This window comes from Halichoerus grypus, chromosome 2, assembly GCF_964656455.1.
Source record: "Halichoerus grypus chromosome 2, mHalGry1.hap1.1, whole genome shotgun sequence".
Lineage (NCBI taxonomy): Eukaryota > Metazoa > Chordata > Mammalia > Carnivora > Phocidae > Halichoerus > Halichoerus grypus.
The window spans coordinates 26,829,592-27,070,769 of NC_135713.1; the positions used below are offsets into that span (position 1 = coordinate 26,829,592).

At 42.8% G+C, this 241,178-nt stretch overlaps 2 protein-coding genes, 2 long non-coding RNA genes, 1 other non-coding gene and 3 pseudogenes across 10 annotated transcripts; 4 read left to right on the forward strand and 4 right to left on the reverse strand.

Moving 5' to 3' along the window:
- Positions 1–7,169, reverse strand: part of LOC118545305 (NADH dehydrogenase [ubiquinone] 1 beta subcomplex subunit 2, mitochondrial pseudogene) — a 15,146-nt pseudogene extending 7,977 nt beyond the window's left edge.
- A 32,438-nt stretch (positions 7,170–39,607) lies between these two features.
- Positions 39,608–179,821, forward strand: RAI14 (retinoic acid induced 14). 6 transcript variants are annotated; one of them, XM_078066617.1, is made up of 18 exons: positions 39,608–39,818; positions 62,446–62,526; positions 124,593–124,723; positions 145,086–145,174; positions 154,996–155,060; positions 158,629–158,686; positions 159,420–159,490; positions 161,138–161,244; positions 161,970–162,148; positions 162,414–162,442; positions 163,509–163,595; positions 164,719–164,805; positions 167,396–167,453; positions 170,426–170,544; positions 171,213–172,748; positions 173,939–174,088; positions 177,221–177,286; positions 177,887–179,821. In XM_078066617.1, the coding sequence occupies exons 2-18, from the start codon at positions 62,491–62,493 to the stop codon at positions 177,962–177,964; spliced, it is 2,946 nt and encodes a 981-aa protein (XP_077922743.1). In that variant the 5' UTR covers positions 39,608–39,818; positions 62,446–62,490; the 3' UTR covers positions 177,965–179,821. The 6 variants fall into 6 exon arrangements, with proteins under 6 accessions (XP_077922743.1, XP_077922744.1, XP_035963330.2 ...); XM_078066618.1 differs by lacking the exon at positions 39,608–39,818 and adding an exon at positions 61,251–61,380; XM_036107437.2 differs by lacking the exons at positions 39,608–39,818; positions 62,446–62,526 and adding an exon at positions 124,279–124,461 and having other exon boundaries at positions 167,399–167,453.
- LOC144381049 (large ribosomal subunit protein eL31 pseudogene) lies at positions 41,460–41,832 on the reverse strand (annotated as a pseudogene).
- Positions 110,021–110,153, reverse strand: LOC118545306 (U2 spliceosomal RNA; annotated as a pseudogene).
- A 1,654-nt stretch (positions 179,822–181,475) lies between the features above and the next one.
- Positions 181,476–182,646, forward strand: LOC144381067 (uncharacterized). Its single transcript, XR_013445519.1, has 2 exons — positions 181,476–182,115; positions 182,408–182,646. It is a non-coding gene; the product is annotated as an uncharacterized LOC144381067 (long non-coding RNA).
- Positions 182,647–184,063: 1,417 nt separating this feature from the next.
- Positions 184,064–185,984, reverse strand: LOC118545288 (uncharacterized). Its single transcript, XR_004922027.2, has 2 exons — positions 185,476–185,984; positions 184,064–185,014 (listed from the first exon to the last, which is right to left on the reverse strand). It is a non-coding gene; the product is annotated as an uncharacterized LOC118545288 (long non-coding RNA).
- Positions 185,985–186,178: 194 nt separating this feature from the next.
- Positions 186,179–228,551, forward strand: TTC23L (tetratricopeptide repeat domain 23 like). The gene is made up of 11 exons (XM_078066621.1): positions 186,179–186,564; positions 187,186–187,286; positions 191,059–191,242; positions 193,166–193,289; positions 203,987–204,143; positions 205,827–205,952; positions 208,633–208,810; positions 210,789–210,897; positions 221,147–221,274; positions 221,595–221,744; positions 228,450–228,551. The coding sequence occupies exons 2-11, from the start codon at positions 187,219–187,221 to the stop codon at positions 228,534–228,536; spliced, it is 1,311 nt and encodes a 436-aa protein (XP_077922747.1). The 5' UTR covers positions 186,179–186,564; positions 187,186–187,218; the 3' UTR covers positions 228,537–228,551.
- Positions 205,098–205,200, forward strand: LOC118545309 (U6 spliceosomal RNA). The gene has a single exon (XR_004922041.1). It is a non-coding gene; the product is annotated as a U6 spliceosomal RNA (small nuclear RNA).
- Positions 228,552–241,178: the final 12,627 nt, after the last annotated feature.

A 241,178-nucleotide genomic window follows, 5' to 3' on the forward strand; every position in this document is an offset into this window, starting at 1 on the left:
TGGATTCACCAACATCTATGGGAAGGAAAATGAGACTCTTAAAAGATGACATCTGGTGTTGAGACTGTATTAGTCAATTAACAAATACCGGCCAAAGAGCTAGCATGGGTTAGATGCCGTGCCATACCTCTTTGAACCCCAAATTCCCTGCTCTGTAGCTCCAGGCTGAGTCGGTCGACACGTGACAGGATGGAACTGCCCTAGCCATGAACCTTTCAGTCATATCTGTGGTATCTGAGTCTTGGGGGAAAAAAATAGTCTCTTATTTCATCACGGAACTGTGACTTGGATTTGGACTGTGAATCATAGAAACTCGGTTAGATGAACTGGCAGCTAAAATCCTCCAGTTAAAGAAGCTTAAAATCATACCAAATCTGGTACGACTTGAGGGATGATGCTCAGCTTCTTCAGCATCCCAATTCTACAAAACTGAAAATTCAAAGAAGCACCCAGAACTCTTATTTCCTCAAGGTAACAGTTTGCACCCACTGGGGGTGCTGTGACCTCGATGGAGGGTGGAGTAAAAACAGAACATAAATGTGTCCACTTAAGGAAAAAAATGGCTCTGCTGGGCATTAGGCAAGGCAGGACTGCTTCCAACACACCCTGATGGCACATAACATGTGCGACCCTTGGAGATGCTCTTTGTTCATCCCACACGTAGAGATAGAGCCTGAATGAAAGATACCTCCCAAACTACAGCACATGCAAACATCTCCGGTGAGAGAAGAAAGGCTAAGAAATGGGTTTTATATGTTTGGCTGGAATCTGAAGGGATTAAATGGAGCAGAATCTAGGAGCATAGGTTTGTGGTAAGAGAGAGGTTTTACTTTTTTAAAAATGAACCATCAGGGGCGCCTGGGTGGCTCAGGCGTTGAGCGTCTGCCTTCAGCTCAGGTCATGATCCCAGGGTCCTGGGATTGAGGCCCGCATCGGGCTCCCTGCTCGGCGGGAGGCCTGCTTCTCCCTCTTCCACTTCCCCTGCTTGTGTTCCCTCTCTCGCTGTGTCTCTCTCTGTCCTATAAATAAATAAAGAAAATCTTTAAAAAATATAAAAATAAAAATAAAAATGAACCATTAAATCAGAACACTTCTCTCTTACATTCTTATACACACGTGCGTGCGCGCACGCACACACACGCACAGAGCCAATGTGCCTTCCTTTACAACACTAGTTAATGCCTCCTCTAAGATACAATGAAGTAAAAAATTGAGGAAAATATGGGGAGTGGGAAACGGGGAGCTGAGAGAGAAGGTAGCTTTCTATTTGTATAAGTTTTTCCACAGACAAAGAAGTTAGTCTTTATCTATATGATTTATAAATTCTCCAGGTGGTTTTCCCATTAGGCTGTGGGTTACTCAAGGTCAGTGCTTGGTTCAAGAGTTGGTCTCCATATGGGTTTAGACTGGAAGAAAGACATGCAATGCAGTGATCTTTTCACCTTTCTGTGAACAGGACTGACACCGGTGTGTAACATCTTTTCCCCTTCAGATTGCCTTGGATATTCTGATAACTGAATAAAGACGTCAGAGGAGAGCTCCTAGACACAAAGCGTGATATGTCCTGGGCTTCAAACGCTGCATTGCTGTCTCTAGATGGCAACCAGGAGATATATCTAAGCAAGCTCATGTGGTTGGTTATCTTAAACAACTCTTGGGAACAGGTACAGAGGAAAAAGGACCCAAGCCCATCTACTAATCATGGAGCATCAGCCTTGGAAAACCCCGGAGGCAGACGGGGTGGGGAAGGCTCTCATGGACAAAAGGTCAATGGTGACTCAAAAAGGCAGCCTCATGAACATGGCCATGGCTAACTGATGTTTATTGCCAGAGTTATCAGATGGTGGTTGTGGGTTTCTATAATATGCAATGAGAGACGAGTGTGACTACTTCATATGTTAGCAAACCATCTGATAATAAAGAGCGCGATAAATATTTTTTTAGTGAATGTTGTTGAGTAGGCAGGGCTATAAGAATTCACATGTTCATTATTAAAGATACTAATCTGTCACTAGAGGTTAAATCTTGTCATAAAGACTGTAATATGCCACCCTGGGTTGGAGGCTAGGGATTCTAAGACTGCCTTCCCCTGGGGGAGGCCATGGTTCTTGTCCTCCTTATCATCCTACTGTTCTTTATTTACTTCCCCCTCTCAACTTCTCTTCCCCTTCCCTTTCTGAGAGAGGAGCTAGTGACAGAGTCAGGGTTAAAGTTTATTTTACCTGAAAGGCAAGGAGGAGGAAGAAAGACTCTCCACATCTCCTCATCTCTTTTCCATCCTCCCTGTCCTATCAGCGCCTATCCCTACAATCTCCATCTTCTCCAATACCTCAGTGTCCATCTTCTCTTTCACATCCTCTTGTTTTTCCATCTCTACCTCCTCTCATCTAATTGTTTTATCACACTCAATGTAGGTATCTCCGATTAAGCTAAATAAGATCATAGGAACATGCACATTTCAGGTTTTCCAACAGATTGGATGTTATTTTATTAATGGTAATACTTAAACATACGTTTGCCACTACTCTCTTGTTCTGACATATCTGACAGGGATACAGTCCTTGGTTTCCCATATTATTTCCAAATTTGAATATTAGAGTTTCTGTCATCAAGGTCTTTCATCATATTTTTCTTCATTACCATAACCTATTGTTACATGAAAACAGAAATAACAAGCACGATGGAAGTTTAAAAGAAGGAGACATTGTTGTGAGCGGGGAAGCTTGTATAAGACTTTCCACAAAAGGGCAAACTTGAATTGACCTTTAAAAATGTGCAGGGTCCAAGTAGTCCAAGAAGAAGAAGGAGAGCATTTTAGGTAGAAGAAATGATGTGAAACAAGCAAAAATGTATAAGGTGTGAGAGGAGGAAAGAAAGGAGACTGGTGTGAGTGAAGTACCATGTAGGGCGGCAGAGAAATATAGAGATGAAAACCATATAGGATGGCTAAATTGTGGATAATGTTGAATATCAAGCCAAAAGTTTAGGACTTTACCGTTACCTTGGCCCAAATGGTTTTGGATGCAAATAACAGAAAGCTTCTCAAAGTAGTGTAAGCCAAAAGGAGTGAGTTCACCTAAAAACAAAGGGACCTGGAGGAGCCCAGTGGCAGAGTGGGCAACTGGGTGTCCCCAAGGCTTGGAACCAGGAATGAAAAGCTCTCAGGAGCTAGAGCACAGGCTTGCTAGCTTGGAGCCTACAACTCCACCCCACTCATGTCCTTGCTTCACCTTGGCTTATCTCTGCATATCCTTCTCATCCTTTCCCCTCTGCAAAAGAGATTTTTGTTTGTTTGTTTCCCCATGAATATATAAGACAGTTCAGCCCACAACTCACACATTTACATCTCCTCAGTCCAACTGGCCAGCAGAAGCTACCAGCATCTTTGACTTCCAATTCCAAATTTCTGTGAGAGAGAATCTGCATGTCCATTCCTAGTACAATGAGAGAATTGATGCCATATTGAATTAACATGACTCCCGGGGCTCACCTCTGGGATAAAGGAACTCTCAGAGAAGGAATATAGGACTGCAGCCTGGGCAGTTACACTAAAGGTTGTTTTCAATAGTTTTAGAGCCACGTGAATGTTTTGGAGGTGAGGGAAGAAATAACCAAAGTGATCCTAGGAAGCTTCACTGGGGAGCAGAATGGGTTAGAAGGGAATATTCTGGAAGCAGGAAGAACAAAGAGGAGCTATTTGAATCAAAGCACTGAAAGCTTGAAATAATGTGGCTATGGTCAACCTGACAACTACTATCTAGAAAAATAAAGTTGGTTCAACAAACACAACTCTGCATTAGTCATGAGAGAAACATGTATTTCATAGCTCAGAGCTAAGCCTCAGTATATGTAAGCTGTATAATACTTACATGCTGGCAGTGGATCTGTCTTTAATCCAGTGGTTGCCCAACTTCCTGCTTTGAAGTTAGAACTTGGGTAACCTAAATTAGTAGGGGGAGACCCATAAAATGGAGTAGGTTTTATGCTCTCCTATTCTAACTACTACCTAGGACTTTATAAATTCTCATTCCCTGAAGCTGGTCAAAATTCGTTTTTCATCTGTTGCTAGTTGATTTGATAGGTTAGCTGAGGTCATAGTGATCAGTCAGTCTAAACCTCTGCATGGACAGTCAGCTTCATTCTGTCCTTTGACAACTAACCATATCCTCATGAGGCTCCATCATCAGGTCCAGTTATGAGAAGGTTGAGAGAGCAGAGACCAAAGCCCTACCCTGGCATTTGGAAAAATATTAAAATACCACCACGCCCCTGACATCTTTAGCTTCCTCCTGATTACTAATGACCTACTACTCCCTGTGTTTACGACAGTATACAAGATGATCCTCTACAGTGCTCTAGCCCTCAGTGTTTTAGCTACATCTCCCATATTCAGACCGGCTTCCACTGGCAATGGAAAAATATTGCTGCAGGGTCTTCCGCATGTGTTTTCAACAACTCTGTTAGAACAGAAAACCCCACTCAAACAAACAGAAAAATAGTACGGCCAAAGGCCAAAGGCAGGCCAAAGGAAGGGCAGTGTATTCGTTTACAAGGACTGCCATAACAAAATAGCACAGACTGGGTGGCTTAAACAACAGATGTTTTCTTTCTCCTAGTCCTGGAGGCTGCAAGTCTGAGATCAAGGTGTTGATGGTGTGGTTTCTTCTGAGGCCTCTCTCTTTGGCTCGCACTTGCATCCCTGGTGTTTCTTCTGTGTGTCCTAATCTCCTCTTCTCACATAGACACTAGTCAGATTGGATTAGGGGCCCACTCATATGACCTAATTTGACCTTAATTACCTCTTTTAAGCCCCTGTCTCCCAATGTAGTCATATTTTAAGGTACTGGTGATTAAGACTTCAACATACAAATTTTGGAGACCATTCACTCCCTCACAGGTAGCTCTGAGGTTGATTCAGTGTTTCAGGTCTAGCCTCAGACCGCAGGTCTTGTCATCTGTCTGCTCAGTCATGCTCAACATGTGGGTTTTATCCTCAAGCTAGCTCCCCTCATGTTGTAAAATGACCGCCGCAGTTCCAGCCATCACATCCAAAGGTGATAATGCCTAGTAGAATGACAAATTCTCTTTCCCTGTGTGTGTATGTCTGGACAATCCTTTTCAAAAGGACCCAGGGCAGACTTCTCTCTCTCTCTTTTCTTTTCTTTTCACTGGCCAGAATCTCTTCATGTGTGCGTGCTCACCTGCAAGAGGAAGAGACTGCCAGGACTGACCTGAGCCAATCACAATTCATGCCCTGGGGCTGGGGCCAGCCTCCCTGGGAGTGCAGGGTTGCTTTTTTTTTTTTTTTAAGATTTTATTTATTTATTTGACAGAGAGAGACACAGCGAGAGAGGGAACACAAGCAGGGGGAGTGGAGAGGGAAAAGCAGGCTTCCGGCGGAGCAGGGAGCCCGATGTGGGGCTCCATCCCAGGACCCTGGGATCATGACCTGAGCTGAAGGCAGACGCTTAACGACTGAGCCACCCAGGCGCCCCGAGGGTTGCTTTTTAAAAAGAGAGATACCCACACAAAATCAGGGTCCTCTGAGGAAAAAGGAAAGGGATAAATGGAAACCAACAATGTCTGCTGCAACAGTTTGCCTACTTGCTTCCCATGGACTATGTTCCTGAATTTTGAGCATGACTCTAGACCCTGGTGATTGCTCGTCTAGGAGCACCAGGTAAAACTGATCTTTGTACTGCAATAAAGAGCCCTATTAATAAATATCAGTTTCCCTGGGCTGACTCACTTGCAGTGAGCAGTCTTTTCCAGCTTACGCCTTCTCCTCCCCATGCCCATGACCCCAACCCAAGTTTAGCTTTTGACACAGCCAGCATCTTCTACTCAACTAGCAATTCAGATCTCAGTTGCCCTGTACGAGTTGTAACAAATCTGGCTCTAGCTAGCCATTTGGCAAATATATATCATTGAGACGGAGAGGAACCGGCCAAGAGAATAGGGATCACTTAGCACAAACTCATCACCAATATTAAGAAAATAACTTGCAAACTACATCATGCAATGGTAGGTTACTAGTTGGGACATCGTTTACTTGTGTTGCTTAACAAAGGGCAGGTATCAATACCATTCAGAAACTACTCCTTTACTGCTGATAATTTAATTAAGCTTAGAAGGGCTTTCTACTTTCTTGTTAGTTTCATTCTTGTATTGCCTGCATCGAGAAAGAAGAATCTGGTTCTGCCCTGTTTTTCCCACAGACCGTCCAAGAACAACTTAAAAATCTAATACTTGCAATGAAAAACACACTATATTTTTTAATCTTCCATGAGTCTCCTATTCTTTTACAATTCAGCTTGTTTGATCTAGAAATGGCTTTGCTTCCAAAAATGAAGATTAATTTGTTTTGGTTTTTGATGAAAAAACAGCAATGTGTAAATAAATAATACAAAAAGAAATCTTGCTATCTTCCATAATTTCTATTTAATATTAACAAATTCTTTCTACATATGAGCTTGCTGTGTCCCTGATACTAGTTTAAAATCACTTTCCCTACCCCAGCTCTCCTTCAGCATGTAAATGCTCCAGGGGACCTAGTTCTTCATGTACCTACATATATTTTTCACCCATGTCAACCAATAACAACCTTAGTCTTCTGTTTTAGGCATTTGTCTCTGATAAGCACAAGCAGAGAGATGAAAGGGGCCTTTCTTTGGAATGAATTGAGCCAGGAAATGTCAAAGAGAGTTGATCACAAGAAGCACTGGTCACTGCTGGTGAACCACGTGGCAAGAGAGAGAGAGAGAGAGAGAGGGGAGCCAGGACAGTAAAGGATCTGGGAGCCAAGTCATGAGTTTAAGCAATCAAAGAAATTAGTCTTGAGAAGAAGTGAAAGCCTTGATAACCTTGAGGTGTTTTTCATGAAGAAAAAAAAAAAAGCCAATGACAATAACCACAGTAAGAGCTAAATTTTACCGAGGGCTTATTCAGATGAAGGCTCCAAAGAAGCAAATTATGCCTGATCATGAAAAACAAACATAGTCGTCGGAGACTAGAATGAATGGGCTCCCCAGTAAGCTAGTGCCCCTGGGTATTCAAATGCAAACCAGCTGCTCACAGCTCAATAATGCACTAGAAAGGACTTACCTCTTGCCGTGGGATGTTGGACTAAAGGGTTTCTGATTTTCCTTCGTGCTGAATCTATGGACCATTAACAGTTAGGAGAGCTATTTGATTCATGGCATTTTCTTAGAAAACATTTAAACCAAGCTAAGCTCCCCACCCCCCCACCCTGCACCCCTGACACCACTTTTCCCATCTTCTTGTCCTGCCCTGCACAGCACTGACGGCGAGAAGAGAGAAGGCGGCTCAGTGGGCAGTCCTTTCCTTCATCCACACAGTGCTTTCTCCACTGCCCCAGGCACAATGCCTGGACAAATTCTGACCCGTGTAAACCTTGCTACCCCACCCCTGACAGCAACAAGATCAGACTTTGTAAACAACCACCTTAAACCTTCCTATGGGTTTTCCTGACTTTCACAGACAGGCCTCCAATCTGTTATTTCTTTGAAAAATAGACACTACTTCATCTCAGGATATCTGCTGTGCCTCTTAGTGATCTGCTCTATAGTTTTAACTATAGCCAGTTGGAACAGAAATTTGCCAAATTAATGCTCAGAGTTGTTACATGCCTAGTGATTATAAAACTAAACTGAAAGGGTGATAGAAAAAGGGCTTAGAAAAGACTCTCTTAATCTAGCTCAGAATGGCTGGGTCAGGATGATTTCATGGGTTATTTCACTCCTAATTTCTAGATTGCTGGATAATTTCAATAAAGATGATGCTGGGCAATTACTGAGTCAGCGACACACTTGAGTTACTGCCTTTACGACTTTTACAATGGAGCGGAGAGGTGAGTCACATTTTATTGCAGAGCACTTGTGTCTGATAGAGCTTCAATCCATCCCACCATGAAAAAGTCAAGTACGAAGAAAAAATATCCCCGGGAAGATACAATAGAAGGAAAATGATAGAAGGAAAATGATAGAATATCATCTTTATCTCCAAGCTCTGTTTCATCCCCAAATTATTCTTAACCTATCTATGAATGTTGTAGACAGTGAAGATGATCTCAAAATGTGAAACATGTTGTTGACCTCATTTAATGGAATACAGTAAAGCATCTCTTTCTCTTTTTTAAACTGCCAAATTGTGTTGTCTAAACCTTATGTTAGATCTCTCAGTTGTGAGCAAATACATAAAAATAGCGTTCCACTCTGTAGTTGGGCCTAAGCCAATTAATGAGAACAAGGAAATGACTCAGTGGAGAGTCTGAGATACTCTATATTTTAGAATTCACATTATCCCCCCGCAACACACACATGCTCATTTAAGAATGAACTTGAGCAAGACCTCAAAAAAGGATATGATGCTCCCTTCACATGAATACCTATGATCCAAAGAGTCTCCAAAAGACAGAAACATGTCCAGTGACAAGGACACACAAGCAGAGTGAACGCTTCCCCATGCAAACTACATCCTAACGATTCACTGTTCCAGAATTCTTTTTCAATGCCTTTTCAAGTTTATTTTATTCCACAAATGAAAGAGCCTCTTGGGGTGATAATTTGAGTTTAATACCTCTCTTTAAACATTTTTTTGGGTTCCAATTAGTGAGCTTAGGGCTACTAATTTCCCCTTTGACAAAAAGGGTGAACTCTAGCTCAAAACATCCATCAATAGCAGGAGCAGTGAGAGAAGAAAGGGGGGAAGCTGGTGATAAGGATGCTCCATCATGGGTGCCTGGGTGGCTCAGATGGTTAAGCGTCTGCCTTCAGCTCAGGTCGTGATCCCAGGGTCCTGGGATTGAGCCCCACATCAGGCTCCTGGCTCAGTGGGGAGCCTGCTTCTCCCTCTCCCTCTGCTTCTCTCCCTGCTCATGCTCTCTCTCTCTCTATCTCTGTGTCTCAAATGAATAAATAAAATCTTAAAAAAAAAAAAGGATGCTCCATCATGTTTAAGAAAGCAACATTGGGAATTCAGAACAACAAATCTTGAAACTGCCTGTCCTTGGTGTGTTCTACACAGAGCACAAAGCTGTTCTTTGGTTGGGTTTATAAAGGACGGTATTGGGGATCTTATTCAAGACAGGTAGTAATCTAGGATAAGCTGAAACTATATAGCAGCACTTTCCTTTTTGAGCATGAGAAGAAAAGACTTTCTTCATCTTAATCATGCAGCAAACCTCAATTAAATGTGACAGGCATGGAGAGAAATCAGACCATTGGGAAGAAAATGAAAATAAACAGGGCTTGGTGGAAAAAACAAGGGAGGAAAGCTAAGCAAAAATCACAAATGTACAAAGAAATGTGTTGGAGTTGTTACAAAGAAAACTAAAAGGAGATGTGTGAGTAAGCTCTAAAAGTAAAGTAAATTAATGTAGGCGGGCAGCTGGAAACAAAACAGGGATATCAAAAGAAAGAGACAGAAGAGGTGGGATCAGGAAAATAACGTATGCTCTTATTAATGATAAATGGTCACTTCATACTAAATGCATTTTAAAAAGAATGAGCCATTGTACCATGGGAATTCAAAGACTGCCCACTCCAGAGGTTATATAATCCATTGCATTTTTGTGTAGGAAAGTAAACAAACCACACACCCAAACCACTAGTCACTGGAAAAGACTGCCTCGCATATTGGTGGGTCTTGGTTCTTCCTGACATTAAAGTATATTCTTGGAGTATCTTCCATAACCCACAGGGGAGCTTTATCTTTAAATGATGCTGCACTTTACACATCTACTTGCTAGAAAGACCCTGTGTGATCTATAATTTTTTTAAGAATTTAGATTCCCTTCTGTATCTATCACCACTATAGTACAAGAATAAAATCTTTGTTGATTAAAAATAAATAAATAAATAATAAATAATAAATAAATAAGAGGGTTCCTATGAATGACTGAGCCTCTAAATTCCAGCTTCACTTCTGGTAGATTTACTTGTGTTTCCCTCATATTGATTTTTTCCAGAAGCCCAGATGCAGGCCTGCTTTGTGGAGAGGGATTATATATGGATTCCCCAAAGAGAAATCTGATACAAAAAGAGACTTGGGGATTAGGAGGCTCAGTGTTTATAAACATGAAAGAGATTTGAGCTGGACTTTTTATTTACAAAGGAGGCTGAAGTATATGGAACTCATTGTTGAACGGTCAGAACTACCACAGGACCTCTGCTTCCCCAGTGAACAAAAAAGAAAAGTCTTAAGGGTAGCTGGAAGGAGAGAGGGGCAGGGAATCCAAACTAACCAATAATTACTAATGATTGAATAAGGAACAACAACAACAAAAAATGACACAAAGGTTTGTTTTTTTGTGTTTTGTTTTTCAAATTACAGGACATGGGTTTAGTGCAATTTTTATAAACCTTTGATTCAGCACATGTGATCACGCTGTTACATATAACAAGAAGGTGCAATTATAGGCAAATAAAATATCTGGGCAACCTCTCAGCAGTAATCTCTTTACGATAATTTTCACCCCACACTAGTTGCCTAGACTACAAATCATAAAAACTACTGCCATTTACACCCCCATCTTATTGACCCTTTGCAATTCTAGAAATTCCACGAGAGTCCAGAAGGAGCCTTTGCTGGGTGTGAATCACCACCTCCCACCCAGTTACAAAACTGGGTCTCTATATGACTAAAAACACTTCCCAAACTCCTAGATACTGCTGATGGGAATGGAGATCCGTACAACAGTTCTGCAAGGCAATTGGACAAGCATCTCTCAATATGTTCATGTCTTCCACGCAGATAACTCGTTTCCAGAAAATTATTCTAAAACAGTAGGCATGGATGATTACAAAAATTTAGCTACACACCTGTTCATCATAGCACTGTTTAAAATAGCAAGAAATGAGAACCAATCTAAATATCAAGCCATAGAGGTTAGTTCAATAAACTATAAAATGTGATTAAAAATAATGGTAGATTTAATGTGATATAGTAGTAAAATATTTAATGGCATGGGATCATGTTCTCAAAATATTAAATGAAAAGAAAAACAACTGTATGATTCCATATACAGTGTAATCCCTTATGTTCTTTTAAGCATATATACATACACATGTGTAGTAAAACGTTAATAATGATCACTTCTTACCAGTGGGACTATGGGTGGTTTTTAAATTTTTTTCTCCTCATCAGTAATGAAATGTGTTTCTCAATGAATATTGCTTTATAATAAGTAAAAATGTTAGAATTTTAAAAATAAAAATGCTTTCTAAAATAAAAGAGTTTTTAAAAAATCCAAAAGCTTGTAGCCTGTTGGATACTGAACCTGTTTCCCATCTGACCATGCCTGACACTCTGTTAAATAGGTTAAGTAGGTATGTGGGAAAAGGGCCCCAAACAAGAGACTAGTATTATATTCCTGGAGGAACTCCATATTTTCCTGACATTTGGGGTAGGAGCACCAGCCACCTCGCTGGCTTCAACTAAGCTGGGCCTTTCTGCGGGGGGTGGGCAGGGCCCTCTGCCCTTGCTGAGGACTAGAGGCTCTGTGGCTTCTGTGTAGTCCTGACCCCACACTTTTTTGAATCTATAAGCAGTATTTTGGCCTATCCCCAAGTTTTTTTGGGAAACCTACATTCTTGGCAGCTCTCTGACCTGTCAGGTTCACTATCTCTGAGGCTAATGTCCTGTGGCACCGAGCAGGACCAGCTGCATAATTTGAGGGGCTAAGTGCAAAATGAAAATGAAGAGCCCCTTGCTCAAAACGTAAGGATTTCAACATGGCGACTACAAAGCATTAAGCAAGAGCAGGCCTTGCTGAGCACGGGGACCCTGGGCCACTGCTCTGGTCACACACCCAAGAAGCTGTCCTGGCACCAGCCTCCTTTCTATTTCTTATCAAGTCTGTTCATCTGTAAAGTGTGGACAAGTTAGTTTGTTCTCGACTCCAAAAATGGGACCCAGGAACGAAGGCGTTTAAACAAGGCCAAGATGACTGTCAAGCTAGCATAATAAATCATTATAAGTTATTGTCTAATATCTGAGGACCAAATTCTGTATCGTCATGTTGTAATAATAGCCACACCGTTCCAGAGTGTGTCTGTTCAAATGGGGCATGGGGAGAGGGCAAAGAAAACCTCATAACTATGAAATCAGCTTCCTTTTCCCCCCATAGAATGGCCAGGCGCAGGTTTCACACGTCTTTGAAATAAAAGCAGCTAACTTCCAATTATTTAGCAGCTTTTATCTAATAGGAGGATTATCTTGGCCAATTCATTAACAAGTCAATTAGAAATTTGTTACCAGGAATTTAGTGGTGATTAGGGCTCAAAAGTGATATGTAATTAGCATTTTCTCTTCCTCCAACTTGAATGTTCCAGAAAACTCTACTAAAAGGCTCTCACAATGCATGGCAGTGGTGGAAAGCACACATTGCAGAGTCTGAAATCACGGTTTGAGTTCTTCTGTTATTGAGGCACTGAGTGGTCTGGAAGAAGCTACTTAATTGCTCTGGGTCTTGGTCTCCTCAATTGTCAACAAAGATAATGATGCTCACAGAGCTGATGGGAGAATAAAATAAAGTAATATAAAGAAGTTTGTAAACTGTTTTTTTAAAAAAGATGATACATATATCACAATTATTAGTGAGTTCTTACCCTAAATAGTAGCCACTGGGATATGTAACAAAAAGGAAGTGATCAGGTACTAAATATATATCCTCTGTTCTTTTAGAAGGAAATAGTTTGCTTTCCTGTATCTAGGCTCACATTGTACATGTGTACAAAATGTTTCTTTAAAAAGGAAAATATCATCCCTTGTATCTTTCCACCAAAGGTATGTGACAGTCCTTTGAATTGGACAAGCCTAAAACCCCTCCACTTGAATGATCATTATAATAAATCATGGGTTAGAGGAAAGATTGCCTGCCCGTAGTTGTTGTAGTTCATTTATTTAAGTAATGTTTTATACTTCCAACTTCAGAAGAAGTTGGCTGAAGAAGAAGGCTTCGAAGATGGCCTTGAGATATGACTTAACTTATCCTTGGCGTTATTTTCACAGATTCATTTCCCCAGTATAGACCTACATATCACATACTCAGACCCTATGCACAAATCACCCCTGGGTCACTGAAGTGGTACTAAAGGAGGGAGTTTGTCGACATTTTGAAACCTGTGAGAGAAAACAAATGTGTGCAAGATGAGCCTACACGGATGAACTGAAGCATAAAGCTCCATTGCTTTTGGCTAGAATCTAATAAACCCCACATAAAAATGCTAGTTATCTAAAGAGCATCAAAAACTCATTGGCCTTTGGACCCTCCCTGTCTGGGGCATCCACATTGGAAAAAAGAAGAACGGAGATCTTTATGAGGAAAACCTCAGAAACCCGTTCTTGATGAAAAGAACTTGGTTCTTCAGCAGGTTGTGATCTGTACTCATACATCCGTAACTCACCATAATCAAGCCTTTTGATGGTCATGTTTTACAGAGTTACTCAGTTATACTATGAAAACTCTATTGTGATGGTGATGAGGTAAGCGCTTCACCCCAAATATCGCAACTGGGGACATAGGTTGGGTTCCCAACCACTCTGAGCTGGTTTCCTCCTCTGTAAGAAGGGGGTCAGTTTTTCACTGACAGCTCCACAGTTTGTGAGGGTTAAATGAGATCAATAATTCAAACGTGTTTTGCAAACTGTAAAAATAAGTACACGGAGGAGGGCAGAGTCTTGTATTTGATGAATGCAATAGCCCCATGTGTGTAAAAGCAATTTAAATTCCTCTTAAGGTGAACTGTATTTCTAGAATTTAGTGTTCTAATAATAAATATCAAAAGAACATATTTTGGAATCCTAGGTTTATGTAATATCCTGTCTTAAGAACCACAAGAGAAGCCAGAAAAAGAATAGTGAGCTTGAGGCACACTTGGAGTCAATTATCTGAAACACACACACACACACACACTGTGAAGAGAGATCCTGATTACGTGTTGCTCCAGTGACTTGGCTGAGCAATAACATATGGATGCTGCAACTGGACTTACAAAAGGGCAACCCTCCACAGCAATAAAATTTTCCATTGTTTCACGTTTATCGTTCGGCACTTGGAAGTTCTCATAATGTATTAGACCCTGTTAAGAACACACCCCTCTCAAAAAAAAAAAAAAAAAAAAAAGAACTGGTACAAATTATAGAAAGGAGTTATGAAGAATGGGTCTGGGAGTGGGAGGACTTCCCAGGAGGCATGGATTTCAAGTCAGCTCCTGAAGGAGAGGGAGCGAGCTTGGCTAAGGCCTGAAACACAAAGGGCCAAATAATTTAAGGGACTCAGTTGCTCAACAAGTATTTATTGACTACCTACTGCGTGCAGGCTTCATGCTAAGGCTGCTATGCTGATCAAAATAGAGTCCCTATCCTCCTCATGTCCTTACATTCTGTTAGGGAAAATAGAGCAAAAAGCCCTGAAAACTAAATAAATGAAAGACTTGCAAACAGTCTTGGACAGAGAGGGACTGGGGAAGGGTTGCTGCATCTGCCTGGGAGGTCTGGGAGGGGCCGTGCACCTCGGGCTGAGACCCGAGGGATGACACGGTGGTGACGTGGGTGGTGCTAGTCCAGGCAGAGGGGACAGCAAGTGCCCAGGACCTGAGGAGGGAAGGTGTGGCATGTTCAGGGAAGAGAGAGAGAGACAGAGAGGTCACTGGCTGGAGCCCGGTGAACTAGAAAGAGACTGGTGTGACATGTGGTGGAGGGGAAGTGAGTGGCCAGATGTTCCCGGGCCTTGCAGGCGGAGATAAGGAGTCTGAGTGTGATTCTGAGCGTGATGCGAACTATTGAAATGTCTGAAGCAAGAAATTGTTTTATGGCGCAAAGATTACTTTGGCTTTGCTGGTTGGGCAGGAGAGGTGAGTGCAGGGCAGAGAAGAGGGAGAGGCACGGTGAGTGCGCCTGCGGAGGCCCGAGTGAGCCTGGACGCGGAGGGCAAGGACTCCTCGGGAGCCAGCCGCGTGGCTGTCGCTGTCTGCAGGGCGCTGAAACCCTTAGCCTGTTGGCATCTACGATGCTCTCTCCACCGGCTGCCCAGTCTGCGACCCAAACCCTCCACCCCAGGAATACCCCCTTCCTGACGATGCCCTGAAAACTGTATCATCTGGCCACATGCATCTGGAAGAGGCCACTGGTGATCACCAAGAAAACCCGTTAACAAAAGGGGTTGTCGCGAGAGCCAGGGAGCGGCCGCCAGCTTCTCCCTGTGTCCCCGTCCATGTCACTGGCACCGTTCCGCACTGACAGAGACTCGCCTGCGACACCCACATCATGTCCAGTCGTTACTTTTACCTTCCTTTTTGAGGTTACGGATGGAAACTATTAAAGTTAGGGAATGACTGAAATAGTTTTCCCCAGTCATGAAATTAAGTCCCTACAAAAGCTCCAAGAGTGTTCAGCAGCCCTAAAGCTCCCGGGGTGGTGAGCCTGTACCTATTTGCTTTTGAAATCTAAGTGAGGAGGGTTCTTTAAATTAGTTTCTCACTGCACCCAGTAATAATAATAATAAAAAAATTCGCTCTTGTGGCCGATCTCTTACGAAATTTAGAAGGAGCTGCCTTCTTTTGTAGACAGGATTCACATAAAACAGCCCTCATTCCTTTGTTCGTTCCATGTTTGGTTGTAATTAAGTGTTTCATTCTTGAGGTTTCTTCTACACGGAGTCTCCGTACAGAAGAAGAATTACTAGAAACTGATTTTTCTGCCTTTTTGAAGCAGGGGAGAGGTCCCCCACCCATCTCTGTCTGAACATTAAATCACAGGCACTTCAAGTTGGATTGGGTCCCATTTTCCCATCCTTTGACATTCTTCCAATATCCCAGTGTGCAAGACACCAAAACCAGGAAAACCGTATTGTAATTTTTTGAATTGCCACTGTTTATTTGATTGGTATCTATACCTGGCATTTCTTTCTTTGACTTTCCTAATTTAGGATAGCGCTTGGAAGATAGAACAGTGTCTGGAGAAGAGTATTGTGAGAAAACCAAGTTAAGTCTCACTGACTTGTATTTCTGGAAGTTTTGGAAATAGAGAAGAGAAAAGAGAGGTACTCATGAAGGAGAGCAGTAATTAAGATCTGGAAGAGGTTGAGGATTTTTCTCATTTAAGAAAACAAGGTATCACAATGACTTGAGTTGGATTTTATGACTCTTGGCTGTGAGATCATAAGATGTGGTTGACTTAGTTCAGAGCAAGTTGGTCATGCCTCTCCTACAGGTTGGGGTGGATTACCTATGCTGGTCCCAACCTAATCCCATAAATATAGCAAGAAGACTCTCAAAGTGGGTGATCAGAGCCCAGAGATGATACAGACAATTTAAATTAGCACATCATGACCCCAAAGTAGGATAGAAAATGAACTCAGGCAATCTTTTAAGTGGTATGACTTTAAGGACTCTGAAAAGCAGCCCAGCTCAAAAATGTCCTCACATCAGCCCAAAGTTCTTTTCAAGATCCTCTTTTGTGGGTTAGCTCCTTCCTACTTCCTTATAAAAAGTCATAAACTATCTGAGATGAGTAAACATGGTGCCATTATTACTCAGTAGAATTTTAATATGACTTGGTTTTCCATATCAAGGGCATGGGGGGGAATGTAAACAAAAGGGACAGTGAGTTCTGACGCTTTGATATGACTAGGAGGGATGGTCAGAGAGTGGTTTTGCTGCAGGAGAGGACCTGGAACAGACAGGGATTGTCCTACTCAGAACCTTGCACACTGCTGACCTGAAAGATAAATCCTCTCCTAGGATTCACAAATCAATGATGAAGCACTTACTGAGGACCGACTATGCGCCAGACACCGTACTATGTTCTGTGGACCCAAAGAGTTATCACAGCTAACATTCCTTGTGTAAACACATAATTAGGGCCCCACACATCTTCCCAATTCTGCATTCAGGGACATCATGATGATATGCGCAGGGTGCTATCGGAACAACAGGAGGGTGCTTAGTTCAGCTCCAAAGGGGGAGTGAAAGATGGCTAGGAAAGGCTTCCCAGAGGAGGTGGTGGCTAAGCCAACTCACCGTCTGTAATAGAGTTTACCACCTTTCACTGATTCTGAAGTGTACTCTTTTCTACATCACAACATCTCTGAAACTAGGATTTCGTCTTAGAATCCGTGAAGCCATAGTAGCTATGGGCCAGGCAAGCTACTATGACATTCCTTGTCATTACCTGCACGGGAACAAACTTGCTCATTTTGACATCAGTTCATTTGAGCTATTTTCAACATTTAATGTGGAGTTTAATTGCTGTTTAAAATGTCTTCGAGAAATTACCTATGATTTAGTGTGAAAGCAAAAAGTTCTTGCCTACACAGAAAAGTATGGCATACATTGGCATTAAGAAAGCAGATATCTATCACTAGAAGAATGTCTCCAGGGATGCCTGGGTGGCTCAGTCGGTTAAGTGTCTGCCTTTGGCCCAGGTCATGGTCCCAGGATCCTGGGATCGAGTCCCACATCCGGCTCCCTGCTCAGCGGGGAGTCTGCTTCTCCCTCTGCCTGCTGTTCCCCCTGCTTGTGTGCATGCTCTCTCTTTCTCTCTCTCTCTGGCAAATAAATAAATAAAATCTTAAAAAAAAAAAAAAGAAGAATGTCCCCAGTTCTGTATTTTCTCACAAAGTAGCAAGTATTTTCCTCCACTCAAGAAGATACCCACAAGCAAATGAAGCTGTTACATTTTGTTGCTAAGATACCAAAGAAAGAATTGCCTCACGCACACTTAGCAACGAGGCTAAAGGCAGGATAAATTGCTAAGCCCAGAGGAATAGATACAAGGAAGTGTTAAAGGAGAGAGGCTAGTGGTACTGATTCACCATGGCAGAGGACTATCCTTAAAGCATTATGGTATAGTTTAAAAAGTAGGGTGTTTTCCTTTATTGCGATAAATAAAGTAGTCAATCAATACTGTCTTAATTTAATATAATACACTATTTGGTTGCAAGGAACAGGAACCCATTCACTTAGCTTAAGCCCAACACAGTAGTGAGCTAGAGCCAGCTCATACAGGTTCACGAAGGGCAAATGTATGTGCCTGTCTTCCCTACTCTGCATTCAGTAACATCATGATAGTTTGAAATAGGCCATGGTGGGAGTATTTGTACCCTAGATACTGGCAAACACTAAAAATCTGGGCTTTGTTGTTTGTTTGAAGAGCTGGTTTACCAGAACACTACCGCCAAAGGGAGAATCTGTGAATTATACAGGAGTATCTCATGGAAGCTAAGGGTTTGGAGCCACACAATGTTAAGTTATCAAGAATAAAGATAACTTCTTTTTATATTTTCCTCAGTCTCTCCAGTGCCACATGGCCTCTTATCTCTTCTTAGATCTACATATCTCTTCATTCTTCTCTGTCCAGATTTCATGGCCACCTCTGCTAAAATCAGGTCGGGTAAAGTCATATTGTGTGTAAACCCCCTCTCTTTTCTAGAACTATGACCAGGGTAGGTTTTCAATAGGGGGCATAGGGGCAGGAGGAAAACAATGAACATCTCAGGCTCATTCTTAAAAAAAAAAAAAGAAAAAAGGGTAAAAGAAAAAGTAAGTTGGAAAGATGTTCCAAACAGTGGTAACTGCCTTAGAGTGGCCAAAGAGCAAAGAGTAGAAACCAGGCACAGCAAGAGGTGAGACTAAAGAGTTGGGCAAAGGACAGGCCTGAGGGCCTCATGCATCACATTGACGGGCTTAGAGTTTGTTCTGCACACCACAGTTTCAAAGTCCCAAAGTATCAAGCCTGGGAGAACTGAAGTCTAGATGGTCCTAAGAGACATACAAACTCCTGAGAGGCATCAAGCTTCAGTGGGAAGCACACAGACAAGACAATCAAAAGCTTGGGTCATAGATGTGTCCATTGACAGACTCCTTCCATCGCTTAGGCAAAGTTCCCAAAGCCTCAATTTCTTCATCTACAAAGTGGAGATAAGTCATACCTACCTTCTGACTACCTCTAAGAAGTCGTTGGGAAGGCAAATGACATAATCTGTGCGAAAACCCTTTTAGGACTGTAAAATATGGTCCAAGCATAAGGTACTTACTCATCTGTAAAATGAGGGGGTTGGTCTCGATGGGATCTAATGTTCTTCTAGTTCTAAAGCCCTACACTTCTATTATTATCCTTATTATCTGACGATCATGCTAAAATTACGGGTTTTATGGATCTGAAACACCCTTCTCTCATCTTGCCAAGAAAACTTAATGCGAGGCTCTTAGCCTGGGAAATACTACTTCCTAGGTGGTTGTTTCCACAGAAACACCAAGAACCATAAAGTTGTGCAGGAATGTGGGCTGTCTGGGTTTGAACAGGAAGAGGAAATTGATGTATAAACCAGAAACAGAACCAAACCCCTAAAAAAGAATAGAGCTTCTTTCCGTACATTACATGTGAATATGTAACCTAATCCCCCATCTGAAAACTCTCTGCTTTTCAAAATACTGCACGTGATACCACCACTGAAACGCGGAATGCTTTAAAAGGGGTTTCCGAATCCTGTGATATGACATAGAGGTTTAGAACGATGCGGTCTCGAGAGTGTTTCATTCCAAAATTGCCTTTCAGCCATAGTGGTCAGCTTTCAGTGACTCTGTGGTGTTTTAGAAAGAGGAGAAATAATCCTCTTCTTAGAAATATGTCATCAGGGGTGGAGCAATCACGATGGAACCGCTGCCGACAGTCACACGGGACTGCCTACCGGCCAGACGCTGGAATGAGCACTTTACTTGCATCTTATTTAATCCTCAAGAAATCACTAATGAGGCGGGTGCTCTTATTGGCCCCATTATATAGATGAGAAACCGAGGCTCAGGGAGGCGGAGACTTGCTCTGAGTCCTGCAGCCAGCAGGCGGTAGCTCTGGGGTTCAGAGCCACGGAGCCTGGCTCCACACTTCATCCTTTTCAACCCCTATGCTACTTTGGCTCCGACTACTTACTATGAGTCCCGAAAAACAGTTTTTCCAAAGCAAAAGATAACATGATATGTATCGAGGGGAGGTTGGGAAAGGATCTCCTTAGTAAGAGAGGCTCTGTGATACTTCATTTACAACAGTTAAAAATGAATAGTATGTTGAATGTTCTCCTCAGCACATAAAAATGGGCCATGTTTCCCAGAATGGCCAGCCTAAAACATCAGAGGCATCCTGTCTCAGGAAAGGCTCAGACTTTCAAAATGCCTTTTGTCCCATAAATAAATAGTAGGCCTCCTTATCCCAGCTAGCAAGTTTTTGGAGAGGAGGCAGGAATTCTCCATCACAATCTTAGTCTCTACTTAGCGGATGACGGAAGCATCAATTACTGCTCTTTCTTCCCATGGTTCAGAGTGGTCAGACCATGGAAAGTGAGTGAGACCCCGAGGAAAGGATTCTCTCCCCATTTTCCAAGCAAAATCCTTCAATCAATTTTTTTTTCTCATACATTTAAACAGACTCTAAAAATGCACTTAGAGAAAACCCAGAAATGACATTAGATTCTCCTTTCCTTTGGTTAGCCATAAATGTTTGTGAGGCGTGGAAGCCTGTGGTAGGGAGCGAAATGATAATGCAGCTCGGTAATATTCTACTTCTATTTCTAGAACATAATTACCAAGGAAAGCGATCAAATGGCATGCACTTATTGAGCATTTACTAAGTGCCTTGCTGTGTGGGATAGAGAAAAAGGGCAGTAAGGTCTTCATTAACAGACCCCTGGGAACTCAACATGGTAAAAACAAAGAAGCAAACAAAATTTCTATAAAAACTGGAAGCAAGGCTGCCTAAGGATAGGAAAAAAACATTAAGGGATGGAGAACTGTGAGGCTGTTCCTCTCTTGCCAAGTCTTTTGCGGTCTTTTCCTGCTCAGGATGGAAATACCCTCCCTCAAATTCTCTTCACTTTCTCTCTCACTTGGCGGACGGTGTGTGGCTCGCTGCAGCCTGGGCAAGGAGCTGGAAATGCAAAGAGGGTCTGGACGCCACTGACAGGCTCCAATTCCAGCCAGGAGTCACACAGGTTCTGCCACTCTGCTCCTACCCCCACCTGGCCAGGCAGACTAGGGTACGATGACCAGTCATTCACACCCATGAATGGATTGGCCAATGACAGCTCACACAAAGCCCAGTCACACGAAAATGGAACTCTACCACGCGTTTGCACTTGAAGGCTGTTTCTTCAAGTTGAGGAAACGGAGTTTCAGATACCACTAAGCATGTTTTGGGAGGAAGGAGGGGAGCCAAGAATCACCTCAATTCCGCTTATCTAGCTGGGCCTGGAGGTCCCAGCTCAAATGTTACCTCTTCAGGGAGCTCTTCTGTGACACGGGATCTAATGTTGGTCGGCTGTTAGGTTATGCCACTTTGTTCTATTCATTGCACTTACCGTTATTGTAAATTACCTTTTTTATTTCTCTATTGTAGGTTACCCTGCACTTTTCTCTAAGTCATAGGAGAGATCCTCTCAGTTTTCTTTTCTACTCTGTCCCCAACACCTGACACATTGGCTAGGACATAGATGGTTATCAGAATACCACGATTGAGGGAATGAATGAATCAACGACTACGCAAATGAATGTATTTGGCCACCCGGTTTAGCTCCTCAGGAGTGGTTGAGAGGACATATACGGGCAGCTAGTATTTGACAAGGGAACCAAGAATACTCAATGAGGCAAGGACAGTCTCTTCAATTAAATAAATGTAGGGAAAACTTGGTAACCACATACAGAAGACTGAAATTGGACCCATATTGTATACCACTCACAAAAATTCATTCAAAATAAATTAAAGACTTAATTCATTGTAAGACTTAATTCATTAAAGACTTAATTCATTGTAAGACTTAAAAATAAATTAAAGACTCAATTCTACCATTCTACCCAAATGGTAGAACTAGAAAAAAAAAAAAAAACCCACAGGAAAAAAGCCTCTTGACATTGGTCTTGGTGATTCTTTTTTTGGATATGACACCAAAAGAAGAGGCAAAAGTCAAAAAGCAAAAATCGACAAGTGGGACTACCTCAGACTAAAAAGCTTCTGTGCAGCAAAATAAACAGTGAACAAAATTAGAAGACAACCTACTGAATGAAAGGAAGTATTTGCAAATTACACATCTGTAAGGGATTAATTTCCAAAATATATGAAGAACTCATACAAACTCAACACCAAAAAACCCCAAACAACCTGATTTTTAAAAAGTGGACAGAGGAACTGAATATACACGTATTGAATCATTATGTTGTACATCTGAAATTAATATAAGGTCATATGTCAATTATACCTTAATTAAAGGAAGACATAAATGGCCAACAGGTGTGTGAACAGGTGCTCAGTAGTATCATTAATCATCAGGGGAAATGCAAATCAAAACAACAATGAGATACTGCCGAACACCTGCTAGAATGGCTATTCTCAAAAAGACAAGAAATAATAAGTGCTGGCAAAGATGTGGAGAAAACAAGAACACTTGTGCACTGCTGGTGAGACTGTAAACTGGTGCAGCCACTACCGAACACAGTATAGAGGTACTGAGGTTCCTCAAAAAATTAAAGACAGAACTACCATGTGACACAGCAATCCCAATCCTTGGCATGTATTCAAAGGAAATGAAAACAGAATCTTGAAAAGATATCTGGATTCCCAGGTTCATTGCAGCATTTTTCACAATAGCCAAGACATGTAAATAACCTAAGTGTCCATCAAGAGATAAATGGATAAAGAAGATATGGCATATATATGCAGTGGAATATTATTCAGCCATGAGAAAGAAGGAAATCCTGCCATTTGCAACAATATGGATGAAACTCAAGGGCATTGTGCTAGGTGAAATGAGTCAGACAGAGTGAGACAAATACTGTATGTTATCACTTACCTGTGGAATCTAAAAAAGCTAAACTCACAGAAAGAGTAGTGGGGTGGGAACCAGGGGTGGGAAGGTAGGGGAATGGGGACATGTTGGTCAAAATGTATAAGTTATAAGATGAGTAAGTTCTGGAGATCTAATATACAGCATGGTGATTATAGTTAATAATACTGTATTATCTACTTGAGAGTTTATATGAGTAGATCTTGTATGTTCTCACCAGAAAAAAGAAATGGTTATTATATGACATGATGGAGGTGTTAGCTAATGCTATGGTGATAATACTCATTTTGCAATATGTAAGTACATCAAATCACCGTGTTGTACCCCTTAAACTTACATAAAGTTACATGTCAATTATATTCCAATAAAGCTTGGGAAAAGAGTGCTTGGCAGGGGTTTGGAGCTCTGAAGGGTCACAGGCTGGTCTCTATGCCCCAAGCCAGGGTAGACAAACTATAGGCCAGCTGTTTGTTTCAATAAATAAACTTATATTGCAACACAGCCACACCCACTAGCTTATTCATTGTCTAAGGCCACATTTGAGCTCCAACGGCAGAGCTGAGTAGTTGCAACAGAGACCATATGGATCGCAATCTAAAAATATTTACAATCTGGCCCTTTACAAAGTTTGCTGACCCCCACCTAGATCTGCCCTAGGAGAGTTGAACTGAGACGGTTGGATGCCCAATTTGTGAGCTTTTAGGGATGAAGGAGGTAGTGCCTCTTTGTTATTAATAAATCTTTGTCCCCTTTTATTAATACGCACTATCTTTCAGAATACAATTTTAAATAAAAAATGTTATTTACCTAAATTGTTTAATGTGTAATGCCTATAGACTATCTACTTACCGCACTAATCAAGATAGGCCCTGTGGTGCTACAGTTAACAAACAACCTGAAAGCCTCAACAATTTAAAACAACCAAGTTCATCTCCCGCTCACATTACATTTCCCATGGGGGTTGGCAAGGGCTCTTCACATTGTAGACACTCAAGAACCCAAAGCTGATGGAGGCTCATCTCCACTCTACTTCCATGATTTCCAAGATGGAGGTGGGGGATGTGGGGGAGAAGAATATAGTGAATCATAAACAGGATTTTACCCTGCTCAGCAGGGGGTCTACTTCTCCCTCTGCCCTCTTCCCTCTCGTGCTCTCTGTCTCTCATTCTCTCTCTCGCAAAATAAATAAATAAAAAATCTTAAAAAAAAAAAAAAAAAAAAGGGCGCCTGGGTGGCTCAGTTGGTTAAGCGACTGCCTTCGGCTCAGGTCATGATCCTGGAGTCCCGGGATCGAGTCCCACATCGGGCTCCCTGCTCAGCAGGAGGTCTACTTCTCCCTCTGCCCTCTTCCCTCTCGTGCTCTCTGTCTCTCATTCTCTCTCTCGCAAAATAAATAAATAAAAAATCTTAAAAAAAATAAACAGGATTTTAAGGTCTCTATGTGGAAATAACACAGGCCACTTGCATTCACATTCCACTGCCCAAAACGAGGCTTATGGCCACATCTCAATTCATCAGGGTGAGGATATATAATCTTCCCACAGGACCGGGCATCGAAGATTTGTGGGAACTTTAGAATTACCTCTAATTGTTCTTTAAGTACTTGAGTTAAGAGGAAAAGTAGTGGGTTAGGATTAGGACCATGGATTTTAATCCCAGGTAGAATTGGAACCATAGGAATTAAAGCAAGAATGAGGGGCCCCTTTCCAGAGTCCCAGCCCCTGAGGTACCTTGAGAAACCACAGGCTCCGAGTACCATTGTTTAAAAAAAGAAACCCTGGAATTTGACCTAGGCTGCAATATTCTATTAGATACGTTATTAACTTTAACATTTAAAACTCTATTGAGACCAAAATAGTGCAGCAAATAATATCAAAACAATACGCAGGAATTTAGAACTTTTTGAGTTGCTTTACATTTGTCTATAACTCTCAAGGCTCAAAAAGCCCTATGTCTAGCTGCAGTGGGAGTGCTCTGCATTCCTTCACACACTACAGCATGCCTCTGGTGCACGGCGTAAGAAATGTTCGTCTCCCAAAGTTTCCATGTCTGGGGTGGGAAACTGTCTGGCCTGGGCTTTCAACATCTTATTCATCTCACTCCTAGGAATCATTGCAAGCCCCAAGAACCAAAAAAAGTGAGCATCTGCGGTATGGATGGTGCAGGAGGCAGAGATCATGACACAGCTGGGGAAAATCAATCTTCTGCCCCACGGGATTCCTGGGTTAGAAAAAGAGTACAAGGAGGGATTCTATAGAAAGAGAGTAGGAGGAGATCTGTAGTGGTCTCACTCAGGCCCAGGACTGAACGTGGTTATAGTCAGCCAGCCAATGTGACTGACCAGTTGCTGGTGCAAAGTAGCATGTGGGCAATCTGGAGGAGTCAGAAGGGGAGAACATCAGTCAATTTGGACCACGTTATATCACTTATCTGGGAGATTAATTTCAACCCAGAAAAGCGAAAGCTTTGTATTCAGTGACAAAAAGCAGAGCCTTTTGATGAGTATTGCCAATGGAGGGAAGGGGTATACCGAAAGGAGAAAAGTGGGCTGTCTTAGTTTACTAGGGCCGTCGTAACAAAATACCGTAGACCGGGTGGCTTAAACAACAGACATTTCTTTTCTCACAGTTTTGGAAGCTGGAAGTCCAAGATCCAGGGGTTGGTAGGATTGGTTTCTGCTGAGGCCCCTCTCCTTAGCATGCAGATAGTCTGTCTGCCATTGCGCATGGTTGTCTGTCTGTGCATGCACACCCCTGGTGTTTCTCCGTGCATCCCCATCTCGTCTTATTATAAGGATAGTAGTCAGACTGGATTCGGGCCCACCCCAGTGGCCTCATTTTAACTTATTTATCTCTTTAAAGTCCTATCTCCAAAAACAGTCATATTTTGAGGTACTGGGGATTAGGGTGTCAATGTATGAATATAGGAGAGACAAAGGACAGCGCATAACATGGATTTTTAGCACATATTAGAAAACTAGAAACTTCTCGCTCTGTTCACAACAATGGATATCGAGTATGACTGCTTGAACTTCCTGCTCTTCACATATTTCTCCTCTGGCAGCTCCTCCCAACATGTGTGTGTGGGTGTGAGTGAGTGTGTGTGCGTGTGAGTGTGTGTGTGAGTGAGTGTGTGTGTGTGAGAGACAGACTTTCATGTACTGTTCAAAAAATGTGCCAAAAAGTGGGTGCAAAAGGAATAGCTTGATTCTAGAGATAAGCACACAGTGTCGTCTACTCTGGGTTTTCCTTTTTAGGAATCCATGCACCCGAATAATTTTTAAAATGCTGCCAATGTGATAAAATGTAGGCACAGCCCTTTCTATAATTTTTATGACCATGGAGATCTGTTCACTGTAGAGATCCCCTGAAGAGGCTTACGAGTTCCCAGACTATGAGGATATCTTCCCACATTCTATTGAAAATGCCTTTGTTTTACCCCTTGTCTTGGATGATAGTTTAGCAGGGTATACAATTCCAAGGTAATTTATTTTCTCTCAGCGCTTTGAATTGTTTCTCGGGATTCTGGATTCTCTCTCTTTTTTTTTTTTTTTAAGATTTTGTTTATTTATTTGACAGAGAGAGACACAGTAAGAGCAGGAACACAAGCAGGGGGCGTGGGAGAGGGAGAAACAGGCTTCCCACCGAGCAGGGAGCCCGATGCAGGGCTCGATCCCAGGACCCTGGGATCATGACCTGAGCCAAAGGCAGATGCTTAATGACTGAGCCACCCAGGTGCCCCCTCTCTCTGGTTCTTCTTATGATCTCCCATCTTTAGCTTTCTAAAGTTTCATTATAATGTTTGTAGTAATTAATTTATTTTTATTTATCTTGCTTGGGATTTGGTGTATTTCTCCAATCTGAGAAATCATATCTTTCACCAATTCATGTTTTTCATTTTTGCTTCGTAGATTGCCTTTACTTCCCCTCTGTCTGTTCTCTCCTTCTGGAACTCTAATTAAATATATTTTGAATATCTACATCTTCCTCCATATCTCTTAGCCTCAATTCATAGCTTCCATACTTTTATCTCTCTGTACAGCATTATAAAGTGATTCTTCAGTCTTTTTTCCCATTTATTAATTCACTCTTTAGCTGTGGTTCATCTGTCATTGAATCCATTCTTTGTATTTTAAATCTCAATTACTGTAGTTTACTGTTTGGTTGCTTTTAAAACTGCCTATTTATTCTTGATGGTCTTTTGTTAATTTCTTATGTCTAAGTTTTCTCTGTTTCGTCATAAATATTTTAAGCATACTTATTTCATACTTCTTTCCGTATTAGATGATACTATGCCCAAGGTTACTGCAGTATAATGCTATCCTTTACTATTTCTGCTGAGCCCAATTTATGGTAGCTTAATTTCTCTTGTGTTTCTAATTTTTAAAGTTTTAAAAAAGATTTTGTTTATTTATTTGGGGGGGGAGGGTGGAGGGAGAGAGGGGGAGGGTTGGGGAGAAAGAATCTGAAGCAGAATCCATGAAGAGAGTAGAGCCCCATGAGAGGCTCAATCCCATGACTGAGAGATCATGACCTGAGCTGAAACTAAGTTGGACACTTAACTGACTGAGCCACCCAGGCACCCCTAATTTTTAATTTTTGGTTCATATAAGTCTCCTCTTCAATGTAGGACCCTTGAAGAGTCTGGGTTAAAGGTGCATCCCTCTATACCTGGTGCCTTGGGGTGTTATGAACTAGAAGTACTTTTAAGATCATTTTTCTACCTGGGGTTTCCCAGACCATGTAAGTAGAATAAACACTTAACCTCCATGAGGATAGACTTGGAATTATAAATTCTCAGGAAAGACTTGTTTGTTTGTTTCTGTTTTTCATACCTTTGACCCAGGCCTGAGATAAACACATTACCTTGTTGGTTTTCTTTTGCCAAAAAGACGAATTCTTTTCCTAACCCAACTTTTTCTTGAGAGTATAGATATTTGAGACCCCTAGCTTTTTCCAGGATCCTGGTTCTCATTCCCACAGGACTTGAGCTCCCCCACAGAGAACCAAGCTCCCCGGATCAACTGATGCCTCCGAAGCAGCCTACGCTTCAGACTTTGCTGACCACTCTGGTTTCAACTTTTTTCTTGCCTCCTCTGAATCGCATTTACTTTCTTACAAATTTAACTGTGCTTTTAACCAAATGTTTGGTATTATTATCCCGTGTTCTTATGTGTTTGTAGGGGAACATTCGTCAGAATTTCCAGTTGGCTCTGTTGCTGGAGGGAGAAACACATTCCCAGGCTTTGCAGGCTAGGGCTTCTTCAACCCCTGAGGCCTTCTGTTGCATGGGAGGCAGTCGGGCTCTTGCGTCAGTTTAGTGGAACAGAGAGCCTCTTCTCCTTTGTGTATCTGAGTGAGACTCCAATAATCCATAGAAATATTGTATTGTTTGCTATAAGCAATTGCATTGCAGCAAACAGATGGTGGGGCTGGGACTCAGAACACTAGGGTCCTCGTTTGGGCCCTGCCACTTAGACAAATCCCTAAAACTCTCTGTAACTTGGTTTTTCAAAAATCTGCAGATAGGATAGTGATTAATGCCTTCCTTTTTTTTTTTTGTAACTGGGAGGTAAAACGGGATAAGTGGATATAAAAGTCCTTTGTTAACTCTAAAGAGCAGTATCAATGCAAGTCACACTGCAATGCAAGTACAGTAGTGAGCTCACCTTCTGAAGGAGAATGCACTATGTTCTCATGTGCAGCTCCTGGGGTGGCATCTGCCTAATGAGGAATCCAGACGCGTTTGCAAGGACTAAAAATACACTTTTTAAAAAGTAAACTAGTACATAATGTATAACACCGGTCTCTTCCTTCCACTTATCGACAATGCAATACCAAGTAAAAAGCAAGGGTTGAAAGAAAACAAACTCTTGAATACAAATTGTATATTCTTGCACCTCAGGAGTTGAGCTCCTCTAAACATCTGTGTTCACTTAGTCCAATTTATCTCACTCTTTGAGATTCTTCGAGCTCTTTTCATAGCACCTAAGATGCTCAAGGCCAGATTCATTAGAAAATTACATTCCCTGTTGCACCTGCTCATCTATCTCACCTTGACTTGGGAAGCCCCTCTGAACATCGCTAAGCTCCCTCTACTGCCGTCACATTGTCTTCTATTAGTGACCTTGTCTTTAGGAAAGAGTGGTGACATTCTGTGGATGGCAGTGGGTCCTCCCACCTTCACTCCCACTGTTTATATCTGCCTCCAAACTTCCCAACCCCAAACAGTTTGTTCTTTCCTCCAATGTTTTAAAGCTTTGCTACTTGGTCGGCATGGTTCCTCAGACCAGCAGCATCACTGGGAACTTGCTAGAAATGCAGAATCTCAAGCCTTTCTTCACACCTACTGAATCAGAATCTGCTTTTTCTAAGAGATCCCAGGGATTCATATGCACATTAAAGCTTGAAAAGCACCATTTTAAATGTCATCATCCTGAAAGAACATTTTAAATCAGTAATTCGGTAGCTTATTGTATAGAAGAGGCACTTGGGATGTTCCTTAAACATGCAGATTTTATGACCCACCTACTGGTGATACCGAGTCATTATTTCTTTTCTTTTCTTTTCTTTTTTTTTTTTAAGATTTTATTTATTTATTTGACAGAGAGAGACACACAGAGAGGGACCACAAGCAGGGGAAGTGGGAGCAGGAGAAGCAGGCTTCCCACTGAGCAGGGAGCCCGATGCGGGGCTCGATCCCAGCACCCTGAGACCATGACCTGAGCCAAAGGCAGACGCTTAATGACTGAGCCACCCAGGCACCCCTGAGTCATTATTTCTGTGCATGAATTCATAAACCACACTTTGAGAAACACACTTTTAAACAAAATATAGTGTCTGTACTATTCTTTACATAAAGTGGAGGCGTTTTTAGCATGTTAGGGAGATTCACCTTTGACACACTTGTCCAGGTGTTTAAGTCCAGTAAACTATTTTTTTTTTTTACCTTTCAGAAACCCCCTTGAAGGATTCCTTAAACTAGTCTCCTCCATGTCAAACTTCTCCCTCAGGTTTTCCCAAGGGCAAATGTAGCCGTCCAACTCTTAACCTCTGCCTCCGGTTACGTACACTTCGTGGACATTAGATCACCTGACAAAGAAGCAAGTGGGCACCCTCTTGACATAGTCCTTCTGCCTTGACTCTGACGGGCAGGGATATCACACTTTTCTCTCTTCCTCTCTAAAGAAGAGGAAGAAAGAGAATGGTATTTAAAAACATGAAGAAACCCTTTTTAAAATAGCTGTTTCATGAGATCCCTGTCACTTGATTTTCTCCCATCTCCTTGCAACCAGAATGTACTCCCAAACTGTCCAAGCCGAGCATTAGGTTGGGTTCAAGACCCTGGTGTTTTCTTACTTTGTGACCTTGGGCAAGTTCCTTAACCTTTCCTAATCTATTTCCTCACCTCTAAATAGATATAAGAGTATGTACCCCATGAGGTTGTTGTGAGAATCTTCAGAGTTAATGCTTATTTGGCTCTACATTTGTTGTAAAATAAGCACTGATTAATTTTAACATATTATCTAAAGATGCTTTGGCAGAGATGGCTAGATGCCTACCCTATGGCGGTCTGGTATTTGGTGGTTCCAATGAACTGCGATTCCTGGCATTTATGTTTTTGCATAGTTGCTTCCCACTCTGACTCTGGACTTGGCCAAGTGATCAGCTTTGGCTAATGGGACAACAGCAAGCATGGTGTAAGTGGAGACCTGATAGGCACTTGTACACTGAGGCACTTGGACACTTCTTAGGACACTCCTTCTTGGAACCAAGCCACCAGTCCATGAGGAAGCCCAAGGAACCCTGAGAAGAATTCAGGTGTCAGCCACTCCCTACCTGAACTCTAGCCAGGGACCAACACTAACTACCTGCTGTAGGAATGAGGCCATGTTATGCTTTTTGGTCATCCCGGTACCCCAGCCTATACCATATTCCTCTGCCACTTGGTCAACCCACAGAATCATGAGAAACAATAAATTAAATTATATTGTTGTTGTTTTAAGACACTAGTTTTGAGGTTGTTTGTTTTACATCAATAGATAGATGCTATATCCATTTTTCCCATTTTCCTATTAGTAAAACGCCAATTTTATTTGGTATACAAAGCACCCAGCTAAAAATCTGTATTTCCTTCCCTTCCTTTCAGATGCTGGTGACCATGTGACACAGTTTGGCCAATAAAATTGAGATGTTGGGTGGGGCTTTCAGAAAACTCTCCCTGTAGAGCAGAGTCTGCCAGCTGCATACTCTTCCCCTTCTTTCTGCCGGAACACGGAATGGATGGTGTAAATGGGCAAGCTGTCTTCTTTTTTTTTTAATTAAAAAAATCTTTTTAAAGATTTTATTTATTTATTTGATAGAGAGAGACAGCGAGAGAGGGAACACAGGCAGGGGGAGTGGGAGGGGGAGAAGCAGGCTTCCTGCCAAGCAGGGAGCCCGATGTGGGGCTCGATCCCAGCACCCTGGGATCACGACCTGAGCTGAAGGCGGATGCTTAACGACTGAGCCACCCAGGCGCCCTGGCAAGCTGTCTTCTAATGAGGGAAAACCTAGAGAATCACAAAGACCTCAGACCTGACCACCTTGAGCCACTGATCTAAAAGCAAGCGACTTTTCAAAATATGAGGGAAACAAGCCCCCGTTGTGTTAAAGCCACCGTTATCTGGTAATAGGCACTCTTATCACTGGAACGGGCAGCTGATTCTGATGCCGGTGGTGTTTTAATCACAACATTATTTACTAGCACGGAAGCTGCATAGCAGTCAATGTCAACTCAGGCTGCACCTTATAATAGGAATCTCTGTGGGTAGGGATGAGTTACTTATATTTTGGTTCCCATAACACACTGCTCCCTAATATTTCCACAGAATAGAAAGGCTCACATTTTCAAGGGTACTGCTTACGAGACACTGTGCCTTGGCAGAGCCACAGAATAGCATCAAAGAACTAGAAAGCAACATGAACTCATCTTGTTTTCTTTTGGTGACTCTTTGTCCTTGTATGTCTATAGACCATCTCTCCACATAGGTTGGAAGCTCCTTGAAGGTAGAAAACACCTCATATCCTCATATTTTCCTTTCTATGTGTGTTCGATCCTATACCTTATAGATTAGTTGACAAAGTTTTCATATAAGACTTAGCAAATAGAAACCTAGAAATGTTTAAATTATAGGCAATGACATTTTTAATAACGGTTGAATTGATTTTCATATACACCACTATTTTATTTTCCTCTGGGTTCTATGAATCACATATGCTTCTCTACCTTAGTAATAATTATCGATATTATTTATTTAGCTCTTGCTCTGTGCCAGGTACTGTTGTATATGCTTCATATGTATTACTTATTTCATCTCCAAAATAACCCAAGAGGCCGGTACTAACATTACCCCAAGTTAGCAAATGAAGAAACTGAGGCCAACAGAGATTAAGTGACCTGCTCCAAATCGCACTGCTTGGAAGTGGAGAAGTCAGGGTTCCAACCACTACCTGACAGAGTATTTCTTCTTTGTTTCTGTTTTTAAAATTTTTTTTAGTTCAGTCATGATTGCTGCCCAGGAACTTCCAGTTGCTTCTGGCTGGAGAAGCCTATTCTTCAGGCCATGCTGGGAGGACTCCTGCCCCCTTACAGCTCCTCTGTTCTCACTGGTTCTTCTACAGAACTGGCCTCACACACACTCTCCTAAAATTTCTCCAAGGTGCCCCTCTAACCTTGAATCATTCCTACCCCTCTGAATCAAACATGCAAGTTAGAATGCCCAGACTTGGAGCAGAACGCAATGCAGTCAGGGAGGCAGAATCAGGATGAGAAGAAACACACTGAATGTCCTCATGTTTTATATTTCTTAATATGAGCAAGTTATGTTGGATTGTGAATGGAGAGTCCTCTTAAGGCCACAGTTTAAATAAAAATGTTTTAAAATACTTCCCAGAAGCTCACAAAGCAAATATGAGACCCACTCAGACCTCCACCTCCCTCTCTTTGTCCCTGAGCCCTGGATCTTTTGGTGGCAAATTTCCCAGACTAATCCAGTGCCAACTCAGTCTTCTGGTTCTCTGAAATGGCCTCCAAAATTTCCTTCCTTTTTACATAATTTTAAAGAACAAACTCCCCTCTGGTTGGTCAACAGTGACCTCGATATCCTTAACACCGGGACTCTGCTGTCCTCCCTTCTATTGGTCTATTATTGTTGAGCCAATTTGTCTTCTTGGCATTTGTGCTCTAAGGGTTCTAGGAATCCAAGGGAGGAAGTCACCATGGCCTTTTTCCTGCTTTTGCCGGCTTCTGTGGATTCTGTGGACCTTCCTTGTCCTACTTCATCTCTGTTGAGAGAGTATTTACACAGTGATCTTTCTGGCTCCCCCAATTCTGTCCCTCTCCTCTCTTCTGGCCTATTACAGGACAGTCCAAAACATTTTCATGGTCTGAATCTTCTTGTTCTGAAACTCAAACAGGAAGTCTAGAACAATAAATTATAGGGCTGTCTTTGAAAAAAGAAGGCAAATGAAGAATGATAACTTTACCTGAGAAGAACCTCCATCCTGAATGTGAGAAACCTGCTTAAGGTGCATATTTGGATAGTGGAGGAATTTGTATCGAGGCAAAACAAACAAAGGACTTGTGGAATTTTGTTAAATATCTTCACAGTACTGTAGTCATATATCTTAAGCATTAACAGTCTGTTGTGGAAAATGAATCTTAAAAATGTGTTCACTTGCATAGTTGGAAGACCAATTTTGAGAACAACAAGCAATCTACTTCATGTCGCCTACTAAGGATTTTAAAGAGAACAAACAAATGGAAAAGTGAAAATGAATAACAGAAGCTAAATGGCCACAATGCCTTTGAAGAACACAAGCAAGAAGCCATAACAGATACAAAATAACTCATCAGCAAAAGTAGTATCCAGATTTATTATGGGTGCACCATTCAGATAAGGAAGGAACATGAATTAAAATGTCTTGTAGGCAGACGTTGAACTCAATGAACATGACAAAAATCTGGAGCTCAGGTTTAATGCCATAGCAGAAAACAAGTGTCCCAGGCCAAGAAAAACAGTGGCTTGGTTTAGAATCACTCTGTCAAGAAATCCTTCTGGAGCATTGACTTTTGCAAGGCCCATTGCAAGGGCCACCCCACCCTCTTCACCTATTCTCATTTTTGTTGGCAATGCTAAACCAAGAACTGGGTGCTCCAGAAATGGCTGCAACAGCCAATAAAGCCTGGCCCCACTTTATGATAATCTAGGGAGAGAGTAGAAAATACCAATGCCTGGGGGTGCCTGGGCGGCGCAGTCGGTTAAGCATCCGACTCTTGGTTTTGGCTCAGGTTGTGATCTCAGGGTTTGAGATGGAGCCCCGTGTCGGGCTCTGTGCTCCGTGCTCAGCGGAGTCTGCTTGAGATTCTCTCTCCTCCCTCTGCCCCTCCGTTTGTGCTCTCTCTCTCTCTAAATAAATAAATAAATAAATCTTAAAAAAAAAAAATACCAGTGCCTGGGCACCACACCAGACCACTTTAATCAGTATCCTAGGGTATGGGGCCCAGGCAAGCAGTGATTTTTTTAAAGGCAGGTAATTCTAATAGGCTGCCAAGAAAGGAAGAAAATACGCACCTGGCAAACCCATGGATTTACATCCCATATTATTGCTTATGCCTGTGGAACTTCACGAACACTTTTTCTCTTAGTCTTCTGCTAATCAAGTAACTGTCTTTTCAATGTTCTTGAATTCCTCAGGATGCCCTCCTCCACTGCTTTATTTATTTATTTATTTTTTTAAAGATTTTATTTATTTATTTGAGAGAGAGAGAACGAGAGACAGAGAGCACGAGAGGGAAGAGGGTCAGAGGGAGAAGCAGACTCCCTGCTGAGCAGGGAGCCCGATGTGGGACTCGATCCCGGAACTCCAGGATCATGACCTGAGCCGAAGGCAGTCGCTTAACCAACTGAGCCACCCAGGCGCCCCCCTCCACTGCTTTAATGGGAGAGCATTTTCTGGAATTTCTGACATGCGTGGTAGAACAACCAACTTGGCGGCATGGATGGCTATTTGGATTATCTTAAAATGTTTCTTCTCAGAAAGGAGAGGACACCAAGATTGAGCTTTTGGTGTCTCTTGCCTGTTCTAAAGTTGATCTCACCTGGGTTCCAGTCCTCTTAAAGGCCTGCCTGGCCTCTGCCAGAATTGGGAGAAGTCATGAGATCAATGCATAAATGGTTTATAAATCGATGTGGCCTGAAGGCAATATGGAGTAGTGGTTAGGGGGACCACTCTGGAGTTGGGCATCCCAAACTATGATTCTTGGTGGCACTTTTTCTGGCTCTATGATTTGGGCAAGTTGCCAGATCTGTTTGAAACTCAGTTTCTGCATCTGTAAAAATAAGATAATATTCCATCCAAGTTGCTGTATTAAGAAAAACTTTGCATCTATTAAATTCTTGATCTATAGTAGGTCTTTAGCAGGCAGTATTGTACAGCAGTCAAGAATGAAGTTTCTAGAGCCGGACTGCCCTAATTTGAAACTCAACATTGTCGCTAGCTGTATGACTTTAGGCAAGTTACTTAATCCCTCTGTGCTCCAGTTCCCTTAAGTGCCCAAAAAGGATAATAATGGCACTTACAGGGTTGATATAACAATAGGGGCCAAGGACAGGCAGCCACTATGGTGTGAAGATTATTTTGAATTAAAAGCAATAAAAACCCAGCAGATTCAGGAAAATCTCTTTACCGCCCCCTCAACTGCCTGCCTGTACCAGGAAAAGAGCTATTAACAGAGATTCCTCTTTACCTAAGAAACTTACCTGCACAAGAGGGCAACCTTGTTTTCAAAACATCTCCTCTCACCTTCCTGCTAGTGGTCTTCCTCTCTTTTGTGTCCTCAGGCCCCTACCCCTCTCCTTAGCTCATAGAAGCCTTGTGTTGCCTGGCTGTCTTGGAATTTTATGTCTGTGTGGATTCTCTATACGTCCAAAATTAAATGTGGTTTTTCTCCTGTTAATCTGTCTCATGTCAATTTGATTCTTAGTCTGGATAGAAGGACCTTGAAGGGCAGAGGAAATTCTTTCTCCCCAACATAAAGATTAAATGACCTAATATTAGTGTGGCCTACCATCTCAGTTTGCTCAGGACAGTTCCAGTTTATGCTTTTTATCCTAATATCCTGGCTGGTTTAGAATTTGCCTGCCCCTTTCATTCTCAAAAGTGTCAAAAGTGTCCCAGATTGAACAATTAAATATATGGCCACCGTAGTTCTGTAAATATCACTTAGAAAAATGCCTTGTATGGAGTAGAGGCTAAATGTGTCTTGGATGCTAACATTAAACTCTTTAGTAGTTTTATCCAATAGAAATATAATACAAGAGTAATTTTTAACTTTCTAGTTAACCACATTTTAAAAAGTAAAAGGAGAGGTGCCTGAGTGGCTCAGTTGGTGGAGCGGTGTGACTTGATCTCAGGGCTGTGAGTTCAAGCCCCACTTTGGGTGTGGAGATTGCTTAAAAATAAAATCTTTTAAAAAAAGTAAGAAATGAATGAAATTAGTGTTAATATATTTATCCTAATACATCCAAATTATTAGGATTTCAATATGTAATTAATATAAAAATTATTAGTGAGATACTTTTCTTTCCCCATCCTACATCTTTGAAATCTTGTATCTATTTTGCATGTATAGCACATCTCAATTTGGACTAGTGACATTTCAAGGGCTCAGTGTTTCTAGTCTACTTTATTACTGTGGTCTTATTAAATTATTAAGATGCTGTGTTAAGGTTGTTTTATTAATTTCTCCCATGTCACAATTTCCTATTTGGAAACATCCCAAAGAAAATACAAAAAGTGGTTTTTCTACGAATATTTGAGTTTTTTTTTCTCTGTAGATCATCTCCCTCCAATTCTGATTGTGTTTTTGTTCCATTCTCTGGACTGAGGCCAATATCGTCACATTCCTGTAAATCACACTGCTTCTAACAAGACCCAGAAGTGCAGTCAGATCCTGACCAAAGGCCAAATAAAGCAAAGGGTTTCTTTTTGGCTCTGGTGTGATACCTACCTCTATTTCCTCTATTAGGGACAGTTTCTTATTACTCCAACTAGTCTTAGCCTTGGTTCCCCACACTTAAGAAGTTCCTAATGTGGGGAGAAACAGAATTGATAAGAGATGGAGGAAGAAAGAAGGGATGTGATATTTTTTAATTTCAAAAATGAAAATTTGGCTCTACCAATCAATCATTTCCTTTCAATTGATCTTGCTAAATCCTGGATGACAACACTCTTAGGAATTTACAATCTTGTAGGTATGAGAAGATTGAGAATAATGCTAGAACAATTAGAGAATTATGGGTAGATGCTAAATGTGTCTTAGATGCTAGAACAATTAGAGAATGATGCTTTGTCATAGAATGTAAAGACAATACTCTTGGTGATGGCTCCTCAGATTAAGAGAATGGGCTTAGGACGTTAAAGCTGAAAAAATTCTCAGAGGCCATGTAGTTCAATGTTCTTTTTTACTGATTAGGAAAAGTGGGACCAGGAGAGGTTCAAACGCTTGGTGAAGTTCAAATGGCAAGTTAGTAAAAGAGGGAATGGGAACCATGGTCGCTTTGTTCTTATCACAGTTACCTTGATTTGACGGTAATTCACCTATTAAAATATAACATGCTGTTCCTCCCAAAAAAGGTTTTAACAACTCTCTGTGCAGTTTAGATTATCATTTTATTCTTGCTGCCTTCTCTCAAACCTTTTTACATGGGCCTGGTCTCCATTAATGGGTGTGTTCAATGTATCCTGAATGAGTTAGCATTTCTAAAAGGCCTGGGGAAAAAACAAACCAAACCAAACCAATGAGAAGACTGTTTCAATCTTGTACTTGACCATCAATTCCTCTGGCAGGTGGCACAACTTCAGCTGTGGTGTGAAGGAGGTGTTTGAGTTTCAGGGGAGGAGGGATCTGGAATAGAATCTTGGCACATCAGCCTAACTAACTGTAAGAGTCCTTCCCTCCACAGCAACCCCACACCCAGAGTTGGACTGAGGGTGGAATTATAAATTAAGGAGAATAAAGCACACAAGCCACCAAAAAGAGCCACAGAGCTAACTCAGGCAGGTAGGCTCAGAGGTAAGTGGCTGGGACAGGGCACAGCGGTGTAAAAGAAAAAAAAAAAATATTGTTTAATGTTGCTTGATATTAAACTCCTTCAACTTGTCAACTGTTCCTACAGAATACGCACATGTTCACTTTCAAAGGTGGCATGGTGTACCCTGTGCCATGCTCCCAATCCCACCTTTTCAGCTGCCCCTGCTTGGGGACTGAGCTGCTAAAAGCCTAACAGAAAACACACAAGTGGCCAAATTTGTTCGCCCTCAACGTTACACCATTAATATGAACCATGATGAAAAACTGTGTTGTAGAAATGGCCAGCATCAAACAAACAAGAAGTTTGCCAGCTCACATTTCTTTTAGAGTGTCATTTTATTCGAGAGGGATAAAGGACAGGAAGAGGAGTGTATGGCTTGCTTGAAACGGGCTATTCATCACTTTTCAAAAGAATCTCTGACGTATGATTTAGGAAGACCATAGCGCAGTTACCTCACAGTTCATAGTAACAGAGCTTTTGCTCCCTGTTTGATAAGTTACCTGTTAAAGCTAAGACAGGCTCTTTCCTTGGGCGGGGTGGGGGGGGGGGGGGAGACAAATAAATTCTAACGTGTAGACCATCAAGATGCAGCCAAGACCTTATACATTCAATTGTTAGGGTGAATTTCACTTCCGTTGGAATTGATTTTTTTTTTTTTTAAGTTCAAATGACTTACAGTGGATCCCACCAAAAAGGACTCATGTCATTTATTCTAGAAAGCTTCCTGCCCTGCGTGAGGATGCAGAGCTAACCCGGAGAAGGGAGGGGCTTTCTTTGGTGAATAAAGACTTTCTAAGCCAGAGCTGGTTAGCCTGACTAGAATGAATAGAAAAGCAATCCCAGATTAAATGAGTAGGTGGAGAGTTTGAAATCCTTGGAATTACAGGAGGGGTCCATTAAAATTCAAACGCCGGTTTCAGCGGGCTGGAGAAGAGTGAGAAGCCCCGGGGGTCCTGGGGGGCGGGTAATGGCCGTCCCTCCTTGCATCCCAGACGCGACTTTGGGGGGCGTCCCCCATCCGCGCTTCTCGGTTCGGGCGGTAGATTTCTCCTAACTGCTGAGCCCAGCCACGCTTCACGCCGCTAGTTTTCTCTTGCCACCTGATGAGTGTTAGCAGTCACTCGAACCAATTGGTTCAGTCCGTCCAGAGAATGAGCGGATTCTGGTTTACTTTCTGTTCAATAATTCGGGGAAAATATAACATATTTGACTGTGGTTAAGAAGTCGCTCGGATCAGTGACTTTTAAAACACCCCCACGACCACAAACGACTTTGGAAGTTGACCAGAAATGAATACTATTCGGGATCTCACCGGTTCTAAACCCTGGGGTTTAGTGTTTCCCACTAACTTCAGGTGATGGTGATGATGATGAAACACAGCCGCGGGGAAGGGTCCACGAGCCCTGGAAACTAAGAGCCAGCCACGAACGCCCGAGGCGTGCGGGCCCAGGGGCGGCGGTGGCGGCGGCGGGGCCGCGAGCACCTCCCGCAGGTCCCGGCCCGGACGCGGGGCCGGGTCACCTGACTCGCGGAATTTGGGGCCGCGCGGGGTGGAAGGGGAGGGGAGAAGCGAGCACCTCCCTTCTCGCTCCCGCGGGATCCAGGTCGGCGGGGGCCGGCGCCGGGCGGCCACGTGGTGGTGCTGCCGCTGCCCCCGCCCCGCCGGCCCAGCCCCGGAGCCGCGGCGCCCACTGACCCCCGCAGCGGGGGGAGGAGGAGGGACCGAGGCGCAGGAAGCCGAGCAGGAAGCGAGCCCGGCGGCCGCGTTTTCCTGGGGAAGCGGCGGGCGGAGTGGCGCAGCCGGCGGGGCCCGGGAGCCTCCGCCTCGATGGGGTAAGTACGCGGCGCCGAGAGTCGGGAGGCTCCCCGGAGCGGGGTCCCGGCTCGCCGCCCCGCCTTTGTGTCTGGGGCTCGGGCGAGGGACGGCGCGCCGGGCGGAGCGGCTTAGCGGGGTGGCAGCGAGGGTCCCGCCACCACTCCCTTGTCTGCCGCCGGCCGCCAACTGTCTGCGGAGGGAGAGGAGGATGTGGGGATCCGAGTAAGAGGGAAGACCGGGCCAAGTTGGGAGCGGGCTTGTCTCCTGCCGGCCCCCCCGGCACTCGCAGGCCGGCAGCGGCAGGGCGCAGGGCAGGGGCGGCGGAGCGAGCGCGGGCGGGAATGAATGGCCAGCCCGGCGGGGCGTCCTGGGGGGCGCGGAGTCAGCACCCTGTCCTACCTGCCCGGCCCGCCCCACCCGGCTCCTGGCTTCTGGGCTCGAGCCGCCTCCGCGCACAACTTGGAGGAGCCGCGGAGGGAGGCGCAAGCGGGAGACTCCGAATGGCTCCGGCGACGAGGGTCTGCTATTGTTCCTTTTCTGACTCTAGGGAGGCCTTCGGCGGGCCCAGGGGTGCAGGCCTGCTAGTGCCCCTCGCTCTCCGTGTCCTTTTCCCCGCCGCAGCTTCGAGGAGGGCGGGGAGGCGGGATGCTGGAGTTCGGGCAGACTCGGGGCAGCTGGGACTTCGGGAGAGGGGCGCCCGCCCGCCATCTACCCCAACTCTGCCCAGGTGGGTGGGTACCCTCTCCAACCCACCTTCCCTTCGCTGCCTGCTTGGGCAGGTTTGTGGCCGTGCTTTAGTTTCTGCAGTTTTTAGGGTTCATCTGCTGCCCCCTGGTACACGCTCTCCTTTGCGTTTGGACCTCACACTCCCCTTTTGTGGAGGGGGCGCTCAGAGCCCAGGGAGGCAGCAGACTGGACAGATGGAGACCAGTGTGAAATGGAGGAGTTACAAGTGACCTTCCAGCGGCTGGGGCCTGGGCTATAGGTCCAGGCTTGCGCTGCTCCAAGGAACCCAGGTCAGCGCAACTATTTCCAGCGGTCAGGGCATATCTGGGGCTCAAGGCTGCGCACCACGCCCAGCAGCTTCCCGTGGCCTCAGGCGCACAGGTGATTGGGACGGGTCTCCGTTTTCCTTCTGGGAGAGGAGAATACCAAGCTGGCTGGTGTGGGGAAACGTTGCCAGTTCCCTGGAGAATGTGATCTCAAAACTGTAAGGGCCTGACAGGGGGAGGAGCTGGTTTGTCCATCAGTCAGACGCAGCAGAAGCTCATCTTAGAGAGGAGAGCCTCACCTTGTGGTTTGAACGAAGTTGGAGAAGAGCTAGTGTATCACAGGGAGGCTGGATTTTGATTGCTCTGGCCCCCACCTGTTCACAGGTGTGGCTGGGAGTTTTATTACTGATGGGTGTAATCTGATCATCTTTTCTTAATGATGCCTAACTGGTGTCATTTTTTCGCCTTGGGCTTTTGTAAGAGCGTAGACTTTAATGTGAGGAAGTTTATCCAGTTCTTATGATTTTTAACCTAGTGCTTGCATAACATGGATTGGGAGAGGTGTCCTGTGCTGGGGTATCCGGGTTTTTCCATCTCCATTCATTGAGATGCTTCATTAATTTTTTTTTTTATTGCGATTTTATACCTTTATTTGACAACCAGAGATTAGTTCTCATCCACCTTAACTGTCTGTAGATTTTTGAAAGTGGTGACAGGTACATAGATAACCAACGTGTAGGGCTTGTTTGGTGAATCTTCATCCTCATATCGTTTTTCTGGACAACCACACATGGATGCGGTATGGAACATTCCTTCTTCCTTTGGCCTAGACAGTTTTGTGGAGCCTGGTGTCAATGCGCATATCTGGAGTTCCCATGTCCTCCATGGCAAATTTCCAGATCTCTTTGAGTGCCCAAGGGGCACACCTCTTGAAACCCACTCCGTGGATGCACTCGTGAATGTTGATGCTGTATTCTTTGGTCACCACCTCGCTGATGGCAGAATGGTCCTTCTTGCCACTCTTCTTTGAGGGAGCCATTCTGCCAGGCCCTGGTTGGAAAGGCTTCATTAATTTATTGTAGCATTTACATGCCTTAGACTTGTTTTATGGCTTTTTTTTGGGGGGGGGATGGTGGTGGTGGTTGTAACACTATTGTGAAAAATCATATTACTGTTTGTGAAATTGAATAGAATGAATGGATGCTGGGCCATGGAGACTCAGTGGGGAATGATAGGAGTGTCCCTGACATTGAAGTGCCCTCTCCAGGCCGCCACTTCCCAAAGCCTCTCTGAGGCAGGTGTTCCTAGCATTAGCCACATTTTAAAAGTGAAGAAACTGAGATGCGGAGGTCAAGGAAACTTGGCTTGCAGTTAATGGAATGTGATGGAGGCAATTTGTCTCTCTTCCTTTTTCCTTTCAGAATAAAAATAAGTATGAAATATTTCACATATACATAATAGATACTACTTGTGTTTAAAAGTTGCTAATTTAAAAAAAGTTGCTAATATCTCCATAGTTACTTCATATGTCCCCCAATAAAAGTAAACTGCAACTGAAGTGTTTTATCCATCGCTCCTCCTCTTCCTCCATCCCCAGGTGACCACTAAAGGGATGTTAGTGTACATAGTTTCCGAACGTCTTTCGGTACTTCGGTATGTTATCTATCCATAAGCACTATCGGTGAGCTTGTGTATTTAGTATTCTACATAAAAGGCAGAATTCTATATATATACTGCTTGCATTTTTAAATTTGTCACTATGTTTTGAGGCACATGTAGCTCTTATTTACTTCAGCGGCTACAGAGAATCCCAGCGTATGAATAAATCATAGTATGCTAATTCCTTTGCCAAGAGAAAATTAGAATGTTTCCAATTTTTCACTGTTACACTTTTTCTGCTAAGGGCAGTTGAGACAGTTGATCTGTGTTCCCTTTTTTAAACTTTTATTTATTTAATTTATTTAATTTTTATTTTTTTAGGATAACAATGCTTATTACAAGCATCGGAGACCTGTTTGTTATACAGCGGTCCCATTCATTGCTGGGAGATGGGGTCTAGGTCATGCTGCATTTATTGTTTCATTCCTCAACAAAAATTTAGGGTGTACATAGGGTCTCTCTTGCTTACCTGTTGCATGAAAAAAGTGGATTTGATCCTTTTTTTTTTTTTTTAGCTCTAAGATTGTTAGTTGGATTATTTTGTTTTGTTTTTACGATTTATATTTTCATAAGAAAAGTGCCCTTTAACGATAAAGGTGAAGCATGAGGCCAACTGTGGTGCTGAGTTTGGGATACTTGTTCCAAAGTTTTTTTTCCTCCGGCGTCACTAACAGCGTAACCTCGGCTCACCCACTCAACCTTCTCTTCCTCATTTCCTCAAGCTTGGTGAGATTAAGTAGTTAGAGCAGGAACATGCCTTTGTAAAGTCTTACTCAAAGAGTTTATGAAAATGTGTTGACATTTTGCCCGGAATTGTAACCCCTTAATCTGGAAGCAATTTAAGGCATTTAAACACTTCCGCTTCCTCGTTATACCTTCAAGTTGCCAGGCACATTCCTGCCTCAGCCCTTGGATTTGCTGTCCTACTGTCTGGACCACTCTTCCCCTAGATCATCTCTGTGGCTCTGTCCCTCAGTTCCCACCCCCCCCCCCCCAGCTTTACTCAGGTGTCTGTCCCATCAGCTACCCCTTCCAGCACGCCCTGCCTCTCTTCTGTTTTTTTCCTCCATGGCACTTAACACCATCTAGCTCGGCATACATTTTGATATTAGTCTCCTTAGTAGAATAGAAGCTCAGCGAAGACAGGAATTTTATCTCTTGTTCGCTGCTGTATTCCTAGTGCCTAGAACAATGTTGACAAACAGGAGGTACTCAAATGTATGAATGAACGAATATAATGCTCTTTGTGTGTCTTTCTACTTAGAATTTCTTTTAGTACATTTTGGATATCCTCGATGGGGCTGGTGGTTCCACAGCTGTAACTGAGTCCCCCAAGAGGTCGTATTTACAGGTTCCATCAGGATAAGAAACATAACATCTTATAAAGAAATCACTCTTTATCCTGCAAAGTACTTGTCTATTTTTTTCTGCCAACACTTGCCTCAACCTGAATTCAGAAGATACCATATATCGCACGATGCCTAGAAGCACACCCATCTTTCCTTTTCTCGATAACTTAGCTTTCCAACATTTTAAGTGTGGAAGACTGTGTCTCCATTCCACACAGCATCTGCACAGACAGCCCTGCAGTGGTCCCAAGTAACGCCAGCCACACTGAATTTCTAAGATTAGAAAGTGTATTTCTCTGAATTGTTTGCAGAGGGTATGCTCATCATGGTGAGGCTTTTTTGGGGGGGGTGGGGTGGGAAGATGACCTTAATCTGAAGATCCAGAAGCAACCAGTATATAGTAGGGTCCCTAGAAATACTTTAAAAATGGTCACATCATAAAATCCTTAACTAATCTTACTAAAAACATTCGCTGTTCTAGTGTCATGTGTTATTTTGCTAGAAGCCAACTGAATTTTCTCTACTTTGCATGATGAATATAGGAGTTGACAAAACAAACCTAAATATATCAAAGGCCTCTTGAGTATATTTTAAGTGGGTGATAGGGAAAAGGAGTCTAGGTTTCTTTTCCCTAGTAACTATATGGGTATGTGATACTGATGGTATCCCTTAAAAAAAAAATCACTAGTGTATAAAAGTACAACCATTGCATCCTTTGTAATAAAATTATATTGAAAGAAATCAGCTTATTATGGACCCAGAGGGTTAAACTTCAAGTTGAAAACGGTAAGCATACAATTATTTATCAAGATGCTACATGATTTAGAAATTTCTTCTTTTTGGTTTATCACTACCCTTGAGCTGAAAAGTACAGGTGGTTTAATGAAAGAGAAGGATTATTAATCAACAGTCAATTTCTCAACTCCAGCCATCTACAGTGAACAAAAAACTAGTTTTCGACATCAGACTCGTTGATGGGTATGAGTAAATTTAGTATTTTTTTTTTTTTTAAGATTTATATGAGAGAGAGCATGCCCGTGTGAGTGCACAGCGGCAGAGGGAGAGAGAAACCCAAGCAGGCTCCACACCAAAGGCAGGGCCCAGGTGGGGCTGGATCTCAAGCCCTTGAGATCAGAATCTGAGCGGAAACCGAGTCCACCCTTTAGTCAGTATTTTATTTTATTTTTAAGATTTTATTCATTTGACAGAGAGAGACACAGCAAGAGAGGGAACACAAGCAGGGGGGGTGGGGGAGGGATAAGCAGGGAGCCCGTTGCAGGGCTCGATCCCAGGACCCTGGGATCATGACCTGGGCCGAAGGCAGACGCTTAACCGACTGAGCCACCCAGGCGCCCCTTTAGTCAGTATTTTAATAAGTAACTTTACAGACTTAACTACGTGTTTCAAAACAAATTCTTCTATTTGAATGAAGGAAGTCTGCCTCATTCTTCAATTTTGTATTCCATGTGTCCAGTAGAGTATCTGTCCCACAGGAGGTGATTAATGTTTATTGAATTACACACACGGGTCATAAAGCCTCCCATGGAGGTCTTCAGATATTTAGCTGTCCTAGTTTAGAATTTAATGATCCAAAGGCAGAGGAGTGGAGGTAGCTAGCAGCAAAATGCAGGTTGAAGTTCAGAAGATGCAGGTCTCCTCTTTCCCCAGGTAAAGACATTTCACATCTCTAAGCCTTGGTTCTTTCCCCTGTATTTGAGAAACATGTCCACCCTTCGGATAAGTCTGCACATTGTGTTTTGACTGCTTCTCCAGCAGGTTATGTGTGCTGGGTCACCTGGTCTAACCGGACCTGCTGTCTAGTTCAGTTTCTTCTGTAGTAAATGCTGTTCATTGGGTATGCAGTGTCTTGCTATGTAAATACCATGACCATTGGTCACCCCTGGAGAAGGGGAAACCTTCGGAGTTCCTCATGATTTGCTCATCTCTCCTTCTAATGGTCAGAATCTGATGGTGAGAAAAGTTGCTTGTAGTCCAAGAAATTTACTTGTACAGTGGGAGAAAACATACTTTTTCTTTTTTTCCTTAAATTGTCATTTAGTGGACACCAAAGTTCATTACCAAGTAACCTAACATAAGCAGTTCATCCTCTACTGTATCAGTTTCCCTCACAATCATTTACTTTTTTATATTGCGACTCAACTTTTCTTATCCCTATTAGGTATTGTGATTGGCAAGGAGCAAAATCAGGCTTCTCTTTGCTTTTTTCTTTTATGGTTTCTAGATGAATTCAGTTTAATCCAGAATGTTTTATTTTTTGTAAAGTGCCAAATGACAAAAAACCAGCCACAGCAACAATCTACTAGACTCTGTTCACTACATCTGTCCAGTTCTTTTTGCTGGCTGCAGCAGTAGAAACTCAGCCAGGAAAAGAAACTCTGGCAGAGCTCACTGGTGAGGAATACAAGGCTGAGCAGCTTCCTTTCGCTCTAGGGCAGCACAGACTAAAGTGTTTTCCTCCAAGAGGAGTCCATTTTGCAAACCAGGGAAGGCCGTTTAGCAGTGATTTCTAAATGTTTTTGAATCAAAGGTGGACACTTGGAAATCTGATACAGGTTTTGGACTGTTTTTCCTGGAGAGAAATTTGCTCATATACAGGGATGCTATACATTCATAATCTTTGTCAGTTTCACGAGCATAGAACTCCCTGCGTTAAGCCCATTTATGAACCTCTTTGGACTCCCCAGGTTAAAAGCCCAAGATCTATTGAAAGGACCTAGAAAATTGTATCGGATTTATGCTGTTTACCTTTAATAGCCACCTCGTAAGGATCAGCAGTACAATTACAAGGGGTCTGTTTTCTATGTGCCACTATCCCCAGATCTGATAACCTGTCCTACATGGGTGAAAAGAATTTTACCCTCAATTGGAAAACCAGTCACTGGTTGCTGTGCCAACCAGTTGACATACCAATGACCATTTTTAGGAACTGTTTCTACTGGATGCAATAGAATGCTGTTGAGAAGTCATGAGTGGTTGGGTAATATGACTATTTCACAGAGACCTGATGAATTCTAAGGATGGGTCTTGAGTTTCTCACCCCCAGGGACAAGCTATTTCTTGGTCTAGGGTTGGGCCTCCACTGTCTTCTGCTTTCCTTTTGCTTTCCTTGGCTGTTGTAGGGGGGAATGGAGATGTCCCTGGGCCCCACGTAACAATACTCTTAAGCTCACGGAATAAATCTTTAGTCCGTCCAGTAGAGGAAATATTCCCAACACGCTCTGTTCTGCTCACCTTGGCCTCCCAGCTTGATGGGGCTGCCTCCGGGAAACCTGAGGAAGACAGGGCCACGTTTCCTCGTTGGGGAGCTGACCCTCAGCTGGAAGCCTGCTCTTCCAGAGAAAATTCTCCTGTGGGAGGTAGCAGACGCTGGAAGGAGGTACTGCCATTGTTAGCCATGCACAGGGAGCTCCTTCTGTCACTGTTCACCTAAGGTGACCTCCTCAATCTCTTCAGTCAAAAATTGGGCCCGAAGGGATACGTACCTGCCTGTAACAGGGCAAGTGATGCAAGCACTCCAAGTCCGTTTAACTGAATTGAGCGCCTCCTCTGCACTGCAGTGTGCTCCTGGGTCGTCTGCTTCCGGAGGTCCAGGCCGGTCTTACTCGTCGTCACATTTCCTGTGAGCAATCCCTGTTGATGGAAACAGCATTAGAAGATCCAAAAGTGAATGGTGATCCTTGCCTTCATGGAGCTTACAGTTTTAACCAGGTTAACACATTCGCATTCCACTACAGTATAAGGCAGACTGTTAGTGGTGGGGGAGCTCCTTTTACAGCTGGATTGAGGCCTAGGGAAGTGAAATGACCCCTTAGAAAGTAACCCAGTAGGAGGCAGAGCTAGATAAACCTACATTCTGGCTGCTCATAGCACAGGGCTTCTAAATATCCTTTTCTGTCTTTCTCCGATGTAGACCGTGACCTTGGAAGTCCTATACGTAGCTAATTCCGCTTGATGTCCACGAAGAAGACTGGTATAGACTTGGACAAGCTGGGTTGGAGACCAGTGGGGAGTCCCAGATCAGGCAGATGGCATTGAGCAGGGACATGAAGGTCAGAAGGGACCAGAACCCTGTCCCTTAGCATATTGCTGAGCAAGAATCACATGAACAAATATTTGTCGAGCTTTGTCAGTGAGTTAATGTCTGTCTGAGCTGAGTCTCTTAATTGGATGAGACTGCTCATGTAATTTGACCATCTCCTATGAAAGTTGACATGTTGGTGATTGATCATTTTTCAAAAATGAAAGAGCACTAACTTGCCATGGATGATCATGACCTGTAGTCATTTGACTGCTTAGAGAGGTCTCTTCCCAGCCACCCAGAGGATGTGGGAACTTGTGAGCCAAAGGCTCATGGACAATGGCTTCCCCCCCCCCCCGCCTTTTTTTTTTTTTCCTAAAAAGGCAGCCAAATTTAAAATACAAGCTGGGGCCCCGCTGCATACACATGCTGGGGCCCTGAGGTCCTCACACAGGGCTGGGTGGTGGCGAGTAGCCTCCCATTCTCTCCAATCGAATCTTATTTCAGGCCTACCCAGTCCCCATTCATCATGGGAGCAAGTTGCTTCGAATGCTCTCAGAACCTTCTTGGATATATGTTTTTGTAAACTTAGATTCTGGGCAGGGGCGAGAAGCTATATCCTTTCTCTCTCCTGATTAAAAAGTTTCACGTTTCTTTCCTGTGAGCTTTTTTTAAATTTGGAAAGTATTTAAAATATAGGCAGAGAAACTATAACCAATCTCTGTATACCATTCAGGATTTCCTAGGAGACCTTTTAAAGGAAAAACTCATTTCTGCGACTAACATCATATGTAGCTCCATTCAGCAATCTTGACCACATCCTCCCTAATTAGATTCTTTCTGTGCTGTGCCACTTTATCCCATGTTTGGTGTGCCATTTGTTTACCTTTTCTGTCCTTTTCCTCCAGAGCCTCCGGAAGCCAGAAAGAGAGATCTCCTTAAAATGCCTCCTATCCCCCGCCTGACTCCTGGCCAATCTGTTGATGGCTGTGTTACTGTTTGTGTCTTGTTTGGCGACAAGCTTGCTTTCTTCCTCTTCTTTAAACAACCCCTGATTATTTTAAGTGCATACCCCTTGGAACAAAGCGCATTTGATTCTCATTACATGGCAAGTGGGTGTTTATATCCAAGGTGGCATAGGCAAAGAGAGTGAGCGGCTCAGCCTCTCCTGGCCATATCTGCTTCAGGCTTAGGTGGCAGCCTGCTGGCCGCCTGTGTGCTCCTGGCTCGTGGCTCTCAGGACAAAGAGCACCTGCGCTGCCTGCCTCCTTCCTGTCTGGGTGGCTGATGGGTTTTAGGATTCCACTTTTATTATAATATTGGTGCAATATTTCATTTTTTATAGCTTGGCAAGAGCTGTCCTACAGGATACTAGCATAATTTCTTAAGGAGCAGAAATGACCTAATCCCAGGGAAGCATCTACGTATCTAGAAGCTCTGCTTTTCCAGATCATTGCCAAAACAGGGAAACCTCCACCCAAATCTGTAGTTCACCAGCTCAGCAGAGTATAATAATAGCTACTTCGCTGGTCTGTAATCATTTTTACATTTTGCCTGTTACTGACTTGGTAACTTTATGAGTTGTATGGAAACTGTATGGAAAAGGATTTTTTTTTTTGACTGGTGAGTTCCTTAAAGGTACTTGGCACGCATAGGCTCTGCAAATGAAAAGGACAAAGAAGTAAAAATGCTACCCTCCCCTGGAATGAGGCAGGGGTGTGTGAGTGAGGGCGAACAGCTGGAGAATGCCTTTTTCAAGGCGGTCCATTCAGACTTCTTAGAAGGAGCTTTGTGTGCCAGCAGCACATCGGAGAACTGTCCCATCTTTAAAGGCAACTACATTTTTTTTAAATAGTAAAAAGGTTGTCTGTTGGCCAGACTTTTTTTTTTTAATTTGTTATTATTACAAGTATTGCATTTAATATGCAGCCCAGTGTCCCGTTTTGGGCTCAGAAGCGGAATTGAAATCCAGCCTCCATTTATAAATTGTGCCCACTTTAGCCAAATAAACTTTCTGGGCTGCAGTTTCCGGATCTGGAAACTGGCAATAATGACCACAGCATCTAATTCCAAAAGCGGTAGAAGCATTAAATGAGAAAAGACCCATTTATAATGAAATGGTAAAAAAAAAAAAAAATTGCAAAGTAAAAGAAAATTTTGTAAAGTCCTCATTTAAGTAAATGGGAGTTCTTGTGGCTGTTGCTATGCTCGCTAATGTTACCACGTTCCTTATCAGCCTGCCTTTAAAGAAGTGCTGAGAGACCGGCCAGTGTGATTATAACTGCCCTTGTAACCCATAGCAAGAAAGAGGGATTTGCCTGGTCCATCACGGCAACACATCTGCCTGGCATCTTCTGTTTCATTTACAGTGTTTCCCTGTATCCTCACTCCTTCATCTCGTTCTTCCATTATTACATCACCAGGTAATGTGGACAAGGTGAAGATATGTCTCCTTTTGTAGTGGCCAGTCTTATTCCCAATTGCATTAACAAGTTCCTCAGTCTCTCCAGACAACTTGTCTGGTGTCAGTCCTAATCCAGGCACAGAGCAATAAAATTGTGGTTCCAATGAAGACGGTGGCCCTCAGAATGAAGTGATGAGTGAGCTAAATCCCCTTGGTGAATGCTCTGGAAAGTCGTCCAGCTGTCACTAGAGAAAAACCTAGACCTCTTTTCTGAACCGTATGGAGCAGGGTACTAGTCGAGTTTGCCTAGAAGTCCGTTAGTCTTGAGTGACCTGAAATTGTTGGCTCATCTTTCCTTCTTCTGCATGTGGCAGAGTGACTCTTTTTAAATCACAACTTTATTATGAACTTGGAGTATTTACTAGATCTGAGTTGTAGGGTTTTATGATATTAAGTGAACATTAAGTGTGACATGGTAACATACTCATTTTCTGCTTCATTTTCTGCCTGCCTTGTTTGTAGTAACACCAACGTGCTGTTATTGCTAAATGCATGCTGTCCTCACAGTCTCAATTTGAAGGGAAAACCTAAGTCCTCACTGCCTAATAGAAATATGAGCAAGCCACAGAGGTTATCTTCGGTTTTCTCATAGCAAAAGAAACAAATGAAATTAGTTGTAATGAAATATTTAATTTTACCTAGTGTATCCAGAATATTAGCAACATGTATTCAGTGTAAAACTTCTTAATGATATAGTTGACATTCTTTTTTCAGAGTCAGTCTTTGAAATCTGTTGTGTGTTCCCCACTGCATGAGTGCACACCAGTTTGCACTAGTCACATTTCAGATGCTCAGTAGCCACATGTATTGGAGGGCACTGGTCTAAACAATATGTCATTTTGTGGATCCTGTGACCCTCGCACCACCTGACACTGGGAATGCCCTCAGGAAACACATTGAAGCTTCCCTGTGTCTTTACCCAGTTAGCTTTTAACATTTCTTTAGAGAAATAGAATAGCTTTATCAAAAACTGATTACACGTGATATTAATGGACATTTGTGTTTTGGGTTGACAAAGCTGTATCTCTGCTTTTGTGCAAGTGCATTGATCTACATAGACCTTTTTTTCCCCCCCCTCTCGTAGGCGGGATTATGTATGAGCCACATTTCCACATCCCCTGTGTACTTGGCCCATAGTTGTTATTCAAAGCATATGAGCAAATAAGACAGTATAGGTTTCTTATTTTTCTCCTTAAATTGCAAGTTCTTGCATAGTCATGATATTTTCACTCTGTAAACCTTCCTAGCATCATGTACAAGGTATGTGGGTTTGTGGATGCGAGGGGCATGGGGGGAACATGTTTAATCTTTGATACTGTTAATGGAAGCAGTCCCATCTTTCATGCTAATGCTGTTTGCTTCTTATCCCTAAACACAGAAAGTGGTTGGAAATTGAAAGATAAAAGGTCCAGGGTATCGCATTCAGTTAATAGGAGTTTGTCTTCACTAGGCAGGTGGTGCTCGGGGCCCCCTATGGCACAGGCATGGAGCAGGCTGGGGCTGCTGATGGAAAAGATTGGAAAGGCTTTTCCATGTGCCCTGTCAGAGGCCCTAGTGTGGCAGCTCCAGGCTGGCACAGCCCCTGGGGGAGGGCGCCTTGGTCAAGCTACTGTGTTCGACTTCGCTTGCAGGTGTCTTGTTTAGAATAAATTAGGGTGAGTGACAGCATGTTTGCATGTCATATCTTCAGTATTCAAGGATTAACTGCCTGGAGGATTATCCTTGGGCCTTGAGGCCTCCTGGTCCAGCTGAGCCCTAGCCCTGCACCCCTTACCCCAGGGCAGCTTCCCCATTGTCTGCTCCCCTCCCCTTGTTCCCCCCTATCCTGAAGGTTTTCTTCATCCTTAGCCTCAGCTTGGTGAGCAGCTTCCTTGTCTCCCTCCCAGTTCCCCCTCAGTTCTGTGGAGCTGAGTCCCCTGGGGAGCAGAGGAGGTAAGGAAGGTCCACCTGGTTGACAGGGTGGGGTCCCTCTTGGACTTTGCTGTTACAGTGGCTTTTTATTTCATGAGGGGTTTAAAATAGTTTAATGCTATGCATTCGCAGGTCATGGTGATTCTTTGTTGGCTGGTTCCTGTAGGAGAGTCAAGGAGCAGTGCATGCTCTCAGAATGGAAATAGCCCAGAAGACCCACACTGGGCTGGCTGCAGAGGTCTTCTGGGGGTGACTGCAATGGTAGAGGTGAAGAGTGGAGGGAGTGCGTGGGGTGGGGGTGGGCCAGGGCCTGCTGCCTGAGGCAGAACAGACCAGAGAGCAGCTGAGTACCAAATGAATGATAAAAGTGCCCTTCCTCTACCTGAAGAAAAGTGCTCTTCCTTACAGAAGGGTTCCGGGGGGACATTGTAGGTCATCTGTTGTGTTCAGCCCAATTAGACTCCAAAGAGTGTATTTCACTTCTGTAGGTCCCTGAAGAGAATTTAGCTCCTGACTTCAGAAATGAGCTGATCAGACAGAAGTGCAGGTCCCCACAGGGCTGTTGAAGTTCTAGGCCTAAAAGGGCATCTGGGATGACAGCCTGAGCAAGATCCAGGAGGTGAGAAGGATTTGTCAGTAGTCTTGGATGGCAAGTGACAGACACCCAGCTTGGGCTAGAAGGGGAGGGTCTTGTTCATGGGACACCAGATCCTGTGCCAGAAGGGGGTGGCCCCTGTAAGACCTCACGGATCCCTGGAATCAGGGGCCTCCTTGGTTCCTTTTCTCCAGCCAGTTCTCTGCACAGGGTTGAGGTGGCTGCCAGGCTCACGTTTCCCAGTTTCTCCACCAGGGAGGAGGGTCTTTCTCTCTCTCTCTCCTCCTTCTCTCCCTCCCCTTTCCCCTTCATCTTCCCTCCTCCTGAAAATCCCAGGGGGAGTCTCCCACTAGCCTTGCTGAAGACACATTCCCATCCCTCAGGGAACAGCTATGGCCAGAATATAGCCTGGTTGGAGGGTCGGTGTTTCTAAAGGAAGTGGGGCGCAGTTACCAGAAGAAGGCTGGGCACTGAGGATTGTAGGTCCACTGCAGCGTGCAAGGTAACACCATTATGTTGAAGGAAATGAAGAGCCCTGCCTTCAAGTGAGCAGGCATCCCTCTCTGTTGGACCGGAGATGAGAAACATGTTAATTTGTACAAAAGGTGTTTTTTTATGAAAGCACGGGAATGGGACCCATGGGCAGAAAAAGCTGACAAACCATGGGTATAGAAATTCATCAGGCCAGACAGAGCCATTGTGATCACTACAATGACATTTTCAACATTCCAGAATGTGGAGAGTCCGAGTCATCCCCATTTTGAAACCAAGTCAACGAACCAATGAAACAGGCGGTAAGCCAATGTTTGACAAGCAAGTCTTTCTAGAGTAAAAACACTAAGTATAACCATAAGTGGAACCTACCCTCTCAATTCCTCTAAGGACATTTTTCACTATTTACGTTTATAGATGGCCTTCCTTTTCTCTTTTTGTATTTGACGTCTTAAAAGACCGCTTCGTTGAGGCGTGCGTATATTTCATAAAATTGACCAATTTTGGTCCACAGTTTAATACTTTTTGGAAATGTATAGTTGTACAGTCATTACCACAATCCAGTTTAAAACCACTTTCCTCCCCCCAAAGAGATCCCTCATGTCCATCTGCAGTCTCTGTTACCACTTCCAGACCTAGACAATCACTAATCTCCTTTGTCTCTATAAAGTTGCCTTTTTTAGACACATCCTACAAATGGAATCTTACAACATGTGATCTTTTATGTCTGACCTTCACTTAGCACAACGGTTTTGAGTTTCATCCGTGTTGCAACGTGTACTGAAACGTTCCTTTTTAGTACTGGATAGTATTCCATCATGTTGGAAGGCCACATTTTGTTTACCTAGTTGATGGCTATTTCAGGAATTCCCACTTTTTTGCAAGTATGAATACTGCTGTTATCAACATTTGTGTACAACTCTTTGGACATAGGATTTCATTTCTCTTGGCGAGATCAAGTGGGAGTGGAATTGCGGGGTTGTGTGGTGAGTTTATATTTAACTTCGTAAGAAACTGCCAAACTGCTTTCCACAGTGACTTTTTGCTTTCCGTGTTTTATATTTTCACCAGTCCTGTTTGAGGACTGGACCTGTATTTTTAAACTTGATCGGTTCTTTTGGGTTTCAAGATGGGTGAAGCCCAAGGAATGGACTGGGAGGAGGAAGCCAAGGTACATATGTGCATATGTGCCTTACCAGTTGGGGTTGATTATTAGCTAAGTGCAGGGCAGCTTTTTCTCTGGAAAGATGAACACAGTGATATGTTTAGATGGTGCTGTTGACATTAACATCAAAGATTTAGGAACGTAGAAAAGGAAGGCCATGTTAGAGATCTAAAAATAATCTCAGCATGAGGGATAATCCCATGGAGTTTCTTTGTCCTCGAATGATTTTTGTATTCCAGAAGTAGTTTGTCTTGATTAATCTGGTGCTTTTTAAATTGGATGGATTTAGGGCGTATGAGGTAACTTTGGGACTTTTCTTGGGTAGGCTTACTGGAGCATGTGAGTAGGAGATTTGACAAACCAGATAGTCATGTTGCCAGAGCCCTGGCCAATTGTGCATCAGTGCTGCTGGCCCTGACTGATCGATGCACCTAGATCGGTTCTGGTTGATGGCAGGTTTTATTTTTAATAAGAGTGATGTATTTGTGTCTCAAGAGAAATGTCATCCTCTGGATAAAGGCAAGTTGTGACTATATTGAGGGAGATTAATGCTCTCAAGAGAGTTTTACCACATGGTTATTATGATACAATATCTGAATGACATTTACAGTTCAAAAAGAATGTGGTCATTTATTTTCATGGGGAAAAAGTGAGATATTAGAGTATTTTAGAAAGGATTCAGTGCCAAAATGAAACTGTTGCTTATGCCTTTTTTCCCCCTAAACTTTTCCTTTTCTTATCTTCTGGGTAATCTTTTAACAAGCCTGCACCTTAGTTCATAAAAGAGATGACCTATATAAAAGCACCCAGCCCATAATTAATGCCCGGTAGAATTTGCTTGTTTACGCATTCATTTATTTATTGATATGTATCTGGTTTGCTGAATAAATATAAATAAGATGTAATCTTATTAATGAATAAATAAGATGTAATCATAAAGCAGCTTTCTTTAATATCCCACTCTAAATTTTATTCATTGAAGTTAATATTGTCCCTTGCCTCTGGATGAAATCTAGGACTTCAATTAAAAAAAATTCTGCAATTTCAACTGTTAAATACCCCCTTTTTTTATTGAGGTATAATTGACATACATCATGATACTGGTTTCAGGTGTGTGGTGTAATATTTGTATACATTGCAAAATGGTCCCCACTCTAAGTCTAGTTTGCATGTGTCACCACGCATGGTTACAAGATGTTTTTTCTTGTGATGAGAACTTTTAAGATCTACTTTCTTAGCGACTTTCAAATACACAGTATGGTGTTATTAACTAGAGCCACCATGCTGTACCTTCCATCCCCACCACTTCTTTTATAACTGGAAGTTTGAGCCCAGTTTGACCTCTTGATCCCCTTTGTCCACGTCACCCACCCTTCACCCCTGCTCAGTACTCTTAATTTGGAATTTAGAATGCCCAGTTTATCAAATAAGAAAAAGTTCAAATATGTTTTCAAAGAGAAGATCCCTCTCTCCTCACTTTATCCTGGCATCTTGCTGTCAGGCCTTGTGTAAAACCAGGGGTGGAGTGGGCGTGGTGGGGGGGGAGATCCTCCCCAAGCTCCACACACTCTGACCGTTTCTGTTACCAGTTTTGAGCTAAATCCTTTGAAAATCTGCATCTGGTACTGGCTGCTTACTACTTTGGAATGAAATATCTTTTAAATCTTTGTGTTTCCAATTTAGCACTTAGTGCCCATTCATTCATTCATTCACCATTTGCTTGTTCAGCCACAGTGAACTTTGAGTGTTGGCTATGGAGAGGCTTGCCGAGGTTCGAGTTGAAGGGTTGGACAGATTTAGGATGGACTTTTTCCTTATTGAGCGGCTCTTTGGAAGTGGTAGAATCTCCTGCTAAGTAACACAACAGGCATGTTGATTTGGGAGAATCCTTGGCCTGCCCCTTAGTGCTCTCTTATCAGGCTGGTGAAATCTCTATCCTGAGAACTTGCCCCCGGGGTTCTATCTGATGGTCCTTGTTCTCTGCTGACTGTCACATTCCATTATTCAAAATGGGTGGTTCTTTGGGCTAAGCTCAGCGAGTGGCTGGGGAGGGGCTGCGTGAGGAGTATAGCCCAGAGAAGAAGGCAGGTAGGATGGTTTAAAAAGGGGCAACCTGATAAGATTTTACTGACCAAATTGAGGTTGTTTTTTCTTTTCTTTTCTTTTCTTTTTTTTTTAAACTTAGTATTTTCATGTGTACGTGGTGAAATCTAATCATATTGCCTTCACTCAGATCCCAGTGCAGCTAACCCAGTGCATTTGGGACCAGTGAGGGCTTTGCTGAGGTTAAAGGTGAGGTCTAATGGCTATTCCGACGCCTAACCCATATCTTTGTTCTACACATTCATTCATGAATCATTTATTGATTGTATGCTGACGGTGTATAAGCAAAATGAAAATCCTACCCTGAAAATCCTCCATCCCAAAGTAAGTAAGCAGCCTGAGATGCATATTTTCAAATTTGCTGAAAACTGATAATGGGACTCTTGAACCCTCACTCACGTCCAGGTTGTAAAACGGTCAGTGTGTGTGGAGATTGGGGGAAGATCTTTCTTTGGAAGGAACCATACAATGATTTCCACCATATCTACTCAACCCCCTGAGAGAAGCTTATAGGACTGCTTAAAGAGATTGGACCGGTTATCTGGCCTTTGCAAATCTAAGATAGACATGCCCCATCTGTGGGAAAGCTTAGACAAGATGCCCTTTCCTCATCAGCTTGCCCAAATCCTGAGTTTCCTTTAAGGCCATGTTATGAAGACTTCCCTGTTTGAAGACTTCTCTGATTTTTTCCCAGCCCTCAAACACTTCCGCTCTTTGAATTCCTGCAGTGTTTGACACCTAATTATTAGATGTCATACCCTTGGTCAGTTATGAATCCTCCTCAGTGTCTGCTGAGAGTTCTCCTAACCTAAATGTGTGTCTAAAATTCTGTTTTACCGAGATAAGCACATATCTGCTGTGGATGAAATCAGGTGAGGGGGGAACAGTACTTATTGGCATCTGGTTCCCATCTGATGTTCTTTATTCCAGAAGCCATGACATAGTCACAGGCATAGGCAGGGACTTCAAGCAGCTTCTGACCCGGGGAGCAGTTTGGGTGGCATGAGGTGCTGTGTTGTCAGGGGCAACTTATTGGGAAAGTTGACCTGGAGAGAGCTGTTACAGAATGTATTTGTTTTGCCAGATGGAGACAATTGAGTGTTTATGCAGCTTTTGGTTAAAATTCCATCTTTGTTGCAGAGAGATTATTGTCCGAGGAAACGAATACTTGAGGGAGAACAGGTAGGTGCTGGCGAGGAGAGAAGTATTTTAATTTTAGTTCCTTACATTTGTTCAAGGTCTTATTCAGTGCTTTGGATTTTAAGTCTGATTTTTCTCAAAAAGCCAAACCAAGCCAAACCCTGAAGCCTGTCTTGGAGGCTTAGTGTTGCAGTACTGGTGTGGAAGTGTTCCACATTCCATGATGGAAGGATTCATTAGGCACAGGACACTGTTTTTTATTCTCCTCTCATTGCTGCGGTGATTCGGAGGGACTGATTGTAAACCACTGCTCTTGCATCCTGTGGTCTGGTGTCCTAGATGCGAATGTGTTCTTGTGATGCAGGAAAATGGACATGTGTGTGCAGCTGCCATTTGCCTTAGTGAGTTAATATTGCTCCTAGTGGCCACGGGGAGCCAGCTAGTTGCTCTCCTAGAATTTCCAGTGTGGAGGGCTCCCTTCCCCCCTCCCCCCACCCCCCACTGCTGCATACCCCAGTGTTGTGAAAGATGCAAGTTCATCCGATGCTTGAAGATAATGATCTATCCTACCTACTTGTACAGTGTCTCTAGTGAAAGTGTCAATTATAGGTCTAATATCACTGAGTCTAGAACAGTTTTTCCCCAATCGAGCTGAGCATCCAAATCACCCGAAGAGGTTTTTTTTTTTTTTTTTTTTAAATTACAGATTTCCGAGCCCCACTTCTGATTACGGAATCAGAATACCTGTCTGCTCCAAGAGGACTCTCCTAGGCTGACAGAATTGGCAACATCGCCTCATGAAGTCATCCTTGGGTCCTACGTGGGGGTGGGAGTGGATGGGAGTACGCGTAACTTGAAGATAGAGGAACTTTTTTCTAACCACTTCAATTGGGTGGGTTGTGGTAGGGAAATAGCTAAAGAAAATCTAGGAGCAACCACATTTTAGTGTTAAGGGCATTGCTTGCTAACCTTTGTTCCTTTGAAGTTTTTTTTCAGTTTGGTCCAGAGATTTCTAACCTGGAATTTTCCTAACTGGAAGGATTAGAGAAGGTAGTGGAGATCGTGTATATATGCATATGTGTGTGTGTGTGTGTGTGTGTGTGTGTGTGTGTGTTGAAATATAGCGCTTTGTTGAAATGTAACTCATTCTTTTCAGTTTACCCACTTGAAGTGTACATTTGAATAGTTTTGATATGTTCAGGTTGTGGAGCCATCGTGACGATAGATTTAGATTTCCTCTCCCCAAAGGAAACCCCGTATTTGTTATAAGTTATTTTTAATACGCAGAGAAGTCTAACATTCCTCATAAAGCTATACAGGCTAATATCAAGGTTTTTTGATTCAGGCTAGAATTATAGCAGATAGAGGTTAGCTCCTTCTTAGCTTTGATTGAGAGTTACATTATTTTTAAAGGGAAAATGGATTAATAAGCTTGTTTTTTGGACATGGCCTTTCAGTGAGATGGCAACAAGGACATGCATCTCTGCACTGTTGTGTCCTCACTGTTTGACTTGATGTCACATGATGACTGGTGACCAGCAATGGAAGCCCTGTTTCAGTGACTTATGTCTTTTTTTTTTTTTTTTTTAAGATTTCATTTATTTTAGAGAGAGCACACGAGCAGGGGGAGGGGCAGAGGGAGAGAATCTTCAAGCAGACTCCCTGCTGAGCATGGAGCCCAATATGGGGCTTGGTCTCACGACCCTGAGATCATGAGCTGACCTGAAATCAAGAGTTGGATGCGTAACTGAGCCACCTAGGCGCCCCCAGTGACTTCTTCTGGATCCAGCAGGCAAATATTAGTAAACTAATATTCCTGCTCAGTGGGTAGATGTGCTTTACTCTTGAAATGGGAGTCCTTACAACTTTTCCCATATACGTGTAACCCTTCCCCCTCTTTCTGTACGATCCAGTTTAGGCTGGTGCACAGCTAATTCACCTTCACTGCAGCTCTTTTGAACTAAGTCGTCTTAAGTGGCTTGTCCAAGGACTGCTGTCAGTGTAGCCTAGATTTACTGATAGATGTCACTTGTCCTCAAGATAGGCTGTAGCCCAATCTGGGCTTTGGAAGTTTAGATTTGGGAATTGGAGCTGTGAGATTCCAGCAGACCCAAAGACCGCAAGTCCCTGATTTACCTGTGGGTCATCTTGGGGAAGAGAAGATGCTGGAGCACACAGAACCCAGCATCATGTCAGGGGCAGCTTGCTCCCCATTCGGCATGACTTCCAGGTGTTAGATCCTTCTGTGAATATCAGGAAAACAGTGGCCTAGTACTAATTTTAATTACCTCCCAGTTGTAGTTCTTGTTTCTAAAATTACTACTCTGTAGGTTTCCAGAACCTCTTTACCCTTGACCCCTGTCTCTGTCATCTGGGAGTTGTACCCATGGACCACCCAGCTATCACACACCCAGACCCGTGACTCCAGGAAGACCTTCATTTCACAGCTAATATCTGCCCCTGGGAATTTTTGGAATCAAGTGCTTTATCTACTTAATCTTCTTCAAATAAGAGGTTGCATGTTCTCACTGCCATAATTTAAAAAAAAAAAAAAAAAAAGACAAAACCAAAGACAAGCACACAAGAAGAAGCACAACACCCACAAAAACCCCCATGATCGCGAATAAACTTCTTACCCACCATTGCCTAAGCCGTTGTGTTCTACAATGGAAGGGATGCTTGGGTGGTTCCCTCTTGGTGGGCTACACGGTTGGTGGACTATGAAAGCCTTGGCTTCTCTTTTCTCCCTTTCCCGTTACATGGATTGGGCTGCTTTCCTTGGTTGTTGGCACTTCACCCGAAGGTGGAAGGAATTGAATTCAAAGGCTGACTGTCATTTTCATGGAGAACCGGGAACCAGTGGCAGTGTGGGATTATCTGATTATCATTATTTCTACTTGGATTCATCAAAAGGTGGTTTGCTTTGACATGAAAAAGGGCTCTTGTATAGTCCAGCATGACTTTGACAGTTGGATTCCCCGCCTCATCTACCTCACTTCAAGATTGTCAAGCCTCGGTGTGCGAAAGATCCAGCCACGGAGACGCTCCTGTTTCCTGTGGAAACAACGGATATGGGCTAGGATTTTGCATTTAGCAAACTGTCCCCAGGTCCTTCTGATTCAGATTAATAACTAGCAGCCAATGGTGAGAAGGTGTCCGGGAGTTTGCACTTCACTGTTCAGGTACCAGCCCAGCCTGTGGTTAAATACTTGGCAATTAACAAGGTCTAATTATAGCATGTGCGGTTTCCAAGGTAACACAGTCACTCCTGCCCAGGCTGGGAAGATTGAAAAGGACCCTAGTGAGGCTGCAGTAATGGTGTGGCCTCTAGATTAATGTCATCGAAGTGCTGGGTTTTTGCGCTATTTATCCCAAGCCCTGTTTAATGACAACAGCAAAAATGAAAGTAAACGTTAGAATAGAAGCCAGAAAGTCGCTGGATGACTTCTGGAGCCAGGGATGAGGACATGAGGAGGGATGAGGACAGCCATTCAGTTGCTTATATTTTTCCCCCTTTATCGTTTAGTCCAGAATAAGGTGGTGGAGGAACAGGAGATGACCTTGAAAGGCTTTTGAAAACTAATGGCCAGCTATGGTAAACATTGGAGTGCTATTCCTTAGTGTTCAAATGGATCGTACTGTTAAAGTTCATCTGTTCTCACTTTGTCAGGTGAGGATCGAAGTGACATTTATTGAGTGCTTACTGTGTGCTGGGAACTTGCACCTAGATTTTCTTGCCCTTTTGACCCAAATGCAAAGGTTCCACGCTCTGTGATTTTCCAGTTTTTAAGGGTGGAAAAGTTAGTGTGTGTATCATATTTTAGCACAGGATTCTGCTTTTTGGTTTTAGTTTTGAACCTGTAGGGCAATGGGAAAAGCAGTCAACTGAGGGCAGGTTTTCTAACCTCTTTGAGTGAGGTTCCACTGCACCTCTGGAACATGAGGGACTTAGCCTGGATCAACAGTCTTAAACTTTGAAGGGTGACAACCCTTTGCAGAATGGTGAGAACTAGGAACTATCTTACCTGAAAAAAAGTACATATGTATTTTTTTTTAAAAATTACACTCACTCTCCAGGGGACCGGAGACCTCCTCAGGGAGGTGATTTCTTAAGACTTTGCCAGCTTCAGCTCGGAATTGCTGGGTCCCACGAGGACCTTGGAGGTGGGGGAAGGGACCTTTTTTCATTGTTTAGAATGGCTTCCTGCAGATGAGGTATTTGAAGAGGGAGGTTTTTGTTGTTCCTGGCATTTTTTACTAACTGCCCTGTGCGTGCATTTAGGAGGAAAAAAAAAAGAAACCATGCTGAGAAAAATAAATAGGGAATGAATGGCATCTGGAATATGAACTGTTTTCCTTATCATTCTTTACTATTGTGGCCCTTCAAAAGGAGGCGGATGGTATAATTATAACATGAATAGCATGTATAGGAATCCATGCCCCATACAGATACTCTCTTTTGCACCGTGAAACTTGTTCTACTTTTAACATTTGGGAAGTTGGGATAAAATGTAAAGTTTTGGTTAACATGAGAGTGTCAGAAGGTTCTACGGACTATATCATGAGTGGAAATAACATGTTCTTTACCACTTCTTAGCTTCTAATTCCGAACACCTTCCTAACTCAACCCCAATGGCCTATGGCCAAAGAGTTGTAATCTCATCAGGAGGAAATATCTGTAGCGTTTATTTGGAAACCTAAATATTTAATTTTTTGTTTTCCATTCTCTGCTTAGGTGTTGAAAAATCTCTAGAGCTTTGGAAAGCTGAATGGACTAAACATGAAGAGCTTGAAAGCCAAGTTCAGGAAGAGTGACGTAAGTACGCTGTGACTCACCGTCTGTCCCCTCCACTCTCCCTCTCCTGGGGCAGCAGGACAGCTCTCCCCTCCCACCGTGATAAGGCACTGGGTTAATCAACTACAGGAACCAGAAGCACTCTGAGCCTCAGCTCTGGGTGGCTTTTGTGAATGGCATGCTCTAGGTTCTTTGCTGTTCGTGTGAATAGCTTTTGAAAATGACTTCTTTAGTCCTGGGTCTGTGCCTTGTAGAGAAAGAAAGCGTCAAATCAAGCATCTTAAAGAAAAGAATCGGTAAAAACCTAAGCATTTCTTAAGTCCCCCGAATCTGATTCAGAATGTCATTTTTGGAGGAAGCTAGTCTCATGAGAGTAGTTAAGGAATTACGTATTAGCTTGGTTCATCTTTGGCTTTAGGAAACTTTTTGTTTTTTAACTCTCTGTTAAGGCTTTTGTGGTAAAACAGTATCTCTTGCTGCCTGCACCTTGACTCCCCCTGAATTCCTGGGGTTCTTACTCATTTGTTATCCATCATACAAGATTTTGGATTGGAGGAACCAGTTATGATGTCGGGATTATGAAACAAAGTCTGCCAGAGGAGAAACTGGAGAAAAATAGCATAGCAGGATTATCCACGTGGTATCTTAACGCAGGGTCACCTCCTAAACCCTGCTGGGACTCTAGTCTTGTACTAGCTGCACTCCAGATGTTTTGGGCAGAATCGTTGAATGGGAGAAATTCATGGCAGGATATCAGATGGAAGCCCAGATATGTCAGCCCTCATCCAGGGCTTGCTTGGCTCTCCTTTAACATGAGGTAATTAAAGGTGAACCTGGATTTTATTGTTTTGCCATGAATTAAATGACAGGTTGACACACCCCGTTTTTAAAATAAGTGGAGGCTGCGTCTTTGCCGTATGGCGCACACCTCTTTTGGCTGAAGCTTATCTTTTGAGGCTGCATCATGACATGTAATGTACTGCCCTGATAAGGCCCAGACTAGTCGAGATGCTTGTGGGGTGGTTGCAAATTTTTGTCTCGCTTAGAGGTTAGAGCTAGAAAGGGATATTAGGAAAAAGCTGGGTTTTCACCTTCTCATTCTTGAGGTAAGTTAAGTGGAACTCAGAAAATGTGAAGTGACCTGGCCAGCCGCATCCAGTTTGCCTTTGGCCACTGAGAGCCCTGGTCATCTGACTTCCTTAGCCCCTTGTCCCAGCTGCTCCCCTGAGAAACCCCCTTCAGCCTCCCCGTCTGCTGGCCCTATGAGACCCAAGCCGGCAGATCGCCTGTGCCTTTCAGTGAAGAACGAAAAGTCAAGTGGATGGAGAGCGGATATGGGTTTGTATGCCACGTGACCAGGTTAACAATGTCTTTTCCATTCAAAGGGAATTTGGGCAGCTTCCATTTATACAAGCTGAGATTATTTTAGCAAAATTTAATCAGTCTAGAGTTCCGGGATATATGAACAGGGGCAGGGGGGAAATGACAGACACATAAACTTTTGGTTTAAAAAATTAAAAACTGGCAGCAGGAGGGAGGGTGTGGCTGGAATCTAGGTTTTTAAATAAAAATGGAACTATTTCCATGATTTAAAACAACCCAATAACACTATTAAAAGCTGCTGGGATTTGGCAGCAGGAAGACTGTGCTTTCGGAAGTTGGTGCTAAGAGTAGAAATGTTAGAGGAGCAGCTTGGGCACCTGGAGCAAAGGATATTGTTATCACAGGGCCAGACAGTGTCAAATGTCTTTTGATATTTGATCAAAATATCAAATTTTGGGTCTGTTTGTCAGTTTGTTCATCAGCCATGTGATAATAACTAACCATGAGGAAGGATTTACTCTACATCAGGTACTATGTAAAACTCATCATGTGAAATTCATTGAATGTTACCAGAAAACTTACGTGGTAGGTATTACCATTAGACCCATTTTACAGATGGAGAAACAGAGACCTAGGGAGGTATGGTAACTTGTCTGGGTTCTCAGAGCTCTACTTTGTACCATCCGTTTTTCTGCCGTGACAGCCCAATTCCAGAGCACAGGTCTCCTAAAAATTTGGTTGGAGATTTGACTCTGGAAACTGTTGAATCCAGGCAGGAGCTTGGAAGAGTGACTTTGGATCTAGGTTGGTGACCTTGGACAAGTCTCTGACCTTCCTGACCCTCAGGTTCCTCACCTGAGAAGTGAAGAAAATCATGTGAACCTTACGAAGTTGTCATGGAGGTTAAACGTGCTGATGTATGTAAAACACAGCTTACTGGGCGCCTGGGTGGCTCAGTCGTTAAGCGTCTGCCTTCGGCTTGGGTCATTATCCCAGGGTTCTTGGATCGAGCCCCATATCATCGGGCTCCCTGCTAGGCAGGAAGCCTGCTTCTCCCTTTCCCATTCCCCCTGCTTGTGTTCCCTCTCTCGCTCTCTCTCTCTGTCAAATAAATAAAATCTTATAAAAATAAAACACACAGCTTAGGGCCTGGCATTCAGGAGATGCTTGGTAAATATGGATTCCTTTCTCTTAATCCAAAACCCCTGATAAAAAATAGGGTTTGAAAAGTGTCTATGGTCTGGAAGGCAAAATAATCTGGTAACGGTTGCTGCTTCTGAGGGAATCTGGGGTGGGTGGAGGAGGTAGGCTTGCTTTTCAATGTGTGTCTTTTGGTTTGAATTTTTTGGTAATGTAAGTTTAGATACATATCACTTATTATGTGAAAAACAAGTTTTAAAAGGTTTATATTTAGTTAAATGAGCTGAACTGGCATTTTCTTTACCTGCAGTGAGTGGTCTCTCTCAAATAACGATCCTAAACCATCAGCCATCAAGTTTTCCTGCTTGTCTTTGTGTGAGGCTGAAGGGAGCAGAGGGAAGAAAGGATTCTTTGTATTTCTGGGAGGTAGGAAAGAAGGGAGACAGCAGATCATGTTCATGCTTTCATAAAGAGAAGGCAGGTGACCCACTGGTATGATCGCATTTCAGCCGGCCTGTTCCTGGGAGGTCTGCAGCCAGATCAGTTTGAGGCCATTGAGAGCAAAACCCAGGAGTGAGAAAGGACAAGAGTGACCCAACGGAGGCCCACGGGGACAGCCTTCAGGTCACTATGCTACTCCAGGATCATCATGTGGATAGAGATTTAATCCAAGTGTCCTTCCTGGACCACTTGACTCAGATGGCTACCAAGTCAAGAGCAGGTTTATGTGAGTATAACAGGGGGATGAGCCCAGTTCTCTGGGCTATGGTTAGATACTGTCATTGTCCAGTTGCTTTAATCCCCATGCATACTTGGGAGCCTGTAATAACCCACAGAGGCCAGAGAGAATTATGGAGCTAAACACTTGCTCTTCAGTGAATGATGTTTTTCATTTGACATGTATAACTTTATTTTGGGCATCCTTAAAGTTGGGTTAGATACTAGAGAGCATAGAGAAGAAATGTGAGGTATGATTCTTGTCTTGAAAAAGCTCACAAACCAAGATGGGAGGAGAAAAATTACATGCAGGAAATAACCAAGGCAAAATACAAACCATATATAATATAGAGAGTAAAGGGGGCCTTCCATAATGATGATACAACCAGTTGTTAAATTGTAGGGTCTGGATGATTAAAGCTATCAGTTTTCAGAGGGGTTGAGTCAATGGAAATGGGGGAAATTGGGGGAGCTTTACAGAGGTGGAGCTTCTTCCTGGGCCTGGAGGATTTGGAACACTGGTTGGGAGCGCAGGGGAGGGTAATGCTAGGGAGCCAGCCACAGAGAACAGTGGGGAAGCTCCATTTCAAAAACTTGCCCTTGACATGCAAAACAGTCATACTTCAAGAGCCCAGGAGAGAGCCCATGGCATGGCTGAGTCTTTTAATAAAAACACTATAAATTTTCACTCTCGTTTTTAAAAATGGATATGCTTGACTTTTATGCTTATAAAATGAACACAGTTTTAAATCCTCATTATTTATATCTTTTATGACTAGAGTTTGAAAGTGGCTTCTTTACCTCTTTAAATTTTGCAGCAACCAGTACGTGGTTCCACATGGAAAAACGAGCTGTCATCATGAGAAATGAGGCCAAGAAGGTTGGGATTTCCCTTTGTTAATAAAATGCTCAGGCTTCTGGAATTTCTTTGTAAATGCCAATTTTTAGTGCCTTGAGTGAAATGGGTGGAGGCTGAGGGATGGGAAATGGGGTTGAAAGATCTTTGTAACAAATCTTGAGAAATGCCTCTCCAACATGATTGAGGCCTTCAAAGTTTACATTGTGGGTGTGTGTTTAATTTTATGAAAGATTTGTTCCCAATTATGTTTTTCACTGTAATAGGGAAGCAGCGGACATTCCATTTAAAAAAAAAAAATCAAGGCAGCCAGTTCAAAATGGCTGGCTCCATGAGATATTAAATTGGTAGTATTTTTTTTTTAGGTAGCAGCTACTAAGGATTGCAGCTTTCAGCCAAAGAAATGCACACACACCGTGAATCTTGAGGAACCAGACACATCCTGCTCAGACAGGAGTTTGAATTTGTTGCCCGTTGAGAGAACTGTTCCTATGAAGGTCGATAATCCACATCTCTGCCAAGGTTCCCCCCCCCCCCACCCCCAGGAGTTTTTGGTCATTTATAAGGTGTTACGGATGCCCGAATCTCCCTCCCCCACCACACACACACAAAATGGGAATATTTAAAATCCAAGTCTCTCTGTTGACAGAAGAACCTTGGCCAAATCTGTTGTAAAGCTAACCCTCTTTTTTTTAGTAGACATAATGTCAAAATACATCGGAGATGACCTTTTTGGGTGGAGGTATGAGACTCTGGTAAACTTCTGGAAGAGAAATTCGGTTAAGTTTGTGTCCTACTACGTATTTTCCAGGTCTTGTCAGTCCTGAGTGGGGAATCTGCCTGCTGCCCCATTTCACCTTGTTGCCTAGGGTTGCCATAAACACACACCCAGTGGCTTGAACAACTGAAACGTATCACCTCCCAGTTCTGGAGGCTACAAGTTTGAGCTCAGGGTGTCAGCGGGGCTGGTTCCTGGGAGGGCTGTGAAGGCAAATCTGTTCCAAGCCTCTCCGGGCTTCTCGTGGTTTTCTGGCAATCACTGGCTTATAGATGCATCACCTGACCTCCACCTTCCTCTTCACATGGCGCTCGCTCTGTATGCGTGTCTCAGTGTCCAGATTTCCCCTTTTTATAAGGACGTGGTTCTGTTGGATTAGGGCCCATCCAAATGACCTCGGTTTAACTTGATTCCCTACCTCTGTAAAGACCCCATCTCCAGATCGGGTCCTATTCTGAGGTGCCTCAGATTTCAGCTTACCAGTTCTGGTGGGGAGTTAGGGAAGTGGGGGGCAATGGGACACAATTCAACCCAGAGCATAGCTCCTTGCTTTTCCATCTAAGAGAAGTTTCTCCGAAGTTTTGCTGCCCCACCCCGCCTCTCCCAGCATGCATGCTCATGACTTTAGTGCCACCGTTTCTTGTGGACTATTTTCAGTGTCTGATAGAGGGAGGCCAGACTATCCCATTTTTTTGAATCTGCCTAACACAGAACATGAATTGCAAGAGTAAACATGTATGGATCGCTGACCTACTACAGCAGAAATGAGAAGAGCTCTCCTTTATTGAATGCTTGCTACATGCCAGTCGCTGTGCCAAGCCCTTCACCTGCTCTTTATCGGGTGATGCTTACCAAACTTTTTCCAGTAAAGACCATTGTTGTTATAACATTTTACAGAGGAAGAAATTAAGGCGAAGGGAAGTTAAGTAGCTTGCCCAAAGTCACACATTAGATGAATGGCAAAGAGCTCTGAACCCCGGTTTTTCTTGCCGCCCACGCTAGGGCTGTCGGCCGCTGCACACACTTGCGGACCTGGGGCATTCTCCTTCCTAAATTCCAAAGCTTGAACCTGCATGAGATAAATTCTGCTCTGTTGCGCTAAGCACAAAGACCCAGGCAGTGACTTCGCATCCTGCGAACGCTGTCTACAGTGGCCCAGCTCACCAACATTAGCGGCTTTCCCGTGGCGGGGGAGGATCTGGGAAAATCTTGGGTTGCTTGTTTCCTGGGAGGCAAATACACTTCGGCCTTGACTTTTAAAGCAAGAGAGAACAGATGCTACTTCTGCTCTTCTACTGGAGCTGATAAAAATGTCTATATCTCAAAACAAAACAGGTCGATTTCTAAATAGAGCCTCATTGCTGGCTACCTGGCTCCCAGCTTCCTTCTAGCTCCCCCAGACTATTAACTCCAGGAAATCTTGGTTAAACCTGATCCATCCCAGATGCAGCTGGAGACGATTATGAAACTCAGAACCTGGCTCCTAAACTTGGGGAAATCTGAGAGTCTACATAAGTAGGGAATCATGTAGGTTATTACTTCTTATCACTGTATTCTGAGTTAATTACCTGATCATTTGGAACTCTTGCTGACCTCGATGTTGTTTGTGTGCCGAATTCTCGTATGGAACCTCTCCTTGGGAGTGAACTAGGAATTGCTTCTGGATTCATCCTGTGGTGCTTTTCAGTTGAGTTTCCACCCAAAGATCTTTGCTGTATAGAGGTGGCTATCTTCACTTATACGGCACTCGGTGTCCGCATTAGCTACAGGCCCAACATATCTGTAAAGATGAGGCCACTACCCTTGACTCTCCTTTTGTTTGAGTCCCTGCCTCCTTTTTTTTTTTTTTTTTTAAAGATTTTATTTATTTATTTGACAGAGAGAGACACAGTGAGAGAGGGAACACAAGCAAGGGGGAGTGGGAGAGGGAGAAGCAGGCTTCCCGCGGAGCAGAGAGCCCGATATGGGACTCGATCCCAGGACCCTGGGACCATGACCTGAGCCAAAGGCAGTTGCTTAACAACTGAGCCACCCAGGCGCCCCCTGCTTCCTTTTAAACAAGGAAAGTCCGCATATTGTGATCCACTTGATTGCCCAATTCTTAGGGTGGTTTTTATTGTGTTAATGAAAAATGTTTTTAACTTTTTGGGAAGTAATGTCCAAAAGGAATTGATATTTATTTTCTTGGGAGGCCAAATGATCTGATGGTCTCCACCTCCTGCTTTTTCCCCTGGGCTGTCCCATAGGCTGGGGAACGAAGAGATTTATAATGTGGGACAAGAACAAGAAAAAATCTGAGGAACTACATGTTCTCCTTGGATGGATTTATTCTGAGATGTATTTTCCAATGCCGACAGTGTTGCTATGGCAGCTTTTCAAACTGGGGCTACTCTTCTGGTGGGTTTTTCATAGGAGTCAGTGTGAATTCGTGGAGCTCTCCATTCTTTGAAGGGTTGTTTCATAACTGAAGCTCCAGGGTCCTTCTGTGAGATCCAGTGGACATTTACGAGGATATGGGATAAGCTGCTTTAACAAAATGCCCTGAAATCAAATGGGTTAGAAGTTGTTTTCTTAGTTTCAAGGACTGCAGGGTCAGCAGGATAACTGTGCTCCATAGATTCATCCAGGGACCCAGATCTTCCTATGATGTCCTTTTCCTACTCTCCAGAGCGACACTGTACGTTGCAGTAGTCAATGTGTGGCTCGTGACCATTTGAGAGGTGGCTAGTCCAAATTGAGATATGCTGTGACTGTAAAATACACACCAGACTTCAAAGGCTTAGCACCAGAAGAAGAATGTAAAATATATCCTTAATTTTTTTCTTAATTCTACAACCAAAGTGCTAATATTCTGGACATATTGGATTAACTAAACATATTAACATTCATTTCACTTCCTTTTTATTTTTTAAATATGGCTCCCAGAAACTTGAAAAGTCTTGCATTAATAATTCTTCTGGACAGCGCTGGCCTAGGGTGTGCTGTTCATGTTGCGTATTTTTCTGGCTCCTTAAGACTTGAATAGCGTGAGAGTAGAGCGCAAGCATTTTCCTTTTTAAAGGCTGTGACGCTGAAGGGGCACAAATCCTTACCCTCACATGGAGCCGACTGGAGCTTAGTCACATGTCCCTGCCTAGCTGCAAGGGAGACAGGGAACCTTTCCTCTAGCCGGCAGCCACAAAACCAGCAAAGTCCAGAGAGGTGAGTGGAAGGGACACTGGAGAAGATGAACTCAGTGATATGGTTGAGTTGCCTCCCCCCAACCAAAAAAAAAAAAAGATATATCAAAGTCCTACCCTCCAGTACTTCAGAATGTGACCTTTTTGGAAATAGGATCTTTACAGAGGTAATCAAATTATTTTTTTAAAAATGAGGTCATTAGGGTAGGCTGTAATCCAGTATGACTGGCGTCCTTATAAAAAGCAGAAATTTGGACACAGAGACAGACATGTACAGAGGGAAAACTGGGAAGGACACCGGGAGCACACCATGTGAATATGGAGGCAGGGAGGTGGATGATGCATCTAAAAGCCAAGGAATGCTGGAGATTGGCAGCAAACCACCTGAAGTGAGGAGAGAGCATGAACAGCCCTCAGAAGGAACCAGTCCTGCTGACACCTTGATGTCTGGCCTCCAGAACACAAGACAATACATTGCTGCTGTCTCAGCCATCCAGTTTGGGGTACTCTTGTGGCAGCCCTAGAAAACAAATCTCGGCCACAGGCAGTTTCCACGGTGAACCTCGTTTGGGAGTTGGATGAGAAAGGTGTGCCAAATGTTCTTCATTTTGATTCTTTTTACCCCAGAAGGGAATAGTGGTTGCTACTTGCCAATTCCCCATTGTCCTGTCAGTGCAAGACTATTGCAACATGTGGTTTCAGTGAAATTAAATGCCTTTTCCGTGTTAGAAATGAAAACTGCCCTGAGCGTTACCAGCTGGTGACGTTAGGTTATCAATCAGACTTTTTCTTTTGAGTCAAATAATATGTCCAGTGATCTGCCTTGGTAAGATATGGGATTAACGGGGGCCTGGTTAAGTATACTGTTTTGCAGCCTGCATTTTGGGATTGCTTACGCAGATAGGAACTGTCAAGACCTGATCCACACCTTCATAGGACAGTTTGGGAATGATGTCAGCCTACAATTACCCGTCATAAGCTCAGTTTTAGGTTACACTGAGTGCATACATTCAGTCAGCATGCGGTTTATGAAACGGAAAGCTGAAGATTCTTGTATCGATCAATTTCCTCTACCCGTATATGCCACTTTGAGTCTCAAACTGTGGGGCTTAGAGTTCTGAGCAGAACTTGAGATTTGTTCCCAAAGAACTTAAAATAGTGACATTTCTATTTCCCAGGTATATAGCTTTCTTGATATAACCTAAGATGATGTTTTTTTCCTGCAGCTGCCTTCCCCTCTTGATTCCTATCTGGTTTATTTTTTTATTCTTTCCTACTACTTTTGCTTGCAAAGCCCTATCTTTCTCTTCATGGGCTTGTTCTGTTGGATATTTGAACCCAAATTCAGGGCACTATATTTATCCCATTAAATTTTATTTTGTTTGATAAATCCGTTTCTCTAGTTTTTGCATCATTTTAAACTCTGATTCTTATAATCACACTGAGTCATTTACAAACTTGGTGGGCATGCCTCTTTAAGTCATTAAAGTATTGAATGGCTCTGCCTTCAGAGATACGGATCTGTGTAGATTTGTAGTTATATCGTATGTATCTGTAGGACCAGATCCCAAATAATGTGGATTAAGGCATTGTCTATTTGGAAGGATGTCAGTTTGTGTGTGTGTGTGTGTGTGTGTGTGTGTGTGTGCGTGCGTGTGTGAACACATACACGGTGCTGTATATCTATGTGATAACTATTGACCTCCTTCCGAATGGACAATGCCTTAATCCACATTATTTGGGTCTGGTTATAGCCGACCATTGTACTATTTCTCAGTCCTGTTTTCTATTTTGTCCCAGTTTTGTTTCTTCCTGCCTATGTGATGTTGGGCAAGTTCTATAATCTCTCTGATCTTTGGTTTTCTTATCTGTAAACCAGCGTGATGCCAACTCCTCGCTGAGCATCAGCATGAGGATTAGGATAAAATCTGGCACATGGTAAATTCTCACTAAATGGTTGCTAATGTTATCAGTTACCCCAGTGCCTGGTATCAGTAAGGTCTTCAGTAGTATGTGATGAATGGTTTCAAAAGTTGACTCTCCGCACAACCCTGGGACTCCCGTGCATGAAACAGATACAGGGTACAGACAGGGCTTCTGTCCTTCACAGTGATGTCAGGAGTGCAGGTGATAAATACCGTAGGAGTTTCACAGAGGAGGTGAATTTGGGGTTGGGCTTCTTGCTTGCCTAGGTTAGGATTACCAGAGGAAACCGGTACTGGTGGGGAGGGGGGTGCTAACTGGAGAGGGAGATGAACGTGGGCAAAGAACAGGAAATAAAGTCAGATGACAGGAGGGATAGACTGCACAGCATTGAAAGCTGGGGGTGGGTGGGTGAAACTGAAGAATGAGGCTCAATGAAGATCGCATTTTGGGCGGAAGGACAATAGGGGTTTTGAGAGACCGACCAGAGAAAAGGGCCAGGACTAGGGCGAGGCTCCGGTGGGGGCTGCTGCAGGGGTGGGGAGGGATGTGGTGCTTTGTGTGGGTGTAGATGAAGAGCAGGGAGGAAATCTGGATTCCTGTTACTATACCATGGGCCACACCCTGTTCTGGGCATGCCAGCCAAGTGTAAGTGACCCTCATCTCCTGAGAAATCTGGTGTGGGCCTATTATTGTACTTGCATTTTACTGTGCAATTTGGTGGGAAGAGATGGTAGGAAACTTAAAAAAAAAACAAAACAAAACTACTTGGTTAAAAAAAAAAAGAGGAGACTATTTACTTAACATTAAAATGCACTTCTGAGTCAGGCATTATCTAAGCAACTTAGCAAATTGTAATTTATTCCTCCGGCCATTCTTTATCCCCATTGTACAGATGAGAAAACTGACCCAGTAACTTGCTGTGTTAGTTTGCAAGCACAGCCGCACCAAAGTAGTACCAGTGGAGTGTCTTAAGCAATAAAGATGCATTGTTTTCACAGGTCTGGGGGATGGACAGCTGAAATGGAGGTGTGAGGAGGTATGAGGCTTGAGGGAGAATCCATTCCATGCCCCTGCCCATGCGTCTGGTGGCTTGCTGGCAGGCTTTGGTGCTCCTCTGCCTTCATCTTCCCATGGAGTGCTCCCTGTGTGGGTCTCTCTGTCCAAATGTCCCCTTTTTAGAAGGACCGCAGTTGTATTGGGTTAGGAGCCCACCTTCCTCCAGAATGACTTCACCTTAACTAATTACATCCGCCACAACCCTGTTTCTAAACAGTTGTGAGGTGTACTGGCTGAGGGTTAAGACTTCAGCGCAAATGATGGGATTCAACCCGTAATTCCATTCCTGACACTTGTCTAAATCCCAGAGGGAAAGTAGGAGCCAGGACTTGTGCCCGGGGACTCTGGCTGCAGAAGCCACGCTCTGCCCCCCGGGGTGTGTGGCGGCTGCTGGGCATGGGGTTTGCCGGCAGAGATTTACAAAACAAAACAAAAACAAAAACCAAACCATGATCCCAGCCAGCCAGGTAAAGCCTGTGATTGGATTTCAGAGTCTCCTCTGCAATTTTCCAGTGGCAACTGACAGGTGATAATCATGGGTAAACTCTGACCAAAACCTGTTCCAGGGAAGCCAGCGAGCCAGATGCACAGGATAAGTGTGGAAGCCTTTGGTGCCAGAGATAAGAGCTGGGTGGGTTAACATGGAAAGCAAAGTGGTTAGACCTGTTTTGGGGAGGAACCCCAGGGCCATCGGAGGGGGAGGACCTCATGCAAATTGGACCCTGAGACTTAAGGAATGTTTGTATTGTTTTCTGGTGGGAAAATAACAAAGGGCACGACTTAGACTAGGGTAGTTGTGGTTGTGGAGGTCTGGGGCACCGTTGTCCCCAGTGGTGGCCCCCAGTGGTGGCTCCGTGGTTGGTCCGGGGCTGTGCTATGCCCATAGGGGGAAGGTGGGTGGTTTTGTGAGCTCTGGTGTGAGTGTTCAGCGAGTTAAGTCCCACCGTTGGGGGAGTCTGGTGCTGTAGATTCCTGCCTTTTCCAGTATAAAGCCATCTCTCCCTTTCCCCCACAGGGAATGTGTGGCTTTTAGTGACAGGTGGCAGTCTGGGTCATGGTAGGATGAGATCATGGTCCCTGCTTTAGTCTGCAGCATCTCGCCCAGTTCTGGACAACCAGGCACTGTGCTGAATGAGTAAGAGCAACATGAAAATACCCAGAGTTCATCGTCACCCCTCATTCCTCTGGCCCCTCTTTGCTCAGTATTTACTGCTCTCCCCATGGCATGGACCCGAAACCAAAAGGCAGGAGGGTTTTCCAGATGGGTTCCCTTTAGTATGGTCCGAATGTCCTTTCTGCTACTTTTGATTGTATTATGTGACATTAGCGAGTATTATTGGAGCGCCTGGCTTGTTACGTACAACGCATTTGTGGTTTTGTTTTGTACCCAAACTGTGAAATGATTTTGTATCCATAGCTCCTTAGCTCAAGTGCTAAGGAGACTAGTCGTGAACTTTGGTGTAGACTAATTAACTAGCCTGTGTTCCCTAGGCAAAAGTTACCCAAATTTAAACCCAATTTCCTGACTGGCATCTGTGTCTCTGGTTACAAGAGAGCCTGAGTATTATTAAGAACAGGGCTGCTTGTTACCGGAAACAGAATAGTGCTTGGGCCCTGGCTAAGATGGGGCAGCATTTCAACCTCATTTAAAGGATGCTGGGATTCTTATTCAATTTTTATGGGTCAGTGACTCAATTTATGAGTCATTTTGCTAAAGTTTGTCAAAAAGATTCTGGACAGCTTACTCCTAGTTTTGAAAGAATTCTTCAGAAGGGTCAAGTAAGCCCTCAAGACAGACACAGGTCTCCTGTTTAGGCCCCCGGCAGAATGTAGTAACTGATCCTTATCTTTGAGATTCTGATACTTTCCAGCCCATTGTGAGCCCTGCTTACACATTTCACTTTACCACAAACCCGTGTTTTGTAAACAATACTATTGGGTTAGCCCTCGTGGCAGTTTTGGCCCGTTAAAGGGAAATTATGTGAAGGAAATCATCTGAAACGTGGGGTGTTTTTGTAGTATTATTTATATTAAGGAAAAAATGGAGAGTAACCCATATTTTGCAGGAGTAGGCAAATACATTATTTTACATCCATGGAGAAGAATGTTCTAGAGTCCTTAAAAGTGTTAAGCTTAAATTATGTAGCAACTGGGAAAGTGCATATGATACATTAAGTGGAGAGAGATTCAAGTTACAAAATTATATGACATTATAATTACAACAAATGAGAAACAAATGCATATGGTACATATCAACACTTCTACTTAGAGGAATACTGAGGAAATAAGAAAGCCACTGGCTGAGTGTATTTTTGGAGTACATATTACAAAACTATTAAAAAGTTGCAGAAATCTACTAATTTACATCTATAAAAACTGGAAATCTTACAAAAATTCGGGTGCAAACCGAAGATTGGGTCTACTCTGGCTCTGTTGTCAACCTCACCTATAGGACAGTCACTTTTGCAACTGTTGATCACTAGGATCCACCCTCAGGTTCTTGTCTTGTCTTACGAGAGAGAACGTTGTATCAGCACTTCAAGTGAAGGGTTTATAGATCATGGCACTTCCAATAAGAATGGAGAGGTGTGCAGATCACACTCCCATCAGTGTGCTTTGTCTGTCTTCTGACCTCTCCTAGGGAGGCAGGATCCAGAATTACTTGACTTGCTGGGCTGGGTTTTGTGAACAAAATCCAGTATCTCGTAAGAGTTAGTTTGATTCATTAGTTAAGCTCAAATTCTGTGTGCCTCACTTAACTATCCCTAACTTCCCTGAGCCTGTTTCCTATTTAGTAAAAATGGGAATTTTAGAAAAATACCTCCCTCGTAGGGTATTGTGAAGAATAAATAAGACAAAAATGTACAAGATACTCACTTCCCTTTCCCAGATAATTTCTATCCCTGGTTATAGATCTCATCTATCAAATCTGTTTTTGTTTTTGTTTTTTTTTTAAAGATTTTATTTGTTTTTTTGACAGAGACACAGCGAGAGAGGGAACACAAGCAGGGGGAGTGGGAGAGGGAGAGAGAGAAGCAGGCTTCCTGCGGAGCAGGGAGCCCGATGCGGGGCTCGATCCCAGGATACCGGGGTCATGACCTGAGCCGAAGGCAGACGCTTAACGACTGAGCCACCCAGACGCCCCTCAAATCTGGTTTTTTAAGAGATAATATTTGTTCCTTTTCTGTATTCCATAAGCTGGAGTTCATAAAGGTATGGATAATGAGGAAATTATTTCTATCTTCCTATGGACTGACTCTGAGTTTGTTTTATTGCCTGACCTCTATTCCGTGGGAAGTTGGAAACAGAGATGACTCCTGTGAGGGTGGGACACATGAGTGTTGTCCACGCCTGTGGCCGCCTACACATACATCTGTTAAGCAATTGAAATGTAGCTTGCCTGACTAACAAAGCAAATTTTTAATTTTATTTATTTTTTTTTTTATTTTTTATTTTTTTAAAGATTTTTATTTATTTATTTGAGAGAGAGAGAATGAGAGAGAGCATGAGAGGGGGGAAGGTCAGAGGGAGAAGCAGACTCCCCGCTGAGCAGGGAGCCCAATGTGGGACTCGATCACGGGACTCCGGGATCATGACCTGAGCTGAAGGCAGTCGCTTAACCAACTGAGCCACCCAGGTGCCCCCAAATTTTTAATTTTATTTATTTAAATAAATTTAAATTTTAGAGTACTCTCTTCAGATATTGGAACATTTGTGTTTTTTGATATTGGGAAACTTAATTATGTTTGGAACAACTTGAGTATGTGAATTTGGTTGTGTTTTTGTTTTTTTAGGATAAATCTCATGAACTGTAAATGCCATCAAGTATTTCTGATAAAAATGTAGCATCGGAATTGAGATGTACTTCCTGGAAACGTGCAAGATTTTGATGGCATGGCATGAAAAACGAATGTAAACTATCTCATTAATAGCTTTCATGTTGATTTCATGCTGATTTCATGCTGAAAGGATAACACTTTGGTTTTATTGGGTTCTATCGAATGTAATTAATTTCATCTGTTTTAATTTTTAAAAATGTGGCTATCAAAAAAATATAAAATGTGGCTTCCATTTTATTTCTCTTGGATAGTGCAGTATTCGACCCTGACAGGAGAACAAAAAATTGAAAAAGCAGCCCTCACATCTGTAGGAATGGACGTGAATGGACACTGGTCACCTGAGCTCTCTTTCCCTCAGCACTGCCAGCTCCTTGTCTTCATGCTCGGGAGCTGACCAGTCCACTTAGGTTCTGCCTTGTGGGACCAGTTTATGGCCACTTTCCTTTTTTCTTTTGATGTGTGCAAACAATCTCTGTATTTAAGTGATATCCTGTCATTTGCCATCTGAACTCAAGGGACATTTGAACTGTAGCTGCTGGTTGAACCACACTCATTTCAATATGGAGCTTCTCAATGAAACGCATTTTTTTAATGTGATTTTGGCCTTTGTGTGTTTTTCTTTCTGTTCAAGTGTTCTCGTAGCATAGGAATGTAATTGTTCTGTCCCACTGTTTTTCTCTGTCCATACAAGGGAGTTACCATTCTTGGAACTCAGATTTATAACCACTTCCTTATTTTTATTATGCTTCCTAATATACTTTTTAAAAGGGACTTGACCTTCACATAATTCATACTTTTCCTTAAAATGTTGAATCGCCCACTTCAGCAGCCGTGGTTTTATATGACCCATGGAATGTGTATATCTTCCCATATTAAAAGTTACTCATTAAACTGGACACAATGAGATTTCTGATAACGTAAACATAAATAGAATGTCACTTAAGGATTTTTTTCTGCCTTTATAGGACTTTTCCCATATTTGGCGGGCCCTTACTCAAAATATCTCTGGCTCAGTAATGGATTTGAGGCTGATATTTAGACACTGTGTTGACATTTGAAAGATGATACTTGAGGCATTGAGTCCTGGATTTGTGGAAGGAATTTTTCATTTCAGAACATGGTTGCGTTGGTGTTGGGCCTATTGTCCACAATGCTATACCACAAAGTCCTGTGAAGCTCTTTACCCCTGATCTGTGTCGTACTCTTCTCCTGGCTCCTGTTACAGCGAGAGCATTTTTCTCCGCTTGAAAGGCCAGGTTACCTGTGCCATCTTACAGGCACAGAGGTTAATCCTTGTGCCCTTCTGGATGTGCCACATGTGGCTCTTTGACCTTGAACTTTGTGCTGTGGTTTGCATTGCATGAGAAGTATCCTCTTTCCACTCCAGAAAAAACTTTTCTTCTTTTTAACAAGAGGCCGTAACTCAATCTTAAGATCTCCAGCTTTCACCACCCCCCATCAATTACAGCATATTAAGACGCGATAAATATGTAAAACATGAGGCCAGAGAGGCAAAGAGGCTGGCTCCGCGTCTTACTGTTTCTCCTGGATGGCCTCAAGACTTAGCAGGTGGCGGGGCGCCTGGGTGGCTCAGTCGTTAAGCATCTGCCTTCAGCTCAGGTCATGATCCCAGAGTCCTGGAATTGAGCCCCGCATCGGGCTCTCTGCTCAGCAGGAAGCCTGTTTCTCCCTCTCCCACTCCCCCTGCTTGTGTTCCCTCTCTCACTGTGTCTCTGTCAAATAAATAAATAAAATCTTTAAAAAAAAAAAAAAAAGACTTAGCAGGTGGCTTTGTGGCCAGAACAGCGGGCTACGTTTACTGATCTCAGCTCTGCCCATACAGGTGTGAGGCTCCTGCAAGTCCGTGCCCCTCCCTTGGTTTCCATGTGGGTAAAATAAGATGCTCTCCAAAGTCTCATTAAGCTTTAAAGTTCTGTATTTCCTGTTCAGGTCTCTTTGTAACTCCCTCTGCTCCCATCCATCTCTGTGTCCACTGGTAATTGCGTCTGTAATGGAGTCCGAAAGCAGTACATTTATTTTGACTGGAGTTGTGCGAAGTCCCACGGGCATCTGGAAAAAAAGAATCTACTTCTTAATTGGAGTGTGTTCAAGGCTCCCTTGGTACCTAGTCAAAGTGTATCCTCCTCTTCCTCTTGCCCATGACATTTCTTGTAATCTCTACTCATGAAGGACAAACAGGGAGGAAAGAACATGGTCCTACTGTATATAGTGGTTCTAATGACCGTCTTTGAAATATGCAGGTCTTTTTTTCACGTTTCCTTAAGCACAAAGCGGAGCTGTAGACAGGAAATCTCTGTCTCTGACCTTCTGTCCAAGGGGAAAATCAAAGCTTTGAACAAATGTCAAGAGGAGAGAGATTGAGATAGAGGCAGGAAGAGAGGAAGAGGAAGGAAGGAAGAAAAAGGCTCTTGATGTCTTTTTTGTCTACTGTATTTGTGAATTTGTTTGGTTTCTGAAGTAGAGGAAGGAAAAGTTAGCTTGTCAAGAAATTAGGAGGTATAAAAAAGCTGCCTTCTGAGTTTTACCTACATATAATTGAATATATAATTTAATATATTCTTTAGAACCATATTTAAAGTAATAACACAGCTAAGAAATTCCAGTGTTTTTAAGAAGTCTACAGAGTTCTGACCGTATAATCATGTCAGCTGTTGAAGAACTATCAAGTAATTACCTTGCCCTTTTTACCAAAACAGAAAAACTTTTCTGAAATTTACTTAGTACCTACTTTATTGGTGGTGGGTATTTTTAGATGTCGATATTTGGATGTTTTGCCAAGTTGCAATAGTGAAAATATCAGTAGCTTTTTTTTTTAAAACAGTAAAATTTTACATTCTATTAAAACTATGGAGGGATGCCACAGATAAACTTAGATGCCTGAAAGCCTGTGTGGAGTCATTTAGTTAAAACATTGCCCATCAGGTAGTGATGGAACAATTATTCATATAGAAATTTGATTTCTACAGTCAACTTTCAAAGTCAATGGCTACTTAATGTCAATTTCACAGAGGTTGGGTTTTCCTAGTATTTCTGAGTTAGAGGGTTAGCTCTCCCCTCTATTGTTTATATATAAAAAAAAAACAACCCCAAAAACCTTTACCCGTATAATCTTGGGCAGTTGTTCTTAACTCCCTCTGCATGTTAAAATTACCTGGGGAGTTACAAAAACGAAACCAGAAACAAAAACCTGTTACTACTCTTCATCCCACCCAGCCCCAAACCAATTAAATCCGAATTTCTGGAGAGGAGCCTGACCTGGGTATTTTTAAGACTCCTTTGACGATTATCCTGAGCAGAAAGTGTTTAGAACTACTAATCCAGGATGCCAAGCAGTCCTGTAGTAAGGAAGCAGTGTTGTAGATCTTCCTGATCTGAGAGGCATCAGAATAATACCCCCCCCAACCAAGGATGTCGAATTTGACCTTGGTGAGAAAATGCGTCCCCACTAACCAACTGTATTCATTTACTAGGGCTGAAATAACAAAGTGCCATAAGCTGGGTGACTTCCATGCAATAGAGATTTCTTGTCTCACAGATCTGGAGGCTAGAAGTCTGAAATCAAGATGTGGGCAGGGCCACGTTCCCTCTGAAGTCCGTCTTCCTCGCATCCTCCTAGCGTCTGGTAGTAAGCAGCGATCTTCAGCAGTCTGTTCTGTAGACACCTCACTCCAGTCCTCTGTCTTCATATGGCTGTCTTCCCTCCACCCATGTCTGTCTCTGTCCAGATTTCCCCTTTAAGGACACCAGTCATTGGAATAATGCCTACCCTATTGACCTCATTTTAACTTCCTCTGCAAAGATCCTATTTACATGTAAGGTCACTTTCTCAGGTCTTGGAGGTTAGGACTTCCTATCTTTTTTTTGGAGAACATAATTCAAAACATAACACCAGTAGGTGAAAAAGAATCTTTAATATCTATCATTCTTTTATTCATTACATTCTGAGGGTTTAATTCTTCATTCATAAAGAAACCTCAAACCATAAGTTTGGAATCTTTTTCTTCCATGGAAAGGTCATGCCAGATATAAGTGGTTTCTGATATAATTAACCCCTGCCCCCCACCAGATTTTCTCAGTATTAGCCTGGGTGAGAGAGCAAATGAAATCAAAATCCCCTACAGTCCTAGAGTTCATCCATCACATTTGTTCTCAGGTCCCCCTTGGTTTCAGAACTGCTAGGATGGTTGGAATTACAAGTAACTAACATGTCCTCAGTATCTTTGTTTGGAGGAAAGATGTCACAAGGGACAGGGGACACAGTACAGAACGGTTGACTTCTAAATGTTACCGAGGGCACTGCACCTTTTCCATCTAGCTTTAAACTTGAATCCCCAGAGAGAAACCCTTCTACCCATAGGCTAAAGGCCTTCAGTCAACTTCAGGTGACCCTACTGGGTGCTCCCTAATGCACTGTGGGTGCTAAGGAGCCTGAGAGACATTTAACATTTGACATTTGTCAAACTCGTGTCCTAGTTGATAAAGTAAGATTGAAAAATTAGAAAACAGTCATGCCAAAAGCTTTCTGTAAGGAAATGGACTGATTTTATATGATCCAATTTGTTCATGTGACAGATCTGGCTGGTTAAAGCCCTTGGTTGCTTGATTCATAATTGCTTTTGTGATTCCTTTTTGGTGAGGCACCCTTGGTCTCTTCCCATGGAGTAGGCCCTCTGATAGAACTTGCCGCAGTATGAGAAAGAACTTCCATTATCTCTTGCTGCTCAAGGGTGGGCTGCCTGCCTCCGAGGCCCCAAGGCTCAGGAATTTGCTGAGACAGCCAAGTTGGTTGGAGATTAGATTTCATTGTTTCCCATACTTGCTTGATGATAAGGATCATTTAGGGTGCTTGCTAAAAACAGGGATCCCCAGGTCTTCTCCCTAGAGATTCTGGTTTAGTAGGTCTGGGTGGAGCCTGGGAATCTATATTTCAATGAGGATCTCTTCTCCCACCCCTTCACCACCCATCCCTTGCGGGTGATTCTTATTAATGAATGGGCTTGAGAAACACAGGGCTAAAGGACTTCTGACCAGTATTTGAAGGTAGTAGGATTCTAACACCTTTTTCCTCATGGCAGAGATTGCTAGTAGACTACCCAATTTCCTTTCTCCTGTTCTTTCTTAGTAATAGGACTCCATTAAAAACAATTGGGGATGCAGCATACTCAGCTAAAAGACCATATTTCGCAGCCTTCTCTGAACTGGTTTTGGCTGTGTGACCAGGTCCTGGTCAATGAGAAGTGACATGGAGGATTGGAGAAAGGCTCCATAAAGGGATCTTACCACTCCACTGAAAGCTATTCCATAATCTTTTTTTTTTTTTTTTTCCTTCTTGGGATGAGTACTTGATGGTTAGCATTCCAGCTGCCATTTTGGACCCTGAGGTGATCTTAAAGATGGAAGCCTTCCATTAGGTTGATAGATAGAGGGAACCCCAATCTCGGGTGTCCTTGGAGCTGTCATGTCAGCTCTGGGCTCCTCTCAGACTCTGTATATTTATACTCAGTTTATACTTCTATCTTGTTTAAGCCACTATTATTTTGGATTTTCTTTCATATGCAGTCAAACCTAATCCTTATTGATATAGCTCTAAGTTTGGAACTTTGAGTTTCCTTTAAGCTAAAGTCTCATTAATCAAGTGACCTCTGTGTCTGCAAGGTAGATTTCTTGACCCTAAAACCTACCTTCCTTACCCCAAGAGTACGATTTGGAGTTTATACTTAAGGACCGTCTCAGTTCCAAGAGGCTGGAACAAGTCCCTTGAAGGGGAGAATACATTGAGTCACCTTGTATCCTTAGTGTCTCACAGTAACTAAAGAAAAGGAGTTTTCAGTTGATTTCATGCATGAACAAAGGAATGTTGAGTGAGAAGTAGAGGGGATTGGAGGAAAGCAAGACAGATTTTCCCTTCTTTATATTTTCCTACTTATGAGTCTGTGTATTGAGGGAGTTCAGTTGTAATAATGTGTTGAAAGTATGCTATAAAATATAAACTATAAAATGTCTTACATATGTTATTTACTGGGCACTTAGTTATATATAGGATGTTGCTTCAAACTCTTTAGTTTGATTTCTCCAAGTGACAGTGCTGGATGTTAACAGATATATAAGCAAGAGAAGTTTCCTTGTGTGAAGTAAGTTTCAAAAATGTCCTGTTTAGGTTTCTTTAGTATAGGACTGCTCAGTCTCTTTGAGGTGTTAATGTACATTGTAAATATCTAAGAAGAGAAGATTGTATGTGGGGGGAGAGGCTGTGTGTGTGTGGGGTGGTGGTATGGAAATATTTTTTACTATAAAACCCTGGGGTGCGTACCTTGAGGAACAGAACAGCCTTGGAGAAATGCAGCTTCATTGGGGGAGATCACACAAATATTGTAAGAATACATATTTAGTACCTTTGACGCAAGGTCCTGGATCCATACATGAAAAGGGAGACGTGGTCTTTGCCTTCAGAGAACTTGTACTTTTCACTGGGGATGCGGGACATTTGCGTGTGGAAGAATTAATATTCAGGGCACAATCTTAGTGCTGCATAAATGATATAAGATACATGCTTTAAAGTTTCAGAGGAAAGCATAATCTCTGCAAAGTGGATTTTCAGATAAATCAAAGAAGCATTTTTGAGCACTTTCAGTGAGTACTCTGGAAGATGCCAAGGTGAGCAAGACCCAGTGTCTTTCTTCTGAGAGCCTATAGTGTAAGTGATGATGGGGGTAGGTCAGGATGAGGGAAATGATAACAGGGAATGAAATCAGAGAACAAAGGCAGTGGCGAAGAGGTTCCAAGAAGAAAACTCCTACCCAAGGGAAGGGTTAGGAAGGGGAAGGACAGACTCACTAAAGGAAGGATCTTGCCAGATGGGCAGAATTCCCAGAGAGGTGGGACTGAGGTCATTCTTTTTTTTAGATTTTTTTTTTTTTATTTGACAGAAACAGCGAGAGAGGGAACACAAGCACGGGGAGTGGGAGAGGGAGAAGCAGGCTTTCCGCTGAGCAGGGAGCCTGACGTGGGGCTCGATCCCAGGACCCTGGGATCATGACCTGAGCCGAAGGCAGACTCTTAACGACTGAGCCACCCAGGCATCCTGGGACTGAGGTCATTCTTGATAGAGTCAACTCTAGCCTTCCCAAAGGTGTGGAGGTGGGCTGCATGAGATGTGTCACCTGTGGTCCACTCTGTCTGTAGTGAGGTGGCCTTGTGGGAAAATAGTGGGGGAGAAAATGGATTTGGGGGCATCTAGCTCCATGAGTCCTGGGGTGAAGTGATTGTGTTTCATTTCTTTAGCTAGGGAGTCATTAATGGCTTTTAAGTAATGTCCTGGGTGCTTGCCTTTAGGAAATTTAATGTGGGAGGGTAGTGTAGGTAACTTGGAGGGTATTAGGTCTGGCCATAGGGAGAATGGGTTAGCATGTGGTTACTTAGGGGAGAAAGGATAAAAGACTAAAGGAAAAGAAAGCCAAACCTGGACAGAAAGGACCAGGTAGATTCAAGAGGCTTCAAAGTAGACTTGGAAACCCTTTGGACATCCAGATGAGAAACAGATCAAAGATGATGGATAGTTCCATTCTATTAAGTGGAGGCAAATGGTAAGAAGAGGCAAGAGGAGGAAAAGTTGATTCTTTTGATAAGTTAGGGATGGCAGAATAGGGTTTGACTGTGGTTCATGCCTTAAGGAAGGGGCAGTGAGTGTAGCAATTGGAACTGATGGGTTTTGGCCGCAAGTCCTGCAGTAAACTTGGCTTTGCGACTTAACATCTCTGTGCCTGCCTTTTGGGTCATCATGCGGTTAAAGGACCTGATATGTGTATTTTGGTGCATGTGAACTCTGGCTGCTACTGCTATTTCTATACAGAAGAGAGGGGGGCTTATGTGAATGCATTGTATTCTGAAAATAACCTATGCAAAGACCCTGCAAAGAAGTACTTTCTAATACTGGTGTTAAATAAAACTTATTTTTTATTTTTTTTTAAAGGTTTTATTAGAGAGCATGCATGAACGGGGGGAGGAGCAGAGGGAGAGGGTCAAGCAGACTTTGTGCTGAGTGCAGAGCCTGACGTGGGGCTCGATATCACGACCCTGAGATCATGACCTGAGCTGAAACCTGACTGAGCCACCCAGGTGCCCCCCCAAAATAAAACTTTTAAAAAGGAAGACCCTCAGGCTTGACTTCTTTTTTCATCCATGATCTGTTTAATAGGAAAGTTTAGATGTTTTCCCTGGGTATAATTTCCTGAAATGAGCCTACTCTACCAATCTATAGTGCTCTACTTGAGTTTTCTTTTTGAGTAATGAGGTATAGTTCTATTAAAACTGTGTTTGAATTCTTCAAATAGATTTCTAAGTTTCAACTATAAAGGCTCTATTATCATATTTCTCTATCATTTTTAAGCATCTATTAATGTCATTTTAAACCTCTATTTAATGGTTTCTGTTCCTCAACCCATTGTTCTTTAGAAGAGCTGTTAAGTCACATTAAACACAAATGAGATTTGCAAAATAATTTCAAATTTTTAGGGAGGAAACCATGTGCATGTGGTGTTGGGTTAATTGGGATGGGGAAAGGGAGGGAACACAATTAAGTGTATGTACCTTTTACTGGGCATTCCAGCCAAGAAGAGAAAATGATTTACTATTTGATTTTCAGGGCTGAGTGGTTTCACTTCTTGTTAGACTCAAGGTCATGTGATCTTGATCATATGTTGACATAAGCTAGAAGTATTGGCCTAACTGTAATTATTGGACAGGAAAGGAGGCAAGAACTCCCAGCTTTAAAACCCAGTAGTATATAATAATAATTACCCCTCTTTCCTTGACGACAAGAGCAGAAGTCTTGAATATGCAATTAGAAATACTATTCCAAATACCTTCCTGGCATTGTCAGAAATTCTTAGCCCCAGGATTCTGTTTTTCACTTACTGCTTCTGTCCAACTCTCTGATAAGGGGCATGGATGGTGGTTGCTGATTCTATTAAGATTAGAAGTGCAATAACCCAACCTTGAAAACAACAGCTGGGCTGAAAGGATAAACGTGTAATAATGAAAGTCAGCTCTGGTCATCAAAGAAAGGGTAGATCAAGAGAAGGGGATCTTGGGACCATGGAAATTCTCCTGACCTCTCCCTGCAAGAATTGTTTTATTGGGGTCAGAGGTTGTTTGGGTTAGAGATACAAGAGGATTTTTTTTTTTTTTTTTAAGTAGTACCCAGGTATTGCAATGGGTGCTTCTCTATAGCATTTCTATACCTTTGTGGTGAAAGTGGGATTATCCCCATTTTACAGAAGAAACTGAGACTCAGAGAAGTTAACGCTTTCCCACAAGGTCACACAGCTCCGGTAGGTGGCAGAGTTGGGATTTGACTCCAGGCTTGTCTGTTTCAGATACCTACCATCTGTCACATGAGCAAAGCCTAGTAGTGTTTTCTTCGGAATAGGTCCACAAACTGTCTCTCATTGTCCTGTAAGCACCTGGTCCAGGCAACACCCATGTCTTACTGGGGATGGGGCCTCCCTGCTTCTCCTCTTGCTCCCAGTAGCTAGAGAGATCCTTTTTGTCAGTACTGTGTCCAGAGACCTTCACTGGCTTCCCATCCCAGATCCACAAGCACCCCCTCCCTGCTCAGCCCCCCACTGACCCTACAGTCCTCATGTGGTGCCTTTGCCCTCATTTGCATTTCCTTGAGCCCTTCTTAGCCGCAGGGCCTGTCCTTGCTGTTCCCAGCCTGGGCATCTTCAAGGCTCCCTTCCCCCGGACCTTTGCTCAGACCTTAGGGAGGTCTTCCTTGATGCCCCCGCTTCCCCATATAATATTGTATATTCCTGTCACTTCTTATCCCCACTTTTAAACGTGTGTCACCGTTGACATAATACTTGTTTATTTGTGATACACGTATTTGTTTAGGACCTGTTTCTTCCCCTAGAAGAGCAGCCCTGTGGGAACATAGGCTTTGGCTAGTTCACAGCCAAATCCCCGGCCTGGCACATAAGAGGTGCTCAAGAAATCTTTGTTGAATGAATGAATAAATAGATGAATGAATCAGTTACCTCAGTTAATAAATTAGGGTGTTTTCATGAGTCTTCCCAGAATGCTTACAAGGCCAGATACTTTAAAGGAAGTGAGGATTTTTTTTTAAGGGACTTCCTGGTAGAAATTTATGTATTTGTATGCAGTATTTGGGTAGTTGCAGTACCGTACAAGAAAAACAACTGTATTTCCTGTCCTCTAGGAATTTGAAGTCCATAAAGAACTCTGACCTTGGGAAGGCCTGATAACATACATCTGGACTTACTTGTGGCAGAAGATGAGACAAATAGGCAGCTCTTACAGGATGCAACCTCTGTATTACAGGAAAAGCATGGGTTTGTTGTTGTTGTTTTGAGAAAGTGCATTTGTGCCTGCAAGAGGGGTTGGGTGAGGGGAGAGGGAGAATCCCTTGCAGACTCCATGCTCAGTGCCACCCGACAGGGGGCTCCATCTCAGGACCCTGAGATCATGACCTGAGCTGAAATCACAAGTCAGACGCTTAATCAACCGAGCTACCCAAGCGCGTCAGAAAGGCATAGGTTTTCAGGGATAAGTATGTGTGGATTCCCATGCCCTCCTTTGAGATAAGTGGGAATTTGGATATGATAACCCAGGTGAGGCAGAGACTCTTTGGCCCTAACCAGTTCCACTGGGGCTCTCCCCTTGTACCTCCTGGGTCAGCATTTCTGCCTCCATTTGGAAAAGACTCTGAGGAAGGTCAGCAGCTTTTCTCCTGTGGATAGCTAATTTGGGGCTGATTTCTTATAATATCTGCTCTCTCACTTTTTGTGCCCTTCTACTTCCTCCTCCTGCTTTCTAGGTCCTTTTTCTTTAAAAGGAAAGAGAGAAAGCCTGGTTAAACCAGATATCCATGAGAGTTGTTCTCTTCAGCCTTCCTCCATGGTTGGCAGGTTGGTGAGGTTCTGGGGAAGGCTGGGGGACCCTCAGGCTAAAGCTTCCTCCTTCTCTTGTGCCCAACCAGGTATTTCTTGTGATTGGTGCAATGCTTCCTCTCTAGGGTTGGGAAAAATGTTCTCTGACTGCCTGTGACCAATATGTGACTCCTGAAGTTGTACATTTATTGTGTGGGTGTATAATGGAGTCTACTCGTGCATTTTATAAGGTGAAAGACATTTGCTTCACTTATGAATTAAACAGTTCGTTGTTGGGTCATCTTTAGACTGTATATTTTAGAGGTACCAAAAGGGGTATCTTTAGATTGTTCACATGCCTAAAATTAATAATAATAAGACTTAAGAGTTTTAAAAGCACATTTGTTTTCTTCTTTCCCCGCTTAACTGGAGCCAAAGAGCTTACAAGTAGAAATCATGGGTTTTGGAATGTAGGCACCATAGACTTAAAAAATCTAGGTACAATTCTAATGTAGTTTTAGGAGTTGGAATTTCTTCATTGTTTTAGGAGTTGGAATTTCTTCGTTGTTTTGACACAAACCAACTTCAGTAGATATTTTAATTCCCTTCTTTTTTCTCCCCCATTTGGGGAAGAAGAAAAAAAAGTCCTTGTGGAATGCAGTGATTTAAGAGCTTGGTGGTAGCAGGAGAGGAGCCTGGAGGTTGGTCACATGGGCATTCCCCAAGCAAGGCTTTCTTAAGACTGTGAGCTCTGATGAGCAGCCCTGGGAAGGGAGTTTATCCCACCTGCCCCATGCATGCCCCTTTGTTCAGGCCGGGGGAGTGGCCCTCTGTGTTTTACTAGGCTTCCCGTGTGAATGTGAGAGCAAAGGACTCTGGGTGGAGTTGTCCGCCTTTTGTTGAAGGAGGCTTTTCTAAGGAGCATTAAGTACCAGCACTCTTGCCTCGAGCACAGATCTGAACTGAGCTGGCTCCCCTGTCTCAGGGAGGGCGGTGAACTTGCTCTACATTCCTGAAGTTGTTCCCAAATCTCTCACCACCTCCTTCCAACCCTGCAAGAAGTGAATGCTTGCTTAGTAGGATATCCTGAAGGACAGAGGCAGGGCAGGGAGAGGACAGAGAGAGGCTCGTTCTTCTCTGCCCACCATCCCTGCCATGTGTGCAAAGTGGAAGGGCGGATACATCACCATCAGCTGCAGATGAACGCTGGCCAGTGCCCACTGGGAAGAGCAATTAGCAAATTAATGAGTTATGGCTGAGGGGACCTCTCCGCTCAAAGCCCACTATTTAAGAGCGAGCCCTTAGTAACCACCTTTATTAAATAAACACAGATGGAATGTTGGTCATTTACAACTGTTTTCCTGCGGTAACACATTATCCAATTTACCAGGCATGAATGTTAATCACACACAAGGAGGTGTATAGTAGTTGGTGGTTCCCAACATTTTTAAGCATGAAAACCCTGTTCTAATATACATCTAGAAAGTTCATGGACATTTAACTTCTAGCAACCATTTTATTATTATCTGTTGGTTGAGAAGGTGTATATATATATATATATATATATATATGTATATATATATAATCAATACCAAGATCATAAAACCAAGATCAATAAGATGAATTTGAATTGTAATTATGAAATTTATTTGAAAATTGTGTGTGACTGGGGGCATATTACACATGATGACTAGTGCTCATGGATTAATGGGATTTTCTCATTCCCCACCGGGTTGAGCACCGCCCCCCCCCCCCCCCCCCCCCCCGCCCATACTAGGGTTAGAGCCTGCAGGTGGAGCTCCACTGGGAGAGTAGAAAGATTTGTCAGGCAGATCATGGGTTCAGACTTCCAACTCTACCACTTCCTGTATGATTCCCAGATCAGTTACGAAAACATTCTATGTCTCTGATTCCTCCTCTTTAAATGGACGTCACACTTAAATGTCGTAGGCTTTTGGAGGAACTGAAGTTTTCTTGTACCTCACAGCGTGTCTGGCACAGGGAAGGTGGCACTTAAATGTCAGTGTCCCCCCCCCTCCTGCCTGCTGTTCCTTCTGTCCAGGACAGACCCAAGGCCACAAATGGATACAGTCACATGATTTTTTCTGCCTCTGGGTATTAACTTGAGCTGTACTGTACATTCCAGTCACTAGGTCTGTTTAACAAGTGACAACTAATTTTAGTGGCATGAAACAAACCTTCGTTACCCTCGCGGATTCCCTGGACGGGGTCCACGGGGCGGGAGTCACCTGGTGGCTCATTCGCTCGTTGTCTGGCAGTGGATGCTCGCTCTCATCTGAGACTTTAAGCTGAGGCTTTTGGCCCAAACACTGACATCCCCTCCATGTGGCCCGGGCTTCCTCACAGTGTGGTAGCTGGGTTCCAAGAGAAGCATCCTGAGCGAGAACAGACAGAAACCAGGTCAGCTCTGCCACCTTCTATCAGTTGAAACTTTCACGAAGTCCTGCCCAGATTCAAGGGGAGGAGAAAGAGACCTTGCCTCTTGACGCAGGTGGCCAAGTTCTGGAAGAGCTGATGGGACCAGAAGTCTGGCTAAGTGCCATATAATGTGCCGCAGTGTGTGAGCAATCTGTAAGTTTATAGGCAGAGGAGCTTCCAGAAGTTTCTAGCACTAGTGTTCCTTGGGTTACTGCAGTAGCCTGCCAGCAGGTGCACTTAAACCAAAAGCCAAGACCTTAACATGAAGGCCTGGAATACAGGGCTTTGAACTCTGTCCCAGGACGGGTATCACTTTCCAACTTTGAACCTGAGCCTGGGTTTTCAGCTAAAAGCCACTGAAATGTGTCCTGTTGGTAATGGAGCTCAGAGGTGCAGGTTACACACAGGAAGCCAAGGATAGACTCCTTCCTCCTTTCAGTCTCTAACTGTAGTTCATGAGAGGAGTGATCACCTACACCTCACATACCTTGCCCCCATGAGTAAACATTCAGTTACATTTTTTCCTGAGATTTATTTTTTTACCTCCGATCGTTCTGGAAACGTTGTAGTGTGTGGAAGGTCACCTCTGGAGAAGAAGAGCTGACTTCTGTGGGATCTGAATTCTTCCGGTATTATCACTCTCATTTTTCCCAGTAAATAATCATTTCTCCACTCCTTCTGCCTGAGCTTGTTTGAAGTGAGATATTCTTAAAGCTAAACTAAACTCATAGGAGGATAAGCCAAAAAAATTTTGTAGAGAAAGAGTGAACACGGAATTTTAAAAATGCACATATATCCCATAGTTCAATTATGTGCGAACCAGAAAGTTGGAGGGATGGTGGGGTGAAAAGAAGCTGTAGTTGTTTATCATTTCTGTGCAGGAGTAGGGTTAGCCTATAAAACGTTTCATTGCTTCCAGACTCTGTAAGTCACTTTTTAATGACTGTCTCAGAGTTTTAATCTGTCAAATAAAAAGAATACTTCCATGAGGTCTCACCAAGCTGTTTGGGGTGCATGAGGGTAACAGCGGTGGAGAGTCTTTGCCCGTGTGCACATGTCATTCACATGTAAGTTCTGGCATTTTTTGTTATCGGTCAGTGGCGGGTCTCTGATGTGGTGCCGTGTCACTGAGAAAAGAGAGACCCGCCTTCCCAGCCTTTTCTTTTCTTTTTTAAGATTTTATTTATTTATTTGAGATAGAGAGACATCGCATGAATGGGTGCAGGGGGGCGGCAGAGAAGCAGACTCCCTGCTGAGTGGGGAGCCCGATGTGGGTCTCCATCCCAGGACCCTGAGATCATGACCTGAGCTGAAGGCAGGTGCTCAACCGACTGAGCCACCCAGGCGCCTCCCCTCCAACCAGCCTTTCCTTTTCTATTTCTTATCATCTTCCTCTTTTGGTCCTCTCTCTCACCTCTTTTCTATTTTCTTGTCTTCTTACTGCCTTGCCTTTTCTTCTTTCTCTGTCTTTTCTAAGGCCCGCAGTGTCCCTTGGATGCCCGCAGATAATTGCCTGTCAGATCTGGAGCCTGAACAGCTTGTGGTCAAAACTACATCTTTAATCTATATTTACAGGGATTTTACATCATGCCCCGCTCTGGACTTAGAGGTTTGGCAGCCGATTTCATTATTACCAGCAGCCTGTGCGGAGGATCATTAAGTAGGCTCAAAGACATCCCTGCTGTTTGCTACACGTGAGCAGGACACAGAATATTGTCCATGTGACAAATCAGTGTCTCAAATGAAAAATGTCTGTCTTTATGCCTTGGGTTTAGTGCTGTTATTTAAATCATCTCCTTATTTTCTCTGCCAGTCAGTGTTTAAGTATATTTGTGTGTTTTTCTTGACCGGATACTTCTGACTGCTATAGAGGAAAGCTATCCTTCCCCAAAGTGAGTTTCATGTATGCCATGGAGCATATATATTAAATCAGATTTTTCCAAATAGGCACAATGTTATGGGCTAAGTTTTAGACCCCCCTGCCAATTCATATGTTGAAGCCTTAACCCCCAGTAGTTCTGAATGTGACTGTATTAGATTGGGCCTTTGAAAAGGTGACTAGGTTAAAATGAAACCTTTAGTGCGGGCCCTAACCCAATCTGACTGGTTTCAGAAAAATGGGACGCACACAGAGACACCAGGGGTACGCAGGCATATAGAAAAGACCATGGAGAACACCGCGAAAAAGTGGCCGTCGCCAGCCGAGGTGAGAGGCCTCAGAAGCAACCAGCCCTGCTGGCTCCTTGATCTGGGACTTCCCAGCTTCCAGAACTGTGAGAAAATTTCTGTTGTGTAAGCCACCCAGTCTATGGTATTTGTGGCAGCTTTAGTAAACATGCCCTCGAATTTTACTGAACATTTGTAAAGCCAAGTTTATATAACGTGGAAACAGCCAGATAAATACAAACTTAATTTTACTATTATAGGACAGCTGTTCAGTGGTGGTGATGGTCAGTAGGAGTCAGGGCTCTCTAGAGAACCAGCATGGATAACACCTCTTCCTGTCTGTCTGCCTATCTGGATTCTGAGGGCTTGGCTAGCATAGTCATGGGGCTGGCGAGTCCAAAATCTGCAGGGCAGGCAGGCAGGCTGAAGACCCAGGGAGGAGTTGATATTACATTTTCAAGTCTGATGTTAGAATTCCTTTTTGGGGGCATCTCAGACTTTTTAATGGTCTTCAACTGATTGGACGAGGCCCACCCATATTATGGAGAATAATCTGCTTCATTCAGTCTACTGATTTAAACGTTGATCACATCCAAAAAATACCTTCACAGACTGGTGTTTCACCAAATATCTGCCTAGCTAAGTTGACACATAAAGTTAGCCAACACGTGGTGTTAATGCAAATGTGATAGCCTGGGCTTACTTTGTAAGAAAAGTGGGATTTCAGAAGGTGATTTAATAAAAGCTCACTTTCCCAAGGTATTACTAATAGTGATGTGCTTTTACATGGATAGCCTCACTTGATCTTTTCAACCAGCCTTCTGTTTTAATATAGTAGGAGTGAGTTGACCACGCATTCAATCCTAGTGTGCTCATTACCTCTATGTTTCTGTTGATGATACAAGAAGTAAGTGTGATGTCCAGTGTGGACTACATTGTCTTTACACCATGCTTCAAAATTTCAACACTTGCTGTATGTGTTTCATAAGTCACTTGGTCTATGCTTTTTTTGCCTTGGTATCTTAAGCAGAATATAGAAAACCGATGAGACCTGTAGCTTAGTCTTTTGGGGGGCGGGGGGGATTTTGCATCATTATCCTACTTTGCTACCGTGGGAATTCCTGCTTAAAAATCTAGGCCTGTAGTTGAGGTAATGTTTGAATTTTACTTCTGTTACATCTACTGTCCATTCGATTGAAGCTTAGAAAAGTAGCCGTCTGTTAAATTGAAGCTGCCTTTCTGAGGCAACAGGCTCTGGTAGAATGGAGAGGTGGGGGTCTCCTAGGTAACCATACTTGGGCAGCATAAATGCCCTCCTTTTAAAAGGGCCTGGGTTTATTTAACATGTGTTGGTAACTGTTAAAGAAGAAACCATTAAACCACCCCTCCCCCCACCATCTTCATTGTGATTTAAATCTATCCCTACTTTTCATTCTTGCATAAACCTAATTAACAGCCTAATTATTTAGAGTGCTTTAAAACCAGGTGACAGGGTTCCCCTTTTTCTAGAAGGGATTGACATTTTTCTTTAGGAGCAAGTGAAAATATATTTATGGGTAGTTTGCAAAAGGATTCAAATCATTTAGGAATACACCACTTTTTTAACCCCCCCCCTTTTTTTCCTAGTGTCTGCAATTTAAGGATCATGGAAGTAAATTTTGGGTTTATAAAAACCAAATAGCTTTCTAAGGATATAAGACGTGAATGTACTTAACGCAGATTACTTAGAGAAACTAGAAAAAAAATGGAATTGAATATTCATTATATCTTTGAAAGGAGGAAGGCATTCTGAGTGCAGAAGCAATAGAATCGCAAAGTACACTTAAATTAGCTTTAATTTGCCCAGTATTAGATGGATGGGAGGGCACACTGCCCTTCCCCATATCCTATTAGTAGGCAAATAACAGACCCAGAAAATATTTGTGGGGGGGCGGAAAAAACCATCAGTCTTCATTATTGTCAACCCATCAACTCAATTCAGAACAAGCAGAGGACATCAGAAGACAATTCACAGCCAGTAACTGACCACATTGAATAGTGTTCTCACTTGCCGATAATCAAACCCTGCAAATTAAAATCAGATGCCAAAAATGTGTTAATCAATAGTGAGAGAAATGTAAGACCTGATCAGATATTTGATGATATTAAGAAATTATTCTCGGGGTGCCTGGGTGGCTCAGTCGGTTAAGCGGCTGCCTTCAGCTCAGGTCATGATCCCAGGGTACTGGGATCGAGCCGCGCATCGGGCTCCCTGCTCGGCGGAGAGCCTGCTTCTCCCTCTCCCTCTGTCTGCCGCTCTGCCTACTTGTGCTCTCTATCTCTGTTAAATAAATAAAAATCTTAAAAAAAAAAAAAAGAAATTATTCTCAAAAGTCTTAGGTATCGGGTACCTGGGTGGCTGAGTTGGTTAAGCATCTGCTGTTAGCTCAGGTCATGATCTCAGGGTCCTGGGATAGAGCCCCATGTTGGGCTTCCTGCTCAGGGGGGAGCCTGCTTCTCCCTCTCCCTCTCCCCCTCCCCTCTGCTTGTGTGCAGTCTCTCTCTTTCTCAAATAATAACATCTTAAAAAAAAAAAGTCTTAATGTATCATATGATCTCACTGATATGAGGAATTCTTAATCTCAGGAAACAAACTGAGGGGTGCTGCAGTGGGGGGTGGGGTGGGAGGGATGGGGTGACTGGGTGATAGACACTGGGGAGGGTATGTGCTCTGGTAAGCGCTGTGAATTGTGCAAGACTGTTGAATCTCAGATCTGTACCCCTGAAACAAATAATACGTTATATGTTAAGAAAAAAAAAAAGATAGCAGGAGGGGAAGAATGAAGGGGGGGAAATCGGAGGGGGAGATGAACCATGAGAGACGATGGACTCTGAAAAACAAACTGAGGGTTCTAGAGGGGAGGGGGGTGGGAGGATGGGTTAGCCTGGTCGTGGGTATTAAAGACGGCACGTTCTGCATGGAGCACTGGGTGTTATGCACAAACAATGAATCATGGAACACTACATCTAAAACTAATGATGTAATGTATGGTGATTAACATAACAATAAAAAAAGTCTTAGGTGTAATAATGGTATTTTTTTAAAAATCCCTGTCTTTTTGTTTAAAGACTTTATTTGAGAGAAAGAGAGAAAGAGAGCGAGAACTTGTGTGCACCTGAGCAGGGAGAGGGACAGAGAGAAAGGGGGAGAGAGTCCTAAGCAGGCTCTGTGCAGGGCTCGATCCCTGGACCCTGAGATCAGGACCTGAGCCAAAATCAAGATAAGGGCACACTGCTTAACCGACTTAGTCGCTTAAGCGACCGTGCCACCCAGGTGCCCCAAGAAATCACTGTCTTTTAGAGATATATGCTGAAATATTGAGAGGTGAAATTATATGATGTCTGGAATTTGCTTCAGAATTGTCTAGGTTGGGAAGGAAAGGAAATGAGCGAAAGCGTGGATAAAATAAAACAAGGGGGAGGGAAGCGAGTTGATATTTGGTGAAGCTGACATGTTTACATGGGGATTCATTACATCCTTTTCTCTTTTTGGGTTCGAATTTTAAAAAAATGTTTGCAATTTTTTATAATAAAAATGTAAAAATACAAAAAAACCCCACAAAACCCAAAGACCCCTTTAGCTAACTTCGAAAAAAAAGAGGCAACCAGATATTTGGTGCTTTCTGATATAAGTACATGGCACCTCCAGGAAGTATTGATTGTTGCCTCAAAATTGAATTCAGAGGAAATCAGGACGTAGAGAAACATGTCAGATGTTTTTATGAGACTCAGTCAGCATACACTCTGTGGGACAGTGACCTCGGCTCTTCAACAAGTAAAGAAAAACAGGGTGGAACAAAATAAAAAAACAGGATGGGAAGTGAGGCGAATCTTCAGATTAAGAGACTGAAGAGACAGAACCACCATTTACAACGCAGGGAACTTGTTTGTATTCTAACAAACCAGAAAAATTTTGAGGCAATAGGGAGAATTTGGACATTGACTGGATTTTTGATGTATTTAGGCATTGTTATAATTTTCTAAGATATGATATGGTATTGTGCTCATGTTCTTAAAAAAAAGTTCTTATTGTGTAGAGACATGCTGAAATATTTATTGAAGCTGTGCTATGTGGTCTGGGATTTACTGCAGATGATCTGGAGAGGGAGGTATTTAAAATGGGAGTATAGGGGGCGCCTGGGTGGCTCAGTTGGTTAAGCGACTGCCTTCGGCTCAGGTCATGATCCCAGGGTCCTGGGATCGAGTCTCACATCGGGCTCCCTGCTCTGCGGGGAGCCTGCTTCTCCCTCTCCCACTCCCCCTGCTTGTGTTCCTTCTCTCGCTATGTCTCTCTCTGTCAAAAAAATAAAATCTTTAAAAAAAAAAAAAAGAAAAGAAAATGGGAGTATATAGGGACGCCTGGGTGGCTCTGTCTGTTGAGGGTCGGCCTTCGGCTCAGGTCACGATCCCAGGGTCCTGGAATCGAGTCCCACATCGGGCTCCCTGCTCAGCGAGGGAACTTGCTTTTTCCTCTGCCTGCTTCTCCCCCTTCTTGTGTGCTCTCTCTCTCTCTCTGACAAATAAATTAAAAAAAAAAAAAATCTTTAAAAAATAAATAAACAAAATGGGAGTATAAATGAAAGGAGACAGCCACCAGTTGGTAGTCATTGAAGAGGATGATAAGTTACTTTCTTTACTCTTAGGTATGTTTAAATATTAACATAATAAACTGCCAGTTTTTGCCCATCGTTCTATGATTGTGAACATTGTCTACAGTGATGATAGCCGGCGCACTCATACTTTTCTACGGTCCTTTATGGAAAGCAATTTTATCTAAGGTATCTTTGAAAATGAGATGCACAGATATGTTTCTGGCTGTGTGCTTTATTTCCCTTCTTGAAAATAACCTAAATGCTAGACAACAAAAGAGTTAACTTTTTCACGAATACTTACGGAATTTTACATATAACAATTTATTATCTACAAGGTTGCTTTTTAAGTTTTGTTTTTTTTTTTTAAAGATTTTATTTATTTATTTGACAGAGAGAGACACAGCGAGAGAGGGAACACAAGCAGGGGGAGTGGGAGAGGGAGAAGCAGGCTTCCTGCTGAGCAGGGAGCCCGATGCAGGGCTTGATCCCAGGACCCTGGGATCATGACCTGAGCCAAAGGCAGATGCCTAACGACTGAGCCACCCAGGCGCCCCTAAGTTATTTTTAACTTAAGTAATCTCCACCTCCAACATGGGGCTTGAACTCACGACCCTCAGATCAAGTGTAGCATGTTCCTTCTACTGAGCCAGCCAAGTGCCCCAGGTTGCTTTTAATTATGTCAGAGTGGAAGAAAGCAGGGTAAAGTCAGTTATGCTAGAAAAGAAATACTTAGGAAAGTTGGCCAAAAGGAAATAAAGCTAAGTGTTCAACTTTATTTTTAGGAGAGTATCAAATTATGGGTGTGAATATTCCTCTGGTCTCTCTCTTTGTAGTTTTCTGTTACGTGGTTATATGTTGTTTTTAACATCTTAAACATGAAAATATGTAACGTTGCGAATTGGAAAAATACGCCCAAGTATTTTTAAACTACGTTATTTATCTTCACCTAAAACAAAGATACTTTATTTAACAAAGTAATATTTGGGGGGGTATTTTATTTTCTTAAGTGAATGGTCAGTTATTTTGCAGTTACATGCTCTAGATGGACTCTTGTGTAAGATGTTTCTTTCTTTGCACGTTTATACATTGACTTAATTATTTTAGAATAAGCGAGAGAAAGTCGCCTTGGCGCTTCTGGCCCGTGGGAGGTTTCGCCTTTTCTGACCTGGCTACGCGGAGGCCGTTGGCAGAGCCGTCCTACGTCTTGCTTTTCTATTTCCCACTTTCTTGGCACTCAGCTACCTAAGTGCTTCCCTTCTGCAGGACTCAAGAACACGGAAGAAAGAATAAAACAAAGAGCAAGCAGCATTTTACAAATAGTTTGGGAAAACTAAGTTAAGGAAAGGACGAGTTAAGCTGCAGATCCTCTGGTAAGCTTTCCTCATGAACTTTGTCGTCTCCTGGCTTGACAGAAGGCAGGTGAAAGCACGGGGATCACACAGGCTGGGTGAGGTTTGCATGGATTCAAAGCAGGAAGGTTGAGGATTAACCCAAGTGACGAATGGCCTGACCTTCCAAAGTCCAGACATGGCCAGGGTGGCATGTCGTGCTCTAAAGGATGAAAGACTGGGGGGTGGGGGGGACAGTGGAGTGAGAACCTCACCAACCCGCTGCTTTCTGTCTCTTAAATTTGTGGCAAGGAGAGCATCACAGGCCCCATAGCGGAGGGGCAGGTCCAGCATGGTGCTTAGGGATGGTCAGCTTAGGGATGCTCCAGCACCTGCAGATGCAGGTCCAGCATGGTGCTTAGGGATGGTCAGCTTAGGGATGCTCCACACCTGCAGATGCAGGTCCAGCATGGTGCTTAGGGATGGTCAGCTTAGGGATGCTCCAGCACCTGGAGATGCAGGTCCAGCATGGTGCTTAGGGATGGTCAGCTTAGGGATGCTCCAGCACCTGCAGATGCAGGTCCAGCATGGTGCTTAGGGATGGTCAGCTTAGGGATGCTCCAGCACCTGGAGATGCAGGTCCAGCATGGTGCTTAGGGATGGTCAGCTTAGGGATGCTCCAGCACCTGGAGATGCAGGTCCAGCATGGTGCTTAGGGATGGTCAGCTTAGGGATGCTCCAGCACCTGGAGATGCAGGTCCAGCATGGTGCTTAGGGATGGTCAGCTTAGGGATGCTCCAGCACCTGGAGATGCAGGTCCAGCATGGTGCTTAGGGATGGTCAGCTTAGGGATGCTCCAGCACCTGGAGATGCAGGTCCAGCATGGTGCTTAGGGATGGTCAGCTTAGGGATGCTCCAGCACCTGCAGATGCAGGTCCAGCATGGTGCTTAGGGATGGTCAGCTTAGGGATGCTCCAGCACCTGAAGATGCAGGTCCAGCATGGTGCTTAGGGATGGTCAGCTTAGGGATGCTCCAGCACCTGGAGATGCAGGTCCAGCATGGTGCTTAGGGATGGTCAGCTTAGGGATGCTCCAGCACCTGGAGATGCAGGTCTAGCATGGTGCTTAGGGATGGTCAGCTTAGGGATGCTCCAGCACCTGGAGATGCAGGTCCAGCATGGTGCTTAGGGATGGTCAGCTTAGGGATGCTCCAGCACCTGGAGATGCAGGTCCAGCATGGTGCTTAGGGATGGTCAGCCTTCCAGGGATTGGCCCAGAGGCCTGTCGTCAAGGAAGGTGGCATTTGGGCATGGTGGGGGGAGGGCTGCTGTCTGCTGTGCAGGGATGCTAAGCTGTAGCCTGTAGACTGGTGTCTTACTCTCCACAAGCAACCAGAAAAATTTGGCTCATGGATTTGATAATATATGTAGATACAGCAGTAGTACTGGATGTGTTGAATTAACTCTCCCTGACTTTACTGAGACCGTTCTTGTGGGTCTCTCTCACCTGACAAAGTACTAGCACTTACCATTAATTTTGCAAAATATTTACCCAGCTTGATATTTTAAAGTCGTTAATATAGCCTGTTTGGGTACTTAGAAGATTTTTCTCCCTGATATCTAAAAGTAGTGATAATAAGGCTATAATTGACACCCAGGCCAAGCTATTATTGACTTCGTCCGCAGTCACTTACCCTCCTCTGTTTGAGGTCCTGGAGTAACTCCTCTGTGTTTGGAAGCTTCCATGTGGTTTGTGCTTGCATTTCTGAAACACAAGCTGTTCATCTCAGTTTAGTTGTCTGAAGTATATGTTGCTTAAAAAAACAAACAAACAAAAAAGGGAACAATAGCAACAACGCTGATTGTTTTATTATACTTAGTTTCCAGGATTCTTAGAAGTCAGTTGGTGGTGGGCGGGGAGAGAATATGAGAACAAGATGCCGTAAGGAATCTGAGGCTTAAGAAGGTGAAGGAAGTTCTCCAGAATCACACAGGTACCCGGAATTTAACTTTCCAGAGCACAGGGCTTGTCACTCTGGTTCATAGCTCTGTCCAGGGCACAGAAGGTGCTCAGTAAATATCTACTGAATGAATGAATGAATGGGCCAAGCAAGATTCTGAGCCCAGGCCTAACTCAGTACGATCACGCCCCTTTTCAACACATGCATTTAACTGCATTCAAGATGTAAGTATCGAATTGTCTCAAGTCCATGAGGTATAACTTTGAAAAGGTTATTTCTTCAGTCTTTACCTTCAGCCATGCCAGGCTGAATCTCCCATTCCTCCCTTGACAATGTGCAACTTCCATAAACTTCCAAAGATAAATCCAGTTTGAAAAATCAGTCTTAAAATTGATTTAAATCTTCTCCCTTTTCCCCAGTGCAACTTGACCCTGACTCACAGCCTTTGAAGTGAAGGGAGAGTTGGGGTATCTTGCTCTTTCACTCATTCTTCCCCTTGCTCATCTGGGGTCTAGCACCCCTCCCCCAGGTTGGGGACAGAAAAGAAGCACTGGGGATAAGGCAGGGAAGGTGAACATCTCTACGCTTTGCTGCATGCAGATGCTGTCCTCTCCGTGCTGGTCGAGGCCGTGTCTCTGGCTGGCAGCTGGCTCAGCACGTCCCAGGTCTCCGCTCCCTGACTCAGGGGCTCTGCCTCTGGCCGGACCCTTCCTAACCCCACTCTCTCACTGGCAGGGACCTCTTACCCCATAGCAGCCATCTTGGGTAGGTATCCACAAGATGGCTCAAGTCGGGCTTTATAACATGGTGTTCGTTTGAGTTCCAGGAAGCTCACTTGACCCAAACTGGGGGTGTGTTGGCTTCTTCCCTGGTGTCCCCTCCCTCCCCTTCTACCTTCCCTCCTTTCTCTCCAGTTCTCTTCTGCTCTGAAGGACACAGGGGAAATCAGCCAATCGCTTGTCTTAGTAAATGGCAACCAGTGAAAGAGAGGTTGGTCTTTCTTCTTGCAGACACCCCCAGTCTGTCAGTGTGATTCACTTGATATCCCCACAAATTGGTGGGCAGGGGAATGAGCTGGAAAGGCTGTGGAGCCTGAAAGAATACGGCCCTGCCCTCTCCTCAAGGCACTCTTCCTCTCCCTGTCCCCAGTATTCTTTTTTTTTTTTTTAAAGATTTTATTTATTTATTTATTTGAGAGAGAGAGAGAAACAGCATGAGAGGGGATAGGGTCAGAGGGAGAAGCAGGCTCCCCGCCGAGCCGGGAGCCCGATGCGGGACTCGATCCCAGGACTCCGGGATCACGACCTGAGCCGAAGGCAGTCGCTTAACCAACTGAGCCACCCAGGCGCCCTGTCCCCAGTATTCTAAGAGAGACCAGGAAGCTGGTATTAACAGGGCTGGCTCTGTTACTTTGGAGGAGGTATAGGATCCCAATTTTATTAGAAATTGGGTCACTTAATGGTTCTCTGTCCTCAGTGGTGGGCTTTGATCTCCAATGCTGAGGCAGTGGGAGAAATTATACCAAGATTTTATCACAGACATTTAGGTACCAAAGGCATTTTAGCAGAAGGAAAAGCATGTATGTTGAGTTACGTCGTAAGTCGTCTGAAGGGTTAAAAAGTATTGTAATCTTATGAATTGGGGAGATTAACAGGCAGGCTGGGAATATTCCAGCAGCATTTGTGCATTATCTCATTTATTCTTGAAATCAGTATATGGGCATGAATGTTCAAAGATGTTCAAGACCGAGCCATTTATAACCATGTAAACCTGGTAACAACCTTAGACGTTCATTACCATTTTAGCTGTAAAAACTTTTGATGGAGCTTTTTACTGATATGGGAAAATGTTCAGCATTTTTTACCTGGCGAGAAAAGTAGCTTATAGAGCACAACATTTGCTATATGCGGAGAAATAAATTGGGCAAATACAAAAAAATTGACAGAAAGCGATTCTATTTCATTTTTACTTTTCTGTAGTTTTTGAACTTTTTAATAAGGAATCTTTTTTTTTACATATGTAAAAATATTTTTTTAGAGATTTATTTACTCGTTTGAGAGAGCATGCACACGAGTGTGTGGGGGGGGCGGGGTGAGGGAGAGAGAGAGAGAGAGAGAGAGAGAGAGAGGGGATCCAAGCATTCCACGCTGAGCAAGGAACCTGACGTGGGGCTCGATCCTACAACCCCAAGATCATGACCCCAGCTGAAACCGAGAGTTGGATGCTCAGTGGACTGTGCCACCCAAGCTCCCTTGTAAAAATATTTTTGAAAGGAATTGTACAATTGATGAAAAGTTGGAATATGTACTTGTATCAGCTCTTTCGTCTTTTAGATGTCCTATGTCCTTAATTACTGATGATTTTTTTAATATTTCATAGTTTCCGAACATTAAAGCTTTTAGTTTTTTTTCTTACTTGGCCTCGTAGGTAATACTTCATTCCACAATCTGGCTTATATTTCAACAGCTGTATGTCCTAAATATTATTTGGCATTTATAAGTGCATGTGGTAATTTGGAAAAATGCCTTTATTACAATATAAATCTTCCAAGTAACTTTGAAAATCATGCTCTGGCCTTCAGTTTGAAGACTAGACAATGTGAATACTCTTAACTCGTACCAAGAGCCTCCAAATGCTATCTGTCTTATATCCTGACTATTTTGTAATTTAATGGAATCAGTAAAGTGTTTCAGGGAAATTATTTCCACAGCGCTTAAGTGCCTACAGCTTCATAAATCAGAATGGAGTTTTAGCAGGCAGAGAAATTCGTGGCATCACAGATCTGTATCTCCTAGTCTAGACAGTTGAAAATCAGCCTCTAAGCTCTGTGGGTTAGGAGCCTGCCTTGGGGTCTAATTTCCTGTAATACCTCCAGGCCTAGCAGAAAGCAAGTTGCATGATACAGGTGATTACAACGAGGAAACATTGACTTAGCACTGAATATGTGCAAGGCACATTATATGTGGTTTTCATGCATTGTCTTGTTTTAACCGCACAGTGGCTCTTTGGGACAGGTGGTTCTTAACCTCTTCTGAAGGGACAGGGACAGAGCTGGCGTATGCATAGTAATGTGTGAGAAGTCTAAGTATTTTTGATGCCAAGCTGGCCTAAAATTCCATGGTTATGGACTCACCTTGGAAAGACTTTTGATTAGGTGTATTGAAATTCAGGTTAAATTAGAGTATTTACATGAAAGTCTGTATACAGTGTGGGTTTGAATAAATTGACATAGCAGTGAGAAAAGGCACAAAAGTTCCTTAGTGTTAAAAGAAAAATTTTCTAAGAATTTATTTTGGTTGGTATATTAAAAATTTTATATATATATTTGTAAAGATTTTATTTATTTGAGAGAGAGAACGCGCATGAGCAGGGGAGGGGCAGAGGGAGAGGGAGAAGCAGACTCCCCGCTGAGCAGGGAGCCCGATTTGGGGCTCAATCCCGGGACTCCGGGATCATAACCTGAGCCGAGGCAGATGCCCAACAGACTGAGCCACCCAGGTGCCCCATAAAAAATTTTATATTTTTTTAATTTAAATTTTAACACACAGTGCAGTTTTGGTTTCTGGAGTGGAATTTAGTGATTCGTCCCTTGCATATAACACCCAGTGCTCATCACAAGTGCCCTCCTTAACACCCATCACCCATCTAGCCCATCCCCCACTCACCTCCATCCAGCAGCCCTGTTGGTTCTCTGTAGTTAAGTGTCTCTTATGGCTTGTATCCCTCTCTTTTTTTCTTTTCCCCTAAGAATTTTTTTTAATGTTTGTCACATTTTACTTTATTGTATAAAATCTGTAGAATCCCATTTATGTTCTAAGTATTGTCATTGATATAGTCAATACAAATAGAACAATACAGAGGTAGGATAAGCAGGTAAATCATTCTAATATAGTGCAGGATGTGCTGAGGGTAGAGGTAGTGGTATTTAAGCTGGGCTGGAAGGATTTTTGACAACTTCAGGAAAGTAGTACTCGCCTAAAATGTTGGAGGCAGATCCTGAGAATGGTTTGGCTTTTATAAATACTAGGGGGGAATCATGGGGTTATCTGAATTAATCCCTGTCATTCATTCCAAGAAGATTACCACCTTCTAGCAGAATGCTCTTTATGTAAGAAGAGGGTATTGGAGGAATATTTGGTGGTCTTACATTTTGAAACTTCAAGTCTAAAAGTCTGGTCTAGAGTGATGGCAGTCAACCTTGCATTCCTGTTTTCAAGTTCCAAGTGTAGTTGACATCTTCATTGTTTGATAGGCATATGAACAACCTTTTTCTTTGTTATGTGACATTTATATCAACCAAAATTTCTAGATTTTTGTGTTCTTATTTTATTCATGTCTTGGTTAATTGGACCATGTCTTTGAAAAGTTTCACAGGAGCATTTAAGTAAGGGTATTCTTGGTCTTTGCGTGTTTGAGAACGTGTTTCTGCTTTCCACATAGCTGAAGGACTGTGGGCTAGATAGAATTGCTCTATGGCACTTTATTCCTCTCAGAACTCTGTTGGTGGTGGTCCATTGTCTTCTGGTATTCAGAGTTTTGGAGAAATCTGAGCCAGCCTGATTTGGGGAGACTTTGAAAATAAGCTGTTTTCTATCTGGATACCAATAGAGTTTTTTTTTCTCTATCCTTAAAAAAGAAAATGTCAACAAAATGTGTCTTGAGATACTGGTCTCTTCCCTCTTGCCCTCCCCTCTCACTAATTCTAGCTACTACTTGGAGACTCATTTAATTTTCTTGATAAAATTTCTTTAGCTCAGGGTAGTTTGCTTTTATTCTCTTATTTCTTAACTTTGCTGAGATTTCTACATCTTACATTATGTTGCCTGGATCCTTTTTATTTTTTCCTCTCCTCCTTACTGTCTTTTTTCCTTTAAGTTACATTTGTCTTTTCCTTTAATTTCAAATTTCCTAGATTCCTCTGTCTTCTCTTCACTATTTCCAACACATTTTAAATTTGGCATCTCCATGTAGTCTTCTCTGAATCCAGATTGTTCTATGGAGAAGTTTCATAGACCTATTTTTCTCCTGAATCTAGTTGAAAACACACATTAGGAAACCTCTCTGGTTTCTTAAGGACTCATTCTGTTACAGGAATAAATGTGCTCTGATTCTCAAAGACATTCTCTTCCTTCGGATTGCGGGAGCTTTTCTTAGGGCCTGTGCTGTTTCTCTCAGCTAATATTTATAGCGTGAAAGCTGTGATCATCTGGAACTGAGGGATGAAGAGATGGGTTCTATCAGATATTTTAAGATTCCTATTCAAATATTTCAATCCAAAAAAAAAAAAAAGCAGAAGGGAAGCTTACAGTTGTCAGTCTACACTTTGCCGTTCAGAAGTCCGGCAGCCTGAGGAGGGTATGGGATCAGCTGATTGCAGCAGGAAGCTGTCTGTGCCAAGTTCACTGGCAGTGGCGGCTTGGAATCCACTGGGGCAGCTTCCCCTTCTTGGCTGGGCGCAGTTGCCTGCCTTAGGCACTAGCCACACATGCCTGCACTGCTGGTCCCTTGTGTTTTTTCAGTGTCCCGTTGGCACATGCTGCACTCCGTGATGACCCACCGTCACCATCACCCTTGATCCCTCTGAGTTAGGCACCATGAGTGGAGTTTTTCTGGGATATCTTCTGGGCATGTTCCTGGAGGGCAAGTGGGCAGCTCGTCATTGTCATTCGTCCTCTTGGCCTTTCTTTAGACTTGTCACATCTGCCTAAAACTACAAGAAAGTCCCTGAAGTCTCTGGCTTGTGGATACCCTCTTTCCATAGTTTCCTGTGCAGATACAAGCCTTCCCTTCATTTTATATGCTGCAGTTCATTTTAATGGGACACTGAAAAACCGTTCAAGATATTTAAGGCATTGATGAATTTTCCCAGGGTCCAAACGACTTTAGTCGCTTGGCTTAGAATATAATTGCAGCTGGAACTCCTGGGCTTGCGTGCGGCCGGCAGCAGATCTCATCTGTGCTGTAGCCAGTCAGGAAATCTGGGCTTGGCCATGGGTGTAGATTGTGAATGTGAACATCAGCCAGTCCTAGAGGAAAAGAACCACGATTGAAAATAACAGAATGGGCATTCCCTGAGGAGTGTGAATAATAACCACATTAGCTAACACTTACTGAATGCTTACCATGTGCCAGACACTGTTCTAAATATTTAGCAAATACTTGATTCATTCAACTTTCACAGCAACTCTATGATAGAGGTTACTCTGATGATTTCTTATCTTACAGTCGAGGCACACAGGTAAATCACTTGCCTGAGCTCTCAGTGGTGGCACGGGGCTCTGAATGCAGGCAGTCTGGCTTCTGGGTCCAAGCATTAAAGCACTATATTAGACTGCATTTCAACAAGTGGGACTGAGATTGGCGATCTGATAGCGTAAGGAGTTTGGATTTGTTAGAATCGACAGAAGGGAGCCATCTGATGCCTAGCAGTGCAGGGAGGTGTCAAGATGAAAATGTCAAGATAACAAATTGTTGCAATGGCGAAGAGGAAAGGCTATCTTGAGGGAACCACGAGGGCTGGCTACTTCCTTAGTATTTTTACTAGCAACGTTATCTTTGAAAAAGCTCCGTGCTTTGCTGGTGTCTTTTACTCAGGCAAACATTCATTCACTTGATAAACGTTTATCCATCACTGGCCACATCAGCCCTTGTGCTAGATGCCTGGGATACAGATTAAGGGCTGGGGTCCCTCCCCTTGAACTCACAGTCTATGGCACACCAGTAGATGCACACCAAGTGACTTTTAGTAGAAATTATTTCAAGTGGTAATAAGTTGTATGTAGCATATCCTGGAAAATGGAGCTTCAAAATTCAAAAGCGTCCGTGTTTTTATTTAAGATTTTATTTATTTATTTGAGCAAGAGAGTGTGTGCACAAGCAGGGGGAGCAGGAGCAGGAGAAGCAGGCTCCCTGCTAAGCAGGGAGCCTGATGCGGACCTCGATCCCAGCACCCTGGGATCATTACCTACGCTGAAGGCAGATACTTAACTGACTGAGCCACCCAGGTACCCCATTATTTCATTGTTTTAATAATAAATGGACTAATTTATTTTCAATATATGTTCAAACTGCAGATTCTTGACCTGTATGTTAAAGTCAAAATCCATAGCCCAAGAAGACACAGTTCCAATATTGCTTGACTGAAGTTTCTCCCTTTTGGTGGTTTTTCTGTGTGTTCACTTGGCATCTAGCTCAATCATAAAATTCTAAGGCAAGACATTTTGGGGGAGTCCCTTGTGGGATCCAAAAAGGTAATGAATGAGGCTTCACAAATAGGAACATTGATGAGTTTTCCGAAGTTTTCTGTATTTGTTAGCATCCTTAGTTTTGGCTTCTCTGTTGCTCTAAGAAATGCGCAGCTCCAGAGTTAAGCGTTCTTGGGCTTTTCTTGGGGGCCCTAGGTCTTCCTGGTACTGGGGGAGATAACAGTGCAAGATGGCCATTATACACATGCTTAGGTGATGCCTCAGCAAAATCAGACTGATGATAAACATCACAGCCCCTCATCTTGTGCTCAAAAAACACTGCCCTCTGCCTTTAGATGTCAGGAAGAAATAATTTCATGGAACGAGATTTTTTCCCCTGTGGGTGGATATTGGAGTTTATTTTGGGTTCGCTATTATTGGAGTGTAGGAAGGCTGTAACAGATATGCCCTTTCTTGAGAACTATGAGTTTTGGCATAAATAAATCAGTGGTGTCTCTTACCTCAAATATATTAAAATATTCAGACTACTTAAAATTAACCTCTGATAACATTAGACAGTGTGCCTTGATGTGTATAGTATTTTGATTATTTAAGTTACTTCAGAAATTTGGAATAGTAATGATGAATTGGAACACTGGATGGTCCCCTCTGATTGGAAGAAAGTTCTATTTTAATGTATTGAGTATTTAAAAATATACAGAGATTTATTAGGGGGGTCATTTTGGAAGAAGATGAAAATTTCTGCCATCAAGTACTATCCGTTTGGGGAGTCAAATATTTTTAGATGTACTGTTATCTCCTATTTTACAAATGAGGAAACAGAGATGTACAGAGTTAAATAACTTCTCTAGGGTCACACGGCTAGTAAGTTGTAGAGCCAGAATTTGGATCCAGAAACTCAGAATGCAAGCTCTTAGCCCCTGTGCCATATTGCCTCTCTGTAACAAGACAAAAAAATGGGAAAACACCAAAAAATGGGAAAACCATATGCTTTGAATGCTAGTGTGTAACTTTGTTAGAATGAATGGCAGGGAACAACATTCGGCCTTGGTAGCAGAGAGATGGCAAGATAAAAATGAAAGAGGAAAAATTACTTGAGTAGTTACAATGTCAGAAGAGGAAAGAATATCTTAGATTCTGGAGCCAAGGGCTTGGCTAGAGCTCCAAGCTTTAGTGTGGGGTAAGGCAGGGGCTGGGGGGAGGGGGCGGAGCTGGGCAGAGTGGAATTTAAGATTTGAAACTGGATTAAGACCAGCCTTCAGTTGTGTGTGTGGGGGGGGACACTAAAGAACATGGGCTCTCTTGTTGGCCATGGACAGCCATAGATGATTTTGTGTAGGAAAGTGAGCTAGAGTGGCAGGCAAGAGTTTTTAACCAGCAGGGAGGTTGATATGGGAGAAAGGAAGTGGGGGGTAGCTGGAAGCAGAAAGGTCAGTTAAGAGGTTATTGATTTTCTATTTAAAAAATTGTGTAGCCCCCTTTACCCATTTCTCCCACCCCCCAATGAGTAAAGAGGGTGTACATTTTTTAAAGAAAAAATAAAACCAAAGCAAAACATAGCTTACTGACTCTCACACTTCATCAGGTTAAACAAACCAACCATTAATATTCCTGTTTTCGGGATGGGAAAATGAGTCCAGCGTGGCGAGCTGGCTTGCCTGCAATCACATAGTGAAAGCTGTCACCACACAGCATTTTTTTTTTTTTTTTTTTTTGGTGGTTGATTACTACAGAAAGGAGGAAGAGCTGGGACTCTGAGCCACATCAGCCCTGTTCCTTCCAGTGCATCGCTTCTCCCTCCTTCACGCTCAATAACTTTACAGATGCTCTGGGCACCAGATAGTTTCTTGATTTAAACATTTTAAAACAAACATGTAATGTGAATCCACTGAATATAAAAGAGCGGTGCAGATCAAAGGTGGACCTGGCTCCTGCGAGCCAGCATCCTGCTTTGGAACCTTGTCCTGTTTAGGAAAACCCCGAGGCTGCCTCTGCACTGGTGTGGGGTTCCCGGAATGGGCAACTTTGAGAGTCATGTTTGTTGGCCGGCTTTCTACATAGGAAAGAGTGCGGGAGACCAGATGGAGGGAAAAGACCTATTACACATCCTCCAACTTGCAGGAGCAGAAGTGTGGTTAAGCTTAGAACTTCAGGGAGAACTACACTTGATCTTAGCCAAAAGGCCGAGAAGCGATCTTAAGGGAGAACTAAAGAACCAGGACAAGAGTCCAGAAGCTGTGCTAAGCATGAAACCACAGTTTTAGTACAACACAGCTTGGATGGCCTAGAAAAAGCCTTCTTCTACTCAAATTGAAAGAATGTTGGACAAAGATGATCTCAGTTATTGCTATGTCACAAATGACCTGGAAATTGATGGCATGAAACATTCTTTGTGTTATGCTCACAGGTGAAACGTCAGGCATTTGAACAGGATGCTGTAGGAACGGCAGCGAGAGTTGTCTGTACTTTAAGATGTCGGGGACTCAGATGGGAGGGTTGACGCCTGAGGGCCCCTCACAGCTCGGGGACTGGAGTCATCTGGATGGCCACTTCTTTACTCACATATATGGCAGCGGAGCTGAGATGGTCCGATGGTGCACTCAACCTGGGACACCTGCATGTGGCTTTGCACGTGGCTTTGCCTGCCTCACGCATGACGATCAGCATAGAGAGAGTGTTGATTCCCAGAAAGCCAGATGGAAGTTGCATGGCCTTCTCTGACCTATCATTGAGAGTCAAAGAGCGCCGTCTTAGCTATATTCTGTTACAGGCAAGTCAGCTCAGAGTCGAGGACTTGGGACATAGATACCACCTCAAAGGATTGACATCGGTGATCTGTTTTCCACAGGCAATTAGCAGATAAATCAACAAAATCTCCCTTGATTATCTTAAATTCAAATGTATACCTTTATTTTATTTTTATTTTTTTATTTATTTTTTTTTAAAGATTTATTTATTTATTTATTTGACACAGAGAGAGAAAGTACAAGTAGGCAGAGAGGCAGGCAGAGAGAGAGGGAGAAGCAGGCTCTCCACTGAGCAGGGAGGCGGACGTGGGGCTCGATCCCAGGACCCAGGGATCATGACCTGAGCCGAAGGCAGCCGCTTAACCGACTGAGCCACCCAGGCGCCCGTACCTTTATTTTAATACCTATAATTAGACAAATATTTTATTAAAAACACCAATAGCTAATGTTTTTAAACTGAAATTTAAGGAATTTAAGACTACTGAAAAGGGTTCATTTTCTTTTTCTAGTATTCTGCTGGAAACTTTTTCGGTAGTGACCTGGCTTCACTCCTGCTTAAACTTTGATCCAGTACTTTCTGTTAACTCGAAATCAGTGGGACCACCTCAATAGTAGGATAATCTTCTGAACTGGCTTATGAAGAGCTCTAAAGGAAAAGGGAAAAAAAAAAGGCTATTGAAATGTCTCTGATAAACAATGATTAATGTCAGAACCTCTCTCCTGGTGCTCTATACCTGTATAGAGTATCTATACCTGTCGATGTGCCCCAGGAGCTTGGTAAAGAGGAGAGCCCCATCTCAAGCGTCTAGCATGATGCCTGGCAAAAGAAAGAACCAAAAGGGTATTGAGCTGAACTGGACTGAATAAAGGCATTGGCCATAGGAATGAAAAGCAGGTCAGTGCAAGGAAACCAGGGAGACAGCCCCAGCAGCTGATGGACTGGAGAGGTGGAGGGAGAGGAGAAGAGCCGCGGCCTATGGCTTGGGTGACCGCACCACTAACCAGGGGCATCGAGGTGAGGGGCTCATCTGAAGGAGGGTGTAGGGAACTTGGTTCAGGCCCTTTTCTCTCTGGGGGGGCATCCTGATTGCCTGTTGATGCTTATTAAGAGTCTTTATGTGCAGAGAGATATGACCATTGATTCACTGTCTTGTCTAGTTCAGCATTTTAACAGATACCAACTTGGTTAATATCAGGCTGGTTTGTCATCTTCATTGTTGTCAGTAATTGTTGAAGAATCATTTTGGCTGAATAGAATCCCATAGAGCATTTTTAAATTTTGCATTCGTATTTTTTCAGAGACTTGGGGGAGTCTAATGTGCGGCCGTGTAGACATGATGCCTGGGCATGATCAGGACCAGAGACCATCCTGATCCTCTACTCTGACCGTTCAGACACTTGAAGTGCACCTAAGCATTTGACTTAAGACTTTGTGGATGAAATCATTTGATCTGTGAAGTCTATCTTGTTCCACTTGGGTAAAGAGCAAAGCTCAGGGGTTGTGGCTGCTTATCAAGCTCAAATACCTGCCAAAAGTACTTATGATGTTTGCTTGAATTCTAGCCACACATGTCTCCAAGCATCTGTGTGCAAGGAAAGCCTTGCTTGGGCCTTGAGATGGTCATTGTTATGCATGTACCTCCCTTTAAGCAGTGAATATTTCTTTCAGTCAATCAAATCCCACTTACGTGTGTGTGTATAATACGTATACCTACACCCACATATATATAATTAACTAATAAACTATATTAAAATCATAAAAGAGCTTACTGCTCAAGGAAGCCTTTGTGTGAACATGCTTGCAAAGTAAATAATCATGCTTTAAATGCTTTTGTAGGACTACAAATTTCATGTCTAATAATACCTGCTTTAGGGGTGGTTCCTGCATTTAAAATGGACTTAGAGCCTGGAATTCCCGGTCAGAGTGTCACCAGACTGCAGTCCTGCCCTCTGGCCCATGCAGCCCACCACACTGTGATCTGGGTTCTGCCTGGCCTTCCTTTGCGTGATGGGCATCTGGGGGAGTGGGGGGCTCGGGTGGGGTGGGGGACAGGACTGAAGTAGAAAGGGCACCGAAGGTCTGGGCTGTGAATTTTGACTCTTTTGCTTTCTGGCCTTATAACTTTGGGTGAGATTCTTCTATTGTCTGGGCCTCAGTTTCCTTGTCAGTTAAATGAGAATGATAATACCCACCTCCTGGGATAGTTTGTTAATTCTTAGGGCTGCTATAACCAATTGCCACACACCGAGTGGCTTTAAATAACCATGAGAAATGTGTTCTCTCACAGATCCGGAGGCTGGAAGTCCAAAATCAAGGTGGCAACAGGGCCATCCGCCCTCTAAAGGCTCCAAGAAGACTCCTTCCTTGGGCGCCTGGGTGGCTCAGTTGGTTAAGCGACTGCCTTCGGCTCAGGTCATGATCCTGGAGTCCCGGGATCGAGTCCCGCATCGGGCTCCCTGCTCAGCAGGGAGTCTGCTTCTCCCTCTGACCCTCCCCCCTCTCATGGGCTCTCTCTCTCTCCTCTCATCCTCTCTCAAATAAATAAATAAAATTAAAAAAAAAAAATTTTTCAAAAAAAAAAAGAAGACTCCTTCCTTGCCTCTTTGGCCCCTGGTGGTTGCCAGCAGTCCTTGCTTAATGGCAGCAAACTCCGATTTGTGTCTCTGGCATTACTTGGCCGCCTTCTCTGTCTCCTCCATGTCTTCATCTCTCTCTGTCCTTGGAAGGACACCTTTCACCAGACTTGGGGCCCACCCTAACCCATGATGACCTCATCTTAACTTGATCACATGTGCGAAGACCCTATTTCAAAATAAGGCTACACTCTGAAGTTCAGGGTGGACATGAGTATTGTGTGAGGACACTATTCAACCCAGTGTAGGTGATTATAGTGACTTAAATCCATTCTTTACGGCACCTGGAAGGGAGGAGCACATAGTAGAAACTCAGCAAATCACAAGAAACCATTTATAAGGTGTGACCCATTCGCTCTCTGACCTCATGATTCCTTTCTCCGTTGCCAGTCACTGCTTTGTGGTTATGCTGGGTCACCCTCATCTCACGTCCTTCACCATCTTTTGGGGACCTCCAGGTTGCTTCCTGATCTTTCTCCAGGATTTCGGTTCGCAGCTCCAATTCTTCCTTTCTGCCATCATTCTGGGAACTCTAACATTCATATAAATGCCTCCTCTGCCAACCTACCTCTGATCTATGGGACTGTGTCCTAGACCTCATTCTTATCCCTGATCCCACAATCTTCCACATACCTGCTCATTGTCACCTCCCGTGCTCTTGATCCCAGACTGTTCGCTTCACCCGTCTTTCCAGTCTTCAGTCATCCAGCGGACTACCCCTTACTCCTGTCCCTCCCAGGGCTTCCAGTGGAAAATCACACAACACTACCAGTTGGTCTATGTACAGAGTTACAATTCCTGCTCTTGGCTGGACTTCCAGGAGTGCTCGAAAACCCCTTTATTCATTTCAAGTGGGTTTCCTTTCTTATCACCCGCCCCCCCAACCCTGAGCTATTGGGAACATTGTTCAAGCTTCTTAGCCCATCACGGACCCTGCACACTTTGCCTCTTGCTTCCCCAAGAAAACAGAAGCCAGAAAACAAATGGACTTCCTCTCCCATGTATCTCTGCTCATCCTCCTCTTCCTCTTTTACTCTCATCTCATGTACAAAGATCAGTCTTCTGCCTGGTTGAATCCTCACTTCCACTCCTCACCCCTTTGTTTCCCTCATTCACTGGCTCCTTTGCTAGCCTCAGGCTATAAACACTGAAATCTTGCTCATTCTCAAAAGTTCCTTCATTTTCCTTTAAATCGAACTTCTTGGGGCACCTGGGTGGCTCAGTCGTTAAGCGTCTGCCTTCAGCTCAGGTCATGATCGCAGGGTTCTGGGATCGAGCCCCGCATCGGGCTCCCTGCTCAGCGGGAAGCCTGCTTCTCCCTCTCCCACTCCCCCTGCTTGTGTTCCAGCTCTTGCTATCTCTGTCTCTGTCAAATAAATAAATAAAATCTTTAAAAAAAAAAAAATCGAACTTCTTTAGCTTTCTCTTCCTGAGAGAACCAGCTATACTGTATAGGGAGTAACTGTACACGTTTCTTAACCGCTCTGTGCCTCAGTTTGCTCATCTGTAAAATGGGCTAATGGTACCTACCTCATAGGATCATTGTTTAAGGTTAAATTATAATGTAGTACGGTTCCTAAGACTATACCTTTTTAGCTATTGTTTAGTAGTAATAGTATCCTCACTGGGCTTTCATAGCACTTAGTTCCTAGCACTGATCTAGCACTGACAAGCAATAATGTAAGTACTTACTGGATGCATTTCTGCTCTCAGAAGTTGTATATTCCTCGGGTGCCTGAGTGGCTCGATCAGTTAAACGTCTGCCTTCGGCTGAGGTCATGATCTCAGGGTCCTGGGATTGAGCCCCTCTTCAGGCTCCCTGCTCAGTGGGGAGCCTGCTTCTCCCTCTCTCTCTCTCCCCCCTCCACCCTCACCAGCCCCTGCTCATGCTCTCTTGCTCTCTCTCAAATTAATAAAATCGTAAAAAAAAAAAAAAAAAGTTATGAACTCTTTTAGAGCTGATATTACTGCATATCCATCTTTTTCTGCCTGGGACTTCACAGAGTATCTGGCCCCTTGCCATCCCCCAAACACCACATAAATGAGTGCTTCAACTCCATTGAATTGGTTGGAATCATTTTTTTCCCCTGAAGGGTAAAGGTGGTTTGACCTATTCCCAGACTTACCTCTGCCCCCATGAGACTGCTTTTACCTCCTGTGGCATAATTTTTAAATACAACGTTTTAACATTGGTCAGCATATTGGAAGAAACGAATTTGGTAGGATTATGGAGACTTTCAATACATTTGTGGACTGCGACAAAGGCAGCAGTGGGAAGGGTTTAATCTATAGTGGCTCCCAAGAAGTAGGGGGAAAACAAAGCTGTTCAACGAACAGCTCTGAATTGAGCCCCTACCATCTGGCAGGCAGTGGGCAGGAGGCCAGGGGTTTAGTGGTGAACAAGACAGATGCTGGCCATTGGCCATGCCCTGGGACTCCTAGTCCGGTGGGAGGTCCGCAGACCGCTAAAGATACTTCAGAAATACTATTTAATTACAGTCGTGCTGAGTGCTGTGGAAGAGAAGGATGAGCGAGCCTAACAAGGGGAACTAACCTGGTCCAGGCGCTAGGGAGAGCTAGGGACAGCAGGAAACATGAGTAGGGTGCCTTGGTGAAGGGGGAAGGGCAGGGAGACCAGGCTGTTTCTGGATGGAGGTGTTTAGAATTATGTGTTATGTCCATGACACAGAATTTAGCGTTTCTGTGGAAAGACCTCAAGAATCACTGACGCAGTCCATTAAGGGAAAGGTGATGGACTTCAGGGTGGATAGCAGAGACGTGTAACCTGCATGTATGAATAATCTGAAGTAAAGATGTAGGGAGAGGGCAAACTCATTTTAGATGAACTTCTTAAGTATTGGTCTGAAGTAACTAACATTGGAAAGCTCTTATGAAACTGCTGGGCTCGGTAAAATGGTGCAGTGTTCATGTCATGATGTACTGGCAACTTTCTTGGTATTCCATGGACTCCAAGGCCTCTCTTGGATCAACTCACTGTTTACTGAATATATCTCATATTTTTCAATCATTGTGTCTCGTCTTCTCTCCATTAACCTAAATATTACTCATTGCAAGGTGTAGTTCATTATCAGTCAAAAAACCTTCCCTATCTGCCTACATGAAAGTTGACCCTCTCTTCTTTTGTGCTGATTCACCACGTGGCTCACTTTATCATTCTCATATCCTGTTTTGTCTTGTTGGCATATTTCTCATATTGCTTTAGTTTATGGAAACTATATGGAAAATTCAGGAAAGACTATGCCAACTATGTAAAAAGCACAAAATAGTTATTGGGTGAATGAATGAATGTAACAGCTATGGAATTTTCTATATAGTCGATGGGAAAATATCGTTTGGGCCTGTAGCTTGCTGGTTTCTTGTCCTCTGTCCTGAAATATGAGGTGTGTGCTCTTTTTTTTTTCTTGGATGGTACTAATCTGAAAACTTCCCAGTGAAAACCCTGTCTCCTTTGTGTAACTTTCATCTTAGACTTACTGATTATATTGGCGAAACAGCCTGCATTTCGTAAACTAGAGGGAGAAATGCAGCATCTCCAAAGATAATCTCTCAAGTAGACTCCTCCAAATGGCTGCCGAGCCATACAACAGGAGCTATGCTAATTGAGGATGATTAGGGTTTTCGTGTCTTTCCTAACAAAAGTCAAAGAAACTCTTTCTCTTCCTAGATCGCTCTGTGCCTCTGGATTATTTTGGTTGACATATTCCAAACTCAAACCTGCCTACTAGCCAGATGTCTGTGACCACTGAGTTTCCACCGGTTTTTCAGTTCCCAGTGATTACACCAGAATAAAAGAAGGTGATGCCATGTCTGGCCAACAGCAGACGTTGCCAGTTGCCAAAGCCCCAGCGTTCATCACGCGGTTGACATGGTGTCTGGAGGCAGGCAAGTCTTTCCAAAGGCCGAGTTTCAAGGGAAAACTCGTAAGCAGGTAGAGTCATTTGGAAATGATTTGATGAATAGGAAACTTATAGGCCAGCCATTGAAAATCTCATTTGTGATAAATTAGCAGGACTGTTTGGAGCTTCCATTGAAGGTAAGGTCTGCCTTTCCCACGTGCTGCCCTTCATAGCTGACACATTACACATGTCTCCGGAGCATGACATATGGCTTCCTGAACTTGCAAATGTGGCCTAAATGTGCTCTGTTGGAAGAGCATCTGTTTAAACAGTCTCCTGGAAAACTGAGCCATGTGCAATAAAATAGTTAATTTCACGTCTGTGAATGTTTTCTCTAAGGCCCTTTAAAATGTTATTTTTAGGAACTACAGTAGAAAATTTGCAAATTTAAATTTGCATGAAGGCATTACCTGCCTCTGAAAAGGTAATGGACCATCAGTCCTAAGCTGTAAATATTAAAGGATTCATAGAGCATGAGTGATGAAGGAACAGTGCGGAAGATCTAAGTCAGTAATAACAGTCACCGTTTTCTGAGTACCTAATACGTGCCAGGCCCTTCACAGACATTACATTTAATTCTCAGAGTAACTTCCAAGGAAGTGAGATCCCTCCCATGTTACAGATAAGGAAATGCCCATAACCTGCTCAAGACCACTTAGGCAGGAGGTGGTGGTGAGCTGGAATTCCAACTCAAAAGCACTAACCTCTGAAGCCGGTCCCTCATTCTACACCAGGAGTTCTTGGCTTTGGCTTATGGATGGACTGGGGATAAGGGTTTAAGCCAGAGACCTTTATGAATTATATGCAAGCTCTTGCAAGTTTGTGCATTATTCTGAGGAGAGTCCCTAACTTCAGCAGATTCTTAAACGGATTTGTGAGACCTCTTCCAGAAGCAGATTTTGGCTCCAGGCTGCCTTCATTTTAGACATGAGGAAATAGCAAGTGAGAACACAAAACGTCCAAAGGCACTTGGCACACTGTTGATTTGACGAGAAAGTGAACCACGAGCCTTCTTTCTAAACTGTGTGTGTGTGTGTGTGCGTGGGTAATAAATCACATCTAGAGATAAGTGCACTTCTGTGGAGCCACTAACCAGGTCACGAACTAGAGCCCAGGACCCTAGAATACTCCCAGGTGTCCCTCCCTCATCAAATGGCATACCCTCCCTTCCAACTACTATTCTGACTTTTAAGGTAACCTCGTCCTTGCTTTTCTTTATAGTTTTACCATCCCGACATGCGTCCCTAAATGATCTGGATTCATCTTCCCTGTTTTCATTTTTGTCTACGTGCAGCATGCTATTGTCTTCTGTGTCTTGTTCTTTCAGCCATATTGTTTTTAGTATCTCTCCAGGTTGTGGTGTGCAGTTGTAGTTTGTTCATTCCATTGCTTGATAGATTGTAATTTATCTTCTGTTATTGGACATTTGATTATTTTTCATTTCTGCCTGTTATGAGCAATGCCTTTGTTAAAATTCTCATACACATCTTAGACACAAGTTGCCCATGCAGCTTGTAGGGAAAGCACAGTATGTATTAAGCTTTTGTGGGAGACAAAATATTTAGTACTATGAGGAATAAGAGAAGAATTCTATTCTTCTCCCACCCCCTTCCTTAATGCTTCTGTGGGTAGCCTTTGCATAGATTCCACTTGTCCCAAAACTTGGACCAAGAATCAGAGAGTGCACTTGAACCTGAGTTCAGGGCGCTGACTGAGATCTCTGGGATCAGAGTCTCTGGGTTGAGGCATGAGACTCTGCACATTTAACCAGTGATTCTCGTGACTGGGAGACACTGGGTTCACCCTGATGAATTGCTAAGACCTGGCTCCTTAGTTATGAGGAGGTTCGGAGAAAGTGTACCCATGATTAAAATATTGGAAAATTGGCTTTAGAATATTTAAGGGAGTAGAAAAGTTAAGGGAGCTGGATTTATTTAGCCTATTTAAAAAAACCCAGAAACATGATTAGATAATTGTTTTCTCATGGAACACTACGTCAAAAACTAATGATGTAATGTATGGTGATTAACATAATAAAATTAAAAAAATAGTTGTTTGCAAAAGAATGAAAGTTTTATAATTGAAAAAAAATTTTGCTAAGATGAGAGATTTAGGTTAATCAAGAGGAGGAAACTCCTGCTAAAATCAGCAACAGATACTGAGCGTTTGTTAGGTACCAGAGGGGTAAGAAATAAAGGCTGTTGTCGTGCCTTCAGGGAGCTGAAGACAGGGAAACAAGCACACATCAGCTCTGGAACAAAGGCCAGGATGCAGTATTTTACTGAGTCTAGACCGTGGGCTTCAGGCAGCTGAGTAGGTGGCCCCCTGGGACACTATGGAGGAGAGAAGCAGAGAGACGTCACCACGAAAGGCGTGAAGAGCCTGCAGGGCTTGAGGTAGGCTTTAGAAGGAAGCCTTTTCGTTGGCGGATGGGATGACAGAGCATTCTAAAGCAGTGTCATCCAATGTTTTTTCTTGTGATTCCCCAGTAAAAATACATATTTTATATCACCACCCAGGATGCATACATAATCAAAAGTTTCATGAAACATTTAACTTTCTTAAATATGGTGCATCTGATGTTTGCTGTTTTTTTCTAACTCATTTTTGTTAAATGTTGGATGAACCCGCTTGCAGGTTGACACCACCATTCTAAGGGGACGAGCCCAGTGTGGAGGCAGAGCTAAGCCGCCCTAGGAGGGAGTGCCATTTAGAGGAGGGGATTTCCATGGGAAGTGGTGAGGGGGGATGGGATATTTGTGTGGTGATGGTCTCTAGAAGCCTTCCCTGAGTATGAGTGAATTACATTGGGTTGTTATGGCAGAATTTCAAACTTCACCTATCATATGATCTACTTCTGACACCAAATGGTTTTCTCTAAACCCACAACCAATCCTCCAACTCTTCCGGCACCAACAAGGTGTCCCAGCAATGCAATTCAGTTCTGCCACTAATGACCTCCAGGTATTGTCAGATCCCACAATTAAGGGCCCAGTCCCACAAAATTGCTCCAATTTCAGATGCCATCTACATCTGGGCCAACTGTACATCTGACCAACGAGCTATGAAGTTGGGGGGTTCCCACAGCCCATGCCTCAGGTTTGATAATTTATGAGATGGGCTTACAGAACTCAGACACTGCTTAGTATTACTAAGTTTATTATAAAGAATACAAATCAGGAACAGCCAAATGGAAGAAAGGCACAGGGCAAGATAGGGGATGTGTGTGTGGGTGCGTACACGCAACGCTTCTACTCCCTCTCCAGCATCATCCTCCCCCCCAGCGCCCCGATGTGTTCACCAACCTGGAAGCTCTCTGAACCCTGTGGTTTCAGAGTGGGTTAAGGCTTTTTATGGAGGTTTCATTATATAGGCATAATGGATTAAATCATTGGCCATTTGCTGATTGACTCAATCTCTAAACCCTCTCCTCTCCCTGGAGGTGGAGTTAGGGCTCAAAGTTCTAACCCTCTAATAATATGGTTAATTCCCTTGGCAACCAGTCCCCATCCTGAAGCTATTTAGGGGCTTCTAGCCACCAGTCATGTCATTAACTCATGTAAGAGGCTTATTATGAATAACAAAAGATACTTTTCAGCCCTATCACTCAGGAAATTCATGGATTTTAGAAGCTCTAGTGCTAGGAACCAGGGACAGAACCAAATCTATAATTCTCATATCACAATATCACAACCTATTTATCTGACCAACCCTACTGTGAGTCAGTAAATTGGGCAAGATAACTTTTTAAGATTCCTTTTGATGCTTGGTTTCAAATTAGTACCACTTAGCAGAGGGATAGAGGTGGATGAGAAGAATTTGCTTCTAGATTCTCAGTAGAGCACTGACATTAAAAGTATTTATTAAACATCTGTTTTATCTCATCTTGTGGATGGCCATGGAATTTTTGGTATGGAATGTAGCACTGGGTAGAATGGTTTTATGGGAGAAAATACAAGGACGATCCCCATGAACGGGTTTAGGAGAGGAAGGTGATAGCACCTTGAAAGCCAAGCTTTCTGGAAGAAACATGGTACGGCCCGTTGTGCATATCAGAACTACTTACAAGTATCACCAGCCGCCTGACCCAGGACTAGAGAGCTCAGTCACATTAGCATCACCTCCTTATGAGCGCTGGCCAGCAGTCTGGGTAATGTCATTTCAGAATCTGGATTCCTGGGTTAGAGCAAGGACAAATTGAGATCCTTCTTGTCCCCCACTTTTAGCATACTTGGGAGAATTTTAAGAGTAAACTCTTACTTTTCTCTCATTTCCCAACCAATGGTCTATGTTCTCCCCCAGTTTCTTCCTCAGGTTTGCTCCTGCCTTCCCGATTTGTTCTGAACTGTTCTCTTGGCTCGGATTCTAAGGCCAGTATGTATAGCACTGATCCGTTTCCTGTATAGCACCCATCTGTTTCCTTCCTGCTGCTGACTGTGAACCCCATCTGCAGCGCACAGGTTGAATGGTGGTGTGGATTATTTATTAAATCTTTGTGTGTAGTGTGGTGTAGCTGTGTTCTTTCCACCTCATCCGTTCTAACAGGAGAGTAACTTTGGGCCTGCAATGAGGAGAAACTAGATGAAAGAATTTTAGATCTCAAGGGATGTGCCATTGACCTTGTCCTCCAGAGGGTGGGGGGGGGGGGCTCTTTCTTGCTGTGTCCTCTAGAAACTGAACTCCCTAAATATCCACATGTAACTAATTTCAGGGAATCCCTACAACCAGATTTTTCTCTACCCGAGTTCAGTGCCTTAGCGGCACTGAAAAGGAAAATCCTTTCATGTGGCCTTTCTTCGCTTAAGTACTTTCAGTCGTATCCTCTGAGGTTTAATATCCTTTTGATCTTCCCAATCCAGTTTTAAGTTGGTCAGTTTAAATTAGGGAAGGACTTAAAGACAACACTAATAATGTGGCTTTGGGATAATGTAGATAGGAACCATTGGTCCTGAATGTACTTTGATGAATTTTTTGTTTTGTTTTGGCTTGTTAAATGCTGTCTGAGGGAAATAAATTTCACTCTGTTTCTTGGTGTTTGCTACGTTTCGTTCTTAGGTAAAGCTTCCTATTCTACCAACAAATGCTTGTGCTTGAGGCAGTATATGTATTGTGTTCTTCTGCAATAGGAAACATGATTTGTCATTGAAGATAAAACCTAATGTCGTCTTTGTGACTGTACTGATAGTTGAAGAGGTGTGGGTGACATTGGCATGGACACATTCTTAACTTATTAAAAATATTTAGAGAGCTGCTTTGTTCTGTATGATAGCCTCTAGCTACTGGCTCTGGAAGTCTAAAATTAACAATTCGATTCCTTAGTCATACAAGCCACATTTCCAGTGCTCAGTAGCCGTATGTGGCTAATGTGATAATGACCATTTGGGCCAGATAATTCTTTGCTGGGGTGTGGGTGGGGGTGGGGAGCTGTCCTATGCATTGCAGAATGTTTAGCAGCACCCCTGGCCCCACCTACTAGAGGCCAGGAGCATCTAGTCATAACAATCAAAAATGTCTGTAGAGATTGCCAAATGTCCGCTGAGGAACAAAATCATCCCTGGGTGAGGATAACTTGCCTAGTTTGTCGAGTGCAGATATAAAACATTTCCATGAACAAAGACAATACTGTTCTACAATCATCTCCAGCAAAGTTTGGTTGGGGGACATTTTATAGATTAAGCATTTTTGAGCTTTAGAGGAATCAGAGTAGTCATCTGGTCCAAAGCCTCGGGAAACTGAGGCGCTTGAGAGGTTTGGGTGACTTAAGGTCCATAGCATGGAAGTATCAATCTAGACTGCTAGATTTCTGGCTCATGCAGCCTAGAGGACAGACTTCTGATTTTCATTTCAACCTATCTCCTCATTTCTGTGTTCTCGCACTCAGTGATGGCTCTGGGGAGGAGGGAGTCCTAAGAAATGGGAGTGGTCCTGTCCTGAGCCTCAAAGCAAATTTCTCACCTTAACCCTGTGCACCTCTATTTTACTCCCGCATGGCCTGTGGCTTTCTCTAAGGCCCTGCCTCTAGGCTGCAGTTGGAGGGGTGCCTGGGACATCTTGTAGACCCACCTTTGTGTATCAGAAGGTGGAGCCCTATGGGGTTTCCCAGTTCCATCAGTGCAGAGAGTTTGGGAACACGCTCCTCGGGCTGTGGAAGGTTGTAGTCCTGTAAAATTTCCCTCTTGTTAACTGTTAAATTTCCAGTGTCTCTGTCAGCTTCCATGCAGTGGTCCATGGCCAAGCCTTTAAAATGAAATGCCTGGCGGTTTTTAATCTTCAGAGGTCTCAAGGAAGCAGAGAGCCCTGCAGAAAGTTTTGGAGAGGGAGAAGGAATCTTTCTAAGGGTGTTGGTATCCACAGCGGGAGGGGCCAGAAAGTGGGCTTAGCTAGGAGAGGTCTGGAGGGTAGGCAGGCCTGCAGAGTGACCCAGGGGCCCCAGGATGTGCCCCAGGATCTTTTCTCCCTGAATTAATCCTGTATACCTCTCCATGACTCTTCTTCAATCGCTGATTTTATTCCCTTCTCTGTTCCAAAACCTTCAGTGGCTCACTGCTGCCTTTTCACATGCGAAACTTCTTGGCCTTCTACTCAAGGCCCATTTGCTCTTGCATGGAGACCTCCTCTTTTCCTTTGTAAGAGTAAAAACCAATTTTTATGCACATGAAAGCTTTATTGTGACTGTGGTTCACAGAATGATTCTGTCGGGCTGGGGGTTGGCAGTGGTGGAGGTCTTTGCTCAAAGCTGTTTGATGTTCAATAGCTCGCTCAGGAAGAAGTTTTGTTTCTGATGATACTTTGTTGAGTCGGTAGCCCAGACAACTACTTAAAATCATTATGCAGCTCAAAAATCAGGGCCCAGGGAACAGGCCAGAAAGAGGGGCCGTGAAAGCAGGCGAAGAGTTGTGTGTAAATAAAACCTCAAGTCACCTTGAGCTCTGGGCCAGTTTGGTTCTGTAACACTGTGGGCCCAGTGAGCTGTGGCCCCGGGTCAAAGGCCAGTATCCTGAGGAGCCAGCTGTCAGAGTTTAGCTGGAAACAAGCTAATGTGTAAACTTGCCTCGAAGTCTTTTCGAGTGGCTTCATTTTCCCAGCTTCACCGAAAAGAAGTGACTTTATTTCAGAGTTTGCTGACCAGCTGCTGTTCCATTGAACTGTTGATGTTTTCCTTTGGGAAACCGGTCTTCTTGAGTGTCTCCATGGTGAAGGGGAAGGTATCTGATTTGGGGGCAGGTTTTGATTTTAGTGACAGGAGGGTGGAGCCCGGGAGGACCGGGGTCCTGCCGGTCAGTGTGACTGTGGCCACCGTTGTTCACTAGCTCTGCATCTCCCCTTTGCTCCACAGACCAACGAGTGGAACAAGAATGACGACCGGCTGCTACAGGCTGTGGAGAATGGAGATGCCGAGAAGGTGGCCTCCCTGCTGGGCAAGAAGGGGGCCAGTGCCACCAAGCAGGACAGCGAGGGCAAGACCGCGTAAGCTCAAAAGATTGGTTTCTAACTGGAGCGATTCTGGCTTCTCGAGAGTGTTCTCTGGAGTCCTTGGGATCCACAAGGGGAACTTCACAAATGCCTTGAAGGAGACTTTGTGAAATTACTGTCCTCCCCCATTCCTACCCCTCACGTTAAGATGTGTAAGAGGATATTTTCATCTGGTTCCTGTCTCTTCAAGTTCCAAATTGCACACTGACCTTTACCTTGGGTGGCTATATTTGTTTTTAGGTGTAAGCAAAGATTACACCAGAGACGAAATAGCACCAGGATTGCAACCAGTTGATAGGTAGGAAAGGAATTCTGTCCTACATTCGAAACAGCATAGAAGAGGGTAATTTTTTTCATAACCCTCAAACCTTACTATTTATATTGTTATTTTTTTAAAACCCCTTCCTTAATGTAGATCAGTAATTACATGAATAGCGTGAATTTTGCATTATAATTTGCCATTTGTGGTACTCTTGCCCGCCATAATTAGAATTATAGATTTGAGTGTGTGTGTGTGTGTGTGTGTGTGTGTGTGTGTGTGTGTGTGTGTGTGTTTGTATCTGTATCCATCCTTACTCTGGTCATATTGTAGAGAGATCATTGACTTTGTAGCTAAATAGACTTCTAATCTGGACTTCATCACTTATGAATTATGTAGTCTTTTTTTTTTTTTTTCAAGATTTTATTTACGTATTTGACAGAGACAGACACAGCGAGAGAGGGAACACAAGCAGGGGGAGTGGGAGAGGGAGAAGCAGGCTTCCCGCTGAGCAGGGAGCCCGATGTGGGACTCGATCCCAGGACCCTGGGATCATGACCTGAGCCGAAGGCAGACGCTTAATGACTGAGCCACCCAGGTGCCCCGAATTGTGTAGTCTTTGAATCTTAATTTATTCCATTTAAATTGGAGATGATAATATTTAACCACGAGGATAGTTAGGAATATAAAACAAGATCCTGACTTTGGTTAGGCGCCTCCAGAAGCGGGTTCTGAGACAAAGATTTGAGTGTGAGCTGTTTCTCTGGCCAGTGCTCCCAGGAGCACACAGGAAAGGCCTGAACCCACGTGGTTTGTTACTGATGGGCTACTGCTGTGGGCGGCTGGAACCCAGTCTCGCTAAGACCTCTGGGAGTCTCTTTAGACTCAGAGGAGGGGTTGGCCAACTCTGGCCCGCAGTCTGTCTTTGTAAATGAAGTTTCAGTGGGATGGAGCCAAATCCATTTATTTACACTAGCCTTGGCTACTTCTGCACTGGAAAGGCAGATTTGAGGAGTTGAGGCAAAGACTATGGCTTACAAATCCTAACATATTAACTCTCTGGCCTCTTGCAGAACTAGTTTTCTTACCCCAGGTTTAAAGTATGCCTCAAAGTTATCTGACCCAAGGGGTAAGGAAACTGGGGTATCTATTCCTAATCACTTGTCCCTCCAAGGTTGAGTGCTGCTCCCAGGACCCATAATGCTCATGGGCAGAACAGGTCCAAGAGGTTATGAAAGGGGCACCTGTAGCTATAGATAGCATAGGTAAAGAGCTCGCAGTGGCCCCCAGTAGGTACTTGATAAATCCAGTTCCCTTTCCTTCTTATCCTAAACGAGTGGTTCTTAGTCCTGGCAGCTCCTGCCTGAGAATCACCTGGGGTACTTTAAAAACATATTGATGCCATGAGCACTTCAGATGTTCAGAAACATTTTGTCTATGCAAAGGCCCAGGAATCAATATTTTTATTATCTTTTTATTTATTTATGTATTTGTTTATTTTTAGATTTTATTATTTGACACAGAGAGAGAGAGCACAAGCAGGGGGAGCAGCAGAGGGAGAGGGAGAAACAGACTCCCCGCTGAGCAAGGTACTGGATTTGGGCCTCCATCCCAGGACCCTGGGATCATGACCTGAGCCAAAGGCAGATGCTTAACCAACTGAGCCACCCAGGTGCCCTGGGAATCCATATTTTTTAAAGCATCCCATGTAGGTTTGACCAGAGGGAACCATCATCTAGAAACTGGATTGACTCGGGGCTCCTGGGTGGCTCAGTCGTTAAGCATCTGCCTTTGGCTCAGGTCATGATCCCAGGGTCCTGGGGTCGAGCCCCGCATCGGGCTCCCTGCTCAGCGGGAAGCCTGCTTCTCCCTCTCCCACTCCCCCTGCTTGTGTTCCCTCTCTCGCTGTGTCTCTCTCTGTCAAATAAATAAATAAAATCTTTAAAAAAAAAAAAAAAAAAAAAGAAACTGGATTGACTCTAGGTTGATTGATTGATAGATAGTGAGAATAAAGGGCAAATTTTCAGGACAAGATTGAGCATCACATTTTAGCAAATTCTGTCAATGAAACTCTCTTTCTGGAACCCACTGAATCCCATAGCATAGACACTAGTTCTATTGTTTGGGGAGCCACAAGATAGCCTACAGAGCTATGCTCTGTCTAGGGAGCAGGCTAGTTCATATGCAAGGGGAAGAGGGAAGTGTTCTCACTCAGATTAGAGTCTGGTCCTCTAGGGGCCGGGCTGGTCCTCTCTGCCAAAGCCCCCAGGTTGAGCTCCCCACCATCAGCCTCTTTGACATCCCAACTTTGCAGAGGCCGGTCTCTTGGGTGTGGGGTCCGGGGCCATAATCCTGGTGGATTCTGACATGGGAGGCAGATGTCTAATATCAGGTGGGCTTTAGTTGTTGCCTAATAATCGTGTTGAGTGAGTTGCCTACCCAACCTTATATAATTCTTAGTTCTTAACCGTCTTTCAGTCTAGATTGTAATTTCCTTGACAAAGGGACTGTTACCTTCTAGTTCATCCCTATAATTAAATCATCTAGCCCACTGCTCAGCTTATAGATACTCAAAAAATATTTTTCGAATGCATTAATTACCCTTTTCCCAGGATGCCGCACTTGGAGTCAGTGCTTTCTGAGCCACAGTGGCAGAGACCACGCTCCTAAACCTGCCATGAGATTTTTGGTGGGGGACTGCTTCTTGTCCCACTCTAGAGCTCTCTGGGCTCCTGCCGCTCGCAGCTCAGCTTGGCAGATGCCTGCACAAGACAGCCTTTTACAGCCCTCCCAGAGAGGTGGGAGCTAGATATTTCCGATAGTTTTGTCCAAGACAACCCTCACTAAAAAGAAGATGGAAAACTTAGGTCAGCGGCTTAGCCACAATTGTGATCACCTTAATAAATTTTTACCTTTTGTTAATAAGACATTTATTGTGGGTGGAGTAGATGGCCAGGCAGTTAATGTCTCTCTCTTTTGTTGTGGGAAAATATATATAACATCAACCTTACCATTTTAACCACTTTCAAGTACACATTTCATTGACATTAAGTACATTTGCCGTGTTGCGCAACCATCATCATTTAGTTCCAGAAATTTTTCATCATCCCAAAAGGAAACCTTGTACTCCCTAAGCAGTGACCCTTCTCAGCCTACCTCCCCTCCCTCTAGCAACCACTAATCTGCTTTCTGTCTCTGTGAATTTGCCTATTCTGGATATTTAATATAAATGGAATCATACTGCTGGGCCCCTTGTCTGTGTTGTTGGTTGGTTTTTTTTTTTTCACCGAGTGTAAGGTTTTTAAAGTTCATCCTTGCTGTAGCACGGATCAGTTCTTCATTCTGTTATCTTTTCGTGGCAGAAATGCATACAGCAGTTATACCAAAATCAGCCCCTCCACTTGGCAGATGGTAAAACCAAGGCTCACGTGATCTAGCTCCCCCTGAATTAACTCCAGAACCAGTTCTACCCTTGCCTTCATACTTACAAGTCTGCCATTTTTTGCTTTGGTGACTCCTGTGTAGAAGGTTAGAGGAACTATGAAAAACAAGGAAGAGAAGGTCATTATTTTTTCAGGGGAAGATTTTTCATAAATAATCATCTGTTAACATTTAATTTTTCTGCTTGGAATATTCCTTATGATGATTAAAGTTATTAAGTAATAACTGTAAGGATTTAATTGTCAGAGGCACCGCGGAGTTAATCTATCTGGCTGCATAGTTTCATTCAAATCTAGTAGTTTTGGTATTCAGAATAAGGGGTGCTGTGGGGTTGGACACCATGGCCCCTGCCCCTTTGGTATCATGGAATCATGCAAGGCCCAGAGCTCTGTTGTTAACAGGAGCCCCAAGCAGTGCTGTCCCCCTGGCTCCTGTCCTCTCACTCTGGAGGTCTGCACTTCCGTATCTGGGTTAGTCTAATCCGTGCTTTCCTGCCCAAGTGTAGGTGTGCCTCCCTCCCATTTGAAGATTTTTCTCAAGCTGTGGAGACTTTTCCTTTGTCCTTTCCCATTCTCTCCATGTGCATCGGTTCGTTGCAAACTAGTAACTTCCTCGGAGCCATCCTGAGTCCGTGACAGAGCAAGGTAGCGCATCCCCTCTGCTGAAGCTTTTGGCTACACCAGCCCCATGGAGCTTGCAGGCCCAGCATTTGTTTGTGGACTTGTACAGAGTGGTTGGCAGTTGTCTCTAAAGGGTAAGGCCAGTCACACACTCAGTTAGGTCCTTGCCTCATTCTCTGCCTACTCGTTTGGGTTTACTCTTTGACTTATCGACCTCCCTGTCAAATTAGGCTGGAGGCCTCTTTTCTAGCAAGCTCTTGTACTAACCCACTTTGTAATTTTGTTCAGTAATGGACAACGTTTCTCTCTTGCCTGACAACCTGCAGTCCTGATTTGGGCTCTCCGGGCCCTCCCACTGGCCCTGCCATTACTTCATCGAATGTTTTCTTGCCCTGCCTTCTCCTGGAGGCGGGGCTGTTGGCTCCCTGCTCTCCCCTCATGTTTGCCCAGGTTCGGTGTCCAGTCCAGAAGACCTCCTCTCTGATGTTCTCAGTCCTTTTAAAATTTTTCTTCTCTTTGAAATACCGGAATCTTGATTTACAACTTGACATGATGTTCTTGTTCCTTCAGTACAATAACAGAAAAGTCTGAACAGCTTAAAAAAAACTTTTGTTTTCTGAAAGGCTTGAATCCCTTATAACACAGCAAGCTCCCTGAAGACAAGGATCACGTGATTTTTGTTGTTGTGTTGGGGTCTCCCACAGTTCCAGGCAGAGAAGAGGCATTCAGTCAGTATTTGTGGATGTGCCTTTTCGGCATGACAGTTATGGAGAAAACACTCTTTGTTAGTGATACGTCATGGGGAAATTAATTAGGAGTGGATTAACTTGGGGTTCAAGAGGAAAATAACTATCCTGGTGAACGTCACAACCTGACGCTTCTCTTTTCCCCGCTTCCAGTGCAATCTAAAGAGAGAAATACTCAGCCTTTACTACCTAGAGAACCAGATGACCCAGAAAAATCCCAAGAATGAAGTGGCAAAGGCCACCATCTTGGTGGACATTCTCCAGAAGCCTCCATAACCCAAGGTCAATAACCAGAAGGGTGGTTTGGTAATTCTTCAGACTTTTAGTTTCTTTCTGCCACATTTCCTTTAGGGAAAGATAAGAAACTTTGTCTGAAAATTTTCTGCCTCTAAAACTGATCAGAGAGGGGTTAAAAAAAAATTGAAAGCAATTGAATGGAATTCATTTAGAAACAAGTAAAAGAAGGGTGCTGTCTGGGGTCAGAAGAGAACAAAATGGAGCAAGGCAGAGAATTATAGCTGCAGCCTGTGTTTATGGGGTCAAGCTTGGCTTCCCTTGACCCATCTGTTCTCTTTCCATGGTGGAGGTGAGGATGTGGAAGGATATCATTGCCCTAAAACCTCTTACCATAGAATAGTCTAATTGTTTCCAGATGCTTTCCCCTACATTTAGATGTGCATTTAATTAAAGTTATGTATGTTTGCCTTAGGAACAACCAGACTAAATAAAATCACTGCTGGGACTGTAGTATTTGAAGAAATACCACCCAGGCATGTGTGTATAGACATTTTATGTATGTGTGTATATGTATGTATGTGTGTGTGTGTATATGTATATATGTGTGTGTGTGTGTGTGTGTGTGTGTGTATATATGGTATGCATACGTAGTCCACATTTCAGAAACCTGATCTTTTTATTTTGAAAGCAAAAACTTGTGCTACTATTTTTAGATGACTCCATGGAGCTTAAATATAAAATAGGGGAGGTAGTCTTTGAATTCTGCAAATTAGTACAATAAAGGGCTTCTGTGTCTGGAGGCTGGTTGCACTTTTTTCCTGTTTTCTCAGAGTAGGGATATAGCAGTTCCGTCTTAGAAATCAAGTCAGGCTGTCTGGGCTGCTTTCTCCAGCTCTCAAAGGGCTGCCAAACCAATTTACCTAAAATTATACTATGTGCTTGATGTGTAACCACAGCCTCCTTCCCTGGGAAATTACCTTCCAGGCAGAATCACCCTACGTCTTTCATAAAACCTGTTGGTATTTGACAGAGGGATAAACTGAAGGATTTAATTGCTCTATTGCATATCCACTTTGCTTTCGGTCACATAGATTTTTGAAGGTGATAAAACACGTGTTCCTACCTTGCAACTGTGCCCAATTGTTTGTTTAATTAATCTACCAGTTGGGAGGTACTCCCTTCCCTGCATGTAAAAGGTTCCAAACTCTTGTAAGCATATACAAAAGAAGGAGGAAATAGGGCCTTAGCCCACAAAATGCATAGCATCTAGCTGAGAAGACAAGACCAGTGCAAGCGTTGGAAGATGATTAAGTGCCAAACTATAAAATACTAACTGTAAGGGGTTCAAGCTGGGGAGAGATGGTGCATCACCGGAGTAGCCAAGAACTGCTTCCTGCCTGAGGTGTGATGTCAGGTGGTCTTGAAAAGTGGACGGGGCAGATTGGGGTTGGTATGGGGGGCAAGGAGGACAGTGTAGGTGTTGATCATAGCATGAATAGAGCCTATCCCACATTGGAAAAGAAAAACAATGACATCCCAGTGACGGTTTCCTTCCCTTCTCCAAGAGCTTATTGGAGTTGCAGGTCAGTGGTTCTCAACTTCAGTCCCATTAGAATCACCTGGACAGCTTTGAAAATGCTGGTGTCACCCTCAGAGACACCTATGTAATTGGTGTGGGGTTTGGTAGGTATGGGGTTTTTCAAAGCACCCAGGTGACTTGAATGGCCGGCCAAACTGAGAACTCCTGTATTTGACATTCCACAGTGAGACCCCAGGTTCCCGAAAGGCTTTACCCAGTGAGGGGTTCCAGGGACCGCAGCATACACACATGTACATATATGTATATATAATCCTTGTGCACAAAATAAAATGGCAAATTTGGGCTTAAGGTAAATTACGTTAAAGTAACATAAGACATCAGGTTTTTAAAGAGAAATAGTGTTGTATGTTAAAGCTGAGCAGATCTCATTGCAAAATTGTACTTTAGAAGGAAGACTTGAAACTATAGTCGTGCAAATTGATGAGAATAAGAAATTTTGGAATTTAGATTTGGAAATTAAGTTTGGATTTGGAAATTAAGAACTACATTGACAGGGGCGCCTGGCTGGCTCAGTTGGTGGAGAATATGACTCTTGGTGTCAGGATTTTTGAGGTCGAGCCCCATGTTGGGTGTAGAGATTACTTAACAATCTTAAAAAAACAAAAACAAAAAACCAACATTGATCAAGAATGGGTGGGATCACAGGATTTTTCAGTTTAAAACTTTTCAAAGCTGGGTTCAGGGTATTGAGAATGAAGGACTTTAGACACGCAGATGGGTCATTGTGGCTCAAGGTTGAGGCAGTCTGGCTTTACCCTTCCCTCCAGTTCTCTGGCCATGTCCTCCTTCGGCTGGACCGACCCCCACTCGCAGAGATCAGGAGAGCCTGGGAAATGTGGTTCTGTGTGATAGAGTGCAGAGCAGGCGCGGATGGGCAGGGATCTCAGTGCATGCTGTGACTTCCACCCATTCTAAACCCGATGCGGGGGGGAAGGGAGGGACAGGGCACCTGGAGCAGAAGGCTCTCACGCTGATAGCAGCCTGGCAGCTTACAGGTTGAGGCCCGTAAGAGCACTTAGCATGTGTTTGGCCTTGAGAAACACTTGTGCTTTCTCACCTGGGGCCCTGAAATTCACACCTTCCAAAATTCCACCACCACCGCTCATCCACCAAAGTCTTGGTACCATTCAGGGCCCAGTTTTATGAAGCCTTTCCTGATTTCCAAAGTGGCTGAGCTTGCTCTGGCTGTTGGATTTGATGGGTCTTGGTTACCTATGTACTTAGCTTATCGCTATTATTAGACTATTAGGATTAGAGCTCGATCTTACCCAATTAATAAGAAAGGAGTTGCTATTAATCATGTTAATATTGCATGTCCCACCACCGGGCTAGGGGCTTTTACATGTGTCATTCATTCAACGAACAGTTCATTCATTCACCCATTTTAAAGACCATGTCAATTTCCCATAGATTTTTCTCCTAGGGTGCTCTCAGCCACCCTGGAGTAATTTATGAGCAGAAAGTGTGTGTCAGAAAGCTTCAGGACTTAGTGCAAATCACCCCCATTCTGTGGCTCTAGGTTCTAGAGTCTGGGGGTCTTTCATGAATACAAGAGACAGATCATTGTCCTCATGGAGATTTCATAATGCCCAAGTGCTATTTCCAGACCACGTTTATGAAACCAAACAATCCTGAAGGAAAAGAGCCAATGCTCAGCTTAAATGTCATAGGGTTTCTTAGCTCTGAGTATGTGGTCTTTCATCTCAGCATTCCCCACCGCCTCCCCGCCCTGTCCCCAGGAGAGCTCTGTCCCCGAAGTGGCACTGCTGATTGTAGGCACTTAAAGGACAGTAATCCTATTTTTACAACCTTTATTTTCTTTATGCCAATCACCTTTTATTGTATCTATCTGAAACATTTAGCGGGAGAAGGCAACCTGTGTTGGCGTTCCTCAAACTTTCTGCCCCATCAGTTGCTAACAGAAGCAGTGAGCAGGTCCCTGTGGGAGCTGCTTCTGAAATGGCTGGGAGCCACGTAGCCACCGCCCTCCTCTGCCTATGGGGATTTCTCTCTGGGCCTGTAGAGTTGATCCCTGGGATCGAGTAGAATTCCAGTTTTCAAGGCTTTTATAACTAGACTCTATTAGACAGTCCTGCCTTCCTAACCCTCAGATTATAATCTGAAATGGGGATCCAGATCTTGTAGGATTAAGGATTATCCCACGGTAATATCTCGTGTGAGCTAAGCCTAGTTTGATTGTATGGACCAGATGAGTAAACTGAGGGCAGTGAATCTGAATCCGTTTGTTGTACCATACTTGGGGATGGCAGAGTGGAGACCCAAACCAAATACTGACTTTGAGTTCATACTTCTTCCTACCGTGCAGATGTCCTAAAAATGGAATACGTATCAGAATCACCTGGGAGGGGCTTGTTAAAACACATTGCTGCCTCCACCCCGGAGTCTGGACAGGATCCTAAGAATTTGTATTTCTAACAAATACATCTGGGTGATCCTGATGTTGCTGTTCTGCAGACCATGCTTTGAGAATCACAGCACGATACGATGTTAGGGAGCAAAATCAAGCTTCTATTAACATAAGTTTTAAGAACTTACAACCTGAGAAAAACACGGTCATGCCAGTTTATGTGGGTGCCTTGGTTTAGGGAAACTCAGAACTTCAGACTGGAAAAGCGAATTCAAAACTAAAGATTTGCATTATCAAAAAAAAAAAAAAAATCACGTCTACATGCCAGGGAAATTGCAATAGGCAAGACAAAATTCTCTGCCCTCGTGGAAAGTACGGTCCCCTGGGACAGACCACACATTCTTCTTTAATGTGATATCAGGTGCGTTGAAGAGAATGAAGAGGCCAGTGGCCATGTTGAGTAAACTTGGAAAAGGAGGGCCTCCCTGAGCAGACCCCTTCACTGGAGCCGATTGCTGAATGGAATGAGACGTTGAACCATGCACTTTTCTGGAACTGTTGTCCTGGGGGAGGGAACAGTAAGGCAAAGGCCCTGAGTTGGGGGAGTGCTTAATGTGCCCAGTGAACAGGGAGAGAGCTACAGGGTGAGGTCGAAATGGAAGCCAGGACTCCTCAGGTAAAGCCTGGTGGGTCAGGGGAAGGACTTGGGATGACATCCTAATTCTGAATACTTAGCTTCCTTGGTTTAATATGATTTAGTATCCTTTCTTCCCTCTCCAGAAATAAGTCTTCTCAAAAGAAAGCAAGTAAAGGATAGGCGATTTTAGGTGTTTGGGAGATGTTGAAGCTCTCTACGGGAATAGAAAGCTGAAATGTTTCTGAACTTCACTGACCCTAGCGACCCCTCTCTGGGAAATAAAGGTTTTTTTTTTTTTAAGTATATTTTTAAAGATTTTATTTATTTATTTGACAGAGAGAGACACAGCCAGAGAGGGAACACAAGCAGGGGGAGTGGGAGAGGGAGAAGCAGACTCCCTGATGAGCAAGGAGCCCGATGCGGGGCAATAAAGGGTTTTAAAAGGCAAGGAGGAGATGTGGCTTTATTCGGAAGAAACTGCTCTTTGAGCCAGGGCAGTGAATTCAAGTCCTGCTCTTTTACATATTTTTACTAACCTCTCTGAGCCTCAGTGTCTTCATATGTGAAATGAGGATATTGGATCAGCCTATCCTTCTGGAACCTTCTAACACTCTGGGACTCTGGGTGTGGCTAGTGCTGGTAAGGTTTTCTGTGTGGTCGTTTCTTTGTGTGGGCATGACGGTTTGCTTGATTGGAGGAGCAGCAATTGGTTTCAGAGGCAGTGGGAGGAATCAGAGGGCTGAATGAGGTGGCCAGCCTGTTGCATTCTTGACCTGACTCTGCCAGCCCCTCGGGATCGGGAGCTGGGGTTGCAGTGAAGGGCAGCAGTTGGGTTTGAGAGAAGTTTTCTATGAATGAATATGCTGAAAAAAAATCGGAGTCTTTCTAAAAGGAGCCATGTGAGTTTGTATTTCCTCCAAATATATGTTTCAGCTGTCAGTCAGAAACCAGAAGAATTGTTTATTACTCTGGAAGATAGAAGGAACTTTCCAGGCCATCACTCATGGGCTTCTGAATAGCAACAGCTCAAATCCCCTTCGGGTTAAGAGCCTTGAGAAATATTCCAGCCTTGTTCCGAGGCATTTATTTCGGGAAGGTTTGCACAACTCGCCGAGTGCTTTTGTAGGAAATGCAACCTCCGTTGCAGGCTGTGTTTGCTTCAGCGCTGAGATCACATTCCCAGCCGTCGGAGAGCTCTCGCAACCCGAATCTGCCCCAGTGAGGCGCCTGTATTTGCTTTTTTGGCCAAATACTTCCTTTTTTTTTTTAAGTTTCAACTTTGTTTTTTAAAGAGCAGCACAGCCGGTAAGTTGTAGTGTTTCACAGTTGGCGAGTGATTTAACAAATAGTGCAATTTCTCAGCACGGTGATTAAGGGCCGGCCTCGCAGGCAGAATGCCTCGGTTAGTTCCCCTGCCCGGTAGTGCTGGGACTTGGGGCAAGTTACTGACCTCCTCGGCGCCTCCATTTCGGTCCTGCTCTGGAAATGGGGATAATAATAGTTATCCCCCCCAGGCTGGCTGGGGTATGTAATGAGTTAAAGCAGAACTCATTGTGGAGGGCAGGGGTGCCCCAGGGAGAGAGAAAGAGAGATCGGGAGTCACAAAACTCTTAAGCACCGAAACCTTGGGAACTTTCCAAGTGACAAGCGCAGAGAAATTCCTAATATCAATAAGCAGCAAAGGGATCAAAGTGGTATTATGTAAATCTTCAGGCTGCTCTATTTGTGCTCCTTTCAGTTACTTCTCTTTGCGAGGGCCCAGCTGAGTTTTAGAAGCAACACTAAACATTCCCTATTATAATGAAACTTAAAACAACATAGATTCCTTTTTTTGTGGAACATACCCATGAGATTGGTTTTAAGGCTGAGGGGATCGTGTCCTCACAAGAACTTTGAAACAATGGGTGATGTGGTAAAAATGATGGTGTGAGGTTCTTAACTTGTCCTCCACGTAGAGCAGGGGTTCTCCAGCTTGAATGTGCTCGTGAATCAGCTGGAAAGTTGTAGAACACAGCTTTGGATTCAGGAGATGTGGGGTGGGGACCGAGAGCCTGCATTTCGAATGAGCTCCTGGTCCACGGACTTGACTCTGCGTAGCCCAGACTTAGGCTCTCGAAGAACCAACACTTCAGCTACACTAGAATCTGGAGAGCCTACCCTGCTGTGTCCCTGGGCAGTGACGAGTGTCCCTGTCCCTGGGCCGGGGATCAGAGGAGCGGGTAGAAGATTTTTATACCCTTCCCTCCTCGACAGAATTCTTGACCGATCTGAAGACAGAAACAAACCAACAAAATCTCTCTCCTAACATTTGTTGCTATATAGAATCTTGAATGACATTTCTTGTCTTCAAAAGGAAAGGCCACCCTTTTTTTAAATGAAGAGTAAAAGCCCACATGGAGACAAAGCCAAAGGATATTCCGAATTTGTTTTGCATTCACTCTCTTATATTCCTCTAAGGGGAAATTTCAGCTGATAATTAACTGAAATAACTACTTCAGAGTGTTCATTAAGAAAGACTTAAACGTGGCTTCTCTGGAAAATTTAGGTTGTAATTAAATTCTCATCTCTTAAATTAAAAATTGCCAGGCAATAGCAAGTCTTGGCTAGAATGTGGAAAGATTGGAGCCCTCCTGTATTGTCACTGGCATTGTGAAATGGTACTCCTGCTTTAAAACTAGCTCACAGCTCCTCAGAGAGCTCAGCATGGCTGCCACTGGCCCAGCAATTCCACTCCTAGGTGTCTGCCCACTAGAATTAAAAACTGGTGTCCACACAAAGATTTGCACAGGAATGCTCTAGCAGCATGAACCCAAATGTCCATAACCATCCAATCTATAAAGAAAATGTGACCTATCCATAAACGGAATATTTTTAAGGAAGGAATACGGATACATGCTATGACGTGGATGAACCTTGAAAACATGCCAAATGAAAGAAGCCAGACATAAAAACCACATATTATATATGATTCTATGTTTGTGAAATGTCCAGAATAGGCAGATCCATAGAGCCAGAAAGTAGGTTAGTGATGGCCGGGCTGGCGGGGGACATGGGAATAGGAGTGACTCCTAATGGGTCTGTGGATTTTTTTAGGGCAGTAAAAACGTTCTGGAATTAGATAGTGATGTTAGTTGCACAACTTTGTGAATATACTAAAAACAATTGAATTGTACATTCTAAAATGGTGCATTTTATGGTATATGAATTATATCTCAATAAAAAGATTAAAATCTCATGTTTTCTCAGTCTTTAATTTGTTTTAATAGAATTTTATTTTAGCATTATACATTTGTTTTTAATGGTTTATCAGAGTTTCTCAACCTGGGCACTATTGACATTTTGACATATTGACATTATAGACATTTTGGACTAGATAATTATCTTGGGGGGCTGTCCCGTGCATTGTAGGATGTTTAGCAGCATCTCTGGCCTTCACACATTAGATGCCAGTAGAATATGCCCACCACCCACCACCCACCCCATGAATAGTCAAAAATATCTCCAGACATTGCCAGATGTCCCTTAGGTAGGGCAAAATCACCCCTAGTTAAGAACCACTGGTTTATCTTGAGACTTCCTACTAAAAGCCAAGATCCATGAGGGCTTTGTTTCATTTGCCACGTGCTTCTCAGTGCTTAGAACAGTTTCTGGCACATAAATACCCTGGTATCATAGTATAAATATGAGTGAATTGATATATTTAGCTATAGCAATACTTATAAAAATACACAACTATGGAAATATGAAAACTATCCCATACTTGGGTTAGCTCCAATGCCCGAGAGTTAACTTTGTCAAGACTGTTTTGGGGTGAGGGGGTGGCATTAATCAACCTATACTACTTTGCCTCCCCACCCACCCCCCACCTCGCCCAGATCTGCAAACTCTCTTCAGAGGTGTTTTCCTTTACTAGCCCTCCAGGACACAGGACATTAGAGGCCACCAACTGTGCTCTTCATTAGTTGTGTGCTGACCGGGGGCACCGTCTGCTCCCTAAGCCTTTGGTAACCCCTAGGTGCCCACCTGCAATCCAGATGGGGTGGCCCCCAGCCCACCAGTCACCTGGATGGCCACCACCTAGGATGCCTACGTTTATCAGTCACTGCATAAGAAGAGAAACCTACTCATTGTCATTTACAAATCCGGGTTCTGCCGGTGACGAATCATGTTTTTCCTCCCAACCGAACCCAACTTCCCACTTGAGTATCTTATTAAAAGTTGGCCCTGCTTTTTGTTCTCATTCAGAGGCTAAATGCTAATGACTCGCTGCAGCCAAATCCTGCTTTGAGGATTATCACTTCCATGAAAGGTGCCAGAATGTTAGCAGCTCAAGTGTGAGCTTCAGACAAAGCTAGTCTTGGATGGCTTTTTTTGTCATCTACAACTTTGTTCCTGAGTTTCCATTCCGTGGAGAGGCACATCGGTTTTATTCTTTCCCTTTCCTTCTTCATTTCCTAAGCAGCGGTGGTTCTGATTTAACTTCTGCTAGCCTGTCTTTTCTGAACATTGAAACAAATCCTTTTATTAAGCAACACATCCTGGACTCTCAGCCTTGCCTTCTGTTGGTGAGGCTATCACAATTGGTGGGGTTTTTTTGGCGGGGGGGCATTCACATTTTGCTAAGTGCTTTTACATGTAAGTCTTTTATTCCTCACAGCCCATTTTACAGATGTGGAAACTGGGGAGATATGGAGACCTCTTGCCCAAGATCACACACTAATAAATGGCAAAGCACAGATTAAAACCCACTTAGTCTGAGCCCTTAAATATTACATGTCTTACCTCCCCAATATCACATTTTTTGGTTATACTTTCTCATCTGACTGCATATATTTGTCGTTCCCCTAAGCTTAAGAAACGCTATAATGTTAGAGGTTTTTTTTTTTTAATTTTCAAAATCATGGCTATTAGGAATTTCTGAAGTTAAAACCTTAAAATGACTGGTTGTCCGAATTAAATACACAACAATAACAACAATGTCATTTTCCCATCTTGCCCTTCTGTACAATGGCATCTACTCCACTCCTGATTAAGAACTTCTTTCTAGGCACAGGGATGGGGGAATGAGAGAAAGAAGACAGGGCTCTATCTTCTAGCCACTTTCTCTCTGAGGAGGATTAACACGATGACACAGCTCGCTGGTAGTTGGTTGCTGTTCAAGTGTAAGGCAACTAGTTCTTAGTGGTACCGTGTATAAGAGATGGGTTGTTGGGGGGTTGCTGACAAAGTCCTGTCATTGTCTGACCTGTGCCTTATTTCTCTTGCATTTGTACAGCTTGCATAAAAACAAGACAAAGCTAGGGGTACCTGGCTAGCTTAGTCGGTAGAGCATGTGACTGACTGTTGATCTTGGTGAAGGTGGTGAGTTCGAGCCCCGTGTTGGGCATAGAGATTACTAATAAAAATAAAAAATAAAGCTAAGTCAGTACACTGATCATTTTGGTTTTCTTTTATGTGGTAGTTGGTTTAGCAAACTCACGTTATAGACCCTCTGTCCCAAGTTAGGTAGTAAAATGATTTTCTGACAAATTCTATGGCAATGACACATTCGATAAAAGATAGGTTATTTTAAGGAGTTAAAGTGATCAGTAGATACCAAAATAGCTACATGTCTTGATGGTTATATTTCCTCTTTCTAAATCTAGCCCATAGATTATTTTATTGTGTAGTATAGAGTAGTATATATAGTTAGTATATATTGTATAGAGTACTATATAGAATATATACGGAGACAGTATAGAATATGGTATTGAAGATTTTACTAAACCTTCTTTTACTTCCAATTCACTACTGAGGAACCTTGTTATTCCACAGGATATGTGCCTAGAATTTATGAAGGCTTTCACAATTTGAGAACCTAGCTGTAGCACGTACAACTATATGTGCTCATATGTGTTGTGGATAAGGTATTGGTTATTCTTTCAAGACCAAGTCCAGGTTAAAATCTGAATTTTAACATTTCTTTATTGCATGGCGGAGTATTCTGGACTGCATGTGGCTTTCATTTAAGTCCATTGTTTCTCTGATCCTTTGAGAGGTGTATTCTTGAACCTTTTAAAACGATTCCTACTTTGGCCTAACATTATATCCGAAGACTCTTTTAAAGTCCCATATCATATTCTGCATAACTAAAGTAATTTGGCACATTCTCCCATCAAAGCATTTTAGCCAAAATGCCCAAATATCTTGAGTAGTTAATTACATGTGGGGTGAAACATTTTTTTAAAAGCCCGAATTTGCCCTTGTAAATATTTAATCAAATAATATCCAGAGGAACCTAATAGTTCATCCTGAGGATGATCACACACAGAATACCCTGGTGTCACTGGTGTCATCCGGGCTCCCAGTAGGAGACAGCACCCTCAGATAGGATCATTGATGACCCTTTAGGAAAGGAACTATTTACAGATTTGTGGTCAGGATTAAACCAGCGGGGTTGGGAAAGCAGCCCTGGACCAGTAACAGTGGGAATCTGTTTCAACATTCTTTCCCCTTCTTTGTGCCCCTGCCTTCCCAACCTAAAGGGGCATAGAGAGAGAGTAGTTCCCAAAACCTAGAGAGAGCAGCAGCTGTAGCTTTGGGGCAACTGGCCCCCAGAGCCGTGAACTTCATAGAGGAAGTAGAGGAAGGCCGTGACGGCCACTGTGTGGCCTGGCAGGGAAGGAGTAGAGAGGATAATGCCCTGAACTCTCTCTTCTCATCCTCCTATCTCTTGTAAGTGCCTCCCATTAGTGGAACTCAACCAGAACGCAGAGGATAAGGCAGCCCATTGGATGCAGTCCATAAAAGGTCTGCTTCCAAGACCACTGACCCAGGGGATAAAAGTGGAAGGCAAATCTGGAGGGGCAAACAGATGATGCACAGCATTAGTAAATATTCCCTAAGAGCAAACTTACGTGTCGTGTTTCTTGGCTTTGTGTGCATTTCCTGGAAATATATAATCAGAATGATGATACATAGTGGAATTCCTTGTCTGTCTGGAAAAATGAATTAGAAACTTCTGGCTAAAATGATCAATTCTTCCCTTTTCTGCTTTTCATGCTCATCCCCTTTCTCTGAGAAACACCTTGAAATCATGATATATTTGAGTCACAATAATTAAGAATGATTTTACCAGCTAAAAACATTATGCAGTATAAAAGTGTAAGCATGAATATCTGTCCTCATATAATCTGCTATTTCTAATTATTTGTACTTGGTTCATTTTATCTGTAACAGGGGTGAGTGCTGAAATTTTAGGTCAAATATATGAAGATAAAATTGTGAAAGGACTCTCATTATTCTATTTTCTCAGTAGAACCCAATATTCTGCAGGAGAAAAGATGGAGGGAAAAAGTTATTCCCTGATCCAAACTGTAACGTGAGAGGGTAAACGAGGCCACACACACACACACACAACTTATTAAAGCATATGCATGAAACCTTAACTAACTGGAGCCCTCAATAAAATGTGTTATAGCCATCAAAGATGGGTTGATAGAAGGGCTTTTATTTTATTTTTTTAATTTTTTAAAAAGATTTTATTTATTTATTTGACAGACACAGCGAGAGAGGGAACACAAGCAGGGGGAGTGGGAGAGGGAGAAGCTGCGAGCAGGGTGCCTGATGTGGGACTCGATCCCAGGACCCTGGGATCATGACCTGAGCCGAAGGCAGACGCTTAACAACTGAGCCACCCAGGTGCCCCGAAGGGCTTTTATTTTTAAAAGAAATGTCTAAGAAAGGTTCTATCATAGGATTGGATTTTGAACCCAACTTCCTAACTCCTCAGTTCTTCTGCCTTGTTAGAATTCTCGTTGTTACAATTCTTGTTAATGTTCTAAATAAAGATCCTGAAAGCCTACATCCATAGAATAGCATTGCACATTTGTCAGACTCCATCTGTCAGTGTACAGCAGTGACTTACAATAATGCTTCCTTATCACGTGTGTCTGCAATTTCAACCCCCGGAAATACTGTGTGCAACCCAGAGACACTCCAAGAAGCCTCAGAGTAGAAAAAATACAAATAATACATGACTGAGGGGTTAGTAACTAGAAGGGAAACCTGGAGAGCTTTCTGGAGTGCTAGCAGGAGATACAAGGAGGGCTTTTGGGTCTCTGGCCATGTTCTGTTTCCTTATATGAAGATAAAATGGGTATGTTCCATTTGTGGAAATTGAACAGGCTATATAATTGTGATATGTGAAGTTTTCTTTATATATGTTGTACTTTAACCAGAAGTTATATATCTATATACATGTATATATATATCGTCTGTGTGTGTGCGTGCGCGCGCGTGCACACATGCTAATTACTAATCCTGGTACTTTTATCTTTGGCATAGGATAGGGCTGTCTTGTCCAGATAGTTTTGATTTAGTTCTCCCCTGGTCATAGAAGATGGCAGAGTGAACATCTTAGAAGCAAACACACAGACATTAAGAAAAGAAGATAAATATTAATGAATATTAGGGCTTAATAATCTGGGGCATTTAGATTAATAGCCTTGAAGGCAGAGATCAATAATTGAGGCTCATAGTGGTGACTTCATGTCCTCAAGGGCAATTAAATTATGTAACATACACTGTTACTAATGCCGAAAAAATTTTAGAGACCTTCCAGCCAGATCAGTTAAAAGAAACTCTTTGGTGCTTAAAGGTGAACTTCACTTACTGTAAATTAGGTTAGCCCAACAATGCTGAAAGCAGAGGTAATATTATACTGCCTTTATGGAGGTCCTTTTAGTTGAGTTGTATTTAACCAGAAATTGCATTTAAACAAGTTACCACGTTTCCAAGTCACTCCATATGATCAAAGTTTGACCGTACTGTGGAATCACCCACAAAGTCAATTTGGCTGTAAGGAAACATGACACATAAATGGATGCACAAAGGCAGAAATGATTGGTATGATTAGAGCCAATTAAGCTAAAATAACAGAAGGTTGTTAGAGCTGGAGGAAACATCAGATATCATCTGACGCAATCCCCACACTTTACAATAAAGGAAATTTAGGCTCAGAGAGGTAAGTTGACTTCCCAAAGATACAGAGCTAAGGTATGGCTGATTTGCAACTAGACCTGATGTGTCCTCCTTTGCTGATCTGTCCACCTTCACTCAGCCTCATGCTTCAGAGCAGAGGTGTGGGGTCAAGATGACTGGGGTTTGAATTGGTGTAGGTCTTGGATTTGCTATTTGGGTGTGACCCTGGACCCCAGTTATAGGTCCTGTCCTGTGAAAAAAATATAACCTGGGTGTTAATTCACAGGTAGGATGCCGCATGGCAAGTATCCTGAGAAAGTAACTCCCACAAATAGAACTGAGGCAGGGCAAGAAGTGGAAGGCTCATTAACCTCCCTCTATAGGAAGGAGACCTTCCCAAGGCTTTTGGCCTTCTCAGCCTCTGGGCCTGAATGCCCAGTGGAATTGTGCTTTACTTCTGTCCACAGAAGTGCCCTTCACCCTTGGGATCCCCAGGGATGATTGGTATGGCATTTGGAAGTCATCCCTTCATTTAATGGCAAGTCTATCCATGCCGAGCACGGTTTGATCTCCCAAGTGTCAGTGAATACTGGAGCCCAATTGTGGACTTTCCTTAATGCTGTTTGCACCTGACTGGGTATAGACACCTGCCATCTAATGGAGACAGTGATAGGATTCACCTCCAAAGGCTATTATGAGAATGAAAAGAGATGATGTATAAAAGTGAGAAGATGGTTGGCACACACTAGCCACTAACGAAAGTCGTGTACAACTGCCGTGACTCTGCTACGACACAACAGTGCCTTTGACACTGATGTTGTCCAAGAACCGTGACCAGTGTTTACTTAGACTTCTCTTTATAGAGTAAGTTACTTAGAAATAATGGCTTTGGTGAAAGCCCTAGACAACAGAAAAAAATGGATAAAGTACTTATTATTTAGGAATTGAATCTAATTTGGACACTTGTTTCTTTCTTTTTTTTTTTTTTTTAAAGATTTTATTTGTTTATTTGACAGAGAGAGACACAGCGAGAGAGGGAACACAAGCAGGGGGAGTGGGAGAGGGAGAACAAGGCTTCCCGCTGAGCAGGGGGCCCGATACGGGGCTCGATCCCAGGACCCAGGGATCATGACCTGAGCCGAAGGCAGACACTTAATGACTGAGCCACCCAGGCGCCCCGACACTGTTGTTTCTTAAAGAGATGAATGATGTAGTTGAATCTTACCTCTTTCAAGCCTGGTCTGTAGGTTGGAAAACCTAAGATCTAGCTCCCATATTCCACTACTTAATAAAAAGTGTCAGTGAGCAAATTATCAGACCACTTGGAGCCTCAGCTTCCTCATCTTTAAAGCGAGGTTGCTAATAATACCTCCTCAGGTCGTGGAGCTCAAGTGAGAGAAAGTGTATGTGAAAAGGCAAAAAGCATTGTTGGAGATGAACTCCAAAGAGTGGAAATCTTAAGGCGATTGTGTTTACCTCTTTTTCAGCTTTCATCTTGCTGCTACGAAAGGGCATGTGGAGTGCCTCAGGGTCATGGTAACACATGGCGTGGACGTGACTGCCCAAGATACTGCCGGTATGTGGTCTTTATTTCTTAAGTCAACAGGCCAGCACACGAGTAGGTATCACAAAGGTGAGACATATTCATTGTGGAAAATTTCCAATCTACAGATACGCCAAAAGAAGAACCTAGAATCACCGCTAATGACTAGGCTCTGCCGTGATTTCATCCTTTGTGCCTTTACAAGTGTTTTCATCATGTATGTGGTCAGTCAACTAGAAACTGTATGCTTCTTATTCCACATTTACTATTTTCTAAGACTATATGTATGGACCAGGCAATATTTCTTAATTTTTGTTTTTACGAATCATCGTATGAGGTGATGAAATGCAGTGTGTTGTTTAGGAGCTCATTTTGTCAGCCAGCTGAGATGAGCTCTGTAGACAGAAGCCGTGATCTTCATCTGGACCAGCTGCCCATGGTTCCCACCCCTTATCGTGCTTCAGTGCATCTGAGTCACCTGGGAACTGGAGGGAGGGGGAGGGAGGGAGAGAATGGAAGGAAAAGAATAAACAGTATAGACACATACAACCCCCACACATCTGTACCACGCTCTGTCTTCTGAGATTCAGATTCCATTGTCTGAAGGTTACCAGCCCACTGGCATTTTTTATAAAGCTCCCCAGGTGATTCTAATGTGAAGCCAGTGTTGATAGATGACGAACAAGGCAAACAGAGAGAGAAGAAAGTGTAGTCATATCTTTTATGAACATTGTTCTACAGGAAGGAGTCCCTGGGGTCTCCAGCCAGGGGTTCTGCCCCTGCTGGCCAGACCAAAGCAATTACTGATGGCTTTTCATTTCTCTATTGTACTTCAGAACCTATGCCTTCTACAAGGCTTTTGTTAGTTTTTACTGGAATATGAAATCAGTCTATTCCATAGTCTTTATCTAGGCTTTGCATTAATCCATAAAGGATCCCTTTTCCAACCCCCAACACACTGGCCACCTCAGAGTAGTTGTCTTGGACAGGGGAGGTCAGTCAGGTATTGTGAGAATGCTGTTAATACTCAAAATATGGTTGGAGGACCTTGTTTCAGAATTATTTTCAAAAAGTCTGGCATTATTTTTTTAAATCTCAGTGTTAGGGGATCTTTATCCTTTGAGAACAGATTTGATTTTTTAGGACAGGCCAAAAGCCACTTGAAGTTAAGTCAGATAACTGAGGTATCAAACTGGTAAAACCATTTTTGATCAAAAATAGAGAGTGATTGAAGTAACAGAATGCTTTTCCTGAGCAGTACCACAGAAAGCTCCAAAAAAAAAAATACTTTGAGAAATGTCAATACCTATGGAAGAATGGTTTCCTTAAGTGACTACCTTAAGGGAAATACTAATTTATGTTGCACTGATTAAAGTCATCCTTAATCCCAAGACCTAGTTATTTTGCTTGTTTTTAAAAGTTTGTCATTACCTTAAAAGTCATACCACATACAGGCAAGGGCAGTACGATTGGCTAAAGTACCCTTGATGAGAAGTATGTCATCATAAGTAGATGGAGTTTTCTGTCTAAGAAAGTCCTAATCTAAAGGAATTAGCTTAGAGTGAATAAATTAGATCTATAATACAGATTCATTTCATTGCATTTGATGTTAAGAAATAGATTAGTCAGGGTCCTGAGATCAAGCCCCATATCGGGGTCCATGCTCAGTGCAGAGTCTGCTTAAGACTCTCTCTCTCTCTCCCTCTCCCACCCTGTGCACGCGTTCGGTTGTGTGCACTGTCTCTCAAATAAAGAAATAAATCTTTAACAAAAGAAATAGATTAGTCAGGAGTCTAGTTATCTCTATCATAACCAAATATCTCTTCCTCTCTATCTTTTTGTTATAGGGAAAAATATGTTTCTTTAATGCTCATTGTAGAAAATTAAATACAGAAAACTATAGAGAAGCTAACCAGTGCTTCTACTTTTTTTTTTTTTTTTAAAGATTTTATTTATTTATTCATGAGAGACAGAGAGAGAGACAGAGGCAGAGGGAGAAGCAGGCTCCCCGCGGAGCAGGGAGCCCAATGTGGGACTCGATCCCAGGACCCTGGGATCATGACCTGAGCCGAAGGCAGACGCTTAACCGACTGAGCCACCCAGGCGTCCCTCTTTTTTTTTTTTTTTTTTTAAGATTTTATTTATTTATTTGACAGAGAGAGAGAGTGCAAGCAGGAGGAGGGGCAGAGGGAGAGGGAGAGAATCCTTAAGCAGATTCCCGGCTGAGCGTGGAACCCATTGTGGGGCTCAATCCTAGAACCCTGAGATCATGACCTGAGTCAAAACCGAGAGTCAGATGCTTAACCAACTGACTGAGCCACCCAGGCATCCCTTACCAATGCTTCTACTCTTAAGAAGAAGAGAAAACTTTTACTATTTTGCTACATTTCCTTCCAGATTTTTCCTGGCAGAGTTTTATATAGGTGAGATCACATTACATAATAAAGTCTACAGACTGCCTTCTTTTTTTCTTTTTTTAATGTTCCACTAGTATCATTTCGGACACTTAAAGCTCTAAGGTTTTTGTGCCACATAACACATTGGGTAGAGTCTGTATTTCCTACCAGAGCCCTAACTCAGTTTTTAAGAGTCTGATGAAGTGTTGGGCCTTGAGACCTGGACACCCCAGTGTAGCGCCCAGTGCCTTGATGACTGAGATGACACCACCCTCCAAGAAGCAACACCGGAGGGGACACTGCAGACTCATCCTAGCTGCTCTCTGTGCCGGTCTGTGAGCACTGCCACACTCCATGTTTTTTTAACCCTGATTGAAATTGGTGGACTCCACAGCACTATGTGGGCCCAGAACACTGTCCAAACATTCAATGACGTAAAAATGTCTTAGAGCCACCAGTCACTTCCCTCCCCACTAACATTTTTTAGCAGTGAGGGTAGCACTTTGGTCTTCGGGCTTACTGTTTTACTTTTGTCTGAATGAGGCACTGACTTGTCATGATTTCTTGAAAGCATGCAAAGAGAATGTAGGAACAAAAGAAGGAAAAGGCTGCAAGGAAAATGTGCATAGAGACGTTGATTGTGTTATTTAGAACAACAACACTCCTTAGATTTTTGTCCTTTGTAAAAAAAAACAAGGGAAACGCGATGGCTTTTACTGCCCATGCCTGTGTCCTCCCAGTTGCTTTATCACCTACCCCCATCTTTCTCTCTCACAAGAGCACAGCACAGGGGCATCTGGGTGGCTCAGTTGGTTAAGTGTCTCCCAGGGTCCTGGGATCAAGCCCCGGATCGGGCTCCCTGCTCAGTGGGGTACCTGCTTCTCCCTCTCATCTATGCTCTCTCTCTCTCAAATAAATAAATAAAATCTTTAAAGAAGGAAGGAAGGAAAGAAAGAGAAAGGAAGAAAGGAAGGAAAGGAAGGAAGAAAGAAAGAAAAGCACAATCCATTAGTCACTATGCCTCAGTTGACCATCATTCATCCAAAACATCTTTTATGGTGGTTTAGGGGTGAATTAAATGGCTCAGCTCCTAGAGATGTTGTCTTTTTAGTAAACCTACTTAAATATTGCCACATTATTACTGAGAAATGGCCAACTTCAATCCAAACACCCACTGAGAACTGGTACAGAAATCTGTTAACCGTACATCATACTGCCCTGTAGAATTTTTGGAAAAAAACTGCTTTCAAAATATACTACACTGACCCTTTTTATTAGATTTATCCACCAAGGCTACAGGATGACTGAACTGGTGTAATTTCCTATTTTTAAAACCAGTGACTAGATTTAAAAAGAGGTTTTAAGAAGCAAAGGGTTTTAACATCTATTTTTTTTTTTCACAACTATCTTTCCACATGAAATGTTTGGAAGTCTGACCAGAGAATTTTTATGGATGCTTTACAAGCACTCTTATGAGCAAATCACTGTCAGAAGATAAGGCCTTGGGTATGATTCCAGTACAACAACAGTCACTTCATTTTATTTTTTTATTTTATTTTTTAAAGATTTTATTTATTTATTTATTTGACAGAGAGAGACACAGCGAGAGAGGGAACACAAGCAGGGGGAGTGGGAGAGGGAGAAGCAGGCTTCCCACTGAGCAGGGAGCCCGATGCAGGGCTCGATCCCAGGACCCTGGGATCATGACCTGAGCCAAAGGCAGATGCTTAACAACTGAGCCACCCGGGTGCCCCGGGTCACATCATTTTAGATGAATGGCCGTTGAGGCTTCAGCGCCATGGTCAGTGTGGGCGGTCCCAGGGCCCACGATGCCGTGAGGGCTCCCTGCGTGTGGCTCCTAGATGATCACAATTATTGCTACCTCACCCACAACACCTTTATTATCTTTTACACATGAGACTTTTGAAAAGGTTTCACATCTTTTATGTTTTTTACAATCACCAGGCCAGCTGCTTTCATTGTACAAATCAGAAAAAGAAAACCCAAAGACTAGTAGAAGCTGATGGCTTACGTTTTTGGTTTTGGCGGTTTTCCCCCCATTCCTTACTTGCCTGTTTGCTGACCACCACTACACGGGTGTGTCGTGGTCACGTAGGAAAGCCAGCTCCTAAGCCCACGGCGCCATCTCTGAGCTGGACCTACATTATTTGTCTAGCATCTTTTATTTTGCTTGCTCTGGTTCTTCACTGACGTAGGGATTGGCATTTCTGTCTGTTTCTTTAGAAAGCACCTCTCCTGGATAAATAGTAAAATTGACTCCTAGGCTTTTTTTGAGAGTGGGGGGTGGTGGTGCCTGCATTTAGCACCCTGGAGGATGAGGCGGGATTGAACAGAAGCATTAACAGAAGATTGAAGAAGACCAAAGAATCTTCTGTTTGTTATCAGGGCTTTTCTGAAGCAATCACCTTTCAGACACCCTCTATTCATGAGTGTATACATTTGACGCAATGGGACAGGATACCAAAGTAAGAGTGGCTGAAACAAACAATTTTCTCTCTCTCAGTTGAAAGCCCCACATCGGTATGGCAGCTCAGCTCCACACTCTGAGGGATACAGACCTCTGTTGCCCCACCGTCCAGGGTGCGGCTGTGGTCCTCGTAGCCCAAGGCGGCCTCCCCTGAATCTGCGCCCCAGCAGCCGCAAAGGGGAGGGGCAAGCACAGCCCACGAATGACATACTTAGATCTCATTGGACAGTGTGATCTGTGGCCACACTCGGCTTTCTGGGAAGCTGGGAACTCTGGGCAGCAACGTGTCCAGTTAAAAATATCGAAGGTTTTGTTACACAAGGAGGTAGAGACAGAGATTGGAGGATAATGTACATTTTGTATCTCACACCCATATCTTAAATTTTTTCTGATCCCTTTGCACACTTAACCTTCAAAATAAAACGTCTTTTCTCACAGAAGAGAGACTTAGGAGAGTGAGAACTGGGATATGGAAACATCAGAATGCATAGTCCTCAGAAAGAGGAATGCTTGAGAGCCCTTACTTTTCTCTGGGGTTTCTAAGGGCTGGCTTAATTTTTGTTTTGATTTCTAGGTGAACTTCCATTCCTTTATGCCCCCTAATCCCACTCAAATTTGATACCATGTAAAGACACAAAAGGTAATATCTAGCCATCTTAAAACTCAGGCACTTTAGAGAATGGGTCGTTTAAACTGTAACTACAAATTATAGCCAATCAAGTGTATTTCATATTTTCATTTAGAACAAAGAAAAATGAAAAAACGATTGTATGATTTGTCGTACTTTACTTGCTATTGACTTGTGTATGGGTGGTCAGAAAGGTCAACCATATAGAACCATCAGCATAACCTGGCCATAAAAATATTTCAGATGGTATACACACACGCAAACAAGTCTTTTAATTCCATATGGAACGCTATACAAATCTATACTGGGGGGACTAAGGGGTGATTCCATATCTAATAGTAAAAATAGTGGCTATAAATATGTCTTTCATACTCGGATCCTCTCCTGGGGATATAACAAGGTAAACGGACCTGTGCCTCAGCAATGAAAATATGGTGAAAAGATGAGGATTACTATGACTAATGATGTTTAAATATATTTAAAATTATAAATAAGGGGCGCCTGGGTGGCTCAGTCATTAAGCGTCTGCCTTCGGCTCAGGTCATGATCCCAGGGTCCTGGGATCGAGCCCCGCATCGGGTTCCCTGCTCCGCGGGAAGCCTGCTTCTCCCTCTCCCACTCCCCTGCTTGTGTTCCCTCTCTCGCTGTGTATCCCTCTGTCAAATAAATAAATAAAATCTTTAAAAATAAATGAATAAATAAGAACCAAATTTATACTTTTATTGTTTAAATATAGTCCGCATTCTGAAACTCTAATTTTTAAGAAAATATTTTAAATCTTATCTAGTTATTATTCTCTTTATTTTTCTAAATGTTTCTATATTATCTAAAACCGTGATTTTTTCAGACTTTGGCCTTGTTAGCCCTATCTCTATCTTCTGACTTCATTAGTTTCAAAGTTTTTCACATACACTTGAAGAGTACATCAATAATTCCTCTATTAGTTAATTCTTCTCCATTTTATAATCGTGTGATCTTAAAGAATTGAATAAAGGGTTATTGTCTGAGATAATTGGGGGCAGGGGGGAAGGTGTTCCATGGCAAGAATGGCTGGGCCATCCTTTTTACTTTTTATTTTTATTTTTTTAAGTCCTCTCTCCACCTAGTGTGGGACTTGAAACTCATGGCCCCAAGATCAAGAGTCGTACTTTCTACCGACTGAGCCAGCCAGGTGCCCCTGGGCCATCCTTTTCAGACTTCCTTTCATTAATAGGATTTTTATACTACCTGTAATAGCCCATGATTCTTGAGTTATAAATAACACTGGTCTTTTTACTTACAGGCAAAGTTCTGCCAGAATGTACTGAATTAGGGTTGCCATGTTATTTGCTTTTGGGAAATTGTTTCCTGATATTCCAGACAGATCCACAGCTGAATGGGGGCCAGACTTATACACTGTCTCATTACACTGAGAGTCTGTCACTAATATAATGTATTCTCTCCAGAAAATTTTGCATTTGGAAAGAGGATTTTGTTCTAACCTTAGGAGTGAGAGACGTTTTGCTTCAGTGTAATGTCCAGGGAATGATGTATTATTTGGATTTTGAGACTATTTGAATGGGAAATACTGTCGTGCTCCTGGTTTAGGAAAACGTCGCATAGGGCCAGGGAATAAAAGAATTGTGTTTCCTTTAGAAACACAGTACTTACTTCCAGGTATGAGTAGAACACTTGGAGTGCAATGAAGCCCTGTTGTTTATTTTATGCTGAGTTGTTTAAACCTCCCTACTATCTTGTCTCTGGAGAATTGTGTCTTTTTCCAATGGGTGCTCTTTATGTAGAACAGCTTTTGTCCACCACATAGATGAAAGCTAACGCACTGCATACATGACATAAACAATCTTCTACTTACAATTGGGATGGCTTCCAAAAGTTCATCTGTAAGGCATTTGTTTAGAACTCGGAACGTGTTTGTCCTTAGAAACACTGGTACAGATGATAGTTGGGGGCGAGGCTAGCCCACCGAAGCCTATTTCATGCATACTGTAACCGAACTCATACTATGATGCAGTATACATCCTGGAAGGAGGGGTTCTCATGCAGTAAAAGGAGGATGAGGAAGAGAAGAGGTTTGTCTTCCTGCTTCCAAGGGTCTCCATTGCCAGCCTTCCTCATCCTCATCCATGTGGGAGAGGTTGGGGGGATTCCTGCCTCTCAGTGTTCTGCACCACCTGAACAGCCCCCCTCACGGATACCCTTAGAATCCTGTAGTTCAGCTGGTCTCAGAAAAGAAGGAATCTGATCTTCTGACCTCACACGTGCTTCTGTACAGCTCACTGGGGTCCTAAACCCTCTAATTTGTGACTATGTATTTCCTACTCTAATAATTAAAGATTTACAGTCAGGGGGCGCCTGGGTGGCTCAGTCAGTTAAGCGTCTGCCTTTGGCTCAGGTCATGATCTCCACGTGCTGGTATGGAGCCCTGCATCGGGCTCCCTGCTTAGCGGGGAGTCTGCTTCTCCCTCTGCCCCTCCCCCCCCACTCATGTGAGCACATGTGTGCGCACTCTCTCTCTTAAATAAAATCTTAAAAAAAAAAAAAAAGATTTATTAATTTGACAGAGAGAGACACAGCGAGAGAGGAAACACAAGCAGGGGAAGTGGGAGAGGGAGAAGCAGGCTTCCCGAGGAGCAGGGAGCCCGATGTGGGGCTCGATCCCAGGACCCTGGGATCATGACCTGAGCTGAAGGCGGACGCTTAACGACTGAGCCACCCAGGCGCCCCATGAAGACTATTTCAAAAAGGAGAAATGATATTTGGAGACTGGACCACCATATGAAAGAAATTGTTGTCTCTAAGCCCCATGGTTCTCCCCAGGGGTGATTTTGCCCCCAAGGAATATCTGGCAACATCTGGAGACATTTCTGGTCATCACAAATGGACATATAATGGGTAGAGGCCAGAGGTACTGCTTATTACCCTAAAATGCATAGGACAACCTCCCTCCCCTCAACACACACAGCTTAAAGAATCAATAGCGCTGAGGCTGAGAAACCATTTTTGAAGCATGTCCCAAAGTATGGGTTGTTTACAGGTGTTACATTGGACGGATCTTGGCCAAAAAGTTTGGAAAATGGAGGATTTAAGAGTTGACTATGTGTGCTGGGTTGGCTAGCAGTGGTAATTTTGGTTCCTTCCCCCCCAAACCTCCTCCCCAGACATTTGGAATGAGCTATACCTTCTAATTCAAATTAACAAGTGTGTATTGAGAACCTACTAGGCATCATCAGTGCTGGACTAGAGACACAGCAGGGAAAGAGAATTTCCCATCCTCAATGAGTTCATAGTCTAGTCGGGAAAGAAAAACAATGATTTCCATAGATGTGTGTGTTGTGTGGAGGGGCTGGGGTGGGAAGGGAGTGTGAGAAGGTGCTCAGTGCTGTGAAGAACAGAAATGAAGCAGGGAGTAAGGATTAAAAAGGTGGCCTAGGAATGGGAATTTTAAAAGGGGAGGTCAGGGGATACCGCATTCCAAAGCACCCTTACAGCGGCATCTGAGATGAGCGAGTAAGCCGTGTGGTGATCCGGAGGGAGAGATTCCAGGCTCAGCGCAGAGCAGCCTTGGGTGGGAGCCTGCTGGGCTGGTAGCCAGGCCTTCTGCCTGGAGGCTGCCCCTCAGCCCCTCCTCCATAGAAATTCTGTAGGCCCATTAGGCAGTGGAGAGAGTTGGGTCCAGCACGAGCATTTCCTAAAGCTGACCGCTGAGGCATCGGAGTGCCTCCTGTTGGAGTCACGTTCTATGAAGGGAACGTAAAGAAATGCCACTTAAATAGTGTATTACTGGTTTCACAACTCTTTCCCTTCTTCCACAGAAGGATTTTGAATATCTGAAAACTCAAGGTAATTTCCATGCAGGGGCTGGAGCACATTTGGAGGAGAGGGAAATGAAAGGTCCAAAACCGGGATTTAAGCGTGTGGGTGTTCAGAATGTTCTCGCCTGGCCCACGGGTGGCCTCTCTTGGGTTCCTGGGCCTGTGGTAGTCGAAGCCTGGTGTGGCTGATGTGGATGCAGGGCATTTGGCATACATACTGACAGTTGCAGAGCTGAGCTGCGTGTCTTGAGTCACCTGCAAGCTTCTAGCTAAGATTTCATGGCACCCCAAGAGAAACCTACTTGGAGTAGACCCCGAATATTACCCAGCGGGCAGGATGCTCTGTGTTCTTGGCTCTTTTGTCACTGAACTTTACAGATAAGAAGCTGAGGTCTTCCCCTAAAGAGTAACAATCCCGTCTTTGTTGGAGAACAGTTTATTTCCTCATAGTTGTCTTCCTTACAGAGATAAGAAAGGGATTTAAAACGTGTGGCCTTTTTTTCCAAAACTTTTTTTTTCACTCCATTTAGGACACAGTGCTTTACACCTCGCAGCCAAGAACAGCCACCATGAATGCATCCGGAAGCTCCTTCAGGTAACATGGAACAACCTAAAATGATGTCAAAATTTAAGAGTACCCTTATCTGCGAAAGAACAAACACACGCACGCTCCTTTAAATACCATCCCAGAAACTGCATTTCCTAAGAGGCGTCATTCTTTAAATGATAACCAAGGAGAAGATTATTTCCATAGCAGTTGCGCTGGTAAGGGAAGAGGATCCTAATCAGAATTTGGAGTGTCTTCCTGGGATCCAGCCTTTTTCTCTCCTTCATTCAGCTCCTCATTTTCTTTCCTGAAAGGCTTGTATCCTTTACGTAGTCAATTTTAAAAACTTTTTCCATGCTGTTGGAGATCCTTACGATACAGGATCTCCAGTATCCTAGTATTCTCTCCTTCTGTCATTGGGAGAACACAACTCTTACTGAGAAACAGAATTTTAACCGTTATTTCCTCATATGTAACTTTTAAGGAGCTTTTAGTTCTTGGTTTTTGTTTAGGTTCTTGGTTTTATTCTTTATAATTTCAAGCCAACTCCCGGGTTTGCTAACCTTGCCCTCTTATAATGCTCACGTAGGGGGACGACCTCTGTAAATCCTTAAAGATGAATATTTAATGAACTCCCGATAGCAGTCCATACCGTAACACCCAGCTGTTGCCAGTGGTTTTCAGGAACGGCACAGAGCAATAAAATCCGCGCTCGGCCGACCGTCTGTTCTGTTGTGCTGCTGCCTCAGCCTTCACGAGCAAGCGCTGTGTGCGACCGGCATCTTGCTTTAATTTGGCTTTGCAATTCTAATGCAGAAATGTGGTCACATTCTTCAACTTGTCGTGCTCTGTTGATCACACAGCTTCTTGTCTTCCATTACATGATGTAAGCTACCACCAATGCCAGGAATGCATAACCTTAACAGGTCTTTGAAGTGAAATTCAAGAAAAATAGATCAACATCTGTGATTATTATTATTATTTTTTTTATTATGAGGCATCTCTCTGAAAACGGTTAAAATAGAACTTCTCTGCCTTCTCTGAGACCCGGCACTCTGGATAAATGACAAATCACTGACTTGTCCCGGTATCCTGCCTCCATACCCTTGGCCTTCCCTTCATTTTTTCTTTAACTTATTTGTATTTTAAATCTCCATTCCCAGTCTGGCTTGGTTATCCAGACTTTGCATCTGGCTCTGATTTTCAGGAAGAATGAACTTGACAAGCTGGAAATCCTCATGGGCAAGGACCAGATATTCTAGCCTCTAATGTAATTTTATATCTGGTTATGCAAATGGATTGGTTTTTCTCTGGAATCTTTGAAGCCTTTAAACACTTCCTTGTGCTATTCTAAAATTAGGCCAAAGGATGGTAAGTCGTAATTTGATCTCCATTCTTCTTACCACTGACGGGCAGACAGACATTTCACTCTAACATTGCCTGTTCTTGCCTCTAACTTGCAAACTTGCTGTTCTTCTTTCTGAATAGTTGCTAAAACCTGAGGCTTTGATGTTCTACGAATGGGTTGCTTTCCTTGGGTCCTGGACCTCTCTAGCCAATTCTTCACTTGTGTCTTGGCATCCCCTGCCCTCTGTGTTGGGACTCTTGTTATCTCCTGCCTTCCCTTACCCTCTGTACTTAATCCCCTGTAGGCTCTCTAGGCCTTTGCTCTTACTGTCTGCTGGAGAGACTTCTCTTCTCCAGTGGCTACCATTTTAAAGTTCTGCCTCCTCAAGGCAATGAGCACAAAGAGTCGTGAGATTCTTCAAATTCAAATGAACTCTCTCCCTCCCCCAAGAGCCCGCTAGGCCCCCCTGCTTTTAACAGGTGCCCCGTGGGCACCATGCACTGTGTCAAGCATTGACTATATGCTCACGAACAGAGAACAGAGCAGCCCCTATCCTGATGGAGCTGGCCATCTTGTAAACAAATCCGCAAATACACATTACATATTGCGTAACATCATGAAGAAAACTAACAGAGACCTGAGAGAGAGGAGTGTGGGGTGGATGTTCAGGGAAGGCCTCCTGGAGGAGGTGATATTTAAGCTGAAAACAATGGAAAGAGCCAAGGGGAAAACATCTCAAGCAGAGAGAAGAGCAAGTTACAGAGGGCCTCCGGTAGGAAAGGCTCTAGTTAGGGAGGAAAGAAAGCCTGGGGCAAAACGAGTGAGGAGGAGAAAGAAGGACCTGGGGTGCCGGCCTATGTGGCATAATAGGCGGACTGTAACTCCTCTAAGCACAGCGTGGAATTGTGGAGGGCTTTAAAGGAAGGACTGATACTCAGTTTTAAAAGATCACTCTAGTCCTAGAGAGAATAGGGGCAAAAGCAGAGCTGTGGAGACCACTGGGAGGCAGCCACAGCTTGTCTGGGTGAGAAGGTGCTGGCTTAGCTGACGGGGTGATCATGGGGAAAGAGAGAGTAGAGCAGGTGTATTTAGGACACAGAATTGACAGGACATGGTGGCGGAGGGGGAGGAGAAGAAATCAGAGATGGCGCAGTGATCTTTGGCTAGTTGGCTAGTTGGGTGATGGTTGACAAAGACAGGGAAGCGTCAGGGAGAGGAGACCAGAAGTCTGGGCTGGGCTGCGGTTGAGGTGCCTACAGGGAGCGGGACTGTGAACTAGGCAATGGGCTATCCAGCCTGGCACTCAGATGGTGTCTGTTGTGTACAGAGAAGAACATGGGCTCTAGCCCAGCACATCTGGCTTTGAATCCTGGCTCTGCCACTTCCTGTGACTTGAGTAAATTATTAACTTCTTTGTATCTCAGTTTCCTCAGATGATGGTGGGAATGATAATAGTATCTATCTAGGGTTGTGAGGAGCCTTAAAACAATATTTTGAAGAGTGCCTGGCACGTGATAGCTAATAGGCACTATTGTGGTGGTTATTGTTAAGATTTCCATTTGAGAGTCATTAGCCTCTTGGTGGGTGTGGATGAGATTACCAAGGAAGAGAGCAGCGAGGAACCCCAAGGTTCTGTTTGGCTAACAGAGGGGGGGTGGCCAGAGCAGGGCCCAGGAAAGCGGGCTAGTGTGGAGCCGAAAGGAAGGAATGTTTGGAGAAGCGGGTGGATTGCTGTAGGGGGAGGACACAGATGTTTGTTGTTGTGGGAAACATGAAGGTTGTTGGTGACCGACTAGGGCCATCTCTGTGGAGTCTGGAGGACAGCACGCAGCTGCACTGGGTTTGGAAGTGAATGGAAAGCGAGGAAGCCTGGATTGCACATGGGCCGTTCTTGACAGAAAGTTGGTTTTGTGAAGGGAGATAGAGAATTAGGGCAGGAAGTGGGGGGAAAGATGGGATCAAGGTGAGAACTCCTAGAGCATGTGTGTTAGCTGGTGGGGATGATCTGCTGGTGATGGGGTGCTAGTGTGAGAGAGAGGACAGGACAGCCAAAGCAACAAAGAGGTGACCTCTTGCCTGGGTCACCATTACTTGGAAATGAGTCCCGTCCCCCCCCCCCCACCTCCCCAGTAGGCCCCGGAGCACAGCAATCGGGGCTTAGTCCTATTTAAACTCTTCCTAATAAGATACATCATAACCTTGCAGGAAAAGGATGAACTAAACAGAACTGAATTTGATTATGTGTATTTATTTATTTTTGTCTTCTAGTCTAAATGCCCAGCCGAAAGCGTTGACAGTTCTGGGAAAACAGCTTTACATTATGCAGGTGACTTTCAGTATCTTATTTATCTTCTGCCACAAGAAATAACTAAATTTTCCTTTTCCTCATTCAAGCCATGATCTTTCCTCATTCAAGCCATTTTATTTCTGATACTGTTGTCTGTCATCATTCCTAGAATTTCCATTTCCCTCAGTTTGCAAAACGTGTGGAGTTTTATCAAAGAACACATCTAGAATTCATCAGTTGTGCCAAACAATCAGTAAAAATTGTCATGGTTATTGTATTTTAATTAATGTAAGCTTCTTATTTAAGAGGCACTCATAAGCATTTGCAGATTTCATGTGATGTTTGATACAGACTTTTTTGATTTGGGGCTCAAAAGAAACCCCAATTTTATTTATCAGTGTTCTGTTTTACTGTCTGTTTTTATCTCACACAACTCCAAGTAATAGGACGCTGACACCGAACTCAGGAATGATGAGATTTATAAATTCCCGTTAGTGCTCGTTGTGGACAAGCTAAGTCCTTACAAAATGCTAAACCAAGTATTTGTATAAGGGCAACTGGCAGCCACTGGCTTTAGGTCTGGAAACATCAAAATTTAATAGTAATTGAAAACACCTTACTTAACCTTCCTGATACCATTGCTCTTCAGTGCAACTAGAGTAACATAGGCAAACCGGGTGGGACGCGAACTTTCCGTGTCCTGAACGTGTTTGACATCCCTGCTTATGTGAACAGCGTTGTGATGGGCTGTGGTGTTTGCTTCCTTCCCCAGCGGCACAAGGCTGCCTTCCAGCCGTGCAGGCTCTTTGCGAGCACAAAAGCCCCATAAACCTCAAGGATTTGGTGAGTATCGGGCGGCTACTAGATGGACACTGGTTTCTAGAGCGCTCTGGGCTACTCCCGAAAGTCACGAAGACATTTAGAGACCTAAGCATTTGGCAAGACTAGTGATTTCCAACCTGGGTCCTCTTCTGCCAAATGGATTCAAGTATTCTCTCCACTGGTCCCTGAACCATTAACAAGACATTTTGCAACATGCGCTTCCTGATGTGTGTATTTGTTTCTGAGCTTGTCTGCCATCAACCTAAATATTAATAAGGCTGACTTTCTTGATTTTTAGCAATAAGAAATAAGTCTAAATTGAAGTTCTATTATTTCTGTTCTTTCCCATGTATCATCTTGGGTACTCTTGGTTAGGGTTTCTCAACTTTGAGGACTGCTTCTAGACTATTTTAACCTTGCTGGACTATTTTGAGAGTAAATGTACATGCCATTCAGTCCTGGTTTACAAAGTTAAATTTCCTGCCATAGGATGGGAATCGACATGCATATGCGTTGTACCTAACGGGGATATTGTTAAGTGAGTTTATAGAATCTGAGGACGAATTCGCACTCCCTGAATCTCAGTGCTTTATAACCAGAAAGTATTATAACTTCACAGAGATAACTTTTTAGAAATGTGTCTGAAATTCTATTTTAAATGGAGACTCAATCTTTAAGCAGTAATTATATTTTTTTAAGTCCTCATGTTAAGTCATTGGCTATATTGTAATTTATTTTTTCCTTTGCCTCTTTGAATACGTCTACCTTAAAAATTACTGTCAACCCCATTTGTGAGGAATGTTCAAGGAAAAAGCAGAACAAAAACTTCTCTTTATGGTTTGTATCATTTGAGTTAGGACCTCTTCACCCTAAGATTGTGGAAATAGTCACCTGTATATTCTTCTGGTATTTTTTCTTGTTTTCTGTTGTAAATAATGTTTAAATTCTTAATTTCCTTACATGATTTGTATATGAGTTGGGATCTCATTTTCTTTCTCTCTCTCTTTTTTTTTTTTTGCCTTTTTTATTTTTTTAAATTTTAATTCCAGTGTAGTTAAAATACAGTGTTACATTAGTTTCAGGTATATAATACAGTGATTCAACATCATTTTCTTTTTTTTTTTAAGGAATGCCAATTGTCATCTTAAATCATTCTTTCCATTGATCTTTTATCTAGTCAGGTGTCAGGAATAGACAGACTCTTAATTTCTGTTCTGTTTTGGCACCTGTCAGGTTATGAAAGCATTCACTCTCTGAGAAGGGAATAGCAGAATGAATGGTAGGAAGCATGTGGTTCGCTTGGAAGAAGCTGCCACCACCACCTGTGGAAACAAGTCCTTCATTTCTCCAGAGCCATCTCCTCAATAAACATGATATACTTGCCTTGAGCCTTTACATACTTGGTGTTGCCCTGTCTCTCACATCATCGCCAGACTGAGTGATGGTCGCTGAAGGAACAAGTAGCCCAAGAGGCTGAGGTTCTGAGGAAAAGCTAACAGTTGGTGCAGCTCCGTAAGAAGAGCTGTGCTGAGATGTAACGGTACACAGTTGGGATGCAAACTGTCATGGTGGCAGGACGGCTCAGGAATAAATGTACGAAGAGCAAGGTCCTTTGCGATTCTGGCCATTTGGTGTCTGAGTTACAATCAATCTGAATTTGTCTCCTAGGATGGGAATATACCACTGCTGCTTGCAGTACAAAATGGCCACAGTGAGGTCTGTCGCTTTCTCCTGGACCACGGAGCAGATGTAAATTCCAGGGACAAAAATGGAAGGTACCACAGAAATAGAAATCATGGGATTTCGGCGATATCTACATTCTGGGAGTCTCAAAATAACAAAGCTATCTTTTGGATCATTTGTTATAAAGTGCTTTTAATTTTTTAATTTTTTGCCTTTTTTTTTTTTTTAAGTAAACTCTGTGCCCAACATGGAGCTCAAACTCATGACCTTGAGATCAAAAGCCACATATTCTACTGACTGAGCCAGCCAGGCATCCCTCCTGCCTCTTTTGATAATCCAGAATCTGTTTTGACTTAAAATAGTTTTCCCTCAGACCTCAGTCTATGATGAGATTATTGAATACTAAAGTGACTAGGCCATTTCCAGTGGCTTCTCATGCAAAATTAAACAAGAGTAAACATATTGGCTGCTTTTAAAAATAGTCATAATGATGTATAGGTACTTTAAAATGCTTGAGGTGAAAAGAGGACATAATTTATGCCAATCATTAAATTCCATCATATTTAGAAGATTATGTTTAGAAGATTATGTCTCTGTTATTTGACCTAATATGGTTTAATGTTTTGATTTAATCTGAAGTTTAAAAACAAAAATAACCTAATTTCATCTCGCTAGCACTACATTTCAGATTCCCTAGATTAAGTGTATATGTTTAACTGCACTTATCATCTTTTCCTTGTTTTCAAGATAAATGACTTCCCAAGAAAGTGTCTTCCCATTGTCTTAGTACTAATTTGGTGTCTCCTTTTTTCTTTAGAACTGCTCTCATGCTGGCTTGTGAGATCAGCAGCTCTAATATCGTGGAAGCCTTAATTAAAAAGGGTGCAGACCTAAACCTTGTAGATTCTCTTGGACACAATGCCTTACATTATTCCAAACTCTCAGAAAATGCAGGAATTCAAAGCCTTCTATTATCAAAAATCTCTCAGGATTCTGGTATGTGAAAGAAAATAGCCAGTGTTGTTTTAAATTTATCCACTCCATTTTCCCCAAAGGGTAAAGGAATGTGTGCAATATGATCTATTTTGTTATTCCTTTAAACATATTCTTGAAGAAAAATGAAGTGTTATATATTGTGTTTGTTGTGTTATGGGTGTGAGTGTGTGTGTGTATGTGTGTATCCGCCACCAAAAGCCCCAAAGTGGATGTGAGTCATGGTCCTTACAGTTCTGTTTTTTTTTTTTCACTTTTTCCTCTACAGATTTAAAGACACCAACAAAACCAAAGCAGGTATTTATCTTTGGGGGAGAGAATTTTTTTTGTCATCATAGCTTGTGGGACTTTGAAAATGTCCTGATTAAACCACTCTGTGGTCCACTAGAAAAGTGACAAAAACTATGTTGAAAATACTTAAGGAGTGAAAAATCTTTAGAATAAATGATTCATTGTTAGAAAATGGTAAAGGTTTTCTTAATGGTTTACCCTGTTGCCAAAGCATGTAACTTTAAAACTTGCTACTTATATATTCATCTTTTTCTGAAATGTACTAATATTTTCTGTTGGTGTAAAAATGTTTGGTTAACTCTGTGAACAAACAACAATATTTTAAATGCTTGTGTATCCCATGGATTATAGACCTCCATCCATGACAGTGTGAGATATTTAATGAACATAAGAGGTTTAGCTTGTCCTTTCATTTTAATTGGAACTTTTCTAAAATGTCGTTAGAGTTACAGAAATTGAGAAGATTGCCCTGTTATTTTGGAGTTTTTCCCTAAAAACATCATCAGTGTTTTTTCCTTTTTTGATGAGATGTATAGTTGACTGTTGTATTTATTTACTTATACATCAAGGTTCTTGAAAAATTGTCATAAACAGGAAATAGTCAGTACTGAATTTATTAGGTACTAGCTGGGTTACTTATTTATAACCTTCAGAGATGACATTTCCCCTTGCCCCCATATCAACATTCTTTAAGGAAAGGAGTGAAAATAATGCAAAGGTGGTAGAAATACCACTGCTTTGCATTAAGACAGAAGCTAAATGAGGAATGTATCCTGGGTTCTAAACGGGGGCAGACAGCTCCCCATCCTCCACTTTCCCAATTCTCCACACCAACTTAATCTGGTTTTGTCTTGTGTTTTATATTTTCTGGCTATTAAAGCATGGGCTGCTGGAAGAGCACTTGGAGCATGCATATTACTTATTTTTATGTGGGTAGCAGATGTCAGGTCTTGATAAAATAAGAAATGCATGAACAGTTGAGGTTTTTCTCATTTGGTTGATGAAGCTGTTTGTTCAGACTTTACTAACCGAACTAACCCACCTCCGTTCTTTGGACTGTGATAACTTCCAGCATGATCAAGTCTCTAAACTAAGCTCAGAAAGAAGTGGAACTCCAAAAAAACGCAAAGCTCCACCACCTCCTATCAGTCCTACCCAGGTAAAGACAAAAGCAAACCAACAGTGAACAAACATACAACATCACCAGCAAAAAACCACGATTTTGTCATTTTGTGTTCAGGCCAAAAAGAAATGTTTTAGGATTGACCCTTAAATGCACATTTTTTTTTTCACATTTATTTTTTTTTAAAGATTTTATTTATTTATTTGACAGAGCACTAGAGAGCGAGAGCAAGCAGGAGTGGGGGGAAGAGGGAGAGGGAGAAGCAGGCTCCCTGCTGAGCAGGGGGCCCGATGTGGGCCTCGATCACAGCACCCTGGGATCATGACCTGAGCAGAAGGCAGACACTTAACTGACTGAGCCACCCAGGCGCCCATTAAATGCACATTTAAAATTTTCTTTACTGGTTTTCAATTACAGAGGGCGGTATGAAGGATTTTGATTATTAGTATGGAAATAATGTTGATTCTTATTTATTGCAAGGCTGAGGAGTTGAACAGTATCTTTTTTAAAAGCCTCAAGGAAAAAAAATAAAAATAAATAAAAGCTTCAGGGAAATTTCTCAAAATCTTATGACAGAAACTTCTTCCTTAAGTGAAGCTCAGTCTCTTTTTAGTACCTCACATTAATAGCTCACATGAAGGCAGGAAGAATGGGTGGCTGGTGAGGCAGTTAATTGAAAATGAATTTTAGTTGGTTTCTTAAAACACTGCTAAAATATATTTGCCTTACTAATTACATTGAAGGTTGGCTAATATTAAAAGCAGCTTTCATTTCTGAGCTTATAGTGACTGTTGCCTAGAGGAGGACGCTCAGATGTCTGTGAAATCTCTCAAGTAGTTGAGAGGAATGTCTCCTCTGATAAGTTGTGTTAGCTATGTGAGCATATTCACTGATAATATTCTCAACATGCCACAGTTTTACAGGTTTTGAAAATTGCTTCTCATGACTAGAGGAACAGAGTTACTTAGTTATACTCTGCAAGGTTTCGGAAAGTATTTGAGGGGCTACATTAAGTTGAAAATACTCTTGAATTAATTGAGACTAAGGATGGTTACCATTAGATTTATTTGCATTGGTTAAGTAGGTGAATTCTTTCACTAGAGAAGAAAAGACTTTGAAGAAGCATTCTTTATCTGTGATTTTCATTTTGTCTTTTAAGTTGAGTGATGTGTCTTCCCCAAGATCAATAACTTCAACACCACTTTCGGGAAAAGAATCCGTGTTTTTTGCCGAACCACCCTTCAAGGTAATTCCTTTCCGTGTTCAATTAATTTTGAATCTTAAGATACATAATAGATATGATTTAAGTGGTACAACGTTGGGCAAAACAAAATAGACTTCCCAGTGATTGGTTCACAACCTTTTCATCATGAAGCACCCTTCAGTTATTTCTCTTGGCCTGGACTCCACACACAAAGAGTAGAATGAATAAATTACATTCATTAAGTAATAACTAATTTTCTTCCTTTTAAAAAAAGGGAGAAAGATAAGAACTTAACTGATAGCCAGTCTTCTTACTAAATCGAGTTGATATAATGCCAATCAAAAAGAAAGAAATGTTGATTATTCTTTGATGTCTTACTGACAAGTAATTGTATATTTTTAATTAAGGTTTTTTGTAAACTAATATGCATTAATTTTAGAAAATCCATTCTACCTGATTCTCTAGATTTGTTGTTGGAAAGTATTTTAAGAAATGGGGGGACATTTCAATTTACTAACTGTTTACCTAACCATCGCTAGGAAATCATGCTTGGAAAGAAAATAAAAATTGTAATTGTTGAAATGAAATTGCAGTGGTATCTATATTGCTTTCCCCCATCTAAGAATTACCAAAGATAAATTTTCTTTGAACTTGGATGCACAGTGATCTGAAAAAGATTGTCAACCTGACATTTCTCCCACTTTTAACTAGATTTTATTAATAAATTTTTTTTTTTTTAAAGATTTTACTTATTTGACAGAGAGAGACACAGCGAGAGAGGGAACACAAGCAGGGGGAGCGGGAGAGGGAGAAGCAGGCTTCCCGCTGAGCAGGGAGCCCGATGCGGGGCTCGATCCCAGGACCCTGGGATCATGACCTGAGCCGAAGGCAGACACTTAATGACTGAGCCACCCAGGCGCCCCTTTATTAATAAATTCTTAAGATGAATATCTATGCAAGGAAAGGCAAGAAAGTTTTATGCTCTTACAATTAGTACCCTACTATCTTCTAATATAATCATGGCTCAAAGGATGCAATGCATTCCAAAGAATAATATCACAAATTACAGTTTTCAGAAATGGAGTGTGAAAAGACTTTCATTTCTTTACCCCCCCCACACACACAAAAGATAAGAAGTGACACCATTTAGAATGGCTAAAGTTTAAAAATACCAAATGTTGGTGATAATGTGGAAGAACTAGAATTGTTCCGCTCTGCTGGTAGGAATGTAAAGTGGCAAAACTACTTTGGAAAACTGACAGTTTCTTTAAAACTTCATCATACACCTAACATATGATCTAGCCATCTATTCACTGATGTTTATCCAAGAGAAATTAAAATGTATGTCTCAAAAAATTATATACACAAATGTTTATAGCAGCTTTATTCACATATCCCAAAACTAGAGACAATCCAAATGTCCGTCTGCAAGTGAATGGATGAGGATAATGAGATATGTCCATACAATTAATTATTACCCAGCTATAAAAAAGAATGCAGAGCTGTACAAGCATTATCATAGATGAATCTGAAAGTCATCATGCTGAGTGAAAGAAGCCTGACACAAATTCATACCCATGACATTCCATTTATAGGAATTCTAGATAATGCTAACAGGAGAGTGGCGGTTGCCCGGGTCTGGGGCGGGCAGGGATTGGCTGTGTTGAAGCAGGAGAAAACTTGTCGGGTTAATGGAAATATTCTGTGTCTTGATTATGGTGGTGGCTCCATGGGTGTGTATCTATCAGAGCCCCTTACACCATAAACTTTAAATGGATGCTCTTTATTGTACCTTAAGATAGTTGAAAAATTAAACATCTATTTTTATAAAGTGAAAAGACAGCTTTTTGTAAAGATGAGTACTTGCCAAAAATGAGCCACTTTATTTTTAGCATTTGGGCTTTCACAAAAGTTCCTTTGCTGAAAACTTATCTCTCTTATCAGGTCTATGGCTCATCTGGATGAAACATAGTAATTTCTGGCAACTCGTTGTATTTTGTTTTGAAATGAAAGTCTGGCTTTGAAGTTGCAAGAATTTTTGCAATGTATTTAGCAGACAGATATTCAAGGACAAAGGTTTAGAGGAAATCTTTAGAGGATTGTCAGTCCATGACCATAAAGCTTTTTAGTCCCTTATAAAATTACCTTTATCTTCCCTGACAGGTCTTATTTACTACAATTTCTCTTAGAAATATTAATAATAATACATTAATAGCAATTAATGTATAAAATAGTAAAGCTAAAAAATAGTTCTAATGTATTTTAATCAATGTATTACCCAGACAGGTAAAACTTGTATTTCACTATGAAAGTAATATTTGCCATCTCAAGTTTTAGGACAAAGACATAAAGTTATTACATTAAAAGATATTTGTATTATACTTACTACATGAAATTTCTGAAAAATATTTTGAGGTTACATGCTCTGGAACCTAACGTTTTAGAGATTATACCTCAGTAGATAATTGTCACTTTTATTCACTTATATTTTAAAATATTTTCTTTCCTGGGGATTTTCTAACTTTTTCTAGAAGGCTAACTGTTCTGTGTCAACTCAGGGGGGAAATTTGCTTGCTTCTCTTGTGGAATACTACAGTCAGGAATATTCTTTTAAGTCATTTTTGCGTTCCAGCAGGCTGAGATCAGTTCTATACGGGAAAACAAAGACAGACTAAGTGACAGCACTACAGGTAAGATGAAGGGAGAGCTGTTTTTGTCCTTTTGACAGGTCTGTAGTCCATGGCCATTTAAAGAGAGCAAAGGCCAAGCCGGGAGGGAGTGCAGGGAGGTTGGGGAGCCCTGGGGACCCCAGAGCTGCCAATACTACACAGGCTGACACTTTCCTTACTTCTGGAGGCTTTTACCTGGATTTTCAGGAGTCTGTAAGCATGGATGTGAAAAAAATATATCTCTGTTTTCATTTGTCCCTAAATGTCAGCAACTTCCTTCAACTATGAATATAGACAAATAACCCCCAATGATATTAGCAGACCGGTGACTTTGCCAATAAGAGAATTCACAGATAATGTCATGTCACCTTACTCTTATCGCGGGTATCTGGAAATATCACTCTCTGCTAGAAATATGGCAGTTACTAGACCTGCTGCCAGATCTGGTTATTTGGTGTATTACAAAATCAGCTCTTAAATTACTATAGCCTGGGTATTCTCTTTTATGCATTTTATTTTATTTTAAAGATTTATTTATTTTAGAGAGAGAGCACATTCATGCACAAGAGGAGGGAGGGGCAGAGGGAGAGAATCTTCAAGCAGACGCTCCCCTGAATGCAGAGCCCGAAGTGGGGCTCGATCCCATGACCCTGAGATCATGACCTGAGCCAAAAACCAAGAGTCTGTTCCTTAACTGACTGAGCCACCCAGGTGCCCCCCTTTTATGCATTTTAAATAAAACATTATTTTGCGATGAGGTCCTCTGCTGCTGTCAGCAAGCAGCAGTCCTTGCCACTGGGCAGCAAGTTATTTCCTGAAAGGAGAGCCAACTGAGCATTTCCGTGGCTGCACGATCTAACTTTCCCACTTTGGATTTTAAACAGATATATGCAAAGACAAAGTGTTAATGAAGTCACACACAGTCATACTGTCTTCACCAAGACAAAGTTTCATTCATTGCCTTAAGAGTCCATCCTGTGGGTTTACTCTCTAAGAATGTAGTATAGTACCCCCAGAGTCCATTTAAAATGTCACATAAATTATTTCTAAAGCTCCTTTTGCTTCAACATTCACTTTCTTAGCCTATTATGCATTTCATATGTTTGGAACTTTTAACTTACAGAATTTAGAAATACTAAACTTTCTAATTCCTGGCAGAGATCCATGTTAATTGAACACTTGTTACGTTGGATTCTTTAAAAACCATCCATTGTATTTTATTTTTTTTTTAATTATTTATTTTAGAGAGAGCCTGTGTGCAAGCAGGAGGAGGGGCAGGGGGAGAGAGAGCATCTCAAGCAGACTCCCCACTGAGCACAGAGCCTGATGCAAGGCTCAATCTTAGGACCCTGAGATCATGACCTGAGCTGAAACCAAGAGTCGGACACTCACCCAACCCAGGCACCCCTCCATTGTATTTGAGAAGTAATTTCTGTAGTTTAGAATTACAGTCATGCTCTCAGTCCTCTGGTTTATTCCAAACTCAGCAGACATTATGTCAAGGGGACTCTATAAAGCTGTGGTTTAGGCACCAGACATCAGAAGTAAACATTTCTATGAAGAAATGTCATTTTGTATCCTTCCAAATTAAGAGTAAAGTTTTCATCTTTGCATTAAATGCCTGTGAGAAAATAATAAAATAATGGTAAAGAATGTAGGTCAGTGCTATTCAGATTGTGGTCTGTAAACTGTTGCCAGTCTACAGGAAATAAGGGGTTTGCACCAGAAAGCCATCCAGCGATACTGCTAAGCACACAGTTTTGTCCAGCACTTTTTTTTTTTTTCCATAGGAACACTGTATGAAGGAGGAGGTGTGCTGAATGACATTCTGAAACAAGGTTCTTGTCTCAGCACATTGAATAGCATTGCTTTAGATGCCATTTCAGCATGATAATCAGTAGGATGTCAAAAAGTGGTAGTTTACCGACAGTAGGATTGTGGGATCCAGAGGTGACCATTTCGTGGTGGGGTGGTCATCGGGTCATCGAATGCTGGGTCCTGAAAGATGCCTACAAGTGACCTAGCCAAAGAGATGCTGCAAGGGCAGTCGTATGCATGAAGAATTTTTTTTTTTTTTTTAAGATTTTATTTATGTATGTATTAGAGAGAGAGAGAGAGAGAAACAGCATGAGAGGGGATAGAGTCAGAGGGAGAAGCAGGCTCCCCGCCGAGCTGGGAGCCCGATGTGGGACTCGATCCCAGGACTCTGGGATCATGACCTGAGCCGAAGGCAGTCGCTTAACCAACTGAGCCACCCGGGCGCCCATGCATGAAGAATTAAAGCAGCAGCTTTGTGTTGAGAATATAGAGGGTATGATGGAAAGTTTGGATCTGAGGAAGATGTGTTACTAGAGATCAAGGGCCATACACCTGAAAAAGTACATTGGCACCAGATGATGGAAGCCTTAACCCGAGGAAGCAGTCTGGAGATTAATTTTGGAGAGAGAGTGTGATTAAAGCACTTGAACCACAGGACTGACCCTATCAAAGCATGTTTCAGGAAGATTAGCCTGAGTAAGGCGATATTTTTACTATGGAGAGAGAGAGAGAGAGTTTTGTTACAGCGCTGTTTGCAGGATTTCCAAGCCGGGTGATAAAGTTTGAACTAGAGTAACGGTGGTAGGGATAAGAAGTAAACCAGCATATTTCTAAAAGGATTCACAGAAATGAGACTTACTAGGCATGGGAGGAACAAAAAGCAACCAAGGTACGATACTTAATCAGGTGAGTGGAAAATATATGAACAAATCCCATCAGTTTTCAGATGAGCTTGTATGCGTCCAGGCCTCTGGTCCTGTGCTGGGAATACCCCAGGAAGGAAACCCCAGGACCCGAGAATTGCTGTTTGTCTACCCAGCTGCTGGAGGCTTTCTTTCATAGTCAGGACCAGGAATAAGCCCTGGATTGGGTAGAAAGTGACTTGGTTAAAGGTCAGAGAAGGACTGGTTTAATTTTTTTAAATATTATTTTAAATTGCTTTTCACTTTTCCAAGGTGCTGATAGCTTATTGGATATAAGTTCTGAAGCTGACCAACAAGATCTTCTTGTCCTGTTGCAAGCGAAAGTCGCTTCTCTTACCTTACACAATAAGGAATTACAGGATAAATTACAGGTGGGTACAGAGATTGCTACCACAGACTCTTCTGTAGTGTCAGACAATGGGGTTTTTTCAGGTTAGTCAGATGATACTTTGTTTTAAACATCTCATATAGTTTCTTCTTTTTTTAATATAGTTAGCCTTGAGCATTTTACGGTTTCAAATTATCTGTTGAGAAAGGAGGTATTCATTAACTACATTTCTGTAAATTGCTAAATTGGTCAATTATACATAATTATATGCTTAGTCTATGTTATAGATGACATATATGTATATGTGTGTGTGCGTATGCATGTATAATTACCCATTCATTTAGTAGAGCTGATCATTTAGCAGATTTAAGAACTTAAATAAGAAGTAGCTGTACTAATAAGCCCATTGCCCCTTTCGGCAACTGGAATAATATAAGCAAAGGAAAAATTATGAGTCAGAGGCTTTAGGGCCAAAACAAATCTTGTGTTTTTAAAGTGGCCCACATCAGCAGTCCTAATAGAGCATACAATAAGCTCAGAGTCATTAATCTGCCTCTCATGTCCCGGACCATATTTTGTCATGGGGCAAGAGTACACATAAAGGAACCCTGTGGCTCTCTGATACAGAAGCTCTGGATTTGTTCTCTCCTTCCAGTTGCTTGTTCACCTGACCACATTTTTGGTGCCATTTCCTTCTTGCCTTTTTCCCAGGCCAAGTCACCCAAGGAGGCAGAAGCAGACCTGAGCTTTGAATCCTACCATTCCACTCAAACTGACTTGGTTCCACCCCTGGGCAAACCTAGTGACACCTCTCCCCCAGACTCCAAATCCTCTCCACCCGTCTTACCACATTCCTCGAGTAAATCCACTTGCGACAGCGATGGCCGAATTCAGCAACTACAAGAGATTTTGCAAGACCTGCAGAAGAGACTTGAGAGCTCTGAAGTGGAGAAGCAGCAGCTCCGGGCCGAGCTCCAGTCCAGAAGGGCTGAATCGGTGTGCGTAAACAGTGCGGAGATTTCTGAGAACGGCTCCGACCTCAGCCAGAAACTGAAAGAAACTCAGAGCAAGTACGAGGAGGCAATGAAAGAAGTCCTCAATGTGCAGAAGCAAATGAAACTGGGCCTCGTCTCGCCCGAAAGCGTGGACAGTTATTCGCGTCTCCAAGAGCTAAGGATCACCGAGGAGGAAATAGATGTGCTAAAGCAGGACCTCCAGAATGCAGTGGAAGAAAGTGAAAGAAATAAAGAGAAGGTGAGGGAGTTAGAAGAAAAACTTGTAGAGAGGGAGAAAGGTATGGTCATCAAGCCTCCCGTGGAAGAATATGAGGAAATGAAAAGTTCGTATTGCTCTGTTATTGAGAACATGAATAAGGAGAAAGCATTTTTGTTTGAGAAGTACCAAGAGGCCCAAGAAGAAATCATGAAATTAAAAGATGCCCTAAAGAGTCAGGCGACCCAGGAGGCTGGGGACGAAGCCGGGGACATGAAAGAGGCCATGAACAGGATGATAGATGAACTCAACAAACAGGTGAGCGAGCTGTCCCAGCTGTACAAAGAAGCCCAGGCGGAGCTGGAGGATTACAGGAAGAGGAAATCTCTCGAAGACGTAACAGCTGACTATATCCATAAAGCGGAGCATGAGAAACTGCTGCAAGTGACAAACGTATCCAGAGCTAAGGCAGAAGAGGCCCTGTCCGAAATGAAGTCTCAGTACTCAAAGGTGTTGCATGAGTTGACCCAGCTCAAACAGCTGGTGGATGCCCAGAAAGAGAACTCTGTCTCCATCACAGAACATTTGCAAGTGATAACCACGCTGCGGGCTACCGCCAAAGAGATGGAGGAAAAAATAAGCAGTCTCAAAGAGCACCTTGCAAGCAAGGAAGGAGAAGTGGCAAGGCTGGAGAAACAGCTCCTAGAAGAGAAGGCCGCTATGACGGACGCCATGGTGCCCAGGTCTGCCTACGCAAAGCTCCAGTCATCGTTAGAAGGTGAGATGAGTGTGTTGGCCTCAAAATTGAAGGATTCGGTAAAAGAGAAAGAGAAGGCCCATTCAGAGCTTACCCAGATAAGAAGTGAGGTGTCACAAATGAAAAGGGAAAAGGAGAATATTCAGGCTCTCTTAAAGGCCAAAGAGCAGGAAGCAAATGAACTTCGTCAACAATTCCAGGATGCTCAGGAAGAACTGGAAGACATGAAGAGACAGTCGGAGAGCTCTTCCAAACTGGAGGAGGATAAAGACAAGAAGGTTGGTGAGATCGCATTGCTGTCCCATTTCTAGCTAGCAAGCCTTTCCCACAGTTAACGTTTTTAGCGTTGGTTAGCACTGACCTGTTGTGAATGCACAAAAGCTCTGCATGTGACTCCGTCTGTCCCCACGGCCACATTAAGAATAGTAGGTGGGACATTTCTGTTTAAAAAAACCCACTGATTGTCTATCAGTCCCCTTATATTAAAGCATTTTCACATGTGCACATATTTTCCCTTTTAAAATGATTTTACAGCTCTGCCAAGTGGCAGGGATCAGAAGTGAACCCACAAACTGAAAGGCATTTGTGACCCATCTTGAACTTCAACTCTTATGGAATCCAGAAAGATTCTTCCATCATATGGAAACCTAAATATTCCCAGACTTAATCCTGCTTCCCTAAGCTCCAGGAGCTTTCCCCTGAGTCCGTGGAAGAACCACCCTCCCTGGCCCTCATTGGCAAAGGTGGATAGGAGGGGAAGGCAGGGGTTGGGGGGAGCAGGTGAGTAGAGGGGGGCTGGGTATGGCTTGGAGGAAGGAGGAAAACAAAGGGGGCAACTCGGAGAAAAGTGCCGAGCCTGAATCGGCTCTGCATCCCCAGTCCCCTGGGTCAGGTGTTCCGAAGGGCGCTGGTCAGAGCACTGTTGATCATTTATTCCTTTAATATAATGAAGATTTCAAAAAGAGCTTCCAAAGCCAAGGGGGCAGGGATTCGGAAGGCAGAGGCTGGGTTGCGGGGAGTTGTGTTTACTTTAAAGCAAGATGTCCAGAGAAATCAGGGTTCCTAGAACTTCTTCCTGATTGCCTGTGTCAGCGCTATTGAAGAGGGCATAGCTGTCTCCAAATAAAGGATGCCTAAAATCCTGGTTCTGATTTATTTTTTCAACAACCCCCCTTTCAGAGTGAAAAAGGATATCAGTGCCATAGCGTTTGTTACCCTCATGCCTCAAAGCACAAGATTTAATCCGGGGCCCTTATTTGAATATAATGGCCTTAGAGGGCCATGTGGGCTTGCTGATTTTGTTACCTATTTCATTTTATGGGCTTTCTTTAAAAAATAAAAAAAGAAATTGTTCCAAAGTCTCGAGTCCCAGAGGCCAATGAGAGGCTCTGTTCAAGGCTTGGAACGCTCTGGAATTTTGCTTCTGCAGGCCCTTTCTTGCCTACTGATAGTTTTCCTTTCTCGCCAGATCAGTGAGATGTCGAAGGAAGTCACCAAGTTGAAGGAGGCCCTAAACAGCCTCTCACAGCTCTCGTACTCCGCGAGCTCATCCAAGAGGCAGAGTCAGCAGCTGGAAGCGCTGCAGCAGCAGGTCAAACAGCTCCAGAACCAGCTGGCTGTGAGTGGGCTTCTCTCCCTGCCTGCTGGGCGGTGGGCCGCGCACATTACGCACCAGCTCAGCTGGAGATGGGAGGGGTGCAGGCTGGGGTGAGAAGAGTCCCAACCTATGGGAGTGGTGCTCCGCAGAGCAACTGACTGAAGACTTCCAGGGTGAGGGCGGGAGGAGGGCGTGGTGGCATCCCCGGGCGTTGCCTGCATCGAGATGGGTCACCCGGACCTCTGAGAAGGGAGGAATCGGCAGGACAGTGGCGCAGGCTTCGTGGTTACGCATCCACTAACTGTTCACCCCCTCTCCGTCTTTCTCCCATGGTCATTACTGTCTCTGGCAGTGGCAAGAACTTTTTCTTATTAGGGGCCAGGATCTCTGATAGGTGTGTATCTGTGCATCTGAAGCTGCTTCTTGGCTCCTCTCCTTATTTGACCTGGGAAAGTCCTCTCGTGTCTGTATTTGTTTCCTATGACTATTGTAACAGACCAACACAGACTTGGTTTTAAAAAAAATCTGTGCTCTTAAAATTCTGGAGATCAGGGCGCCTGGGTGGCTCAGTTAAGTGTCTGGCTCTTAGTTTTTGGCTCAGGTAGTAATCTCAGGATCCTGGGATGGAACTGCATGGGGCTCTGTGCTCAGCGCGGAGTCCGCTTGTCCTTCTCCCCTCCCCCTCTGCTCTTTCCCCTCCCCCGCATCGCACTCGCTCACACTCTTGCTCTCTCTCAAATAAATGAATAAAAATCTTTGAGAAAACACTCTGGAGATGTTAAGTGTGAAATCAGTTTCACTAAAGGCAAGGTATCAGCAAGGCTGGTTCCTTCTAGAGGCTCTAGGAGAGAATCCATTTCCTTGCCTTTGCTAGCTTTTAGAGGCCACCCAACTTCCTTGGCTCATGGGTCCTACCTCCAGCTTCAAAGCCTATCACTCCACCCCTGGCTCTGCCCTCCCATCTCCTCCTCCTCTTGCTTCTCCCTTATAAGGACCCTTGTGATTACGTTTAAGGGATACCCAGATAGTCAGAATAAACTTTTCCTCCATCTCAAGATCCTTAACTTAATCACAACTACAAGGTCCCTGTCACCATATAGGTAACATTCCACAGGTTGTGGGGATTGGAGCGCGGACATCTTTGGAGGGTCATCATTTCACCTCCCACAACATTTGTGAAAGTTTTAGTTGACACGGGGATGTTACATTTTCCACGTGAAGCCAAGGGTTGGTCTGTCCTGGACTATCTCTAGTTTCCATTGACAAACAGGACCTAGGTTGTAAGATGTCTTCAGTATAGACTTGATAGTGGTGAATTCAGGTTTCTGCAGTCCTTACGCTGGCTGGCCACAGAGTACACAACTAGCTTTTTTGTGTTACCAGCTCTAGCAGTGAAGGACTGATCAGGGGAGGAGAAGCAGCTCCCTGTTGTGTTGTGCAGGTCATTTTTCTGATGAAGCGGTTATCACACACTTATAGATAAAATGCTGGTGGTTCATACAATTTTCAACACATTTAATGGATATTCTACAAGGTGCTAATGATCTAAAAGTGAGTAAGACACAGTCCCCACCTTCACCGAACTTATACTCAATGACTTTCCATATTTTCAGTGTGGTCAGCCTCCATTGGTAGAGAGTTGTCCAACATGTTCCAGGCATACAGAGGAAATGTCTCGAAAGGCTTTCGTGCAGGAGGTGATGCTTGTGCTGAGTCTTGAAGGGATAGGTCGGAGGCAGCAAGGACTGGGATGTGACATTTAGATGGCCCTTGGCAGCCTCGGCAAAGACAGACCCAGTGGGGTGGTGGGGTGGAATCCGGACTGCAGTGGGCTGTCCTAGAGAAGTGACCAAGGAGCCAGTGTCTGATGGGCTGAAGAACCACAGCAGGAGGCAGGGGAAGCCTAAAGTAGATTTTCTGGAAAGAGAGGAGCTGGTGACCAGAGGGTGAGGTGCTTTCTTTTGAGATTTCAGAGGTAATGACAGAGGCAGGTGAGAGTGTATGGCTGGAAGGAGGAGGAGCAAGTCATTGAGGTGGACACTGGGGAAACTGAGACCGAGGTGTTCGTGGCTCATGCATGTGGGTATCGCCATCATCCAAATGATGACAGATACAGGGATGGAAAGGAGGACAATGACCAGAAGATGAAGTTTTAAATAATTGAGTGGAGGTATCCAGAAGGTGAGAGGAAGCAACACAGAGGGAGGTCCTAAGCCCACCTTCTAATGGTGTGACCTTCCAAAGGACTGAGGTTTCAAGGTTGTCCTTGAATAGGAAGGACATGTCATGTTCTGACACTCATAGGAAGGAGGTGAGAAGGATATTGATGGACTTTTGTAGACTTTGGAAGTGATCTATATATGATAGTCTCAATTTTTATCATGAAATAGGAGGAAAACCATCTCCTTAGAAAAGTTCAGAGCTGAGTGAAGATTCTTGAAATAGTTACTGAGAGGAACTGGAATAATAACTCAACAAGGAGAAACAAGCATGAACAGCTGTACTGAGGAACCAGTTGAGATTGGTGCCACCACCCTGTTCGTCTCCTGGGTACTCTGACAGCTGAATAATTGAGCTCCCTGGGGACTCTATGACTGGCCAAATAGTGAGAAACCAATAGCTCCTTTTAAAAGAATAGATTTTTTAAAATTAAATTAATATTTGGTTATTGTAGAGAAGTTGGAAAATACAGAAGACTCTGGAGAAGTTTCTGTAAATAAAAATAGTCCATCATCCAACCACTCAGAGATGGTCACTTTTAGCATTTGGTATGTTTCTTTGCACCATTTATTTTGTGAGAATGTGTCTGTGTATTTGCATAAGTAGGTATACAAACATTTTTTTGCAACAAAGGTGGGATTATGTAATAACTACTTTTTCATGCATTTTCTCCTAGAGTTGACATACCAAAAATATGAAATCGGTAGATTTTTTTCCCCTAAGAATATCGACAAATGTTTCCCTACAAATAGTGACAAGTGTTCAGAAATATACAACCCAGTGAGCCCACACCAATTTTAAAAGCCTCATATGCTAGCATTTGCGGGAGGAAATCACTTGGGTAGCATTTGGCCACAGCTTTCTTATAGTTTTTTGGTTTTGTTCTTTAAAGGTCTCCTAAGCTCTTAACAACGTCAAACCATCTCTTTCCAGGAATGCAAGAAACACCACCAGGAGGTCATATCTGTTTACAGAATGCATCTTCTGTACGCCGTGCAGGTATGCTAACAGCCCGTGAAGCGTCTGGGCATCCTAAAGAAATACCACGGCAGATGTCACCCAGACTCCCATCGCTGAACTAGTAGAACAAATGAAAATTCAAGGAGAATCTTTTACATTGAGAAGCTTTAAAATGCTTATTGCTTTGCTCTGGATTTTGTCAGGAGCCCTACACCATTGATGGAGAGCCGCCTCATCATTTGTTGAGAAACGAAGGAGGATGTGGCTTCCACCCCCACCAGGAGGAGGAGCCTAGGCTTTATTTTCAGGCGTGCCCATGTTCTTAGAGCAGTCAGCACGGTCTCACCGCATGACTCTTGGTGGCTTGGCTACCTGGGCTCACATTTGCAACTGAGACCCAGAAACCCTTTGCCTGGCGGCTCTGGTAGACCCAGCCTCATCATCCTCCAGAGGGAGAAGAGCAGGGCCCTCTCTCTCAGTCCCTCATAGAAATGTGGGGATCGATAGGGCTAACATTCCTTTGGAAGATCTGGGGGAAAAGCCAAGGGCTTCATCTCACCCAGCCATCACATTCCCTAGGGGTCAGACCGCCAGGACTCAACTTGGGTTCTAATGATTGTCTTTGTTTGAATTTCCTAGGGCCAGATGGACGAAGATGTCCAGAAAGTACTGAAGCAGATCCTTACCATGTGTAAAAACCAGTCCCAGAAGAAGTAAAATGGATTCCTTGGCAGGACACTGCCCCCTTGTTGTCCATCTTTGCATTAGATCTGGAGTTGCCGGCAGCCACTGCCATTGTGTTCACTCGTGGTCTGCGCCGTGGCCTCGCAGAGCTTTTTCCCTTTCCAAAGGCAGCTTTCTGAGGACCGGGCCCTGGGGGAGACTGTCCTCAGAACCGCTTAGAGACCTCAGCAGCCGAGGTGACACACCGTGTTACCCCTTCCGACTCCGGAGCTGGGGTCAGCCACACCCGGGGGTCTGGTCCTGGTGCTGGCAGTGGGCACCCTCCTCCGTGGCTGACCGGCTGAGGGGCTTCGTGGTCCCAGAGGGATATGCTGACACCTGCGCTCCACGTGGCTTTCATTCCCACACTCAGGCCGTGCCATTCAGCACCGGAGGGCTCTTTTTGCCTTTGGTTTCCAATCCTAAAACACGATTCAACTTTTGGCCAAATTAGTCTGGCACTAGTTATGTGGTGCACGCTGAAGAGCCTTTATTGTGATATCCTGTGGATTTTAAAAACTCTCATTCCATCATTTCCCCCCATCTGCCTTATATAGCTCATCACGCTGCTCGCTCCTTGGTCCCATGGTGTGATGAGACTATTCGCTAAAATCCGAAGTTGAAAAACAAAAGCAAATTGTCCTTAGAAGTTCTTTTTAAAGCAAACTGTTGACATAGTGCAGATTTTCTATGCAAACTGGCCTCCTGCTGTTATCCGCGAAGCTCAGGAATCCAGACTTTCGTGTTCAACAAGGGACAGTAAACTGCGTGTTTACAGCCAAAAGAAATGCCTCATGGTTCTTAACCTCAATTTTTTTAAAAGTGTTTTTTTTTCTCTACAATATTTTTATTGGCTCTTAAAAGATGTTTTCGTAGCTAAACCCCTAAATAAGTGAAATCTACATTAGACTCTATTAACAAAGTATTTTTAGGTAACCGTGCTTGCGACTTTTTTTTAAAGCCTAACTTTTTCTTCAGAGTTTTCCGCTATAGCCAAGGGTAGTTATGTATTTATTCCTTTTCCAAACTCAACACGAGCTGCCACCGGTATCCCTAGACGTTCTGCCATTGTGTCCTTGGAACTGTAGCACATTTCTGAATACGGTAAATCCTCCTGTTACCCACTGAGTATTTTTGAATGCCCCAGCTCTACCAGCGCCTGTAAAAATGATCTCTGGAAGGACTGTTAGTACCGATCACTTTTCCAATGTTGAAACTAAAAATCCCAATATGGTACACATGATGGTGCATAGCAAAGGTCATGGGGGAAAGTATTTCTGTTCACTTTACTTTCAGGTTAAAAGTGTTTTTGAACTTGATCGCAGCTTCCTTATGGCATTGTTCTTAAGGAGGGATGTCAGCTGAGCATGGACCTCTCCGAGGTATATAATGGAAAGGGCCGAGGCCTGCCCTGACAGGGCCCACGTGCCGTAGGGCCGCCTGGGCACACAGGGTGCTAGGCTGTTTTGGAGGATGTGTTCATCTCTATTGGATGAGGACCAAGGACAGCAAAGCAAAAATGGCTTTCAAGCTTGGTGTTACTTTCCTTAAGTTGTGTATAGTTCAGCAGTTTCGAAAATGCTCCAAAGAAATGTGAAAGGACTTTTTGTCACAGCCCTTAATACAAGCAAACCCCTCCTCCTGCCCCCGCACAGAAATGCTGCAGAGTATAAAACTTGAGACATTTTGTAGGACGCCTGACAAAGTGTAGCCTTTTATCTTGTTTCAGGATGCATATTTATTTTAAGTACTCTGGTTAAATATTGAAAAGTTATATGCTGTAGTTTAGCATTTTTGCCTTTGTAATTTACGGAAGGTATTGCAGAAAATAAACTTTTGTTTCATTTTGCATCTCTGTTGTTGATTCTTGGTGCATTCATAAGCATATGTGTGTGGCTTCCCAAGAGCAGGTCAATAGCGCCGGGGTGTGATGGTGTTTTTCGCCCAAGTCACATGCAGTGGCAGGCAGTGGTCCACAGTCTCTCACTCTCTGTCACCTCCTTGCCATCTCGTAGCATCTTTAATCTCAGACTTTGACTCCCCCTTCCACTTTAGATGACCCCTGTGATTACATGGCGCCCACCCAGATAACCTAGGAGAACCCTTATTTAAGGTCAGCTGATTAGCACCTCAGCCCCAAGCATCAGCCCCTAGTGGGCAGCTGTACCCTGGCTCTTCAATTCAAAACTGCCCCTTGGTTGTCTGTAGTCTTTGTAACCATTTGAAAGCTTCCATTAGATAGTTTTTTCTCTTCTTTCCTTTTCCTTTTTTGAAAAGGTAATACATGCACATGCTAAAAAACAAAAAGTCAAATACCTTCTATCAACTATCACATTACAAGAATAATTCATTCCTAAAAAACTCTTTAGGGTGAATTCTCACAGGTTGAATCATAATTAAAACACCAAACGACGGGGCGCCTGGGTGGCTCAGTCAGTTGCATGTCTGACTCTTGGTTTTGGCTCAGGTCATGATCTCATGGGTTGTGGAATGGAGCCCTGCATCAGGCTCCTTGCTCAGCAGGGGGTCTGCTTGAGATTTTTTCCCCCTCTGTCCCTCCCCGCCTCTAAAAATGAATAAATAAATCTTTAAAAAAACCCAAACGACAATGAAATGGGTGCAATTATTTAAGTAGCTAATATTCTTCATCATAATACAATGGGCCATCTCCCTTCACTCACAACACGGTTCTCCCATGTCGGCCTCAGCTCATCACTACACACCATACATGCTTAATTGGACCTTTAATGCCCCCTCACCCTGAAAACAAAAGATAAATCAATGAAAATAATGCAAATGGCATATGAAGTTATTAACTATTTTAAGTTATCAGGTGCATGCACCCTGTGAGGAGAACTTACTTCAACGGAGGCCAACCGTTCAACTCAAGATGATTTCTTGGAGAAACACCACACTCAGCTGGGCATTTAACCGAGCTACATCCAAACCAGTCTTCTTAGGTGGAAAGAAATGCTTCAGGCCGAAGCTGGGGTATGAAAAGAAACTCCCAAGACCTGATGACTAGGTATCAACTGAAATAAACTGAAAATAAATCTCTCTCCTCCCAGTCCTTAGTTTACCTCTCCAGAGGCAACAGCTGTTCAGTTTCTTGGATGACCTGAGACATTCTATGTCTATGTACCTGTAGGCATGTATTTAGCTTTCCCCTTTAAATATAGAAGCATACTTTATACACTCTTCTGGATCATACTTTTAAAGATACTTAAGGGGTACCTGGCTGGCTCAGTTGGTAGAGCATGCGACTCTTGGGGTGGTGAGTTCAAGCCCCATGTTAGGGGGAGAGCTTACGTAAAAAAAAAAAAATACTTAAAATATCTTGGAGAGATTGTTCTCCGTTGGCACACACATCTAATTCTTTTTAACTTGCATGGTATTTCGTAGTACAGTTGTGCTGTATTTTTAGTTCCTTATTGATGCTTCCGGTCTTTTACAGCCCTAAAGATGATGGGATGACTGTCCTTTGTATAAACGTCTGTATGTACACATGTGAAGACTACTTGAATAATTTTCAAACTGCCCGTTTTCGCAATAATGTCCATCATGTGCTACAAGAATGCAGAGAAAAAAAAGAGTAGAATAGTGCCTGCGTCATCATATTGTGTGAGAAAGAATGGCCTTTTTCTTCACATTGGTTGAATAAGACTCCTCAATTTGTTTCCCTTACATAAACTTGAAGACAGACTGCAAAGCCTTTAATAATTAAACCCACCCATCTTCAGATAAACACATGACATGCTATGTGGGGGAAATGCTCCCAGAACGTGTCAAAGCACAACCTTGTGCAACGTGGCATAACTGGAATGCGGGGTGCTGACAGCAGCAGAAACACTCTCCAGCAAAGACGGGGGTGCTGCTTTGTGAGCGAAGTTAAAAGGCCGACTGCAAGGCAAAGAGGGGGCTGGGCAAAGCAACAGACCAAGGCACTGAGTAGCAATTTCTGCTCCGCTCAGGGCCAAGAACTCAAGCATGAGAGTTGCATATTTGTGAAAAAATCGAAGGACAAGAGCTCAACTATGATGGCTGTGTTAAGGAGGCCATTGGAGCCCATGGGTTGAGAGAGCAATCGTTGGGGCTTCCAGCAGATGGAAAGGCTCCTCGGAAGAGTAAGTCCCCAAGAGAAAGAGGTGAGTGCGAGGGAAGACACTCCCACACGTTCATTATAAACCAAGCCCCCAAATGGGAAGAAACAGTATATATTCAAGTACTGTGACTGGATGTACTGGATTACAAATGGGAGATGTGTAGGGGAGAGAGAGGAGCAAGACACCACCAAATAATGTAAGCTTTTGAACAGGAGAAGGATAGGTAGTAAGGGTTCCCTCTGTCACTTCTGGACGTTTTTAAAACCTAAGCAGATTAAGTCAGGTTAAATACACTGAGAGGCAGTGTTAACAGTGTATTTATCTGTTAAAGCAGGAGTCAAGAGTCAAAGATTTAAAGATGCTGCACTGCTGGATCCGAAGATGGAAAATGAGGCCACAAAGCAAGGAACGCAGGTGGTCTCGAAGCTGGAAAAGGCAAGAGAACAAAATTCTCCCCAAGGGCCTCTAGAAAGAATCGGCCTTGCCCACACCTTGTCTCTAGCCCAGGGACAGCCACTGCAGACTTCTGACCTCCAGACCTAGTACATAATAAACTTGTGTTGTTTTAAGCCATGAAGTTTGTGGTCATTTGTTACAGCAGCAATAGGAAACTGATACACATACTAAGGGGCCAGAATCTCTGCTACTGGAGAGTTCCTGAAGATGATTCCAAGTTTCTTAAGTGTTATTGGACATTGATAATAAGCCAGATACTGTGTTGAATGCTAAAGGCTCGATGGTGAATCATAACAGCTCTCGCCCACAGGGAGTTCACAGCTGATCAGATAGGGCCTGCCACCTAGTAGGTGTTCAGTATTCATGGGTGGGTGGGTGGATATTTAGATGAATGGATGGCCTAGAGCGCCCTGTGTGCTTTGCTCCTTTGCTGACCCATTCTTCTGTCTCATTCTTAATTGCCCTTTTGTTCTTCCTTGAACCCACTGAATTTGCTCCCGTCTCAGGGCTTTTGTACTTGCTGTTATGTTAGAATGTTCTTTAATTTGATGTTTGTATATTTGCTCCCTCATTTCCTCTGCTCAGTGCCACCTTGTCAGAGAGGCCCTCCTTAACTACACTAGATAAGTGACATCCACATCACTTTCTAGATCCTTTATCTGGCTTTTTCTCCAGATAATTTGTTGCTCCCATGGAAGATGGTTCACCCAGCTGAGGGAGGGAGGGAGTCCTAAAATCCAGCCCACCCTCTGTTCCCCTTAGCAGGGGCCTGAGTCTGGCTGGAGGAAGAGGCTTTTTTTTTTTTTTTTTCCCCTAATTCACACAAATTTGTTGCTTACTCCCCTGGCCCTGTGCCTTTTTCTAACTTGCAGAGACATCAGACTATTTACTAGTAACCCTGCTTTTCTTCACCTAGTAGAATAGAAGCTCCAGAAGAGCAAAATCTTTGTCTGTTTGTTCACTGTTGCTTCCCTAACGCTTAGAACAGTATTGGTCACATAGCACATATTCTTCAATATGCATTTTCTTTTTTCTGGGGGGACGGACAGATGCATGGGGAGTGTGAGAAACTCACAAAGTGCCAATATTACTGTGAGCGTCAAGATGAGACTGTGGATGGGATAGTATGGGAGCTCAGAAGTAACGTATCTAACCTTGTCTTAAGAGGACAGAAAATGTGTTTTAAGAAATTACACAGTCCAAAGGAAAGTTTATTTGATTTCCTTGTCCTTAAGTTTCACAGTTCTTGCGGTTAAAATAATTCATTTATTTGGGGATGGAAGAATCTAGAAGTACCCTGTACCCATGCTTCCTTTAGGTGATTCTGCAATAGCAGTGCTTGCCTCTTCTACCTCAGGATCAAGGGAGGGACTGTGTGAGTGAACACACACTATAAAAGCAAGCTTACTAGCATCCCATCCCAGAGTTATTGAACAAACCTAAAGCACATTTACCTGTAACTAAGGTTTATGTTTGGGGACAGGGTGAATATGGCAAGGCAAGGGAAAAAAAACAGCACACAGGTTTGGAACTCTGAGAGTTCAACATCTTTTTAATTTGACTTCTAATTTTACAGGTGAATTGTTTCTGGTCAAAGCTAATTATTATTATTATTTAAAGCTTTTATTTATTTATTTGAGAGATAGGGAGTGAGAGAGAGAGAGAGCATGAGAGGGAGGAGGGTCTGAGGGAGAAGCAGACTCCCTGCTGAGCAGGGAGCCTGACGTGGGGCTCGATCCCAGGACCCTGGGATCATGACCTGAGTCGAAGGCAGACGCCTAACCGACTGAGCCACCCAGGTGCCCCAAGGTCAAAGCTAATTAAATGGAGGTGGAACCAGACTGTCATTTTTAGAATGGGAATTCAGTGCCTGTTCTGGTACCTCACTTCACAATGATGGGCAGAAGCTGGTGTTCAGGAACCAGAAGTTACATTTCACATACTTAGAAACAACCTCCCAGCCAATTCCTAAAATGAAAACATTAAAACTTTTCAATTTGATGAAGACCAACTTAACAAGGGTAAGGGGAATCAGTGTTAGAGAACAAGAAACCAGTTCTTCCTTTTGATCCCCATATGTGTTAAGTATTGTTCATAGAGTCACAAAAATCTGCGGTTTGCCACCACAGAATCCTGGGAATTGGGAGGGGTTGTAGAAAGCAAGTGGTAACAAATACTCTCATTGTATGAGCAAGAAAAGTGAGACTCCACAGAGAGTCAAAACCAGAGCCCTGAAATCTTGAAGCGCCGTTCATTGCTCTCATCCTTGTTCCCGGTTGGGAGTTCTCTTAGGGAACAGAATAAAGGGGGTGGGATCCTCCTAAAATTTTGGCGCAGGATCTTGAGGGTACAGATTTAAACCTTAAGTTAAAATGCGGTTCAGGTTTCACTTAAGAGAAGCAAACTCATTTAAATAGCTCCTCCAACCTAACTGTAGAAAGTCTATCTTGGCATTCTTGGATCAATAGCAAACTTCAACCTGGAACTGGAAAGAACAAACACCAAATGTAAACACCACCTTTCAAGTTCTTAGTAAATATTTTCCTTCTCTCTCTACCGAACCTGCTTTTTTCCCCCTTCTTTAAAAAAACGAGGACATACCATCTTCAACTTGACTTGTCATAGGCCCCTTGTTCACCGTAGGGTTTGTGATAACACCCTTCCGCATGAGGCTGCGGAGCTGGCGCTGTTGGTTTGCGTACTGGCCCCAACTGCCCTGCACCTGTCAGATCTGAATTATTATCATTGTGAATTTCAGGCTCCTGAAGAGGAATGGTACAAGAATACATGCTGCATAAATTAGGGCTATGTGGTGTTTGCCAAATGTGCCCCACCCCTCGAAAATATTGTTGGAACTGCTAATCAGTAGTAGAACTAGTGGTTCATTCCTTAAAGTACTCATTTCGGGCACTCCGCTTTCCTGATCAAGCATAGCTCAAATCTTACCGGGAGAGGAAACACAGACGGTGCCGACACCATCAACAGTTACATCTGAGCCTTTCCTCTCCAGTCCGGAGAGCCAGAACACCGGGGGCGCTTCGGGGGTGCAGAGTGCGCGGAGGCGCCCATTTACTCCGGTACGCCGCAGTTTTAAGTAGGTGGGGTCCTGGAGCCCGGCGCCCTCTGCCATCCTGCGATGGGATTTCTCTCCTCTTCCAGCATCTTCATGCCTGAGAGCTCAAGTCCTTTCAGAAAAACAACAGGTGACGATGCAACCGCAGGAGAGGGAAGTTTGGGGACGAGCCCGAGGCTGAACGAGTCACGCCCGCGGAGACCGGAAAACCCAAGGGTGCTGCAGAAGCGCCCGGGAGCGGCCCGGGGATTTTCCGGGGCCGGAAGTGCCCCGCGTCGCCATGGCTACAGGCGCCGACGCTCCCGGCTCAGTCCGCGGCGTTCCGTTCCCATGGCAACCCCATTGTCTCTCGAGCCGGAACCCGGGCTGCCCGCGCGCCAGGCCGACCGCGCAGAGAGCCTCGCTTCCGCCAGGCACCTGTGCGGCGCCCTGAACGAAGTCGGCCGAGGCCAGGACGCTGACGCCGCCCGAGGAAGCCGAGCTCTCCTGCTGAGGGAGCCAGGAAGGCTAGTTCCGGGGCGTGGCTTCTCTGCCCTCGGCCAGGTGGGCGGCCCAACCCCTACCTTGCTGCTCCCCGCCTGTGGTTTTCGAGTTGGAGCCTCTGTGGCACCACCCGCAAGAAAGAAGCCTCGGGATGCTCACTTGGGGCTCAGGATGTGGCTCAGGGTTTACGAAGTTGCGGTGAAGGGAAGAGGGAAGCGATTTGCCTTTGAGAGAGGGGCCAAAGTTTGGTATTCTAATTTATTCAGGACCGTATAGCACCTCATGGAACAGAATTTAGGAGGTTGGGAACTCAAAACTCCTCGCCCTGGCCATAGTTTTGAAAGTAGAGATTAGAAAGAGAAATTAATCTCCTTCTGGTGTTTGGATTGTGGATGTTCTGGAGCCTGTGTCAGAGAGAGCTACTCAGGGCTCAGATGGGAAGGAGTGACATTCTGCAGGGTGAAATGAGGAGCGACTTCGTGGGTGTTAATGTTCAGTGCATAACTGTGCATTCGATTTAGATTTGATTTAAAGGGAGAGCCATGAGAATTGAATTTCACAAATAATTATAAATCAGATGTTTGTCATGAGGTTTCAGTCATTTCCCCCCTCAGCTAAGGACAATACCCAAACAGACGCTTGTGTGTTCCTTAACTAGTACCTCCTATTAAATAGTGGGATGGCCCTAGGGACAAAGAGAAGAATTAACCAATACGATGGCTATACTTCATTTAATGCTTAGAACTGGTTGCTTGGTTGGATCCATCTGGCAAAAACAATATCTGACTTGAGTAGGAGAACATAGTTTTGATGATTCGGGAGCTGTAAATATACTGGCTTTAAGGGGGTAAAAAAAAAAGTCAGGGATTTTGGAGGTACTCTGGAGTAGGAATTAGGGGAAAGAAATTTAATTCAGAGGTTTAATTTGGCAAATACCTTTAATTTCTGCCTTCTAGGTGTCTCTATACATGAGTGAGGATAGTCTATTTATGGATTTCAGATGGGTTATGTACTTGGGCAGTTTCAGTTTAATGTTAATAGCATCCAACAGAGGGAAAATAGAACAGACTTCTAAACCTTTTTTTTTTTTTTTTCCAAAGCCAACCTGACTTGTGATTCTTGGTAGGACGAAGATGCAAGCCAGCCCCATCCGCATTCCAACTGTCAGCAGTGACATCGACTGGGATTTCTGCTTCCACCTGTAAGTACCACAGAACCTTGACATCACACTCAGTCACTGGCTTGGAACACGGACCTCCCACTTAAGGCAAACCTGGGCTGCGGAGCTTTGTGTGCATATTATATAGAAGAGAAGGTTGAGCTTCTGTGGTGTGTTTTAATAACGATTCTGCTATGCAGTCCATTTGTAATTGTGCAACCTGTGCGAGAAGGAACATAATTGTTTTTTCCTAACTGAAGGGAAATTTTATTTTTTATAGATAGGTTAATTATACCAAGATTGATGAAGTCATGGAGAATTAAATATAACAAAGATAATGAGTAAATTAAAATTGTTTTATGAAATAAAGAGACAATAAGTAAAACTTTCACATCATAATAGCTAATACTTATTGAGCAAATACTTTGTGCCAGGCACTGTTCTAAGTACTTACATGAAGTCATCCATTGCCCCAACATCCCTGTACTGCTAATACTATTATACTATTATAATTTTATAGCTAAGGAGTATGAATCAAAAAAAGGTTAAGTAATTGGCCCCAAATCCCACAGCTAGTGATTCAAACTGGGCGGCCGGATTGCAGAGTCAATTCTTTAACCATTTTTCTATACCAGGGTTTCCCAACCTTGGCACCGTTGACATTTTGGGTGGGCTAACTCTTTGTTGTAGAAGGCTGACCTATGCGTTGTAGGATGTTTAGCAGCATTTCTGGTCTCTACCCAGTAGCTGCCAGTAGCACCGTCCCAGTAATGACAAACCAAAATGTCTCCAGACATTGCCAGATGTCCCCTGGGGCCAATATCACCCTTGGTTGAGAACCATTGATCTATACCAATGCTATCAAACAGGAATATAATGCAGGTCACAAATGCCAGCCACATATGTAATTTAAAATTGTCCAGTAGCCATATTAAAAAATAAACAAGTGGGGAGGGGGGTGGGAGGATGGGTTAGCCTGGTGATGGGTATTGAGGAGGGCACGTTCTGCATGGAGCACTGGGTGTTATGCACAAACAATGAATCATGGAACACTATATCTAAAACTAATGATGTAATGTATGGGGATTAACATAACAATAAAAAAAATAAAATAAACAAGAAATAGGTAAATTGAATTTTAATACTGTATTTATCTTAATATATCTGGAATATTTTAAAAAACAAGTAGTGAAATATTTTATACTTTTTCTTCATGCTAAGTCTTTGAAATTCAGTGTGTATTTTATACTTATAGCACATCTCAATTCAGATTAGCCACATTTCATGTGCTTAATTTCAGTCGTTTTGTACCACCTCATAAAATATCCTGAGGTTAAGGGTTGTATAACTTTAAAAATTGAAGTTAAGATGTAGCGTTCACAGTAGAGTATCTTGGAAGTAATCAGATAATTCATATTTATTATTACTAGTCTGAATTCATATTTATTGATGGCAATATATAGAATAAGTTATAAACCTGGCAAGACAGACCTTTCATTCAACCTGCCTATTCTTTTTATTCTGACTGTTATTTTATCTTTCAAGAAATCTGACTGGTCAGTATTCTCCAGTCATCTTTCTCATCTTTCATGACAAGATGTTCAAAGCTAGTTTAGGTCTTTGCATTCTCAAGTCATTTGTCAAGACCTCAATGTTTCTCCTTGCTTTGAGGTCGCTGTTGTTGAAGCTTGCTGCTTTTGGTCTCAGCTTAATTTTATTGAAGGCTGAACTTAAAATATTTAGGGCTTGTAATTTTTAAGATCCATGATTGGCAATCTCTTTGGTGATCCCAGGAGATTGAACTTCTGTTCCAGGTCTTTGAAATATGCAGCCTAAGGAAAATCTTCTATTGAGGGACTCAATTTTCTGTTAGTTTTCTTGACTTAGGATCTTTTGCCACAGATTCCCTCTACCTTCAGTATTTTTCAAGTGTCCTAAAGACTATGTTTTCTTTCAAGTGTCCTAAAGACTATGTTTTCTTTCAAGTGTCCTAAAGACTATGTTTTCTTTTTTTCACTCATTTATGCATCATTTAACAAGCCATTATTTATCTTTACTGTAAGCCAGGTATCAGGGTTTCAGAAATAAATGAGATTTAGCCCTGGCCCTGGTGCAGTTTATTTGCTAGAAGGCAAAGACGACTCAGAAACAAAACAAAGGAATTTTGAAAACGTGACTATAATGTGATTTGCACTATAGTAGAAGTTTGGAGGAAATTTTTGCGAGTCCTTTGGAGGGTGTCTCTACTTGCTACTTTAGTATGGGACTCCAGCAGAGGTGACAACTCCAGCAGAGGTGACATCTGAGTTGGGTCTTGAAGGAGGAGCATTAACTCACCAGGCAGAGAGGAGGCAAGCTTAGCACCTACCTTCTGATCACCTTGCATCAGCCATGTTCTCTGGCTTTTCCACTGAGTTTGCATGTCTTCTGAAAGCACACTTCTGTTTGTGGGCAGAAAGTGATTTTGCCAGGCCTGGGCCTGAAGAAACGTTGCTGTCCTGTCCACGTGACCTGGTTTGCTCATGTGCCTCTGGGTAGGTTATTTAGAACAGGAAGTCTGGGTGGATGTTAACATGTCATTTCTCAAACCTAGTGTAAAAGATTACACTTGACATTTGTTTTTCTTCTTCTTTATCTTTTTTTTTTTACAGTGAACATTTATTACTTATCTAATCAGTGGAAAAGGAAGATAAATTTTATTTTTAAAACTATGTAGTGGTTGAACTTTTAAAAGTGGTACAACTTTTAAAATTGTATATACAAAGGTGATTCCTTTGGGAGACTTGTTTATAATTAAACATTCTGTTCTGCTCTTAAGATTTCAGAATTCTGTTTTTTCTGGATCACTTTGATTTTTCTGGCAATGTTAAGATATGGTTATGTCTTTTTTTGTGTAAGATTACCTCCTTTGACTTTTATCCTTACCATTTCCAGTTACCCATTCGTAATCATGTTCAGCATTGAAGTCAGAGATCTACATTGTGCATGTGGGACAGTAGAGGGGGCAGGAAGGAGGGGGGGCATGAGGGGGTGGGAGGGAAAGAGGGGGCTGGGAGGGAGAGAGGAGGCAGGAGGGAGAGAAGCAAGTGGAGAGTGGGGAGGTTTTCAATCCACTCAGCGTTTTATTCAACACATTTATTTCTAATACAACTGAGAAGGCCATTTTGCTTCTGAATCTGCTCTTGACTTTGTGGAGTTCCCTCCCCTCTCCTTATTGGGACCACATCCTCTTTAGTTAGTTGGCCAATACTTTTAAGAAATATGAAAGAGGACGGTGAAGTCTGGCCTCAAACTGTTAATTCCCTTCCCATTATTTCATTGTACCGATTTTCTTTCCTGGTTTGGATCAGAATTTTAGAATGAAAAAGATCTTTGAGATCTTCCAATTCAGCACCTTCGTTTTGGAGCTAATAAAATAATAATAGCTAATATTAAAATAGTACTTACTAAATAGCAGGCGTGATGCTAAGTGATTTATGAGTATTATCTGATTTAATCCAGTCACCTCCTCTGATTGACCTCATTTTACAAAGAAACAAATTAAATAATAACTTGCTTAGGGTCATGTGGTTAGTAAGTAGCAGAGCTGGGACTCTGAGGGAGGTGGGTGGTTTAACAAATCTGTTTCATTTGAATCACCACATTGCTGTCCTGATTCTGCGCTTCAAGGGGACCGCGAGCTTATCCCCAGACTTTATTCCTTCAAGTTTCTGATAGAGTGCATATCCCTACCCCCCATTTGTTCTTCAACTTTAACTGATTTGAGATACACAGAGGTCAAATCTGAATCCACGTCCCTCTCTGTTATCTACAGGTCTCAGCAAGCCAAGATCCCAGCATATCAGCGAAGAGAAGAATTGTGTTCCTCTAGTGGGTCTGGAGAGAGTGAAGAAGACACCACAGCCAAGGAGGAGAAGACCATAGGCTGCATGTCTCTTCCTAAAGAGAAATTGGCCCAATCCCAGAAGAAAATAGCTCAGCTGATTAAGAAAAAAATGGTAAAACAAAAAGCCCACAAGGTTTTAGTTTCCCTTTAAAAATATGTCCACGATGACAGAAGCTCTGCCTTCAGTGGACATTGAAGCACTCAAAGTAGGGGAAGTTGTTATATTTCTTTATAAGCAGAAGAAAACAAGGCAGAGCATAGTGGGGCAGCCACCCTGCCTTCGGGTTCCACACCAGGGTCACTGTGCGTTCTTCCATGGAGGGTTTGTGCTCCTGGCTTTAAATTGAAAATGAATGTTTTGTTCTTTGTGTTGATGTTTGATTACCTTTAATTAAAAAAAATTTTTTTTTTTAATTTCTCCTGAAATGTTTCAGAATGAGATCCCTTGGGTAACAAGAAGGCCAGGATAGTGAGGCAGGAGGCTGAGAACAAGGGTAGCCGGGCTGAAGCCCAGGCTCAGATGCCAGTGGTTCAGTGGACTCATAAGCAAACTAAAGCACCAGAAAGGGGAGGTTGCAACAGAGGTCAGAGTCCAGAGGTGCATTTCTCAGAGCGAGAAAAGACTTGGTAACTAGGACCTCAGAGCAAGTGCTATTAATAGAATGTTCAAAATCCGGGAGCCTGAGATAGGATGACGGTGACCTTCATTATTAGAACCCAGGCACCAGCATGTTCCTGGAGCATGATTTATCCACTGAGGAATTCATACACTGACTTCCTGGCCAGGGAAAAAAATGAGCTTAAAATGTCTAGAGGAAGGGTCTGTAGATGGCTTTAGGAAAGGCCAAGAGACACCTCACAGGCAGATGATAGAAGCTGATACCCCTACTTGGATAGATCTATAAATTTACCTCTGTAAATCATCCAGAGGACTTGCAGAGGACAGTCATCTTGGCCTGTACCCATTCATATTTCACAGTCCTGGGCTAGAACCTTCGCTTTTAGAAACAGACAAGTACCATCTGCCATAGAGTACAAGTGTGGGTTTTTAAGGCTTGACAACTCCTTGGCCAGTTTGGATAACGACTAGAGTTGGAAACAGAACCTATAGATGAAAAGAGACTCAGGAGACTGATCTCAACGTATGGACAGGCAGACTGTAAAAAAAAAAAAAAAAATTAGATTTATGAGGTAATTATTAGATTTATGAGACTAGATATTTAATATTACAGAATTATTGGGCGCCTGGGTGGCTCAGTTGGTTGAGCGACTGCCTTCGGCTCAGGTCATGATCCTGGAGTCCCGGGATCGAGTCCCGCATCGGACTCCCTGCTCAGCAGGGAGTCTGCTTCTCCCTCTGATCCTCCCATCTCTCATGCTCTCTCTCTCTGTCTCATTCTCTCTCAAATAAATAAATAAAATCTTTAAAAAAAAAAAATAATAATATTACAGAATTATTAATATTTTGGTGAGAGTGGTTTTCTGGTTATATGTCTAAGTCTGTATCTTTGGGAGATACTTATGAGATATGAAATGATTTAATATCTGATTTTTCTTCAAAATAATAGAGAGGGTAGGTGGATGAGGGGGATAGATATGAAACAAGATTGACCATGAGTAGATACCTCATGAAACTAAGTGAGCCCTCTCCATGCTATTTTTGTATATTGCTAAAGTTTTTCACAATAAAAGGTTAAAGGAAGTCACGCTGGCTATGATGTTGAGAGTAGACCGGGGCGGGGGGGGGGGCGGGCCAAGAGTGGGAGCAGTTAGAAGCGGCTCTTGTGGTCAGCTGGGTGAAAGGTGAGGGTGGTTTGAATCAGGTACTCATGGCAGAACTGGGGAGCAGAGCTTAGTGTGAGGACTTAGGAATAAGGGACAGCCACCAGGCCTTGCTGGATTGGTCATGGGATGGGAAGGGGAGAGAAGAGAAAACGACGACAGGTGAATTCAGTCCTATATTCCTGTGAGAAGAGTCTGGGCTAGAGCTTTCCCTCCTTTCCAAAAAGCATAATGATATCTTTGCTCTCTGCAGAATACCCAAGCAAACAAGGAGCTGATTCGCTGTGTCATCCTTTCTCGGATTATTTTTGGGGAAGAACACTGGAAATGTGCACAGGCTGTGGCCAGCCTGGCTTACGGCTACCTGACACTGAGAGGTACATGGATTCCCCCACTGGGTCTGGGTGGGCCAGCCCGTGAGAGCCAAACTAAGCCAACCTACAAGCACGGTGGGGGTGGGGATGACAGGCGGCGGGGGGAGGGCCCTTCCTGCCCCCAACTCACACCTCAGCAAGAGGCGGGAAAGTCCATGGATGAGGCAGGCAGTGTGGCAGGGATCTTAGAAATAAAGATAATGATGATAGCTAATTTATTGAATGCTTAGCATGTACCAAGCTAGTCTCATTTAGTCCTCATAATATCCCTTGGAGGGAGATACTGTTATTGTCCATAGTTTACAGATGAGGGCAAGGAGATACAGTGGGCCAAGGACAATATGAGAAGTTCCAGCCACAGGTCCACAGGGGAAGGACGGGCAGGTATGTACACTCAGCATCAGGGTGAGGGTCCCAGGAATAGGACCTGAATTCTGTGTACAGAACTCAAGTTCCTGGAAGGTCTGGCTGAGAAAAAGACCAAGCCCTCATCCTAGAGAAATGGTGCTTTCTGGAAGGTACTCTGTACAGAAGAACAAGATCGGGAGGCATCTGCTAACACTGAAGCCCAAGTGTAAGATCCATGAGGGCAGGAACTTGGCAGTGGAGGCTCAGTAAATATTTGTTCAGATGGACTGGGGCCAGAACATATCTCTGGAACCAAGGATAGGGTCAGCTCAGGGCTTTGTGCCTGTGACCAGCTGGGCCGTCCTACACGAACTACACAAACTCCTGCCACGGATCTCTTTGTGCACATTCACATGTGCTTTGTTTACATGCCTCTGTCTCTGAAACAGAAGCTCCCTGAGAGCAGGGACTAGGTCTCCCCTATAACCTAATACAGTCTCTAGGACACAGTATGGATCAGCAGATGTCGCTGCTTGATAGAACTGAGCCACTGGCCTAGGACTTCTTCAAGTACCCCTTGGACCTGGGTCTTCAGCTAGGGCCTAGCTTACCTAACAAGTAAATGATTTAAGGGCCTGAGAGGGTTTGAGGTCTACAGGGGAAGGGAACCAATATACCTGGGCCATAAGGGGCCTAGATATCAGAAGTCAGAGCTTGAGAAAGTTAAAATGGAATTCAATTTATTATTAACCTCTGTAATTTATAATTAATTCTGTTAACCTCAGAACATGTGTTCCTTCTTAGGGCTCCTTGGGGCCTTTTGAGCTCATGTTTTTAATGAAACTTTAGATTCCTCTGGCCATTGATGTGGCAAGCCCGTGAGTGGTTGATGCTGGGGACAGTGAAGCAGTGGGCCACAGTGAGGTCACAGGGGGGCTCTTCCGGGCCATAAGAACACATCTGTTGTGTTCCGAGAGAAGGCTGACGTGGCTAAGGAGAAGAGGGGGTCCTCGCTTCCTGGCAGAACAGGCAACCACTTGTCTGTGAGATTTAAGGGACATCAGGAAGGCCTTCAGCAAAAGAAAATCTTCTTCTAATGGAGCTACATTATTCGCCATTTGGAATTTCTCTGTTTCATTCAGGCTGATCTCCTCATACACTTGCTGCCTTCATAAGAGTACAAATTTAGCTTTGTGCCATTTTAGCCCTTGGAGGGCTCACGTGAGAAGTCTGGTGGCACTGTGCTAGATGCGCGGTGTATGAATGAAGACTGCTAGTCCCTGCCCTCTGGAAACATACAGAGATCTTAGAGTAGGCAGGGGCAGATTATCATAGAGGCAGGAACACAGTTCTGGGGAAACAAATGAGGCAGATCAGGGGTTCTGCCACTGGTCAGGGAAGGCTGCAGAGAGAAGGTAACATTTGTCCTGTCTTTGAAGGACCAGGATACGTTTGCCAAGTACATTTCAAGGGGGTAGAGAACCCAGAGTTGGCCCTCCGCATGTATTGATCCGAGGAGTGGGAGGTGAGAGGGACTCTATGAAACTCCTTACACAGAACACTGTGGACCCACAGGTTAGGGTAGAACAGAAGACATCTCAGGACAGACGGGTCTTGCCTGGCAATGGGACCGGAAAGTTAATTTGGGCCCAGGTATCAAGGAATTTGGGGAGTTATTAAAAGATTTTGAGTGAGGTGGTGACATAATCGAGCTTATGTTGTGAAGTGAGAAACTCTGGAGGATGGGTTGGTCTGATAGAAAAAGTAGAGGTGCAGAGCAGTTGGGCCGTTATCCTGCCAGACAAGAGTCGCTGAAGGCATTGGCTATGGCAGTTGGAATGTGGCAGAAAGGACACACAGAATTGGTGACATGTAGTGGGCAATTACATATGGGATGGGAAGCTGAGGGAAGAGCTGGGTGGAATAGGGCTTGACCTGGATGGGTAGCTGAAATAGGGAGCTAAAGAGGAAGAGGAGGCTGATGGGGGAGCAGGGGGGAGAAGCTGCTGAGTTTGGTTTCAGACAGGCCAGATCATTGGCGGTGGGAGGTGGCCATGGAGCATCATGGTAAGATATTCGGTAGGAAAAGTGGAAAGTGGAGCCAGAGCTGGGGAAGGATGTCAGTTTGGGAGGGATCCACACATAGGGGCAAGTTGAGGCCATAAGAGTGGATGAACTTCATCAGCAAAAGTAGAGAGAGAAAGAGGGCAGAGGAGAGAAGAGGCGAGAATGAGAGCATCGGGAAGGCCATGGAAGCAGAGCCAGCAGAGGAAATAGAAGAATCAGGAGGGGCCGTGTCAGGGAAGAGAAGGGGTTTCAAAAAGAAGTGCAGTGTGGTTCCAGCAGTTTCAGAGAGAGTTCAGATGACGTGAAGGCTGAAGAGAGACCTGTGGATTTGATAGTTGGCAAATCATGGGTGCTTGGTTTGGCATTGACAAGTACACTTCTTGGGCCCCAAGAGAGCCCAAGCGAGGCTGCCTAGGAGATTTTTGCTGAACTTGAGCCTTGCAGTGATGGCAGCTTGAACTGGAGAAGGCACCGCGAGTTTTTTGGGGGTACACCGGCCTGAGCCTGGGCCGGGCCAGAGGCTGCCTCCCTGAGTATGGAGAGATTATCGTGGTACGTCTGTGGAAGGAAGTTGGTCCTCATCTTCTGAAATCAACCTGTTCCATGAACAATCACTAATGGACTCTGAGTTTTACTTTTCCAGTTAGATTCCAAGTTGGGTCAAGATAGGTAAACAGGTTATATCACAGAAGATGATGAGAACACCATCCTTTTTTCTCTGATTCACAGTTCTTCCTGCCACACAAGTGGAGAACCACAGTTGGGGTGGTATGTTGGAGGGGAAAAAATGTTTTCCTTTTGCAGGAAGATTTGTTTGTTTTTTCTAGATGGGAAAAACAATGTCCTGATGAGACAAAATGCCTACGTAATAGAACAGTATCCACCCTTGATCCCAGACTTTCTTTCTTTTCTTTCTTTTTTATCTAATGATACAGACCTTGCTATTTGGGGATTATAGAGTACAAAGGTTTTTGTTTTGTTTTGTTTTGTTTAAAGATTTTATTTATTTATTTGACAGAGAGAGCACAAATAGGGAAGCAGCAAGCAGAGGGAGAGGGAGAAGCAGACTCCCCACTGAGCAGGGAGCCCGACGTGGGGCTCGATCCCAGGACCCTGAGATCATGACCTGAGCCGAAGGCAGACGCTTAACGACTGAGGGAAGCACCCAGGCACCCTTGAAGCCAGACTTTGTGAAACCTAATGTAGCGTTTTTCCAGAGTAGATTATGATCGTGACCTTTTCTTGAGAATAACCTCTTATTTCAGCTATAGTACTTACCCAGTCTTTCCCTGTAACTTTTTTTAAAGTCTGTGGTCCATGGAATAAAACAACCTAAGCCTTGAAAAATCACAAACCTCCAAGAGGAGTGAAGTGCTTGCCGAGTTCCACTTAGTTTTGTTGTCATTAATCCTCAAGTTCTTTAAAATGGGCAGAATTTATGAGCCGGCCTTCTGTGTAGGCGGGATGGATGCGTCTGTGCGCGTTCATGCCTCGCTGTGCGTGTGTGTGTTTTATAGCCATCAGACCTTCTTGCCTCATTTCCCTGCGAGCCTTTTCCAGCCCTGGGGGTGGGGGTCAAGCCAAAAGGCTGATTTCTCTTAATAAACGGTCTTCCAGGGAGTATTTACTGAGGGACTTATATATTTGCAAAACCATAAAGAGCACTTTGGGAAATAAAACATACAGAAGGCACAGTGTTTGCCTTCAAAGAAGTCACAACATCGTGTGGAAGGTGAGCTACATACAGACATGGTAGAAGGCACCATAAGGCAAACGCCATGTAATTGACTTAAATACAGGGCTTTGGGGAAGTCGGGTGGAATTATTTCTGGCTGAGGTGGTAAGTGATAGACTCAGGCGGGAAGTGCCATTCAAGAAGACCCTTAAAGAAGGGGCAGGGTTCAGGTAGACAGAAGGGGTGAGCACTTCTGGTGAAGAACAAGGCCTGGAGGGATGAGAGCACAACGGGTATCTAGAAAGCAGTGGGCAGGCTGTCTAGCCAGGGCAGACTGTTAAGAGGAACCCGAAAAGGAGGGTACATTGGCAGACCACGGTGGGTTTTATATACAGGCTAAGGAGTTTGTGATTTATTTGGTAGACAAGGAGGATGACTGGAGATTTTCCAGCAGGCAGATGAATCCATCCAAGAGTGATTGGGCAAAGGTTAATCTAGCAATGATAGCCAGCAGGGAAGCTATCTGGTGATCTAGATGTAACACTGTGCTGGTGACAAATGGAATGAGTGAGAAGGTAAGGATTTAAGAATCTCTGAAGGACAGATACATTCATCTTTTATCTTTCTGGGAGTTTTTCTTAAGTACACACTTATAAAAGAACAAGGATAAGATCATTCTTTGCAGGGCTCCTGGGTGGCTCAGTCATTAAGCATCTGCCTTCGGCTCAGGTCATGATCCCAAGGTCCTGGGATCGAGCCCCGCATCGGGCTCCCTGCTTGGCAGGAAGCCTGCTTCTCCCTCTCCCACTCCCCCTGCTTGTGTTCCTGTTCTCTCTCTCTCTCTCTCTCTCTGTCAAATAAATAAATAAAATCTTAAAAAAAAAAAAAAAAGATCATTCTTTGCTGCATTGTTTATAACCAGCGTCCGCATTACCAGAGGACTAATAACCCACAGCAGGTTATATGCGGCTTTAAAAAGGGCATGAGGAAGCGCTATATACTACTAGGGGAAAAACTGCTGGATGCATCTTCAGGCAAAAGAGAATATACAACACAGTATGGTGTTTAATATGCCTCATTTTGTGTAAGAAAGAAGGGGAGAGAATCTGTGCTTGTAGTCACATAAAGAAACACTGAAGGATACACAAGACAGAAGCAAAAACAAGTTACCTAGGGGGGCCTTACAGTGAGAGGGAACAAGAGTGGAAGTGAGACCCCCTCAACGTTGACCTTGTCATAGAATTTTAACTTTAGAGCCATGGAAATGTATTACCTATTCCCAAATAACCTTTTTTAAAAAAAGACTGTGAAGGAAGAATTGGCAGGACCTGATGTTCGATTTGGGGTTGAAGAAAAGTGAGGCCCAACAATGACCTTGAAGGTCAGACCCCTGTGAGCGCCATAGAAACACTGGGCAGGAAGGGGAGCGCACTGGGGAGAGGAACGGAGGGTCCAGGTTTTGGTGATTTTGAATTGCAATAGAGAAATCCACAAGCACATTTTCACTTGGTGCTTGGAAATTTGGGACTAGAACTTGGGAGGACAGGAGGAGTATCGTATGCACGGAGGAATATTTAAGAGCAGAACTGGGGAGGGGAAATGGGAAATTATAAGCATGGAGGCCAAGGTGGACGTACTAGGGATTGTTAGGACTTCTGAGAGGGAGAGAGAGAAGAAAAGGAAGAAACTGAAAGACCCTTGGAGAAGGGAACAAAGGACCCTTGGAAAGAGGTAGCAAAGAAGCAATGAGAGAAGGTTTATAAAGGAGAACTGAGTAGGTGCAGTGTCCTCAGGGCCAAGAAGAGAAGCCAAGCAGCTAAGAGCGTCTGACTGAGAAACCATGACTGGATTTATTTAGTAGCAGATCTTTGGGGGCCTCAGCAGAAGAGTTTGTGCAGGGCAGTTGGAGCAGAAGCTGGATCCAGGCGTGAAGGAAGGGAGCGGGGGAGGAGGCCAGACTTCGTGGGCTACTTACTACGTATTGAAAGGAATGAGGGAAAAGAGGTCACTGGTGAAGGTAGAAAAGTCACATGAAGATAATTTTAGAAGAGGAGACTGAGACAGAGCTTAGGCAGTGAGGAAGGAGCCCTTTTGAGAGAGAGTTTGGAGGTTTTAAGAAATAGAGCAATTGATGAAACAGGGTTCAGGAGTCAATAACACGAGAGAACACGGGGCCTTTGCAAAGCAGGGTGTAGAGGTTGCTGCTTGGCAAACCAGAGGAAGGGACGGGAAGTGGGACTCGGTGATGGTGGCCCGAATGAGCCCAGTGCTTCAGCGGCTGAGCGAGGAAAGCCACCCAACAACAGGTGCTTTGTCACCTATTGCCGGACTGCTGTCCAAGAGTCCAGGAAGGAGAATATAGTGACATGTTTCCTGATTTATTGCCTATTATTAATGAAGCAATAAATGAGTCAGCCTGTTATTACTGGGAACTTTCTAGGGATCCCGGGCTCTATTATAAGTGTTGCAAAATACAGAAAAAAGAAGCGTAAGTCATGAATCCTACCTTTCCTGTCCCATTGGTTGAAAAAACCAAAACTGTACAGAAATAACAGGGAATGATAAGAACCGGGTGAGCCGAACTGCAGCAAACCATTAATGCCTGCCAGCAATGACGTTGCATTTGAGAATGCAGCCTTTTGCAGAGATTCTGTAAGCAGCTCTATGACAAAGGTCCAGAGTAAGGACAAATATAATAAATTGCTTAGGAGAATGGCCCCTGGTGGTAGTAGTAGCAGTAGTAAAATAACGATGATGATGATGATGGCTAATATTTATTCACTCATTTCATTCCTATGTGCCAGGCACTAGTTGCTTTTTCACAAATTAATTAAATCAATCCTTACTATAACACTACAGGGTAGAAAGTATTTTCATTACCGTTTTACAGGTGAATAAACCATGGCACAGATAGATGAAGTAACTTGCTGAAGGCCACAGGTAGGAAACGGCTAAGGCAAGATCGGTATCTGGGAAGTCTGGCTCGAGGCCCTGCTCGTAATCGCTGTCCACACGAACTTGTTAAATAGAGTTGATCAAAGGTGACAGCAGCAACTCCGAAGACTGGGTATCTCCGAGCAGATTCTCTCCGGCCTGAGTCAGGGTAACAGTTGTCAGTGGTGGAATCACATCCCAAACTAAAGCAAAATGATTTGATATGTTTTCCTGGACGATACCGGGGCCCAGTTTCCGGTTCATTAGTAGTTGCCTGTAATTTCTGAATCTCAGGCTCCAGGAGCAGGTCTGATTTTTACCTCTGTGATTGCTGCACTGTTGGCGCAGGGAGAAGGATGGTGTCCTTGGCTTGGGCGAAGGGCAAATAAAGGAAAATGACTTGGCTCTCAGAGTTGACACTGGAGCTGGGGAGGTGGGGCTTGGAGTTAGGGAATGAGATCACAGCTCTACAAGCTTCCTCCAGAGACCCTTAACGTGAGACTCGTATATATACATATATGCCATGTTCTCTTTACATGAGAGAGGGTGTTCTTGAAATTAATACAGTGCAAATCTATTTCAAATTATTACTGATACTGATTCATAGTATTTTCTGTCGTCATGAATTTTCTCATGTAGGAAGTGCCATAAAAATATCACAAAGTGAGGGGTTTTTTGAAACATAAAAAGAGCTCTTTCCTACTTGAAAAGGTTGGAAAACATTGTTTAGAGCAGTGATCTCTAAACCCGTGAGAATTAGCTCCCTTATCACTTCAGAAAATTTGAGCAAACTGCATATATGTGTATTTATTATGAATTAGGTACAGTGGTATTAATCTATTATGTAATATTATAAATATTCATAAAAACAAAAAACATTTAAAATAAAGAAATTTTTGTCTTTTTTTTCCCCACACCATTATGGCATCTTGCATGCTGTAGGGGCTACATGTCCCCCACTTTGGAGACAAGAGTGGATTCTGGGAACAGTAAAGGAATGGCTTTTTTCCTTTAAGGCTGACTTCAAAGTTTAATGAGCCATCTTCAATCGAGATCCTAGTTCAGTTTGCTTACGTTCAGCTTTTTCATCGGAAGGACCAAGGTGTGGGGCATGATAAAGTGGAGACAAGGAACCATATAATTCATTAGCTGCTGAGCTTAGAGGAAAAGTGTTCCTCTGGGGGTTTCACAGCCCAGCACTGGGCACTTGGTGGGGGGGAGGTGGCAGGGCAGACTGGCAAAGCCTCAGGACAGCTTTCTCATTTGTTTTCCATTCAGGAGCCCAGAAGCAGCATTGTGCTGATTCAGGGGTGGTTTTCAGTGGCTCAGCCAGATTCACTTTTTTCCTTCCTATGGACCAAGGGAAGCATCTAGATTAGATTCCTGCACTTCTTACTGACACACTCCCAAGGGCCCACCTGGTTGTGGGAAACAGCCTATGTGATAAAAAGACTTTCTCAGTTTCCTGTCTTATTTTCTTGGTCTGATGTCCTTGGCAGACTTTTCAGTTGCTGCTCCCTTCCTCAAGACCTATAAAGACTCCCCATTACCTAACAGATCAAATCCAACCTCCTCACTTGGCATCTGAGACTCCATTTTATTTTATTTTTAAAGATTTTATTTATTCATTTGAGAGACACAGAGAGAGCATGAGCCAGTGGGGGGGGGGGGCGGGGCAGAAGGAGAGGGAGAAGCCGACTGCCCACTGAGCAGGGAGCCCTGCACAGGGCTTGATTCCGGGACCCCGAGATCATGACCCGAGCTGAAGGCAGACGCTTAACCGACTGAGCCACCCAGGTGCCCCCAAGATTCCATTTTACTTATCCAATTCATACCTTATGTGTCTTTACATTAAACCTCCCCTTCAGTCAGGCTGGTCTCCTTACTGCCTTGACACTCCTACATACCCCTACCCCATCCCACCAGTGTGTGTGTGTGTGTGTGTCACAGAATAAGCAGTTTTTGCTTATTCTGTCTTTATGGCCTCAGGCTATTTACCCCAAGTGGAAACCCCTCCTCATCCTTCTGTATCAGTCAAACTACCTACTCTTCAAAAATAAGATGAGCCTACCTCTTGTATAAAGATTTTACTAAATGCTTCTCCAAGTGTCGTCCTTAGACAGCTTGCATCAGATTATCACCTAGGATGGTTGTTATAAATGCGAATCCTCCATCCTCACCTCAGAACCCAGGAACCACAACTCCTGGAAGCAAGGCCAAGGAATCTGCATTTTAGGAAGGTGTTTATGGTACACAGTGCAGTCTGAGAGTGCTGTTACCTGGTAACTTGGGACACAGCCCTCTCTTTTGCCACAGACCCCCATTTTTCTCTTGAGCTAAGACCTATGGACAGGCATCTCTGAGTATTCTACGAGGACTTCCTGGCTCCCAGGTCACTTGTAGGCCTCCCCCAGAGAAGCTCTGTTCTCCCCTCCACCTTCCCCCCACACCCCCGCCCTTGTGGCAGCTCATTAAGGAGGTCCTGCACATCTGGAATATAGGAGGGCCGCAGGCCTCAAGCTTCAAGTCATCTTTATGGCCACTGACTATACCTGTACTGAGAAGCCAGGTTCCAAAGGCCAAAAGTGGAGCAGACTGAGGGCTGGGGGTGTGAAGTGAGAATTAGGGGCACAGCGGGTCTACCTGACAGGAGTGAATATGTTTACCCACCTGCAGAGAGGAGAGCTGGACCAGAACACCAGCCATGGCAGTCTCCAGTAGAGTGGAGAACTCCTAGGATAAGGAGCTCTCTGCTGACCTTTCTCTTTTTTCCCCAGGGTTTCTCTTGTCCCATCAGGGATCCCTAGATATGAGCTAGGTTGGAAGATGAAGAACGAGGTCTAGAAATTGAAAGTTGCCAAGTCTACCTCTGTTAACTAACTGGACAAATAGCAGTTCCAGTGGGTGCCAGGAACTCCAGCCTTTAGTTAGAAAACAAGGAGAAACATAGTGCAAGTTCTTTCTGGATGGAGTTTGGTATTCCCTTTGTCTTCTTGGTGAGGCGCCTCACTGCATTTAGGAATTGGATTCTGTGCCTGTGTGTGTGTGTGTGTGTGTGTGACCAATTAGTATAACCAGCCTCATCTTGGATTGAAAAAAAAATCCCCAGATGGAAGTAATTGTATTCATAAGCCCTTGTATTTTTAGAATGCCTTTTCCAGAAAGCTCAAAGCATAGCGCTCTGTGGCATAACCTCGTTTGTTCCTGGACAATCTCCAGGTATTTGGTAAAGGGGCAGCTTCTATAATCATTGTCATTTTACATTTAGAGAATGGAGAAGCTTTGTGGGTTGAAAAGGTCACACGGCATTGGTGGCAGATTTGGCAACAGGATACTCAGCTTCTACTCCTGTCTCTATCAATGATTTCCAGACAGAGGCCCCCAGATTAATGCTGTGATGGCTGTGTAAGCAGCACTTGTGGAATTAATTAAAAATATAGATTCCTGGACTCCCTTTCTCTGGAGATTCCAACTCAGTAGGGCTGGGGTGGGACCCAGGAATCTATATTCTCTACAAGCATTCCAGATAATTCTGATGCGCCGCCAGCTCTGGAAACTAATACTATAGACCATATGACAACCACACGATCCACCTATTTCCTCCCAGAAATGTCTTCGACTGCAACATGACTCTTTAATGTTTTTCATCTTGCCACCCACCCTCAAACCTCCCCAGGCCTCCCGGCTCAGGCCAAGAAACATGCCGAGTCTGCCAAGAACACGCTGCTGACCTGGAAGGGAAGCAGGACCTCAAACAAAGAGAAGAAGGAAATCCTGGAAGCCCTGGTCATGCTGTACTACACCCTGGGGGTGGCCTGGCTCCTACAGAACCGATATCCTTCCCTTCCTAGTGGGGTCTGGTGATTGGGGCCTGGGGCCACCTGGGCCTGCCGGATGGACTGTCTCACACAGGAGCCGGGGAGATCTACCCAGGCTTCAAGGCTCTGTTGAGACAGACAGGCACCCCCCGCCCCCCAGCTTCTCATCTCCATTTATAAAGGTAGGAATGTTCCTCCTCTGTCTATTCATAGGAACTCTGAGTCCAGCCCTGGGAGGGATCTCACTGGTGACACATCCCCTGCCAGTTGAAAAGTTTTCGGCGTCTAGGGCGCCTGGGTGGCTCAGTCGGTTAAGCGACTGCCTTCGGCTCAGGTCATGATCCTAGAGTCCCAGGATCGAGTCCCACATCGGGCTCCCTGCTTAGCAGGGAGTCTGCTTCTCCCTCTGACCCTCCCCTCTTGTGCTCTCTCTCTCTCATTCTCTCTCTCTCAAATAAATAGATAAAATCTTAAAAAAAAAAAAAAAAAGAAAGGAAAAGTTTTCGGCGTCTGCCGCCCTTCATCGAGCACCCCGAGAAGGTCAGCGTTAGCAGTGAGGACGCAGCCGATGTCAGGAAGAGGGAGAACGGGTGCGTGGTAATCCAAAGCACTGTCGGTCAAACGAGGCTGCACATGTAATCCCCTGGGAGCTTTAAAAATTATTGCTGTTTGGGTCCCACCCCAGAGATTTTAATTTAGGAGGTCTGGGGGTGCATCTGTTTATTGAGATTTTTAGAAAGTCCCCCAGGTGATTGTAACATGCAGCCAAAAACCTCTGATTTAATGGACTCTTGATCATTTTTGTTTTTCTGAAATGCTGTTGAGAATACTGCCCATGAAGCTGGAGGCCAAGCAAAATAGACAAAAGAAATAGTTCTCTATCGCCAGGGGGGAACTGTTACTCTGCGAAAAGCTTGTGATGTTGACAGCCTTTTGGTACCATGTCTACTTGAGAACTGTTAAGGGCGTTTCATGTTCATGAATGATCATATACACAGTTGGAACGATACAGAGATTAGCATGGCCTCTGCGCAGGGGTGACACACACATGTGTAAAGCATTCCGTATTAAAAAAATTAATCATGAGTCTTCTTTGAGACCATGGGTCCCCAGTTCTCTCCTCTTTACACATCCCCCTCTCTCTACTCTTTTGATCTTGATGCTCAACTTGCAAAAACTGATCTGTGGCCTTCCTCTGTTATGCCCTTAGAAGGGGCTATTGAAAATGTGGGAAATAGAAGGCAGTTTGGGAATTAAGGGGATTTTCTTTCCTGCTGTTTGCTTCTTGCCAAAAACCTGCTCTGCTTGGACTTTCTGAATGATCCAGAAAGTCCCTTTCAGCAGACTTAGTTCCTCTCTTTTACCATTCATAGGAACCAACATGGGAAAACTGCATGGCTCTTGCCAGGCGGTGGATGCCTCCACAGGAAATGTAGCCTAGCGGGTGCAGTTTCTGTTACGCCTCCCCATGCTCACCACCCAGCCCAGCCCTGGATTCAGGCTACCGGCATGGGAAACCTGGGGCTCTTGTTCGCTTTCTAAAGAATTCTTGATGACATACATATAAGGAAAATTAAGAACACAGTAAAGTGCTCATTTTCAAATTCTGCTTCATTTTCCCAAGGGGTTTGCTTATCAACTGCTGTCCCTGGGCAATGGGGGAGTTTGTGTGCCTGGCCTTTTCCTTGACTGTTTCACTGGCAGAGAGGCTTATTTCAACCTGCAGAAGGCAGAGAGAAACATGAAGGAGCTGAAAGAATTATTTAAGGGAACTGTTCGCAAATCCCAAGTCTCCGAGAAAGACCTGACCATTGCTTTGGGCAGGTAAGATCTGGGCTTTGAGAAGCTTAGGCTTTGTGAATGAGGCCTGGAATTACATGATTGTTCTGTGTGCTCTTTATATAAGGGGAGAAAAAATACTCATGGCAAAAAAAAACCCCAAGCCTCAAATGATGGTAAAAGAGGCTTGGGTTTCCCAAACGCACACCCCATGCCTGAGCTTTGTGTGTGGTACCCTTTAATCCTAAAACACCACTGAGGTAGCTGGCACAGTTAGAGTCTCATTAGACAGAGGGCAGGGAAAGCCAGGCTGAGATTAAACAGACCGTCCACGGTGACAAGCTTTAAGGGTTGGATCCGTGGTCTGAACTCACGGACTCCTAGCCCTAAGCTGCCTCTCACACTTACTCTCAAAGTATGTCTTTTTCTGAATCGCCACCCACTTCTGTCATTAAGTATGATATCTTAAAAGACAAGGAAAGAACACTATGTGAAGACCGTTTATTGGAGGCCCATGGAAGCTATGTGCAGCACGTGCATTTTTAAGGAAAGTTCTGTTCCATATGGTAACCAATTACATGGGATTTATTCAAGCCAGAACAAGCCTTAGCTGTTTTGCAGTTGAGTTAGGTATCCTCAGAGAGAATCACGATATTTACATACAAGAGTGGGCCCATCAGATTATTGGAAGAAAAAAAGAATAATAAAACGTTTACTATTCCCTAGACTTTTATAAAATATCTTCAGATCCTTGAAAGCAATCTGTTTCCAAAACTGTAAGCACTTGACATGGTAAGAAAGGGGACTGAAGGGTAAGTAAGTGAAGTACACGAGTCATGTCTGCCTGCTCTAACCATGAATCTAGAAGTCAAATGGGAAATGGTGGGGAGGTATTGGAATGCCCAGAGCTAAATCTAACGATGGATGTAAGTCCACAGGCCCATAAATTAGAGTCTAGTGAATGTCTGTTGCTGTCACATGGGTCAGTGGCTAAGGTTTTTTGCCTTATGTGAAAGATAGCCTTGTTCCTTTCTCAGAATAAATTCTAGTATATATTTCATTCATTCATTCTTCAGTATTTATCTAGTATCTATTTTGTACATGCACTATTCTAAGTGTTGGAACATTTACTAGGTATAACTATATCCAAGACACTAGTCTAAGTGCTTCACATAATTTATTTAATTCAATCCTCTATTACAAGCCTATGAGGTAGATATTTCTATTTTCATTTCACAGATAAGAAAATTAAGGCACAGAAAGAGTAAGTGGAGGAGCCAACACGTAGATGGGGCATCTGAACTCATAGCTCACCTTCTTTACCACATCGAGTTACATTTCATAATGAACAAATATCTACTAAGGGCAAATCCCTTTTCTCGTTTTAAAGGTGGGGGGAAGATAAAGCGTGATTGTGTAGGCCAGGCAACTTGGCTGATATCTCCCTACAGGCTCTTGATGGGAGGCATTTTCATTCTGTAACCTTTACTACTATGGTCAAGGGCAATAGTGGTCTGATTGATCAAAATCTTTTGGTAAAGAATTGTCAGATAATGGGCCAGTACTCTTGATTGTTAAACTGTAACTTGTAGAATGCCTTATCTAAAATAATTTTATACACACACATTTTTTTTTTTCAATTTGGGAATACAAAGATGGAAGCAAGAGGTGAGGGGGAGTGATAGTGATTGTATATCCACTGTATGTTAAGTGATTTCATGTATAAATTTTAATCGAATCTTCACAACAACCTTGTAAAGTAGGTATTCTTACCCTTGTTTTATTTGGAAGGAAATATAGGCTATTAGAATTTGACTGTAAAGCCAATAACTTGTGAGAAACAGCTTTGAACTACCATGTTCTTCTCCTTGTATCTTACTGTCTCTAGAGGGATGAACCTGAATGGGATGCTATTTTATTCTCATTTTTAAGAATTATATTTTGTTTTGGAAGATTTGAAAATACAGATATGAAGAAGAAAATAAAAGTTAGTTTTAATTTCACCCCCCAAACATAACTGCTATGGACATTTTAGTTAAATATAGATATAGATAGATAGATACACATTTTAGTTGGATAAAGATACATAGATGGATAGGAAGATGGATCTGTCGGGGTCCATTTTAAGTACATTTGTATCACTTTTTTAAGCTTAGCACACTTTTAATTTTCCCCCATATTATTTAGTCTAAAAAGGAAGCATGATTTTTAAAGTCTGAAGTATTTTATTGTATCACTTGTCATAATTTACTTAACCACTGCCTTTTGGAAGGGATATTTACATTGTTTTCTCTTTCCTCTCTCATTTTTAACTGAGGAGGAATAAACTAAACTAAATCAAACAAGACAAAGCAATAACTTTGCATTGGTCTGAAAGAGAGGGATCCGGAAGTAATAAAATTTTATTTTGATTCTAGAAAGTCTGTGTTTACGGGTAAATTATCCCACCTTGTGAATTGCTGGAAGCCATTTTTTCCATTTGCTTTTTAAATAAAATTAGACTACAGCATGCTATATTAATGGAAGTAAATGGTAGTCAGTGGAATCTGGTAGGTGAAATGCAGGTTAATAGGAGCTTGTTTATAGCAAGACTGGATTTTTTAGCTAGCCACTGAGGTGATTGGCCTATGAAGGCCAAATTATTTTGTTCTTAGAATCAGTTCCTTTTCTGTCTGCACAAGTAAGGCGCCTCTCTGACTTTGCATCTTTGTCCTTCTTCTTATAGGGCCTCCTTGGCCATCCACAGATTGAACCTCGCTCTGGCATACTTTGAAAAGGCAATTGGCGATGTTATTGCTGCTAAGGGTGATAAGACTTTGGATCTGGTCAGTCTATACGAGGAAATTGCTCAGATTGAGCAGCTGAGAAGGAACCATGATCGGGCCATCCAGTACTTGCATCAGGTTGGTGAGTTGGCTGGAGCCCTAGCCTAGAGGCCATATTTGGCCCCAGGCCATATTCCCAGGGCCAGGGAGGCTTGGGGTTCTCAGAAGAATGAGGTGATAGGATGGATTTCCTGCCAGATCCACACAAGAGCCCTTCCTCAACCTTAAACAACATGGGCAGAGAACACTGACTCATGGTGGGTGTATCTGCTCTTTGACCTGATCTGAGACCAAATTTTGTGCGCCCCCGCCACAAGGCCTCCCCTCATTTCTGCGGGTGCTAGGAAGAGGTAACCAAGTGAGTCTGCTCCAGGGAAAAAAGCCATAGGGGCAACCAAACTTAAGTCTTTAGCAAACACAAAGGGCTTTTTTTTAAATGAAAAAAATCATGATATTTTGGTGTAATGCTGTCATTTGTCCTCTAGGCCAGCCTAGCTGTTTGTATCAACAAGTCTAAACTTAAACTGACAAAAGGGTGTTTCACTTGGAGGTAACTAATTTGACAAATGCCCGGGGGAAGACAAAACAAAACAGGAAGGAATGTTGAGTCTATTATAATGAAAACAGTGTAGGGCACTTTTACCTATCACGTACTTGGAACTTCCCTTGAAACTGCTTGTTGAATTGACCTTTTCTCTCCTCAAATGAGAACCGTCTTGTGGCTTCAGGTATCTCCCAAAGTCAAAAGTGGATCAAAATAGCTGATTTTGTTGCTATTGCACGTGCAATGCAATTCAACAGTATATGTGAAAACAGGCTGATACTATAGCAAAGACATTGCAGATAATCCCACGATCCAAAGTTATTAGAATCATACAGTGGAAAAATGTTAGGGGATGCTGCTCTGTAAGCAGGGAGTCCACTGCTTACAGAGAAAGCTGTCTGGTTTTTGTGTCCAAGACTTTGTGCAAGCAGTGGTCAGATCGGAATAGATAAATCAATATAAAACCAGTGATTCCCAACAACAAATAATAGTTAACATTTATGGAATGCTTTTACTATGTGCACTTGAGGATGTAGTTATTTCATCCATGCAATAACCCTATGCCGTGGAGGCATTATTATTATTTTATCTCATTTTACGGGTGAGGAAACCGAAGCATAAAGAGTCACAACTAATTCAGCTGAAGTGTGTAGCTAAGAAGTAGGAGAGCAGGGATTTGAACTTAGAAAATTTGAGCCCCCAGAGCCTATACTCTTAACAACTCTGAACTGTGTTAGCTCCATAGGGTTGTCTGATAATCGCTGGAGCTCCTTGAAATACCTCATGGTGTTTGACCCATGAACTGTGAAGCATGGGTGATTTTTTTCTTGCTGGTGGGTGTGGACCAGATGGTTTCTCTCTTTTTTCTCCTTCCATTTTAGTGCGAATGATAATAGTAATAAAATCTTCACTTCTCTCATGCTTATGACATTCTAGGTGGTATTCCAAACACTTTACATGTATTAATGCATTTAATCGTTACAGCAACTGTTTGCAACAGTCTTTTCTGAAATTCCTATTTTATATTTGAAGAAGTTAGTGACTTGCCTGATGTCATAAGTAGCTGAGCTGTGGTAGGAACCCAGGCAGTGTGGCTTTAGGATCCATGCTCAACTCCCCTGGACTTCCCTTGATAATGAACCTTTGAGGGGCTGAGCTAAAGTTGTGATTGTAATTTTGCTATGAAACTTAAAAAAAAAATAATAGCTAATATTTATTGAGGACTTACCATGTGATGGTACTATGTATGCCCAGTGCTCTGCATGTATCATCTCATTTAATCTTTTCCAAACCCTAATCAATGGAAGCTGTATATTTCTTCTACATGTGAGGCGAAGTGACTTGCTCAAGACTCACAGCTAGGAAGTAGCTGGGACTCAAACTCATCTCTCTTGTAACTCTGTGATTAGGTACATACAGCCCTCAACCAGCAATTTCATGAGAACGATTAGAAAATCCTCAGTGAAACACTGTCATTTGGGTACTTACTTGATCTGTTTTTCTCTATTCCAGGCCTATTCTATCTGTGTTTCTTTGTTCACCGAAGTCAGCCCCCAAACTGCAGAGGCAAGCGCGTTACTAGCCAAGGCTCATGCCATGTCTGGAGAGGCCCAACACAGGGGTAGGTAGAGGGGGTAGCTTGCAGTTATCATCATTTCCCATGGGAGGGAAGCACACTGGCAATGGTCTATCAATATGGACGGATTATAATCAGCTATTCATGACTGTGATGGAAAAATTAGACTGGACGCCATTTTGTACAATATCGTTTACACATGAATTTAAGCACAATATCTCTGCAAATTAGTTGGAACATCAAAACCAATAAAATCACCTGATTTCTATTTCCTTTATTCCCTTAGAACCTCAGCAGAATTCACCTGCATAAAGAGTAGAGAGCTCATACACGCTATGAATGTGACCTGTGGTATATCGGTTGATGAGAAAATCCAGTGATAAAAGACAAAAACATTGGCTCCTCCTCCCCTCCTCCTCCATTCTCAACCTCCTTGACTTTTCCTCTGGCTGACAAGAGAGAATGTTTGTAGCAGTTAGAATTTTCATGACCTATACTCAAAAGTGAGGTACTGGGGGGTTCTGGAGGAAAACCAAGGCATGAATTAACCCATCAGCAATAGTCCTTTCTCAGGCAAGGTCATCATTTGGGAAGTGAGTAGTTTTGGGAGAGACACAAAAGAACTGGTGAGGAAGGACTGCATGCCCTGTTCAGCTGCTGGATCAGATTAATGGACGCTAATGGATTCAGTGGCCCATCAGGGGGAATTTGGGATTTGTGAAGAATATGATTTAAACATTTAAAAATGTTGATTTTCTCTGCTTATAAAAGGAATCCATTTAGGTGTACATTATTTTCTAGTCATATATGAAAAAGAGAGAGAGAAGAAGAGGAAGAGAGAATTATAGGGAAAGTTTTGTATCCTACTTTTTTCTACTCTTCTATTTCCTCATGTCATTAAACAATTTTGTTCAGTTTTCAGAAGTTATTTGATATTTTTATTATTGTTTTCTTTAGCATAAATGTTCATTGAAGACTTCCTGATTCTGTGTTTTCTAGCTAATCATCTTGCTTCTTTAAAAAATTTTCTTGTGTATATTCACAGTATTTGTACTCCATCTATATGTTTGAATTTTTTTTAAATAGTCTTCATGGTTATAACATGTTTAGTCTTTATGTGAATATGTAAAAATTTTGTTCAAATAAGAAAATTTTATGCTTCTAGAGTTGGGAGATTCTAAGGCCACCTTATTCTTTTCTTGTATACTAATTTTTAACTTTAAAGAAGATTTGGATCTTTACCTACTATCATTCGCTAAATTCCAAATGGATCACATTTTAACATCAAAACTGAAAATTATCCAGAAGGAAATTCAACACTGGAATCAAAATTCCTAAAATTAAAAATTGGAGGAAAGAAGAACTTTCTGAGCACGTGAAGTTATACTAGAAAAGAAGAGGTTGATAGGTTTAATTATAAAAAGATCTAAAACTTATGTCTGTCACAAAATACCATAAATAAAATGAAAAACAAACAATGTAATCCAAAATGAACAGATAACTCAAATAGGGCCTTACTTATTAAAAAAACTATTTGTAGTTAACTTTCTGAGAAAGAAATATCAACGTCCAAATGATGTCACTGGGTAATTCTACTTAACATTTAAAGAAGGATTAACACCCATCCTACATAATCTTTTCTGGAAAATTGAAGAGGAGGGAACGTTTCCCAGCCCATTTTATGAGGCTAGCAGCACCCTGATACCAAAACTGGGCAAAGACACTACAAGAAAAAAACAAAACACAACTATAAAACAATGCCCTTCATGCACATAAATGCAAAAAATCCTCAAGAAAATATATAGCAATGTATAAAATTGAATAATACACCATGATCAAGGGGAGCTTTTTTCTTGAGAATATCAGGCTGGTGCAGTATTTAAAGCTGAATGAATGTACTCTACCATATTAATAGTCCAAAGATGAAAAGCACATAATCTTATCAACTGATGCAGAAGAAGCATGTGACAAAATGCAACATACTTTCATGATGGAAGGGGAACTTCCTCAATCTGATAAAAGGCATGTGCAAAAAAATACAGCTAACATCATGCTTAATGGTGAAAGAGTGAGTTTTTTGCTCTTAAGATCAGGAACAAGGCAAGGATGTTCATTCTCACTTCTTTTAGTCAACATAATACTGGAAGTCCTAGCCAGTGCACTAGGCAAGAAAAAGACATACAGCTTGATTGATCTTGTTTTTAAATTTATCTCTACACCCGATGTGGGGCTTGAATTCATGACCCCAAGATCAAGAGTCACATGCTCTACCGACTGAGCCAGGCAGGCGCCCCTGAGACATACAGCTTAAAAGAAAGAAAATGGTCCTCATTTGCAACAATACAGCCGTTTCTGTTGAAAATTCCAAGAAATCTACAAAACTCCTAGAACTAATAACTGAGTTTAAGGTTAGCAAGATCACAGAATATAAGGTCAACAGACAAAACCCAGTCATATTTCTATATATTAACAGTGTACAACTGGAAACTGAAATTTTTAGAAATACAACTTACAATAGCCACCTCTTCCCAAATGGAACAGTTAGGTGTAAATCTAACAAAATATGTACAATATCTGGGTGCTGAAAACTACAAAACCCTCATCAAAGAAATCAGAGATGGCCTAAATAAATGGAGACATAATGTATTCATAGATTGGATGACATACAGTAAAGTTGTCATTTCTATAAAAATTGATGTATTGATTTAACACAAATTAACAATCAAAATCCCAGCAGGAATTTTTGTAAATACAGAGAAGCTGACTCTAAAATTTATATAGAAATGCAAAGAAATTAGAACAGCTGAAACAATTTTGAAAAATAAAATAATTGGAGAAATCATACTACCTGATTTAAGATTTATTATAAAGCAACAGTAATCAAGAGAGTTCAGTGTCACTGGAACACAATGGAGAGTCCAGAAATAGACCTGTATAAATATGGCCAATTTTTGGCAAAGATGCTAAGATAGTTCAGTGTGGAAAGAATAGTCTTTTCAACAATGGTTTTGGAACAGTTGGAACAATGGTATTCGCATGCCAAAAGAAAAAAGAATAAAAAAAACCCACTTTCATAAACATACACAAACATTAACTCAAAATGGATCATTGTCTTAAATGTAAGAGCTAAAATTTCCATTTACAATAGAAAAATAGGGAAAAAAATAAGACCGAGCATTACATAAAGAAAACAATGGCCAATAATCACATGAAAAGTTTCAATCATAGTAATAATGAAGAAATATAAAACAGCAAGGATACCAAGTTTCTTTTTTTTTTTTTTTTTTTTTTTTAAAGATTTTATTTATTTATTTGAGACAGAGAGAATGAGAGAGAGAGAGAGCACATGAGAGGGGTGAGGGTCATAGGGAGAAGCAGGCTCCCTGCCGAGCAGGGAGCCCGATGCGGGACTCGATCCAGGGACTCCAGGATCATGACCTGAGCCGAAGGCAGTCGCTTAACCAACTGAGCCACCCAGGCGCCCAGGATACCAAGTTTCTATTAGATTGTCAACATTGCAAAAAAATGATAACATTTAGGATTGAGCCGGGTGGGGCCTGGTTAGTACTTGGATGGGAGAGCAGTTTGATACAAACTCTCTGAACTGTAATTTGACAGAATGTTACACATCTTAAAACTATACATACCTTTAAAATCAAGTTTTCACCCATCCTCTGTAAAAATTTTTTAAATATGAAAATCTCTAGCATTTGCCAGATTATGGGAAAACAGTTCTGCTCATTCATAGACGGTGGGTGTGATAGTATAAATTGATATGAAATTTGCAAAACAACATGATAATAGCTAGTAAAATCAAAAGGAAACATGTATAAGGATGTTCAATGTGGCACTGTTTGTAATTACAAAAAAAATTAGAAACAACCTAAATGTTTATCAATGAGTGAAAGGAATATTTGGGATATGAGTGAGAGGGAATTCTGCGGTCTTTAAAAGAATTAGACTTTATAAATAAAAAGGGTTAAAAACAATAGTATTAAGGAGAAAATACCTTGCATTTTTAGGACATAAAAAATACTCTTGTTTATAGTTACATACACTTTATATATGTGTGTATATATATAAACATGACAAATTTGCAGAGTAGGTAAAACTGCATCAGAATGTACATCACAATGTAAACAAAGGTAGAGACTTCCAGCTCGGCCTTTGTGAAGAGGTCTGTGGATCCTTTCAACACACACACACACACACACACACACACAAATTAAATAAAATGGTCAAAAACAATCATTTGAGGGCACTGGAAATAAATAAGCAGACAACAAATTGCAAAGCATTCTTGAAAAACTGCTAGAGTCTTGGGTAAAGAGAGAGTCCTCTTGGCCTTTTGGCCTGAGGCTGCTCCTACCCACTCACGGCCCCAGCTCAGTCCACAAGAAGAGCAATTTTATCAGAATGGGGCTGAGAGAACCAGCAGCTCTGTGGCAGAGGCATCAGACTCAATTCAGAGCAATGGCAAAACCCCACAGATGCATCAGGTAAAAGTGGCAACCTCAAAAAAAATGAGGGAAAACCTGCGTATTTGGTAGCCTGAAGTTGCTGTGCTGGTTTGTAGGAGTTCGAAGCCACTCAGAAATGTTAACAGGAAGAACCTGGAAATGAGAGAGCCAAGAAAAGGCCACATAAGCCCCCAGCCTGCTGGGAAACGACATACGTGTGCAGGGAAGATGTGGAAAATAATAAGCAAAGGAGACTTGAAATGCAGCAGAGTTTGAATGCACACCCCATCTACATACAGATCAATCGATAGACAATGGAAGACATACACTGTAAAGGTTTTTGAGCACAACCTCTTTCTAAGTCAGTCACTTGGGTCAACACTAAGCTATGCAGGCAGAGGGGTAATCCCAGGAATCCAGACCAAAATTTTGAAAAATAAACGTTAAAACACAAGCAAAGACTTAGGTCTCTAGTCTGGCATGTAGGAGCTTGGAAGTTGTCACTGCATCCGAACAATAAGTAAAAAGCTGAACAAACTGGAAACTCAACCGCTCTTCTTAGATCTGGCAGAGAACTGAGGTCACAGGGCAAACTACTGCCCCCGACACTGGAGAGACAGATGAATCCAGAGAACCACAGTTTGCCTGAGCAGATACCTCTCTCGACAGGAACCAGTACTGGGTAGGAATACCTGACCTGTAACTGATACATTTCTGGAAGCCCAGTGTGGGCAAGACAGAGAGTTAAAAATTCCAAATACCCAGTCATAGGGGGGGTTTCCACAGTTTTATGAAATTTACCTCCAGGAACTTGACCAGGTTCTCAAAGTGAAAATGGAGAAAAATGCCCTCTTGCTTCCAGCAGGGAGAGGGGGAAAATATCCAATTAAAAATATGCCAGAGCTTGCTGCTAAACAAGGTCTGTCCTCAAGACACTATTTTACCAGAGCCTAAGCTACTGGGGGTTTTTTCAGAGCCTAACCAGCCTGGGGGAAGGAAATACCCAACTTCAGCCCACTCTAGCCATCCTGTCCCACCTAAAGGAGAAAGGGACCAAGAGGCACTCGTGAGGTTCACAGTGCAGAAGCACAGGCTCACTAAAACACTGAGAGCTAGTCATAGGACTATAGAATGCTTTCTCCCCCCGAGCCCCACCTCTTACCACCAATTACTAGAGGCCTATTTAAAGTTTATTTTACCCAGCACATCGTGTCCACCTATCAAGAACAATTTTAAGTAAAAGGCAAAAACAAAACAAAAGAAACCCCCCAAACAAACAAAAAAACAAACCTAAAAAACCACACAGTTTTTGAAGAGACCAGACTCAGATATAGTAGGGATATTTGAATGCTCAGACTGGGAATTTAAAACAACTGTGTGATGTCCAAGGGCAGGAGATAGACGTCCCAGCTCAAGATTAGTGAAAGAGACTTCACCCTTCTTCTTCTTCTTTTTTTTTTTTTTTTTTTTTAATTCGCTTTGAGCCCTCAATGGATGGAATGATGCCCACTCACACTGGTGAGGGCAGATCTTCTTTACTCGGTCTACTGATTCAGATGCTAATTTCTCTTGGAGACACCCTCACAGATACACTCCAGAAATAATGTTTTATCAGCTATTTGGGCATCCCTTAGCACGGTCAAGTTGACACAAAATTCAACATGACAAGTCCACTCCTTGTCAACTTGATCCTTACATGCATCTCCTCAAACATACTTAATCTCCAAATAGAGATATAATTGTGCCTAATATGGCATAACTACCCTGGGTACGACTGGAAATGTACTAGTCCCTTTCCTGGAAGAGATAAAGTCCTTCAGTGATGTTTACTCTTCTGATATCCCATAACTTGAAAACTAGGATGTAAAGTTAACAATACTTAAATACTGATATAACATCAATATGTCTTCTGTTACATGAAAAGGGAATAAAAGAAGAAAAATAAGATATTTGCTTAATATGTGCATATGTACACGACAAGTGTATTCATAACAAAATGAGGAAATACTCATGACAGTTACAGTCCTCAGTTCTGTAAGTGGTCATGTGGTTGTAACTGCTCTAAACTACCTTTTCCTACTACCTATTCTGGGTTCCCCTTGCCTTTAACAAACACCTCACCTGGTAATTGTTCTTTACCTTGTGGGATGACCAAAACCTTCATTCCTGAAGGTTCTGGGCCATTACTAATCCTGCCTGGATTGGGATGTTGTAATGTTCCACTGACATTAATCACAGGGCATAGTAATATATGAGACGCCATCTTAGAACTACTAGATGGAATCTCCTGTGTTGCAAACAGGTGTTTTCTTACCTCTGCTGCAGAGTAGTGGTTCAGTTTCCCCTTAGTAGTCAGGCTCAGTCATAGGAACTCCTTTTCCTTGATTCAGGGCATGAGGAGCCCAAAGAGGCCAGCTGGCAGTCTTCACTTCCAGTTCAGTGGAATCATTGTTGTATCTCCTGGGCGAAGCCTTCCTCCCTCTGGAACTAAGACCTCTAGGCCAGTAGAGAATCAAGTTGTGGGAACAGGAAGCAAAAATTGTGCTACTTATATTTCCACCCTTTGATGTCTAGACCTGTGAATCCTGGCTATTGGAGGAATAACACCATATGTTGGATGCTGATCCAGAGTATATACAGCCTTCTGGAGAACTCAAGCCTTACAAAGTATCACTCCGTAGCAGGCACTCTAACTGTCTTCAAAAGACCATTCCACCATTCTATCAAGCCAGCTGCTTCAGTACGGTGGGGAACATGGTAAGACCAGGGAATTCCATGAGCATGCGCTCATTACTGTACTTTGGCTGTGAAGTGAGTTCCTTGATCCAAAGCAATGCTGTGTGGAATACCATGATGGTGGATGAGGCATTCTGTAGGTTATGGATGGTAGTTTTGGTAGAAGCATTGCATGCAGGGAAGGCAAATTTATATCCAGAGTAGATATCTATTCCACTTAAGGACAAAATGCTGCCTTTTCCATGAAGAAAATGGTTCAGTGTAATCAGCTTGCTACCAGGTAGCTAGCTGGCTAATCACCCCAGGTAATGGTGCCAAATCAGGGGCTCAGTGTTGCTGTCTGCTGGCTGATTGGGTCCTCAGCCATGGCTCTGGCAAGTAGAAGTCCTTGTTGTCAAGCTCACTCCTGGTATCAAAATCTGTATTAGTCAGGGTTATCCAGAGCAATATAACCAATAGGAGTGAGGGGACTACTGGTAAGTCTCAGAGTCCAAAGGCCCAAGAACCAGGAGCTTCAATATTTGAGGGCAGAAGATGGATTTCCAGCTCAAGAAGAAAATTTGCCTTCCTTTGCCTTTTTTTTTTTTTTTTGAACTTGGTGAGGAAAGCTCTTTACTTGGTATACTGAGTCAGTTGTTCATCTTTTCCAGAAACACCCAGAAATTGTTTTAGCAGCTGTCTGGCCATCCCTTAGCCCAGTTTAGTTGACACTTAAAATTAACCATCACAAATGCTGTATGTGGACAAGGTTGTATGGGAAATCTCTGTACCTACCACTTAGTTTTTCTGTGAATACAAAACTGCCTTGAAAAATAAAGTCTAAAGAAATAAAAAACCTGAGCAAAGACATTAACATTCAGACAACATAGGAGGAGATAGACTCTGTAGTTTAAGTCTAGGCAATTCACTAAAATAAAACAAAAACTCACAAAAATATATCAGAATCTGTAGTTGCTACTATATAATGTCTAAAATATACAGTTTTCAACAAAAGAGAAACATACAAAGAAACAACCCATGGCTTTTACTCAGAAAAATAGTAGTCAATAGATATTGACGCTAAGTAGGCTACATGTTGGATTTAGCAAAGACTTCAGAGCACCGATCATAAATATCTTCACAGGATTAAAGGAAACTGTCCGAAGAATTAAAAGAAAATACAATGAAAATAGGAAGTCTCAATAGAGAAATATAAACGATTTAAGAAAAAAACAGCCAAATGGAAATTCTAGAGCTGTAAAAACAGCTGTAAAAACAGTAACTGAATGAAAATTCATTAAATGGTCTCAACATCAGATTCAAGATGGCAGAGGAGGGAATGAGATAGCTCAAAGGTACGGCACTAGAGATGAGCTCCAAAGAGCAGAGAAAAAAGGTATTGAAGAAAAATGAACAAAGCATAAGAGATCTGTGGGACAATGCCTGGTGTATCAACATACATGTAATAGGAGCTCCAGAAGGGCAGAAGACAGAATGAGGCAGCAAATTATCTAAAGAACTAATGGCCCCGAATTTCCCAAGGTTGTTATCTACAGATCCAGAATTCTCAATGCCAAGTAAGATAAGCACAAAGAGAACCACAAATAGGCACATAGTCAAATTGCTGAATAAAAAAAAGAAAATCTTGAAAGCAACAGTGGAAAAACAGCTTTGTACAGGGAAACAACAATATGATTAATGGCTGATTTTTCATCAGAATAACAGAGGCTAGAAGGTAATGGAAAAACATACTCAAAATATTGGAATAAAATTCAACTAAAAACTGTATATTCAGGAAAACTACCCTTTGAAAATGAAGGTGAGGGGCGTCTAACTGGCTCAGTCGGGAGAGCATGTGACTCTTGATCTCGGGGTTGTGAGTTCAAGCCCCACATGGGTATAGAGATTGCCTAAATAAATAATACTTTTTAAAAAAGAAAAGAAAATGAAGGTGAGATCGACATTCCCTGATAAACAAGATTTGTTGGTAGCAGTGTTGACCTAAAATAAATACTGAAGGAAGCCCTTGGGCTGAAAGAAAATGGGAGCACATGGTAACTCAAATCCACAGAAAGGAATGAAGAGAATTGGAAATGATACGTGGATAATAGACTGTATACATGAACACAAATACTCATCAACTTGTGAATGGTAAACAAAACGTGTATCTACTCAGCAGAAGGAGGAATAAAGTACTAATTCATGCAAGAACATAGATGAATCTCAAAAACAGCATGATGCATTTTGAAAGAATCACAAAAGACTACATGCTGTATGAATCCAATTATATGAAATTTCTAGAAGAGGCAAAAACAGAGACAGAACAAAGATCAGTGATTGCCTCAGACAGGATGAGAGTAGGCATTGCTTGCAACCAGCCATGAAGAAACATTTTGGGCGTGATGGATATCTTCTAAAACTGGATCTTGATCATGATTACATAACTATAAATTTACTAAAACTTCATCAGACTGTGTAATTACAATAGTTGAATGTGTGGTATGCCAATTATACCTTAATACAGTGGTAAAAAATGTTAACAGTGCCTGTTTCTGAGTAGTGTGCGTGGAGATAATTGTCCCTTTCTTTTTGCTTCTATTGCATTTTCTAGACTGATTACATAAACATCTATTATGTTTGGAATAAAAGACAAGTTAAAAGTAAATTTTTAAATAACAACTCTATTTAAAATACTTTTGAAACTAAAACTCTCCCTCTACACACACACACACACACACACACACACACACACACACACACACACGCCCCCGGCAGGAATCCCGGTAAACAATACTCTCTATCAGAGTTTAATTTAGCTAAATATATAGTCTTTCATTGCCCTTGGGAGTTTAATATGGTAGTTATTTGGGGATCTTAGGATAGGCTGTTCAGGCATGGCTTTCTTTTCCTACAGAAAAATCCATACCTTTCATCAACAGAATAAAATTACGTCAACTGATGCCATCAAATTATATCTCAGACTTTCTGAGGGTCCTTATGAGACCTGGAATGAGAACAGGCAATGACTTTAAGTATGAAATGTCTCATTGAGCCAAAGCTGTATTAGCTACTTGTAAAGGCTAGCGGCCTGCCTTAAATGTTCCCCCTTTTTTTTGCAGATGCTGTTGAGATATATTTTATAAAAAGTATCAATGCGTATCAAGCTACATTGGGCCCAACAGATTATGAAACACTGACGACCATTGAAGAATTCTGCAAATGGCTTGTCCAAAATGGGGAAAAACAGGTAAATCTGAACAGGTAAATCAACAAGAGACAGTGTGATCTTGGGCAAGATCATTCCTTCATCTGTAAAATAAATATAATAATAGTTCCTCTCTCAGAGAGTAGTCATGCATGAATTAACTATTATTATTAAACATAAGCTTGGAATGTTACCTCTTCACAGAAACAGATTACTTAGGTGACATGTCACAACCGCCTGGTCCAGGGGGGTTACGTCAGTGTGACGTAGAATGCCTCCTCTGTAGAGTTAATGGATTAGAACTGGCATACTCCTTCAGAATTGCCCGGATGATTATAATACACTTTTCTTTCATTCCCTAGGAGGCTTACAGACTGCTAAAGGCCGCCCTGAGGTCTCAGGTCATCAGCTATGGTGACTGTAGTGAAAAGGTGGCCGAAACTTTTTACAACATGGGCAGGATCTGCTTTGCCAAAGGAGAGCTCAGGAAGGCAATTCAGCTGTTAAGGAAGGTGAATGCTGGCTGCTTTTTACATTTTCTCCCGGGCCTGTAAGCACAATGTGAGGAGAGATGCATGTGGGTGTGTGTGTGTGTGTGTGTGTGTGTGTGTGTGTGTGTGTGTGTGTGTGTGTTTATTTTCCCTTTCTTTCCCACCCCTCCCCTCCCTTCTGCTTCCTTTCACCTCTCTCTCTTTCTTTCCTTCCTTCTTCTTTTTTCCTTCCTTCTCTATTCTTTTTTATTTTTTAAGTAAAGCGAAAATTCACTTTCTTAGATGTGCTAAAGGAGAACATGATACAGAAAGTTTTGTTGTGTGAATGCCTGGACCAGAGTCTTAAAAGAGTAACACCCCAGTGTTAGAATCTGGGTCTGGCAGTGGCCGAATATCAGGAAAGCACCCAAGGTTGGGCGGAATCAGGAACACCTTTTATAAACCATTCTTACCCAAGTACCGATTCCTCTTCCAGGGGGCTCAGAGGTCCCTGGATGTTCATATCTTGTAGTAGGATCTGGCAAGAGGTGTGACCAAACAGTTGTTCAGCTAGTCAGCATACTGACAGACCAAGGCTAAAGACATGATAGATCAGTAGGGATGTCTCTACATAAAATCTAAATTTGTTCAAGGTCAGAGGAAGAGTTGGTAAAGACCAATCAGTACTCATGTGAGGAGAGTGGAGTCCCAAGCAATCCGTACATGTACATTGGCAAACATCATGTCTGGAGAGATTTTTATCTCATTTCAGGTTAACTAAACAGAATCAGAAAATAAGTTATGAAGACAGTGAATAACAGGAGAAAGGGGGCCTCATTTTGAAGATTCTGAGAAAAAGAAAACCTTAAGAAAATAAGTTGCAGGGATCAGAAGAGTGTCTTTGAGGGAAGCATGAACATAGGGATGGGAGCAGAGAAACCTATAAGGAGAGAAAACTTTACAATGAAAGGATGACAGTCTGAGGCCAAAAGATGAGATGAGATTTAAGAGTGAAATAAGGGATTTCAAGGAAACAACAAATCCAATAGAATTCAAATCTACATGGAAAATAGGGAAGACTGTCTTAACATGTCACAGTGATGGTGAGATTTCCCAAATCTAAAATTGCAGCGGTGTCAATAAAAATCAAAACAAAAATGAAACAAACTAACAAAAGACAGAGTCCTGAGCCTCACCTCAAACATTTAAATCACAAGTTCTAAGAGGTGTGTCTAGAATCTGTATTTTTAATACTTCCAGAGATGTCATACCCTGCCCATTTAAAGGATCAGAGATTTATATGACAGACTCGAAAATCTGTCCTAGAATGCAGAGAGAAGAGAGAGAGAGAGATAATGAGAAAGTCGCTATGGAGGGCAGAGTAGAGATTCACCTAAAGAAGAGAAACAGTAATCAAAGAAATCATTGAAAACAACTTTTCTGAAAACAAACAAACAAATAAACCCGCCCCAGCATACATGTTATAAGGGCTTACCATATTCTACACAAGACGAAAGGAGAGCCCGTTCTAGATTTTACTTGCTAGTGGCTGTCTGAAGCCATAGCCACCTCCTCCATTTGGAATAGGGAGTCAACTTGGGGATTTAGGATTCTGTAAGGTAGGTGGGGGCTGCATCTTCGTTATCGGCTTTTATCCTGAGGGCTTTAGGCCCTACTTCAGTGTCCCAGCCCAGAAAGGCGGGGAGGCATAGAAGGGCATGCTGACAGTACGGCTCTTGTTTTGAGCTTTGAACTCCTTCCTCATGCTGGGGATCTGCTATGAGTGGGATGCTGGCCATGAGGTTTCTGAATTAGTCGATGTTAATAGATGCTCTTCTGGGGGTTGGCAACTACTCCTGGAGCTAAAACGAAGGCGACAGACCTCAGCAAAAGTTGATGCTGTGAGGAAACCCCTTTGGCAGACAGAATAGAACATAAAGAGGGTGACACTTTGGGCTGACTTTTTTTCTTGGGCAGTCCAATGCAGTAGGGTGGAGGTGAGAAGATAAAGAAAAGACAAACCTTAAAAATTATAACCTTGTGATGGAATAATTTTTATTTGCATACAATAAACTGCACACATTTTGAGATGCACAGTTTGATCAGTTTTGATATCTTGACCTGTGAAACCGTTGCCACAATCAAGGTCATGAATATATCGGTCACCCGCAAAAATTTCCCTAGTCCCCTTTGTAATTAATCAATCCCACCCCTCCCCCACCCCCACCCCCAGGCAATAACTGGTTTGCTTTGTCACTAAAGATACATTAGCATTTTCAAAAATGTTATATAAGTAGAATCCTATAGTTACACATTTTTGAATCATTCTTTCAGCATAATTATTTTGGGACTTATCCATATTATTGTGTGTATCATGGTTTACTTTTATTTTTTTTTTTTACAAAATTTTTTTTTTTTAAAGATTTATTTATTTGAGAGAGCGAGAATGAGAGAGAGAGAGAGAGAGTACATGACAGGGGGAGGGTTAGAGGGAGAAGCAGGCTCCTTGCTGAGCAGGGAGCCCGATGCAGGACTCGATCCAGGGACTCCAGGATCATGACCTGAGCCGAAGGCAGTCGCTTAACCAACTGAGCCACCCAGGCGCCCCATGGTTTACTTTTATTGCTGAATGTTACATTACATGGACAACATGATTTTTTTTATCCATTCACCTGATGATGAACATTTGACCGTTTCCAGTTTGGGTTTATCATTGATAAAGCTGCTATGAGTGTTCATGCACAGGTCTTTGTATGGATATATACTTTCTTCTCTTGGGTCAATCCTTAGGAGTGAAATGGTAGCGCTATGTAATATGATAGGTGTATGTTTACCTTTATAAGAAACTGCCAAAATTTTGGAAAATGGTTGCATCATGTTCTATATTCCCACCAGCAGGGTCTGAGAATTCAGTTCCTCCACATCCTTGCCAGTAGCTGTAGTGGCCAGGGCTTTTCATTGTAGCCACCCTAATAGGTATGTAGCCGTATCTCATTGTATGTGGTTTTTAAGACTCCCTTCCTTCCTTCCTTCCTTCCTTCCTTCCTTCCTTCCTTCCTTCCTTCCTTCCTTCTTTCCCTTCCTTCGTTCCTGTCTTTCTTTCTTTCTTTTAGAGAGAGAGAGAGAGAGAGAGAGATCACAAGTGGGGGGAGGGGCAGAGAGAGAGAAAGAGAGAGAATTACAAGCAGACTCCCCGCTGAGTGTGGAGTCCAGACAGGGCTCAGTATCACAACCCATGAGGTCATGACCTGAACTAAAATCACAAGTCAGATGCTCAACCTACTGAGCCACCCAGGCGCCCCTCATTGTGGTTTTCATTTGTATTTATCTTGACCATCTTTCCTTGTCCTTATTTCTCATTTTATCTTCTTGGGTGAAGTGTTGATCCAAATCTTTTGCTCATTTTTCATTAGTTGTTTGCTTTCTTATGATTCTTTTAGAAGTTCTTCATATATCCTAACCACGGGGTGCATGGTGCCTGCAGACTTGTATATGACTCCTTTAAGATAATTGTCAAGTTGCCGGTGTACAATTGTTGGGTGTTTGTATAAACACATGTTCCTAGTTCATGCCATAAATGATGCTATAAAGTGAAAAAAATGAAAGTTCTTCATATATTCTAGATACAAGTTCTTTATTTTTTTAAAAAAGATTTTATTTACTTATTTGACAGAGAGAGAAAGCATAAGCAGGGGAAGCAGCAGAGGGGGAGGGAGAAGCAGGCTCCCCTCAGAGCAAAGAGCCCGATGCAGGACTCCATCCCAGGACCCTGGGATCATGACCTGAGCTGAGGGCAGACACTTAACCAGCTGAGCCACCCAGGCACCTTTAGATACAAGTTCTTTAACAAATATATGATTTGGAAGTATTCTCTCTTGGTCTGCAGTTTGCCTTTTCATTTTCTTAACAAATGTCTTGTGAAGAGCAGAAGTTTTAAAATTTAATGAAGTCCAGTTTATCAATTTGTTCTTTTATGGATTGTGCTTTTGATGTTTTACCTAAGAAATCTTTGCCTAACCAAAGCCACAAAGATTTTTCTCTTGTGTTTTCTTCTAGATTTTTTGTAGTTTTAGGTTTAACATTTAGGTCTAGATCCACTTGAGTCAGTTTTCCTATATGGTACTAGGACTGGATCTCAGTTTAATTAATTAATTTTGCATATGGATATCTGGTTGTTCTAGCACCATTTTTTGGAAAGACATTCTTTTCTCTACTGAATTATCTTTGCACCTTTGTCAAAAATCAGTGTGTGTGTGTGTGTGTGTATGTGGATTTATTTATGGATTCTTTTCTATTCCACTGATCTGTTTTTCTATCTTTTTTTAAAAGTAGGCTCCACACCCAATGTGGGGCTTGAATTCATGCTCCTGAGATTAAGAGTCACATGCTTTACCAACTGAGGCAGCCAGGCACCCTCTGTTTTTCTATCTTGATGCCAATAACATGCTGTCTTGATTATTGTAGCTTTAAAACAGGTCTTGAAATCAGGTGGTGTTAGTTTTTCACCTTTGTTCTTCTTTTTCAGTATTGTTCTGAGTATTCTAGGTTCTTTGCATTTCCACAGGAATTTTAGAATCACTGTATCAATTTCTCCAAAAACACGTGCTGGGATTTAGATTGAGATTACATTGAATGTATAGATCAGTTTGGGGAGAATTAACATTTTAACAATCTTGTGCTTCTTACCCATGAGCACATGGTGTTCCTCCATTTGTGTAGATGATCTTTACTTTCTCCCAATAATACTTTTTATAGTTTTCAATGTACATATCTAGTGCATCTTTTCTTAGTTTTATTCATACTGACTTCATATTTTGATGGTATTTTAAATGTGTCATATGAATTTCAATTTCTGATTGTTGATGCTAGTATATAGAAATACAAGGGATTTTTTTAATATAATAATTTTGTGTCCCATAAATTTGCTAAACTCACTTTTCTAGTAGCTGTTTATAGATTCATCAGATTTTCTACATAGATGATCATGTCATCTGCAAATAAAGCTTTACTTCTTTCATTCTGATTGATGCCTTTTATTTCTTATCACATTGGCTAGAACATCTAGTAAAATGTTGAATAGAAGTGGTGAGAACAGGCAACCTAGTCTAATTCCTGTTTGCAGGGGAAAATAATTTAGTCTTTCATCGATTAGATTTGATGTTAGCTATAGATTTTTTTTTAGATACCTTCTTAGGGTGAGGAGATTCCCTTCTACTCCTGGTTTGCTAAGGAATTTTTGTTTTTAAATCAGGAATAGATGTTGGATTTTATAAGCTTGGGTATTGGGTATTATAAAAATTATTTTTCTGTACCTACTGCTATAATCCCTGATTTTTTTTATGGATACTTCCTATTCCTGTGCCTTCAAGTTCACTGGTTTTTTTTCTTCAATGTCAAACTCTTAGTCCCATCCAGTGTATTGTTCCTTTCAGACATTTTCATCTCCAGAAGTTTGATTTGGGTCTTTTAAAAAAATATGTTTTTCATGTCCTCACTTAATTTTTTTAATACATGATTAAAGTTACAATAACAGTTTTAATATACTTCTCTGCTAATTCTAACATCTATATCAGTTTGGGATTGATTTTTCTCATATGGATCACACATGCCTTGCTATCTTTGTATATTTTACCTTATTGGGTGCTGGATATTTTTGTATTCCTATAAGTATTTTTGAACTTTTTCTGGAAGTCAGTTATAGTTTGGTCCTTTTAGGTCTTGCTTTTTAAGATTCAGTAGATGAGACTAGAGCAACATTTAGTCAAAGGCTAATTTCCCCCATTACTGAGGCAAAAGCCTTCTGAGTACACCACCCAAAGGTCCATGAAAAATGAGGCTTTCCAGATTGGCTGGTTGGAATAAGCACTATACCTAGCCCTGTTCCCTCCAGCCCCATCAGCTGATTCTTTCCCCAGCTTTAGATGTGCTAATCAATACTCTGCTGAATATTTAAAGGGGACCCACTGCAAATATTCCTGGATCTTTTTCTATGCAGCTGTCTCTTTTTTACTCTGCTCTGAGAGCCTCCTGGGACTCCCAGCTCCTTATCCTCAATTCAGGGAGTCTGCTGAGCTTCGCTTTGTTCCCTTCCCTGCATCATGGCCTGGAAATGCTCTCAAAGCAATAATCTGGGGGCAGTCATAGGATTTATCTCACTTGTTGCCCTCTCTCAGGGACCACTGTTCTTTGTTGGCTGATGTTCAGTGTCTTGAAGATAGTTTCATATATTTTGTTTACTTTTTCTTTTTTTGGCTGTTTCAAGTGCAAGGGTAAATCTGATCCCTATTATTCCATCTTGATTGGAAAGAGAGGTCAGCAATAAAATTTTAAATGGAAAACTGCCTAAGAGTAAAGTGATACAGCATGAGAATGAACTGCAAATTTAGGACCCACACACAGATTTCATTTATGTCCATCCATTTGATCATAGCTATTTGGAAAATCTTCATGGAAACCACTATTGCAGCCATGTTTTGGCCCTGTTACTTTGGGGATCCGTAGCCACATAGGGCAGTGGTAGGTGCAGTGAAGAGGAATGATACACATAGAGCATGGGAGTGTGCAGAGCCTTCAGTTCAGGCTCCTTGTCCTCCGTGGCTGGGAACCAGGAGGAGATGCAGTGCAGAAATTTGAAATGTAAACTCATGATAGCTCCATTCCACTAGTGCTCTCCTGAGTTTGGTTTATTATGAAGCTGCTTGCCATCTGATTCTCTTTAACCTGCTGTGTTTCTCAACTTACCTATAGTGTCTGATGATTCAAATCCTTTTATACGGAAGTGAGCACAGTAAAAGCAGAGACACAAGAGACCTCCTTAACCTATTGCAGAGGTGAGTTCTGGCTCTGATCATCAACCATGTCATCCGTGTGGATATGTGGATATGTGGATAACATGGCCTTGCCCAGATTCATTCACCAACGGTGATCACCTTTGTTATTCTTGCTAGTAAGGCAGAATGCCAACCTATACTATGGATTTGGCCAAATCCTTTGGAAGTAACTAGTTGATTTCTAGTAGTGCCTCAGAAACCAATGTTATGGGGGTCTGCTGCAGTAATACTTAGTATTTATAAGATCTCTTTCAATGCTGAGCATTGGAACCAAATCCTACAAGGTAGTATCTCAGCTGACAACTTGTGACAGATCCAATATGGACTTACACAAAGTAAACGAATACATTAAACTTGTTTTTTCTTGCTGAACATACAAAATCTAGGTCCTTCGATATAAGGCAAGTATTTTGGCGGGGGAGGGGGTGGATTTAATTATCTCCAGAGTTAGTAATAAAAGAGTGTTTTGTGCAGACTTGTCCCTTTCTTTATTTGGCATATCATTGCTTTTTGTTCATCTCACAGTGATGTTGACCTTGAGCTATTCTCTTCAAAGACAGATTAAAATTTGTTGGGTGTAAGTGCCTATAACTGAGCTAGATCCTAGTCATGAAGTACTTAATCCTCACAAAACCCTAGGATGATAGCTCTCATTTGACGGAAGGGAGCCCAATGTTCTGCAAAGGAACATGCCTAAATTCACTTAGTCTTAGAGGTTTGGGCCTAAGCAAGTGTGACTCTAAAGGCCATGTGCTTTTCCCTTAGAGCCCTCTAATAAGGAGGGGCAGTGTTATGGAGCGAGAGTCAGGACCCTGACTGTAGCTTACCAGAGGTGGCTCACAATGGGTACGTTTCTCACCAGGCTGGACAGGTGAGGGACAAGATGAGCAGAGAGAACACATTCAGTGCATCCTATCCCCACCCACCTGAGTCAGAGCCACACCTCAACGAGGCCCAATAGAAGACTGTGTCCTGCTGTATCAGTACCCAGAAGAGGGCTCTCTAGCCTCTCTAGTAATGCCCATGTGAGGACGGTGTATGGGAAACTTTGTCCTCTACTTGCTAATGGGTATGCAAATACATTTTCCTGGTCAAGAACCATAACTATATATGTGTATATGTATAGTTATGTGTGTATATATGTATAGTTCATTTCAGAAATGAACTTTCAGAAAATACATAGTTATATATAGTTAAATACATAAAGTTCAGAAATGAACTTTCAGAAAAACAAAATATATATATATGTAGTATAATTCTTTTTTTTTTTTTAGGAGGGGGAAGGGGCAGAGGGAGAGAGAGAATCCCAGGTGGGCTCCACACCCAGCACAGAGCCTGACTTGGGGCTTGATCTCACAACCCTGACATCATGACCTGAGCTAAAATCAAGAGTTGGATGCTTAAGACTGAACCACCCGGGTGTCCCCATAATAAAATCATAGGTATACTATAGAACTCCTTCCAATTCCCTGGCATTGTAAAATATATATATACTATTTCTAACCCATAAATAATCCTATTAGGTAGGTGTTTTTATCTCCCATGTTCAGGTGATGGAAAGTTTGAGTATCTTGTTTGAAATCACCTAGCTGGTGAGGGTAGTAAGATTTGAACCCACATCTATCATATTTCAAAAATGCACTTCTTTTTACTATGCAATAAGGATTCTGACTTTGATGAGAATACATATGGAGACACTTGGTTAGCAGGTAAGTCTCCAGAGGTGCATTTTACATATGGTGAAATGAGGACTGGTATTTACGCAGGAAGAGGCAGAGCTGGGATTTTGAAATCTAGCACCAGAATGTGCTTTTTGTAGGCAGTGTAGCTTACGCTCTGAAGGCAGACTGTTTGGATTTAAAACTTGGGCTCCAACCTCAGCTCTCTGACCTGGGTAAAGTTATTCAAGCTTTCTCGGCCTCTATTTATTTATTAAGAAAATAATAGTACCTTGCTCAAAAGGTGGTTTTTCTGAGAATAAGATTATATATAATACAGCATACTTAGATCAAGTTCTGGCAGGTCTTAAATGCTCAGTGGATGTTGGAATAATAATAATAATAACAATAATGATAATCTTTCTGAGATGCTGGAGGTAATAGGTCTGAATGTTTAAATGAGAAGCTTTTGTATGTCATGCAACTATTATTATTTTATTTTACAAGTAATGAGTAAAGAGTATATATTACTGGATTCATCCCTGTCAGCTTAACCTGCCTCTGCCATGTACTAAATATGTGGCCTGGGGGAAATCATTTAACCTCCTTGAACCTTGGTTTCTCCATCATTAAAATACAGATAATAGTATACCACATGAAGTTGTTGTGAGTTTTAAATAAAATAATGCATAGGACGGTGCCTGGCAGAGTATGTGCTCAGTCAATATTTGCAAAACAGCCTTCCCTCCCCCTTCTCCCTCAAAACTGGAGCTAAAGTTCCACTCAGCTTGTATTTAACAAGAGAAATTTCAAAGTAGCTGAAGTGAATCTACTTCCTCAGTAGCCTGAGGTTTTCCTTCCAGTCTTTCACTGTTCCTTGTTCCTTGTCTGTGGTTTGAAAAGAACCATAGGAGAAGAAGAAATGAGGAGGGGTTGGTCTAACCTCATTCAGACCCCAGGTGGTATGAATTTCTTTAGGTGCATGGAGACTGACTCTCTCTGTAAATGGCAGTGAGACCGGGACCTGGCAAGAAAATCCATGTAAGAGGAAGAGTCTTTTGAAGGGTTCTGCTGTAGGAGAAGTTGAGTCAGTAGAGGTTTTTCTTCCACCGAAACAAGCCCATATCTCATTCCCCAAGAACTGCTGAGCAAAGCCATAGGAGTAGCTGCCAAAGCCCAGATGTCAAAAAAAACCCAGTACAAAAATTGTTCTCTTTGCTTGAGCATCTTGCTGGAATAATCAATCCCAGATGGCCTGGAACACTGTGAGTTTTCCGATGTGCTCTTGTGCTTTCTACCCCACCTCCTCCGGAAACCCCATGACGACATCCACTGGATGTTCACTGCCAGGAGCCCAAATTCTTGGCTTTTAAAGCCTCTGCAAAGAAGTGAAAGCAGAAATGGCCCCTTGAAGTAGGAGTTAATTCTAAGTTTAAATGGTAGTTGCAATCCTCAAGTAAAGATTTTAGTGTATTGAAAAGGCACAGAACATCTCAGATTTGGGAGTAAACTTTTACCTAAATCACAAATGTACTTCAGTTTTAATTATTTACATATCAAGCTCCTTCTAGGCACTAAAAATACTAATATGTTTAAGATAGAGTCCTTTCAGAAAAACAGACACACGTGACTAGATGACTAGTCTATAGTAAAGCATTAATAGAAATGTAAACAAAGAGGACAAGTAATACATTGGGAGACTAGAAATATGGGTGGAAACTGTGTGTACACTGGGGGGGGGCAGGTTGCTGGGTCTTCAAAGGAAAATAAAATATCAGCAGGTAGCAGAGAAGCCAGAGGAGGGCATTTCCGGTAGCAGGAACAAAAGCACAGTGGCATGGAGATATTTGATATTTCTAAGGAAATACAAGTGACCGAGGGTGGTTGTGTTTTAAGGTACACGAGTAAGAACATGCTGGAGATGAGTTTGGAAAAATAAATTAGGGTCAGGTTTTGTGATGTTTTATGTGCCACGCTAAGGTGTTTAGAACTTATTTAGTAGTCAGAAGGATTTAAGCCAGATATGACATAATCAGTTATTGGCTCTACAACATTAACTCAGTGGAAGGATAGATGGGACCTAGGGAGATTTTAGAAGTAGGGAGATCAGTTAGGAGGCAGATACAACAGTCCAAGGGGGAGGTATTGGGAGCCTTAATTATCTAAAGCCATAGTAGGAGGAAGGTGGAGAGGATGGATTGAGAAACAATTTGTGATCTATTCTAAAAAGACCTTAGCACCAATTAGATGGGAGGTGTGATGGAGGCAGGAGTCACAGGAGGCTTTGAAGTTTCTAGCTTGGACAATTGGATGAATGGCAACGCCACTAAATGAAATAGTGTTGACAAGTGGAGATCATCCTGGAGGATGTCTAGAGGGTCTGAGGAAGATGATGATTTCTATTTTGGGTGTGTTAAGTTTGAGGTACCCACAATGCGTCCACTTGGCAATATCTAGTAGGCTGAATGGTCCAGGAGCTCAAGGAGATAGATTCTGAGGTGAAGGGAATGGATACGAAACCCATGGAATATGTATATGTCAAATGAAAGGGCTCGGGAGAGAACACTTACACTGATTTTAGAGATAATATATGCAATGTGATTTGGAATCAAAACAGGGCTTAAATTTGAGCTTTCCCATTTGCAGTGAGACTTCCTGTGTCTTCCTTTCTTCATCTGAAAAAACTGTGCAGAGGCGCCTGGCTGGCTCAGTTGGCAGAGCTTATGACTCTTGATTTGGGGCTTGTGAGTTTGAGTCCCATGTTGGGAGTGGAGCTGACTTAAAAAAAATTAAAAGAAATAATCTTAAAAATGTGAATAATAAGAGCACTCTATTTCAAGTGCTTTACTTAATGTATGGCACATAGTAAGCTGTGAAATGTTAGTTATTGTAATTACTATTATTGTATTATTTGGGGGTCATGCAGAAGGAGGGCCTTCTGTCCTTGTAGATTTTATTTTTAAGATTTTATTTATTTATTTATTTATTTAGAGCATGGGCGAGAGGGGGGATGAGCAGAGAGAGGGGGACAAGCAGACTCCATGCTGCGCAGGGAGCCTGACACGGTGCTCCATCTCAGGAACCTGAGATCATGCCTTGAGCCAAAATCAAGAGTCACAGGCTTAACCGACTGAGCCACCCAGGTGCCCCTAGATTTTTTTAATGATAGCAAAACAGTAGAAACAACTCAAATGTCCACCAGTAGAAACACCAGTACATGTTTATGGTCAATATAATGAGGTCCATGTTTATGATCATATAATATGGTCATTCAAAAACATGAAGTGGAGCTTTGAAGAGTTATAGAAAAATACTGCAGATATATTATTAAGGGTAAAAACATGAAAAATACATATTAATGAGTATTATATGTAGTATAACCAATAAATATATATAAATATATAGTTAGTAAAGGTAACAGTAATTATCTCTGGACATAGGATTATGGGGGACTTTCAACTTCTGTATTATATGTTTGTGCTATTTGACTTTTTTTCTTTACAACAAATATGTATTATACCTGTGATAATAAGAAAGATAAGTTTTTAAAGAGTATGGCATGTGTATCAAATATTAAGAGACAATATAATGCAGTGTTAAGAGAATGGACTACAGTCAGATGCCTGGGCCATAATCCCAGCTCTGTTATTTATTGGTTGTCTGACCCTGGACAAGTAAGTCACTTTACTTCTCAGTTTCCTTACATATAAAAATCTATAAAATGTGACTAAATACATTAATGTAAATAAAACTGCTCAGAAAGAGGCCTGACAGAGTATGTGCTAATTAGAGGTGATGGATGATGATGATGATGATGATAAGAGAATGAGGACTAATTAGAAGCCATTATGCTGGCAAATAGAGAATCACCAGTGTGATTAGACCAAGCTATATTGGTAGAACAGATTTCTGAGATTACTGCAGTAATCCAGATAGCTGGTTAAACACCTCTCCAAATCAGGAACTCACTCATTACCTGTCAAAGTGGCCCTTTCCAATACTGGACAGTTCTAATGGTTACAAGAATGTAACAGTCAAGGTCATGGATTTTAGAGTCAGATGGGCCTGTGGAATCCAGGCTCTGCCATTTTCTATGTGTCATTAGGCAAGTTATCCTAAGCTTCAGTTTCCTCTAATGAGGAGTAGAATAGTATCTATAATATGGAAACATAAGGAAGAACAAATGAGATTTTTACATAACGCACTTAGCACAGTATCTGGCTTATGGTAAATAAATACTAGCTCAATAAATAGTCAATAAATACTAGCTACTTTTACAACTCCAGCTAGTCATCCAGACATACAGGAAGGATGAGAGTATGGTGCATCAACTTCATTTTTGTTATTTTTAAATGTTTCTAGGACAGCCGCATGCCAAAAAGCTATTTCGGTATTCCTTTTGGAGGGTCTTAAGATGTAGAAGCCAGCAGAAGCAGCAGGGAGAATCATCCTTTTCTCTTCACAAGAGGGGAAAGAAGGAATGCCCACTGATCGATTAGTGGTCTGCGGTCCTCTTGGTCATGTGAACAGAACAGAACAGCCTCTTCTGGGCTGAGGGGCTAGGGAGGGAAAGCCGAGGAAAGTAGGATTTGGGGAGAGTATCTCCAGAGAGCAGTGCAGCAAGGCAGGGCATAGGTGATGTGCTGTCGGCCAAACCAGCCTTGGGCAAGACCTTCGTGATGAACTTTATGCTCCATCAGCTGGTTTCCCGGCTGCGGCGTTCCTGTTCTTTTCCCAGCATTTACCAGTAAATATTCCAACACTCCCTCTACAAAATTCGGGGGGAAAATATTTGGACAAACCTTGGTGTATGAGTGGGTGGGAGGCAAATGTGCTCTTGCATCCTGGTGCCAAGGGGCAGCGGCTTGTTCAAGGCAGGCTACTAGGAAGAGCTGGAGGCACTGGGGCAGGTGGGGAAGGGAGCCTTTAGCTGCTCACCTTGGGGCCTCCCTGAGGAGGAACAGAGGCTGCTCAGTGGCAGAGAGGTAGTTCGCGGTACCTTCTCTGTAGCAAAGCAGGGGAGGAATTCTACAGTCTACAGCCTTCTGCCACATCCACGAAAATGGATTGTTAGGAGGACATAGTGTGCAAGAGGGCAAGGAGATCGAATATTTTTCATCTCATGGGCCCACTCTGTTAGTGGTTTCCTAGAGCGATGCTTGACGTTCCAGAGCAAAAGCCTGGGTTTGGTGGAGCTGATTTACTAGTATTGTCCCAGGGTATGGGTGGGGGGGATGGCTGACCCGTGTCACAGATTTGCTATTCAGGTACAGCGACAAGAGCAGGATACATTGAGCGAAGGCACCTCATGTGTGAGGCCCAACTCTGCTATGAAATAGCTACGTGACCTCTGGTTGCCTAAACATTCTGAGTCTGTTTCATCTTTATTCATTCCTTCAACAAACATCTCGTGAGCACCTACTAAGCGCGAGGTGTGGTTAGAGATGCGGGCGCTAATAAAGATAACTAAAACACAGTCATTACTCTTGAGACAACAACCAAGTGGGAGAGGCAACCATGAAGAAATAATGAAAATATGAGTGAGTCCTGTAGTAGAAATCTCAGTGCAGTGCGAGTGGAGAGACAATCTAAGAAAGCTGGTTAAAGACTTCACTGAGAGGGTTACATCTGAGTTGTTTCTTGAAGGGCGAGTAACAGTTCATCCAGGTGGAGAAGAGAAACCATTCCGGGAAGAAGGAACTGTATATGCAAAGGCCCTGAGGCATGACAGAGGACAGTGTATCGAAGCAATGGTAAGTTCTTTATGGCTGCTGTACAAGTAGCATTTCCTAGAGGGTACTGCAGGGGCTGCTGATTGCAAGGGATGTGGCACTGACTATGAGGAGGAGGGAGAAAGGCTCCAGAGGCAGATCAGTTTAGGCAAAAACAAACTAGGGTAAACAAAGTGACACACGTTCATTTCCCAGACTTCTCAGAACTTTTAATATACTAAACTTCCCTATTTGGCATGTTGAGAACAAATTAATTAAAAAAAAACACAACACTGTATTCATATATACCTGAATTCTTTTTGAAATGGTCAGTGACTTAAATTTTGGCAAATAAAACACAGTCTTTAGAACCAAAGTAGAGAAACCATCTAAGATTTGGTTTTATTTTAAAGCAAGGGGTGTAGCACATGCTTGAACTGAGGGTACAAGAATGCTTTTGTAGTTTGGTAAAGAATTTGGGCCCCACTTCAGGACATAATAAAGTCTGTGAACACGACTACCTCACCAATGAACTATTTTATCTGATGGCAGAAACATGACTTCAGTACATCCCTATGAACTAATTTTTCTTTATGATTCATGGTGGTTGAGAGTTAGCTCCGGAGATAGACAAGCCTGGGTTCAGACCCCAGAACCACCACTTTCTAGCTGCAGGTAATCCTGGTGTCCTCATCCACAGAATGGAGATGAGAATGGTACCTGTCTCTCAGTGTCGTAATGAAAATAAAATGTATGTAAAGTGGTTAGCAGGGTGCCCCGCCCCACAGTATTGGTATGTTACAGTATGTAACAAATAATAGCTATTTTTATTTTTACTGAAGCCTGGGCTTTGAGTTTATTACCTTCTAGTTACAACATTGGTGCATGAAGCAAAAGGAGAAGGTTGGTAACTATTGTTGGTGAAAAGCTACCACCAAGCTGGTGTGGAAAACATTTTGCTGGTTAACATCTCGAAAGCGAGCTGGAGCTTATCAGCCCTTGGAAACAGACAGTCTGACACAATTACTTAAACCCAAAGAAGATAATGTATACGCTGTGGATGGAAATCAGTGTCCTTTCAGTGACCTGGAGATTTCAGGCCAGGGGAATCCTGCCACCTTGTGGCAGGAGGGTAGCAGGCCCAGGCAGATTTCTGGTTACTATCACCAGCAGAGGTCCCTCAGATTTCTGCCCACCTCTGAGTTTATGAGACCCTGGGCCATTGACTCAATTTGCGCCTATTTCTTCTACAGATTTGAAATCACATTATCTCTTGGTTTACTGAGAAGGAAGTTAAAGTGCCAGATAGCTTTCTGTGTTTTATGCAGTCAGTAGTAGAGAATGAATCTGTCTTTAGTGTTACTTGTATAGAAGGAAAGTCTCATAAAATTTTGTATCTCATGTTTCTGTGGAACAAATGCTTTTTTTCAGGCAAATAGGGGCTATGAAAACCACACTTTGCAGGCTTGAGGTCTAAATAGGAGATGACTGAAGAACACTTAATAGAAACCAGGTTTCTGGACCAGATTTCTTTTGGACCAGATTACTTCTAACTCCAGCCCAACTTCTCCAGTATTAGGAAATCAGAGTATGGGAATCTTAATGGCTGGAAATGGGGAAGATAGATCCTCTTTGTAGCACTTAACAGGGCCTCTGGGCTCTAAAATCTGTGTGTTCATGAGAACAGACCACCTGAAAATTATGAACAATATAAAAGACCCTAAATTTGACAAATTTTTTCAGCTGTGATTAAAAGCAATCCAGGTATCTAAGACATCCTTGGCTGCCATCTGAATCGAAGGTAAGAGCTCCCTGCTCTTTAGGGAGAAAAACCAAGACTCTAGAATCATTTTAGAGGCCTATTACAAGAGTCAACATTTTAGGGGTATGGGCACATGGTGAAATAGTTGCCTCAGACTCAGTCCAGCCTTCTAGCTTAATAAAGCAGTGATTTGGAGCTGGACGAGATGGCAAGAACAAAGAAAAACGCACAAATGGTTTTCTCCTTCCCTTTAGGTCTTCTGTTATCAGTAAAGAGAAAACCTCCATACAAGATAGCCAACAATAAAGCCAACCTGTTGATAACAAAAATTCTGGATCACAAGATAGATTTATCAACACTGATAGCAATGGCAGATCAAAGGCAGAATTAAGGACTGTAAAGGAAAAAAAAAAAAGGTCTACTGAGCAGCACCATTACAGGTAAAATACCCAGGGGCCATTAGAAAGCAGGATCCTGATTGGTAACTTGGGGTGGAGAGGGGGGTCAGAAATCTTTTTTTAGACCGACGCTTTTAGTTTTTTAGTGACTGGGACTCCAATACCTTTCTTATTTCCCTTTTATAACTTTAATTTTTTTCAGTTCTGGTTTTTAAAGAAGATTCTGCAATATCTAAGTAGTTTATTGGTGACTTTTAATATACTATTTGGAAGTACTTTTAGTCATATCCTGTTTCAGGTCACTAAAACTGCCTTGTGAAGAAACATTTGATCTTCCGAAAACATTTGCCCTGGTCTCATGCCATGTTAAGAGTCAGAGAGGGCTTTTTGATTCTTATTATAAATGAAGAAACAAGGGACAAGAGAGGTTGATTTGTTCAAGGTCAGCCTGGCGATTATAAAGCTGACTTCCGGAATCATAGATGATTATACCTTCTATCCCACTAGGCTGCCCTCAACCCAAATTGGATTAAGGAGACTTGTTTTATGGAAGGAATGTTCACGAAGGTTTAAAACCCCCTGAACAAATGTGTATCTAGGAAAAGAAATTGCCAATCTCAAATTAAATTCCTTACTGTCTTCTTCAAGGTACTCAGGGAGAACAATCAGATCCCTGTGAGTTTATGATATAAGAAACTTTTATTTTCCCTTTTCATCGGTTCTCAGTTGGGTTAGCAGATTTAATGGAGCTCAAAGACTGTCTTTGGGATCCAAGTGTCTTCTAACAACATCTCTACTTCACTCAGTGCTTATAAGAATTGGTTCTTCATTCAAAAAATTTTTTATCTCAGTCCTTTGTTCAGTCTGTAAAACCTAATGATGAACCAGTACCCAAGCAATGTATAGTGGTGAGTAGTGTGCTGCTTTGGCTGAAGTACATACTACCAGTTAATCCAATGGCTTGTCTACAGACTGGTAGTCTCCGTCCTGCAGCTGTGTTCTCCCCTCGCTAATTCCCAGAGAGCTTTCAGTTTGGCACTCAAGGCTAAAGTCTCAGATTGCAGCCCTGCTTGAAGGCAGCTGTATCCCACTGACCTTTACTGCAGTGCCTGTGAACTGGTCACCCAGTCTGTCCTTGCTAATTTTAGCCCTGTCTGGAGATAGGCCTGCTGTTCTTACACAGAATATTCTGAATTGACTAAAGTAGCCTCAGAAGAGTTGCTTCCATTTTCACATATCCAGATGAAAATGGGTTTTCAACAATGACTGTGATAAAAAACAAAAGTACTAGACAGAAGTGGCCATTTGGACTCCATTTTGCGTAACACTAAAATTATTTTGGGGGACCCCAAACGTCTTAAGATCTCCAGACTGACAAACCTGTATCAATAAAACAATAGCATAAAGTGTAACATTGCAAAACAAAATGTTATTGGTGTGATCCTTTTATTGCATTTGAAATTAGTTTTAAACACTTAAACATTCCCAGTGTTTATTGTCAGTGTAAAGTTGCTAGAAGTCCATTTTGTGAAATTTTGATGTTAAATTGTTTAATGAAACGGTGGTGATAATGAATGGTGGCTATGGTTTAAATATCCTCATACCTGAGAAAATATTAAGTTGTTACTTATGTCGGTTCTAAAAGTTTTCAAATTTTAGTATTTTGTGAAATCCCCAAGTTTTAAGAAACCACCTTGGAAATAGTCAACTCAGTAAAACTGAATATAAACTTGCATTCTCTCTTGGAAAACTCTGGATGAGAACTAAGCCACTTTCTAAATTCATTCATTGGGAACCAGCAATCTGGATAATCCACCCCAATCAAACACTTGATGTTTCTAACAGATCTGAGTAAGGTCATTCACAACCTTCAGATTCTTTTTAAATTAGCTAACAGGTGGTGGGAATGCAAGCTGGTGCAGCCACTCTGGAAAACAGTATGGAGGTTCCTCAAAAAGTTGAAAATAGAGCTACCATACGATCCAGCAATTGCACTACTGGGTATTTACCCCAAAGATACAAATGTAGGGATCCGAAGGGGTATGTGCACCCCGATGTTTATAGCAGCAATGTCCACCATAGCCAAACTGTGGAAAGAGCCAAGATGTCCATTGACAGATGAATGGATAAAGATGTGGTATATATATACAATGGAATATTATGTAGCCATCAAAAGGAATGAAATTGTGCCATTTGCAATGACGTGGATAGAACTGGAGGGTATCATGCTGAGCGAAATAAGTCAATCAGAGAAAGACATGTATCAAATGACCTCAGATATGAGGAATTCTTTTTTTTTTTTTTTAAAGATTTTATTTATTCATTTGAGACACAGAGATAGAGAGAGAGAGAAAGCATGAGCAGGGAGAGAGGCAGAGGGAGAGGGAGAAGCATGCTCCTCGCTGAGCCAGGAGTCCAATGTGGGGCTCGATCCCAGGACCCTGGGATCATGACCTGAGCTGAAGGCAGACGCTTAACCATCTGAGCCACCCAGGCGCCCCTGCTATGAGGAATTCTTAATCTCAGGAAACAAACTGAGGGTTGCTGGAGTGGTGGGGGGTGGGAGGGATGGGGTGGCTGGGTGATAGACATTGGGGAGGGTATGTGCTATGGTGAGCGCTGTGAATTGTGTAAGACTGTTGAATCACAGACCTGTACCTCTGAAACAAATAATACATTATATGTTAAAAAAAAAAAAAAAAAGAAGATAGCAGGAGGGGAAGAATGAAGGGGGGGAAATCGGAGGGGGAGACAAACCATGAGAGACAATGGACTCTGATAAACAAACTGAGGGTTCTAGAGGGGAGGGGGGTGGGGGGATGGGTTAGCCTGGTGATGGGTATTAAAGAGGGCACGTTCTGCATGGAGCACTGGGTGTTATGCACAAACAATCATGGAACACTACATCAAAAACTAATGAAGTAATGTATGGTGATTAACATAACATAATAATAAAAAAAGAAAAAATAATTAGCTAACAGGCACTGAAATTTTTGAGGTGGATGAGGGTTAGCTATTTTCCTACAATCTCTATGCCAAATCAGACAAGGAAAAAAAAAATCAAGCCCAGATCAAACTGTCCCACATACAGATTTTAATAAACATTTATCAGCAAGC

What these genes read in the sequence shown, in the direction of transcription:
- RAI14 (XM_036107437.2), top strand. Translation starts at nt 124,294, where the DNA reads ATGTGTAAACTTGCCTCGAAGTCTTTTCGAGTGGCTTCATTTTCCCAG. An exon ending in GACTGCCCAAGATACTGCCG is followed by an intron (nt 145,175 to 154,995) that starts GTATGTGGTCTT and finishes CACTCCATTTAG; the next exon opens with GACACAGTGCTTTACACCTC. An exon ending in TCCAGGGACAAAAATGGAAG is followed by an intron (nt 161,245 to 161,969) that starts GTACCACAGAAA and finishes TTTTTTCTTTAG; the next exon opens with AACTGCTCTCATGCTGGCTT.
- TTC23L (XM_078066621.1), top strand. Translation starts at nt 187,219, where the DNA reads ATGCAAGCCAGCCCCATCCGCATTCCAACTGTCAGCAGTGACATCGAC. An exon ending in TGGGATTTCTGCTTCCACCT is followed by an intron (nt 187,287 to 191,058) that starts GTAAGTACCACA and finishes TGTTATCTACAG; the next exon opens with GTCTCAGCAAGCCAAGATCC. An exon ending in CGGCTACCTGACACTGAGAG is followed by an intron (nt 193,290 to 203,986) that starts GTACATGGATTC and finishes AAACCTCCCCAG; the next exon opens with GCCTCCCGGCTCAGGCCAAG.